The 245,351-nt window shown below is 41.2% G+C and overlaps 7 protein-coding genes across 9 annotated transcripts; 4 read left to right on the top strand and 3 right to left on the bottom strand.

Annotated features, from left to right (window-relative positions):
- Positions 1-5,356: 5,356 nt before the first annotated feature.
- ube2f (ubiquitin-conjugating enzyme E2F (putative)) lies at positions 5,357-108,769 on the bottom strand. Of its 3 annotated transcripts, none has more exons than XM_034110077.1 (10): positions 108,561-108,769; positions 105,159-105,332; positions 104,372-104,401; positions 101,214-101,279; positions 81,332-81,399; positions 73,050-73,120; positions 71,927-71,984; positions 53,359-53,391; positions 51,433-51,495; positions 5,357-5,821 (listed from the first exon to the last, which is right to left on the bottom strand). In XM_034110077.1, the coding sequence occupies exons 2-10, from the start codon at positions 105,271-105,273 to the stop codon at positions 5,771-5,773; spliced, it is 555 nt and encodes a 184-aa protein (XP_033965968.1). In that variant the 5' UTR covers positions 105,274-105,332; positions 108,561-108,769; the 3' UTR covers positions 5,357-5,770. The 3 variants fall into 3 exon arrangements, with proteins under 3 accessions (XP_033965968.1, XP_033965969.1, XP_071063090.1); XM_034110078.2 differs by lacking the exon at positions 108,561-108,769 and adding an exon at positions 105,997-106,068; XM_071206989.1 differs by lacking the exons at positions 81,332-81,399; positions 108,561-108,769 and having other exon boundaries at positions 105,159-105,326.
- Positions 108,770-121,432: 12,663 nt separating this feature from the next.
- Positions 121,433-131,185, bottom strand: LOC117466986 (putative methyltransferase DDB_G0268948). Its single transcript, XM_034110529.2, has 6 exons — positions 129,482-131,185; positions 129,242-129,402; positions 126,527-126,743; positions 124,496-124,599; positions 124,257-124,394; positions 121,433-123,481 (listed from the first exon to the last, which is right to left on the bottom strand). Exons 1-6 carry the CDS (start codon positions 129,590-129,592, stop codon positions 123,385-123,387), a joined length of 828 nt encoding a protein of 275 aa, XP_033966420.1. The 5' UTR covers positions 129,593-131,185; the 3' UTR covers positions 121,433-123,384.
- An 88-nt stretch (positions 131,186-131,273) lies between these two features.
- LOC117466988 (ubiquinone/menaquinone biosynthesis C-methyltransferase UbiE) lies at positions 131,274-136,284 on the bottom strand. Its single transcript, XM_034110530.2, has 7 exons — positions 136,184-136,284; positions 135,763-136,042; positions 135,510-135,670; positions 133,043-133,259; positions 131,990-132,090; positions 131,605-131,742; positions 131,274-131,520 (listed from the first exon to the last, which is right to left on the bottom strand). The coding sequence occupies exons 2-7, from the start codon at positions 135,871-135,873 to the stop codon at positions 131,430-131,432; spliced, it is 819 nt and encodes a 272-aa protein (XP_033966421.1). The 5' UTR covers positions 135,874-136,042; positions 136,184-136,284; the 3' UTR covers positions 131,274-131,429.
- A 5,973-nt stretch (positions 136,285-142,257) lies between these two features.
- Positions 142,258-144,629, top strand: LOC117466348 (olfactory receptor 1468-like). Its single transcript, XM_034109556.2, has 2 exons — positions 142,258-143,156; positions 144,581-144,629. The coding sequence occupies exons 1-2, from the start codon at positions 142,258-142,260 to the stop codon at positions 144,627-144,629; spliced, it is 948 nt and encodes a 315-aa protein (XP_033965447.2).
- A 16,472-nt stretch (positions 144,630-161,101) lies between these two features.
- Positions 161,102-162,034, top strand: LOC117466347 (olfactory receptor 51I2-like). The gene has a single exon (XM_034109555.1). It carries the CDS (start codon positions 161,102-161,104, stop codon positions 162,032-162,034), a length of 933 nt encoding a protein of 310 aa, XP_033965446.1.
- A 28,060-nt stretch (positions 162,035-190,094) lies between these two features.
- LOC117466346 (olfactory receptor 6N1-like) lies at positions 190,095-191,066 on the top strand. Its single transcript, XM_034109554.2, has one exon. The coding sequence runs from the start codon at positions 190,095-190,097 to the stop codon at positions 191,064-191,066; it is 972 nt and encodes a 323-aa protein (XP_033965445.2).
- Positions 191,067-193,709: 2,643 nt separating this feature from the next.
- LOC117467051 (olfactory receptor 4P4-like) lies at positions 193,710-194,651 on the top strand. The gene has a single exon (XM_034110617.1). It carries the CDS (start codon positions 193,722-193,724, stop codon positions 194,649-194,651), a length of 930 nt encoding a protein of 309 aa, XP_033966508.1. The 5' UTR covers positions 193,710-193,721.
- The last annotated feature ends 50,700 nt before the right edge of the window (positions 194,652-245,351 follow it).

Below are 245,351 nucleotides of genomic sequence, written 5' to 3'. Positions count from 1 at the left end.
TTAATGACGATGTGCTGTGAGATGTGAGACTGGAATTGCACAGGGGAAAATAACGTAGGCTATCTTTAGATGCGGATTTTATTAAACTAATATGTTTGCACTGTGGACCAACACTATACATTGACGGGGAAGGGGGTAGCAATAAAGATAACACCATTAAACAGTTACACAACATAACAGAAATAATATCGATAGCAGAGTCCCTAGCAACCACCTTGGTAACAATGAACACGTTCTATGGACGCAATTTCCTGAAGTAATCTTCATAATAACTAGCAAACTAAAGATCATGTACATCCACTGCACACATAATCTGAAATAATAACTTATATTTCTCGCATCAAATGACATCAAAACGCATTTTAATGTCCAAACTAACTTTAAAATAGGCATTTTCCACCGAGAATAAAACGAAGTTCGGCCATGTTTTTTTTTTCTGCAGGGAGAAATTTGAAGATCACGTGAAGTCAAACAGAGCACATGGTGTAGTCCAAATGATAGCTGGGGATTCTGGGTAGAGTAGTGATTCTGCCATCCTTTACTCCGAAAAAATATTTGTTTCTCCGAATCGAAGGGGAAAAATACAAAAGCATTGCACACAATTTAAAGCAATCAATGTTGTGTAATTAACAAGGATAAGCTGGTGTTTTTTAGTCGATGAGTAGTGCAGATATCACTGTAAAATCAATCGACAGTAAGGGGAATACTTACTTCCGGGTGTACAATTCTCCGTTATCCAATGAGAATGGACGCTCACATTGCCTTTAAGGGCAGTCGACACAAACGAATGCCGTGCTTCCATGAGCGTCAAATCCCGCCGCAGAACTGACGGCAACAAAAGTCCTACATTATTCAATTAAAATAAAGAAGTAAAAACAATAAGTGTGGCTAGATATTGAGTAAGAAAAAGGTTGATAAGCGCTGTGAGAATGGATCTGCGGGTAGCATTCGCTCGCGATCTCAAGTCGTCTACAACATACATTTAGGGAGCTATATAGAAGCCTATGGACATCCCGGAAAGTTGAAAATGTACGCTAAGGGCCCCCCCCTTGCGTTGGAAAAAGCCGACACAGGGGACTTGACATAACGTCAACATAGGCCGACCTGGGAGTGAGGATGTGTTGGATTGGCAGATGTAGGCATTGTGTGGTTAACGTCTGACCAGTGGCGAGCCGTGACTTTTATACCTAGGCCCTCTGACCCCCCTTCCCTCGAGAAAAAAAAGAAGAGATATTACGTCACAGCGTAGGCTATACTTCAGCGGAATATCAAAACAATGGCCTGGGGTGCAAAACGCATCAATGACATGGTGTTCTTCTACCACACAGAACAACACCATGTATATAAACACCTATCATGACAGGGCACCCACAGCCAAGTAACAATTACAAATGAATTAAGTCGGCACGGCGGCCCGCATTGGAAATGACTTAGGCCTACCTTTGATGATCAAATCACTACACAAAGTCCATCCTCCTGTCCTTTTTGATGAAGCACTTGATGGCGGGTCATTCAGCTGATCCTTTGCCACTCCAGTTTATCATTGTAACTCAATCTTGGAAATGACTCGGTTAATAAATTCGCAACGATGTCATCACTATCACCGAAGTGAGCCATCATGAATGAACTTATGCTAATTATAAATCTATTGATCATAAATCTATCGTTTAGATTTATGATTCGAAAATAATAAAAGTAGGGTAGACATGTGGATATTATCCGGCTGAACAAAACGTGCATTTATCTAACAGGTTCGTTTTCCACAGACCTTATTTCGAGCTATTTTCCAAAATCCTATGGAGAAATCCCGTTGCTTTCTGTCGAGGGAATCCGAGCGAAGCTTACTTCCGGGTTTTAGGACGGGTCACTGCACCACTTGACTTGCATAGACCTCACAGCGGGCGGAACTTGTCATAAACTCCGCGAAAATAAAGCCCGCCCATTTAGAGGGAAGATATGATTGGTCAATTGTACTGTCATTTGAGATTACTCTCTCATTGAGTTTGGGCCCTCTGTGAATGTAGAGAGGGACCAACAAGCCCTCCCGTCTTCACATAACTCGCAGAGACGGCATTGAACCCTTCACATTCCAACAGAAACTGAACAGGCAGATTGGAAGGATTTATTTATTTATTTGGAAATATTATTTTAAATAAAATTAAATCAAGTTATTTTTTGGTAAAACTAATGAAAAATGTAACAACAAAAAAATATTTAAAAAAAAACTAGCCGTCAGGGCCCTCTCGCCACTGTGTCTGACAGCTATCACATTGAGTGCATGCGGATGTAACCCTCTCCTGGTTGAGAATACCTCACGTCAAGATTGGTGAAGAGCAGGGAAATAAGGGGCATTTGACAAAATAATCCTAACTCATGGTCCACTTACTGGATTTCTTCTGGAACTTTTGCTACATCCCATGGTCTTCTTCAGTCGAGTCCATTTGCATCGATGTCGTGAAGAGGCTTCAGCTGTCATCAAGAATGGAGCTTTGATCATATGATAACTCCATCTCTGCCTGCTGATAATAAAATGTGGTTTAAACCTGCCAAAGAAAACTGACGTTTTAATCTGTGTATCAAATTTCAGGACAATCAAAGCTAGTTGTTGAGATATTTCGCACAAAGCCACATTCACTTCAAAAGCGCTAGATGAAAAGTCAAGGGATGACCGAGGTGTTTAGGATCCATAATGTCCACATGAAGCGGATGTCCTTCATCCTGTATAATCCTGCAGGATATCTTTAGGGACACTTGGTCAAACAAAACAAGCAATTAGAAGATGTTGCTTTGGGCTTTAGGAAGAGAATTAGAGCATTTGAAACCATTTACTGCCAGTTTTAAAATGACTTAAGTGAAAGAAACACATACAAAAACATTAAAGACACATTTGTTTTATCTATATTCTCTTTAATATATCTTAAAAAAATGATATACAATCTGAGAAAGTATAGGTTGAGACAACAGATTCTTAATCTTCTCCCATGGCCCAAAGATTGGGTTAGCCCAAGCAGACGCATCTCCCGATAGCATTCTGGGGAAAAAACACTAACTGTCAAAATAAAGAACATATGACATATCAGAGTAGTAAGGCTAAGATTAAGCACAGTTGGGCTTCCATACCCAGTAGGCAACTACTACCACAAGATTCATTTTTATATTGATTTCACAGGATGGCTTCTTATTGATAGACTGTTACATTAGCCTTCAACGTTTTAATAGACCAACACCATGATGGAAGATAACACTGAACGCCCACATTCACATTTGCTTTCAATGGTCCTCCTGGTGTTTGTCATGTTTTCAGGCCCTTTATTTTAGCCAGTATCATCTGTTCTTCTGTTTAACTTAGATAACTGATAATTTGAGATGTTGAATCTAGGGCCAGAAAAACCAAAAGAAAAGAGGACCAAGACAGGGGGACAGCATGCTAACAACTCACATCATTTCATCACCTCATACGTCATTAACTGCCCACTCACACACGCTCAACAAACATTATTTCAATCTTTATACACACACACACCTCTGACATAACATTTCAATCTTAAACAAGTACATTTCTGACATCCTTAGTAAAATGCACCACTGCCAGATAACATAGATTTTGCCTCATGCAGACGTGTGAACACAAAGCTGAATAGAGTGAGAAGAACAGTGTTGATGTTCTGAGATATGACTGAAACTGGAGGCACAATGCTAGCCAGGGCCGAGCAAAACACACACTAACAAACACTCACTGGCTAACTGAGTGACGGTCACTTTCTTTCTCTTACACAAGTTGTATGGCCAGAAATCCACAATGGCAGTGGAATAGCAGAAACTACGCAAGCTAACAAGCTTTGTAGCAAGTAAGCTATTCCATGCGTAAACAGGCTAACTGGCTACAGTGTGTACTTTCCCTCCTCTAAACCTGTACTACAAGGGCAACACCTTTAATTTCTCCACATTGTAGTACACATACCCGATAACAAATAATAACAAAGCCCTTCGCACCGAGTAACAAAACACTCACTTGTGAGCTAGCTAGTTAGCTTGTAAACTCAATCGATAGCATGTTACCAGTCTGCTTGCTAGCTCGCTCCCATTCTTACTCTCCTCATGAACCTTTGCAGTTGACTACAGGTCCACATTGTCAACATTGATAATGCAGTTTAGATTTTTGGGGAAATAATTTGATACAGATGGACAAAGAGAAGGACAGAATGGGTAGGCCTACTGTCGTTAAGTAAAGACACTCTACACATTAGCTTTGGTCTCCCAGGGCTAACTTCTGTGCAGTCAATACTTCTTAGGACAGTAATGTATTTTATTCTGTACTGCAGCATGTTGACAATTATATGAAACAATAACTGTGAGGTAAAAGTGCTGACTTTAAACAAGAACTATTTCTTTAAAAAGGTGTTCACATACATGTTGGGTGAACGACATACGTCAGACTTGTGGACCAAACTAATGATATCTGGCTCTTTAGCTGCTAATTGCTTCACCACCTTTTAGTCACCAACAGTCTTTTTCTGCTGTTGTACTGTAGGATTGTTGGAGCTTTTTTGCTGAAAACAGCCAAAAACGACACTATGAGACCAGTGACAGTGAACAAAAACAGTCAAACTTTGCGCTAGATAGCAAAACAATTAGCTTAGTTTTACTAGTACGCTGAGAGGAGCTGCAGGTGCAGGTGATACTTCCCTGTAGGTTCATCAACGACCAATCCCTTTCACATTGTTTGTCACATATAACATTACAATGTGTCCAATAAACTTGGGGACTTGTGTACAAAAAGACACAATTCCTACACTGTTTATTGGGTATAAATGTAAAATTAAATCACATCAGTCCTATAAACTCATAGTCATTGTTTCATTTCTAAACCACATTTAAATACAGAGCGACAAGTCATGTCCCTCCCAGGTACATGTGAGTGTGTATGTGTGAAAAAGAGAAGCAGGGGGAGGAAAAGGCAAAAAAGGACAATGAGGAGAGCAGAAGCTGAAAACAGTACAATACATTTGGCTGTGGTTCTAGTAGTCTTACTTTATCCCACTTGAGCTGAAAACACAAAAAAGAAAGCATGTATGTGAGCGTTGTGTGTGTGTACATGCAAGAAGAATGACAACAAAATGGGACGATGTGGTCATTCACATGCTGTCTAGTGGGTCTTTCCGACTCGAGTGTGTGTGAATAAGTGTATTAAGTACTTGGATGTATGTGTTAAGCTTTTACTACATGATGTGACACTGTGCGTATTTATATGTTTGTGAACTCTCATGCATTTTCTCTTTAGCGACACAAACATAGCAGGCACTGGAACGGAGAAACTGATAACAAATATTCCTTCTTTTGATTAGTCTTAAACAGCTGAACGTGACTGCCTTTATTTTTATGTGCCGGTGATACATCACATCCCTTGCCGGTCGTTGCCATGGCTCGTTTCCGACAGGCTCAGGGACACCTCAGGGAGGCGGCGTCATTCGGCGATCTTGTCACAATGAACAGATATTGTGGTCATTGTAACGCTCAATCGATTAGTACAAATCAAAGCATAATTTTCTTCTGTATACAAGTCTTTACGCATCTTTTTTATTTTTATTTTCGCTCCTGCAGGTTGGAGTTTATTGCAATCTGGTGAGCAGCAGGGCATGTTGTCGAGAGGAGGGGGAGCGGTAAGAGTCAGCTGTCGATTCACGTTGGGCGAGTTGGCCGAGGCAAGCAGAGGCAAGGTAGAGCAGTTTGGTTGGTTGGTGCAGGCTGGTGTAGGTAGCCGGTGCTTCTATCATCTGGCGTAGTGCTTGACGTAATCTTGAACCTTATTCCGAAAATCCTCCTGGATTAGAGACAAGAAACAATAAAAGCAAATGACAGTGAGATGAAAAAGCCAGATATTAAACATTTGTAAAGGAGGGGGGATTGGAAGAAAAGCAAGAATGTAATATGATCCACTATTTTAAAAGACATTAAGTAAAATATAGTGTTTCAAATTGTTTGACTTCTCACAAATTGCATCATTAGAAGTAATTAGTCGTTTCAAGGAATATAAAAATATCTTAACAAAAGTATAAAACTGTGTGCTTTTTTAGCTGATTTTCATTTGTAATGCCTGTTTCACCTTGTCTGGCCTTTATTTTATATTCACAATTACATTTTGAAGATACGTCACCTTGTGTAGATGACGTCTACATCCACATTAGCCTACATCTTATTTATGATATCTGTCATTGGAGTTGACTTTCCACGGCCAAATCCCTTCTAGTCATGCGTGCCCTCTCCACCCCTTCGTATATTTCCCCCTCCTCTTTATCATGACCCTCCTGGCCTTCCTTCCATCACCTCGAACCATCCATATGGTACCCACTCCTCTGTCACTGAATTGGCCCATCCCTCCTGGTTACATTTCTTCTGACAGCACTCTTACTTTTCCTTGGCTCTGCATACAAATTCAAGACATCCATGTCTTCAACCCCTTTGGCGGTTTGGGAAACACATTGTTGGTTTAACTTGGTTTGATCTGTCTAAATCCACTTGACATTTCAGTTTTAATATTCTCTAATACAGCACATCAGACAGGATATATTTCAATACCGTATATTTTGTTAAAGGCTGTTCATTTGAACTGCAGCAGCTTTTTTCTTTGAAATGCAGTATCTGTGGCTTTAATGCAGAACATTTCTAGATTTCGGATTACATGTTTGCGTAAATATATTTTAAGTGAATATTGCTTAATTCCCCAGGGCCACCACAAAGTCATTCCAGAAAACATGTACTTGGGTTTAACGCATTCACCCATGCATCCAATAGTTTAATTGCGTCCCACATCTCCATTTACTTTTCACACGAGAAGCCAAAAGCCCATGTAAAGATCCTATTTGCCGATTTCTCACCGGCTTTTAACACCATCAAGCCTAGTATTTTAGCAAATATTTTAACTGAAGAATTCTCACTTGAATCTGGTCTGATCACCTGGATCGTTGACTTCCTCAGCTGTAGAACTCAGCAGGTTAGAATAGGCACTTTCCGATATGATAACTACCTGGATAGGGTATGTGTCTTATCCTCTCTTTTATTCATTTTATACACCAACTCCTGCATTAGAACTTTTCCCAACGGCCCTGGTCAGCCTCCTATTTGATGAGGAAGAGGAGCATGGGTCTGTTCTTGACTTCTTTATCAACTGGTGTGAGAAGTCAAACCTGCTTCTAAACACCTCAAAAACAAAGGAGATGGAAATTGATTTTAGAATAGCACAATCCCCCAACCCTACTCTTTTAAATAGGGAGCCTATACAATGTGTCACTGAGTACAAGTATCTTGGTGTCGTGCTTGACCACAAGCTCAGATGGGATGTATGGTCTGAGAAAGTAAATGCTAAGTCTCAACAAAGAATGTTCTTTTTACGTAAATGATTGTCTTTTAATGTCGGCAACAGAATGGTTAAGATGTTTTATCATGCTGTTATGGAAAGTGTGCTCTCCTTCGGCATCATATGCTGGTTCGGCAAAGCCACTGAGGCACAGAAAAAGTCAGTTAGGAGGGCCATAATATTGTCCAGTAAATTGACAGGAATCTCATTTTCTAGTATAGAACGTTTATACAAGGACAGAGTTTTAAAACTGGCACACAATATTGTGAGTGACCTGAGGCACCCACTCGCCTCTTGTTTTGAACTGTTGCCATCCGGGCGGAGATATCGTGCCCCTCTGTTTAAAAATAACAGATCTAGGCTGTCTTTCGTCCCACAAGCCATCAAACTCCTGAATCAATTAATCAATGATGGGTATGAGGCACTGGCCCCCCGCCCCCCCCATCGCAAATGAGGGCCTAGGCCCCTTGTCATGTCTGCCAATATCTGTTTTTTTTATGTCCGTTCTTTTTAATCTGTGTCTATGTTGTTGTCAGTGACGTATGTTTTATCTTTTTAAATGCCTCTGTGATGTGCTGCAACCCATTTTCCCCTCGGGGTCAAATAAACAAATACTATACTATACATCACTAGAAATGCACTTGAATATGTAGGGATGTAATGGTGCAAAATAAGTCGCGGTTCAGTTCATACCCAATTAAGAAGTCATCATTCAGAACGGTGGGAAATAAATGCATAAACACACATTTCTATTTATTTATTTTAAAGAGACAGAAGTCCAAGTTTCAGATGGAAAAAATCTTCTTTATGGGGAGAAGAAGTAACATTTTACTGTCGATTTTGATTAACTAAATGCAACAGGGCCACAATAGGCTATGAAATCTAATTAAAATAGTGATGAAAAGTTCTCATCTAAAGGCTGCTGAAAAGCAGAGGAGATCAAGATTAGCACATGTGGGTGATGCCATTGAATGTGTGTGTAGCTGACCTGAAACCAGCAGACAGGACTCCCAGCTTCACCATGTATTTTCCCCTACCCATAGTTTGCCTTTCATACAAGTCTTGGGGAAACTACACATGTGAAATTTGGTTCTGCATTACATGTATCACTATAAAAAGGGTGTATTCTGCGTGCGGCTGCGTGCCCTGGGTCATGACCCCCATAGTGTGACGGTTTGCATGAATAAATAAACCGTTACAGCCATTATATTTATTTTTTAGCTCAAATAAAAATGTGCTCCTTGTACTTTTGAGCAATATCATAGTTAGTTTCTAACATTTCTCAGCCTACAACCCCTTTACAGCTCCCCTCTCTTGGCCTGATTTCTACGTGTTGGCTCCTATTACCCATCCATCAGTGCAGGGGTCTGGGCCATTAATTGGCATGTCCTGCTGTCCAACATTAAATGTAAGTGTCCCACACTGACATCAGATTGACAGCTGATTTACGCCACAGCTCCAGTGGTATGTCACGTACGCACTGCTGGGGCTTCTGTGTGTGAGCAGGAAGCAAAGAACGTGAGGGAAACCACGAGTCAGAGGAGAGAAAATGATGCAGAGAGACAGGAAGAGGAGGCATGGTATGTGTGTGTGTGGAAAATAAAAAAGGAATGCTGAAAAGCTGCCAGCGACAAAAACGTCAGCAGTGATGACACCAGTTTGAGAATCTGTCCACAGCAGGATGATGGAGTGGCCTTATTGCTGCTGAGGGAGCTCTCCCTTTAGGCCCTATTGTAATGCCACAAGTGGAATGGCAGGTGGAAAACACTGAGTTTTGGGTGCAGGGACTGTGGTGTGCTTTAGGTGCAGTGGCGATATGGGTAAAAAGGCAAGTTTTTTTGAAAATTGGTCCATCATTCTCTTCATATAGAAGCTTCTAATAATCTGATTTGATTCACTTGAGTTCAGACTCAGAGATTCAAATGTTTTATATCAGGTATGTATAATCAATATGTTAGAAAATTGTGAGGTAGCAAAGGTACAAATAAAATACTGTCAAACATATTTTATTATATAGACCTCAAAGCAATGGACAAATAGCCTAACATGGAATGCACTATGATACACCAAACTGTGTGATATTAAACTGTCTCAAAGCAGTTTTCACTAGTTTTGGAGGTATTTGGACAATAACTCAATGACCGATTTTGGCTTTAGGACAATGTTCAATGTAAAGATCAATATCCCTAAGATTAGATGTTATACAGACCAGCACATTTCCATACATCTATTATGTTGTTTACCAGAAACAGCATTTGTGCCTTTTGTTGGTCATCACCAACCAAACATCTTATTCAGCAAAAGGCTGAAATAATAATCCGAAACATGGTCTACTGCGTAAAATAACAACAATCTGTCCATCTGCCTGACTTAAGTTTTGCTATGTACAATACACACTTGAAAATATGAAATATGGTCCATTTGTCACTGTTCATCCACCTTATCTTTTGTGTACCCAGCTGTCTCTTGCAAGCTTTTGTAAATGTTTGTGGGTAAATCCACGATAGACAAAGACCTAAACAGACGTACACACAGCATGCCACAGTATGACATTTAGTGGAATAAATTAGGGAGTAGAAAGCTTGCAGGGTGAACACAGCAAGGAGGGAGTTAATTTAAACAGCGGGGTTGTCCAAACAGTGTGAAGCTTAGGCTTGCCCCAATTAGACCACATTGACATGAAGGGTACAGCAAACACACGTACAGACAGAACAAAAAAAAATTATAAAAAGGGTGTTCAACCTAACCCCATTGAGATGTCCAAGACAGACTTGAATGAGATTAGAATGTTTCATGTGGTGACTCGAATGACGCACATTCATTCAACGCAAAAGCAAGTGACGCCTTTCACATAACACGGTCTAGCAAAAGCCAATGCAGCATTGGGATCCTTCTCCGGTCGTCACTGATGTGAATGAAAAAAACAAAACATCTGCGGTCGTTGTGGGCAATGGCACCCAGAACTCTACAGATTGTCATATTTGCATAGAGACTAATGGGGCTCAGTGCAAGTTCAACCAGGAAGACCTTCTTTACTCATTCATTTACTATGCTACGTTACTATTCTCTCTCCTCTCAATTTGTGATCGGGGGCGTCACTCCCCAGCTTAACCAATGACTTCGCTCTATTCTCACAAGCCTATCATAGCGCTCCGCTAACCCTTTTAAATTTGCTCTCCCCCCTCTGTCAGCTGTCATTTCAGGTGACTCAACGCAACCCTCGTCCACCCCAATCCAGGGTCAAGCTAAGCCACTCCTCTTCAGATCGAACCCAACTATCCATTCACCACCACCAGTGTCTAGACCTCGGGGGGGTTTCATCGGATCGGAGTGTTCCCCTCCCGAATGATACTCCTGCACTACGGGGCCTAATCGCCAAAACACCATTACATTCATTCATGTATTCATGGCCATACATATGTATTCTTACATCAAAACCGTCTCTCCTGATTGAATTATGATTACAAGTCGCTGCTTTATTAATACTTATATCATGTTATTTTGAATGTTGACGGAGAAGCTACAATGTTAGCTAAGGCTAGCCCTTGTTGATCAGATCTCAATTCAAAAACAACAATTTCAAAATGTTTGCTTGCCATCTTGTGGACAAACATGTCAATGTATCAATTAAGTATTTATATTACAATTAGATCATGTTCTTTTTGGGTTCATTTACCAACTGCCGACTTGTGACTTGCTAGAGACAGTGTGTCTAGCCTTGTGAAATTCACTAAGCTGTAGGGCTGAACTATATATCGTGTCATGGCGATAACCGCGTACGCATGCGCGATATTCACACCGCAGGGACGTGCGGTTTTATTATTTTTTTTAAAAATGCTAACGCACTTTAGCACAGAATTCAAAATAAAGATACCCTTATTACTTATCGAAACTGTACATACAATATATCCGATTAAAGCTGAGACTCCACAGATTATTTAAGTATAGTATCATCACTAAGCGATCCGATCTCGCGACAGGGGAAGCAAACACAGACATCACAACACGTACCTTGACGGAGCTTTTACGGGTGAGCATCTCACCGTAGCTGTCAATCTGATCAAAAGACGTGTTCAATGGCATTACAACGAGAAAAAACGCGGCTGAATCGGTTGATCCATAGGTTAATAATGTATCTGTGGCTTTGAAGCAATTGTTTATAATCCATAATTCCATTTTTATATAAAGATCGGAGCACAAAAGTCAGCTGCTAATGGTAGCCACCAGAGTGTATGCAGCTTCCAGTTTTGGCTACGCGTCACTCTCACTTCTTATTTGTTCATGTGTTGGTGTGTGTAGAACTTCCCCTCGATTCCATTGGCTCTAGCGGTTATAAAGAGATTTCATTCGTCAAAATCGACCAAGGGGGGCCAGAGATATGGAAAATCTACCCAAATGACCCCAGAAGTGTTTTTTTTGTGCTAAATCTCTCCAAAAAGGTCAAATGTTACTTGTTTTGCATCAATCTTGATACAGGGTACTTATTATGTTGTACTTTGGATTCCTAAAGCTTTTAGTCTATCATCCCATCATTCAAGGTTAGTTTTCACTATAAGTAAAACATATTTCTTGGACGGACACTCTAATTTACAGTTTTTTACTATGTTCAATCTGAATTTTCTTTAAAATAAAAAACATCTATATTGATTCTGACTTTTCTACATCCAACTCACAGGTTTATCATTACTTTGAGAGAAAAGATTATTAATGTAACCCTTTTAGAAGGGAAGGTATGGTCATTTGTTCTGGGAATGTCATTTTCGAGCCTGAGACCTGAAAAACAGGCGCAGTACTTAAGTAGGTGAATTAACTCAAACACGTCATGTTACAATTATTTTGGTGCATTCTACAAAAGGAAAACTTGCGCGGCTCTCATGTCAGGGGTACTTGAGTGAGTGACATGCAGGCTCTGCATGCACAGCAAACCACCAATCACAATCATTCTTGATCAGATCACAGGCCCCGCCCCGCTAGTTTGCAGACCATCAAAACACCGGTAACAAATGAGCGAGACACAGGAGGACAATACCTTAATCCGGTTAAATATAGTTAAAAAAAACGCAATATATATCGCAGGGGGGAAAAAATCGCAATGTCAGTTTTTTTCAATATCGTGCAGCCCTACTAAGCTGTGTATTTATCTGGATGATGTTGTGAACTCAGACATGACAGTATTTGGTTTCCTGACTTACAGTATCTCGTACGCAAGGTGAAAAGTCCAGTGTGAACAAGCTATTAGGACTAATACATTTCTTGGTGTAGGAAAAACTAAATACTAACTAAAGTAAATCTAATTGGTGTATCACACAAACATTTGAAAGATAAGTGTAACAACCCTATAAATACCGTCTCACACAAAAGATGAATTAACCTTGATTGTTTAGTTTTTTTGTTGCACCCCACTTTCTCTGTTACAGCAAAAAAACTGGCTGAGACTGCATATTACATTGGCGTTCATTAGTTTGAAGACTCCAAGCAAACTATGTATAGTCGATTACAAACTTTGTTTGGCTACAGCTTGCTCCGTTTCAACTATGAAAGGCAATTAACTCTCCTTTCCTGCTGCGATTTGGGCAAGTTCGTAAAAGTCGCAAGTTCGTAAAAGTCCACTTTTCCAAGTCTGTTATACATAACCATGTGTCCCCTCTGTGTAAAGAGATTCTGAAAGTTTCAGGAAAAAAGATTCGCTCACTTTTTGTCGGGATCCATTTATATAAAAACCTGTCTGAAAATGAGCTGATCAGATTTTGGCCACTTTATGATGTCATAACGATTTTGTGGCTTGTGTAACCATTAGCCAATCACCAACCAAGGTAACCCCTCCCCCCATTTTATCACCTGAATCTCCTCCTAGAGCCCCATTGTGTGTTTTTAAACCAAATATCTCTCAGAGGGGCGTGGGGAGGGGCTCCTTATTTTCATCTAAAGTAACAGACAGAGAATCAGCACTTTTGAAACAGGGTCGAAACAGATCTGTTTGGTATTTGGAGCAAAACACTTCAGAGAAATGTTTGTATATATCTGAGACCTATAATATATTGATGAAAAACAGTATAATAGGGGACCTTTAATTGTGTTTCATCATCACTTCGAGATATGGCCTTCTTGCTATGTTCAAGATGGTGTTGGTAAGAAAATTGTTTTCTATTTGAATGACACCTTGGGTCCCATAAACTTGGATAGAGATTTTATCCTGAAACTCATGAATACACTAATGTCGATGTAATTACTAAAACGAGGGAAATGGAACCATCCAAGGAGCGATGAGAATGCTTCATTCGACTTGATGGAGGTCTCAGTGTACCATTCCAGAGGAAAAACGTAATAGCTTGAGCACGTCTCAAAAATGACTTTGTTTTCACTTTCATTCAGCGCTACTGATAAAGAAGCTAAAGAGAGTGTTCCATAAAAGATTCATGGTATAATTGTTGAGATTATCGAGACAACATTTATGAAATATATATAACATTTTAAATTCCGTCCAAGTGATTCTAAGATATCACATTCACAAGAATTGGACAGAGGGCCAATACCGATGGGGGGCGAAGGTATTCAAAAGTTTGGTCAGTCGCCATTTATTGGATTGGGAACGGCAATTCACTTTAGTCTATTGGAGCATTTTCTTCATTTTGTTATAATATTTACAACATTGTATTAAGTGCATTTTATTGTACTGTATACCTTTTAGTTTTTTTGCAAATATGTGTTATGAATGAGATGTTATTGATAAGTGGTTGGGAAAGGGAAGTTGTTCCCAGGTGTAAATATAAATAAAACTACCTGTGATTCACGTGGACCTGAAGATGTATGATTCCACAGGTTTTTGGGAATTCTATACTGACATATTTTACAATTCCTCATTGTCTTTTATATGAACTTGTATTGGCCTAAAAAATACACACATTTAAGAACTAAAACATGTGTCATGTGTAGGGGTGTAACGGTTCACAAACATTTCGGTTCGGTACGTACCTCGGTTTTTAGGTCACGGTTCGGTTCGGTACGTTTTCGGTACAGCATAAAAAATTATCACAAAACATAAAATATTTTTGGGTTTTTTTAATTATTATTAAACTGTGAATAATGTATTCAATCAAATAAATACAAAATATAATAAAATAAACATTAAGGTGCAGCATTTCGATGAACTGAAATAATCTGTATTTGAACTTTACTGTACTAGTACTCACAAAACATAAACTATTAGTTTTGGGTTTTTAATTATTATTAAACTGTGAATATTCACTCAAATAAATACAAAATATAATAAAAATATACATTAAGGTGCAGCATTTCGATGAACTGAAAGAATCTGTATTTTAACTGTAGGCTACTGTACTAGTACCTAAGCAGCCAGTTTGACATTATGACTTGCTTGTCATTGTATTTTCATGTTTTTTTAAAGAAAAAGTAACTTGTACGCATTGCTTGCCGAAAGGGCAGATCTGCTGGCACTACCAATGTCTCCTGCTGTGGAGAACACCCTCTCGCTAGGGACAGAGGTAGCAGATACAGCCAGGTAGCGCTTTGCTAACATGGCAACATAAGGATATTTGGCGTTTGTAATAGCTTTGGCTCGGTCTGAACTTTTTGCGAGGGGTGGAGGCTTAAATGCTAGTGGGAGTTGGCTTTGCACTTCAGTCATTTTTCTTTTGGTACCGGTGATATTCACGTTCGGGTGATGCCTTTTCAAATGAGTGTGCAAGTTTGATGTATTGCCAGCCGTGTAACCAATTTCAGTTGAACAATGCCGACAAAAAGCTTTGGTTTGGTCCACCTGTCTTTGTCTGTCATCCTTCTACGTAACTGCGAAACCAAAATGTTCCCAAACCGGAGACTTCAATGATGCTGGAGGATTTTTGAGCTCAACTTTATCTGCATTCGCCATTTCCTCAAATTACTGATTACATTTGAACGCATCCCTGTGACCAGCTCTCATAGTATGCCTCTCGTCCAATTAAATGACTTGGTCGCTCTATGATGCGTTGAACCCAATGTGAGGAAATTACTCTGAATGCTGCAACGCAGCACCTGAGATTGCTTCCAAAAAGTTGTTCACGTTCTCAATTTTTTACATTTAACGTTATATTCGTTCGGTACACTTCGGAACCGAAGGGCCCGTACCGAATAATTTCGGCACGGGTACGTATACCATTACACCCCTAGTCATGTGTCATTAACTGCCACTTAAAGACCTAAACATGGCGGTGTTTTAAAGCGAAATGAAAGATAAGCTAGCCCAAATAATGATAAAATAAAACATCTATTAAAAGCGACACAGCCTTATTCCTTACATTTCATCTCTCATCAGCCATATAAGTATCAGTTTGACAGGAAGTGAGACACAATCAGATAATAAAATGGCTGAGAGGCAATCATAGGAGTCTAAGAGGACAGGATAATTACTGTGACCTATTACTCTCAACAATGTAGGGATTAACCGTCTATTTCAAGATGAACACTGAAGAGGAGATGGCTCGGGAAAGAATGGGAAGAAGCTGTTGTGACAAGGAGTTAACATGTGCCTTTCCCTCCTCCCCAAATTTGCATTGCTCTCTGAATCTATTTTGCATCAACAACACCATGGCCTCAGTCTTTCCTGTTGTCCTGTTATAGATAATAACATATTATGAACATTGGTAAAGACTGTTGTTTCGGTTTATAAACATGATCTCGTATGACTCACGAAAACCGGGATGTCTCTTCCTCATTTGCTACAATAAGGGCCTGTGTCCTCGTAGCGCCTTTTTCTGGCAGAAAGGAAATGGCAAGTCGCAAACTAGCATTGCTCCCTTATAACTATTTGTTTGACATTGTATTTGTCATCATGAGCACCAACCTGAGGATGCATGCTCTTACGCCTGTCATGACTTGATCTGACATCCAAAGGGAGGAGGACGATATAAATCACACTCACTCTAGCCTTTCTGCTAATATGCTGTTTGGTCTTTGTTATTATAGTTTCCAACTCAAAGACACATTCAAAAACGTTCCCTCTAATTTCTACAATGACGTCACTGGTCACTTGATATATTCTTTACTCAAAGTGCTCAAAACAGCCACACACAAGTGGTGTGGAAGCGCTTTTTCTCAAGGTGGCCGAATGCGCAAGATTAAAACAGAGAAGGATCAGGATGCAGTACATGGTGTGTGTGTTTGGTGACTATCTGCTTGACATGATTGACTATTGATTAGACAGGCTAAGCCACCTGAGGTCCCTAAGGAAGCCTGAGCATGTTACAGAGAGACAGAGAAAGAGCAGTGTGTCACATTGATGAGTAACAATCAATGGAGACTCTACAGAATATAAAATACAAAGGGGAATGATGGGATGCGTGAACTGTAGTAGTCACATTACAATATACGAACATAATCTCTGTAACATGTTCCAGATACACTGGCAACACAATTACACTTTCCTATTAAAATACTGGGGCAAATGTGTCAGACTTTTAATCTCTTCTGCTATCTGGTAGTTCAGACTGCGGCCATTTTGTAGACATTTGACATTTTAATAATAACATGTGTTCATGCTGGTGGGAGTATAAAAGGGTAAGAGCTTTTTCACTTGTGGTTCACACCATTATTTAGATTGTCCATTTCTCCTTTGCACTAAAATGTGGTATGGTACATTTAGGATGTGAGATATAAAAGGATTTATTTCCTGACTGTTTTGGCAAGTTTTGTTTCCATTATTTTCCATGCCATGTCTTTTTGCCACCAATTAAAATAATCAGTACCTTTGTCTTTGATAGTTATTACTGGATATACGTCAAGTTTCTCATACTACATATTGTGGATTTCATAACAGTTTTTGTTACCTGAGTTGTTTTTTATTACCTGTGTTTCTTACTTGATTCTCTTGAAAAGCACTTTGAGCTACATTTTCTGATTGATATGAAAGCTGCTCTATAAAAATATTTCTTGGTATTATTATTATAAGACATACCAGTCTGTCCTCTCCACACAACTGTTTGCCTGATTTTGTTGACATCCACTGCCTCCCTGCCTCTTACTGTAGATGCCACACTGCCAGGACAGGCAAACTGCATAATGAGGCGCTACAGGTTACAGCACTATTTATATGTTGACCTGGTTAGAAAAGACCATAATGATCAATCATTTTGGCATTTCTTTTACATTTTTGCATTTCACGAAGGTGCATATTTTCAATTAAAGGACTCAAACATTGTGCCTTGCACACACTTTCACAGATTGTCATCACTTCTACTGTGTTGTTGCTGACACAAAACTAAGTATGGAGCTGACAGTACTGGGTAAGAATGCAGCTTTATTTAAGGACATTTTTCAATGCCTTTTGTAAAAACATCTGTTTAAACCAGACTGAATAAACAAACCATAAATACAGCGACTTCTACAGAAAGCTCAAGTAAAAAGGCTACAAACTGGTCAAATGAAAAACAAGATAATAACATTATGAACATTGGTAAAGACTGTTGTTTCGGTTTATAAACAGGATCTCGTATGACTCACGAAAACCGGGATGTCTCTTCCTCATTTGCTACAATAAGGGCCTGCGTCCTCGTAGCGCCTTTTTCTGGCAGAAAGGCAATGGCAAGTCGCAAACTAGCATTGCTCCCTTGGAATATTTGATATGTTCTACTATCTATTTGTTTGACATTGTATTTTTCATCATGAGCACCAACCTGAGGATGCATGCTCTTACGCCTGTCATGACTTGATCTGACATCCAAAGGGAGGAGGACGATATAAATCACACTCACTCTAGCCTTTCTGCTAATATGCTGTTTGGTCTTTGTTATTATAGTTTCCAACTCAAAGACACATTCAAAAACGTTCCCTCTAATTTCTACAATGACGTCACTGGTCACTTGATATATTCTTTACTCAAAGTGCTCAAAACAGCCACACACAAGTGGTGTGGAAGCGCTTTTTCTCAAGGCGGCCGAATGCGCAAGATTAAAACAGAGAAGGATCAGGATGCAGTACATGGTGTGTGTTTTTGGGTGTATCTGCTTGACATGATTGACTATTGATTAGACAGGCTAAGCCACCTGAGGTCCCTAAGGAAGCCTGAGCATGTTACAGAGAGACAGAGAAAGAGCAGTGTCTCACATTGATGAGTAACAATCAATGGAGACTCTACAGAATATAAAATACAAAGGGGAATGATGGGATGCGTGAACTGTAGTAGTCACATTACAATATACGAACATAATCTCTGTAACATTTTCCAGATACACTGGCAACTAGTGCTGCGTACCTGGACTCACATTCAGGTTCAGGTCCGGACTCAAGTCCAGAGGTTCAGGTTCAGGTCCGGACCCCATGGCTTGTGTCAAGTTGTGTGAGTAACTAAAGTGAACTTATTGTGAGCTAATTATTCATTGAAAATTAACTCATAATCAACTCAAATTCAAACTCCTTAGGTTTATTGTGCTCCCTTCCAACTTGTGTCTACATTTCTCTAAAAAGTACAAATGTAAAAAAAAAACTTTTTGCCACTTAGTCTACAAATGACTTATGACAGCAACTACAGTGAACTACTACAAAGTTCAAACATTTATTTCATTTACCAAACTAAAGTAACCAAACAGTCCCTGAGCTGACTGAGCCTAAATCCCTAAAACGTTGCTGAAAGGTAGAGTGTAGAGTAGACTATACACATTACACTGTTACACACCTACTATACAGTATAGGCACTGTAGTGACTGTACAGTCAGAGTGTACTGTACTGTCTGTACACCATGTCTTTTCTACAACTCTACATGTTTACATTATACAGTACATACTACATACATAGTGATGTACATACATACTGTTAGAAATTAAAATCAATGTTGATATGGCGTAATTTTGAATGAAATACACTATTTAATTTAAATCAGTTTTATTCTGAAAAAACTGGAAGTTCACACTATTTACTTAATACTTTTATTCTGAAAAGTATTCACTTCCGGTTAGCATTAGCATGTGGCGAAATTCTACGTTTTCAAACTGTGAATCGAAGGTGAAATGACATGTGATGTTGTACACTGAGCACACTGGGATTAGCACTCATTTATTGACACTGAATGACGTTTATCAGGGAATGTTTAAATAACCACAGACACCAGAATATACGTAAGTCGCTGTATACGTAAGTGCTAGTTTTTTTGCGAGTCCAAGTACCGGTTCCTGACGTTCCGGTTTTAACCGGACTTGAACCGAAACTTTTTACAAGTCCAGTACCGGTTCGGCGTACCGGTACGCAGCACTACTGGCAACACAATTACACTTTCCTATTAAAATACTGGGGCAAATGTGTCAGACTTTTGATCTCTTCTGCTATCTGGTAGTTCAGACTGCGGCCATTTTGTAGACATTTGACATTTTAATAATAACATGTGTTCATGCTGGTGGGAGTATAAAAGGGTAAGAGCTTTTTCACTTGTGGTTCACACCATTATTTAGATTGTCCATTTCTCCTTTGCACTAAAATGTGGTATGGTACATTTAGGATGTGAGATATAAAAGGATTTATTTCCTGACTGTTTTGGCGAGTTTTATTTCCATTATTTTTCCAATTACTGATGCAATATGTTAGCACCTGTACAAACGGAATCAAATACAAAAGCCTTTTATTCTGTCCTGTCTGTGAAGTTGAACATTCTGGGTTTGTTGATAAAAGCATGATAATTATTTATTTTATTATGGTATTTTATTGAGGCCATTATTAGATTTGATGTCGCCTACGATTTTATTATAATGATGCCGTGTCTTTTTGCCACCAATTAAAATAATCAGTACCGACTGATATACTGAATTATGATCCCTTTACTTCGTTAGTATCATCAAAAACACAATTCAAATGATTAAGACATACATTTAAAAAAATGGCATGAGTACTTACATGCAATAAACTGGGGAGCGCTGGGACAAATGTCCAGTAAAAAATCCCTCTTTGATATATTATTCAAATACTTTTGTAAAAATATCTTTAAATAACTTAATGAGTTAATTCAAGTTTTTTGCCAAATACTACTTTTACAAGATTTGATAAGCATCATAATAACAGTACGATTTGGTATAAAATGTCTGTCTGAAAGTTTTATATTTCACTTTTTTATCCTTTGCTATAATTACATTTTTTGAAGCAGTTTCAACCATATTTAGTGTAAACATACCACATACCTGCATACAATTAAGTATGACATTGGTACGCAGCAAATGTTTAATATCTAAGGAAACACAGGCAACATAGGTTAAATACTTCAGACTTGTTGAAGAAGAGGAAGATTTTTTTGTTATACCACAGAAAAGCTTCATTAGTATTTATATATTTAAAAAAGTATCTCCAGACGGTTTCAAACTATCACAGTGTGTTGGCATTTCCCAACTTAGTATTCATCATAGAGCTTCAAACAAATACTGACATGCCGCATGTCTATGGTTTCTAATAATAAGGATATGAGATAATATACAAGGTATTCACACGCGCGCACACACACACACACACACACACACACACACACACACACACACACACACACACACACACACCACACACACACACACACACACACACACACACACACACACACACACACACACACACACACACACACACACACACACACACACACACACACACACACACACACACACACACACACACACACACACACACACACACACACACACACACACACACACACACACACACACACACACACACACACACACACACACACACACACACACACACACACACACACACACACACACACACACTTTAACCAGTAAATGTATTCAGAGAGCAGCCACAGGAGGAGTTCCACTTCAAAAGCCTTAACGCACAAAAACACACACATACAAGTGCGCTGACATACACACTCCCCCGGATTCACCCACTCCCTGCTGAAGTTGATTACAGCAGGCTTTGACTGGGAGTGGGTCATGGATGGATGACTTTATGTTTTCAGCACACTGAAGCTACACCAACATTTACAGTAAAAGCAGTGTTAATCGCAATTACAACATGTGTTCCTATAATTTCTATCAATATTTTTGGGTATCACACATTTTCTAGACCAGGGGTTCCCAAACTTTTTAGCGCACGACCCCCAAAATAACAGTGCCAGAGAATGGTGACCCCTGTCAACGGAGGGGGGGGGGCAGTGAATTTATTTAAAGGGTACCTATCATGCAAAATGCACTCTTGTACATCTTTTAGACATGAATATGTGGCCACGGTGTGTCAGGGAACTCACCAAGTGTCAGAAAATACAACCCTCTCTCTTTTCCTCTATATCCAAATCTCAAAAAACGGGGCTGCAACGGATCTGATACAGACTGATCCGGATTTGAATTATTTTTTACGTCACAAAAGTGGTGCTCCGCTTAGTGGTCAATTCTCCACCTATCAGGGGAATGAGAGGTTGGGCCACGGCCGGCCATTACTGCTCGAAAGCGCTGGAGACGCTGTAGTACATATGCCAGGCCTGTAAGTGGCGCTGTAGTCTGCCACAAAAGCAGCGAAGAAGACTTCCCTTGCATGGTTGCCATGGTTGTCCTTTTGTTTATTCTCCGATGTGGCTCTTTTTCTCCCTCCCCGAGGCAAGCGTTTGCTCCTCCTGCTTTAAAACAAATGAATAATGACTATATAATCATATGTAAGGGATAATGTGCAGCGACACGGTCATTATGGGGAAAAGAACACTGACAGGCTGATCAGGAGCCCGACGCGAAGCGGAGGGATCTAGATCGGCATGAAGGCACATTATGCAATGTGCACATTATCCCGCTTATTACATGGCCACATTCTCAACAAAGTAACGATATGACTCCAAATATTAATTGAAATGCTTTTATGGATTTAGAAAATGATTTTATTGATTTAAAAAATAGTTATATTGATTTAAATTGACATGCATCCGCTAAGAAAAATAGTCCGTTGTTACTGTTTGAACTAACGTAGCAACGGCAGGAACTGCTTCGATAGCGTTTTTGAGGAGCTTTTTGATTACAGATTTGAAAACGTTGTTGCTTGCTTTAAAAGTAGCACAATTCATTATGTCAAACCTTGGAAAGTATCTAGATATCCCTGCCCTAATGCCAAAGTAACTGGCAACTGAATATGTGTTGCCGTTTGATGTCTATGTCTGGACCGCTGCGTAAAAAGGAGGGTTTCTGCCCCGTTACTTCTCTTCTTACTTCTATAAGAATAAAACACAGAGGACGGAGATCTCTTTTTCTCCCCCTCTTCTGACAGCCCAGCAGCTGATCTCAAAGCACGCTCCCCTCTCCTGCAGGGGGGCGTGGTCAGCTGCAGCTCACAGAATCAGCCCCCTGCAAAAACAGGGCTGGAAAGAGCAAATAGAGCAAAATGAGGCATGGCTAAAATGCAGGATCTGTTTGGTATTTTGAAAAAAAAACTATATTTATATACTTTATATAGGTATGGCCCTACAATATATTGTTCAAATATAGCATGATATGTCCCCTTTAAGTTTTCCGCAATGGAGCGAGCTTAAAGGTCCCATGTCATGCTTTTCCGGTTATCACCCGTCCCCCCTTGTGTGTTATGAAGGTTTTTATGCATGTTAAAGGTCTGCAGAGTCAAAAACCCTCAAAGTACACCCTGTAGGGAGTAAAACGCTAACACAAAAAAGACCTCCCAAAAACGCCTCGTTGGAGATTTCTAATTTTCCAATGTTTTCCTCCTGGGTAGCGCGACATAGGGATACCCAGTAGCCAAGCCCAGAGCTATTGCCGCACCCTCTGCCAGCCGAACATATATACTGTTGGAAGCTCAGGTTCAGTTCAAAACTGTATCCAGTCATGCCAACGAGGGTCTGTTTCCTGTCTTGTGAGGGGAAATCTTCAATGTATGCCTTACCGAGGGCAGAACCACAACGAAGTCAGTGGTTGACATTTCTTGTTAACACTGTTCCTTCACATGTTCGAGCCGGTGTTGTGTCAAATTATGCACCCCCATCATGAAATGCACCCCTTGTCACCGGAACGCGCATTTGTAAATGAAACGTTAAGACCTTAAAACGATGGTTAAAACTAAAACCTAAAAGTCCAGGTTTTTTTTAATGGTAATTTACAGACTGTGAGTCGCTTAGTGGTAGCTCATATAGTCTTGATTCTTGTGGTTAAACTTTTCGCTCCGTATTTTTGATGGTAGTGGTGTCGAATCCTGGATTTTTCATTCATTCGTCACTTATTTTACGTTCCCACAGAACTAAACTGCATTCTCAATTACGTTTAGCTAGAAACGTATTTTCTCCCACGTTACGTTTGTTATCAACGTATCTCAAATACGTTTATTTTCTACATATCTTCTAGAAACATATTTTCTCCCACGTTACGTTAGTTATGAACGTATCTTAAATACGTTTATTTTCTACATGTCTTTGCCATTTATTGTCTTGCATATTTGTCATATACTAAACAAAATATATGTTTACAAATGTTACAGCATATTTTTGCCACGTTATGCACCCCTTGCTATCTTACAAAATAAAAGGGTCACAGTCATGAAACTTGCTCCATTCATTGGTACTAGTCCTACAACCATACCCTGAAAAATGCTTGAGGGTGGGAATAAGATAACCATCTTTTTTAGGGGGGTGCATTTTATGACAGGCCTGCTTATCACAATATGCACCCCCCTAAAAAAGATGTTAAGATATTACACTGAACAACTAGCAAACGAAGGTTAGCATATTAATCTAGCTGGCAAGCTAACGGACCTAAAACAACTATAGGTTACTTACATAACCCCAGTTCTCAGAGTAACATGAAGTGAGATGTCTCACTATGGGATGCGCCTCATCGTGGAGCAAACAGAAGCATCAATCTCATTACGCCAATCCTGATTGGCTGGTGATCTTGACGTCAGCGTCAGGGGAATTCACCCCCTATAAGTAGCTTGCGCCACAACGCATGCGTCATTCAAAATAAGTACCTCTTCTCGCTTCACCATAGCAAGGAGGGCCGTCTGGTGAGACATCTCACTTCATGTTACTCTGAGACTGGGGTTACGTAAGTAACCTATTGTTCTCATTCATAACACTCCGTTCGATGTCTCACTATGGGATATTGTAGCTCCCGTATTGCCAGACGAGCTTATCTCGAGAATCACCGATCAACCAGAATTTAACAGGTATAGTCCCAACTCAACAAGGTGCCCAGCACTGCTCGGGCCACGCTTGGAGCGGAGACGTCTAGCCTGTAAAAGCAGACAAAAGTGAGCGGCGAGGACCAGCTCGCCGCTGCACAGATGTCTTGGATGGAAACACCCTTGAACAAAGCCCAGGATGTAGCCAGGCCCCGAGTCGAGTGAGCCCGCAGACCCGAAGGGGCTTGCAAATTCTGACTCGTATAGGCCAAAGCAATTGCCTCCACAATCCAGTGGGAGAGCCGTTGCTTAGTAACAGGCTTACCCTTGTGAGGATTAGCCCAGGACACGAAGAGTTGGTCATTAAGACGAAGCTCTTTTGATCTGTCCATATATGTGTGTAAAGCCCGGACTGGACACAACAGATCCTGCTGCTGCTCCCCGGAGGAAACCAGCGGCAGAGGAAATGCCTCAATGTCAATTGGGGTACACGAACCAACCACCTTTGGTGTAAAGGCAGGGTTGGGTTTCAACAACACTCTCGTTTGCCTTGGGGCGAACTGAGTGCATGAGGGATGTACAGACAGTGCGTGAATATCGCTGACCCGCTTGGCGGATGCCAGGGCCAGTAACAGCACTGTCTTGAGTGACAGATGTTTCATGTCAGCTCCTTCCAGGGGTTCAAATGGGGTCATTCTGAGCCCATTTAAAACCACTGCCAGGTCCCATAAGGGCACCAGCGACCTGGAGACAGGGAGGAGCCTGCGAGCTCCCTTCATAAAACGGCAAACCAAAGGATGTTGGCTAGCCGTCTTACCCTGAAAGCCCACATGGCATGCAGCAATAGCAGCCAGGTACACCTTGATCGTGGAGAAAGCTCTGTGTTTATCGATCAAGTCCTGTAGGAATGATAAAATCACCCCGACAGGACATTGAAAAGAGATGTGTCCTTCTTGAAGGCACCACTCCTCAAACACCCTCCACTTACAGTCGTAAAGAGACCTGGTGGAGGAAGCTCTCGCACTCTGAATAGTATTTATCACCTTCTGAGGGAGTCCCACTGTATTCAGATTGTACCACTCACGGGTCAGGCCCATAGTGCCCCGCGCTCTGGGCGTGGGTGAAGGATCGCCCCCCCCCCCCGCCTGAGACAATCTGTCCCTGCGTGGTGGGGGCTGCCATGGCTGCCCGCACAACAGCTGATATATCTCCGGCAGCCCGTACGTTGCGGGCTAGGGCGGAAACATCAGAGTAATTGTGTGGCGTTGCTCCTTCACTCTGGCCAGAATTGGGGGTAACAGAGCCAGGGGTGGGAACGCGTACAGAGGACCCGGAGGTCAATCGTGTACGAGTGCGTCCCCGCCTAACAGTGCGTTTAAATCGTGCATTAAAGAGAACAGCTGTCATTGAGCATTTTTTCTTTATGCGAACAGATTTGACGCGGCTCCGCCGTAACGCACCCACAGCGGACTCACGATTCTTGGATGTGGAGTCCAGTCTGCATAGAGTGGTGCACCTCTGGACAGTAGTTCTGTCCCGAGATGCATCACTCCCGGGACCTGTGTCGCTCTCAGAGAGAGGAGACGTCTGCCGCTCCAAGGGATCAGTTTGTGTGCCAGTGTGTGTGACTGGAGACAACGCAACCTCCCTTGGCGGTTCATACACAATATCGTGTTGTCTGTCCTCACGAGGACATGGTGTCCTCTGAGAGAAGGCAGGAAGCGTTTTAGGATGGGGAACACCGCTAAAAGCTCCGGGTAATTTACGTGCGCCCGCTGGAGGTCTCTGCTCTAGAGACCTCTCACCGGGCGACCTTCGTAGATACCCTATCAGCCTGTCTGACATGCGTCCGTGGTGACCACCTTCCGTGAAAGGACAGCACCCGTAGGCGCGTCCCGCACTAGAAAAGTTGGGTGTAGTGCCACTACGCATTACATAATAACCAATACTCTCCGCACGCCGTGGCGCGCGGGGTTTAGTTTTATTATGAGACCCATGTTGAGCGGGTGCTTTACGAGGACATTTGTCTGCGTAATCTGACTCTGCTCGGCGGGCATTATAGATAAAACCCTTCTTTCTAGGAGAGAGAGGGCCTCTCTCTCCAGAATATGGATTGACTCTCTCTGGGCTTGTGAAAACAGATAAAGTATAACTGTTTTGAGAAGCCCAGGCAGATGTCGTGAGTATCTCCTGCTGTATGCTCCTTAGAGCCAGCTGAGATGTCACGCTTACGGCTCCAGCCGGCATTGCGCATGCGCGTGACGGTGGTGCCCTTAAAGCCCTAGCCGGCACTGCGCGTGCGCGTGGCGGTGGTGCCTTCACAGACCCGTCAATAGTCCGCCTTTTGAGAGATGCCGTAGCTGCTCTCAAAGGGGGAAGAATTGGCGGGCTGTTTATTGGTTTTATTGATTTTCTTTTCATTTTTTTGAGCTGCGCCCTCGGCCTGAAGCCTGGATGCGTCAGCGGCAAATGTTTTATGACAGTGGAATCAATCAGCATGTGACATGTGTTTGTGTGGACTTGAGGATGGTGTTTAGGCATCTCTCGAGGCGGCAGGAACACATTCACGGAGGGGAGAAGGAGGGGCTGTCACGCCGCTCGCTTCTTCTTCCTCGACTGCTGGCCGAAATTCTGGGTTGTCTGAGCCTAAGCTGCAGCCGGAACCGGAGATTTTCTCGGCCAACTTGCCCTTGTCTCCAGCCTGGGCTGGGGACTCGGGGTGGGCTGCGACCTCTGCTTGACCGGTGCTTTGAACCGGGCAGAGTTCGCTTGGGTGAAGGACTGCTGCTGCGAGGGCAGAGGCTGGACCCTTCGAGGGAGGCAGAGGTGGAGTGCCTCGTCCTCCTTCTTCTTCGTCTCACACCTCCTTTGCATGGAGGCGAGAGCGGAGCCGAAAATTCCCTCGGGAACGATGGGCATATCCAGCACATCTTCCCTTTCTCGGTCAGGGAGGTTGGTGAGGTTGAGCCATCTCGCTCTTTCCTGCACCACCATGATCCCCATTACTTTGCCCGTGGCCTGGACGGCGCAGCGCTGGACACGGAGGCAAATGTCTGTGACCGCTGCCATCTCGTCCAGAGTGGCTGCTCCCGGGCTACCCAACAGGTCCTCGCAGAGCTCCGCTTGATAGGCGGTTAGCAGCGAGGACACGTTCAGGGCCCTGGCGGACAGCGCTCCAGCTTTATAGGACTTTTCAGTCATTGTGGACTGAAAGCGGTCCGCCTTTGCTGGCAGCGTGGGGTTCCTGCTCGGTGAGGGGCCCACCTTCGGTAGAAGGTGGGCCGCCACCAGCGGTTCCATGGGCGGTATGCGGAGCAGGCCGAGCCTCTCCATTCCATCGCAATCCAGGGAGGAGGCACCCTGGATTGGGACCTTGTTGCTGAAGGGCCGGTCTCTCCACGAGACCGACACTTCATCCAACATTTCCGGAAAAACCGGGAGGAGTTGCCTCCCTTTACCCGCTGTTTGGGGAAGATGCTTCCCCTCGTAGCGGGACCTGGAGGTCTCCTCCATGCTCAGACCGGGCGAAGCTGGTGTGCTGTCGTCCGGGAGAGCAGCCCTCGCTCCAGGCTTTGCAGCCTGGGCCGATGACATGAAGGTGTCCTCTTCTTGGTCATCCGACTCGGACAGGAGGAACGCCAGAGCGTCCCCCTCCTCGTCCTCCTCATAGTCCAACTCAAGGACATCCTCCGCGGGTGAGACCATGGTGAGGTCTAACCGGGAGCCCCAGCTTGTCTTGTCGTCACCGGGTCGCGCCTGTCACCCCTGGCTGTCGCACTAAAATATGAATATACTAAATATATCAGACTCCTCACAACAAACAATGTGGAACCGCGGAACCGGCGAGCATTGAATGAATGAATGAATTAGTATGGACGAAGCCGAGAGCAGCTGCAACAGCACTCGCTCAGAGTGAGACTACACAGCGTTGGCGTATGAGCATTTAAAAGAGTTTTACGTTAAAGTCAGTACTGACTCAGACGGAAAAAATCAAACGTTTGACTGTAAACTGTGTCTGCCCGGTTTGAAAAAGCAAGTCCGTACATCGACGACGTCGACAACAAACCTTAAACGGCACATTGAGAATAAGCACACGACTAGCCTTTCACAGTATGTGCGAGTGGCGAATAAAAAAGAGAGCCAAAACAGATCCACTACCACCCAAATCCCATTAACATCGTACAGGAGACAAATAATAGCTCGCAGCAACGTATTGAAAAAATAACTATAAACTATAAATTAGTTCATTTTTGAAACCATGAACTTTAGTTCAACATTTTGAATGATGAACTATGAACTGAACTAGTTCATTTTAAAATGTGTGAACTGTGAACTGAACTAGTTCATGTAGAAAGTGAACTTTCCCAACACTGCATGCGTTGTGGCGCAAGCTACTTATAGGGGGTGATTTCCCCTGACGCTGACGTCAAGATCACCAGCCAATCAGGATTGGCGTAATGAGATTGATGCTTCCGTTTGCTCCGCGATGAGGCGCATCCCATAGTGAGACATCGAACGGAGTGTAATGAATGAGAACTAAGTTTCTGGATGAGTGGATGACCACTCTGATGCCTCGTCCTAAAAAGCCCTGGCACCAGCTTACAAAGCTGCGATAGGCAAGATGCCGAAAACACCTGTAAGGGGAGGAATGGATGATATACAGCAGTGCCCAACCAGTCGATCGCGAGATGTGTCTAAAAATAGAACAACAATATTCTGTTTTATCGTTAATGTCCTATAACATAACATAATCTTCAGTTCAAGTTCAGGTGAAGTGTCTTGCCCAAGGACACACCGGCTTTACAGACGCAGCAGCGGCAGGTTTCACCCCTTGATCTGATGATCATTGCACAGCGCACTGCGCCACACCGTACACACCGTACATCTTCATGCCTCGAGGTCATCGAGGAGCAAATCCGGGTGAAGTGTCTTGCCCAAGGACACAACGGCCTGACGCAGTGGCGGCAGGAGCGGGTTTCGAACTGGAGTTCCCCAGCACTCCCCCTTGATCTGATGATCGGATGCACAGACCACTGCGCCACCCGTCCCCGTAAATATACGGCTGTACCGACGCCATTGTAAGACTGATGTTCCGCTCAGAGCCGAAAAAAGCACTGTTAGACAAGGGCGGAGCCTCTCTGGTGATTGACTAATCAGAACAGAGTGGCCGAGCTGACCAATCGGAGCACACTGGGCTCACAGGGAGGGGGGGGCAGGAGCTCCAAAAGCCGTTCAGGACAGAGAGTGAATACACATACTATACAGAGGTGCTGTATGAGAAACCAATGTGAGTTTGGAAAATTGCTCAGTATAAATCTATGTTATTATACCTCAACAATGGAATCAATTTGCATCCAATGAAGCATTACATGAAGTCTGTTGATGATCAGAGGCTGTTGTTGGGGCTGTATAAACGTTTTTTTAATTGAGGCCTGCAGAGCATGCAGGCCTCTGAGAGTTAAACTTGGGCCTGTGACCATAGTTTTACTGTATTTTGTTTTGAAAATCCACAGCGGAGGTTTGTGTCGTACTACATGCGGTGTATTTTGCATATCTCTCAGTAGCCAACGATCTGTGAGTCTGTTGGCTCGGAAATAAACTCCGTAATTAGAGATGTCCCGATCCGATCACGTGATCGGGGATCGGAGCCGATCACGTGATTTTCAAAAGATCGGGGATCGGGATTTTTTATTTTTTTTTATTTAATGTTACAAAACAAAAATTACCATGTTCACGTCTTAAAGTCATCCTGATGACTTAGTCTTGGTTTAAAATTACACAACATCATGTATGTGTTGCTTTCTTTGGGCTTGTTTTCATAGACCTGGTTGCTTATTTCTCTGAAATCTGGCAACAGAGTGGGCGCAGTGTCTAATAGTAGCAGTAAGCTAACGAGAGGCTACGTTCAGCTGGTGACTCGGGAGTCGGGACAGAGAAAATGTCAGGAGTTTGGAAGTATTATAAAATTGAAAGCGAAGGCAGTGTAACAGCCAGATGCAATGTTTGCAAGGCGGAGGTTCCGCATGGTGGAAAGAACAGAGCTACGTTCAACACGACCAATCTAATACGCTACGTGAGAAACAAACACCAACAACAACACGACGAGTACACAGCGGCCACTCAGGTAACGGCACTGAAACAACCGACACTTTCAGAGACTTTTAAAAGGAAAGAGAAACTGCCCTAGAACAGTGAAAAGGCCAAACAAATAACTAGATAGCTGAATTCATCGCATTGGATGACCAGCCGTTATCTGTTACCTTTTTTTTTTCTTAATGCATTGCATAAAGATCGGATCGGGAAAAATCGGTATCGGCAAATTGTCAAAATCAAATGATCGGAATCGGATCGGGAGCAAAAAAAGGTGATCGGGACATCCCTATCCGTAATAAATGTAGTCTACATTTCATAAGAGCTGTAAGACCTGAGAGCCTGAGATTTGAACTAAATGCTTATATCATCTGTAGTTGTATTTGTATTGTTGATTTATTGTGTGAACGAGGCAATGTAGAGAAAGTTAAGCTGTCATTATTAGGCTGTTATATACTGTTGGAGTGATAATGTCGTGGCTTCCTTCCTTGTTTTTCCACCAAGCCACTAGACGCCTTAAACAGTTCTAACTCGTTTCTTTCCTTAAATCACTCACAGTTTCAAGTGTTGCTTGGCCTCCGATGGTTTAGAAGATGTTGCGATGTGTTTGCTCAAAAATAAAATAACAAGCTTTTGCACATGCAACAAAGAAAAATAGGCCTTTACAATATTCAAAAGAAATAGGCAAAACTCAAATAAAACAACACAACTTAGGTATTCTTTCTTTCTTGATAATGCTTATAACTTCACAACTTAAAGGGTACTTGTACGGTTGAGTACGGTTAAAAACTGTTCCTCGATGGCGTCTCTCAACAGGTTGCCCATCACTGTGGCGTTAGCACAGGCGCCGTGAGAATTGTAGTCCTTTATAGTGCGTTGACTACAGACGTCACAATTAGGTGGCCTTTCTTATCAAATCAAAAATACTGGCTCTAACATACCAGCCCCTATTGTTATGGGCATCTTTAATAACAATAAACAAAAATGTAAAAAGAGCCAGACAAAGTCAGTCTTCATATTCTATTTGAGATAGACAGGGTGTCTTAATTGTCCATCTTCAGTTATTTCCTTATTCTAAGGCAGGCACCAGTAGGCATATTTTGCAGATTGGTCTTTCCAGCATGTTGGTTTTTGTCTTAAGAAGAACACTCCGAATCAGTCCTCCAGATCCAGGACGCGTCTCCATAACTCTTGCCATTAACCAGGATCCACGAGGTGCATTTGAATCCATGATTATTAGGATGTCTCCAGGTATGAAGTTCCTTTTAATGCGATTCCATTGCTGTCTTTCTTGCAAAAGTGGTAGATATTCTTTGATCCATCTTGTCCAAAACAAATTAGCTATGTACTGCACTTGTCGCCAGCGGCGTCTTGAGTATGTATCTTGCTGATGGAATAAGCCTGGGGGCAACGAAGGTTTGACCTTGAGCTGCAGCAAATGGTTTGGTGTGAGAGGTTCCAAGTCATTTGAAACTGTTGAAAGGCTTTCGTCATCAAGTGTTTGTTGTTTTGTGATGGCTAGCAGAATTGTCTTTACAAGCCGGATTAGTCTTTCCCATACTCCGCCATGATGTGCTCCGTAAGGAGGATTGAAGGTCCATTTCACATCCTTTTGCTGGAGGGCTTGTTCTATTTTGCTCAGATTCCACTCTTTTTATAGATTCCTTCAGCTCTCTTTCAGTGGCAACGAAATTAGTCCCATTGTCTGACCTCATCTCCAATACTTGTCCTCTTCTGCTGATGAAACGTCTGCAGGCATTAATGCATGAATCTGTATCTAATGAATGAGCTACTTCCAAGCGCACCGCTCTGGTTGTTAGACAGGTAAAGATAACTCCATATCGTTTCACAATGCTTCGTCCTCTTTTCACTTCCAGTGGGCCAAAGTAATCCACTCCAACATATGTGAATGGTGGTAGGTCTGGTGTAATTCTGTCTTTTGGCAGATCTGCACACGGTACATTCAGATATTATTTTTCTGGCTAATGCATTGGCACATGGTATCCAGTATTTTTGTCTTAACCTGGATAACATATGATTCCTTCCACTGTGACCAACTTGTTGATGAATATCTCGAAGTATGGTTTTAGAGACATGGTGGTGTTTTCCAAGAATGGTTGGGTGCTTTGCTTTCTCAGGCATTGCCATTTTATTTAGCCTTCCTCCAACCTTTATCAGTTCATTATCGTACACTGGATCCAATGTATACAGTGTGCTACTTCCTTTGATAGGTTTTCCCCTTTTCAAAGTTTCCACTTCCTCTGGAAAAGACTGTTTTTGACAGAAACACAACAATGCTGCTTCAGCCTTATCCAAGTTATCCTTAGAGAGTGTGAGACCTCTCATAGAGTCTTTAAACACTCATCTCCTTCTCAATGAGCTTTATTCGATTTGGTTCTTTTGCTGGAGTAGAAGTAACTTCCTTCCTCTTCTTACTTGAAAGTAGCAAGATATGTTTTACTTGAAGGAACCATGCAACTGCTCTTTTCAGTTTCCTCCAATCAGAGTAGTGATGCACTAGCTTGCTTGTGCCATTTAGGTCAGTTGCAATGTTTGGGTTCACATTGAATTTGTCCTTCTTCACCTCTGGATCATCAGGATAACTGTCATTGACCATTTTAAGTGCATCCGGAAACTCAGGCCATTTGTCCTCAGGTTTTTTCAGAAACAATGGACCATTTATCCAAGTCTCACATTTCAAGAACGATTCTGCTGCCAATCCCCGAGATGCATAATCTGCTGGATTCAGTTTAGTGTTGATGTATTTCCACTGTGATGTTGCTGTTGCTTCTCTGATCAGGCTTATTCTGTTGGCTACAAAAGTCTGAAACCTTAGCGTTTCATTCATGATGTATCTCAGAACAGATGTACTGTCAGTCCAGAAGACAGATTTGCATAATGGGATTTGCAGCTCGGTTCTGATCATCTTGTCCATGCGTACTGCCAGTACTGCTGCTGTGAGCTCCAATCTTGGGATAGTGACTTTTTTCAGAGGCACGACACGTGACTTTCCTGACATGAAGGATATGTGAATGTCTTCATCTGCATTTGTCATTTTAAGGTAGGTGACAACACCGTATCCAATCTCGCTTGCATCACTGAAATGGTCCAATTGTGCAGATTTAATTTGTCCATAATTATTTGGTTTGATACATCGATCAATCTTGAAGCTTTCTATCTGCTTTAATCCCATGAGCCATCTTTGCCACTGTTTCTTGAGAGCCTCCGGGATTTCTTCGTCCCAGCCAAAATTGAGTTTACACAACTCTTGCTCATGCTTTGCAGTGAGGATAAATGGTGAAAGAAATCCAAGTGGGTCATACACAGAGCAGACTGTTGAAAGGATGCTTCTCCTTGTGGCTGGTTGATATTTTAAGCAGACTTGAAACTTGAAAACATCTTCCTCCACATGCCACTGTATCCCTAGGGCTCTTTCTATTGGAACATTGTATTGGGTCTCTAAGTCCAGGTTTTTTACCTCTTTGGGTTTGTCACTCTTTAGGATGGAGGCCAGCACAGTTTTACTGTTGCTTGTCCACTTTGTCAGATTAAATCCTCCCTTTGCACAAAGATCCTTGAGCTCTTCACATAACTTCACAGCTTGATCAGCAGAAGCGACAGATTTTAAGCAGTCATCAACATAGACATTTCTTCCGACAGTGTCAACAGCTTCTGCAGAGAAATCATCTTTGTTGTCTTCAGCGGTTTTAGTGAGAGCATAGGTTGCACAACTTGCTGATGAAGTGGCACCAAATAGATGTACTGTCATCCTGTACTCGGCGAGAGGTAAACTGACATCTTCTCCTGGCCACCAAAGAAAGCGAAGATAATCTTGATCGGCAGGAGCCACCTTTACCTGAAGAGACATCCCCTCGACATCAGCCATGAAAGCTATCTGTTCTTGTCTCAATCGAATGAGCACACCAAGTAGCGTGTTGGTAAGATTGGGACCCTGAATAAGCTTGTCATTTAATGAATATCCTTGATAAAATGCGGAACAATCGAACACTACACAAATCTTGCCCTTCTTTGGGTGATGAACCCCATGATGTGGTATGTACCACACCTTTCCACTCTCAGGTTTGAGCTGCTCTTGGGGCAGTGGCTGAGCGTGACCTTTTTACAATGACAACCTCCAAGAATGTTTTATATTCATCATGGAAAACTTTGTTCCTTTTGAATTTCCTTTTTTAATGATTCTGCTATCTGCTCTGCAAGTTTGCGATTGTTTGGCATCATGATATTATTCTGTTTAAATGGAAGTTCAAGCTGATAATGTCCATCTTTGATTTGAGCTGAATCTGACATGATCTTTAAAAATAGTTTGTCTTCAACTGACATCTCTTTCTTCTCATCACAACCTTTATCTGGAAAGTCATGATTGTATTGCTGCACCAGCAGCTCACCTAAATATGTCACTAATATCCGATTAACAACAGCACATGAAGTATTCTCAGATTCAGTGGTTTCCTGATTCAGTCCATTCACAACCCAACCTAGGACTGTCTTAACAGCAAAGGGTCCTCCATTTTGACTGTTTATTATTTTCCACGGCTCCATTAGCTTTGGTGCATTTGTTCCTATAAGCAACCCGATTTCACAATCCAATTCAGGCAACTTAATCTCTCTTAGATATTTCCATTTATTTATGGTCTCTTGAGTGGGAATGTGCTCTTTTCCAACAGGAATTTCCTCATGTGTATACTTTAGGCAGCTGATAAAAATCATTGCCTTCGATGCAATTCACTTCAAGACCTTTGACAAAGGAAGTGTCAAGGATTTTTGTTCTCTTGGCTTTGGCATGCAAATATTGTTGAAGGGCTTCAGTACAAAAACTTGCAGTGCTTCCCTGATCCATAAATGTGTAAGTCTGCACAGTCTGGTTCGAGTTTGACAACTTTATTTGAACTGGGATAATTGGTAGGGTTTGTTGACCACCGGCCCCAGTGTGGTTTCTGCCATTTAAAGAGACTAATGCGCTGCTTACAGAAGCTGCTTGGGTGTATTTATCAGAGTTGTCTTTTTGTGCAATCCTTTTCTGTGTAGATGTGCAATATTGTTGGATGTTTCATTGAACAAACTTCACATTTCATTCATTTCTGACAGTCTTTGCTTAGATGTCCTTTCGTTAGACAGCCAAAGCAAATTCCTTATGCTTTTAAGCAGTCGATCTTTTCATTGTGAGATGTTTTGTTCATCTTACATGTTTCAGAGGTGTGTTCTCCTGCACAAAATACACAGCGCTTCTGAACAGTAATGCCTTTATGGTCTGATTTGATGTTTTGGAAAGGTTTTTGCTCCTCATTTACTCCTGGGCTTGTCACAGTAACAAAACTACTCCCCTTATAACCATGAGCAGGCTTATTGCTGGGTGATTTGTACACTTTAATATACCTTTTTGGCATGACATCCTGTATGTCTCTAAACATGGGGTCTGATACAATGCGTGCATGCTTTTCAATGAAGTCGACCAATATTGGAAACTTTGCTCTTGTCTTATTGTGTTCATAATATGCATATGCAGTTGTTCTCCACTTTTCCCTAAGTTTAAATGGGAGTTTTATGATCACATTTCTCATGTTTGATGTGCTATTCATTTCATCCAAAAACTCAACATCTTCCATTGTGTTGCAATATCCACGAAGAAAGATAGCATAAGAATGCAGTGCTTTTCTATCTTCACTCTTGATGGCATTCCAGTTCAACATTTTGTCCAGACAAGCTGCTGCGATTAAGAGTTGATGTCCATAGTTCTCTTGGAGCAGCCTTTTTTAGAATCCATGTATTGGCAACTTTTGACCAAGTCTTTAGCTTGGCCTTCTGTATACTGCTCTAGAAAGAACAGCCTGTCTTTGTAATTGTCAGTTTTATCTTCTATTGTATGTTCGAACATTCTGATGAATGAAAGGTACTGTAATGGATCTCCTTTAAAGATGGGTATTTCTCTGGATGGGAGTAATGTTAAGCGTTGCTCCTTCATTAGCATTTCAGTGATTTTGTTTTGCCGCTGCATTACTTGAATAAAGTCATTGCTTTCTGTGCGAGAGCTTTGTCTGACTTGGATGGAGTGATGCTGCTGTGCTGATGCTGCTGTCCTTGTTGTTGGCCCTGGTTGGAATACTTGGACATGACCACTAGGGGCTGCATGATTTGAGTTCATTGAATTTGAGCAGATGAAACTCTTTTTATTATCCTTCTCCACAGCTTTTCCTTGGTTCTCTTCATCCTGGAAATCATCATTTTCATTTGGCTGACCCATGTCATACTGCTCCTCTCCCACACAAGCGTCAGGATCAGAGTCATCATCCTCAGAAGCTTCCAATGTTTTAATTTTGGCTGTTGCGGCATCAATATCAGTTTGAAGCTCAAGCTTGACCATTTTAGCTCTGATATTGGCCTTCATTGCTTCCAGGTCAGCTTCTTGTTCTTGAGTGTTTCTGTGATAAGGCAGCAGCGCGTGATCTGAGCGCAGCTCTTTCTGCCTCTGCCTTTCTTCTTACTGATGAAGCTGTTGAAGATTTATTGCTGCCACTAGAACTTTTACCTTGTTTGCTTATCATGCCCACTGATATTGCTTTATGTGGACTTGACATATGTGCAGTATATGAGCCATGGTCAGAAGGAGGCACATGCTCAAAGGAGGCAGCTCTCGCTAACCATTTCTTCATCACATCTTGAAACTCATTGAAATATGCAATTTTTGGGAGATACCAGTCAACATGATCACTTTCTTGTTCTTGCTCCGACAGCATTTCTTGCACTGAGTAATGTGAGTTTGAAAACTCTTTGGAGAGTATTTGGAAAACCCCACGACAACCTTGCATCTCAATGATATTCCCATAATCAATCATGAGTGAATCAATCTCATTTTTTTCCCTTGAGACTTGACCCAATGTCACTCTCCTTTTTTTAATTAACTGCACCAGCTTATCTTCTAAAGCCTTTTCTGTAGGTCTTATTGTTCTTTTTGGTCTGACGTCAGCATTTTCCACGGGCACTTCACGTTCATTCCCGTTTGGGTCCATAGGACTTTCATTCATTTCCACATTTTCCTTTTCAGCCATTGTTATGCTTTATTGTCATTAAACATCCACTTGTAAACAGCTGTCCTTATTTTAATGTTGCGCTTTGTTAGTGTGCGGCTTGGATCCGCGGCAGTAAGCCAGATAGACAAACTTATTAAAGCGCTTTTCAAGATGCGCTCCTTGAGTTACGTTCCACACTTTATTCATAAGTGAATTTATTCCACTTCCAGCATTAGATTATACTGTATTGCAACATCCACAACATGCGGCACAAGCCTTTTTCCACAGAAATCCACGTTGTTACAATCCAGAAAGTCAATGCGGTCCTTCCTTGTTCACTATGAAGTCCGTGATTTGTAAACTCACGATTCACATCCGCTCGTATCCATTCATTTCCAAGAGTATTTCATACATTATAATAATATGGTGGCAACCATTTAATTCCACACGGATTTGTCCGTCACGAGAGTTTTTAACAATGTCGTGGCTTCCTTCCTTGTTTTTCCACCATGCCACTAGATGCCTTAAACAGACAGTTCTAACTAGTTTCTTTCCTTAAATTACTCACAGTTTGAAGTGTTGCTTGGCCTCCAATGGTTTGGAACAGGGGTACTCAAACACAAATCTTAAAAGGTCCAAAATAAATGTTTCAATAATACAAAGGTCCGTTTATTACGGTCATTCAAACTTTTAAACAATTGCAAAAAGATTCTTAACACGAGGTTGCAAAAACAGAAATAATCTGTATGCACCAGTTTTCATTGTTATTGTGTCTGTGATTGACCCCTCAGAGTCAGTGTAAGAGCTGCACAGTTATGAATAAAGGCAGCTGCACGCTCTTTCATTCATCATTCCCATTATTGCTTTATAAATGTCTTGCGCCCCCCCCCCTGTGCGTCCACTGAGGTTCGTGAGGCCCAACACATCTTCAACAAACTCCCCCTTTGCCTCATCATAAAAACTCACAAACACCAGCAACTGAACATTGTCAGTGGTGTCAGTGGACTCACCCACAGCTAAGGAAATGCACTGTGCATTTTTTATTCCATCACAAAGCTGATGAATCAAATCACCAGCCATTATTTATGTTCTTCTGGTTGCTGTGGAATCTGAGAGGGGGATTTGCTTGATTTGACCTGTTATTTCCTCTTTTTGTTTGCCTTCAACATGGTCTCCATCACTTCAGTCATGCATTCTTTTATACTTCAGCTATTATGCAGTGGAATGCCCTTACCTACAGGCCTAGTTAAATCAAAGTGGTTACTTCTTTTTGGCTGGGCAGTGTAGTTTTACACACCGTCTTATTTGACTTTCTCAGGACTTAAAACAGTTTTTTGGGGGCAGACCCCCTCAAAGCAAAAAATATATTTACACACGTAAGGTCATCATCTTAACAGTTTTGTATGCTCATCCGTGAGCAGAGCATCACGTTAACATGTCTATTACAGCTGAATGCGGCGATTACCATCTTGTTCAGCAAAACGCCTCACAAACGTATTAAGATCAACAGCTTTCGTGCGTTTTGATTCAATGCTGAGTACAGCCAAACTGACAGTCTCTTCTCTGTCAGTGTAGACCGCAAATACCTCATTCCTTCAGTGCTTGGGTCCGAATGCTTCTCGTTTTGCGCCGTCGCGTTCAAATGAAATCGCCGCCAATCATATGTCCACGCTCGCGCCAGGACCGGGAGAGGGGTTACATGACGTGCATCTTGTGCTGCATTCACTTGCACTCAGACATTAGAGACTTTCTCTCATAAATGTCCGATGAGCCACAACTTTTCTTTCAAAACAAAGCTGCCAACTAGGGTGGCAGCTGGGGTGGCAAGGCCTATTTTTAGGGTGTCAGTTGCCACCCCGGTAGGTGAAACTAGGCTACTAGCTACAGTACAGATGGAACTAGATTAGTCTATGGACATAGCGGATCATTTTGACTTGTTGCGTTGTGGCGATGTCTCGCAGATAACACAGATAATACAGATAATACATATGAAAAGTATAATTTGCTCAGAGTCCAGAGACAGTTGTGGTTCGGTCCGGATCCGGACCGGAGTCCGGACTTTGAGGATGCCTGGTTTAGAAGATGTTGCGATGTGTTTGCTCAAAAATAAAATAACAAACTTTTGCACATGCAACAAAGAAAAATAGGCCTTTACAATATTCAAAAGAAATAGGCAAAACTCAAATAAAACAACACAACCCTAAACCTCATCTTAGGCCCAAATGTGGCGCAAATGAGCTCCGCAGCCGTTGCGAGGTTCCGGCGCTAACAGTTCATGAGCGTGCTCCCCCGCCCCCTGTCAACACTCGCGACACATGAGTGGCCAGCCTAAACAACAATAAGCGCTGCTTGGCAACCGTGTGTGGCGACAAAGTACATAGACATTTTGACAGGAGAGATTTAGTTTTGCCGGTATTCAACATATTTTATGTTGGTCATAGTCCGGTAATTATTTACACTAAGAAGAGTCCTACACAGACATGGCGTCAAAAAGGAGTAATGTGTGGAAATATTTCGACCAGGTTAGTGAGTGCGGTGTAGAGGTCAAACTATGCCAAATTAAACTTATATATACATGCTATACCTTGCTATACCCGCAACCTCCATTCCAGCTGAGAGGGTCTTCTCTACAGCTGGCCTGATTGTGAATCGCCTCCACACATGAACGCTGTAGGTTTATAGCTGTCAAACTGTGATCACCAGTTCAATACATTTGACAAATTCGACTTGGTTTCTACACTTATTTGAACATGTATGTATGTAAAAAAAATTATTGAAAAAAAATTGGGTTAAAAAAAAAATTCTGAAAAAAAACATTTTACCCAATTTCTTTTTTATAGGATGTGTACATTTCGGTTAACCGGTTAACCGTTTTTTGGGGGGTCGAATATTCAAATTCCCATCCCTACTACAGACGTCACAATTAGGTGGCCTTTCTTATCAAATCAAAATACTGGCTCTAACAGGGAAGCAGGCCTATTGTTTTTGGATATTTGTAGAGTTAGATGGTCCGTGAGTGTTTTTTTTATTGGTTAAGTGTCCCTTGGTATGAAAAAGTTTGAGAAACCACTTTGGGAACCCCTGTTCTAGACGACGTCCAACGTTTTGTGAGGTTAATTAGCCACTGTGGATGGAACAAATAAGTAACCACCCTGTTGCCTTTAGATCCTATGAGGAAATACATTGACATTTCAAAACCTTCTGATACAGAAAAAAAACTTCCTGGAAATCCATTCAGTAGTGGCCTTATTAGGGTTGCAAAGGGGCAGAACATTTCCGGAAAGTTTCCGGAAAGTTTCCACGGGAAGTTAAGAAATATTCGATGCAAAATTAAACAAAAAACATGACATTTCAACAGATTTAAAAAAAAAAAATACTTTAAGTAGAACAGAACAAGTTTTAATAATTTGAATTCAAAACTTCTCAGAGATTAAAGACAGAATTATGAGAATAATTCAGTAGAATACCTCTGCAAAAAAACAGCACTCATTTCTTGCACACTCACTTTGTCTTTCCCTCTCACACACCGACAAACTCGTTTAAAATCTAATGAGGTCGCATGGCAGCCATTATCACGCCCTGCTGGGTCCATCCCAATGCATCATGGGAAAGGCGATGCGCACAATGTCAAAGGTCAAATGTTCTACTTTAAAATGCTTTCAACTCGCCTCAACCCAGGCTCAAGTAACAACTATTACTCTGGTTCAGCAGGCTGCCGGCAGAGTTACATTAGTTTGGTCGGCAAACTCAGGATTACTGTAAGCACGGAGAACATCAGTTTCTGCAACTTTCTGACACTGTCTGATGTAACTGAATGGAAGAGAGTAAATACACAAGATACAAATGGAAAATTGTGAATAGGGGGAGTCAAAAATCAATTAGCCATGGTGTTTATCTTTTGGAAACATCTTGAAAATCTGTTTTGCTTTGGGGAAGGCTGGCATTAAACTGCTCCCCAGACAGCTTAAAGTCTATCATTGTTTATCTGGAAATTGCTGGATGTGAAGGCCTAGATAAAGTATAGCTAATGTACAGTTAAAAAATCACACAGACATAAACGCATTCAGATGTATATATATTCAGAAAGTAATCCATGTTGTTTTCCGATGAAGGAACTGAAAAATAATGTGTTTTTGTGGTCAAAAACCGATAAATTGACCGGACTTCTTTCTGCGGATTGATCTGAACCATATGGAAGCCTGATCAGAGCGTTCTTAGCTACAGTCTCTTCCTCTAGCAACCATCTGCTATTGAGAAAAAAGTAGACAACTGAATGTCCAAATTGACCAATCAGAACTGGGAATTCAACTATGCCACGTAACAAGGTGGTGCAGGGTTGATATATTTTTGAAGGCTGACACGGATGTAAGCATTGCAAGGGCTCCCTCGGGCAAAAGTACATTTTGAAATATAGTAACAAAATAGGTTTTGTTATAAACACACATTTATGGTACTTTCATGTTTTGTTCAGCAGGATAATCGCAAAATATAACCAACAATGTTATAACAATTGGAGGGTTAATGCAATCGCCACAAGTAAATAGCTAATATTAGGCTATAAACAAACTATATGACTTTAAAACTCCACCGCTAAGCTAAATACTGACTCAAGTTAGACATGTTGAAGTTTACTCGTTTCCTTTTTGTCCCTTGTTTGCAACCATCGTTTTAAAGACACGTAAAAGCTACAGGCAATCACAAGTGGGTTATTATTTTCTATTTTTGGGGGGAAATCTTGTAAGCTTTTTGTTGTGCGTAGACGGCTCTGCTAAGATTGTTCCCTAGTTTAGGTTTCATGTGTGTTTAGATAGGTTCCTGTTTTATTTTGATAGTCTTGTCTACCCTCATGTGTCTAAAGTACGTTTCCTGCCTTGTCTGTTTTCCCACGGTTGTGATTGTCTAATTGTCTTCACCTGGTGTTGTCTGTCTAGTATATATAGTTCTCGTCTTCCCCTGTCTCGTTGCCAGATTGTCTTGTGTGTTCCAAGCCTTCCAGCGTAAGATCCTTTTGTCATTGTCCATAGAGTTATCGTCCATAGAGTTAGATTAGTGTATTAGTAGTTTTTGTTTTGTTGTTTTATGTATTCAGTGTGTTATGACCTGTCTACATTAAAACACTTTATTTTGATACTTTGTTTGTCTCTGCATCGTGCATTTGATTCCACGCCCTTGTACAGCCCTAACAGTACAATCTGGCCAAAACATGGAATTAGCAGATGCAGAACCAGTTAAAACAGCGATACGACTTCAGGGCGAACGTCTACACCAGGGGTGGCCAACCTCGCATGCGGCTCTCTTTGCCTAGTTTCATGCGGCTCTTCAGTTCATATCGAATTGTGTGAGTTTGGGGGAGAGACACTGACTCCTGACAAGTGTTGCACAGTGTACCGATACTTGAAAGATACCGCGATACCCTGCCGTTAAAAACTTTACGATTCCTCCATTTCATTAGTATCGGTACTTTAAGAATGACTGGGAAAAGTACTCCGGTGAGAAAGCTCCGTTTTACTAAGAGCCGTGTTCAGCGCTCTGCTTCCACTCCCTGCACTGCAGCCATGCCTGCAGTCCCGCCCCTCTCAAGCACGCTCAAGTGCCTCCCCTCTCTCGTGTACGCGTTAGCTGCCAGAGCATGTGAGAAAACGAGAAGCATGACTGCAAGTGGGAGTGCAACTGCCGCTGCGCCTCAGCTTGTTGACAAAAAAGACGCCAGAAGCTACATTTGGATGTATTTTAGCTATATCTCTGACAGTGAGGGCAAGCCTACAGACACCACGAGGCCTGTCTGTAAGAAATGTATTAATTTTATTTAATACGAATTCTTGTCATTTATTTTATTTATTGTTCTAATTGTTTAAAAGTTTGTGTTATGGTTATGGTGTGAAATAAAGCACAATAATTACATTTAAGACTCTCCAGAAAAACGCGATTCTGCGATCGCAGAAATTACCGCATAATCAGCAAAATGGCGCATATTTTTAAAAAGCCGCATATTTATCAAAAGGCCGCATAATCCCCGCAATTTTCCACACAAAGTTGAAAAAAAAGAAGTTAACTCGTCTTGACGTGAAGTGATGACGATGCGCGACGTCATCAGCTCGCGCATCACAGAAGGTAAACAACACCGTAGAGTGAACGTGTGGAGCTCACACGAGAGTTTCTCTTCACCAAGATGAAAAAATCTAATCCATCTCATTTACCGACGAACATTTCTGCTAAAGACCGGGCAAAGCAGTACCCCGATGTCTGGGGGGAAACTATTCTGCACCCGGTGCAACTGTGTTGGAGCATAAGAGAACATCGACGGTGACGACCCACTTTGATTCATTCAAACATTCGAACATGCTTTCTGCTGCTGCGGACAAGAAAGCCAAACAGCTCACGTTCACCGAGGCATCGACCTCCAAAACCCTTTCGAGGGCTACACGAAACGAAGTGAGTAGCCTACAAGACTGAAGCTGGTCAGATAACGAACGAGTAAATGAAAACAGAATGAGGCGGAGAAGTGTGTGTGTGTGAGAGAGAGAGTGTGATTAAAATAGCCCAATTGCTTTTACAATAAATAAACATTGAATGTGTTTAATTGAATAGTAAAGGGGTTTAACGTTAGTGGCAGGTTGTGTGTGAGAGAGAATAAATAAATAAGACAGCCCAATATTTATTTTTTCCGCATATTTTGCAACTTTCAGCATATTTCACAACTCCCCGCAATTTCACCGCATAAAATCACATAAAACCCCGCATGTTTGATCGCATAATCAAGGATTTTAGCCCGCATAATCAAGGATTTTAGCCCGCGTTTTTCTGGAGGGTCTATAAGACTGTTTCCCTTTTTTTAAGAAAAGTATCGAAAAATAATCGGAATCGCAACTCTTGACTTGGTATCGAAACCGAAATGTTGGTATCGGGACAACACTAGCTACTCCTGACAGTTAAACCTGATATTTAGTAGGTCTGTTAAGTATTGAATGCTGATAATTCTGACGTAATTTGGCCGGTCAAAGTTGTTTGGGCTCGGATAAAATCGCTCCGTTACTTTCGTCCCGGCTCTCCCTACATGTGTATGTGTAGTGTCAGGTGTCAGTATGAGAGGATGACAGCGCGTCTAATTTTGATGTGGCCCAAGAACCAATCACAATAATACCTGCGATGCAGTGAACCAATCACCTTTGAGGGGGGGAAACCTATCGTTGATTTAACACTATCCAGTGTTTCCCCTACCATTGTCTTGGAGGGGGGGTGCGCCCCGCCAACGGAGCCCCGCGTCCCCCCCTGAAATTCAAGGTGTTTAAAAAATATATATAATTTTTTTTTTTAAATATATATATAGCACCAAATTGAAAATAATCTAATAATATCTACTGTCACTTTTCACATTGAACATGTGATCTTTTATTAAATAAACTAAACGCTTTCATTTTAAGTTGTGAGTTTAGTGTTTTTGACCCGAAGAAACACTGATGCACTAATCAATAACAATAATCCACAGCTCCTCTCTCTGCTCCAGAGGATTTAAAAAATATATATCCCTATGCCACAAAAATGCATCAGTGACGTGGTTGAAATCTTGTCTCCAGAAAACAAAAAACCGAAACAAGCGGTATCAATGACTGTGTGTCTGATGTGGCTCTTTGCAGTAACAGAGAAGAAATGTGGCTCTTAACCTCTGACTGGTTGGCCACCCCTGGTCTACACCATCATGAGGAGAAGTTCTCTGTCATACACCAGGCATTGAGGGACCTGGTGGAGCAGCAACATGGACTCCAAGCCTCGGTCAACACCCAAATCAGCGACATGGCAGAGGCGGTGCATCGTGTGCTGGCACACCTGGACGCCGGTGCCACTGCTCCGGCATTACCTGATGCTGCGGCTCATCCTCAACAGCTGGCAGCCCCTCCTAATACAGCGGCGCCGCTTCCTGGATCTCATGCTGTCCCGTTGCCTCGCTTGGCCCCTCCAGATAAGTTTTCCGGAGATTCCAATGACTGTAGATCCTTTCTGACTCAGTGTGATCTACACTTTAAGTTAATGCCCTACATATATAGCTCTGATTATGCTCAGATTGCATTTATCATTTCTCATCTGTCCGGCCGTGCGGCTGCATGGGCTACGGCGGAGTGGGAGAAAAATTCTGCAACTTGCAACTCTGTCTCTCAGTTCATCAACTCGTTTAAAAGAGTGTTTGCACATCACACACCAGCTGTAGAGAGCGCGCAGAATTTGACATACATCCAGCAAAATCAACGCCAAGTGGCGGATTATGCAATTGAGTTCCGCACTATGGCTATTGATTGCGATTGGAATGATTCAGCGTTAAGGGACATATTTCGGAACGGACTATCAGAGAAAATTAAGGATCATGTATTGCTTATGGATCCTCCCACAGACTTAGAAAGTATGGTAGCGGCTGCTATTAAGATTGACAATCGCATCTGTGAGAGAGATAGAGAAAGAAAGAAGACTGCCGTTTCTTCCAGCGGAACCAGAGGGTTCTCAACAGCTGTTCATCCTGTCCGGAGGACATCATTCGGCTCGCCACCTGCTTCAGAGGCCACAGCGCCCCCCATTGACTCGGAGGAGCTGATGCAGCTCGGCAGGGCCATAATCTCACCGGAGGAACGACGACGTCGCCGCCTAGTGCGGTCAACAGGGGCATCAACAAGCCATGTGTCCAGTAAAAGAACAGGCTCGCCGGTGAAAGGGTACTACTACTACTGGTGAGCCAATCTGACTTTTTTGACTTCCCTCCACGCACATTAACTCAAGTTATGCTATGTGAAGGTAATCAGGTTATTGAACAGGGGGCACTTGTAGATTCTGGAGCCAATGAGAGTTTTTTGGATAAAGAGCTAGCTCTTAGGTCTAACCTGACGTTGACGCCATTACCTTCGCCGTTAAAAGTGAACGCGTTAGATGGGCGCCTACTATTCCCAGTGACTCATTGCACCACACCTGTAAAAATGACAATCAATGACACTCATGTTGAGAACATAGTTTTTCATGTGTTTAAATCAGCTCAACACCCGATCATTTTAGGTTACCCTTGGTTACTTTTGCACAATCCTGTCATTGATTGGCGGTCAGGGAAAGTACAAGAGTGGGGAATGTTGTGTAAACAGAAGTGTGTACATAATCAGAGTAAGTTGATACTGAGGAAAATCTCCACTTCTAAAGCAGACTGTCACAACGAACCTCTTTCTGACTATTTTTCTGATTACCCTGATTTATCAAAGGTCCCCACATGTTATCATGATCTAAAGGAAGTCTTTAGTAAAGCTAGGGCAAGTGCACTACCACCCCATCGGCCTTATGATTGTGCTATAGACTTGTTGCCAGGATTCACGATTCCCAAGGGCCGTCTGTACTCCCTGTCAGCTCCAGAAAAGGGGTCCATGAAGGATTACATCGACACCTCACTCAAGGCAGGACTCGTCCGACCGTCTTCCTCTCCTGCCGGAGCGGGCTTCTTCTTTGTGAAGAAAAAAGATGGTTCTCTCCGTCCCTGCATCGATTACAGTCCACTGAATGACATCACGGTAAAAAACAGATACCCCCTCCCTCTCATTGACTCTGCTTTTGACCTATTGCAGGATGCTAAAGTGTTCACAAAACTGGATTTACGCAACACTTATCATCTGGTAAGAATAAGGGAGGGGGATGAGTGGAAAACTGGATTTGATACCCCAACAGGACATTACGAGTACCTCGTAATGCCTTTCGGGTTAACTAACGCCCCAGCAGTTTTCCAGGCGCTGGTCAATGATGTACTCAGGGAGTTTTTGAACGTGTTTGTCTTTGTGTATTTGGATGACATTTTAATCTTCTCTCCTGATAAGGAGACTCATGTGCAACATGTCCACCAAGTACTACAGTGCCTACTGGATAATCACCTGTTCGTAAAAGCAGAGAAGTGTGAGTTCCATGCATCAACGGTCTCATTCCTGGCGTTCATCATTTCTCCTGGACAAATCCTGATGGACCCTGCAAAGGTCAGTGCAGTGGCAGACTGGGCCACCCCCAGAAGGTACAGCAGTTTTTGGGGTTTGCTAATTTCTACAGACGATTTATTAGGAACTTTAGCTCTGTTGCTGCTCCCCTTCATGCACTGACCTCACCAGGGGTTAACTGTGTGTGGGGCCTCAGGGCCGAGGAGGCTTTTAATGAGTTAAAAATAAGGTTTACCACAGCTCCCATACTGACTGTTCCTGATCCTGAACGACAGTTTGTTGTAGAGGTGGATGCCTCCAATGATGGGGTGGGGGCCATTCTCTCACAGAGAGCGGCTGGGGATCATAAGATGCATCCTTGTGCCTTTTTGTCTCGCAAACTATCTCCCGCAGAGAGAAACTACGACGTCGGAAACCGAGAGCTGTTGGCAGTCAAGATGGCTCTGAAGGAGTGGAGGCACTGGCTACTGGCTTGAGGGGGCGCCACAGCCGTTCTTGGTTTGGACCGACCACAAGAACCTTCAATACATCTGCAAAGCTAAGAGGTTGAACTCACGCCAGGCGGCAACTTTTTTTTAACCGTTTTGACTTTACATTGTCTTTCAGACCTGGGTCCAAGAATGGCAAACCTGACGTCCTCTCACGCCTCCATGACCCAGAGCCCATGGCCAAGGATCCAGAGCCAATCCTTCCACTCTCCCGTGTGGTTGGGGTGGTGACATGGCCTATAGTAGATCAGGTGAAACGTGTCAATGGTGAGGGGCCGAAACCTAGTGACTGTCCATTGGACAGGCTATTCGTGCCTGAATCCATGCAGTCACAGGTTATTCATTGGTCTCACACATTACTGCTCACTTGTCATCCAGGGGTCAAGCGGACCGTATTCGTTGTTCGACAGAGATTTTGGTGGCCTTCCTTGGTTAAGGATGTATCCGAATATGTGGCTGCCTGTGTAGTTTGTGCCAGGAAGAAGACTTCATCAAAATCACAGATGGGACTGCTGCAGCCTCTCCCCGTTCCCAGCAGGCCCTGGTCTGACATTTCGTTGGATTTTGTCACAGGTCTTCCTCCATCCAAGGGTAACACCACTGTCCTCACTGTAGTGGACAGGTTATCTAAGATGGTCCATTTTATTGCCATGCCAAAGTTGCCGTCAGCTAAAGAGACTGCTCAGGCGTTATTGACTCATGTTGTCCGTATTCATGGTATTCCCAGAGACATTGTGTCGGATCGAGGTCCTCAGTTTTCCTCCAGGTTCTGGAAGGAGTTTTGCACGCTCCTGGGAGCGTCCGTCAGCCTCACCTCAGGTTATCATCCCCAGTCCAACGGACAGACGGAACGGCTGAATCAGGAGCTGGAAACGTGCCTGCGCTGCCTGGTTTCTCAGAACCCTGCAACCTGGAGCGAGCATCTGAAATGGGTGGAGTATGCACGCAACTCTTTGCCCACCTCTGCTACCGGTCTGTCTCCCTTTCACTGTGTCTTTGGCTATCAGCCTCCTCTATTCTCAGAAACTGAGAAGGAGGTGGTGGTGCCATCTGCTCACGCCTTAGTCAGAAGATGCCACCGTGTCTGGGCTGCAGCTCGTCGGGTCCTCCTGAGGAATTCGGCTCGGATGAAGACGGTGGCGGATTAACGGCGGCGGGCGGCACCTACATACAGACCGGGGCAGCGGGTGTGGTTGTCCACAAAGGATCTGCCACTCAGGGTCTTGTCAAAGAAGCTTGCTCCAAGATTTGTGGGTCCATTTCCTGTCACTAAAATAATCAATGCTGTATCTGTCCGTCTCCGTCTGCCCAGGTCACTACGGGTTCATCCAACGTTCCATGCTAAGATTGTTCCCTAGTTTAGGTTTCATGTTATGTGTTTAGGTAGGTTCCGGTTTTATTTTTGATAGTCTTGTCTACCCTCATGTGTCTAAAGTACGTTTCCTGCCTTGTCTGTTTTCCCACGGTTGTGATTGTCTAATTGTCTTCACCTGGTGTTGTCGGTCTAGTATATATAGTTCTCGTCTTCCCCTGTCTCGTTGCCAGATTGTCTTGTGTGTTCCAAGCCTTCCAGCGTAAGATCCTTTTGTCATTGTCCATAGAGTTATCGTCCATATAGTTAGATTAGTGCAGTGATTCTCAAAGTGCGGGGCGCGCCCCCCTTGGGGGGCGCAGAGGCATGCCAGGGGGGGCGCGAGAGACCAGGAGGAAAAATGGTTATATAAAAAAAAAAAAAAAAATCATAATTTTTTTAATTATTGATTCGAAAATAATATGATGCAGTACAGTACTATTACGTCTGGGTCTCTCTGTTTCATTAAAGCTCGGCTCTGTGTGTGTGGAACAAGCCATTTTGTGTGCGCGAGCGAGAGAGAGAGCACACCGGTACCGGAGATCGTTGTTGTTAGCTTCTGGTGCTAGCGGATATAACGGATATAAGGAGTTTTTTCAACAACAAAGTGGAGGAGAGTCCTCTCCTGTCAGACTGAGAGACTCAGTGAGCTAAAGGACTCTCTCAGTGTTATCTCAGTGGGTCTCAAACGTTTTGGTCAGCATTAATGTAAACAATTATTTCCGAGGCACACATTTATATGATCATTATAGTTATAAAAAAATAAGAGAATAAATGAAAAACAGCTATGACATACTATATGACAGCAAAACAAGAATAAAGTTTAAAAGGGTGATTTGTAAAATATCCATAAAGAAAAAGTAAATCTGTTTACAGTTCTGTTTCATATGGGTGTTGAGAGATGTATCCATAGGTCTCTTCATTTTGCTCTCAAAGTGCACCAGATTAATGCTTTTAACTTCAATATTTAAAAATAAATCTTGCCGGGGGAGCTTGCCCCGGACCCCCCTATGTGAGGTCCACACACTACCTATACAAATAGCACTTGACCCCTGCTTACACCTATATGCCGTGAGCTGATTATCAAGCCTTCGTTGTAACAGTTGCGGGAACACTGTGTATATGTGTGTGGGGAGTGTTGCAGTAGAAAATTCCACTGTAGCGACCGGTACATTAATGGGAAACCCTAAATGTTTGAGCACCCTCTATGAAACGTCAAGCTACCCGACAGCACCCCCAAAATAAGTCTCTGGCGCCACCACTGAGCCTGACTATGTGTGTTGGGGGGGCCCGACTTTTTTTTTTTCTCCAAAGGGGGGGCCTGACAGAAAAAGTTTGAGAACCACTGGATTAGTGTATTAGTAGTTTTTGTTGTGTTGCTTTATGTATTCAGTGTGTTATGACCTGTCTACACACTTTATTTTGATACTTTGTTTGTCTCTGCATCGTGCATTTGATTCCACGCCCTTGTACAGCCCTAACACTTTTGTTAACCACAGACCGTATATAAGAAGTCTAACCAGAAACTCATTTAAAATAATTTGAGTTAATCGGAGCCGGGGAGAGCACTTATTCTTCGGTTTAGAACTCATTTGTGCGCCATTTTAAAAGCACAAAAAGAAACATAATGTTAACACACAACATATACAGTATATATAAAAACATTTTTGAAGTGTGGGGGAAGTCGAGAATTTGCTTCGGCTGCTGATTTGAATATGTAGTGTGCGGTTGTGGTATACAATAAAATAGTCATGTATGGGCACCTACTTTTGTTAAAAATGTTAACTATGTTATATGCACACTATCACAGCCATTGTGTGCCTTGTCTTCATCCCACTTCACCAGATAAAAGCCCTATCCACTCAATATCACATAATTCTACCTACAAACATAAGTAGTGCGCACTGACAGCTGCAGCAGAAAATGAAGTTGTATGTGTATGCATTTGGAGACGATAAGCATATCTAAGAACTCTGAAAAGGCTTCACAAGTGAATCGGCTGCTGTCACTGGTTACGCTTAATTTATGTGTGACGCTAAAACAGAATCGGAGATGACAATCGCCCTGGATGTGTCAGTAAAGCCTCACCTTGTCTCTCAGATGATGTTCTGCTGCATCGATGTTCAAAGGGTCATCAAAGTTCAACAGGTCCTGGATAGAGAAGACGACGTGAGGACAGAAAAGTGTTATCGAGAAAAAGTTGAAGAATAGCGAGTAGGGATGTAACAATACCAAAAACTCACGGTATGATAATATCACGATAAAAAGTCCACGGTACGATATTTATCTCGATATTGAAAAATAAAGGAAAAAAAATGTGAATTTTTTTTCTTTGATAAATAATAAATCTGATTTGTACAGCATTTTAGTAGGATAGTAGTATTTTAAAGTGTCAACAATATAATAATCAGACCCTGCAATAGAATAAATCAAGTTTCACTTTAGTTTTTCTAGTAACTCAACTCTAACTCACTCACTCAGCATCATCAAGGTTATCTTTTAGGAATATGAGCATGTCCACATTTCCAGGTAGAAGCTGGGATGTTTGGGCGTTTACAATATCCCCTGCTGTGGAAAAAGCTCGCTTGCTTGGTACTGATGTTGCTGGGACAGAGAGATATGCTTTGGCCATGGGTGATAGCAGTGGGTAAAACTGTGCATTGTCTCTCCACCACTTCAAAAACAATACAGTTTTTGCCAAGAAGGTGAGGCTTATTGACAGATGACAAATTATTATTATTTAAAAAAAAAAAAAAACCGCGGTAGATTTTGTCAGTCTCACGACGGTATTGAGACGTTTATTTACCGCGATATCGCGATATTCAATATATCGTTACAGCCCTAATAGCGAGTCATGAAAGTCATTAATCATGAACGCAAAACGCTTTGTCTTCTTATTAGAGAACTTTGCATAGGTCAATAATCCTATCTGTAAGGCACATTTTGTTTCCAAAAAACCAACTGCAGAGGAAGATATTGCCCATTCAGCACTATTTGCAGTCTGCAATGTCACCCTGGATTCTGCAAGTGGGGAAAAAGAAAGCATTATAATGATGATGTTGCCGTAGAGACTGGCAAGTGGAGTGTTATTAGAGATAAAAGAAGAGGAAGGCCTGAGAGTTTGTATCCTTATTAGGAGGTGATATTTAGGGCATGACCACACATCAATGCAGATTACCATCATCATTATTATCAGAGCCAGTGATGACTTCTGGGTAAATTTGATCGATAATGGATTTATGCAAGCTTGAGGTTAGCAAAGTATGCCTATCTGGGCCAAACTAAATAATCTCATTCCTTTCAGCTGCTTATTTACGGTTGCTTTGGCATCCAAATGTTTAATTAATCAGACAAATGTCCTGTTCATTAACAAGATTGTAACATATCCTCCATTCCATTTGATATTTGAAAGCATGTTCGCAGTCATTTTCACATAATTAAATCCTTTAGCTTGTCAATATTTAAATTGTATTCTGAACGATTAAACATTTCCACATGTGGTCCTTTACCATAACTTAAAATCTGATTTGTTATCTTAATCTTCCAAATAATCTGTAATGAATCACTGTATGAATGAGCAAGAAGGGACATCCAGAACCAGCTGGGGAGGCATTTACACAACCATAATGCGTTGCTATTTCCATTACGTCTCAAAGTGTTGTTCATAATGAGAAAGACAATTTCCCTAATGTCTAAAATGATTGTATTATTTCAGGTTTAAAGAGCGACATAATCAGTGCTTGGACTCAATCATTGATTTAACCTACATACCACACTCATGTGATTCAGTTCAATACTTTGTGTCAACGATAGGGGGTTCTAATTAATACTTTCCTTTTATTTTTTAGATTTTATGGAAAACTGCATTCAAAGATATAGGTTTAACATTTATTTTTCTAAAATCTGCACAAATGATATATGTTCTGGCCATTTAACCGGTCTCTATAATATTTAGGCAGTTTATCTTTAAACAACAAATCCATGTTAATAGATTTAAAAAAATGCAAAACTTACAGTAAACAAGGAGTTCAATCCCCAGACAACGTCCTAGAAAAAAAAAGAATGAAAGAAGTATTAATAATGAATAGTATCACGGTATTACATTTAAATTCACATATATTCTTGTCACAACAGACTACTGTATATATAACAAAAGTTAGCAACAGAGTGCAAGTAAAAATATGTACTATGATATATAGTGTTTGCATATACATAAAGAATATACTAAACATTTTTACCCAAACCAAATCTATCTAAAGTAGTAGCTGATAATACCAACATTTATTTCAATTGGCTGTATAAAGCTGACGTGATACATTTTTATCTGTGTCTTATAACACGGATCCTGGAATACCCCAAAGATATGCTATGTAAAACAAAGCGAGTAAACCATCATTTGACCTTCACAATGATTTCAGAATTTCTCAGACATTTCCCTTGAGACAAAGTGGTAGCACATCGGTACAAAATATATAAGTTCAAAACCATCAAGTCCCTCTATCTTCTAGCATCAGGAGTGGAGTGCACCAGCTGGGCGTAAGCTGGGCGTAACTCTACGTCCGACGTAGAACCGAAGGTTAAGACCAAACTAAAGTTATGACTAGTGCACCACTTAGACTTAAGTCCTGTATGCGTTGCGCCCGGGTGTAACTTTTACGCCTAGTATGGAGCAGGCGTAAATCGGAAAGACAGACTAGTATCCATAGTAATGTAAAACAGGCAAGAAGGATATTAACGATGGCAGGGCGTCTTGTTTACATGTTTAACAATGAAAGGGCATTAAGAAGAGAAAGAGACGTCCGTGATCGAACAAACCCACTGGACATCTATTCAGACAGTGAACTGATAGAGAGGTTTCGTTTCGGCAGACAAGCCCTTTTTGCTTTAATCGAGGAGATCTCCCCTCAACTCCAGCACGGATCAGACCGAAACGCTGCGCTCTCCCCAACCTTGCAGGTGTTGATTGCGCTCAGATTCTACGCGAACGGGGCCTTTCAAAATACTGTGGGAGACATGATTAATGTTCATCGCACAACTGCATGTTGGGCTATAAGACAAGTTTCATTGGCCCTCCAGCACCGCCTTAGGAACTATATTCACCTACCCACACAAGAAGAAGCAGCGAAATCCAGGCAAGATTTGTTGTTAAAATCAGGTATACCTGGTATTGTCGGATGCATCGACGGTACTCATGTTCGCATTCAGGCCCCCTCTGAACATGAGTATTTGTATGTTAATAGAAAGGGTTACCATTCTATAAATGTTCAAATGTTGTGCAACTCGGACATGGGCATTGTCGACCTCGTTGCAAGAGTCCTGGGTCGACCCATGATGCTCGCATCCTGAGAGAGAGCACCCTTCAACGGGAATTTGAGGCAGGGAGAGTGAATGGTCTTCTTCTCGGAGACAGTGGATACCCTCTGAAGCGCTGGCTAATGACACCTGTCATCGCAGAGAGAACTGCACAAGAGCGCCGCTATAACGAGAAGCATACACAAACGAGGAACATTGTAGAGCGCTGCATTGGAGTGCTCAAACGTAGGTTAGTAAGACATTTTTATAATATATAAAAGGCCAGCCTTTTAATGTAGCCTAGATATAGGCTAAATTGTTTTTTGCTTTTTTTTGTAGGTTTCACTGCCTCCACAGTGAAATGCGAATGCACCCTGAGCGCGTCTGCGTGATCATTGATGCCACTGCGGTGCAGCAGAACATCTGTGTGAAAAAGAGAATCCCCCTTCCGATGCAAGGAGAATTGGTACTGGAGGCGGATGAGAACCCTGTGGCTCCTGCTGGCATCCGTGAAGATATCGGTGGACGACTTACCCGCAATCATATAATAAACAACCTATAATAGACCTATATATTTGTAATATAAACGCTGTTTTTTTGCAATTGCATTTCAATAAGCTCCCTTTGTGACCACATATTTTCATTAGGCCTATTTTATTCAAAGAACACACACAAGAACATTAAATAACAACATTTTGGAGAACTATTAAAATGAAATTGAGATAAAAACAAGTAGGCCTACAACATGATTACAGAATGGTGAACACGTTGTCTTCTTCAGTGATTAGTAGCTGATTCTTAAGAATGATTATTTGGAGTCTCAATTTCTCCTTCTCCAGCTCAATTTTTTCGTGTTCTGCTCTCAATTTGACGGTCTCCACCTCCACACGGACGATTTATTTCTCCGTCAGTTCCCGCTGTAGCTCTGACAAATCCCTCTTTCTCTTTCGGGTTGTGGCCATTTGGGAATCCCCTTGAGTCATCGCTGACGCTGTGGGTGTGGGAATTCCCTCTTCTCTGCGGTCCTCTGAGTCTGTAAAATGGTAAAATGGCGTTGCTTGGCAACAATTACTGTTTCGCGTGTATTCACGTGGACGCGCATCTTAAGACCAGGCGCAGCCACGCCCGAGACTAGTCAGGCTTGGTGCACTCGGTGTAAATTCGAATCACTAAGTCGGACGTAGCTAAGCCCGACGTTAGAGTTAAGCCCTACTTTTTTACGCCCAGCTGGTGCACTCCACTCCAGGAGCCATGGGACTCTTTAATGCAGTGGTTCCCAACCTAATTGATTAATTAATTTGAATACAAATTCAAGTTAGTAGCTATTAAAGGCATACAAAGACAGAAATGTATAATTTGTCTTTAATATAAATGTTTCTTCTGCGCGTTAAGTGTCCAAACCAGGCTTTTCTGGATAAGCGCATTTTTAAAAACATAGTCATTGTCCATGCCGGTTTCAGTTGGATTATTTGTCACAGTTGCTCCGATCAGATTTGTCTCCTCCATTTTGTAGATTATTTACGACTTTTGAATCCACATAAACACATCGGCAACATTCGGCTTACTTTGAGGATGTGTTTTAAACAGTCCAATAACCATCAAAGTCACTCCAATAGTGCTCCTTAATTACGCTTTAATCCTCCTTTAACAAAATACATCATTCATCCAGTTTGTGACAGTAGTTGTAGCATTTTGAGACTTTTAAACTTGAATTACCGCTGTTGCGCCCCCCCCTCCCCTTGTGTGTGTGTGTGCGTGGGGGGGGGCAACTTCCAACAGGAGTCATTTGGGGGGGCTCTTGGGAAAAAAGGTTGGGAACCACTGCTTTAATGTACCACTGTAACATGCACAGCAGGACTCTAAAGTACTGTACGCCTGAAAGCAGCTATAGGCATGAGAGTTCTGTGTATGAAAAAGAAAACAACAGCGACATTATAATTGTCCTTTTTATACTGTAGCTTATGACTTTCGGTATCCCAAAGGAAAAGCAAGGCTGAACATCAAGGATCTTGTCGAGTTTTAATACAATTTGTAAATGGGCAAAGTCAAAATAAATATTAACGCAAAACCTCTGTTCCAACTAAACACAGCAGTCACATAGCGATGGCTATACAAATTGTTTTGGGAAGTTTTATTTCTGCTGCAATGAACTGTGAGGTGGTTCTGTGATTAACAATTTAAAATGCATGCTCTCAGGGATTCCGTTCAATTATCTTTCGCTCATTCCATTTATTTCATTTACATAATGAAATTAGGCTTTCAACGGTTATAGAAGTAAATGAAAAAATCTCTTGCAGAGAATAGCCGACTGAATCACACAGCTACGGAGAGCAGACTGTAGATTAAAATAGAGGAAATTATTATCAGTGCACCACGATAAAAAATTGAGCTGTCCGTTTTCTGTAGCTCAAGTGGTGTATAACTCCAGGGGGCCAGAAACCAGCAATATCAGCTCTTCTATTACTTTATTCTCAGTTGTTGAAAAGTTGAAGCATCACTAGCGGCAAGAAGTACCATATGTTCACATGACAGCTCCTTTATTACAATTTTGTCTGTATATAGTGCCAGATTAACTTGTATTTTTATGAGTGTATACTAGGGCAGTGCATCTTCACTGGTCTCACGATTCGATTACGATTATCATGTCAACGATTGGATTCAATTCGATATCCCGATGCATCACGATTCATACCAATGCGTTGCATCCTCAATTTTCTATATTACTGCACATGGCTTATTTTTCATCAATGCATACATGCAGTAAATACATATGAACTCTCTTTTTATTATTTAGAAAGTGCTTCAGAAATCAATAACATAAATGTCTTGACATTAATTTATAAACCAAAATAAATGAATTGTATAGGTCTAGCCTCCCTATATGTGTGTGTGAAGTTGTTCCATCCTCAAAAACTGGCCAGCTCTGTTGGGAAGACTATGCTATAACACATATATATATATGTGCCATTAGTAGCTATGCAATATATACCTGGCTGCTATATCTCACAACTGTTACAGGATGTGTATTTTGTAAATAGCGTAATTAGGGCCTGAGCACGAAGTGTGCGAAGACCTATTGTAATGCTTAGAATTATTAGGGCCTGAGCACGAAGTGTGCGAAGACCTATTGTTATTCGTAGGATTCCTATTATTATTCCTCTGCTGGTAAATCTTGAATTAGAGGGCTTTACGACGCCATTTATGCAGCGAAATTCTGCACGGACGGCAGGGCCGGTGAAAAATTCGACAATCTGGAGTCGATGGGTTAAAAATGTCCAACATGCTCGCTAGCGCCACTTATATGTGAAAAATGTTTGAACAATTTACATAGTCGCACCGTCAGTCAGATGGACCTGAAATTGTACAAACTTATCCGGATGGACCTGCTCTGCATAAAGTCCTCTTGAACCCCTAAGCTCCGCCTACTTTGATTTTTTTTTTTATTAGCATCATGTTAAAAACAGTGAAATATTATCCTACATTTCAATTTTCTGTTTATCAACACCAATATTAGTATACAGCATCGGTGGAGGGTCACACACATTACAGCAGGAAATGAGCATGTTCAGTTAATAAATATGGCCGCCATTAATCAAAACATATTAGCAAAAAGGTGTGGCTTAGAAATAAATGCTCATAACTCATCAACAATGTATCCATTCACCACAGATTTGGGTGCATATGTTCAGTCTGTGTTGGGGAATAGCCACACCAAAGCATTTTCATTTTGGACTATAGGGGGTGCCAAAAACACCACCAATTTATAAATCAAGAACAGATGGACGAAATTAAACAATCTTTTTTTAGACATACTCAGGGGGTGACTATGAACTGACGTTTAAAGTTTCGGAACAAATGCAGAATGTGGGAGTGGCCTATAACAATTGTTTACATTGCAATAGCATAAAATGAGCTTTGTATGGAAAACTTGGGACACACGTCAAAGCCCACGACATTTTTGCGAATGTAAAAGAAAAATGTAATTTCATAACAAAAACTGCTCACTAGCGCCCCCTATTGTGTGGTCACATATATATATAGTTTCTCAGAACCACACGAATGTTGGCACAGACAATCCTCATGGAATGGCGGACATATTTTGAATGTACTTCCATTAGCCCCGCCCCCGACAAAGTTGGCCATTTTTAAAAATGTGCGTTTTTCATGCATTTTAAGGAAATGTTTGCGTACTCCTAGGGGAATGATCAGAAAAATTCCAATCCAGGACAAGTTCAGCCCCTATCCAATATCATGCTTAATTGAGAAGCCAATGGTTGCTAGCTCAATCGGGGCGGTCGTAAGCTAACAGTGAATTTACATGTCCAAATTACTCTAAACTACTCGCATATGGTTGTTCCAATATGCACAACACATTGTATACACATTGCTCTTATGATTGTGGACATATTTCAAATTGCCTTCCATTTGGCCCGGCCCTCAGAAAGTTGGCCATTTTGAAAAATATGCAGTTTCCATGCATTTTCTGCACATTTTCGCAAAGGCCTCCTAGGGAAATGGCCGGAAAATTTCCATTCCAGGACAAGTTCAGCCCATAACCAATGCGATGCTACATATTGCGAATGAATAGTCAGTCACTTGAACAGGGACCTCACAGGCTAGAAGGTACCATTTTCCAACATTTAGATGTCAGATAAGCACGCACACACACACACACACACACACACACACACACACACACACACACACACACACACACACACACACACACACACACACACACACACACACACACACACACACACACACACACACACACACACACACACACACACACACACACACACACACACACACACACACACACACACACACACACACACACACACACACACACACACACACACACACACACACACACACACACACACACACACACACACACACACACACACACACACACACACACACACGGCAATGATGTTGAGTGTTAGTCCAGCAGCTCCCTCTGCAATTACAACAGACAGATATACACTCCGTAACACACACAAACAGCTCTTAAAGCAGGGGTGGGGAACCTTTTTCCTCTCAAGGGCCATTTCAATTTTTACAATATCCTCCGAGGGCCGTATACAAGTTATTGACCTCTGCTTAAAAATACTAAAATCACAGATTCATTTAGCCTTTCTTTCATGCTGTGCAAAGAAAAAGCAACCTCTTAATCCAGATATCAGATTAATTTTTCTTTATGGATATATTACAAATCACTCCCCTTTCAAACTGTATTCTTGTTTATTAATAACAACTGTTATTTACTGTCATATAGTATTTTATACCTGTTTACTTTATTCTCTTGTTTTTTTATAACTATAATGATCATATAAAGATGTGCCTCACTGGTTGTAGAAAAAGCTTCTTATATTCGTTAGCATAGCTAGCTAACCAGATGCTAATAACAACAAAGTTATTGACGGTATGATCAGTATGACAGATGAACAGATCGCCACTGGGCTTTCAACTAAAGACACAGCCACGCAAAAACTGCGGCATGTGTACGGCTCCTTATGGGTACTGCAATTTCTGAAGTGCCGGAGCCGCGTTCTTGTGCTCTCCGTCAGAACTGCACCCCTGTCAGACGAGACATATACCACGTGATGACACGTTAGGCTCGTGTTGTGTTCAAGGACCCTGACCGTGGCCAGGAAAAACAGGCACTCGCTTGTTTAATTTTTTTGCAGTCTAGATTTCTCTAATTTTTTTCTTTTTTGCGTGTGTTTATAAATTACCTCGAGGGCCGTACCGAATTGTCTCGCGGGCCGTATACGGCCCGGGGGCCGGAGGTTCCCCACACCTGTCTTAAAGCATGTAATATATATCAGGCTACAGGCCATGTACAGTGGGGCAAAAAAGTATTTAGTCAGCCACCAATTGTGCAAGTTCTCCCACTTAAAAAGATGAGAGAGGCCTGTAATTTTCATCCTATGTATACCTCAACTATGAGAGACACAATGAGGAAAAAAAATCCAGAAAATCACATTGTCTAATTTTTAAAGAATTTATTTGCAAATTATGGTGGAAAATAAGTATTTGGTCAATAACAAAAGTTCATCTCAATACTTTGATAATCTTTTTTTTTTCAATACCCTTTGTTGGCAATGACAGAGGTCAAATGTTTTCTGTAAGTCTTCACAAGGTTTTCACACACTGTTGCTGGTATTTTGGCCCATTCCTCCATGCAGATCTCCTCTAGAGCAGTGATGTTTTGGGGCTGTCGCTGGGCAACACAGACTTTCAACTCCCTCCAAATATTGTCTATGGGGTTGAGATCTGGAGACTGGCTAGGCCACTCCAGGACCTTGAAATGCTTCTTACGAAGCCACTCCTTCGTTGCCCGTGTGGTGTGTTTGGGATCATTGTCATGCTGAAAGACCCAGCCACGTTTCATCTTCAATGCCCTTGCTGATGGAAGGAGGTTGTCACTCAAAATCTCACGATACATGGCCCCATTCATTCTTTCCTTTACACGGATCAGTCGTCCTGGTCCCTTTGCAGAAAAACAGCCCCAAAGCATGATGTTTCCACCCCCATGTTTCACAGTAGGTATGGTGTTCTTTGGATGCAACTCAGCATTCTTTCTCCTCCAAACACGTCTTGTTGGGTTTTTACCAAAAAGTTCTATTTTGGTTTCATCTGACCTTATGACATTCTCCCAATCCTCTTCTGGATCATCTAAATGCTCTCTAGCAAAGTTCAGACGGGCCTGGACATGTACTGGCTTAAGCAGGGGGACACGTCTGGCACTGCAGGATTTGAGTCCCTGGCGGCGTAGTGTGTTACTGATGGTAGCCTTTGTTACTTTGGTTCCAGCTCTCTGCAGGTCATTGACTAGGTCCCCCCGTGTGGTTCTGGGATTTATGCTCACCGTTCTTGTGATCATTTTGACCCCACGGGGTGAGATCTTGTGTGGAGCCCCAGATCGAGGGAGATTATCAGTGGTCTTGTATGTCTTCCATTTTCTAATAATTGCTCCCACAGTTGATTTCTTCACACCAAGCTGCTTACCTATTGCAGATGCAGTCTTCCCAGCCTTGTGCAGGTCTACAATTTTGTTTCTGGTGTTCTTTGACAGCTCTTTGGTCTTGGCCATAGTTGAGTTTGGAGTGTGACTGTTTGAGGTTGTGGACAGGTGTCTTTTATACTGATAACGAGTTCAAACATGTGCCATTAATACAGTTAACGAGTGGAGGGCAGAGGAGGAAGTTAAAGAACAAGAAGTTACAGGTCTGTGAGAGCCAGAAATATTGTTTGTTTGTAGGTGACCAAATACTTATTTTACCGAGGAATTTACCAATTAATTCATTAAAAATCCTACAATGTGATTTCCTGGATTCTTTCCCCCCATTCTGTCTCTCATAGTTGAAGTGTACCTAGGATGAAAATTACAGGCCTCTCTCATCTTTTTAAGTGGGAGAACTTGCACAATTGGTGGCTGACTAAATACTTTTTTGCCCCACTGTATATGTTAGGATGTGAAGCACTATTTGGTTTCATCAAAAATATCAACCGTTTATTTGTAGATATCTACTAAAGCATACAAATAAAGTGTGTAATGTTGGCCTGTTACTTATATTATTGAGAGATATATATTAGACACACTGTTCTGCTTTCTGCCTCAGCAGCTCTTCTCACTGTAAATGTCGGCTCACAATTAAAGCAGTTGTATTAAAAAGATACATAGCCTAATATCCAGAGGAGATGCATCTATTGAGTAAACAAACGGTCAAGGGCCGAAAGTCTGCACAACCCACTGCACCACACACCACGGTTACTGCTCCTCCAGACAGCCTCCGTGATTAACCAATTGTCGACGAGCCTTTACAGAAATTTGTATTCCTTCGAGGCGGCGCGCCCACATCCGTTTCCGGGTCGCTGCCGGAGGACCAAGGACTCCGGGACACGAACATTTGAGAAATTATGAACGGCTCATTTCGGAGGACTCGCGTGCGTCTGCTTGACGCCGGGGCGACCGGCAACCCTCCCCTACAGGCGCTCGGACGCGAAGGCCCGCCCACAACTGTGTGCACGTCTGTGACCGCAGTTTTAATTTATTTTTGAATTTTTTGTTTTTAACATTTTTGGGTAATATTAAGCTGTCTTTTGCTCTTTTCTTGCTGTAACAAATGCAAATGTACTCTCTGCTGGACGGATAAAGGTATTCTGATTCTGATTGGTCAACCTCTTAGATGTCCTGATCCTTAGCCTATCACGTACAATGTGTTGGAAGGATAGCCAATGGGGGTGCGAGTGTTACATAGTGAGGTATTTTTGTTACGGAAGTAAACAAAGGAGTCCAATGAAGGCGTTTCAGGCAGGAGGGGGGATGTGTGGAAGAGAAACTCCCTCTGGTGAGAACTTTGGGAATTTAGCCTTTGCGAAGGTATTTCATGTGGCACTGTTCGTGTGTGTGTGTGTGTGTGTGTGTGTGTGTGTGTGTGTGTGTGTGTGTGTGTGTGTGTGTGTGTGTGTGTGTGTGTGTGTGTGTGTGTGTGTGTGTGTGTGTGTGTGTGTGTGTGTGTGTGTGTGTGTGTGTGTGTGTGTGTGTGTGTGTGGGCTGAAGTGGAGACGAGTGGTGACCAGTGGAGAGGGACATCATCATCCACTCAAAAACGAACACAATCCTTTCTGACTCACAGCTTTAGCACTTACTTTTTCTCGCGGATTGTTTTGCACTCTCTGACGCACATGAACCCGATTCCGCTCGCACGCATATGACCACATCACATCTACGTCTAAGTAAACAACAAAGGACTGCATTTAAACTTGGACCAGGAAATCAAAACAAACACAGCCACAGAGGCCAGGGATTGAATGGTGGACATGAACAAATCAGCCACATCAATGTAGTAGAGGGAAACGTTTTACAAATGATTTCATGGCAGCAGCAAAAGAGAACAGTCTTCAGTCTGGATTTAAAAGAAGTGAGTTGCAGTGGACCTGCAGTTTTCTTGTATTTTGTTCCAGATATATGGAGCATAATGATCAAATGCTGCTTCTCCATGTTTTGTTCTAACTCTGGGGGCAAAAAAAGCAGACCTATCGCAGAACACCTGAGAGTCTTTGAAAGCCAGTGTAAAGATCTCCAAACTGGATTCATGTGATCCACTTTCTCAGTGTCAGTGAGGCCTCCAGCAGCCGTGTCTAGTATAGTCTACTGAAAATAAATGCATGGTGGTTCCAAGTTTTTCCAAGTCCCGCTGTGACATAAATCCTTTAATCCCAGATATATTCTTAAAGTGATAGTAGGCTGACTTCGAGTTGTCTTGATGTGACTGTTGAAATCCAGGTCTGGTCCAAACCAAACAAACACAAAGATTAGCACGTAGTCTCTATGAAAAGCTTCTTTCCTTGCAGCAACTTCATTTACTCAAGGCCGCGGTGGAGAAGAATACAAAACTGATACTGAAGTATGTTATAAATAGACCTATTTGTGTGTATTTACGAGTATTGTGAATTGTCAATGAAATGCTATTAACTATTTGCGACAAGAGAACATTTTATATTTTAAATTATTTGTGTTGCCACAGTTCTGGATAAGCTCTGTTTGTTGATCAGAGAAGGGGCTAGAAAAGGGCAGATATATGTTGAAAGGAAAGAATAGATATATTCAAGACCAGGAACGCACATAATATAATCACCCATGATAGAAATCTGGGTAAGAAAATGAAATACAGAGTAGTGCGAGTGCAAGTCAATGCACGACACATCTGCCTGCTCCCATTCCAAATCCTACAAAAACTGAGTATAATAAGAGCTTGGTTACAGACACTATATTCTCATCACAACCCACCAACACATTGGCTACATATATGGTGTATACATTCCAGGAAACAAAAAGATTGATTCTCTCATTTAATTTATTTATACATACTGTACAGGGGGATGAAATTAATGGAAAGCAATGTTTCTATGGAGAGAGTTTTTACTATTGGTTTTGGCAGAATATAGTGGAAAGGTCTTCGGAAAGTTTCTTCAAAGTGGAAATCAATACCTAGATGTGGGGTTTTCTAGTCAATAGAAGGTTTATCCTAACTGTATAATGTGTTGCTATTATGGCAACGAATTACACTATCTACCAGCAAACTCCAGGAACCATTTCAGCTATATTCATAATAGTTATCTGGGGAAGTAAATAGAAGAACCCTAGAGAACTTTGGATGGTATATTGTTCACAGTGCACACAAATTAAATCAATAAAATGCTATTGAAGAATATACTTGAGCTTCCCGAATCTGGTAATGCTCAGTTTGCTAGCCTAGTTTGGTCACTGACGGTTCATTACGTTTATTCGAAACAAACTCCTGTCTTGGTAATGTCGTGCAATCTATTGCTCTTTCCATAACAAATCTTAATCCTAACTGAATATAGCATCATAGCTAGCTAGTAAGCTACAATAGCATCCTTCCTATTTCTTTGACAATAAGCTCTGTCACTTGCTATTGGTCAATGGCCCGACTTCCTGTGTCAAAGTTCGATCAAGTTCTATGCCAAACATGACATCAACACATAGTGTGATGGCTTAGTTGGTTCAAAATGTACTGTAGATATAAAATATACAGTTGCACCACTGAAATGACTTTTTATAAAAAGAAACAGATTTGACAAAACAATTTTTTTCGAGCCACACTTTCATGGCAAATGTCCCATTTTCTTTTGGTGTATCGTGGGATTTAATCATGCGAAGAGTAAAATAATGTCTTTGCTTATGGTGACAGTAAGGGTCAGGAGGACATCGCTCTGAAACAAACTTGATCTAGCTGGAGAATGTTAATTTAGTGGGTATGCTGTTAGCAGCATTCCAACTATCTGTTATGCTACGGACGAAAGGTTTATTATTATTCCGCCGGAATTTTGCCGCGCTTCTCCTCCCGCATTGAACATCGCAGAAACTCCGTTCAAGCATCAAAACGTTCAGCTCGGTCGGGAATCGATGGCTATTACTTTTCTCATTCATAACTTTCATAATTCCAGAGATACATCCCATAATACATCAACATTTTAACATTGAAGTCAATGGAGGAAATGTTCAGACTTCAACAAATCTTCATGCGACTTCAACTGCTAACTGTTCATTCATACTTTCACTCAGAAACCTCATTCCAACTTTAAAATGTTACACATCTTTCTGACATTATTCGTGTAAAACAACTTCTAAATCTTTTAGAGATATTAAACATTGTTCAGACCTTGTTTTAGAGGTTTTCTTCCGATTTTAACATTAACTAGAGCAGGGGTCGGCAACAGGCGGACCGCGGTCCAGATCCGGACGCTGACCTATACAGACCCGGAGCTATAATCAATACATTAATAGGGGATTTTTCGGCGCCTCCCGCTTTTTTAATGCTGATTTGGGTGACTTGTGTAATTCGTGGAGAACCGAAGAGTTTTCGTTTTGGGGGTGGGGAGTCCGTCCGTCAGTCCGACTGACGGACAACTTCTCACTTCAAAAAAGAAGAAGAAATCTAGACCGCAAAAATAATTAAACAAGCGAGTACCTGTTTTTCCTGGCCAAGGACAGGTTCCTTGAACATAACACGAGCGTAACGTGTCTGCACGTGGCATGTCTCGTCTGAAAGGAGTGCTGACAGTGAGCACCGGAACACCGCTCCAGCCCTTGAAATCAGTGGCGCCAGCAGGGGGGGGCCAGGGGGGGCCATGGCCACCCCGATATATTTGTTGGCCCCCCCACTGGCCCCCCAACCACACACACCGCCTCGCCAGTCACGGATGCGTAGTAGTTTATCTGATATTTAACAACAAATACACAGCCAGCGAGTCGCTTGATTTGAGCTTCCAACGCTCATACTGCAGCCCCTCCCTCTCCTTCTGCTACAATGGTACTCTGATACTCGTGCGCACCACTCTGATACTCGCACAGACAGCAGCAGGTTGCAGCAAAACGTTTCTTTCTACTGACTGGACTGGAGTTGACAAAAATCCACCAGACTTCTAGAAGGTAAGTCGTATACGTTTGTTTCCTGTTAAGCCCCACAACACGGAGATATGCTTATCTTTAGCTGTTATTCTGATCAAAAATGGTGTTCAATGGCATTAAAACGAGAAAAACGCTGGAAGACCTGGAAAACAGGCTCGGGACTCAGTAAAGGCTGGCTTGACTTCAGGTATAATTCGTCTGTAACAGATTGGCGGCTATCCTAGTTAGCGTTAGTTTAGCTTGCTAAGCTAACGTTAGCTGATGTCGGTATGCTGGGCTGGTGTAATGCGTAGGCTACTATTAATCACTGCTGTGTGTAATGTCAACTTGCAGAAAATGAAGAGAAAGTCAACAGACATCTCTTCTTATTTTAAGAAGAAGATGAGTAAAGACAGACAGAGCTGGCAGGGGAGCAGCAGCATAGGGCTAGTGAGGAGATGGCCATACATGCTAGAAAGTACATGTGGAACTCTGTTTTTTAAAAGTGAAACTAAAACCTAAGTACAGTTGTATTAATGTGATTATGACCTTTTTAATCATTTAAGTCTTCTACACACTTTAGGTCTGCAGCTCCTTCAAAATGAAACGAGAATCTATGCAGTTGTTCCTCTTCTGTGTTCTGAGGTTATGAGCCGACCATTAGTCAAGTTTGTTTTCATAATGTGCTAATTTAAAAAAGGGTAACCAGTTTGTTTATAAAGTATACATATTTTTTTTAAAACAAATGGAATACAATCTATATGTATTACTCTCACCACAGTGGCCTAATCTAAAAAAAAATTGAAATATGTCTCGTCACCTATTTTCTGTCTAATACTAAAAGGTGGTGTTTTGTATCATTTATAATGTTTTGAATTTGCTATAAAGGTCAATAATAGATAGTGTTTTTGTGTTCAATCACAGTATGTATTTACCATGTTATACCCCTTGTATTTTTGGGTCCTGTTGAAATAAAATAGTCATGTTTTAAAACTTGATTTAATAAAGTCATGTCAATCATCTTTGATCCCAGTGTGACACAAACAGCTTTGTTCAGTCTAAAACAATTTATAACCTAGAGACATAATATAACTGAAGAACATGTTGCTGTTGTGTATTGTATGTGTTGAGAATGCTGAACATTTTGTGCCTTACAGTAAAGGAACTTATTTCAATTAAGCTGTATTTGTCTTTTTAAAAAGGAAAGAACAACTAGCATATATAAAAAAAATCACGCAAACACATGTATACATAACAAAACAAGGTTCTTTTAAATGTTGTTTGAAGTAAAATGTTAACTATCCGTATTATATTCACTTCAGATGAATAGGATCAGAAAATGTAAAACGATAAACCAAAGTATATCAGCAGGTGATTCTCTTAGCCATTGTTTTCATCTAGTCTATACTTTTACAACAATTACATTTTTGGTTTTGGTGGGCCACCCCAAGATTTTCAGTGGCCCCATTTGGCCACCCCTATGAAACATTGCCACTGCTTGAAATATTGCAGTACCCATAAGGAGCCGTACACATGCCACAGTGTTTACGTGGCTGTGTCTTTAAGTTGTAAGCACAGTGGCGATCTGTTGTTATTAGCATCTGGTTAGCTATCTATGCTAACGAATTTAAAGAGCTTTTCTACAACCAGGTGGAAGAGAGCTCTCTCCTGAGAGGCTCCAATAACCTCAGCTCAGTGAGGTTAAGGTACACCTTGATATGATCATTATAGTTATTAATGAGACTAGATGAAAAACAGGTATAAAATACTATATGACAGTAACAAAAAAGTTGTTAAAAATAACAATAGAGTTTAAAAGGGGAGTGATTTGAAAATATCCAAAAAGAAAAATCTGTATCTGTAAATAATAATAAAAACACTTGATTTGTAACGTAACATCTCTGTCTCCTATTTATCTGAGTATATTATAAAGAATAGCCAGTTAATTGAAGCATTATAGCACAGGCCTTTGTCAGATGGTATATTACGCAGTTTTTTTTCTGCTTCGAATAGTTCTCTCTTTTTTCACCATACCTGTGTTTGCATCACTTTAACCAATGAGCACCTGCATGTGTATGAGAATGGCCCTGACACCATTTCAGCCCAGATTTACAAACTCCTGGCAGGACAAGCTCGAGCTCAATTATCGCACTGAATTTAAAAAAAGTGAGTGAGGGACTGCAATATAAGAAGGAAATAAAGAGAAACTTTGAAACGGTTCAATTGTTATGATGTGTAAAGACTGATATTGTTCTATAATCGTCTGAAACTGTCAAGTCATGATGTGAAACGGTTAACAAAGAAAAAGGGAAACTCAAGCTGCTGCTACACTTTATTTTATTTATCTAAAATTAAGCACTTTTAAGATGCACATATTTTCAAAAGCTATTTTATTTATTTTCTCTATTTTATTTGTAAATGCAGCCAGAGAGGAACATTACACATATCCACAGTATTTACTGTATATCTGTATAGTTCAATGTTAATTGACAATACATATTGTTGTTTTTTTAATTGTACTTTCTTTATTTGATTGGCAGTCAGTTGTTGATTACATGCAGATGTTGATAAAGCTACGGGTCACTTCAATATATATCACACTAATTCATAAAGCAAGTTAGACATTTTGATGTTCCGGACCTTTGCATGGTGACATTTTCTCTAACTGGACCTCGTTGAATTTTAGTTGAATACCCCTGAACACAAAACGTTCACATGTAAGAGGTTTATCTCCCATTCAGAACAATGGAAACACTCCATCTTTAACATTATTTATACATTTGGAGTTTCATGCTACTTTTCATATGGAAACCATTCAGTCATCCAAATATTCCTGATTATGCACTTTCTTCTTACACATTATATTTCAGCATAAAGCATTCCCACTAGCAATTTCTTCAGGAATTGCATTCTCTAGTTATGTAAACAATGTGTTCATTACGCATCAGAAAATAGAAGAGAAAATAGATCTTCGGAATATAGAGAAGACCCTTCAAGTACGTTAATGTGTGCAATAGGGCTCCAACAAACGACTAATTTGATAATCGATTAATCTATCGATTAATTAAACGAATAATCGACTATTCAGACTATTATGCCTTGCACAATTTCTCAAACGCCATCAACTTTTAGATGTAGCTTGAGGTTGTTTTAGGCATGTGGAAACTAACAATGAAGACAACAAAGATGAATACTTGATTAAAAAATGCATATATTATTAAATTAACTAAACACATTTTGAACAAAATTAACATTGCTTTTTATTTAAAGTAAATACATAATATTTCACATCAAAAGAAACAACAATGTTTTAACAAATCGTATTAAATAATCTGATGACAGAATTGTAAACAGAATAGCTGAAACTTTAACAAAATAAATAACTCGGTTACCTCTAATTATTAACCCATGTTTGTATACTGTAGTTAACTCTGTGTGTAGCTGCTAGCACACATAACACCTGACGTGGAAACGTTACTCGTGGATGGGGATACAGAGCTACTAGAAAGACAGTTGAACCCGGTACATTCCTCCGTCTGAATGTGGTGCACTTTTGCTAAATGTTTAGACAAATTGCTCGTGTTACCGCCCTGACATGCTAAACTCTTATTGCACTTTTGGTAACGAGCATTTTCCACATCGAGACGGGTAAAGTTTAACCACACCTCGGAGCGCGTTCTCTCCGCCATCTCCGCAGTGTGTTGCTGCATGTAGCAGCCGCGTGTGTGTAAACTGCCCCGCCCCCTCGCACACAGACGGGGGAGAAAGATCTCTCTTCTGGATTGGAAAGATCGAAAATATATCATAGACGCATTTGTTTGTCTTTTTGCATATTAGAAACGAGTTGGCGACAGTAAGAATGCGATATAATGCTTATGTAGCGTAGCAATAATACATGACATATATTTTATAAATGTCTCCAGTACCGATAAAAAGACCAATAACGTTGGAGCTTAACGGCGCGTAAAACACACGTGATGACGTCACCAACGAATCGACGACTGAATTAGTTGGCAACTAATTTGGTAATCGATTTTAATCGATTAAGTCGATTAGTTGTTGCACCCCAAGTGTGCAGACAGCAAAAACAAGGCGAAAGGAGAGGGATAGAACCTTAAGAGGACAACCCTAGGGGATAAGACAAATCCTGACAATAACTACAGTCTTGGCAGGAAACTCAAAGGCACCAAGAGGATTTACTGTATGACCCTCTAGACTTTTTAAATCTAGTACTGGAGACAAGGGAGCTCTGAAAAAAATCCCTGTCCCTCCACTAACCCTAACTTCACACATTATGCATGCATTTACATATTTTCATTATTACAACTGCATCCGAGTGCAGTGATCGAGAGGAATGTTGATCTAGCTTTGCGCCCCTGTTGAGAAGCACAGATAGGTGCCGGTTGGACCAGAATGTTGAAGACAGAATTAAACATGTGAGACAGAGCTTCATCGTACCACTACTTTCAGTTCCAAGCGGTAGTTGTAATCAAACATAATTATAATCAAATCTTGAATAGGGATAGCAGATGCGTACTTTCTTTGAAATTCGGCAAATGTTTCTTGCATTAAGTGCTCCATTTTTGGAAGGGTAAAATAAGTCGAGGCACTCTTTATTATGCAGCTGAAAAACCTTCCATTGGGAAATGTACCTTGCACAGCTCCGCAACATGTTATTGTTGTGTCCTGAAGATATTCCATAGTGCTTTCAACAGCCCTTAGCAATATTTCTCACACCCCCATTGTGTCAGGGCTTGATAAAGAAAAAGCCAAATGTTGAGGGCTGTTGCAATCAGTTCTAAAGTGTTTGTATAATGATCCACTGAATGTAGACGGTTGTTAACAATACAACTCTGTTCAATAGCTCCATGGCTTCTTCTTGATTTTGACACATTTTAAACACTTTTACAAGACCACATATTTGAGATCACGTTTGTGTAACTAAAGCCTCTAGGGACACAGGTTTATTAAGAATCTTGTGATTCCATTGTGTTTCCTTTGTATTTTACCAGCAAATGGGACTATTGGTTTTGATTTTGGCCCCTTTAATGTCTACATTTAAGGGGCCCTATTATGATCATTTTCAGGTTCATATTTGTATTTTGTGCCGCTTTAATGATCCAAAAGTGCTTTATTTTTCTCATACTGCCTGTGCTGCAGCACCTCTTTTCACCCTCTGTCTGAAAGGTGCTCGAGTCCCGTCATTCCCTCAGCCAAAACTTAAAAAAGACAGATGAATTCATGCTACATTAACGTTCCATGTTCTAGATAAAAAATGTCCCTATTAAAAAAAACCTTAAGCTTAAAGATTCTTCAGAAAGAAAGTTACATTTTCTTTTGAATGAAATGCAAATGATGTACCTTTAATGTTCTAGTGGGGGCCCAGCCTGTGCCGTCGATAGAGTGCTCCCGCAATAAGCTGAAATAAAATAAAGAGAAACACAGACATTTAACATTTGTGAGTAATACCAAGGAAATGTTGTTGCATCGCCAAATGTGTTTCCCAAGAAAACTCCAAGATACCGTTTATAAAATCAAAAAGAAAATGATAACATTTGCGAGAATTAGGGATGCTCCGATCGCCAATTTCGGGTCCGATCGCCGGAATCAGTATCGGCCGATACCAATCGCCGATCTGATCGAGTAGGCGGGGCCTAAATGGAAGATTTAAACATCACTTTAAATATTCCATTTAAAGTGATGTTTAAAACTCAGTCAATGGGGCTCATTCACGGGAGCTTCCACTAACAACAATCAACTTAATTATTACATTCAAATGATGTACATTATTCAAGTTTACATTCACTTTGGATAATAACACGGGAGAAATGAGCGGAAGCGCTCTCTTTTCCTCTCTCCCTCTCTCTCTCCCCCCTCTCTCCCCCTCTCTCCCCCTCTCTCTCCTGATAGCCTGTCAGTATCTCATGCAGCTCACTGATCCAGTAATGAGTGACCCGGCAGTGAAGAATAAATATATTTATAAGGACTAGTTTAGCTTGTTCCAGAGGTAGATAAAATGTGTTTGGTCTAACTCTTGTGTGTTTCGCTCCGCTTACTGGTCCGGCGGGCGGAGCTGCAGGATTTCTGCTTCACACACGTTGCATATCGCTATTTGACTGTCTTTTTCGGACACCTTAAAATAATGCCAGACCGGTGAAGCCATTTTGACGAGCTTGTTTTGTCGCACACAGAGAAAAGTGTCATGTATTTTACGTCATGCGATCGGCTCTCGCGATCGGCATGTTTAGAGAGCACCGATCGATCGGTAGAGAGTGAGTATCGGCCGATCTCGATCGGTGACCGATCGATCGAAGCATCCCTAGCGAGAATGTTATTGAATGTCTCTAAGGGTATGTCCATCCAATTTCAGGGACTGCAGGGGGAAATGGATATCTAGCGAAGGGAATACTATATTTTATTTGCTTTTTTCATCAACTTCCTAGCAGGACGAATGTAGCATAGAATAATAGAAGCAAGGCATTACCTCAAACAGATCTCTCCGTTCTCTGTGATGTTAGGATGCCATATTCTGGTCAGACATCTCACTTTAGGAGGCTGGAAATAAAGTGAAGAAACACAATTGTTATGGGGGTCAGATAATCTTAGTACAATACAAGTATTTACAGAAAGGAGAAAATGGAGCTAAAACAAATGCTTTTGCTGCTAGTAAGTACAGATGTAGCACTCCAGATCAGACTCACATGGGTGTGTCCCAGTCAAAAGCCCAGCGGATGCCAGTGGCTGGGGGTGTTGCCAAATTGCTAGAGGGCGTTGCCCAATTTCCCCATTTGTTCAATTACAGGATTTAACCATGAGATGGCGCTTCATTCACAAAATACACAAAGACAACTGGGTGTTGTAGAACTTAGTCTGTTTGCAATATTTGCAGCTCTGCAGTTGTGTTTGCTGAATACTGTAGCATTTAATCACTTATTTGTTACTGTATGGTTTTCACAAGCTACTATAATGAAACAACATCAATATTTTAGATCAAATAAAGTATATAGTTTGCTTTATGCGGTATATTTCTTGTAATATTGTTGTGGTGTTTTTACACAGTACAGTAGATTGAAGTAAATCAATTTATACATTAAGATAAAATAAGATGGACCTTTATTAATCCCGTGGGGAAATGCAGTAGTTCAAACAGCAACAGGGTGAGAGTGAAAAACAGGACAGCACAGATTCACACAGATTAATAAAATCAAAAATAAGATGAGCGATAAAAATAATAATAATGAGAAACTATGTAATAAGAAATGAATAAAACTAAAATGTAATTATCATATCATATATTATAATATATTGTATTATTAAGTAATATCATACATTAACCCCATTATAGCAGATGCCACATTGAATGGATGAACACATGTATGCATCAATAATTACAACAGAGTATTTCTAAATACAAGTTGTAAAAATACTTATATGTATTTAATATTAATCCTTTGGAGTCGACCGTCACGCCGGCGTGATCAGATCACATGACCTGTTCAAGCCGGTGCCGCATAAAAACAACAGTCCGGACAACATTGCCGTGTGTTTCTGTCGAAAGTACTGGCTTGAAACTATATCCCAGTCTTTGTTTCATGCAAAAAGACCCAGTAAACACGGAGATACGATGATATAAAGTTAATACATTTCAAAAGTATGAAAAATGGAAGCACATATTTGAATATCTTCGCCGAATTTGATCATTTTACGAAACGGAAAATACTGGAAACTGTAGATCCTGCTCAACAGGAAGTATATGTGCATTTATCTCGAAAGTACTGGCTTGAAACTATATGCCAGTCTTTGTTTCATGCAAAAAGACCCAATAAACACGGATATACGATGATATAAAGTTAACACAGATATATTTCAGAAGTATGAATAATGGAAGCACATATTTTAATATCTTCGCCGTATTTTATCATTTTACGAAACGGAATATACTGGAAACTGTAGATTCTGCTCAACAGGATGTATTTACCAGGGAGGGGGTGAGGTAATCAGGTAAACGGAGTGATACGAAACGAGACGAAAAGAGACGAAGAGGGACGGCGGGAACCGACGAGACACGGCGGGAAATGGAGAGAGACGAAGATATACGAAGACAGGCGGCGGGAGACGAAGAGACACGGCGGGAGACTGCGATTGAAGTAAAGTGACAGACAAACATTGAGAATTTAGATATAGTTAGATAGATTTAGAGTTTTGAAGATTCAACTATGATGAAGAGAACTCTGAACGTGAGTCAAGCTTTAAGCTTGTTTCTTGACATGGAGGAGGAGGAACCTGTGATGTTGCCCTCTGTGTCGTAGTTGACATAAACCACTTTGAAGCGTGGCACAGATAAAGACAGAAAAAACGGATTTTTGTACATAATGTGTATATATATATATATATATTTGTATTATATTTATAATAACACTTTTGCCTTATCAGAATGAAATCCCATGCTACCTCAATCAAACTTTCACATTATCATAGTGACATCCCATGTATATATTTCCAGCTTTTAAATGGTTTCATTGTGTATGTTTGTGTTACCTATATGAAAAATAATATCATTTTCAAAATCTGTTTTTAGGTTTTTTTTGTGATTTTGGGTCCAAAATGTTCATATAGTAGAAGATCACTGCTCTAAACAAAGTCAAAAATCCTACATCCAAACGAAATAAATATAATTAATTATGATGAATACGTTAAGTCTTGTTCATTGTTTTTCACTTTTATTAAATGTTTGATATTTTCGGTGGAAATGGTGGACTATCGGACATTCAAAATGCAGCATATTTTCACTCTTACACACATATATTCTCCTTTTACATACATACATTTTCACTCTCACACACGTATATATTTACACTCACACATTCATACATGTTGCTCTCATATTATCATATTTCGATGCACACATTCATATATTGTCACTCACACATTCATGCATTTTGTTCTCATATTCATATAATGTAATGCTCATATTTATACATTTTGCGAAATCTACTAAAACAAAGTACGTCATGGTAGTGGTCAGCTGTTAAACACCTAAGTGTATCTTAGGGTGCGTTCACACCTGCCTTGTATAGTCCGGTTGAATCGAACCCTGGTGCGTTTAGCCGCTTGGTGCGGTTCATTTGGGTCGGTGTGAACGCAGTCCGAGACCTCTTAAGTGAACTAAACAACCGGACTCTGGTCTGCTAAAATAGGTGGTCTCGGAGCGCTTGCTTGCGAACTCTGGAGCGGTTCATTGCTGGTGTGAACGCAGTCCGCACCAAAACATAGGAAGCGCAGTATTTACATGTCACAAGAACGCGGATATCTTCAAAAATCTTTAGCGAAAGACTCTTTCAAGACATCCGCGGTTGTTTAGTTAAAGAGTAAAGCAGAATTAAGTGTTGAACAGTGTCGTGTAAAGTAAAAATTCTCCGTCAGCTACATAAAAGTAAGAACACCTGTCGTCGGTGAAACGCCCCTCCTCTGCAGAACGTCTCTCATGGATAATGCTGCACATTATCCCGCTTATTACATGGCCACATTCTCAACAAAGTAACGACATGACTCCCAATATTAATTGAAATGCTTTTGTGGATTTAGAAAATGATTTTATTGATTTAAAAAATAGTTGTATTTAAATTGACATGCATCCGCTAAGAAAAATAGTCCGTTGTTACTGTTTGAACTAACGTAGCAACGGCAGGAACTGCTTCGATAGAGTTTTTGAGGAGCTTTTTGATTACAGATTTGAAAAAATCGTTGCTTGCTTTAAAAGTAGCACAATTCATTATGTCAAACCTTGGGAAGTATCTAGATATCCCTGCCGTAATGCCAAAGTAACTGGCAACTGAATATGTGTCGCCGTCTGACCTATGTCTGGACCGCTGCGTAAAAAGGCGGGTTTCTGCCCGTTACTTCTCTGCTGTTTTCTTGTCGCTCTTGTCTTGTCAGTTAGTTTCAGCCAAACTGTATACAGTTAAATCGAACGGACTTCTTTGTGCAGATGTGAGCGTCCTTAACAACGGTCAATAAATCCTTGACAGCGGTCTGTCTGTTCTGGATTAAAAACGTGTCACGTGTTTTGAATTGACCAATCAGAATCGAGTATTCAACAAAGCCATGTAATGTTTTTTAACGGACGTTGTCATATGCGCGGGCCGCTAGTGTCTGTTGATCTCCAGACTAACAGCAGCATGAGAATAACCTGCCGAAAGTGCCGATGCTCCATGGCGGAGGCTCCGCTAGAAATTGCCGGGGTTGCGTTTGTACCCCCTTAATGTCTGACCAATGGTTGAACAGCATTTCCGAGCACATGACTTGTGTTTAAAGTTTAGAGTCCGTTTGAGTTTTGCCCGTGTGAACGCAAACCGAACCTTCTGAAAAATGAAACAATGTAACAAACTGTCGTCTGGTGCGCACCAGAGAGCGGACTATTAGGTGTGAACGCACCCTTAAAGAGCCTGTGACACGGTTTTCCCCCCATCATCCAAACCCATCAATTTGAGTACATATTGTCCCCTTGAAAACCGTTACTGAACTGATTTTGGATATTTGTACTTTGATAACCATTAATCTGCCCTTCAATGTTGACAATTTTCTGGATCTTCTCGCGGATTCTTCAAGTCCCGCCAAATGATGGGTGACGTCATTGAGGGCACAGCGCTCAAGCTGCACCGTCCAGGATCCCAGCATCTGCATGTAAACCTTTATATATATACAGTCAGATGTAAACGCACGACGGTGCACACAGCAGAAAGCTCAGACAGCGATGACAGGTTAATGTTGAACGTGTCTGAGAGCTCATATGAGGCTGAAGGATCGGTTTATGTATCTGTTAGAAGTTTAGGAATGAGGTGCGTCAATATGGGCGATCATATGGTCATGTAGCCAGTGGTGGAATGGGACTAAAAATCATCCCGGGACTCTCGACTGGCCCACTTCGGTACCGCTAGTAAATTGTCAACGGGGGGAGTGGGGGATGTCAGGGGCGGCGGGTGCTGTAGATAGTAAATGTAAATATGTAAATATTTGTGTCACTGCATCCTGGTAAAATACAAATATAATGTATAATGTCTGTGTCTTTGACATTAGCGCTGCTAGCCACCTGTGCCCTGTACTACGAAGCCAGTTCAACAGACCCTGGATATGTTTGAGTAACAAACAAACCAACAACAACAAACTAACAAACGAGATCTCGCTAAGCGGTCCTACGACGCTGGTTATCAACTCGGTAAATCAAGCCAGGGTTTCTCTCTCCAACTGAGAGCGCGTTCACGTCTAAGACACGAGTGGATCTGACTTTAATTACATTTGTCTCGAGTGTTTCGTCAACATAATGTGTTAAATAATACTTCTGCATACAGTCTGTGACACTGTGAGTGTTGCACGGCCAGATGAGGCTGGAGAAGCTGACTCAGATAAGGAAATATATGATATATTATGATATTATATGATCGATGATCTGATTGATGATGTAATATGAATGATAAGTGCGACACGTCGGCGTCTTCTCTGCATACGGCAGTTTAAACTGTATTTCCTTTATCCTGTAATATGACTTGAGAGATTTAAACTCCGCACACTGAGTTAATCTCTTTTCTATAGACGCCGGAGGCGGGCTGCGTCAGGTAAAATAAGTTATTTAGCCTTCTCAAACCTGAGCCTCACGCGCCGCCTATGGGGGATGTGCTAGTTACTTATCCGACCGGCCCACTTCGGTACCGGCCCATCGGGATTCGTCCCGATGGCCAGTCCGCCACTGCACCCAGCCCACGTAAACTGTCAACGGGGGGAGCCTCGCTGCGGGGAAACGGTGGACCTAGTGTCCCGATCGGAGTGGGAATAATAATAATAATCCGTGCATTTTATCCATTAATTTCCACAACATTGTGGTAAAAAAAACACACGTTTAATCCATGTTGTTGGTGTACTACAACTACAAAAAGCATCGGTTTGTTTTCTCATCAGGAAATGCAGACCGGCTCAAACAAACGATTTTTAATCATCATCCTCACGATCATTTAATGTATCATATGTTCGCCGAATTGACATGAAAGCACTAATAAATGTAGTTTCATCCACTTGAGTTTACAACCACAAAAATAATCGATTTGTTTTTATATCACATCCGACGGGAGGAAATTCAGCAGCTCTCACTACCGATTTTTAATCCTAATGTAATCATCATCTTCACCACGATCATTTATGTTTATGTTCGCCGAATTGACATGAAAGCACTGACAAATATGAATATACTGTAGTCAACTTCATTAAAACGTTATTAACGTGCCTAATCTCAGTAATTCACCATTTCTACGCATGACAACAGACTTTGTCCGTGTTTGGCTCTCGAAGCGTTCCCGCATTGACTTCACTTCCGGCTTCCCCCAAAACTTCAAAATGAGTCGAAGGAATTTCCCCGCGATGTTCGAAATTATTGATATTTAACGGAACGGTATCGCTTTTTCTTTTTTAAACTGACGGTTCGAGATTACTAGTAGCCCAATATTTCATTGCACAACAGTTGTTGGGATGCTGTCACAGGCTCTTTAAGGGCTGTAAATATAATAAGCCTGTTGTCAATTTTAGACACAGGCTTATTATATTTACAGCCCTTCATAACATTCATTTTCTGGACTCAATGTGTGTCTTGGTCGTTTTCTTTGTTTCAAGCAAATGAGTGCTTTTTGCTTTGAAATCACTTCCGCGAGTTTCGCGGGCCTCCCCCCTCGCTCCACTGACCATTAGACCATTTAGTAAGGTAAAATGCAAAAGGACAAAAACGCCTCTCAGACGCTCTTCCGTTTACTTTTTTAATAAAGAAAAACAAATGGTCCGTAGATACACGGACTCATATAGCCTATGTATGTATACTGTAAGGAGAATGTATGTGCGTGAGAGGACCAGTATGCAGTATGCAATTTAAAAACATCAAACCCATGTTTAGTATCGACCTGCGAGGCACCCTCAGATAGACAAATGGCAAAGAATATGTAACAAGACAAAATATCAATTTCTCCTTTTGTTGATAATTATGATAAGCCAAATACAACAGCGCTCCCAGGTAGATTACTATTTGTTGTTGGTCAACATGAAGGCTTTTATGCATATTGTATCAGCAATAAATGTTCCATATCCAATTATGTTTTTGGGGTTTTTTCTGTTGTTTGTAAGTTTGCAGGTTGCAAAAAAGAATTCACACAAGGTTTCTATATTAACTCAGTTTCAAAGTTTGATGATATAAAGCCATCTTACCTGTTATCAAAATGTCTATACATTTAGAATAACATGAACATGTGGACTATTTTCAAATCAGAAAAGATATTTATGCATTCTTTGGACTGCTGAGATTTACTATGTTTTAACAGTGAAAGGTGCCCGTGTGAAATGACTATAATTATTAATCATGTAATCTGAAAATCTTCAATTCCTTTAACTACAGGGAAGCTCTGTCAGGGATAATGAAAAGTGCATAGGATGTTAATAATAGTGACAGACCTCGGGAAAAGGCAAGGGAAAAATGGTTGTTTTGATTTTTCTCAACATGCAAATGCATTTTATTGCGATCTTGTGGTTTCCTTTGGTTGAAATACACCCTCAACCTGTAATTGAATGAAACCGTGCTGCAGTACAAACTAGGTCGTAATGTATTTGCACTAAATCCTAATAACAAACAGACTGCAACATATCTTATACTGTGCACATATTTCAATAAAGTCAATTCACTTTGGCACCCTTTTCCAAATCTCAAATAAATCCAGATAATATTTACAGCCCATATTAATTGTTCAGTTGATCCCTTCTAAATTAAGATGATCTCTGAGTCATTATTAGTCATTGCTATTATTGGATTCCATCAGTTCTGGGCACTTCCCGTGCTGTGTAACAGCAAAAACTCAAAAAAAAGTTTGTTAACTTGATGGATAGAAACCCAATTACATGACAGACCTAACTTAAAGCCTGTAAGTCTGAAGGAAAATCAATGACACGCTGTTTTGAAAAGTCAAGGAATGGATATTTGTAATAAGACTTCAAACCAGGCAGATGACTGATTTGTTGTGCTTGTTGGGCCATTAAAACCCTCACACAGCTTTAAAAGTTACTTTATTACAGGTCATATACTGATAAAGAGTGCTTCTGAAACCATCTGAGTCATATTCTCTTACCCAAAGTCAGTCAGTGGTGTAATTCTCTACTTGAAGCCACTGGGGCCAACATTATGAATCGATTAACCTTTCATGAATGAACGTTTATTATTTATCAGTCCGTGGCAGGTGTCATAAAACTGCCACAGATGGATGAACAGAGAGAAACAGTGTGTGATAAAGGGCTCAGACAAAAGACTGAGATACAAGGCACACATACATGTTCAGGGTTACATACGGACACAAACAAAAGATACCCCCACACACACAGGCACACACTGGCACGGTGAGATAAAGCCAAGAATGAATAGAAGAACAGAAAAAAAGTCATGAAGGTCAGGTGGAAAATATTATGCGGTTATTTGAAGTCCTTCCACTAAGAGATAAGAAAATGCCACTACTTTGATATCATTTATGAATTGTATTGAAAGGAAATGTGATATTAATGCCATTTGCTTACATTTCACATTACATTTAGATGTTTAGGGCACCACTACTGTGCTGGAGAATGTTTCATGCAAAGCAAATCTGGAAGTTTCTATTCAAACACAGGAGGCTGCTGCCAAATGCATATATGCATAAAATACAGCCCAGACTATTACTTTCCAAAATGATGAGAGATAATTGGAACGCTTACCACCATGTTATAGGCTTCTGGGACATCTATTTCAAACTGAAACCTTCCACTTTGGTAGTAGCCCTCATCTGGAAGGAAATGGAGGAAAAAAACAGAAGAGAAGGGTTTTCAATAATGAACAAACGACAATAAAGTCTGTGTAATGACAATCATTCATGTACAAATGCCAATGGAAAGAGGGCTTTAACCATTGACATAAGTCAGGTTTCCAACAAATTGTAAAGCACATTTGTATAGAATAAAAAAAAGATGAAGCGTGTGACGACCGTCGTTGATATGAAGGAAGTTGCATCTGAACTCAAACATGAAAGAAGACAGCGGAGATAGTCCAGCAAATGGAGAGGTAAATCTTAACCTGGGAAGTAATCTCAGGGGAGTAAAGACCTGATGTCTGACCTTTCAATGGAAACATGCTGAAGGTCAAACATAATCATGGCTTAATCCTCCATTTCAATCTTGCAATGGCGGACTTCATTACACGAACACACGAACACACACACACACTTTCACACCTAGTACACCACATTCATTGGGAACAGACCAATCCTGTTCTTTAACCTCTTAACCTCTTAAGCCCCACGGACCCGAGCTCGGGTGTCAATCACCCAAATCGACCAATGGGTTCCAGAGATAGGATATTGCGTAAGTATAAGTAAAGGCAGTATAGCTGGTTTAGGCACACCCCACTCTTTTTACGCAGCATAGTATAGCATAGCATGTCCCAGCATGTCCCGCAGCGACAGGAGAGCAGAGAACGGCAGATCGATCAGCGAAACAGCAGGATTTGTTTTCTTTGTCTTCATTGTAACAATGGCAGCCAGAAAGAAGACTTTTTTGTCCGTCGAGGAGGCATTGGACATCGTATTTCAGGACTCTCCGTCGGAAGATAGTGATCTCGTCACGCATAAAGGGGACAGTAATGACTGATTATGAACCTCCGTCACCGGAAAGGTATGTAATCTCTCTGTTTGTATCTATTACTTATTTATTTGGTGTAAGAGTATTCATCTGTTTTTATCTTTTTGTTATTCATTTGGTGTAAGAGTGTATTCATCTATAGTAATGTCACGCACGTGACAATAACACAACGGCATCCATCTTGTGATATAATGTTCTTTCACACACTCAACAACAAACACAGAAGATGGATGCCGTTTCTTGTTCTTGTTGTTGAAATAAACAAGACATATACATGTTGAATTTAACACGTTATTACATTACATTTAGCTGACGCTTTTATCCAAAGGGACTTACAATTATTACGTATTATATATATACACAAATGCATACATAATATGTATATACACAATATACATATATAAATATTAGAGCCGGGACTCGATTAAAAAAATTAATCTAATTAATTAGAGGCTTTGTAATTAATTAATCTAAATTAATCGCATTTTTAATCAAATATACATATTTGACCTGAGAACAGTGAGAAGCAATTTTCACATGGATTTTACTCCAAGTGGAGTGCAATCCAGTGAGCCAGGGAGTTGGTTATTTTCTCAGACGTGGACTTACTTATCCTGGCCCTGAAACCAGTCATCTAGTTGAGTGTGGGTTTGGTCAGGGTGTGGTTCCTTCCTTGCACTCGGAGTCGGGCTAACGTCCACGCTAGCTGCTATATGCTTTGCATTTAGGTGATACTTTAGGCTTGATGTGCTGCGGTGATATGCAAATTCTTTTTTGCATAATTTGCACACAACCGTGCTCTTATCGACGCTTCCATCCGTCCATTTTTTAAAACAAAATTTCCCATCCACGGGGCCGACCAAAGCGGACTCATCAGCTTGTTCGTTCATGTTTGACTATTGTTCACCGTGGTTTGTTGTTGTTTGAAGTCCCATGCTGAAGTCATGAACGTTAGTTGGTGCTCCAGTATAATCGGTACGCCTGAAACTCATCCAGTGAGAAACGTTCCGCTGTGCAAAAATAAGTGTGATTAAAACGCGTTAATTTTTGTGTAATTCATTCATCTTAATTAACGCGTTAAAGTCCCAGCCCTAATAAATATATGACAGACGGAATATTATTAAATATTGAAAAGATTATATGAACCCCGTCTAACATAATTTACACGGTATACATTTTGAGTGATATAATGTTATTTCACACACTCAAAATTGATGTTCTGCTGTTGTTGTAGAGAAATTATTTCTGATTTGAGTTACATTTTTGAAAGTACAAGCCAGAGAATTAATCTATTTATTTTTTCCACATTTGTTTTCACAGTGAGGAAAGCGATGATGATATGGCTTCTGGATGCCCGAGTATTATGGGGAAGATGTCACCAAGGTCAGGAGGTACTGCAGGAGGTGCTCTGATGCTGGCAACAGAAGGGTGAAGACACCTGTGTACTGCAGAAAGTGTCAGGTCCCTCTGTGCTTCACTACCAAAAAGAACTGTTACAGGGCATGGCATGACTTACTGGAGTAATACTGTAACATTCAGGCTTCGGGACGGGTAATGTGGCACTTTATTGGCGTGATTGCACAGTATATGTTGTCTGTGGCTGATGATTGTGTGCACCTGGTGTCCTGTGTTGTCTCCTCCCCCCTCACCTGTGTTTTGTTGTGCTGATTGGAGTGTGGGTATTTGGGCTCTGTTTTCCTGTCTGTGGAGAGGGCTGGGTGTGTGAGATCCTTGTGGCTGCAGGATGTGCGAAAGGAGAACCGCAGGATTGAGGCGGTGAACTTTGTGCCCATGATTTTAATAAATGCCCACGTCGGGTTATATTTTTGGACGTTCTGCCTCTGACTCCTTTCTTGGTCTGGACCGCTCAACGGTCAGCTTCACAATTGGTGTCAGAAGTGGGATTCGACCAAGTAAGGAGGTGAAAATTGCGAGAGGGTAGAGGAGGGACCAAGGAGAGCAACCGCGGCTGGGGGTGGCTGTGCCTGGAACGGACCGGGGGGCCACGGCGTTGAAACCGGGTGGATGACTGGTTGTACCGAGGCCGAGACTGTACAGACACTGTGCTTCCTGGGGAGAGGGGGAAGGAAATGTGACGAAGGTGACTATGGACTGACGGCTTCGGGCCGGGTAATGTGGCACTTTATTGGCGTGATTGCACAGTATATGTTGTCTGTGGCTGATGATTGTGTGCACCTGGTGTCTTGTGTTGTCTCCTCTCCCCTCACCTGTGTTTTGTTGTGCTGATTGGAGTGTGGGTATTTGGGCTCTGTTTCCCTGTCTGTGGAGAGGGCTTGGTGTGTGAGATCCTTGTGGCTGCAGGATGTGCGAAAGGAGAACCGCAGGATTGAGGCGGTGAACTTTGTGCCCATGATTTTAATAAATGCCCACGTCGGGTTATATTTTTGGACATTCTGCCTCTGCCTCCTTGCTTGGTCTGGACCGCTCAATGGTCAGCTTCACAATACTCTTAAACCAAATAAATAAGTAATAGATACAAACAGAGATTACATACCTTTCCGGTGACGGGGGTTCATAATCAGAGTCATTACTGTCCCCTTTATGTGTGACGCGATCACTATCATCCGACGGAGAGTCCTGAAATACGATGTCCAATGCCTCCTCTACGGACAAAAAAGTCTTCTTTCTGGCAAAGAAAACAAATCCTGCTGATCGATATGCCGTTCTCTGCTCTCCTGTCGCCGCGGGACATGCTATGCTATGCTATGCTATGCTATGCTGCGTAAAAAGAGTGTGCGTGTGCATAAACCAGCTATACTGCCTTTACTTATACTTACGCAAGATCCTATCTCTGGACCCCATTGGTCGATTTGGGTGATTGACACCTTTTTTGAATTGTTAGAGCCAATCGAATCGAGTGGCAGTTTCAAAATACGTAAATACGTTACGCCTGCGGAGGGGGAGCTATGCGTAAACCGCATCTCCCGCAGCTGAAGCCACAGACTGTTAATCGTTGGACCTACTCTTCTGCCGTGAATGAAAGGATTGATTATCAGTAATCATTTTAAAGTGACAAGAGACATTGGATTAACCTTGAGCAGCGTTTGTATTCCTTTGAACACAACTTTTGATCACAAAACAGCCAAGGTAAGACCTAATTATTGTCATGGAGTTGAAAACTGATATTGTTTACTTGCTATGTTCTGGCTGCTAGCTCGGTTAATGTTGTGCCTGTAGTGATGGGGTGTATACCCATGTAATCTGTGGAATCTCAGCTTTCAGAATATGTGTTGTTTGTGCAGAAAGTATGAAATATAAATGATCGTTTTTGTGAGTTATGAGCAGAAATAGCAATTGCCCGTTTTTGCCATGGGGAGGCTTCTTGTGAGACTACTTTTTCGAAAAACATTTTTTTTTTCATATCGTCAGTTAGCCAAGTTTCCTCCGGTCAGATTGGTATGGAATATTAATAGTTTCATGAATGACACTTCAGATATAGCACTGTTGCTACATATATAGCATTTTCGGGCTCCGTGGGGCTTAAGAGGTTAAGATATGTGTCGGCAGTTTAGTCATCATTAGAAAGGTAGATTGTAGAGGGGAATGTTAATGGGCTGCTTCTCAACCAAGTGAGCTAGACAGCAGCCCATTAACCAATCATGTTTGAGCAGGTTTTGATTACATGCAGGTCAAAATGTAATCTCAGACCAAGCAACATTGGCTCTGTCCGACAACAATTGAGTAACGATTGGCTAAAGATAAACCATTAACTGAGTGTGAAATGGCATCTTGTGAAAAACTCTGGTCATGGACTTTGCCTTTTAACTCAGTTCTTATTTTGCTAATCCGCAAATAAAAAAGTACAGGCCCATCGCAAATAGAGTCTTGGCTACATCGGAACCCCCACAATATTTGAATGGTTTTCAACCAGTCAAATTGTCCTCTGACACGTTTCAAGATTGTGCTATGAAGAGAAAACACATATGCAAGAAGAAAAACAAGTACGAGATTTTTACCCACATTAAAGATATGATTTGTCTTAGTCAATTGGGGCAATTTCTTCGATAGGTTACTAGGTTTGCAAGCTGTCTCTCTCTGTCAGCCACTCTCCTCATCTCTCCCTACCTGTAGCCTTTCAAGCCAATTAAAGGTTCATAGAGGACATGGCATGTGAGGGGACTTTAATTAGTTGGATAGCTGTGATCTTATTGTGTCACGCTGTCAGAAAAGGACAGGAATAACACAGCACTTACCAATTAACGCAGGATCAGTTTTGGACAAAATAAATAAGTGGACTAATCGGACCTCACACAGGTGGACTGATACTCGTGACATCCTGAGAGAGATAGACAGAAAGGGAAAGTCCTTGAAAATACGCTGTGTAATGACCTAACCTGTTTATGTGCTCTATTAACTGAGCAGCCAGAATCCAATTTTGCACCTTTTGTCTAAAAGTACCTTGCTGAACTTTTGTAAATGGACCATAAAATATACTTCGGTTACATACTGTAGTTATACAAAAACACAAACATATTAAAAACACCTTAAAACATAATGCAATACAAATGTACAAAAGAAAATGGTTATTTATTGCTCTGACACGGTAACAATAGCACTTAAAAGTCGTGTTTGAGTTGAAACATTTTTATTTACACCCATTTAGCATTGGCATGCTGTTCTATTCTCATTCTCGACTGTCGTCTGTGTTCTCAAACACTGAGCAATTTGAGATAAGACCTGCTTTGTAAAAGAGCTGTCCTACCGCCCTCCCAGATACCATTCACTGCAACAAAGACAGAGGTACAATTGAATTAGACCGCACAAACAGTCCTCCCTGTATTATTAATGTGCAGAGATAGACGGAGTGAAACACTGTGTGAAAAAGACATACCGCAGTTAGACAGTACGAAGGTTAACAAAAGAAACCGCTATAGATCCAAACCAAGGGCTGGATGGATATAAAAAAAGAGAATAACAAAAAGTAACAAACTGAAAGGGCGAAAGAAAGACAGCAGACAGAAAGCATCTACCGACTAAAAGTGTCTGTCAGAGGTCAGAAATAATTAATGAGTGTCTTCAGTTTACTGGAACAATGAGTCTTTTCCAGCACAGCCCTGCATACCTGTGACAGTTGACAAGCTAGCTAGCAGAGTTTGTTCAATAACCAAATCTTTACCAACCAGAAATGCACCAATGTGAAATTTCTCAGCCGATAACAAAACAATGCCAAGATTCGCAATATAGCTAGAGCCAGATACAAATGCTTATGTTTTTCGGAAAACAAGTATAACTGTTTTTCAGCCTTTCATCACATTAACTCTGAATAAGCCCAATTGGCCATTACATTGGTGTTTCCCTATTACATATTGCTAAATTAACAGTAACCAAACCAAAACGTTCCTCCCACAACAGTATAGCGGTACTTAGTGGAACAAAAATCACAAGGATATCAAATATTATAATGTTATCCACACTCAACTTGTACTAATACACACTGATAGTGCCATATGCACTCAACTTTAAGTACAGAAGTACGCAAAACAAGACACAGGAATACATCTTTGAGACACATTCCAAACAGAAAGACGCTAGTTAGTTGCTTAATGGAAGCGAATCCAAATATTTGTCCAAGAATGCAAGGCACAAAATTCCCATTAGTTTTGGCTATTTGTTGGCATTTGCTATATGTACGGCTACGGGATGAATAGTGCTCACTGTACTCACTGTACTCACTGAGGAACAACTCAAATACCTAAGAGGCAGTTTCAAGAACATCACCCGAATATGCATCACTACATAATTTGGGTGGTCTGCTTGGTTTTTACACAATAAACAAATCCTACCGTTCATTTGAAAGACCCACAATTTGAAGCTGTCTGAGAGGACCCTTAAAATGTAAATGTAGCCTTTGTCTGGATAAACAATTTTGCCTTCTTAAGTGCATCCAAGTAAAAAAATCTGAGCAAGAAATCAGCCATCATACCAAGATTTATTAGCATAACTGTGATGTCCCCTGTAGGAATACAAGGAAGTACAGTGATGGTAGAAGGCTTGATTGGAGATGACAGGTAATTATGGTTTGTGACAGATTTCTTAAAGACGGATCCATTATTAAAAGCAAAACCGAATGGGACGGCTTATCTTGAAAAACAGCAACAAACAAGGAAGCTTCTGTATTTTGTGGTACTGACAATATAAGTCCATTACAATCAGAGAGTTGTCCTACATAAGGAGCTATATTACCTTTTGTTATTTTTATACTTTGCAAGGGGTTGTCCACCGATTGTATTTTTTTTTAGGTATAGAATGAAGAGTGGGGGCAGATACAGGCGATAAAGCATTTATATCTTGTACTGTAATAGCCATCTTCGTACCTATTATCTTATAATTTGTTACTATTTATCTTGTATGATGAAGTATTCTGATTCTGTTACAGTGGGGCAAAAAAGTATTTAGTCAGCCACCAATTATGCAAGTTCTCCCACTTAAAAAGATGAGAGAGGCCTGTAATTGTCATCCTAGATACACTTCAACTATGAGAGACAGAATGGGGGGAAAGAATCCAGGAAATCACATTGTAGGATTTTTAATGAATTAATTGGTAAATTCCTCGGTAAAATAAGTATTTGGTCACCTACAAACAAACAAGATTTCTGGCTCTCACAGACCTGTAACTTATTCTTCTTTAACGTCCTCCTCTGTCCTCCACTCGTTAACTGTATTAATGGCACTTGTTTGAACTCATTATCAGTATAAAAGACACCTGTCCACAACCTCAAACAGTCACACTCCAAACTCCACTATGGCCAAGACCAAAGAGCTCTCAAAGGACACCAGAAACAAAAGTGTAGACCTGCACCAGGCTGGGAAGACTGAATCTGCAATAGGTAAGCAGCTTGGTGTGAAGAAATCAACTGTGGGAGCAATTATTAGAAAATGGAAGACATACAAGACCACTGATAATCTCCCTCGATCTGGGGCTCCATGCAAGATCTCACCCCGTGGAGTCAACATGATCACAAGAACGGTGCGCAAAAATCCCAGAACCACATGGGGAAACCTAGTCAATGACCTGCAGAGAGCTGGGACCAAAGTAACAAAGGCTACCATCAGTAACACACTATGCCGCCAGGGACTCAAATCCTGCAGTGCCAGACGTGTCCCCCTGCTTAAGCCAGTACACGTCCAGGCCCGTCTGAAGTTTGCTAGAGAGCATTTAGATTATCCAGAATAGGATTGGGAGAATGTCATATGATCAGATGAAACCAAAATAGACGTGTTTGGAGGAGAAAGAATGCTGAGTTGCATCCAAAGAACACCATACCTACTGTGAAACATGGGGGTGGAAACATCATGCTTTGGGGCTGTTTTTCTGCAAAGGGACCAGGACGACTGATCCGTGTAAAGGAAAGAATGAATGGGGCCATGTATCGTGAGATTTTGAGTGACAACCTCCTTCCATCAGCAAGGGCATTGAAGATGAAACGTGGCTGGGTCTTTCAGCATGACAATGATCGCAAACACACCGCCCGGGCAACGAAGGAGTGGCTTCGTAAGAAGCATTTCAAGGTCCTGGAGTGGCCTAGCCAGTCTCCAGATCTCAATCCCATAGAAAATCTTTGGAGGGAGTTGAAAGTCTGTGTTGCCCAGCGACAGCCCCAAAACATCACTGCTCTAGACGAGATCTGCATGGAGGAATGGGCCAAAATACCAGCAACAGTGTGTGAAAACCTTGTGAAGACTTACATAAAACGTTTTCCCTCTGTCATTGCCAACAAAGGGTATATAACAAAGTATTGAGATGAACATTTGTTATTGACCAAATACTTATTTTCCACCATAATTTGCAAATACATTCTTTAAAAATCAGACAATGTGATTTCCTGGATTATTTCCCTCCATTCTGTCTCTCATAGTTGAGGTATACATAGGATGAAAATTACAGGCCTCTCTCATCTTTTTAAGTGGGAGAACTTGGACAATTAGTAGCTGACTAAATACTTTTTTGCCCCACTGTATATATAAGATATAGGTCCTAGTCCCAAAGATGTAGGTCTAGGCAACAATAGTATACCTGGAGCATTAATGTTAAACAAATACTAAATTATGCATTATTTAAATCAAAAGAGGGAATCAACATTTGTGTGCAGATTTGCTCCTCTCCTGCCTTGCCTCATACTTTGCATCAGTCTTTCTTTAAATGTCACAGGGGCAATACTGACCAAACTGTCCCTGTATGGCACCATAATGAGAGCAAAACAGCTAGGTTACAACTACACAACTCAACCAAAAACCAATAGTACCAAAGTACACTGAACAAAAATATAAATGCAACACTTTTGTTTTTGCTCTCATTTTTCATGAGATGAACTCAAAGATCTAAAACATTTTCTATATACACAAAATAACCATTTCTGTGATAGTGAGTACTTCTCCTTTGCCGAGATAATCCATCCCACCTCACAGGTGTGGCATATCAAGATGCTGATTAGACAGCATGATTATTGCACAGGTGTGCATTAGGCTGGCCACAATAAAAGGCCACTCTGAAACGTGCAGTTTTGCTTTATTGGGGGGGGTCTGGGGGGGTCCGAAAACCAGTCAGTATCTGGTGTGACCACCATTTGCCTCACGCAGTGCAACACATCTCCTTCGCATAGAGTTGATCAGGTTGTTGATTGTGGCCTGTGGAATGTTGGTTCACTCCTCTTCAATGGCTGTGCGAAGTTGCTGGATATTGGCAGGAACTGGAACACGCTGTCGTATACGCCGATCCAGAGCATCCCAAACATGCTCAATGGGTGACATGTCCGGTGAGTATGCTGGCCATGCAAGAACTGGGATGTTTTCAGCCTCCAGGAATTGTGTACAGATCCTTGCAACATGGGACCGTGCATTATCATGCTGCAACATGAGGTGATGGTCGTGGATGAATGGCACAACAATGGGCCTCAGGATCTCTTCACGGTATCTCTGTGCATTCACAATGCCATCAATAAAATGCACCTGTGTTCGTCGTCCATAACATACGCCTGCCCATACCATAACCCCACCACCACCATGGGCCACTCGATTCACAACATTGACATAAGAAAACTGCTCACCCACACGACGCCACACACACTGTCTGCCATCTGCCCTGAACAGCGAAAACCGAGATTCATCCGTGAAGAGAACACCTCTCCAACGTGCCAGACGCCATCGACTGTGAGCATTTGCCCACTCAAGTCGGTTACGACGACAAACCGGAGTCAGGTCGAGACCCCGATGAGGACGACGAGCATGCAGATGAGCTTCCCTGACACGGTTTCTGACAGTTTGTGCAGAAATTCTTTGGTTATGCAAACCGATTGTTGCAGCAGCTGTCCGAGTGGCTGGTCTCAGACGATCTTGGAGGTGAACATGCTGGATGTGGAGGTCCTGGGCTGGTGTGGTTACACGTGGTCTGCGGTTGTGAGGCCGGTTGGATGTATTGCCAAATTCTCTGAAACGCCTTTGGAGACGGCTTATGGTAGAGAAATGAACATTCAATTCACGGGCAACAGCTCTGGTGGACATTCCTGCTGTCAGCATGCCAATTGCACGCTCCCTCAAAACTTGCGACATCTGTGGCATTGTGCTGTGTGATAAAACTGAACATTTTAGAGTGGCCTTTTATTGTGGCCAGTCTAAGGCACACCTGTGCAATAATCATGCTGTCTAATCAGCATCTTGATATGCCACACCTGTGAGGTGGGATGGATTATCTCGGCAAAGGAGAAGTGCCAACTATCACAGATTTGTTTAGATTTGTGAACAATATTTGAGAGAAATGGTTATTTTGTGTATATAGAAAATGTTTTAGATCTTTGAGTTCATCGCATGAAAAATAGGAGCAAAAACAAAAGTGTTGCATTTATATTTTTGTTCAGTGTATGTTTCCCAGGACGTTGAGGGCATCCCAATACAGGAAACTCTGCAATACAAATAATACTGAAATGCAGCATGGCTATAAAACACGCTTTACCCATACAGCTGTACTGTAACTGTCACATGAGCACGTACATGCACACGCCTGTGCAGAGATGAACTTTTGATGACCGCCTGTGTAACCTCATTGGCTGTCCTCCAACAGAAAAACAACCCCACCAGCAGCAACAAAGCACCACCAACCTCCAACAATGGCATAATCACTGAAACCCCAATGTGTACGGGGTAATTATCTTACTATTATTTTCTTCCTTTTTTTGGCCAAGCGTCCATTTGGCAAGCCAAAATGTAAATGCTTTTGATTTTGCTCCAAAATAGGGAATCCACAAATAGACCAAAGCAAAGTGTCTGTTTTAGAAAGACACGAGACAAACTAAAGCATAATTCATCTCAAGTTTGGAGGTTTACAAAGCCATATAACTATAATAAGCGTATGAATACCCAAGCCCAGACATGACACACATCGTCACTCTGTGGAAAAGCTGTTAACACAAGTTTGAACTTCACAACTTGCAAGAAGAACCAAAGGTGTTACAGATATTTTTCAAATAACTGTAAGATAAGATTGCTACCTAAGATCCTTACACAAAGTATTGACTGAGTCTTTCTTCATGTGTTTTTTTTTGTTGCCAAAATGAGGTCATTGTGTGTATAAAAGAAGGACTAAACTAGGGCTATGCATTTTGCCATAAATGTAACACTCCTTCCTTTCTCTTCTTCCATTTGTAATGATCTTTTTTTTTTAACCGCTTGCAGGTTTCTGTAGCAATGGGGACAACAACACAACTAAAACTCAAAGGCAATATAATTTGCATGTCTATAGTCTTCATAATTGTTTTTCTAATAATCCAAACAATGATATGAGAACGTGTTCACCCCAAAGTGTTGCTGCTGTCCCCATTCCTCAGAGACACAGGGGTCCGGAGCAGAGGGGTCACGACACAGAGCGTTTGCATGGGAAAAGGAAACTAATCGAAATGGAGTAACTAAAGAGACATTCCAGATGATCGGAGCTTGAAGAATATTGTTCTGTGTTTGTTTTTTATGTAGCAAACAAATGTTAGATTGATGTTAGTTAAACAACTTTTTGGTTAAATATTTAGACATAACACAGTGTAAAACAATACAATCAAACAATATTACATATTCTGCTCTCAGCCACTTCAATTAGAAATTGGCAAATAAAAATGTGTTCTAATTAGCACCTTCGGTCTTTGAGAGGAAATGTATGTGATATTTTTGGATACCTAATTTCCTCCTGAAGAAGTTGTCAAGTGATATATGGTAACTGATTAGTGTTTTTAGAAATGTCAGGGCTCTACATTATAAATGGCCCGCTGGCCCGGAAGCACTATTTAGACACACCGGGCCAGCATTACGTACTTTCCACTTGCCCGCTCGGGCCACTAAAAATATTGCTTTCAAAAAAAAAAGTTGTCCTGTGGTATTGGTATTTTGACTAGCAATTTAGTTAAATTGTTTCGTTTATTAACGCTACAACATAGCGTTTCGTGAGTCGGTTGTCGTTGTTGGGTGAAAAGAGCGGTTTGCTGCGGAGCGCAGCGCGAGCAGGCTCCCGTGAGCGCTCTACTTCACTACAGACTATCGCGCCACCCAACCATTCGCCAAAATGTTTTTAATACCAGCGATAATAACCGACCAAGCGCCGGGCAAAAAACAATCTTCAAATAAAAGAAAGTCACCGGAGGAGTTAAAGGAGAGTGACAGGGAGCATGAGAAGAAGAGGGAGAGAAAGTTTCAGCCAGCTTGATCGATGGAGTTGGCTTCTAGTGGTGCAGTGACGCGTCCTAAAACCATGTTATAATCTATCGATTAGATTTCTGATTCGAAAATTATAAAAGTAGGGTAGACATGTGGAGATTATCCGGCTGAACAAAACGTGCATTTATCAAACAGGTTTGTTTTCCACAGACCTTATTTCCAGCTATTTTCCAAAACCCTGTGGAGAAATCCCCATTGCTTTTTTGTCGAGGGAACCAGCAGCTTACTTCCTGGTTTTAGGACACGTCACTGCACCTCTCAATATGATGCCAATACAAACAAGGTCTTCTGTCGGCTCTGTACATCAATGCCGACCTATGCTGACAAGTAAGTGAAGAGTAGACAATATAAAGGTATTGGCGAAATGTCCCAGCAGTTTAGGATAATGAAGGTTCTAATCAAATCTATTACATAGCCATTACATTTCTAACTCCTAATGACAGGAAGCCAGAAAGCGCATTATACAAATAATAATAGCAGACATTTTTTAACAATGACCACAATATCAATATTTTAATAAACCAAATATGAACAATTGAGGAAAATACGGAATAACTGATGATTCAAATGTTGTAGTACAAGTAGTAATGTAGTTAGTGCATAAATTACTATTGCAACAAATGTGTTAATTTTCTTAAGTCGATTTTCTTTGGACGAATGCTCCGGGCCAGTGGTTACAATGGTGGGGCCAGTGATAATACAATTCCACCGGCCCGGAGGGCCAGTGGCATTTTACCCTTAATGTCTACCCCTGAATGTGTTTTTTCTCTACCAGCTGGAAGAAAGTGGAAGAAAAACCGAGAATAATTTAGTTGACTCTATTTCCCTCTTGAAAGGTCACATAAAGGCTTCTGTTGCAGCATATTAGTTAAAGGGGACCTATTGTGCAAAATTCACTTTGTGATGTCTTTTATAAATAAATATGTGTCCCCGGTGTGTAAGGAGACTCACAGTTTCAGAAAATACAACCCTCTCTCTTTTCCTCCACATCTCTAAAAAGCAAACAAAAAAAACAGGGGGTGCAAACGAGCAGATCCAGGATTTGGCTCCTATGACGTCATTGGTGAAATGTGGCACACTTGACACGTCCCAACCTATCGTCTCCGTATACAGTCGTCTAGCTGAATCCCCTCTCGCAGCTGTGTGTCTGTGTATTCAGTAGGATGTCTGCAGGAGGCACTTAGAGTAAAGTTGTTATATATAATACATATAATGGCACTGTTCTAGCGGTAAACACTTAAAGGTGGGGTAGGTACGTTTCAGAAACCGGCTCGAGATACACTTTTTGTTATATTCCATGGAATGCTCTTAACATTGCGATATCAATGAATATCTTAAGTGCTTTGACAAAAAATCCATAAAAAAAATTCTTCTGTAGAAGCCGTAATACTGTAAAAAGTACAACCGGGCCGGCTAAACGGATTGGATGGCCTACCTGCCTGTCAGCCTTCCATCGGGGCACACACTTATCTCGTGCCCTCATTGGTCATGTGCGCGTTCGTGTGTGTTGGAGGAGGGGCTCTATAAGGAAGTGGCAGATTTTCTCCGGTTGTGTATTTTCAAATGCTAGCGATCTCGAGCCGGTTTCTCAAACGTACCTACCCCACCTTTAAGAAAGAACATGTCAAGCTATGTGCTGTATCAGAAACAATGCGTGTCGTGTTTTGGGAATAATATGGTCTGTGTTTAAATTAGCAAGCATGCTAACACTCAGAGCTAACGCTGTACTGGAGAGAATATGTGTAACGTAATGTCCTTGCGGTAAACCCTGCGAGAGAGAAACATTTGAGCTCCATACTGTTTCAGAAATAATGCTTGAAGTGGTTTGGAGCATAATATGACATTTAATCACGGCAGCGTTTAGTTGAGTTTCTCCCGGTAGAAAACTCTCTTAGCAGGGGAAAGCTGCGTGACGCTACAAAGGGACGTGGCTAGCAGCAGCTGTTCCATGTAAAGCTACGGTCACAGAATCAGCCTTTTTGGAACAGGGTTGGAATAGAGGGGTATGAGCAGTAGAAGGCATAGCTACAATGTGTGATCTGTTTTGTATTTTAAGCAAAAAACTTCACAGACATGTTTTGTATAGGTATGGCCCTACAATATATTTTTCAAATATAGCATAATAGGTCCCCTTTAATATTATTATATAGTGGTGCAGTGATGACATATTGTGTAAGCCTTAAGTTAACATCACAATGGCAATGACTATCGCATTTTGGAAGATTTAAATAGCTGTTATAACAGTGTTATTTTTATTTTATTTTATTTTGCTAAATATTCTTCTTTTTGTGTCTTTGTACACACATCATAAACCAAAGCAAATTCCTTGTATGTTTACACCTTAAACCGATTCTGATTGTTGTGCATGTAAATGGCCTGCAAAGGCTAAAATCCCAAAGTTCCCCCAAGAGGGAGTTTCTCTCCCTCACACCCAAAAAACAGTCAAAACGTTGACTCTAACCCCCTGATCCCACGGAAGCGCCTGCGCTGCGCTGCATCCTCCTCCTGCGTTATAACCCACCAGGCTCGTTTCAAAACGTTGCGGAAGCGGAGCGTCTTGTGTGCAGCCTCGCAGTTGTTGTTGATTTAAACACGAGTTTATTTGGGGGATGGGCCTGGGCCGGATGAACGTTCCACTTCCGGCCTGCCTGTATTTTAGAAATTCCTTGCGGCGAGCTGCTTCTGGGACGCTTCGAGCCGCGGCGGGTGGAATAGCACCCATTGACTAGAGTGGCCGCAATCGCTAAAAACGCCGCAAGCGCAGCGCAGACGCTCCTGGTGGGATTAGGGTGTTAGACAAGTGCACTGGGAAAGCCATCTCCTCTCCAGGTATAAGGACTCATTCCTGCAATGCACTTTTGATATGCACATACAGTAGGTCGTTTGGATCTAACACTGTAATGTGATCCTTTAGCTTTAGCTCAAGAGTAGCGTAGTGCCAGGCTGTAGTATAAAAAAACGGTGCTAAAACAGTATTGCTTGGCTTTCAGTCAAGGGGAAACAGACAGAGCAGGCAAAAGGAAAAGAACAAAAGAGAGAAAGAGGAAACAACGGGAGAACAGAAACACATAAACAGAGAAGAACAAGTGAAAGGAAGTGAAAAGAGGGAGACAGAGGCTCTGAATAATTGAGCGTGTCATTCTCTGAGAACTCAATATCCTTATCAACTCCTCTTTAAGAACATGACACGAACCCGCGTCTCTAATTGCTGATCTTTGCTTTTCTCTGCAGATTTTGCTTACAAAGACCTTTGTGAAATCTAAGCTGGAGAAACAGTCTCGACTCGGGTGGCAGGAAGATGGATGAATCACAGATATACACACTAACTGGCACTTAACTCATACGTACACACTCACAAACATGGCCTAGAATAGCTTTAGAATAACTTTCAATTAATTTACCGCTTACTAAAGCATCAAAATGTCAAAACAACTTAGTTGGCAAAAAAATTATGCAGGCCAGGGACTTTAGTAACTCTCTTGAAACAATAGGACACCCATTCAAAATGCAGCATTAAATGCCATATTAAGAACTTTGCCATAATAAATTCAATTCAAATCGTAGAACATTTTTATGAAGGACTATCTGAACAACGTAAAAGTAAAGAAGAAACAATATAATGCGTGAACTTTCTTAGAGCTCAACAAAACACTTGTTCTAAGTAATGGATAATGTGGGAAGAGGGGGTCATTAATGAAAATAAAACACCGGGACGATCATGGAGCCCGACGGCCAACCAACAGCTGGAGATGCGGCAACAGTGGATTTTATTTTCATGAACCAGTCTTTAAACCAGAACCCATACGGTGTTCCCTTAAAGCCCCTGTCATACTGTCACGAAATTGACACCCGATGGACACACGTTAAAAGGAAATGTTCAAATTTGGCTGTGATCGTAGCAACATCGGGCCATTCGTGAGGGCATCTAAGCCATCATATGACCGCCGGTGGAGTTTATCAGGCTCCGGCAGCAACTTCGTAAGGCACTCGTGAGGGCATCTTGTCAAATCGTGTCATCTTCGTGTTATCATCGGTGCATTCACCCTCACTCTGATCGGGGCGAAAGCCCGATGGCACCGATGATAACAAGATGCCCTCACGAAGGGCAAAATTGACACACGAATTCAACACGAAAATGAACCTTCTCAAGGTCTTTCGGCAATTTTTTGGCATGCCAAAGATTTTGCCACCGCTCACGAAGTTTCTGCCGGAGCCTGAGAAACTCCACCATCGATCATACGATGGCTTAAGATGCCCTCACGAATGGCCCGATGTTGCTACGATCACAGCCGAATTTGAACATTTCCTTTATCGTGTGTCCATCGGGTTGTCATATTGACATATTATGTAAATAACCCAATTTGTGTTCTGTGAAACTAAAAAGGATATAATATATTATTTTGAAGGACAGTTGACGGGAAGTTGCTGTTGTTATGGAAACAACATTACGGAGAAAACGTAATATTTTCTACATATAAAGACGTATAAAGTAAAGAACAAAGTCTGAAGATATCAGTACAGTATCATAGTACTTTAAGATAATTGTTTTTGGTACTTTCATTGCAGTGGTATGTCTTAAATGTAATGTAAATGTTGCCTTCGTGTGTGGTTCGGGGCCATCTTCGTGCGAAATTCACAATTCCATATTCGTGTGTCCATCGGGTGTCAATTTCGGGACAGTGTGACAGGGGCTTTAGTGTTTACTTCCTTTTGATCCTTTTGATTTCTCTGACGTCGCTCTGTCTGTTGACCTCTTTCCTTCTCTTGCGTTTTTTTTCTTTACTGGGGACAGTTTAGCTATCATGAATCCAAAGCTTCAAGCTCTCCACAAGTATAAAAGTGAATATTCAAAAAGTATTCCATATTGTTTCTGATGAATGAAAACTAATGTATGTTATCCACAGCAGGCATTAAATTGACCGAACTTCTTTCTGCGGATTGATATGACTGCAGTATATAGTCCCATGATCCAAAGCCACGGTGTGTTAGCGAGTATTAAAGGAATGGTATGCTCATGACACTCATTTTTAAATAATTATCATCTGATAAAACAGACCAGTCTCTGCCAGTCTCTCGGCTAGTCCCACACCAGTCTTCTCGGTTTGTACAGTATTCGACAGGTGGCCCATTTAGCTGGGAACACTGCTGAGCAAAGATTAGTGGACGTGGGGAATAATGATGGTGCTGCAGTAACGTCGAAAAATACCCAGAGAAGACTGGAGTGCCTTTTCAAGGGAATACTTTAAGACACAAATTGGCTTACTGAGATCTGCAGTCCCCCCCATTCTATCATAAATGACATACTCCCAAACAATGTGTACACACAAACCCTGCATACAATGAGAAAGCAGTGGTTGTGGATGCATGTCCTCCCTGGAGGCTGAGGCTAAGAAAAATAGAAAATAGAAACAATATTTTGCTGAGCACTCAGTATTCAGAGAACTGTGCCGCATTAAAATGAGAATTTATTTTCCACTTCTCACATTTGTTGTAAAAGTTTATCCTCGAGTTTGTCGTCAGAATCAAGAAAATTATATTTTAATATCATATATGTAATAATAATTGTTTTGCTAAATGTTTTGAATTAAATTAAAGATCAAATAAATGAATACAGAATAAAATTAAGATATTTATATAAACATAAGACATCATGTGCCTGCAGTGGTTAGTGCTTGTCATAGCTATAAATATATTTTTATTATATTTATTTTAAATTCTCATAATTTAGGCAAAATAATAAAGATTACAAAAAAAAGATATATATTAAATATTCATACAAACATCAAAATAAAATACTAAATATTTATATACACAGAAAACATTATATGCCTGTGGTTCTTAATTTGTCATATCTATAAATATGTTACTTTTTATAAACACTTCACATACTGTAAGTACTGAAGTGTTTTCTTCATACTCTCTACTTCAGAACTGCTGCCTCCCACTAAACCCTTATATCACCCTCTAGTCTCTTTTAGCTAAAAGACCCAAGTTCTAATGCCTTTGTTCATCGCCTGTGATTCACACACATCAGAGAAAGTAAAAAGAGTGGCGACAGTTGAGTTTTAAAATCCTCACACACCACAGAGCCTCTCTTCTCTTAGTACTTTTTTAATGCATTTAAGATATGCAACACTAAGCTGTCTGTGGCTCTTTCCTGCTGTAACGCTGCAAATGTCCCCTCTGTGGGACTAATAAAGGTATTCTGATTCTGATTCTGCTGACAGCGCTGTCGGCTGAAGAGTCAATCCCAGCGGACGGCAGTGGAGGAGGTCATTCCAGCGTCTGGTTCAATGGCAGTTTAGCAGCCTTCATTGACAGTCTGCAGCCGAGCTGACAACAGACACGAGTCAGGCTGTCTTACACTACGCTCCCGCCCGGCATTATGCTGCCCTCCGGTAGATTTGTGGTTAGGTCATTTTTAGAATTAGTTTGTAGCTAAGAAAAAGTGCAGGAATTTGGTGGAAAAAAAGCACTCAGTCGTCTCCAATGATGAATCAACTTTTCAGAATGCCGCCCTTTATGTCATACTAGTCAATTAAATACAGTGTAATGTAATAATACTATACCCCTCTATATATTGTAATATACATTTTATATAATTGTACCATTACCATTGCAGTTTAACTTTTACTTCTTATGTTTATATAAAAAGTTTTTAGCAGTTTAATTTGAACTTTTTGGACATCTTACTCTAACTTCTTATTATATATGAAATGTTTTTATTTTATTGCTTTTTTTAAGAAATTCGTATTTTAACTTCTTACGTTTATATTATTCCGTTTTTTATACTTTTATTTCATTTAGAAATGGAACAACTGTTACAAAAATCTAATTCCCCGAGGATAAATAAAGTATTGTGATTCTAATCAAATCCAAATGACGTGATATTAGTATACAAAACTGAAAAGCTATTTACGACATTAAACAAATATTACATTTGTTATAGTGTTTGACCAGTACATTTAAGTGTCAACATCCTGGTTCAAGTTCCATGCTGGGTTTCCCTACAACATATATATATATAAGTGTGGTGTATCATAACCATTGAATGTGATGTTTGATTCTTTTTGGGTTTTTGTATGCGTTTAAAAACCACAAAACTAGTAAGCAGCCACAAACACTGCTGCAATAAGTACACACAATACTAACACTGCAGGGGTGGAAACCAAACTGACATTGACTGTCACTATTTTTCTCATTAGGGAGCAGTTATGTGTGTAAAGGGACTGACGGATGATGTTTCTCTTACCAGGTGACACTGCCAGCTGAAAATGATGCAGCTTGTCCTCATCTGGGAAACTGGCTTTGCATGTACCTGAACAAAAACAAATGACAGGAGTTTAGTTAGTCTGGTCAAGGGTTAAAGCCAGCAGTAGCTCCATGAAGATCAACCATTACTTTTCTCTGAGTCAAATAATGACACTAACATCAATAATTTATTGTATTTTTATTAAAGTCCATCTCGAGCCACTGTGTTCATTCTGTCATCACAGCTAGCAGGATTTATGCCTGGGGTCTCCATGTGGCACCACATCCCCCCCTGCTGTTCAAACACATGTACCGCACCCTAGACAAATGACTATGTGCTAGAATTCTTTTTTTACTAAATCAACATTACATCAGCTCTTTTCACTGAATCCACAGTTTAAAATGATACTCTGGATACATAAGTCTACCACATATAGTGAGACTTCTATAACGTGTGTGGTATAAATGTAAAAGAACAACGTAGATTAAATCAACTTTGTCCTTTTCAATTAAATAACAGACCATAGAATACCTTAACTGACCAATCGGAATAGAGTTTTCAACAAGGCTATTGAGTAGATGTATGCATGTTCCATGCCCCAAGTTTGTGTTTATTTGTTTGATTACAATTAATCAGAGTCGCTTTTCTTCTGCAGGTTGATGGCATTAAAAGGGTTTTAAAGCTTGAAAACATATATATTTGCCAATGCTTTTCAGATGATTTAACACCTGTGCCTCTTTTAGCATCAACTGTATTTACAATACAAAGCGTGTCATTGCGTTTTGCACTTTGAATTGCCTGTGTGTGCTATAAAAATGAACTAAACTTAAATTAATCATTACAATACTTCCGTTGGTTTTTAAAGCTCTTAATGGTTTTGGTCCTAGCTATTTATCAAATGAGCTTTTAACCTATGAACCATCTAGAACTGTCAGGTCTATTAATACTTTCATTATACCGTAAGTTTAAGTTGTACCGCACTTTGTGTTACTTGTGTACTGAAGAGGATTAGGGCCCCATGTGATGGTTTTGGAGATCTGACCACATTTAAATTAAAAAAAATCTGAATTCCGACTATAATCTCAGAATTGTGAATTTTTTTTAAATGTTTTTCTAAGTCAGAATCATGGGGGGGGGGGGGGGAATCACTTTTGGTTAGATCTCAATTTTATTTGACATCTGGCCCTAATCCTCTTCCATACCTTTGTGTATGAAAAGTGCTGTATAAGTAAAGTTTGATTTAATTTGCTTTGATAAACGAAAACCATACAGAAAAAAAAAAAGGACTGTAGTAGCTAGGTGCAAACATTAGCTTTGAGCCAATATTATCACATGTCTTTTCGACAAAAAGTATTTTTTCCAGCTGAACAAGTCTTCTTCTTACTTTCTCATCAACACTGTGGGATGCGTAACAGTAACGTGTTTACTTCCCTGGATTTCATGGTCCTCAGCTGAGAGAGGAAACTCATCAGACCACTAACAACAGCCAACATGCTGAGTTCAGCCAAAGCAATGATAATTAATTCAGCCCTCATGCATAATAATAACCAGACAACTGAGCAACGAAGATCCGATAAACTTTAATATACATTCTAATTAAAAAGCAGAACTAAATAGCAGTTTGGGGGTCACAGTCTGTTTGAGCAAATACATCCTGAGGCCAGAAGTATAACAAGAATGAAGCCTCAATACAGAAAACATCTATGTGGAAGAGCCGGGTGATCTGGAAAATCAGAGTTGTTTGATGAAATGAAATGCTTTACAATTAGTTATACTGTAAAGTAGTGCAGGCATGACTGTTAAAACCCAGAACAGAGTTAGTATTTTTATCACTTCCATGTCTCTTGTCTTAAGACATTTTCACATTTAGTTTTATGACAAAATACGTCAGTAAATATCCCAATTGTGAATGTCCGAAAACTACTAAACATCATGACGTCGGACATTAAATGCTTTTTTCTTTAGGCTATTGCAGTTACGCTTCAAATATTGTGATTAGAATCTAAATGTCCCCCCAAAAGATCCCATTAGGCGCTTTCACACCGCAGTACTTTTCCCACTTTAGTTCCGATATAGTTCCGAAATCCGGAACTAAAATTAGTTCATGAGAACCTTTTTACCCCCTTTTCCGTCCCGTTCGTGGGAGAAAAAGGTTCCTATTTCTGATTGGCTGGGCGGATTGCAATCCACGCCCCGTAAAACTCCCAAAACGTTTTGTGAAGCCGCCATTTTATTATCCTTGCATTAGCATTATTAGCATTAGCATTAGCCCAGCGCAGAAACACAGAGAGACTAACTTATGGCAACACAAAAGAAAACATGGGAACGGTGGAGATGAGGAAGTGTCGGCGTTCTGGCGATTTACTCGGAAGGCTTCAGTGGAAGCTGCTGAGAGTCCCAGCAGCTTCCACTGAAGCCAGTCCCCAACTCCGGGGACTTCCAGGGACTTATTCCGGTGTGAACGCGATCTGTACTTAGTTCATGAGAACTAAAGAGTTCTCATGAACTAAGTTCTGATGAACCTTTGTGGGAAAAGTACTGCGGTGTGAATGCGCCTATTGTTTATTGTCAAGGTTGCGATGCTAACTTCACTAACATCAGCCTACAAAAATACATCATCACTGCATATCCTATGTATTTTTTTTGATCAGTCAATAATTCAGACTGAATAGGGGGGCGGCCGCGGGGTGTGTGTGTGTGTCTACTTGACCAGGGGCTGCAGATGGTAATTAGCTATTAGCTCAAATCTGGCAAATCTAATATTTTCTCTTTTGTATTTTTAATCTTTGTTCTTGGTCGATAAAAAACATAATACCGTACTTTTCGGACTATAAAGCGCACCTGCATATAAGCCGCAGCAGCTAAATTGTCCGTCTGTCTTGCTCTCGTTCTGTCTCTCGGTTCCACTTTTACTTTGGCGCGCTACCTGTCTCACTCTTTTCCGGCCTCCAGCTTTTCCTGCTGGAGCCCGCCGCTTAAAGGTGGCGGGCGCGGACCTGTCATAGAGCCCATAGTGTTAAAGGTGGTTAATTTTACCTGTAAAATCCATAGATTTAGGAGGTTCCCTAGTGACCGTTAGCTGTACAAAAAAAATGGGGAAAAAAGTCGCGGCTTATAGTCCGAAAAGTACGGTAATTCAATCAAAATAGCATACTTACTAGGGAGATGGGCTTCAAGTTCTGAAACTTCTGTAGAGAGATAAAGAAAGAATCATAATTAAGGAGCGACAAACGGATACAGTATCAGTTGCTTTTTCAAAACAGATTGAGATAATAGAAGTGTGTTTCCTGGAAGAGCAGGAAAGATAAGTAATACAAAAAATGCACCAGAGGGCAGGTTTTTTTTTCACAAGACGTATTATGGTGTTATACTCAAACAGAAATGACTAAAAGCCAGGCAACCTTAGCTTGACTTGTATGAAGTGCTGGTCCCAAGCCATCTCATTAAGCAGTTTCCTGTCTAAGAACTGTATTGACCTTTAAACAAAACCTTACCTCAGTACCTAAGGAAAAATAAGTCGCTCCAATGGAGTATCTGTTTAAGTAAATGTATAGACTAAAACAAATACAGGTGATAATCCAGAAGAGAGTAAACATGAGGCAAGACAAAACAATAGAGTTAAAAACTGAAAAGGACAAGGACAGTCCTTTAAAATGTAAAAGGACAGAGAGAGGAGGCAGATGTGTTGGAGCTGCTTCCCAAGGCAACAAGAAATACCTATAAATAAAACAGACAGAGCAAGAGGCCATGGACAGAGTGAAAAGAAATGAAAAGGGAGAAATAGAAATGTAGAAAAATTAACTGAACATTCATGGAGGAAGAGGAGCGTGAAAATGTATATTCCTGTATTGAAAACAACCAAAAATAAATGTTATTGACCAGGAGTAAATCCCCAAATATGTGTCTGTTTTGTTTTCATTATTCGAGCTGACAAAATACCGGTACCTTTGGTAAGGAGGCGGTCCCTGATGGAGACCCTGTGGGTGGAGTCGGAGGCCCCGGAGGCACGGCCCGTCTTCCCTCCATCATCTCTCTTTAGCTTACTGGCCAACGTAAGCATGGCTGCGCTGCTGTGGTCTGCCTCGGTCTGCCCACTGCTGCACTGTGCTGCTAAAAAGCCTGACAATCAGAAGGAACATAGAGAATACATCAGTCAATGGAGAACAAAGGGGGTGGGGGGGGAACACAAAGAGTTTCAATAATCATTTCAATATCTCTTCTGGCTTACTCTCTTACTACAAAGACGTGCACACAAGGTAAACTGTGAAATCTACATTTCAAACTGTATTGAATTTCATTTTGTCGTCTATCTGGAGTAGACCATAGATGTATAAAGACAACTGGATACAGCGTTAGAGGCAGTTCATTCCAGCGAAAGATTCGCAGTGGCAAATTAATGTAAAATGGCCTGACTCTCTTCTCTCCCAAGACAAAAAGGGATTTTCCATGGACCTTCCGCATGTATTGGGCCCATTCAGCGTAAGCACGTAAGCACTTGGGTTTTCCCTAGGCCCGGCTCCAATCCACTCAGTCGGTCTCGGCTCAGTCCAATTATTGGAAAATAACTGGATTCAGCTGTAGCACATTTCACAACTTTAGAACCTAAGAATTGAAATGAGGGCTTTTCAAGAGTTCGTAATATGAAGATGATTTATCTCAAGAGAATGATATACTGATATACAGACGTCCCTTTCACATTGTTATTCAAGGGGAAGGAGTCTTTTTTGACCCTATGATATCACAGAAGTTGCAGTACCACTGTTTTGTTATTAAGAAAATGTACTTCAAAGCCCTGCTTTCTGCCTTGGGGCTTGGTCTTGATTCGACAGCTTGACAACTTCAGCCCCCATGACACTGCACAGATTAAGCAGATATAGATACTTCAAAGCTGGATGCATGAAAACAACAATAGAGCAAGGAAAGGGTCTTTCAGGTACATTGTATGTTGTATACTATAAGGCCAAAGCATAGCTGTTCAGCAGATCTTAAAATCACATCATGTTGTAATTCTACATTAAGTTTCAGCGTTTCAATCATGCATATATTTAGACTAACCTGGTCTCATATATAGGCAAAGGGGTAATAGGGACAGAAATAGCAAGTGTTTAACGAGCAAGACACAGGGAAATAATGAGGTCTCATTATACTCCTTCCTTTACTTCCTATAGCAATAAACTAACAGCTATGACAACATTTAATTACGGTGGTATAATTGAGAGCTTGACATCGATTAGAGGAGTCAATTGCAATTAGGACTCCCCGTTAAGAAAAGACGTGTGGTGCCAAAAGAGTTATGAACTTGTTATATGAGACTACATGCAGCTAGAAACTGAGGCGATCAATACCACACAGCAATAACCATTTTCTCTATTCTCTACGACAAATAAAATGGATTCAATATATGTTTAAAGAGTTATATTTAGACCATCTGCCGGAAAAGAGATAAAATATCATATCGTAAAAATGTAATATATCTGGCAGAAGGCAGCCTACAGTGACAAGCATCAGAACTGATAGAATTAACAGCAATTTGGCCACACTGCATGATATTCAGCAGATAACGGTAACAGCAGAGTAGTAGAGGACAAGAGTATTTCAACTTCATGTCATGAATCTTCCAACTTCCCTATTAGACACTAAGCAGGAAGCCATCATATACTGTATGTTTGACATTTTAAACTGAAAGATGAAAATATTCAAACCTTGCAAATGTCTTAATGTTAAACAATGTTTTTGAAAGCTTGACATGTCCTGAAAGTTGCTGTAAAACTGTAAATCTATGTCAGGTTAAGCTTGGGAAAGATAATGTATCAAAATATGGTATATATTATTTTTGAATTAATTAATAACAGAATCATTTAAAGGTCCCCTATTATACTCTTTTTCAACAATATATTATAGGTATCAGATATATACAAAACATATCTGTGAAGTGTTTGGTTTGACATCATGTATTCATTGCAGCATCCCATAATCCCCTCTGTTTCAGCCTTGTTTCAAAAGTGCTGATTCAGTATCTGTAGCTTTAATTGCAAATTAACTGCCACACCCCTATGAGGAGTGTTATGTTTAAAAGAACACAATGGTGCTCTAGGAGGAGGCTCAGGTGATAAGATGGGCGTTACCTTGGTTGGTTATTGGCTACTGGTTGCACAACCCAAAAAAACATTGTGACATCACAAAGTGGCCAAAGTCTAATCTGCAAATGTTCAGACAGGTTTTTATATAAATGGATCAGGACACAAAGACAAATAGAAACAAATAGGATACAGTACAGTATGTAAACAATTAAAATCACCAATAAATGACTATTTAAAACGCTACTTTCAGGGAATTGCAAGCTTTCAAAGAAGTCTGCAACCTCTTTGCCTGGTGCTGTGACATCATTTATTCCAAAGAAATGTACTGTATGACACACTGCTTGTATCAGTCACTCAATGCACATCTGCTGTATTATCCTGTTTCCTTAATTTTTCTGCCCAATATTACACTTAACATTGCAGGTGGTGCAGAAGAAGGTCTTAACCTTTCTAGGGGAGCAGATCACTAACATCTCTGATGACTGTGTGACCAGTGAGCACCGGGGGAACTCATTTGGGGAGCAGAAGCAGCAAAGGGTGAAAGCATCAGGTATCAGAGAGCCATCAAATGTGTGTCACTGAGTCTGACTCACAGCCCAGCAGCCTGAGCTGTCAGTCACTGACACAAAGTACCTGGATGTTAGTCAAGTAGCTGCAGGGGTAGGGGCAGAGCCATGAAGCAGAAGCAAAAAATAGGCTTATACAACTAGCAAATACAATAATGAAAGATCTGCTGTGTAATCAGACCCTGGCTCTACCACACAAGTGTACACACATTGGAATAGTATGTCAAGCTTATTTACATAACCAATATAAAGGATACAATGGTAGAGTGATGTTAAGTGCAGTTGCTCTGTAAATAAATACACCCTGTAACTCACGGGGGACAAAATTAGTACAGCTAACTCGATACTGAAACACGTAAAAGTGCGTATTCCTCGCGACAACACCTTTTGCGGAGCTACAATGAATATGAATGCTAATGTAAACACTTGTATAGGTAAAGTTATAGCTTCGTCACTTTACTTTTTAACTCGTTAACCCACTGCAATAACAAACCGCTAACACTGCAGCTAATAACAGCTAGCTAAAACACTATGTCCAAGCTTTAAAACAGTCTCAGCTAAGGCTTATTTTCCGCACGTGTGCTTAAGTGCACGAAGATATGTCACTTCATTTAGATTCAGTGAAGTCGCACGCGAGTTGTTGATGAAGTATGTGTGCTAGTCGGTGTTAGCTTGAGTGTTTTCTGAGCGTTGTGTTTTACCTTCTGTCTCAGAGCTAGCGCCCCTTGCTACACCATAATAATCCGCACTCCTCGGTTCAAGGCGCTGTCTGCGACTCCAGTCGGAGGTTATAGGAGGCACGTCGGACTGTAAATAACTTTAAAAAGTGATTATTTGGGACTCGGAGTGGATTTCAACTGATTGGGGAATCAGCTGTCAGAACTTCGCTCCGGTGTCATGGGCAACGGAAGCGCAGTGAATGCCGTTTGTTATTGTTGTCCGGGTAGACATCGCGGCAGATAATCAGTTCCGCAGAGCAGAGGTTCCATAGATATCGTGAAAATACAAAGTTAAAGTAATAAAACATTGCAAAAATAATATGCTAGAATTAAAATGCCTGCATTGAAATTGTAACTTCAGTAAACGTTTACATGACGTAATTTTTTTTTAAATATTTATTTTAAATTATACAATGTATTATTTCTGGACTTTACTTTTTTGCAAAATAAAAGAATATAGCCTATATGACAAGAAATATGCTTTTGAATAGTTTTAAAATATGCTTTTGAATAATTTTAAAATATGCTTTTGAATAATGTTGGTGATTCTTTGTGGGAAATATTGAATAACAGTGTAGTGCTTCACAAAATCACACATTAATGTCTCCTGCTGTTCATTTATTTTTAAAAAGTAATGAAAAACATATATCTAAAAAACATTTCTAGAATTGTGCTACACCTTATGTGTGTACTGTTTTACAATTGTTGGTGAAATGATCCGTAATGGATCATATCTGTATTAGTAAAATATAGGTAACAGTAGCTGTGCTATACTATGTCTTTTAGCATTTTGTAGCATCTTTTATCTAATAGTAATAACATCTTCCCGGATTCACAATAAAATGACATTACTTTTAGAAAGGATTGAACATAATGCATACTTAACCCACCCATTATTACACGGACATCGTGCCTTAAAAATAGCACCATTTGCAAAATGGGAAACACAGCCTCACAGTTTGACAGAACAGCTCATCGACTTCTTGGAGCAAACCCAACTCCCCCTAAAGTATTTTGACAAAACTGTGATTCACTCAGCCAGTTGTTTTGGACCCGAGCGGCAGGAGGGCTGTCACTGTAAACAAGAACATGCTCTCAGGTGACCTGCTTGGTTAGACAACGTTTCTTTTTAAAGAAGAGTCTATTAATCTTAGAGCAGATGATTATATTGTTTTTCATCTATATATATTTAGACAGGTGTTGGCCCTCAGGCCTTCTGAGTTTCTCATTCTCCCCCCCCCCCCCAAGCACCGTGTTATGTTCACTCACTTCTCTTCATGTGCTGTGCTTTATATATTGCTTTTGTAATTCAATGGATGCCGACCAAGGACAAAGCAAGCATCTGTATCTATTTGTTTGTAGGACGGGTTTTAAGTTGTAACAAAAAGGAGCGGATAAACTCTTACATTTAAATTGGATCAGCTGAATACTCAAAATGTTAAGCAGAATAGAGAACAAAATGTCATAAATCCAGATGGGATCATAAGAATTCTACAGGAAGGGCACTTTTTGGGAAAATCCCCCTCCCACTCCTCAGATGACTATAATAAATAGAAAACACAGTACTGAAAATAAAGGCATTCACTTTGAAATAAAATATTTCTGTCACTTCTGTGTCTCGGAGCCCGACAGCAGAATAAAGAGGGTAATAAGAAAAGACTGTCGTGCTTCTCTACCCAATGGGGAGTAATTAAGTGACGGAAGATGCACCCTAAGGATTTCAGACTTCTGTTTATCTTTTTGGGCAGCTTTTTAAAAATGTTAAATTAGTTTTTAACTTTGATGTCTGCATAACAATGATGACTTGAAAAATGTTCTCCTGAATAATGAAAACGTCTGCTGTTTGCATGCGGGCTATACAAATTTTAGGGTTTTATTAGTCACTCACTGATGAAAAAAGGTCATGCAATAGTATTAATCATAAAAAAATATGAGGTTGTGTTGTTTACATTTCTAATAATGCATATTCCATTATTTGTTATATACATATATAGATTTAATATCAAACGAAATGTGCCATTTGAAACCCATATAATGGTATTGCGAAACACTTTCTGTAAATAGGTGACCTTAATATAAATGTATAGCTATCAGTTATGTACAATATGTAAAACAAAACAGGTTTGTTTCTGCAATTTTTTGTTGATGCTTTTCTTATTTTGTGTATCATAAAGTTATAGACACATAATCTGCTTTAAACCAATGTGAAAAATAACACACTTACATTTATTTTCTTGAACTTTTAGTGATTCTCCAAGCTAAAGCCTAAAGGGCAGAATTGAAAGCCATGACGAAATATAAACAATTATAACCCTTATTAAATGTACAACAGAATCCCCCACTCTGCCATTCCTGGCTCCTACAAGTGTTATTCTCAATTCTGATGTAGTTCTCAGAAACAATTTAATCTGTGTGGTTGTTCTCATTGTCTTCTTAAATGTGGCTGATATCAGATTTCCCTGTGAACTGGTCAAGGTTCTGAACTGACCAGCAAGCTTGCAGATTCCATAGCAGATGAAAACAAGGACATGGACAAAGAAAGGGACTTTTTTAAATGATTCTGCTTTATGTGAAAAAAAGGCAAAGCAGCGTATGAACCAGGAATGCTGGGGTTGAAACATGAATATATTCAATTAAAACTGTTTTGTCTGCACTTCTTCACAAAACGTCACAAAATCAGAATAAAAAAGTTCCGATTCCATTTGACTTAAGTGTTGTTCACGCTGTTGAGCTAAATCATCAGATGGGGGAACAGCAAGGTTTTGCTAACGTCAGAATGCTAACATGCTTACAGGGACAATGCTAACATGCGGATGTTGGGCAAGTACAATGTTTACCATGTTCCCTTTTAGTTTAGCATGTAAGCATATTGGAGGTATTTGGTCATACACTGAAATTACTGCACACATTTAAATTCAACCTGATGATGGCATTATTTTAAAACTCAGTGTATTGACAACTGTAATGGCAGTCTATTGAAATACATGTTGAGATATCTTAGTCTTAGTTTATCTTCTAGAAAGTATTTGAACAAACATGTTTAACTCATTAAATAAATGTTCTTAAACTCCATCACTTTACAAATAGAATTGTTATTGTTAATTATTATATATTAACATTGCAAGCTAACCGTAACCCAAACCCTAAAAAAACATCTAACACTTGCTCATCACAGCTGCTGCTCTGAAACTCACCTGAGGAACAGGTTACACGCCGTCAGCGCTGAGACGTGATCCATTTTTGCTGAGTTCCGGATGAGAGCCACGTTCAACCTCATCCACCACAGCGGACCCGAGTTCCACTAAAGGCACGCCGGGAAGGGTTTCAGGAGCCACTCCACACTGGGCGAATCACTTCTGGGATCCTACTTTTGCCCGCCGAGTGGATTTAGCACGAGAGGGAGCAACTCTTGCAGAGATAAAGAGTCAGAAGTGTGGTCCCGGCTCTCCTCTCGCCGCCCCTCACACCGCGTATCGCCGCTCCTCTTGCCGCTCCTCTCGCCGCTCCTCACACCGCGTATCGCCGCTCCTCTCCGCGCCTGTGCTACCGGCGGAGATGTAAAGTGGATTAAATAGCCGGTGTAACGCGGTGGGATTACCTTCTCTACTCTGCTGTGCTGCTATAGCTGAGGCCTGGTTCCACCTTGCTCCGGGAACAGCGTGGATACTGTTGTGCTGGACTGGGAGAATGGCGGGTGTCGTGTTTCTGCTGTGCCTTTTCTTGGCTGTGCTGGACAAGGAGAAGATCGCTAGTCGTCCTGAACAATCTACTGGATTCGGGTATGTTCTGCCGCCCGCAGTGGACATCCCCTGTACAGTTTCGGAGGTGTTGCACAAACAATTGCTGGTTGCACTGTCGCGGACATTCATTTCGGAAAACGTTTGTCTTTCTCACATGCCTGCCACGATGGTCCTTCAGAATTGTTTTTTAAACTCTAATCTCACTTTCGCGAAGTTTGCTGGTGACTCTAGAACAGCTGACAATGTATGTGTGTTGATTAAGAGGAAAAGGTGCTTGGTATTTTTATTGTTGTTACTATCAGGAAATGTACAGCAAAATCCAGGTCCACCGAGCAGTATTAGTCAAATAGCTACTCCTGCTGATTTTATATCTAGATCTGGGCTAGGTTTAAATCATTTAAATGTGCGTAGTCTGTTACCTAAATTAGATTTTGTCCGTATTTGGGCGAGTTCGACTGATGCTGATGTCATTGTTTTATCAGAAACGTGGCTAGATAAATCCATTTTGGCCTCTGACATTTACATAAATGGTTACAGTGTATATCGTACTGACCGGCCTAAAAAAGGTGGTGGCGTTGCCATTTATGTGAAAAATAAGTTTTGTGTAACTAATATGGTTTCCAAATCTGTTAGTAAACAGCTAGAATTTTTAGCCGTGAATATTGAGGTAACAAAGGGTCAACAGCTCATGGTGGTGGGCTGCTACAGGGCCCCTTCGGCTGTCAAGGACTCTTTATCGTCATTGGCAAAACTGTCATCACAACTTTCCTACAAGGAAATAGTGCTGCTTGGTGATTTTAATTGGGACTGGTTAACTTCTGTGTCAGAGGATTTTAAAAACCTGTGTACCTCATTGAATTTTACCCAGATTATAGACAGTCCTACTCGCCCAAATATTAAGTCCCCAAATAAATCCTCCTTAATTGATCTAATTTTAACAAATGTTCCACATAAATACTCATCTGTGGGAGTATTTGCTAATGATGTGAGTGACCACTGTGTTGAAGCCACAATTAGGGACACTAAGGTCCAAAAGGTTAAACCACGTATCATCACAAAGAGAGACAAAAAACACTTTGTGGAGCAGGGTTTTTTACATGATCTGTTTGATTTTGATTGGGGTAGAATCAATGTGTGTGCTGATGTAGAAACTGCATGGTCTTATTTTTATCTTGGTTTTATGAAAATTATAGATAGACATGCACCTCTGCGTAAATTTAGAGTGAAGGGACGAAACAATCCCTGGTTTTCTGCTGAGCTGTCCAGTCTCCTTCATGAGAGAAATAATGCTTGGGCTAAGGCTAGGAAATTAGGCTCAGAGGTAGAATGGCTACGTTTTAGGCAGCTAAGAAATAGCTTCACATCTCAAATAAAAAGTGCTAAATCAAAGTACTATTTGTCAGTTACCACAGAAAACCTGAATAATCCTAGGAAATTTTGGAAAGCCATAAAATCGATTTCCACTGGTGATATCCCAAATGAGCTACCTCCGTGCCTTACCACAGCATCTGGCACTATATCAGACAGGGCTACTATGCTAAATTGCTTCAATGAGCATTTTGTGTCTTGTGGCTCTCTGATTGGCTGTGTGAACGCTCCAATCCTTGACTCTGAACAATGTGGTCTGGAAAACCCTTTCAGTTTTACTCCTTTAACTATTGGTATTGTTCATGAAGCATTATCCAAGTTAGATCCTAGGAAACTGGCTGGCCCGGACAACGTAGAACCTTTCTTTTTAAAGATAGCTGCAGATTTTATTGCTCCACCTCTTACTTCTCTTTTTAACCTCTCCCTCAGCATGAACACAATTCCAAAAGTATGGAAGTCTGCTTATGTCTTGCCTTTACTGAAAGGAGGGGAGGCAACTATTTTAAATAACTATAGGCCAATCTCTAAATTGTCAGTTCTGGCTAAGGTGCTCGAACGCTTAGTGAGTGAACAAGTAAAGGAGTTTTTATGTATAAATGATATCCTGTCTAAACATCAGTCAGGATTCAGAAAGAAACACAGCACCATCACTGCGACAATGAAAGTGGTAAATGACATTACTACTATTTTAGATAATAAGCAGAGTTGTGCAGCTCTGTTTATTGACCTTTCCAAAGCATTTGACACCGTTGATCATCGCATTTTAAAGCAGAGGCTACTCAGTATTGGCATATCCAGCCTTGCAGTGGGGTGGTTTGTGAACTACCTCTCTGAAAGGTCCCAATGTGTTCATTTTGATGGACTGTCTTCTGAATGGTTAAACATTTCTAATGGTGTACCACAAGGTTCTGTTTTAGGACCACTTTTATTCTCCATATATATTAACAGTGTAGGTGATAATGTGGATGAAGCTACTTTACATTTTTATGCGGATGATACTGTGATGTATTGTGCAGGTCCCTCCATTAAAGAGGCTGTTGTTAAATTACAGGCTGTTTTTAACACTATTCAGACTCAGCTCTCTGAATTAAAGCTTCTTTTAAATGTGGATAAAACCAAGGTAATGCTCTTTTCAAAAGCTAAAAAGACACCAGAGCCTGTTTTAGATATTGTAACTACGCAAGGAAAAAAACTTGAAGTTGTTGCCTGTTACAAATACCTTGGTATCTGGCTTGATGATTGTCTCTCTTTTAAACTTCATGTCAATAACCTGCTTAAAAAACTGAGGGTTAGGCTAGGTTTCTTCTACAGGAACAAGTCCTGTTTCTCGCTTGAGGCCAGGAAAAAGCTAGTCACTGTGACCTTTTTACCTGTGCTGGACTATGGTGATCTGGTCTATATGAATGCACCTGCCAATTACCTGAGCAAATTGGATGCTGCGTATCACAGTGCTCTGAGATTTGTCACAAATTGTAAAGCGCTTACCAGTGTGAGAAAAAGTTTTTAGAGAGTACTTGTCCATGGACAAGTGAGTTTGGCAATGTACTTGTCCGAATACATTTTTCACTTGTCCAGAATTGACAAAAATTGGGGCCACTGGAATCTTCTTCTTCCTCATCGTATTTTTTACATTTTCCCACAGTTTTTACAACACCGCTAACGTAAGTGAGCGGTAACATTTTACTGCATCACACAAAGGGTTGGGTATCGTTTGGATTTTAACGATTCCGGTTCTGCTTTTCGATTCCGGTTATTTTCGGTTCTCGATTCCGGTTCTTTGAGAGGGTAAATAAGTCCCATGACAAACTGGGAGAAAAATATATTTATGAAAACATTAAGTCAAATCTGTATTCCTATTTACAAATCACTTCATACTGTTGAATTTCTTACGGTTATTGAATACAATTATATAAAAATAATCTCTGCATTGTTTAGTTAGTTCCAAGTGGTGCAGTCTGAGAATGTACAAAGACTCCAGCTCATTCAAAACTCTGCAGCTAGACTACTTACTAATACCAAAAGGAGGGAACACGTTAGTCCTGTCTTAGCTACTCTACACTGGCTTCCTGTAACTTTTAGAATTGATTTTAAGGTACTTCTCCTCATATACAAGGCTCTAAAAATGGACAAGGACCCAGCTACATTGCTGACTCTCTAATGAACTACACACCTGCCAGAACACTGCGATCATCAGATGCAGGTCTACTAGAGGTCACCAGAAAGAGTCATAAAAGAAGATCGGTGATGCAGCCTTTGTAAACTACGCCCCAAAACTGTGGAACACGTTACCCAACAATATTAGGGAAGCCAATACATTAGGCATTTTTAAAAGGCAGCTTAAAACCTATCTTTACCAAAGCATTTGACTGATTTTACTCTATTATACTGCACTATTCTCTGTGATTGACATTGCACTATTTCTCTGTTTTATTCCCCATGTTTTTATTTTTAATTATTTTATCCCACTTTATGCTTTGCTCTTGCTGCTTGTTTTACACAGATGTTATGTCTTATTTTTTACTGATGTAAAGCACTTTGAACTGCAATCCCCTGTATGAAAGGTGCTATACAAATAAAGTTATTATTATTATTATTATTATTATATTTATAGCCTATAGGCCTAGCGCTTTTCTACAACTCAAAGACACTTGCACGCTTACACATGTCCTGCAATACACATGCTGCAGCTGCCCAGCTGCTCACTGTTTGTAAAAGTTAATAAATAGTATAAATAGCATTTCAATAATGTACTTTCTATACCCTGCTTCATAAACAATACTGACATCCCTGTGCTCCTCCGAGTCTGGGGGTCCGGGGATGTGAGGACAGCGCGAGGACACAGACAGGGAGGCTGCTTCACTTCATAAAGGAAATGGTGGTCAATATTAACAACACAGGAGCTAAAACGCTTAATAACCTTCATTACGTGTTAGAGAAAGAACATAAGAACGTTTGACAACGATGAGGCTGTTAACGGGCAGCAGATCCGCTGTGTGTAGAAAGAGAGAGAGAGAGACGCTGAGCTGCACCGAGCAGCGATCAGCTGATACGGAGCAGAGAGAGAGCTGCAGTCCGCGGGGCTCGGCCTCGCCTCCTGTCCTCACAACTCTTATTAATCCCGGTACCGGACAATTGTTATTTGTTCCTACTCGGAACCGAGTTTTGCTTCCCAACCCTGCCACGGTGCTACACTTCCCGCCCCGCCCCCGTCTAACTGTACAGAAAGCGTTGAGATGCATTTCCTTAGGAATCGACAAGCAGAACCGAAACTAACATTTCTAAACGAACAATGGCGGACACGGACAATTTGCGAATGAGTTCTGCCTTTTGTAAACTGAATGTATCAATAATTTGTCAATAAATCGGGGCGAAAAACGTCACTTGTCCGCCGGACAAGTCAATTGAAAGATCTACTTGTCCGATATTGTAAATAACACGTCCCGGACGGTGGGACGTGTACTTTTTCGCACACTGGCTTACACATCACTGTACCCTGTATGCCAAGGCAGGTTTACCATCACTCTCTGTACGGAGGCTCAGTCATTGGTACACGTTTATCTATAAAGCTTTGTTGGGTAAACTCCCGTATTATATCTGCTCTCTGATAACACGGAGAGCTGCAAGCAGCTATTGTCTGAGGTCACATGATGTAGTCTTGTTAGATGTGCCAAGAGCAAGGACGGTCTTAGGTAAGACAGCTTTTATGTGCGCAGTTCCACTTGCTTGGAACAATCTTCAGCAAGAATTGAAACTGAGCAATCTCATTCCTCTGCATGTTTTTAAAGCTAGGCTAAATGAAATGCTTGCTGATACAATGGGCACTTGTAAATGTCTATAACTATGTATCCTGTAAATATAATGTATAATGTCCTTTATTGTTTTATGTTTCATGTGGAACCTATATGCTGCAGGTCTCCCTTGAAAAAGAGATCTATGATCTCAATGGGACCAATCTGGTTAAATAAAGGTTTGGTATGAAATGAAATGAAACACCCAAAAAACTAAACCAATCCAACCCTAATTAAATGGTCCCTAAACATACATTTTATAAATCCAAACGTTGGTTTGAAATAATTAAAATATAATAAATACAGACACATTCCAAGGGAAGTACAAATGTGTCTCACAGTGCAAAGTTGTTTAGAAGTCCTTAGTGATAAGCAACTGCTGCCTTAAAATCTCTTAAACAGACAGATTAGTAATTATCAATCACATTCCATAGTTGTGGATATCCCACTAAAGTTGGTACATTTAAGTTGACCCTTTATAAGATGCATTTTCTTAGTCTTACAGTATACGTCAGCGAGGGGAAATAAGTTGGGAACACCACCAGTTACATGTACGTTAAAGTGACATGTTGCTGTCATTTTAATCAGACTGTGAGTGTGACTGCAGTGACAGTAGCCCCAGTGCCTTTAATCTTACTCATGTAGAAACAAAGTGTTGCACCGGGGGCTTTGCTCTTCCTGCTGGACCACATGGCCCACATGATGGTCTACTCAGTTTAAGAGGGAAAAACGTCTCTGCTGCAACAACACATCCTGTGTTATGCTGTGTGTTCACTTTACTTCTGCTGAACTGTTGTAATACGCTGCAGAAAGAAAGAAAGCACATCTGCTCAGCTATAGCTAACCTTACAGATACAGTATGTCAATGAGGACACCAATGTTGTTTACAACATCGTTAGGAACAAATAAATACAATTGTTCCTACATGGAACTTCTTCTATAGATTATCTTCTTTGGGGTGAACTGTCCCTTTGATTTAAATGATGACTTATTAGCAATATTCCTTTCGCATTAAATATTTGCCTTGGCAGCGTGATATGATTGACACGTGTAGTTTTGAAGAAAGAAAAAAGTACAGGTCTACGTGAAACTACTCACAAGATCTGTGGATTATTTTCTCTTTTGGGGTGAACTGTCCCTTTCATTTGAGATGTAGTTTATTCACAACATATAAAAAAAATTTCCACAGCCTACTAGTGCTATTAGTTTGAGCACAGATCCCGCCTGTGTGATGTTACGCACAGCTCTTAGAATGGTGAGATGGCAACATCTGTGCAGCAGACACACCAGACACTGCTCACTGTTTGACTCTGAAGTCAGTCCAACTCACTCTGCATTATTTGAACATAACAGGAGTAGACTAAAATGCTGAGTCACCATTTATACATACAGTCTATGGTCACCATCTGAGCATGGCATCATTGATGTGAAGACTAAAGAGGCAGAGTCCATTTTCTTCTGTCACAGAGAAAAATATAAGAACTTCCTCTCTCAGACACACATTACATAACGTGAAACTTTATTGAGATGACCAACTTCTGTTTGAGCAGTAAAATCGTCCATTATTTGAATATGGGAGGAGAAGGAAAGACTTTTCTCGAGGTTGATACAAATGAGCAGGCAAATTGTGTCAAACGCATATTTGTATATTTAAATGTGAGTGCTGAGAAAAAATCCCTTTTTTGTAGACTTTGGTTTGTGTAAGTCCTGCATTATCCCTTTAACAACAGTGCATATATTACATTAAATATGGCTATATAATGCTATTAAAGTTGTTGTTCTTGTGTGTTTGTGTTTAAAAGCGTCTTTGAGCATTAGGAAAAGCACTATAAAAATCCCATGTATTATTATTATAATAAGTTAAGTCTGTGACATCCACAGATATACGAGGTTTAAAGAAGGAGAGATCTTATCATGAAAAGAAATAAAAATGAAAAACAGATTGATAATAAAAACATATCACTTGAGGCTCGACATGTGGCGAGGAGAGATCTGATTTCACGGGATGGGAAGGTAATGTTTTCCCTCAATAATCTTCCAGACAATAGCACCATGTTTGTAAGAGATCTGAACGGAACTCTGTGCTCATACAGCTGCAACAACAGATACAGAGGAAGGCTCGGATTCACCAGATGGTGCCATGGTTCTTTTTTCAAATGAAAACCTTGAGCTATTGCACATGACCTCACTTACCATTTGTGATGATTCACCATTTAAACCTCTAATGAAAACTACCATGTACATACAATACTTTTCTGTTCTCAAAACATGTTTTTTAATTAACTTCACTTTGGTTTTTGGATGCCGCCTTCCTTTCTTTTTTTCAAATAAAAGTGAGAGAGGGTATATGTACAACCAAACCTTCAATAAGACAGTCAAGAGTGAAAGTTCTAAGACGAAAACACAGACAACAACACCCAAACTGGACGGCCATTCATATTACAAAATATCAATGAATTGTTGGTAGTAGTGAGGGACTACAGTACATGCACTGCATGAATCAAGACAGAAGTAAACATTATAACCAAGAATGTACCTGTTTTGATCAATAATACTGTCTTTTTTACCAAAGCAATGACCATTCAAATACACATACCTTTGGTAAAATGTTATAGTATGACTGGTATTCAAATAGCTCTATGTTAAAAGATTTAAAAAAGCTTCTCTCGTGCAGAACAGACAAACTAGCCAACTCAAAATGCAGGTATTGTTCTCTGACCATGTCTGTCCATGGCCTCAAGTCATGCTAAAAGCTATGCATTGTCTAACTAAAGGCTGAACATTTCTGCACTGCCAACACTAAAACGTGTTTGTAATAAATGTCTCCCTGACTAAGATTCAAAACCTAGGAAAGAGACCAGACCAACACAGATGAGGGCATTTGGGATGTTTTTTTGTTTAAGAGAATGAGGATAAAGAAAAAAGAGTGCAGGATTCTGTCAGAGCAGATCTTCCAGTGGTGGGGAAATGTAGCTGAGAGCATTTCCACACAAACAGAGGGGGATGCTACAACAACAGGCCTGACACGCATCACAAACACTACTGATGACCAAAACTGTGAGACTAAGGAAGAATCGAAGGATTATATATTAGGACATATAATGTAGTGTAAAAAAAGATATCGTATAAGGCAAGTAAATCAATCCAGGTAGTCTGCAATGTCATAGAGAAAGAGAATAGCTGTCACTGAGAAACTGTAGAGCCATGTGAGACTATATGGACAAAAGTGTGAGTACAAAATCTCTGAGAATAAAAAAAAGAAGCAAAAAAAGCAATCCATCACAATTTTTCTCTCAAAAAACTTGAGAGATGGTCTGTTACTAAAGCCACAACAAACTTTCAAAACACGTTTTTTTCTTCCCATATGGCAAAGATCAGATACAATAATATTGTAACAGAAATCACTCTGCGCGATTGAGCTCGAAATACTGATGATACTGAAATACTGGAGTTTTCTCTGTTTTAAATGTATGTTGGTTGAGATATGACTCTGCTCAGGTTTATGCCTAATGTTTATTCAAATGCACGTAAAGATTACTTTTGGTAAAGCACAGTAATTAAATGTGCTTTTTTAAGGATTGATAACTCTCAGATTTCTAGCCTTAGTGAGGTGTGTGAAGATAGTTGACAAGAATTATAGAAATCTGAAGGACAGCCTGAAGAAAGAACATTTAAGACTGAACATAAAGAAGCCCAGGCTGTGATGAGACCTTTAAGCCTGACAAAATGAAAATATATTTTTGGGTCAGACTTTTGCCTGCAGCAGAAAGCAGACTTCTTCTCAGCTCTGACACATTGGACTTTCCTTTCTTCAGTCAAATATTGAACAGGACATATCAGTGTCAGTAGTATATAGAAAATAAACGGAATACAGTGGGGCATAATTTGATCTGTTGTATGCAGTGTTGAGAAAGCTAGTATGAAAGGTTTAACTATTGACAGATTGACAATGAACTGGTAGTGATGTTAGTAAACAAATTACCAACAATTGAGTTTATTTAAAACCATGCCCACATTCACAGGTCATACATAACCAAAGTGAAATAAAAAATGCCCTTAAACAAATTATTGACTCGCACCATTTTAAACCGACTTCACATGTCAATTACAGTTAAAGCAAAAGTAAAATAATCTAAAAATAACAACATTAATTTCTTTCTAAGTTTCAACATTGTTTGTTGTTTTAGTAGCTAAAAAAAGTAATGAAACTACTTGAACTCGTCACTTTTGATCGAATGTCTCCATCTAGTGGTATTTTAAACAACAGCCTTTCCTTGTTCACAGTGAAAATCAATGACGACACATAGCAGAACCATATTGAAGTGTAGCTACTGCTTTCACATAATATACACAAAGAGCTGTTGTGAACAAATTGACATTATGGCCGGATGCAGATATACTGAGGAGTAAGTATGTGCAGCTTTTTACCAGCTTAGCTTGGTTAAACTTTAATCAGTTTTAATTGCATAGTCGATTATTTGTACTAAACCATTGCTTTCCCAATCTATTGTTTTATTGTTGTAATCTCTCCCACTTTTGTTTCCTCTCAATCCGACAGCCCGTATTTCAGGGGTCACCAACTACATTTGTCCAAGGGCCAAAATTAATCCAAGAGACACTTTCGGGGGCCAGAGATTTTTATATATATATTTATATATAAATCATAATAAATGATAACACTATAATAATTGATTAATATGTTCACTTTATTGAAAAAATAATCTTTTTTTTAATAAGCCTGTATCCGGGGTAATAAAACTGAAAGCAGTCCTGATTGGCAGGGAAAGGAATCAACTTTTTTATTTATACCTTGTCCTGATTGGGAAACGGTTGCAGGATATAAGAAAATTGTTTGCCAGTCACGCAAAAATGTCACTGTCAAAGAGCCTCAAGTGTAAAGTTGACGTGGAAAACCGCAGTTTTAATGAGGAATGGACGGATAAATACGCATTCATCATGTCATCGTTCAATAAGGCTACACCTGTTTGCCTTATCTGCAATGAAATGGTTGCTGTTGCAAAAGAGTACAATCTCAGGCGTCATCATATCACAAAGCATGCAACTTGCTCACTTTTTTTGGGAAGTAACTAAGTAGCTACATTTACTCAAGTACTGTACTTAAGTACAATTTTGAGATACTTGAGTATTTCTATTTTATACTACTTTGTACTTCTACAACTCAGAGGTGAATTGGGTACTTTTACTCTACTACATTTATTTAATATCTTTAGTTACTATGTAGATTTGAATTAATGATGTGAAATGTAAAGCACTTTATAATCAAAACAGGCCTACATATTATTCGGAAAGGGGCCAATCTGCACAATGACTACTTTTACTTTTGGTACTTTTTAAGTACATTTAGATGCTAATACTTCTTCACTTTTACTTGAGTAACAACATATTGAATGCAGGACTTTTACTTGTAACAGAGTATTACTAGTATACGCTTCTACTTTTACTTAAGTAAAATATCTCAGTACTTCTCCCACTTTGCTTACTTCAATTTGAAAGAAAATCTTTTCAGATCACATTTTGACACATTCTATCTCAGTTTTTTTAACAATACAATAACTGGAGTGTAAAAACGACAATAGCACGAAGCTAGCTGTTCCGCGTGTCCAGTCTTTGTGCTAAGCTAGGTTAAGCTAAGCTAAGTTAAACTAAATAGCAGCTTCTAATTTAGAATGAATTAACAAGAGTAGGATTCATTTTTTCTCATTTAGCTACCAACAATAAGATGAAGAGGAATATATCCTAAAATGTTAAACTATTAAACAGTCGGATCAAGCTTTAAGCTAGTAACATCTAATTCAATTGTAGAGAGATGTCAGAGGGGATTGTTTCACAAAGGGGGAGTTGACAGCAAAGTTACTCGTTTTTGAATCTGTGAGTGCTGGCAGCAGTCAGTCAGGCTTCCTCTGGTTTGCAGGCCAGGAGACAGTAATATCTCACAGACACCTCCACCTCTGTCTCTGCAGAGGACACCTTCATCACGGACATCAACCTGAGGAGACAGCGGGTCATCGTTAAGTAAAAAATTACCTCTCCAATATGACCGTTTTAAAGAAATCATGGTATATTTGTCATGTGTACATCATGGTTTGCTTCAGCTATAAAACAAATGTAAATACAAATTGTTATATCATAGCCTAAGTCTGTAGCCTACTATATATGATCAGGGTTGGATAGCAACAGACGTAATGTTATCTGGACTACAAAATCAGATAACAAAAGTAACTATCATTTAAAACAGAGCCTACTGTTGTTGTTGTTGTTGTTGTTGTTGTTGTTGTTGTAACATTGTCAACGTTAACTTGATGACATTTTTGATTACATCTCAAATTATAAAAGAGTAAATTACTCCTCTCAGGTTGCCAATTGTGTCAATTGATTGAAGTAATTATTGTTTTTTAATGATATATGGAGTTTTGATTACTTTGCATTCATCAAATGTTTGGAGCTTTGTCACTGTTTAGTAATAATATGCAATATTTTCGATGTTTAATTGTGAAATAATATTAAAAAAAATCACAATTTAAATTACAAAATGGTCATTAACTGTGTTTTAAAATACAAAAGATGATTAGTGTCACATATAGCTGAGTTCAGAGGTTAATGTCAGACCTCAAATAAATGTTCACACTTGACCCCCTTAACCTTTTCCAGACTAAATAAACTCACCAAACCTGCTACTAATACTTTTCACAGAGCATTGTCAAATGTGTGATGTGCACACATATGTACATTTTACTGTATGTATAGTACAATTTGCCATGTACCTGTGACTGATGTCCTGAGACAGGGCGGTGGCTTTCTGCAGGTCTTCTCTCACCAAAGTCTGATAGCTGGAGAAAGACTCCACGAACCCCATGAAGCTGGAAAGAGGCATGGGCCTTTTCACACGCACACACTCATGCCTGTAGTACAATTTGGAACAACACAGTCAGTACCATATCAACCATAGATGATTTTCCATTCTAAACCAAACTTGCAGAAAACAACTATAAGAAGCTCTTACCACTCCTTGTCAGGATAAGGGAGGGATTTATACGCCTCCCGGTACAATTCAATCGAATTGGAACCAAGGTGGGCACTGCGGTAAGGAACCAAGGCCGCATAGAACTGGTACAACCAAGAGATAGGAAGTTAGGAGATTCTTTATCACTATCAATAGAGCATGTCTTACAGATGTGTTTGCTTCAGCTATTTAACACTATAAACAGCTTTAATACCTAGCTTTGTGTGCATACTTCTACTTGTTTTAAAGGTCCCATGTCATGGCCATTTCTACTGATCATAATTCCATTGTTGAGGTCTACTAGAATAGATTTACATTACATTGTTCAATGTTCCAAAATCACATTGTTTTTTTCATACAGCATCTCTGTATAGTATGTTCACTCTCGGTCCTACACGCCTTGTTGGAGCTCCTGGAGCGGTGATTGCACGTCTGTTGTTTCTCAACCATTCCTTGAGTTGACCTTTTCAACTATTGAGAGAGGGACAATCCCGTATCTCATTTGGGAGGCTATTCCACAATGAGCTGCCTTTAATGGAGAGGACATTTTGTCCAAAAGTTGTCCGTCTATGGTGGACTTCAAAAGTCTCCTCTGGTTTCTGACCTAGTGCAGCGTCCAGTGTGTTTTTTGTGGATGAATTCCCCTAAGGGAGGGGGGGACAGTCCATGTAAATATTTATAAAATAAACACATACTTTTAAAAGACTTACAATTGTCAAAACTCAAGAAATTGTGATTTTCTAGGATGGACTTTGAGGGTTTGTGACTTTGCAGACCGTTTACATGCAGTAAAAGCTACATAACACACAAGGGGACGGGTAATAACCGGAAAAGCATGACATGGGACCTTTGACACTTTAATGGTGTCTGCCATCCACTCATCATTGTTTTTGCAACCTAAGTGAGTGAAATTAAGATCCACTAGATGGTGCCGTTGTTCATTTTTAAAAGGTGCCTTGATTGGTTCTGGACAGAAACTCAACTGATGAGAAGACTATTGAACGTGTCATGTGTTTTTCGTGCTTTTTTAATTTTCTGGGGAAAAAATCTCAATCTTAGTGTTAACAGTTCCAGTATTATTGACTGTGCTGCACCACACTGAAACCTGCCTCTTTACAAAAACACACCTCTTCAATCTGGCTTTTAATGTATGATTGTTTTTATATTATTTGACTTTAACTTATATATATTTATTTGTTGTTCTTTTCTTTTCACTATATCTGTAAAGCGTCTTTGAGCACCTGTAAAAGAGCTAACAAAATAAATCTATTATTATTATTTAGGTTTGAACGTTTAAGCAAATTATTATTTAATTGGCTTTAATTCAATTTCATTTAATTTAAGGAACTACTTGGAAATTGTCAACTAGGAATTTGAGTATAGTTTATCTAACTCTGCCCTCTCCTTGTGTCTGGAGGAACTACATTTTGCTTACTAAAAGGAAGGAACAGGAAGCACGGGGGTCTTGTGGCACAAACAATTGTTGATGAGCCAAGGGTAATATATTGTCAGTAACGATGATTAATTGCAATCTTATTTTATTGTGAAAACCAAACTAAAACGGCTTGTATTTTGCAAAATAACTACTTCCAGTCCCTGCAAATCTGAGTCAGCTAGCTAAAAATAAGATAAGACTGCCCCCTCCTTAGAAAAGGTTAACATTAGACATAGGTTTGGCTTGAAATTGCTACGATAAAGCTCAGATCATGCTAAAGGTAAATACTGAAGGTTCCCATGGTATTTGAGGTTAGCTTGGTTTTGATGTTCTGCTGCATGATGTGTGCTTTCCTTGGTGACATCAAAGCTGTAATGTAGATTGTGCAGGGTTCGAGATATTCAGGTTTTAAATTGCTAAATCGGCAATCTAAAAGGGGATCAAACTATAATATTGTGTGCATGTAATCTGTCATGCTTACTGGGACGCTTCAACACAACCATTGTAAATGTAATAAGTTAAACCTGTTCCTCATTGCTAAACAGCCTTAAATGTAGCTGAGGGAGTTTCACTTATATTACAGTAGGTGAATGCACCTCTTGGCAGATTTGGTTGAGTGTCTGAGAGCAGCAATCAGGGTAGCTGAGCTCCATTTCCATGGTGTAGTTGAGCAGAGCCATGCAGCCCCGGGGCTTCAGCACTCTGTGGGCCTCCTGCAGGAAGCGTGGCCGGTCGAACCAGTGGAAGGCAGACATGGCTGTCACCAAGTCCACTGAGCTGTCAGCCAATGGCAGCTCCTCAGCAACACACTGTCTGAAGAATAAACAGCCGAGTTGAACTTTGAATACAGCGCCGGGGATTTCAACATATTTCATGCCAAAGAACCCTGGACTTAAAGAAATAGACACTACCTACTACATATGTAGAAAATGGAGTTGGATATTAAACTGGGACTACAATAATGTGTATGGTGTCCTAAAGCGCCATGTACTGTATAAACATACTTTTTATTGGTGCATTCAATACTATGCTGTAAAAAAATAACATGTCAGAATAGCTTAAGAATTCCCAGAGATTTAACATTAGCTAGCTCACGTGATTACACACAGATTAATGGGTAACAAATAGGCTATCATTAATGTTATCCTCATTTAATGTTGTATTTGTATTTAGACATTTAGTAGATTACCATACACAACACATTTGAGTCTCATATTAGCTTGTTTGGTGATACTTTTACTGTCAAGTTTAATATCAAATGACTCAGTAAGGATAACCACCTCCTGAATATCATTGCTTCTAAAGTAGTTCTATGGTAAGAATGGCCTCTGAGTGAGGTGAGTGACCTGAAAGATACACGGTGTTGCCACAGTTTGCTGCTTGCTTCACCAAAGTATTTTAAAGGGACATGTCAACAGAGGGGTATTTAGTTGATTGCGATTTGTAACAATAGATGCTGCCAAATCCTTTGCACTGTCGCTTTAAGATAGCAAGATCAGCAACTGCTACAGAGTTTTAGCCAGTAAGCTCCTGCTCAACTGGAAAAAAGAACATTTTGAAATGAAGTTTCTTGAAGTTTTTTTTCAATATTATATTTTATACAATACTTTTTCAATGACTTACGTGCAGTGAGTGCCTGGTTTGTTAACTGCACTGTGATTTGTTTGTATACATCCTCATAAGGTGAACGTTTACTTATTTGGACTTTGACAGGTTGCAGCATATATAAACTTGTACAAATGACTCACTGCTTATAGAAAAGCATAGCAGCAGTACAATTCCCAGCAACAAAATGTAAGATGTAACATTTAAAATTGCTTTGGTAATTGCTGAATAATTTGAGATTTAATATGGTATTTTATTTAGTTAAAATATATATGATGTGCAACAGCATGAGAACAGCACCATTGTATTTTTTAAGGTTTTGAAGATTTCTCACTTCTATAACCAACCCTGTGTAATATCAGGTTATTTTATTTGTACCCGTAGGTAGATTCTATTTGCAGAGAAAAAGACAAGGGTTCCATCCTCACACTAAAAATAAACACAAACAACAGACACATCTCTAATAAAGGACTAGTAAAAGTACAAGTATACCCTGCTCAACCAAATCTCAAAATATTTAAAAAACATTTTAAGAAGGAAAACACTAGTACAAACATGGACATTCAAAATGCACAATTAAATACATAAATACAAATAAGCATCTGTGTGATGCTCCTATGATGTGTTAATTTGTGCAATAGCTGCTGGGATAAAACTGTTTTTATACCGCTTCGTTCTACTCCTTGGGACAAGTAACCTCCGGCCCGAAGGAAGAAGCTTGAATACTGAGTGCAGAGGGGGGGAGTCATCGTCTAATATGGAGCTGGATAACCGCTGTAACTGCCTGAGGTACAGCGTCTCCAGGTTTAGCTGTGGCTCACCAATCAGTCTGCTGGACCACTTTATGATCTGACTCAGAGAGTTTCTGCTCTTTAAAGTCAGGTTACCAAACCATGACATTAGTGAAAAAGACAGAATTGACTCGATAAAAGCACGATAAAACATTATCATCATGGTTTTGTCAATGTTAAAATAGGACAGTTTCCTAAGACAATACAAACGCTGGTGCCCCCTTTTGCACACAGCTTCACAGTTTGGATCAGAGCTCAATTTTGAGTCAATAATTGTCCCGAGATATTTGTATGATTGCACAAATTCTACTTTCTGATTCTGGATTGTTAAGACTTCATGTATGTGGGGATGTCTTCTAAAATCAATGATCATGTCCTTGGTTTTGCTTATGTTCAGTTGTAGATAGGACTCCTCACACCACCTGACAAAGTCGTCAATGATAGGGCCGTGGCTGGTCTCATTGTCCTGGAGCCTACTAACAATTACAGAGTCATCTGCATACTTTAAAAATATGATGAAATATATGAAATCATAAATGACACAAACATTCATACTTTACAGTCCGGTGCTGATAGGACATTTGATGTCTTACTGCATGACCAACTTTCACCAGACAAGGGTCCCATTGTTCTTTCTTTGACGAAGATTCAATAAGCTACTTTTCTTATCAGATTTGTTTGAACTAAATTAACATGTATTGTTATTTGTAGTGTTTATTTAAAACAGTTGTTAGGCTTGCTTGATTTCACACTCTTTAGCCAAGGAAAAACAAATATATCCCAAGAAAAAAAAGGATTGAATACGATTTGAAAGTTGCCTACAGAATACATGCATGTCTTTAATTTATTTCCTTTGCAAGCTCCGACTCTAGTTAAAAAAAAGAAGCTTATTTGTGACTGTGGGTTTGTTCATACTTGTAAGTGATGTTTGGCTCTTTGGAATGCTGTCTAGCCATTTCCACCTGGGCAGGACTAACGTCTGTCGCCACCATGGAGGCAAAGTGTTTGGCCAGCAGCACGGTGCCCTGTCCTGATCCGCAACCCACATCCACCGCCAGCTCAAAGGGATGTCCTTTCTGACAAGATATTTAGCACGTTAAAATAATTACACAGCCATGATCACCACCATTTCCCCCCCCCCCCACTTGTACTTACATGCTTTTCCAGGAAGTCAAGCACCTGTTGTATGAGATTATCTGATGGAGAGATCCTGAACTTCCAATAGGAAGAAGCATGGTCTTTGCCCTCAAACAGACGGTAAGTCATAGCAAGTTGGTGCCTCTGTCAATAGCTGAATAAGATAAAAAAACAAACTAGAGCAATCTATTCTATGTTCGATTGTTTATTGTATAAAAGGAGCTAACTGGTAGTCACAGACACACACACTAACCCAGAAAGCAGAATAATTCAACAGGGGAGCTCCATGGGAAAAGGGACGGCCCACAACTGAAAGGCCTCTTGGTTTGTTTGTTTGTTTGTTTGTTAATGAAGGCCTTTAAAGGGATAGCACCAAACTCTATTATATGGTCTGGTTTCTAACTTTTTTAGACAATGCTGTGTTTCGAGAGTAATCCATGATAATTACGTTGAATGGAAATCAACGTCAAGCTGTCAAGCTCAAAGGTCTGTTTGAGTAATTGGGTCAGCTTATGTGATTTTCTGTCAGAACCAATGGGGACCCTATGGAGAGGATGGGGGTGGGGTACCAATGGAATGTGTACAAGAATGTTGTTATAACGACATCCCGCGTAGAACTCTCCTCTTTCTGAATCTGTTGGCAATTCAACACAATGGTACTCTTTAACTAGGGGTGCTTGTTATTCATTCTCCGTGCTGTAGAACTGTAAAACATAGGCAGGGAGCAGCAGTTTGGTTTAGTCCATTTCCTGGTGTAAAAGGCAATGCATTTAATTGTAAATAAAAAAAAATTCACAATGGTTTTATTGGGCAATCATATAAAAAGTAAGCCACCTTACCATTGTGATTTTAATTGATCATACTTAACGGTTAGTAAGTCTTCATTGGTTGCATTAGTTTCAAATGGACACCACATACAATCCAAAGCTTTGATTGCACCATGAAGATTTTTCTTTTTGTGAGAATAGCTTAAGTTTAACAGTCATTCCATTCATTTTCCAATATACTTTTGTGCAACTTTCATCACTACACAATCTTGAAAGCTGAATATGAGATTTTTTTGGGTTGAACTAGACATTTTATTGCTCACTTGTGTTTCAATACTATACATTAACACCAACAAATTAACCAGCATTAAACCAATAATCCTTATAATTAGTTGGATCTTTCTATTTTACTTCCAAAACACAACTCTTATGGAGACTATTCCAAAAAGCACATGTCAAAATTGATCAAAGTGTATTAGGTTTCTGCCACAAAATCCTTAAAATAGAGTAACATTTTTTAACATTAGGCATTTTTTTTATTACAGTACAGATGGGTTGGCCTTCTCTTTCTTTGTAAGAAGCTGTGCTGTGAATAGCTACTTTGATTTCATTACAGTGTACAAAGCAGGTACATCACAAACTCTGCCAAGCAACGAGCTGCCTTCTACCCACAAAAAAAAGAAAGAATAAAGAAAAGGCAAAGATGCCATTCAATTAAGTAAAGAACCTTGGCTAAAAAACTTAACTTATCAATTGAAGCAAAGCATCTAAGCACCAATTTTGTGAAATAATAAAGGTAGGTTGTTTCAAAAAATAATATCCAGTTATGTAACCTCTCATGGTTCAGCTGCTCTAAAGGGAAACAAATTGAAAGGAAGTTACACTGCAAAAGCAAAACTTCAAGACTAGAAAGAGACAGTAGATGTTTAGTCTATAAAGTATTTAATAAATCATCTGTAAACTGGTCTAAACATTGTGTAAAAGATGATATTCTAAGTCTGGTCAAAGATGATCCACATGCATTACACAAGACGGTCAATGAGTTGAACTTGAGGGAAAACATTTTTTATTTAGAAATATCTACATTTAACAAATCTCTCCATCAATGAGTAACATCTTATAGTTCATAAGTTGTAAATGTTAACATCTAAGGATCACAAACTATTTCTTAACACACACACCCAATGCCACATGGTTGATTATAGTGGTTTTGATGCCAGGACACAGAAATATTCCAGTTCCTGCTTAATTTCCATGTCAGGAGACATGACTCCCATCTCCTCCAGAAACCTGTGAATCAGTGCAAGTCAGTGATTAGTCATAACATTTCAATAACAGACATTTACGATGCATGTGTGTGTATGGATAGATGACCTGTTCTGAGTATGAAGCAGCAGGTTTTCAGCCGTCTGGGGATCTTTCTTCTTGTAAGCTTGGAAACTGGAAAGTGACTCAATGAAACCCATCAGGTTCCTCACAGAGGTCGACGAGTTCACCTGAAGGCCCTCAACCCTGTTGTATCATTATATAATGTATATTAAGACAATTAAAAAATGCTGTCGCGTGAAAAACATATTTGACCTAATTTTACTATGAAATTATCATTAATTCAAGACAGCAAAAGTAAGCGTATTTCTGATTTAAGGAAGAAATCGGGATTTCAGCTCTGAACCACTTAGTTATTGCATGTTTTTGATGACAATGTAATACTGTATCTGTCAAATCTCATAGGTTTGTTTCGATCTTTGTTGTTATTTACCTTTCTTTGTCGGGAAAAGGGATGGCTGAGTAGAGCTCTTCCAGCTTGCCCAAAGCCACAGCTACTTGATTGCTAGTGTATGGCAACAGTACCTGCCTCACCTACAAATGTAACAAGTAAATGTGTAAGATTTGAAGTTGTGTTGTATAGGTAAGGTTACAGTAAGAAAAATACGTTTTATTTTAACAAAGGGGGATGCTGGTCTACCACCGCCTTGATCGGTTACTTTTTTTCTGTTATTGAGTTTGGTGCAGGGGTAGACCAGCAACTCCTGTATTCTGCAAGGTAAAAATGACAGTTGTTTTGAAAGAGTCGGATGGCTATGAAGAGAGAAATGGCTGAGATGGCTGTCTGAGGGCATTGAAAACTGGGGAAAATATTGTAAATGTAGCATGCACTTAAACTGATTTATTCGCATGGCTAAAATACCTTTTGCTGCTGGCCCAGTCGACAGCGGTACATTGGTTAGCTAGCCATTACTCCTGTGTATTATTTTGCCAACCCCAATGTACTAAGATAGCACACTATGGGAAAAAACCTCATACTAACCCTCTTCCAAACATCCAAACTATGCTTAAGTGCAGGGCTGGATATAGCTTAGTTAACCATTAAGACTGGGCAAAGTTGGAAATTGCTTGGACATCTCTGTCCAATGTTTCAAAAATGTGTCACAAACACACATAAAGCACATCATTTATGCAGTATTTTGTTTGTTTACTTCATTGGTCATAGGGGGAGTTAAGTGGCAAAACTAGTATTTTTGACCAACAATGAAACATGGATCTACATAATACTGTGCAACATCTTTGGCTATTTTGCGCAGGTTGCCAGATTTGTGATGGTACTAAACCTGGCAACATCAACAACAAGTTCTGTGCTCCGGCTTATTTTTCTTTTTTAGAGTAAGCATAATAAAACATATTATGTTTGGTAGAGCCATATGTATCCCCCTGCTTCAAGCCTTTGCTGTCTTCTGTCAGCTCTTGCCTTTCTTATTGGTGATACTGCCACTCAAATCTGTGCAATGCCCATGGAAGTAGAGTCTACACCCACCTCTTCACATATGTGGTCGAGTCTCTCTCCACAGTCCTGGTAGTGAAGTCTGGGGAAAGCGCAACTGTAGCCCAGAAGAGCAACACAACCACCTGGTTTTAAAACCCGACATGCCTCAGCCAGGAACCTGGACTGATCAAACCAGTGGGCTGCTGATGCTGCAGTCAGCAAGTCCACATAGCCATCTGGGAAAGGAAGCTCCTCCGCTGACCCTTTCCTGCATGGGCAACATACACTTGTAACTACGAAGGTCTCAATATCAGAAATGTTGTAGTTTATAAAAATACAAGTGAACATCCACGATTCTCATAATACATGTTATACCACGGTAAAAAAAGAAACAAAAAATCCCAAGTACTCTAAAATACAGTCTTTCCTCACTGTTTTCATGTATTTTTGTTAGAAAGTGAAATAGGTTATAATTCCTTGTCATATATGTTTATATTGTTGGGAAAACAAACCATCATTTATGCAAGTTTCTTGCCAAAATCTCTTAGACCAAGTCTAAATGCATCATGATAATAAAAATAATTGACCCTTTGACCAATTTTAATTATGTAGAGAGCCTTAAGCCCCGAGCCTGTTTTTCAGGTCTCAGGCTCGAAAATGACATTCCCAGAACAAATGACCATATCTTCCCTTCTAAAAGGGTTAAATTAATAATATTTTTTCTAAAAGCAAGGTTACACCTGTGAGTTGGATGTAGAAGTGTCGGAATCAATATAGATGTTTTTATTTTAAAGTAAATTCAGATTGAACACAGTAAAAAATATAAATTATTGTGTCCGTCCAAAAAAAAGTAAAAATTACTTATAGTGAAAACCACCCTTGAATGTTGGGATGGTAGACTAAAAACTTTAGGAATCCAAACTACAACATATAATAAGTACCCTGTTTCAAGATGCAAAACAAATTAAATTTGACCTTTTTAGAGAGATTTAGCAAAAAAGAAACACTTCTGGGGTCATTTGGGTGGATTTGACCTATCTCTGGCCCCCCTTGCTCGATTTTGCTGATTGACATATCTTTCTAACCGTCAGAGCCAATGGAATCGAGGGGAACTCCCACATACTCCTTATTTGATTGTGTGTGTGTGTGTGTGTGTGTGTGTGTGTGTGTGTGTGTGTGTGTGTGTGTGTGTGTGTGTGTGTGTGTGTGTGTGTGTGTGTGTGTGTGTGTGTGTGTGTGTGTGTGTGTGTGTGTGTGTGTGTGTGTGTGTGTGTGTGTGTGTGTGTGTGTGTGTGTGTGTGTGTGTGTGTGTGTGTGTGTGTGTGTGTGTGTGTGTGTGTGTGTGTGTGTGTGTGTGTGTGTGTGTGTGTGTGTGTGTGTGTGTGTGAGTGAGTGAGTGAGTGAGTGAGTGAGTGAGTGAGTGAGTGAGTGAGTGAGTGAGTGAGTGAGTGAGTGAGTGAGTGAGTGAGTGAGTGAGTGAGTGAGTGAGTGAGTGAGTGCCGCATAGCCAAGACCGGAAGCTGCGATAACTCTGGTGGCTACCATCAGCAGCTAACTTTTACTTTCTGATTTTTACATAAAAATGGAATTATGGACTATAAATAAAAAAAAAATATTACACACACAGAAACATTATCAACCTATGGATTAACCGATTCAGCCGCGTTTTTTCTCGTTTTAAAGCCATTGAACAAGTCTTTTGATCTTGAGTGAGTTCGGATCACTCAGTGATTATATATATATATATATACCTAAATAATCTGTGGAACCTCAGCTTTAATCGGATATCTTATATGTGCAGCTACGATAATTAATAAGGATATCTTGAGTTCTGTGCCAAAGTTCGCTCAGGGTTCATTTAGATGCTTCTTATGAGACTTGTGTTTTGGTAAAAATGGTTTGTATCGTCAGTTAGCTGAGATTATTCCCGTTAATTTGGTATAACACATTAATAGGTTCTTAAATATTAAGATCCCCTGAGACACAGTGTGGTGAAAAGAAAAAAAAAAGGACCCGCCGAGGGGGACCTTGGGGCTTAACAGGTTAATGCACCATCGCGCTACTCTATGGAACCTTGCTGCACGTTAGCTAATAAGGCAAGGCAAGGCAAGTTTATTTATTTCGCACCTTTCAACACAAGGCAATTCAAGGTGCTTTACAAAAATGAAAGACATTCAGACAAAGGCATTTAAGAACAGTCATTAAAAAGAAAAGATAATAAAAGAAACATTAACATAACAGCTAACGCCAACTAGTTTTCCTTCAGTCAATTTCACTGATTTGATGTGTACAATGTATTGTTGGCAGAAAAAGGGTGCATTCCCTAAATGCGTTAAAAGGGAGTTTAGTGCGTCCTAAACTCATTTTCTATCATCCACAGAATAACTGTAGGCTGTTCGATAGTATCGAATTTTAGGGGTTTAACAGTTCTCGTGACATCCCTACATGTAACTTCAAATTGTTTATTATTTAAAGGCTTGTTACGTCCAAACATAAAGGGCATCTCACACACTCCTACCTGTATGTGATGTTAGGATACCCTGGCACACCTTTGGCCTCCTCCAGTTGAGACTCGCTGATGTCGATGCCCACCACTGCCTGGAAATGTGGTGCCAGAAGTCGGGAATTCTGACCTGTTCCACATCCCAGATCTACAGCAAGCACATGTGGCTTTCCTTTCTAAACAACAAAGTTATTTTGGTCAATATGGTGAATGTTGCAGATTTGAGGAGATTTGAATGGACTGATATGTAATGTATTTGGCCACGTACCTTTTTATCAAGGTACTGAAGAATAATGTTCTTTAGCTCGTCTGGAGGCGTAAATCGATACTTTTGGTAAACAGAGGCATGATCCTTCCCCTCAAAGAACCGGTATGTCATATTTTTTGTATTTTCTCCTTCTCTTCTGTTGCTAATGTGTTGCCCTCTCCGAAAAATTCTTGGAAACGGTGTCCTTTCTTTGTTTATTTCCCTTTCAGTCTCCTCTTCCTGCTGTAGTTAATCTCTGGCACATTGCACTTCTTACAGCATTTAACCTTTCACCCACCTCCTGAAATGTAAACAAAGACAGAAATTATCCCGGAGATTAACAGAAACAAGGTAAATCAAGTAGCTGTTAAAAAATTGTAGCACAAAACTGTGTAGGAAGAACTACACAGATGAAAGTAATCCAGAGAAAAATGTTTCTTACAAGGTGAAAGCTCCCCTTGATGAAGTATGCCTTGCAACTCAGCTGCAGATCGGTTAAGAATGTCTAACAGAGGCAGGGCCTTTTGCTTAACCCATTCATGGCCAGAGGATTGAGTTGTATTGTGTAATAACAGCGGAAAACACATGGTTGTTAGTCACCGCACTTCTGCAGGTGCAACAATAAATGTTCTTGTGTTCACAAACGTTTTTGCAATTGACAATATCTGTTGTTCTTTTTACAACTCTTACATGACTGTGTTTCTTTCTTTTGGGGCCTCAGACAGATCACCAGTTACAAGCATAAAGTCCCACATTACATAGAAGGTCTGCTGAACGAGCTGAAAGACAATGGGACACCTGGGCCAGGTGTCCCATTGTCTTCTTTCAGCGTCAGAGTGTTTTTTTTCACCTGGCACTCCCAAAAAACGGCTTTTACCCAGTGTTATTCCATAGAGACAGTTGTGAGGCCGGAGCAGGATTGCAAAATACGTTTATATGTGCCCCCACTGCAGAGACACCGGCTCTCGACCCCGAAAGTTGGTTCAACACGGGCATCAACTCTTTGCCCAGCCAGCACAGAGAGCCAAGAGCTGCGTGTGTGCCTGAAGATCATGTCAGAAGCCGTGGCAGGAATTACGTGAGTAACAACAGCTCATGTTGACTAAAGGGAGGAGTGGAAAGTCTTGAGAAAGCTGTAAGAGAAGAGTACAAAGTTGTTGCAAATGTTGTTCAGGCTTCGTAAGTTTAAGTGGTGTAAAAAAAAACTTAGCTCAAAGATCCTTTTCAGAACTTTGAACTGTCTTCATTCAGCCTCAAATATTTTTAAGTTAACTTTGCACTTCCCGTCTGTAAATAGTTCAATGTTTAACCTGGTATAAAATCTGTAATGTCTTAGTAGCACAAATCAAGTGACCAGCAGTTTCTCTGGAAATCACGTCACTTTTGCTGCAATTTAATGACATAATAAAACCACTACCTGCATAACAGTCTCTACAAACACGTGAAAGGTCACTAGGTCAGTCATCCCTGTGTTTCCAAACTAAAGTTTGTCAGTATGTAAAAGTGTGTTGTTCATTCTTTTTTTTTTAGACCATTTGCTCAACTGAAAAACATCTTTGTTTTGGTCTGGTTACCAAGGACTGCCCTCCAGGGTAGCTATGCAGGTTTAATTGCTCCCAAGGTGTGTTGACCATTTCCAACTTTGTTATTCTACCTTAATAACCTTTGAAAAACAAAGTGTTCAATCCCATGGGCTCTCATTAGTGTTGACATCAAACATTGCATCAGAGGCAATCTAATTTCCCCTTTTTATTGCATTAAAACTTATCTCAGACCAATACACATTCAAACTATTCCCCAAGCTCTATGTTTCAACAACTGGTGAAGATACACTAGGGATTTCAGGGTAGTGATGGTCATTAAGGAGGCTGAGGGGACTACTCAAAGTCATTACAGTAAGTTTGCATCACTCATGACCTAAAGTGCATTGTGGTCTTAAAGATAAGAAAAACATTACATCATCTGTTTCATAATAGTTTGTCTTACTTTTGATCCCTCCACGTAACTCAGATTGGTACACAGGGGTGGACAGAACTTATTGTTGAATACTTGTATGAGGCTGCACCAATGCCTCATTATGAAGTTCAATAATAATAATAATCTTTATTTATATATAATCTATTTTCTTGGGATAAATAGTTCTTAATCTCCATTAGCCTGGTGTATGATTATTATAACTTCAGAATATTTCTATAAATCTGATACATGTTTTGCCTTCTACTAATCCCAATAAAATGAATGAAACAATGGTAATGTGTCATCCTTAACAATAACCACTGTAGATTACTTTAAGTCAATTATGTATACTGAAAATCCTCTCTCGGCACCAAACATTTCTCAGTAAGCGCTTTAAGTTAAGTGATGGTTATATATTATACCAGCCTCTGAACCCCCTTCATGAAAGCAAAATAATATGTGGCTGTGTCCATAAAAAATGTACTGTTTACTTTACCTTTATTCATTTTCAAGAGTTCCTAGCAAACATAGGCAGCAGCAGAAAATAACAGTGGCAGACATAAAAGCAAATGAATAAACGTTTAAAATAAAACAATAACAGGATTATTATAAAGTATTAAAAGACATTCAAAACTATAAAGAGCGATGTTACTTTTTCTAAGACATGTGAGAATACTTTAAAGGTGTTCAATTAGATCAGACAGGATACCTTTTTTCGCAGTTTATTACTGGTTTGAGCAGAAGGAATAAATCCTGAGTGAGAAGAACCTTCCTGTACTTTTATTGTAGGATTCCATTCCGTAGGTGAGAAGAATGTAGTCCACTAACAGGCTTACAGTTTATTGGTATACATATGTCAATAGTTAAGTCTATAACTGACAAGGAAGATCATGAAACCCAATTAGGAAAACAGAGATCAATCGTTAGCACGGGCTCTGAGTTTTTTATAAATCGTAGTGTTAGATATTATCCAGTGTGTGTTGCTATTGCGAATATGAATGTATGTAGCATGCAGCACGGCTACCAGCCCATGCTGAATGCTGCTTAGAAAGTCTGACCTTTAATTTTCAGTTGACAATTCCAACTGGGAACTCAGATAGTCAAAGTCAACTTTAATGTCAATCTTACTCAGTTTGTGTTTACAGACAGATAGATCGACGTTTCAAACAATCCCGAATACAAAAATAAAATGATACAATATGTAAAAAAATATGTATAAAATATGTATATCCTATATACACAATTACGTAAAAAAAAACACAACAATCAATACAAAATCATATATACAAAATAACAGTCACTTCAATATCAATATCTTTGGTGCAAGATTGCACCAAAGATACTCTTCCCAGTACAACTGGAATGCACCAAAGGTCCCAGCAGCCTGGCTACCATCAATCAATCAATCAATGTTTATTTATATAGCCCAATATCACAAATGTTACATTTGTCTCAGTGGTCTTCACAGTGTGTACAGAATATCAGTATGACAATACGACACCCTCTGTCCTTAGACCCTCACATCGTACAAGGAAAAACTTCCAAAGAAAACCCAGTTTAAAGGGAAAAATGGGAGAAACCTCAGGGAGAGCAACAGAGGAGGGATCCCTCTCCCAGGACGGACAGACGTGCAATAGATGCCGTGTGTAAATTGAAAAGATAATACATTTGCAACATAGATAGTCCAAATGTTTGGAAATGCATGTGTGTATAATAGGAAGATGAATCCACGAGGATATCCATCCAGGACCGATGATCCAGGACCACAGCCACGACTCAAGATCCAGCGCTCGCGATCCAGGACACAGGACCGCAGGATCATCCATGACTCCGGATCCCAGCGTATATAGACAGCAAAAAGAAAGACATTTGGGGAAGCTGGGTTAATGGGAACATGAGAGTACACAGGTATAGACAGAGAGAAGGAAGAAGTAAGATGTCCCCCGACAAACTAAGCCTATATCAGCAAAACTAGGGGCTGAATCTAATCAGCCCTAACTATAAGCTTTATCAAAAAGGAAGGTCTTAAGCGCACTCTTAAAAACGGATAGGGTGTCTGCCGCCCGAACACAAACTGGAAGCTGATTCCACAAATGTGGAGCTTGATAAGAAAAGGCTCTGGCTCCCATTGTACTTTTAGAGATTCTAGGAACAACCAACAACCCTGCATTCTTGGAATGCAATGCCCTAGTAGGACAGTAGGGTATAATGAGTTCTTTAAGGTAAGATGGCGCCAGCCCATTAAGGGCTTTGTAGGCGAGAAGAAGAATTTTAAATTCTATCCTGTGTTCTATAGGGAGCCAGTGTAAGGCAGCCAGAACAGGAGTAATGTGGTTCCTTTTCCTAACTCTGGTTAGTACACGAGCCGCAGCATTTTGAATCAGCTGAAGCGACTTGATTGACTTCTTAGTACTCCCTGATAATAAAGAGTTACAATAATCCAGCCTAGAAGTAACAAATGCATGGACTAGTTTCTCTGCATCGTTTTGAGGCAAGATATGCCTGATTTTTTCAATGTTACGTAGATGGAAGTAGGCGGTCCTTGAAATTGATTTTATGTGGGCGTTAAAGGATAAATCCTGATCAAATATAACACCAAGATTCCTTACAGTCTCACTGGAGGCCAAATTAATGCCATCCATAGTTAGTATATCTTTAGATAATTTGTTTCGTAGATTCTTCATATATACAAAATAACAGTCACTTCAATATCAATATCTTTGGTGCAAGATTGCACCAAAGATACTCTTCCCAGTACAACTGGAATGCACCAAAGGTCCCAGCAGCCTGGCTACCAGCAACCCTTGACCCCGCTCCAGCTCCAGCCCCTCGTTGGCAAATCCGGTCGACTCCATCCGCTGAGCCTTATCTTTATTTATGTATAAATCAAAGTTTGAATTGGAAAAGTAACTTGCTTAAGTTATATGCTGGTTATTTTAAACAAAAAGTGAACAACATTCCAAGTTCCTTCAGGACATTCTTAAGATAAAGGCCTGGATAGCCGGAAACCAGATACCTTTGTAACGATATCATATTTTGTGCGGATCTAAGAAAGCAATTTGTTTTAGATTAAGGCATTTGCTAAGATACTGCACATAAATGTTTAAATATGTATTGTTGTCAGATAATTATCAGATGAACCAAGTGCTGCCCCTGGCCAAATTTGGGCCCAGCGCAATTTTTTTTGTCACGAGGCCCCCCTCCCCCCGATTTGTACAAAAATCTCCCAATCCCATACTCAACATTTATAAACTGTCAGCAAGTAATAGTTGGAAATAAAATATCTACTTAAGCGGTATACCATACCAGAGATCTAATACTGATGGTGCTTAACATCCTAGAACAATATTCGATTCGTTTTTTGCAGTATTAGGGCTATGACGTAGCTTGGGGTGGTCATATGTTTTTGAGAAGACGTTAAGTTTGTAAGCCTAGTTGAGGCTATTGAGACGGCATCATTCAAATGTTAACCTGCACAATTGAGGCCACTTCATACAATTTCTGACTCCACAGACTGTATGGCACGACTGGAGTTGTGCATCAGTTGGTGTTTGTCCAATTTACAGTTTAGAATATATATTGTTTGAGAAGATGAACCATTAACCACTGTTATCTACATAATTGTAAAGTGCCTGGAATAAAGAAAAGCCAAATGCTTTACAACTTCTGGCAAACAATGTACCGACAGCATCACAAACTGCAAATGCAGTTGTATGAAGGGCCTTGTAAATAACTGCCTGATTAATACTTCCCTTGTCTGTAAGGGTCCCCTTTGCTCTCTAAGTTTCGACTTTGCAATTTGTGGTTGGTTGCTGGCATATGCACCTCTAGCTGGTAAGCCAACAAAGAAGGAACAATTAACAAATAGTTGTTTAAAAAAAGTTTGTGTCATACGATTTGCTAAAACGGCCATTTCCAGCATTATTAAAAGCTGTCTCTTTCAAACAGCGCACCGGAGAGTGTGCCCATTAAATGCACATGTTTGGTGGGCCCTGTACACACACTGTAGTATGACTAGTCTTTAATAGTTTAATATGTGTTGTCGACATCGGCCTGATATTGCCATCAAAGTTTGTTCGTGTATAAATGCTTAGGTTAATTTATTTAACCATCTGCATGCCATATCAAAATAGGGTAATTTGTTTTGCACAGTTAGTAAATTCCCCATAGAGTGATGACTGCAGTGATGTAATAACACATGGAAAGATAAACAGTCGCTCAGCTGTTCCTGTGAACGCACACAGACTGCATGAAGGATATTCAGACGTGATGAAACCTCTTGATGTTTACAGTCAATATAATTGAGACTGTGATCATTCTAATTCAACAAACGTATGTTTTACTTGTTGATCTAACTGACTTGTACTCCTCTTGCATAATGTATTGCTCTGTTCTCTTGTTTTGTTCACTGCTTTCCAAATACCTGAAACTGCCTCAATTGATGTCTAACCTTTCACTTTCAGGCCAAAAGGTGTTGCAGCGGCACTAACTGTTGTTAGGATCCTGCTGTAGAATTGTCTTTATTCATCAAACAATCTCTTTTACTGTTTATAGGGGTAAATGGAAAACGGTACGTATCCCCCTTATTTTAACCTCACCATGTTTGTGAACATAGGCATCTACCGGTACCCAGCATTTGTCCTGTGTCTCCTCTTGTATGCTGTCATTATCTCTGCTAATCTTGTCATAATAGTGGTAATATCAAGAGAAAAAGTCTTACATGAGCCCATGTATATTTTTATTATGTGTCTTTCTATTAACTCTCTGTACGGTTCTGCTGGTTTCTTTTTCAGATTTTTGAGAGACCTTCTGTCTAATACTCATTTGATCCCACGATCAGCTTGTTTCATTCAGATCTATGTCATTTACACCTATGCATCCTATGAGCTATTACTTTTAGCAGTCATGGCTTATGACCGGTATGTTGCTGTTTGTCAACCTTTGCACTATCACAGCAAAATGACCTCAAAGATGATCTCTAAATTGGTTGCCTTTGCATGGATCTTTCCCATCTTTTCTGTTGGAGCTTGTGTATATCTGGCGGGAAGACTTCCATTGTGTGGCAATAAGATACCTAGGGTGTTCTGTGCCAATTGGCCTGTTGTAAAATTGGCTTGTATCAGTACTGTGCTTAACAACCTTGTTGGAATGTTGATGACTACAACGACAGTCATTCTGCCCCTGGCTTTTGTCTTGTATACATATTTACGCATTGTTCTTATTTGTTGGAAAAACTCTTTAGAGTTCAAGAGCAAAGTCATACAAAGCTGTATGCCACACATTGTTACATTTGTAAATTTTTCTATTTCTTTGTTTTGTGATATTGCTCTCAGCAGGATAGACGTTGAAATAATAAATCCATTTTTAGGAGTATTTTTATCACTTGAATTTGTTTTGATTCCACCCATTCTAAATCCCTTTGTATATGGCCTGAAATTGCCAGAAATAAGAAAATGTTTGTCACGTAGGTTTTTATGCTCTAAACCTGTTAGGATTGAAAATATTACCCAGTGCTTAAAGTAAGAGGTCTGATATGGACTGAGCTCTCTCATATATAACTTTAAACTGTCTGCAACAATAATGCGTGTCATAGTAAAGTAGTTAAATTGTTTTAAACATATTGTGTTTAGTATACTCCAAGATGGTTGAATTTTCATGATCATATGTTTATATTATATGTATGCATATATTCATTAGTTTTTTTATTTCTCAAGCTACAGTATGTCATCATATTTATTGATGCAAATTATAATTTGAATGTGTAATGTAACAAAGTAAGCTGGGCAAAATAAGGTGTGTATAACAAGGACATATTGTTCACTTTTCTTATTGAATTTATCACTTATTAGGATGTATAATTACTTAACAGAGACACTTTTAGCTCCGTAATGTGAATGTATTTATTACAGTTGTTGCATGTTTTGTTTGTGTAACATACCATATACTCATGCTTCTCAGCCAAATACATGTGTTAAATGAACAAAACACAAACAATGTGAAGCTGGGATTTGGCATGAGCAAGTCTGGGTATTAACACATATAAATTATGATTGCAGTAGCTGAAAAGGCATTAACAAATTCTATGAGAAGTAATTAGTAATTAAGATGACATAAATATATAAAAAATATATCACATTAAAAAATAAATATTGTTCATTGTTATTCATACATTTTCCAATAAGATCCTTGAAAGGGGCACCACGTTTATATATACAGTTAGTGTATGCTTATATTTTAGTCTAATGAAACCTACTATTTATTAGGAACTGTAATACATATTTGAATTAATATCTATAAAATATATTTATTTATTATTGTGATGCTATGAACTATTTATAGTGTAAATTGGAATGATCCACATCTGTGCTCCCGGGTGTATCTGTGTGTTTTCTTCCTGTATGTTCCTGCCTGTGTACATGACATAAACTGCTGCTCATAACCAATTGCCCCTTGCGGGATTAATAAAGTTGTTGTTTGATGGATTGATTGATTGATTGATTGAGTAAAGGTCGGAGAATTTCAAAAATGAAATCACTTTTGTACAATATCAAACAAACCAGCATGTATATTACAAAATGTAAAAAGACATACAATATATAATTCAATTGAATATAAATATATATATTTTTTTTTTTTTATGCGTCTTGTTATTTCATAGTAGTGGACAATAACAGGTTCCACACAGGGGCGCCGCCAGGGATTTTGGGCCCCATGAAAATATATCACATTGGGCCCCACCACCAGGCATAGGCCACACCAACCAAGCACAATTGCTGTAACCACACCTCCAGAACCCAACACACATTTCTGCTTTAAATAACTCCTAAATGTAAATCTATCTTGTAGTCCAATACTAACTGCACAATATTTGTGCACTGTGCAGACTGCAAATTCTACTGCAACATTCTGCTGCAGTAGAATTCACTATTTGATATAACACTAACATTCCTGACAATAGACCTTAATAGTCATCTTTTATGGTGTACATGCCTTTTTAATAAACATTTTGAATGGAACATTCATACATCAAAAATAAATATAACTTAAATATACATGATCTCTTAAATTAAAATAAAGTGAACATTAAAGGTGGGGTAGGTAAGTTAGTGAAACCGGCTCGAGATACACTTGTTATATTCCATGGAATGCTCTTAACATCCCGATAGCAATGAATATCTTAAGTGCTTTGACAAAAAATCCATACAAAAATGTCATCTGTGGAAGCCGTAGTACTGTAAAAAGCACGACCAATCATTGGATGACCTACCTGCCTGGATGGCTTACCTGCCTATCAGCCTTCCATCTGTGCACAAACGTATCTCGTGCCCTCATTGGTCATGTGCGCGTTCGTGTGTGTTGGAGGAGGGGCTCTGTAAGGAAGTGGCAGATTTTTCCCGGCTCAAGCTGGTTTCTCCAAAATTACCTACCCCACCTTTAACACCAATATTATCATTTAAAAAATGCTATAACAAAAAAAACAACATAACCAGCAGATTTTTTAATTAAATACAAATACCAACTACAAAATAAGCGGGTATTAAAGTGTAAATGGACAACAAAACGGAAATGAAAAGGCCTGATGTTGGTGCTATATCAGAGCCTATTACCTGTTCTCAGTCTTTTTCTCATCATGCATCTGGTGTGTAGTGATCCAATATCGTTACCATAGCCTTGCCCTTTAACAGTTATTACGAGCACTTGCTCAGCCTTACTCACCAAGAGCCCAGCACCTAGCCTTCTTACAGGCAAAGACACTGATCAAGTCCTTGAAGTCCAGCTTTCTAGCCAACTGGCTTTCAATGGACAGCATGGCAAGACTGCAAAGCCTTATGGGGGGACAGGGCTGCTAAGCCTAAATATGGATCTGTTGGTCCTGGCACCAGGGGGAGGGACAACTGATTTAGTATGAATAGCTGCTAAAAATGTACCTACATTTATTAAATGTCAGCTAAAAGAGGAGCGAAAAGAAAAACCTCTGAATTTTCTGTGAAGATATTAACAGTACTTAATGTCAGCAAAACATTACAATTATTATTTACAATGGACTAAGCTTAGCTAACAGATTAATTTCCACCACTCATAGACCACACCCACCTCTTCTTTTGAAAAACTGGGTGACATACTGTCGCCCTTTAGTCCCTCTCTTGTCTTTCTCTCCTTTCTTTTCTTTTTTGAAAGCCTGAATTTGTTAGTCGTTGAGACATCGTACACACGTAACTACTAGCATCCCTGATCCTAACATGCTCTCACTGTCTCTGCTGCTAGAAAGAGGGGTACCGCACAGCTTTTGGAGGCAGGACCAAACCATTACATGTAAATAGAGGGGTGTGTAAAGAGGCTTTGGATAATTAACTTTTGGAAGAAAAAAAGTGAAATGAATCATAAGTTTAGTGAGTACATTATCAATATAACGTTATATTAATGTTAATTATTGATGATTGATCAAAGGTTACTTAGACATTTTTTCTTAATGTTCTAAACATGTTTGCGGACCTGTCAGTCACGGGCCCTTAGAATCGTCCTAACTTTTCACCCCCTTACGGCGCCCCTGACTATACCCTCTGCTCACTCCTTTCCCTAAACTCTTTCCCTGGTTCCACATGAAGACATACAAACATAAAACAAAAGAAAAACAAAAAGGACATCATACAACATAGATACAAGGATTTACAATTTACATACGACATTTACAGGTACCAACAGTATCAGATTGCATAGCATCTATCCGAGCTAAACTAAAGTAAATCTAATCCTATATTGAAGACACTGCATTTTTGCAGATTACAGATTGGTTAGATCACTAGTGTGCAAGCTAGTTGGGATGTTATAGTTTGATAAGTAAGATTAACTAATGAGTCAATGTTAAAACATATTAGTTTTCAAAGGAATGTTTTTGCTAATGTATCTGTGATTTTAAGTGTGTTCATTATTATGCTTTTGGCAAAAGATGCTCCAAAGTCCAAACACTGATGAGAGATACTTTTTCTATTATTATTGGCTGTCTCAATCATTGTGATTGAATGTTTCAATGTTATTGTGTTGTTATTAATGTGATTGTTATTGTGTAAGCCCACACTCAATTTGGAAGATTCTCATTGATTTAAGTATTGAACAAATTATTATTAAAATAGGGTTTCTTAAAGGACACCTACAGATGTAGCGCTTCATTTCAGACAGTTTGAAACGCGAGGGCCGTGATTGGTACGTGATCTGCCCTCGCTCAAGGGAAAACCTCCAGCTTGACTTGAGACCTCCCCCGTGATAAATAAATGTAATTATAATGAAGCCAGCTGCAATGGATCATTGATCCACCAGGGGGTGCAGTGGGGTTCCACACACTGGAGCTCATGTGAAATAAAGTCAGATACAGTACGCTGGATGGACAGCGGAACTTTGTTAAGATCCATATGTCACGGATATCATATATTTGTTTTTATATATATATATATATATATATATTAGGGCAGTCAAGTTAACGCGTTAACGCACTTTTTTTTTTTACGCCACTAATTATTTTAACACGATTAACGAATGTGTACTTTTTGTCCTCGGCCGCCCCGTAGTTTCAGAGAGCATCGAGTTTAAAATACATTCTACAAGCTGATGATGACAGCCCCGCTCCTGCCGCCCACTTGTGGCAGACCCGGCAGACCACACTTCCACGCTCACCGGCAGGCACCGACTGGCCATCGGGAGGACCGGGAGGGTGTGTGTATGTGTGGCGTGAGCGAGCGAGGCATACCTTACGTGTATTGCTGTTGTTAGCTAGCTGCGCTAATGGATATAAGGAGCTGTTTCAATGAAAACAGAGGAGTGACATTTCGCCGAGCACTTGACTTTATGCAGGTAGCCAGACAGTGGGACATTGTACGAAAAGTCAGCACGGATAGTGCGCGCAACATGATTGCAGCGTCCAGGCAGCTTCCGTTCGAGCATATGCCTTGAGCTGCACATAGCTCCAACAATCCATCACAGTGTCTCTCCACACACACACACACACACACACACACACACACACACACACACACACACACACACACACACACACACACAGACACACACACACACACACACACACACACACACACACACACACACACACACACACACACACACACACACACACTATATTGTATTATTGTATGAGAGAGGTTCCAGGTTGAATTGAGGCAAATATTTGTAATGTTCAGAGGTTGTTGTGTTTAATATTCATTAGAATATTTGTCATTGTTCAAATGATAATAAACACACATATAAAGCATATGTGTCCACTCATATGTTGATAAGAGTATTAAAAACTTGAAAAATATCCCTCTAAGGTACATTTAGAACAGATACAAAATGTGCGATTAATTTGCGATTAATCGCGATTGAATATTTTAATCGACTGACAGCCCTAATATATATATATATATATATATATATTAGGGCTGTCAAGTTAACGCAAAATGAACGCCACTAATTATTTTAACGCGATTAACGCATGTGTATTTTTTTTCCTCGGCCGCCCCGTAATTTCAGAGCGCATCGAGTTTAAAATACCATCTACAAGCTGATGCTGACAGCCCCGCTCCTGCCGCCCGCTTTTGGCAGACCACACTTCCACGCTCACCGGCAGGCACCGACTGGCCATCGGGAGGACCGGGAGGGTGTGTGTATGTGTGGCCCGAGCGAGCGAGAGAGAGACCTTACGTGCATTGTTGTTGATAGCATCTGGTGCTAGCTAGCGGCGCTAACGGATATAAGGAGCTGTTTAAATGAAAACAGAGGAGCGACATTTCGCCACAACTGCACCGAGCACTTGACTTTATGCAGGAAGCCAGACAGTGGGACATTGTACGAAAAGTCAGCACACTCAGCGATGATTGCAGCGTCCAGGCAGCTCCCGTTTGAGCATAATATGCCTTGAGTTGCACATAGCTCCAACGATCCATCACACACACACACACACACACACACACACACACACACACACACACACACACACACACACACACACACACACACACACACACACACACACAACACACACACACACACACACCATTTGTATTGTATTATTGTATGAGAGAGGTTCCAGGTTGAATTGAGGCGAATATTTGTAATGTTCAGAGGTTGTTGTGTTTAATATTCATGAGAATATTTGTCATTGTTCAGATGATAATAAACATTAGCATAAAGCATATTTGTCCACTCATATGTTGATAAGAGTATTAAAAACTTGAAAAATATTCCTCTAAGGTACATTTAGAACAGATCAAAAATGTGCGATTAATTTGCGATTAATCGCGATTAACTATGTATTAACTACCCCAACGCAGCACACCCTCCCGGCCATCAGAGTCGAACCAGCAGTTCGGAGGAACCGACCGCCAGAGCACCGGCACTAGGCCGAGGCCGGCGCGGAGGCCCTCTGACAGTGGGTCGCGTTTGCCATTCGATCAGTGAGAGAAGAACAATGCAACAAAAATTGTCAAAATCCGTTAATATATGGATGAGTGGGGGGGAACCGGGTGAAATAGCCCAACAAAATTAAAATAATAAAACCAGGAAAAATAGGGGGGAAAGTGAAAATAGGCACTCGTGAGGCGGGCCCTGTCAACTCCCGTTACATTCCTCCATGGTGTAATTTGAGCGAAAAACCAGGCTGGGGGGGTCAAAAGGGCTTGACCAAGGCCGACCCAAAGTGCACGGTGGGCGTGATGAGTCTCCATTGTGATTTGAAAAATTCCATCAAACGAGTCCTTCGGTGGGCGGGGAAAAAAACGTGTTCGTCAGAATCGTCACTTCCTGTACTGACAGTGGAGTTGTCCTGAGAGTGCAGCCTGCACCGGAACTGTCCTGAGAGTGGAGGTTTGCAGGCAGGCTCCCATGGGTCGTAGGCTGGAAGCTGTAAGCTGGAGTCTGAAATGAGGTGCTACATCTGTATCATGCTATATTTGAACAATATATTGTAGGGCCATACCTATATAAAGTATATAAATATAGTTTTTTTTTCAAAATACCAAAAAGATCCTGCATTTTAGCCATGCCTCATTTCGCTCTATTTGCTCTTTCCAGCACTGTTTTTGGAGGGGGCTGATTATGTGAGCTGCAGCTGACCACGCCCCCCTGCAGGAGAGGGGAGTGTGCTCTGAGATCAGCTGCTAGGCTGCAGCGGGGAGAAGAGGGGGAGAAAAAGAGATCTCCGTCCACCGTGTTTTATTCTTATAGAAGTAAGAAGAGAAGTAACGGGGCAGAAACCCTCCTTCTTACGGTCCAGACATAGACATCAAACGGCGACACATATTCAGTTGCCAGTTACTTTTGGCATTAGGGCAGTATCTAGATACTTTGTGCTACTTTTAAAGTAAGCAACGATGTTTTCAAATCTGTTATCAAAAAGCTCCTCAAAAACACTATCGAAGCAGTTCCTGCCGTTGCTACGTTAGTTCAAACAGTAACAACGGACAATTTTTTAAATCAATGAAATCATTTTATAAATCCATAAAAGCATTTAAATTAATATTGGGAGTCATGTTGTTACTTTTGTCGAGAATGTGGCCATGTAATAAGCGGGATAATGTGCACATCTCCTCCCGCCTTGACTATTGCAACTCACTCCTCTACGGCATCAGCACTACATCCCTCAATAGACTCCAGCGTGTCCAGAACGCAGCCGCCAGACTCCTCACCCACACCAAATCATGGCATCACATCGGTCCTCAAAGAACTCCACTGGCTCCCTGTTTCACACCGCATCCACTACAAACTCCTGGTCCTCACTTTTAAAGCCCTCCACCATCTGCCCCCCCCCCTACCTCGCTGACCTCCTCATCCTCTACCAACCACCCCGGTCCCTCAGATCCACCTCAGCCGGTTTGCTTTCCATCCCCAAGGCCAAACTCCGGAGCTTTGGGGACAGAGCCTTCTCTGTGGTAGCCCCAAAACTCTGGAACTCCCTCCCCCAATACCTCCGTAAGTCGGAGTCCCTCACCCTGTTCCAGTCCCGCCTCAAAACCCACCTCTTCAACTCTGTATCCATAAGCCCCCTCTCAATTAACTTCCTCCTGACTGCTTTTCTGTTTTGTTTTGTTTCTTTTTGGTTTTGTTTTTGTTTTGTTTGTCTACCCTCCCTCCCAAATGTAAAGCGTCTTTGGGTTCAAGAAAAGCGCTATAGAAATAAAATATATTATTATTATTATTACATTGCACATTGCATAATGTGCCTTCATGCCGATCTAGATCCCTCCGCTTCGCGTCGGGCTCCTGATCAGCCTGTCGGTGTTCTTTTCCCCATAATGACTGCGTCGCTGCACATTATCCCTTACATATGATTATATAGAGTCATTATTCATTTGTTTTAAAGCAGGAGGCGCAAACGCTTGCCTCGGGGAGGGAGAAAAAGAGCCACAGCAGAGACAGAAGGGCAACCATGGCAACCAAGTCTTCTTTGCTGCTTTTGTGGCAGACTACAGCGCCTATTACAGGCCTGGCATATGTACTACAGCGTCTCCAGCGCTTTCGAGCAGCAATGGCCGGCCGTGGCCCAATCCCACATTCCCCTGATAGGTGGAGAATTGACCAATAGCCGTAGCGCCACTTTGCTGATGTCAGTAAAGTGTTCAAATCTGGATCAGTCTGTATCAGATCCGTTGCAGCCTCTTTTTTAGAGATTTGGGTATGGAGGAAAATAGAGACGGTTGTGTTTTCTGACACTTGGTGAGTTCCCTGACATACCGGGGCCACATATTCATGTATAAAAGATGTACAAAAGTGCATTTAGCATGATAGGTCCCTTAAGTTATCAAAATTGATACAAAGAGAGGACCTGTTGGGGAATAATTTGCCCTCCATGTCCTCCTTCGCCCTCTGACGCAGCTGACCAACCTTGAGCAGCCGTTATCTTCCATAAGGAGGGGCTGCCCTATCATATTGTTGATGTTGCCAGTTTATGACAGGGCAACTCTCTGTCAGAGATAGTTATTGTTGTGGGACACCTGGAACACATCCTTCTCGGGGTATAGATGACCCCGAGCCATAAGCGACAACAAATGTGATTCAGTATCCTCAGCTGTTTAGTCTATCTATTGAAGAATGTTGATTATTACACTTCAAACTAGTTAAAACCTGGAGCTACAGAAGAGTTCTTCAGAATTGATTGTGGCATCTCTACCGTGTGGTCAAACCGTGGCCCGTGACATGTCTTGTGAATTCTCCGGCCGAAGCTCCAAATAGACCGTCACGGTTTGCCATCAAAGCTCCAGCTCTCCTCGTGTCTCTCGGAGTCCTAACTCCTATTGCTTCAGAAGTTTCCCCCACAGTACACTTCATTGCTCTGCATAAATTGCCTTCTGCTAAAGAGACGGCTCAAGTTATGCTTAATCATGTTGTTTGCATTCATGGAATACCCAGAGACATTGTGTCAGACCGGGGTCCACAGTTTTCACCTCCGGATACCATCCCTAGTCCAACGGGATGACGGAGCGAATGAATCAGGAGCTGGAGACCTGCCTGCGGGGCCTGGTCCCGCAGAACCCCGCAACCTGGAGTGAGCACTTGACATGGGTTGAGTATGCACACAATGCCTTGCCTACCTCTGCTACCGGTCTGTCCCCGTTTCACTGTGTCTATGGCTATCAACCACCCTTGTTCCCAGAGTCCGAAAAGGAAGTGGTGGTGCTGTCTGCTCACACTCTCATTAAGAGATACCACCATATCTGGGCTGCAGCTCATCGGGTCCTCCTGAAGAGTTCACTCCGGATGAAGACGGTGGCTGATCGACGGCGGCAGACGGCACTTACCTACAGATCGGGGCAGAGGGTGTGGCTATCCACAAGAGACTTACCAATCCATGTCATGTCAAGAAAGCTCACTCCAAGGTTCGTGGGTCCATTTCCTGTTACCAAGGTCATTAATCCTGTTTCTGTCCATCTTCGGCTGCCCAGGTAACTGCGGGTTCATCCGACCTTCCACGTCAGCCGGATTAAGCCGGTATTTGACAGTTCCTCGGTTCCACCATCCAAGCCCCCTCCTCCCCCAGGACATTGATCGCGGCCCGATTTATTCAGTCAAGCGTCTCTTGGCCGTCAGGAAAACGAGGTTGAGGTCATCAGTCCTTGGTGGACTAGGAGGGATATGGTCCCGAGGAACAGTCCTGGGTCCCATCCAGTTTCATCATGGGACAGGAACTAATTGAGGATTTTTACAGAAGACATCCGGAAGAGGGAGGGGGGGGGTACTGTTGTGCGTCATCAACTGTGTCAAATGATTTAGTTTAGTTCCGGGGTGTTATTTTGATAGTCTGTCTTCCTAATATGTTTGTCGCGCACTTCCTCCCTTTCTCTGTTTACCGCCCCAGTGTTTTTTTTGTCACGTCGTTATTGTCTGCACATATTGTATTTCCTCTCTCCTGTAATATGACTTGATAGCTTTAAACTCCGCACACGGAGCTCTGATTGGTCAGCAGGCAGTCCTTTATTGAGTTGATCTCTTAGCCTGCAACCTAACTTGCTCCGGAGCAGGTTAGCCGCTCAGCATCAGTTACCATGGAGATATAGCCTGCTAAAAAGAGAACCAGCGTCGTCGGACCAGAAACCCCGAGTTTTCCCTGAAGTTAGCCCGCTAAGCGAAAATCCTGCTTCGTAGTACAGGCTTCTGGTGATGTCTGTATAGGCCCAGCCAGCGCCATATATCTATTATATGGCTCTGGGCCCAACCATTCACTGTCTCGTTGCCGGATTGTCTTGTGTGTTATGCCAAGCTTTTTGCCAAGAACTTGCAGTAAAAAATATTTGTAAAAAAAAAAATGAATAGCAGCTGATTTGAAAAGACAAAGTGGAGAGACGGCTGAGTGACCGCAGTGCAGAATCGCTGTATAGTTAAATCTCCTAACAATGTTGTCCATTTTAGACATAGGCTTATTATATTTACAGCCCTTAAAGGTGGGGTAGGTAAGTTTCAGAAACCGGCTCGAGATACACTTTTTGTTATATTCCATGGAATGCTCTTAACATCCCGATAGCAATGAATATCTTAAGTGCTTTGACAAAAAATCCATAAAAAAATGTCATCTGTAGAAGCCGTAATACTGTAAAAAGTACAACCAATCCGTTTAGCCGGCCCGGCTAAAGTAACTGGATGGCCTACCTGCCTGTCAGCCTTCCATCGGGGCACAAACTTATCTCGTGCCCTCATTGGTCATGTGTGTGTTGGAGGAGGGGCTCTATAAGGAAGTGGAAGATTTTCTCCGGTTGTGTATTTTCAAATTCTAGCGATCTCGAGCTGGTTTCTCAAACTTACCTACCCCACCTTTAATAACATTCATTTTCTGGGCTCAATGTGTGTCTTGGCCGTTTTCGTTGTGATCGCTAAATTCACCTTGTTTCCCTGTGTTTATAATATTATCAACGTTCCAAGCAAACGAGTGCTTTTGTTTTGAAATCACTTCTGCGAGTTTTGAGGTCCTCCCCCCTCGCTACAATGACCATTAGACCATTTAGAAAATTGTAAAAAGCAAAAATGCCTCACAGACACTCTTCCGTTTACTTGTTTAATAAAGAAAAACAAATGGTCCGTAGATACACGGATTCATCTCCCTCCATCATGTTGATTTGAATCAGAAGTTCTGAACATGAGCCCGCCTCGCTCAACCTTCTGTGCCAATCATCATAGCGCGATAATGACCTGCCTTCTGTTTCAACCATACTCCTTCCGTTTCCACTATACTTTCTCTCACACATACATACATTCTTCTCTTGCATACATATATTGTCTTCATACATACATTCTTCTCTTGCATACATATATTGTCTTCATACATACATTCTTCTCTTGCATACTGTCTTCATACATACACACATTCTTCTCTTACATACATATAGTATCTTCAGACATGCATATATTATTTATAATATTAAATGTAAACATTGAATGAATGTGCATGAGAGCAAAATGTATAAATATGAGCATTAAAATATATGAATATGAGAACAAAATGTAAAAATGTGTGAGTGAAAAACTTATAAATGTGTGAGTGACAATCATACAGTCTATGGTGACAATGTATGAATGTGTGCATTGAAATATGATAATATGAGAGCAAAATGTATGAATGTGTGAGTGTAAAGATATACGTGTGTGAGAGTGAAAATATATGTATGTAAAAGGAGAATGTATGTGTGTAAGAGTGAAAATATATGTATGTAAAAGGAGAATGTATGTGCGTGAGAGGACCAGTATGAATTACGGCCTGTACGGCCCCTCATACAGTTCATTATCGTGTTGTGATTGGCTCAGAAGGTCGAGCGGGGTGGGCTCATGTTCAGAACTTCTGATTCAAATCAACATGATGGAATCCGTGTATCTTCGGACCATTTGTTTTCTTTATTAAACAAGTAAGCGGAAGAGCGTCTGAGAGGCGTTTTTGCTTTTTGTTTTGTACCTTACTAAATGGTCTCATGGTCATTGGAGCGAGGGGCGGGGCGAAACTCACGGAAGTGATTTCAAAACAAACGCACTAATTTGCTTGGAACTGTGATAATATTATAAACAAGGTGAATTTAGCGATCACAACGAAAACGCGGTCACTGCACTGCGGTCACTCAGCCCTCTCTCAAGTTTTTTTTTTCAAATCAGCTGCTCTTAATTTTTTTATATTTGACGAGTGATACAAATATTTTTTACCACAAGTTGTTAATAAAACTGACACTGTTGGACTCGGTACCAGGGGCGTATCTAGAAAATTATTCATGGGGTGACAAGAGGGTGGCATGACAATTTGAGGGGTGGCATCCCCTGGCAGAAGTATATGCTGATTTAATCGCAGTCATATCAATGAATGTTAACTTGGAAAGCCAACATATTTATATTTTAACTCAATAACATTGGGTGACATTATTGTGGCAAATTAGTAAAGCCTTAAATAGAAATATATAAGGTGGCAGACAGAATTGAATGAATTTTAACTGAACAATAACTTAATGACTTTGTTTCACTCTTAGATCAGCAGGGGTGCCAAATCAATGCAGACTGCTGCAATAAGTACATTAATTAACTCATCGATGTTTGTCTGAATTAGTATGATAATATTAACAATCATATCATTCCTATCAGCTGTCAATCACTGTGATGATTCACATATTCAGTGTTATTATTAAATAAACTATATATTTTGGAAGAGTTAATGATGAATGTTCCTCAAGATGCTTGCTCACCCTCCTTCAAATTTGAAAGACAAGCAATTACTGTCATATATCAAAATTCAAAAGAAACAAAAGAACAGTTCAGCGCCCCACACCTTTATTGCAAACAGTTACAAAGAACAAACATTAAAGAAGTGACTAACTGCATCAGTTAGGGTTAAAAAACGTGTATTCAGCTAAAACATACATCGCTGCAGTTATTATCCAGTGGAAAGTCCTTACCTACTGGCCTACTGTAGTTAAATCAAAGTGGTTACTTGGTTTTGGCTGGGCAGTGTAGTTTTACACACCGTCTTATTTAACTTTCTCAGGACTTAACCTGTTAAGCCCTGATCCTGTTTTTCAGGTCTCAGGCTCGAAAATGACATTCCCAGAACAAATGACCATATCTTCCCTTCTAAAAGGTTTAAATTACTAATCTTTTTTCTCAAAGCAAGGTTACACCTGTGAGTTGGATGTAGAAGTGTCAGAATCAATATAGATGTTTTTATAAAACATTCATAGTTTATTGAATATTAAGATGCCCTAAGACTCTGTTTCCTGCAGATGACGCGTTTTTCCCCCGGTATCGGGGGTGTGGTGTACAGTGGCGGTTCTAGACCAATTTGACTGGGGGGGCTACTGGGGGGGCAGTTATTTTCTGAGGGGGGAACAATAAATGCAGGACGAAAAAGAGAACTAGACAGTATGAAGTAATTATGCATAAGAAAACAATGCAATACAGTTATTGGTATTTGTTTCAGTACACTTATATTCAGATATATCTTATAGTTATTACTGTTAGCTTCAGCTTAAAGGTGGGGTAGGTCATTTTGGAGAAACTAGCTTAAGTGTGCTAGAATTGGAAAATACACAACCGGAAAAAATCTGCAACTTCCTTACAGAGCCCCTCCTCCAACACACACGAACGCGCACATGACCAATGAGGGCACGAGATAAGTTTGTGCACAGATGGAAGGCTGACAGGCAGGTCGGCCATCCAGTCATTTTAGCCGGGCCGGCTCAGATGATTGCTCGTGCTTTTTACAGTACTATGGCTTCCACAGATGACATTTTTTAAGGATGTTTTGTGAAAGCACTTAAAATATTCATTGCTATCGGGACGTTAAGAGCATTCCATGGAATATAACAAAAGGTGTATCTCGAGACGGTTTCTCAAACTTACCGACCCCACCTTTAAGTTATAGTACAATTTTTGCACTAACACCATATCATATTTATATAAAAATAAAGGCAATGAACAGTTACGTCTCTACTTTACATCTACAATTACACGGATACAATAGTTTAAATCACCTTCAATTATCGTGGTAGTCTCTCGAAACGTAGGTTTCAATCAGTCTTTCTTGGATGCAACAGCCTCTGATGATCCGAGATGAAAACTGTTTGTTTTTCGCAAGCTTCAGCCGGACAGTGAAAGTGAGTGCACCGCTCTAATGGGTCTGACTAGAATGATGAATAACGTTAGTTCCGTCTATTCCGTCATTCAATAAATCGTGTAATAAATCATACATTTTTCATTTTTTTCACTTTTCATTTTTAGGGGGGCCACAGGGGGGTCAGAGGTCAGGGGGGGCAGGAGCTCCAACAAGCCGTGTAGGACAGAGAGGGAATACACATACTACAGTACAGAGATGCTGTATGAGAAACCTTTATTGCTCTTGGGCATGAAAAACAAGATTTCAACTTTAGTTTTTTTTTATCTAGTTTTTTTCAAATTTAGAAAGAAATTGTTTTATATGTCCACTCAGGTGGACAGTATGTGTTAAAGTTTGAACTGAAGACATATACATTTGGAAAACATGATAAATAAAGATGTGCAAACTTAAAATTACATTATAATAACATAAGTATATTGATTTACAGCTCAAAAAGATATTGCAAATGAAGTATTTTCAAGAACAACAGTAGCAGTAGCAGTATGAATTGTCGTTGAAATATAGCCAGTGATGCATGACGTCCACTTTGGTGGACAGGTGATTAATCATAATTTCCTGCAAACATAAAATCAATACTTTGACAATTTATGAATTATATGATTTCTTAGTTGTTACTTGATGTCACCAACATTGTTATACCTGCAGGGGGCACTTTCCATAAAAGGATTGGCAAGATATCCACGAGTGATTCGGTCCATCTGGCTTTCTGTCGTCCATCTTGGTTTAGAGAAATGTATCATGCACTTACACTTGACTTTCCACTGAGTGGCAGTGCATGGGATGAAGCAATAGGGTCCTATGTAGTGGCTGATGGTGCAAACATGCTATCAAAGCCCATGCATATACAAGAAAACACCTTTTGAAAAGCTTTCCACTTAGCCTCTATGCATGAAAGGGATATAAATCTATTCTAGCATACCTCAACAATGGAATTATGATCAGTAGAAATGGCCATGACATGGGACCTTTAAAACCTTATTAGAACCTGTAGGTAATGTTAGCCAAAGTTGTGAGAACGTTCCCCGCTAGCTGGGACAGCTCCCCACCGCGGCTTCGGCAATAGAGGCTTTGAACACCGCCCACTCTGGTTCAATGTCCCCAACCTCCACAGGAATGCCCGAAAAGCTCCGCCGGAGGTGTGAGTTGAAGGCCTCCTGAACTTGGGCCTCCTCCAGACGTTCCCAGTTCACCCGAACTACACGTTTGGGCTTACCAGGTCTATCCAGAGGCTTCCCCCGCCACTCGACCCAACTCACCACCAGATGGTGATCAGTTGACAACTCCACCCCTCTCTTTACCCGAGTGTCCAAAACATATGGCCTCAGGTTCGATGATAGGATAACGAAATCGATCATGGACCTTCTGCCTAGGGTGCTCTGGTACCACCTCTGGTACACTTATGAGCATCCTTATGTTCGAACATGGTGTTTGTTATGGCCAATCCATGACTAGCACAGAAGTCCACAAACCACCACTCCGGTTCAGATCAGGGGGGCCGTTCCTCCCAATCACGCCTCTCCAAGTGTCTCCATCATTGCCCACATGTGCGTTGAAGTCTCCCAGCAAGATTAAAGAGTCCCCTTCAGGAGCCTCATACAGGACTCTTTCCAGGGTCTCCAAGAAGGCTGTATACTCTGAACTGCTGTTTGGTGCATAAGCACACACAACAGTCAGAGTTTTCCCTCCCCATAACCGACAGGCGTAGGGAGGCGACCCTCTCGTCCACTTGGGTAAACTCCAACAAAGAAGCACCCAACCGGGGACTTGTGAGTATCCCCACACCCGCCCGGCGCCTCACACCTTGAGCAACTCCGGAGAAGAATAGAGTCCAACCCCTATCCAGAAGTAAGGTTCCAGAGCCGACGCTGTGCGTAGAGGTGAGCCCAACCAGATCCAACCGCTCCACCTCCTGCACAAGCTCCGGCTCCTTCCCCCCCAGAGAGATGACGTTCCACGTCCCCAAACCCAGCTTCTGTCGCCCGGGTCTGGTCCTTCGAGACCCTCTGCTTTCACTGCCACCCTTCTGGCAGCGCACCCGATCCCATCGCTGTTTCCCGTAGGTGGTGGGCCCGCGGGACGGAGAAGTGGAGGTGTTGCCCACGTTGCCTTTTCGAGCTGTGCCGGGCCGGGCTCCGTGGCAAGCCCGGCCACCAGACACTCGCCGTCGAATCCTCCTTCTGGGCCTGGCTCCAGAAGGGGACCCCGGGCTTCCTCCGGGCCGGGTATCCTCACTTCCTGTGTCGTCTTTCATGAGCTCTTTTGAACCAATCTTAGTCTGGCCCCTTGCCTGAGACCAATTTGCCATGGGAGACCCTACCAGGAACACAAGGTTCCAGACAACACAGCCCCCAGGTTCATCAGGGCACACAAACCTCTCTACCACAGTAAGGTTCTGGCTCTTCAGAGAAGAAAACAGTGCTTTGATAAAAAAGATTGTTCATATCAGTGCATGACATTAAGGATTTTGGGCTGTGGGCCATCTAAGCTAATTTACAGATGGTCCTGAGCCCAATAGAGATTGCCCTGAAAAATGCGCGCGGACGAAATGACGCACGAAGGGTTTGGGGGGCCTCCCCCTAGAACATTTCGATTTTTGCAGGTCTTAGATGCTGTCTGGTGCATTCTCTAGACTGAATTATAAGATGAACCACCACAATATTATATTGTACAATTTCAATTTTATTCTTCATTTCACTTGTTTGTTTGTTCTTGTTTGTGTTTGCTCGCTTGCATGCCCTGCATAGCTTTAAGAAATACTTAAGTTGTTGGTCAAGACACTTTCCATCTGATGAAGGCAAATGCCTTCCCAGATGTAAAAAAGTAGAAAACATTACATTCAGTTATAACTGCCAAAACAAACATTATTTACACTATTATGGCCCCTATTAAAAATGGTTGTAATGTTATCTACTGTAAGTTGGTCGAACGAATGCCTCCTCATCCGGAAGCTGACCGAGCAGACCCGAGCAGCAGTCGAGAGGAGCCGAGCGCATCCGCGAAGCACACAAAATGGCGACGTCAGAGTTCCATGCAGAGTTCCCGTTAGCCGGCAAATCTAAATCTCTTCGGTCAAAATGTCCGGTCAAAATAATTTCCCAAGATCCGCGAGCTGCATGATACTGGCATAATAGATTGCCCGATCGGGCAACCAGCAGGTGAGGCTTCATTGCCCGAGCTAAATACTAGATGGCCCCGGGCCATCGGGCAGTCCTTAATGTCGAGCCCTGCATATACCCCTTTTAGTTGTGAAGATATACTCATTAATTCTGGGCATGTCATTTTGGAGCCTGAGGCCTGATAAATAGGCCAAGTGCTTAAGAGGTTAAAGGTGATTTGAAGTAAATATCAAAAATGGGTTAATGTGTTTACTGAAGCTCACAATCGTTTTTTTTTTAAATTCCCCATGGAGTGATGACTGCAGTCATATGACTAAGTGTTACAACATAAACAGGCTCTCAGCTGTTCCTGTGAAGCCACGGTGGAAACTTGCCGTGCCGCAGACAGCATGAAGGACATCTATGGGTGATGAAATCCTCAACATTTATTCAGTCAAAATAAGAGACCATTTACTACTTTTTTACTTGTTTATAAAAGCATGTTTCTAACTTACTCGTAACCCTTTTGCATTTGTATCACTGTTTTCTCATTTGTGCTTTCCAAATACTGTCACTGCATCAGTAACTCAGGCAACAAGGTGTTGCAGCGGCACTAACTGTTGTTAGGATCCTGCTGTAGAATTGTCTTTATTCATCAAACAATCTCTTTTACTGTTTATAGGGGTAAATGGAAAACGGTACGTATCCCCCTTATTTTAACCTCACCATGTTTGTGAACATAGGCATCTACCGGTACCCAGCATTTGTCCTGTGTCTCCTCTTGTATGCTGTCATTATCTCTGCTAATCTTGTCATAATAGTGGTAATATCAAGAGAAAAAGTCTTACATGAGCCCATGTATATTTTTATTATGTGTCTTTCTATAAACTCTCTGTACGGTTCTGCTGGTTTCTTTTTCAGATTTTTGAGAGACCTTCTGTCTAATACTCATTTGATCCCACGATCAGCTTGTTTAATTCAGATCTATGTCATTTACACCTATGCATCCTATGAGCTCACCCTTTTAGCAGTCATGGCTTATGACCGGTATGTTGCTGTTTGTCAACCTTTGCACTATCACAGCAAAATGACATCAAAGATGATCTCTAAGTTGGTTGCCTTTGCATTCATTTATCCAGTCTTTTCTATTGCAGCTTGTGTTTATTTGGCCGCAAGACTTCCATTGTGTGGCAATATGATACCTAGGGTATTCTGTGCCAATTGGCCTGTTGTAAAATTGTCTTGTATCAGTACTGTGCTTAACAACCTTGTTGGCATGTTTGTGTCCACCAGCACTGTCTTTCTGCCCCTGGCTTTTGTCCTGTACACATATTTACGCATTTTTCTCACTTGTAGGAAACGCTCTAGAGAGTTCAAGGGCAAAGTCATACAAAGCTGTCTACCACACATTGTTACATTTGTGAATTATTCCATTACTGTGTTTTGTGATGTTGCTCTCAGCAGGACTAATCTGGAAGAAGTGAACCCATTTTTAGCAGTCATTTTATCACTTGAGTTTGTTGTGATTCCGCCCATTTTGAATCCTCTTGTATATGGACTAAAGTTACCAGAAATAAGAAAATGTTTGTCACGTATATTTTCATGCTCTAAACCCACCTAACAAATCACAGAAATAAGACAAGCCTCTTTAAAAGTAAGAGGTATGATATAACGTATTTTTCTCATTACTTTTAAACCAGCTGCAAAAGTGATGTGTTTTAGTAAAATGTCAGAAAACCTTGCATACTACATTGTTTTGATCTGTAAATTAAATCAAATTGTAGAAATGTATTTGAAATTTGATATTGAAGTCGTCTTTTCTGTTGAACAATTAAAAATAATTCCATTGTAATTGCTGTTGTTAAGAATTTAAACATAAAAACCCCAAGGTGGTTCAATATTTATATTAATGGTTATATATATTGTCCTTACATATTCATAGCATAGTTTATTTTGAAAGCTATATCATCATATATATTGAAGACGTCGGCACTATACCTTTTTCATGAGTTTGGCATGAGACTGTACAACTGTGCATGCAAATAACAAGAGGATGAGGGGATTACATAACAAAGTGAGCTGGCCTAATTAAGATTTAGGTATAGCAGAAATAAATGACTTTACTAATTGCATTAATCACTAATTAATACATACAATTATGCAGTATTTGTTATCCTTAACAATAGACTGAGCCACAAACTAATTTAAGATCCCAAAATAATGAAGGTTATGTTAATATTACTTTTTTTATTATAAACTATGTTCCACTCATGCTCAGTTTTCACCTTCTTTGTATCCGGTCATGGTGTTTGGCACTTAATATCGCTAACATTCATTTAAAACGATTTGCTGTCTTTGAAGCATTTCCTTCCTTTGTTAAATGTTTTGTTCTTAAGTTACGACCTGTGTCTCTTCATTTAGTTGTTATCGTGGTTTCTGTTTGAGTTACACATCAAATGAACATGCTCCTGGGTCTAATAAATACAATTTAAATGACAAAAAATCTACAATGTGTTGTTTGGGATCAGTTAACGCAATTCTTGGTATTTGCAATTATAAATTATAATTAATATCAATTACACTTTTAAGCTTAACTTTGGTAAAATTGGGTTGATAATCTATAGTTGCAGTATGTCAAAAGGCATTACAAATAAAAATATATAATAACATATAATTATTCAAAATGTATGTATGATTTATTATATGACAGTGCATTGCAAAAAAACATTTTATTTGAATGATCTAATTTAAATTAAAGTCATCGTGTATCGGACACCATCTTTGTATCATTGGTGGGGTTGGGTATCTTTTGGATTTGAACAATTCCTGTTCTGATTTAGTTTGTGCTTACTTCCTTCAGTTCTTATCGGTTCTTGATTTTGGATCTTTGAGATAAAAATGTTTCATGAAAATGTTTTTTAAGTGTACCATTTTATTTACGTGCTGTTATTGAATAAAATGATTTACATTCCCCAGCCTTCTCTACTGTAGCTGATACACTGCAATCTGCCTGTGTGACACAGTCTGTTCAACATACAGTATGTTGTACTGTTAATATCTGCCAGCTACCCGATTTCTTTTTTCAAAAGGAAATAAATAAATAATGATTTAATATAAAAATAACTTTCCAGACCCTGTTTGATAAACAATTTACCAGTGGTGTAAATAACTAAGTAAATTATTACTTAAAAGGGGACCTATTATGCAAAATGCACTTTTTTTGATGTCTTTCATACATGAATATGTGTCCCCGGTGTGTCAGGGAACTCACAAAGTGTCAGAAAACAAAACCCTCTCTCTTTTCCTCCGTACCCATCTAAACAAAAAAAAAAGCTCCTATAATGTCATTGGCGACATCTGGCCGACGTGACACGTCCCAACCTATCGTCTAACAACAACCGATTATGACCGAGAAATGTTATCATGAAAGTTACGGTGCTTATTAAGCATTTTAAAACGTATGTGGTAACTTGCCAAAAGTGCTTTGTTTTGAACGTTCATCAGTATTATAATCAAAAAGAGAAATATGAACGTTAGTTTTTACTTAAATTATCAAATAAAGTCAACATTGCACAGTCTTTACTGACATGTGTGGGGTTTGTTAAACTTTTAAAAGATGTTTGAATGGTAATATAGGCTACACAGTGATAGATGTTAAGGACTAACGTTTATAATAAATACATTTGCATTTATTTTAAGATATTTTCATACAATAATATGCAGTGGCGGCCGGCCCATAGGGGCGCTAGGGGCGCCGCCCCCCTTCTTCCCACATGTTTGATTGTCATTAAAAAAAAAATATATATATATATATTTAAAAAAAAATATTTATTTTTTATTTTTATTTTTAACCTGTTAAACCCCCAGCCTGTTTTTCAAGTTTCAGGCTCGAAAATGACATTCCCAGAACAAATGACCATATCTTCCCTTCTAAAAGGGTTAAATTAAAGGTGACATGTCATGCTTTTCCGGTTATAAGCCATCCCCTTGTGTGTTATGAAGGTTTTTATGCATGTAAACGGTGTGCAGAGTCAAAACCCTCAAAGTACACCATGTAGGGAGTAAAACTCTAAAACAGAAAATATCTCCCCAAAATGCCTCGTTGGAGATACGTCATTGTCCATTTGATTCTTCCGGGTACATCATGATGTCATGTGGTCCCCGGAACGAAATGGACCAATCCGTGGAGCCGTTACGTTACGTCCGCGCAGCCGTTACGTTAAGCCCCCGCTGATTGGTCCAAATTTACCAATCCACGGACTTCCTCACACACTCAGTGCATGCAGCTCAGCTGTTCTCATTCATAACACTCCGTTCGATGTCTCACTATGGGATGCGCCTCATCGCGGAGCAAACAGAAGCATCAATCTCATTACGCCAATCCTGATTGGCTGGTGATCTTGACGTCAACGTCAGGGGAAATCACCCCCTATAAGTAGCCTGCGCCACGACGCATGCGTCATTCAAACACCTCTTCTCGCTTCAGAGCACATCTCTAATAGTAGCCGGGCTAGCTTAACAGTCCACAGACTGAACCAAAGCTAATTTCGGTCGACGGGCGTTAGCCGGCTACCCTATTCTGCCTTGCAGAAGAGTACGGTACTAACACACCAGTTAGTATTATAGTCAACCTCGCCGTTCTTCCTCTGGAGTTAAGGTAAGGTTTTGACTTCAAGTTAGCAACACACCAGTTGCTAGCTTGTGTTTTTTTCCCCTCACTGCCGACACCACGGTAGCGAGGACGCTTTTTTCTTCTCTCTTCCACGGAGGAGAAAAGGACTACAGGAATATTACCACACCAGGTAATATCCTTTGAGAAAAAAGACCCACGCTGTCCTTTTTTCCCCGGATTAAAGACAGATCGGTAACACTTTTTTTCTCGACGTACCTGTTACGAGCGGGCCCTCTCCACGCCTCACGGCGAACGAGATGGACGCCTCTCTCCCTCACACCAGAGGAGTCAGGAATTCGGAGGCTCGGAGCTGCGGTTGCGGGTTGAAAGTGTCAGGCACAGACTCACACCAGATCTGTTCGTCCTGCCTCGGGCTGGAACACGCCCAGGAGGCCATTGACAACCCCGGCTCGTGCGGACATTGTGCCCGCCTCACAGTGAAGAGCCTCCACCGAAGGTTAGCACAACAAGCTAGCCTGTCGGGACGGGACCCCCTCATGTCCACTGATCTGCCGACCGACAATCAAGACACGGGGGCGTCCGCCGCAGAGATGGAGCCCCTCACTGCGGTCTGGGGCTCATCGACAGCGGCACCCGCAGAACCGGAATCCCGCGCCATATCAGGCCGAGATCCGGTGGCGGCAAGAGACGCGGGAACGGGGCCCCACGCTATACCAAGCTGGGGCTCCCGGCTGCACCTCACCATGGTTTCACCCGCGGAAGATGTCCTGGAGTTAGACTACAGGGAGGACGAAGAGTATACCTCTGAGTTCCTCCTGTCTGACTCGGATGAGCAGGAAGACGACATCTTCATGTCATCGGCTCAGGCTGCAAAGCCGGGAGCGATGGCTGCTCTCCCGGGCGATAGCACACCAGCTTCGCCCTGTCTAAGCATAGACCTGCAGGCCGTGTGTTAGCGCGCCCCGTCCAGGCTAGACATCCCGTGGCCCGAAATGGCCAAGGAGACCTCCAGGTCCCGTTACGAGGGGAAACTTTTTTCCCAAACAACGAGGACAAAGAGGCAACTCCTTCCGGTCTTCCTGGATATGTTGGATGAGGTGTCGGTCTCGTGGAGAGACCGGCCCTTTAGCAACAAGGCCCCAATCCAGGGTGCCTACTCCCTTGACTGTGACGGTATGGAGAGGCTCGGCCTGCTCCACATACCACCTATGGAACCGCTGGTAGCAGCCCACCTCCTACCGAGGATGAGCCAGCCACCAAGCAGGAACCCCACGCTGCCAGCAAAAACGGACCGAATCCAGTCCACCATGACTGAACGGGCCTACAGAGCCGCAGCATTGTCCGCCAGGGCTCTGAACGTTTCCTCGATGCTAACCGCGTACCAAGCGGAGCTCTGTGAGGATATGTCGAGCAATCCTGGACCGGCCACTCTGGACGAGATAGCCGCGGTCACAGACATTTGTCTCCGTGTCCAACGCTGCGCCGTCCAGGCCACGGGCAAGGTAATGGGGATCATGGTGGTGCAGGAAAGATCTAGATGGCTCAACCTCACCAACCTCCCAGACCGGGAAAAGGAAGATGTGCTTGACATGCCCATCGTTCCCGAGGGGATTTTCGGCTCCACTCTCGCTTCCATGCAGAGGAAGTGCGAGTCGAAAAAGAAGGAAGACGAGGCCCTCCACCTCTGTCTCCCTCGAAGGGTCCAGCCGCTGCCTTCGCAACGGCGGCCCTTCGCAACGGCGGCCCTTCGCCCAAGCTACACCGAGCTCTGCTAGGTTCAAAGTACCAGGACAGCAGAGGTCACAGCCCGCCCCGAGTCCCCAGCCCAGGCAGGAGATGAGGGCGAGTTGGCCTAGAAAATCTCCGGTTCCGGCTGCAGCCCAGGCACAGCCAACCCAGAATTTCGGCCAGCAGGCGAGGAAGAAGAAGCGAGCGGCCTGACAGCCCCTTCTTCTCCCCTCCGTGACAGAGCTGGAAGTTCTTTCCCCGGCTCTAAATGTGTCCCCGCCACCTCGAGAGATGCCTCAACGTCATCCTCAAGTCCGCATAAAACACATGTCACATATTTCTTGTCTGAATAAACCATTTTCCGCTGACGCATCCAGGCTTCGGCCAAGGGCGCAGCTCAAAAAAATGAAAAGAAAGACAATAAACAGTCCCCTTCTGAGAGCAGCTACGGCCTCTCTCAAAAGGCGGATAATAAACGGGTCTGTGAAGGCACCACCGCCACACGCATGTGCAGTGCCGGTTGGGGCTTTAAGGGCACTACCGTCACGCGCATGCGCAGTGCCGGCTAGAGCTGTAATGGACAGCCCGCCAATTCTTCCCCTTTTAAGAGCAGCTACGGCACCTCTCAAAGGACGGATTATTGATGGGTCCGTGAAGCCACCGCCACACGCATGCGCAGTGCCGGCTGGGGCTTTAAGGGCACCACCGGCACTCGCAGGCGCAGTGCCGACTGGAGCCGTGAGGGCACCACCGGCACACACATGCGCAGTGCCGGCTGGAGCTGTAAAGGCACCTCCGTCACGCGCATGCGCAGTGCCGGCCGGAGCCGTAAGAGTGACATCCCAGCTGGCTCTAAGGAGCATACAGCAGGAGATACTCACGACGTCTGCCTGGGCTTCTCAAAACAGTTATAATTGATCTGTTTTCACAAACCCAGAGAGAGTCAACCCATATTCTGGAGAGAGAGGTTCTCTCTAGAAAGAAGGGTTTTATCTATAATGCCCACCGAGCGGAGTCAGATTACGGAGGAAAATGTCCTTGTAAAGCACCCACTCAACATGGGCCTCATAATAAAACTAAACCCTGAACGCCACGGCGTACGGAGAGTTTTGGTTATTATGAAATGCGTAGTGGCACTACACCCGACTTTTATAGTGCGGGACGCGCCTACGTGTGCAGTCCTTTCACGGAAGGTGGTCACCACGGACGCAGGTCAGACGGGTTGATAGGGGATTTACGAAGGTCGCCCGGTGAGAGGTCCCTAGAGCAGAGACTTCCAGCGGGCACACGTAAACTACCCGGAGCTTTTAGCGGTGTTCCCCACCCAAAAACGCTTCCTGCCTTCTCTCAGAGGACATCATGTCCTCGTGAGGACAGACAACACGATATCGTGTATGAACCGCCAGGGGAGGTTGCGTTGTCTCCAGTCACACACACTGGCACACAAACTGATCCCTTGGAGCGGCAGACGTCTCCTCTCTCTGAGAACGACAGAGGTCCCGGGAGTGATGCATCTAGGGACAGAATTACTGTCAAGAGGTGCACCACTCTATGCAGACTGGACTCCTCATCCAAGGATCGGGAGTCCGCTGTGGGTGCGTTACGACGGAGCCGCGTTAAATCTGTTCGCAAGAGGAGAAAATGCTCAATGACAGCTGTTCTCTTTAATGCACGATTTAAACGCACTGTTAGGCGGGGACGCACTCGTACACGATTGACCTCCGGGTCCTCTGTACGCGTTCCCACCCCTGGCTCTGTTACCCTTAACTCTGGCCAGAGTGAAGGAGCAACGCCACACACTTACGCTGATGTTTCCACCCTAGCCCGCAATATACGGGCTGGCGGGGATATATCAGCTGTTGTGCGGGCAGTCATGGCAGCCCCCACCACGCAGGGACAGATTGTCTCAAGCGGGGGGGGGGCGATCCTTTACCCACGCCCGGAGCGCAGGGCACTATGGGCCTGACCCGTGAGTGGTACAATCTGAATACAGTGGGACTCCCTCAGAAGGTGATAAACACTATTCAGAGTGCGAGAGCTTCCTCCACCAGGTCTCTTTACGACTGTAAGTGGAGGGTGTTTGAGGAGTGGTGCCTTCAAGAAGGACACATCTCTTTTCAATGTCCTGTCGGGGTGATTTTATCATTTCTACAGGACTTGATCGAAAAACACAGAGCTTTCTCCACGATCAAGGTATACCTGGCTGCTATTGCTGCATGCCATGTGGGCTTTGAGGGTAAGACGGCTAGCCAACATCCTTTGGTTTGCCGTTTTATTAAGGGAACTCGCAGGCTCCTCCCTGTCTCCAGGTCGCTGGTGCCCTTATGGGACCTGGCAGTGGTTTTAAATGGGCTCAAAATGACCCCATTTGAACCCCTGGAAGGAGCTAACATGAAACATCTGTCACTCAAGACAGTGCTGTTACTGGCCCTGGCATCCGCTAAACGGGTCAGTGATATCCATGCACTGTCTGTACATCCCTCATGCACTCAGTTCGCCCCAGGGCAAACAAGAGTGTTGTTGAAAACCAACCCTGCCTTTACACCAAAGGTGGTTGGTTCGTGTACCCCGATTGACATTGAGGCATTTCCTCCGCAGCTGGTTTCCTCCGGGGAGCAGCAGCAGGATCTGTTGTGTCCAGTCCGGGCTTTACACACATATATGGACAGATCAAAAGAGCTTCGTCTTAATGACCAACTCTTCGTGTCCTGGCCTAAACCTCACAAGGGTAAGCCTGTTACTAAGCAACGACTATCCCACTGGATCGTGGAGGCGATTGCTTTGGCCTATACGAGTCAGAATCTGCAAGCACCTTCGGGTCTGCGGGCTCACTCGGCAAGCTGGTCTTCGCCGCTCACTTTTGTCCGCTTTTACAGGCTAGACGTCTCCGCTCCAAGCGTGGCCCGAGCAGTGCTGGGCACCTTGTTGAGTCGGGACTCCACCTGTTAAATTCTGGTTGATCGGTGATCTTCGAGATAAGCTCGTCTGGCAATACGGGAGCTACAATATCCCATAGTGAGACATTGAACGGAGTGTTATGAATGAGAACTATAGGTTACTTACGTAACCCCAGTATTCAGAGTAACATGAAGTGAGATGTCTCACCAGACGGCCCTCCTTGCTATGGTGAAGCGAGAAGAGGTGCTTATTTTGAATGACGCATGCGTCGTGGCGCAGGCTACTTATAGGGAGTGATTTCCCCTGACGTTGACGTCAAGATCACCAGCCAATCAGGATTAGCGTAATGAGATTGATGCTTCTGTTTGCTCAGCGATGAGGCGCATCCCATAGTGAGACATCTCACTTCATGTTACTCTGAGGTCTGGGGTTACGTAAGTAACCTATAGATTTCTCCTCCCTGGCTGCAGGCTGATAACAGACAGTTGGGATCGCAGCGAAATTCTATCTACAGACCCATTCTCACAACGTTTATCAACCTTTTTCTTACTCAATATCAAGCCACACTTATTGTTTTTACTTCGGCTGTGACTTTGTGTGTGCTCAGGGTGAGTTTGGCTGTGTTTCGGAGCACACTGGGCTCACAGGGAGGGGGGGGCAAGAGCTGCAGCGAGCCGTTTAGTGGAGAGAGTGCATACACAGAGATGCATATGCGAAACCAATGTGAGTTTGGAAAATTGCACAGTATAAATCTATTCTAGTAGACCTCAACAATGGAATTATGATCAGTGGAAATGGCCATGACATGTGACCTTTAATAATCTTTTTTCTCAAAGTAATGATAAGCCTGTGAGTTGGATGAAGAAAAGTCAGATTCAATATAATAATAATAATAATAGCTGGGATTTCTATAGCGCCTTTCAAGGGACCCAAGGTCGCTTTACAGGAATAGGGCAAGCACAAACAAAACAAAACAAAGGTCAGACAGACAAAACAACAGATAGATTTAAGGGCCGAAAGCCTTGATGAACAGATGGGACTTGAGGGCCCTTTTGAAGGCGTCCAGTGTGGGGATGTTGTGAATCTCCGCAGGGAGAGCGTTCCAGAGGGTGGGGGCTGCCACACTGAAGGCTCTGTCCCCGAAGGTTCTCATTTTGGTGCGGGGGGTGGTGAGCAGGCCAGAGTCTGAAGACCGCAGGTTCCGGGGTGGGGCATGTGGGTGGAGGATGTCTGATAGGTACTGGGGGGCAAGGGCATGGAAGGACTTGTAGGTCAGGAGGAGGACTTTATAAGTTATGCGGAACTTGACCGGCAACCAGTGGAGGTGGATGAGGGTGGGAGTGATGTGCTGCCAAGGCTTTGTGTGTGTGAGGACCCGAGCTGCACAATTTTGAATATAGATGTTTTTTATTTTAAAGAAAATTCAGATTGAACATGGTAAAAAACTGTAAATTATAGTGTCTGTCCAAAAAATATTTTGTACTTATAGTGAAAACTAACCTTGGATGATGGGTTAATAGACTAAAAGCTTTAGGAATCCAAAGTACAACATATAATAAGTACCCTGTATCAAGATTGATGCAAAACAAGTGATATTTGACCTTTTTAGACAGCAGTGGCGAGCCGTGACTTTTATACCTGCCCTCTGACCCCCCCCTTCCCTCGAAAGAAAATAATCAATATTACGTCACAGCGTATACTTCAGCGGAATATCAAAACAGCGGCCCGGGGTGCAAAACGCATCAATGACAGCGACCCTCTACCACACAAAACAACACCATTTATATAAACACCTATCATGACAGGCCACCCACAGCCAAGTAACAATTAAAAATGAATTAAGTCGGCACGGCGGCCCACATTGAAAATGACTAGTGTCAGCAGAAAGTATTAAAAATAATGATTACAAAAAAATGCAAAAAATAAATTAAAAAATATATTAAATATATTTTAAGATCATGTTTAATCATCTGATTCGTCTGTACATTGCTGTTTTAGTATGTGTTCTTCTAATTAGTGTGCCTTAGGGGTTTCACCAACTAATTGACTAGTCGACTACCTTTACCACTAGTCGGCGCTGTAGGCCCTAGTCAACTAGTCGTGAACAAAATGGCGGTGAACGAGGTGCCGCAAAATGCTCCAAAAAACGTCCGACATTCATATGTATGGTAGTACTTCAAAGAAAACGTAACCAACTCCACAGTTAAGTGTCAGTTGTGTACATCTGTACTAAAGTACAACAAAAATACTTCTGCTATGCGCAACCACCTAAAAATGAAACACCCGCTGCCGACAGCTAGCACTAGCAGTAATGCTAGCAGCACCAGTGAGCAACGGACCGCCGTCAGCACAGGACAGAGACAGACGAGCATTATTGATTTTTCCAAGCGCCCCGTTACGGACAAAAGAAGACAGCAGATAACAGACTTGCTTATCAACTTTGTCGTCAAGGATGTTCGACCACTTTCTGCCCTTTCCGGAGAAGGCTTCAGGGACATTATGAAGTTTTTCGAGCCAGGCTATAAGATCCCGTCACATGCTACAATTTGGAGCAACATCATGCTACAGTACAACACTGTGAAAGCGAGGATTGCCAATGAGATGAAAGATAAAAGTGTCTCACTAACCACTGATCTGTGGACATCTTGCACCATGGATCCATACATCACCATAACTGCCCACTACATCACAGACACCTGGGAGATAAAATCCAGAGTGCTGCGAAGTTCGCGGAGGACAGCGAATAATGTGTTGCGCAATGCGCTGTTGCGCAATGGATTTACTTGGCATTTAAAGAGCCTGTGACACGGTTTTCCCCCATCATCCAAACCCATCAATTTGAGTATATATTGATTTTGGATATTTGTATAACCATTAATCTGCCCTTCAATGTTGACAATTTTCTGGATCTTCTCGCGGATTCTTCAAGTCCCGCCAAATGATGGGTGACGTCATTGCGGGCACAGCGCTCCAGCTGCACCGTCCAGGATCCCAGCATCTGCATGAAAACCTTTATATATATACAGTCAGATGTAAACGCACGACGGCGCACACAGCAGCAAGCTCAGACAGCGATGACAGGTTAATGTTGAACGTGTCTGAGAGCTCATATGAGGCTGAAGGATCGGTTTATGTTGTATCTGTTAGAAGTTTAGGAATGAGGTGCGTCAATATGGGCGATCATATGGTCATGTAGCCAGTGGTTGAATGGGACTAAAAATCATCCCGGGACTCTCGACCGGCCCACGTCGGTACCGCTAGTAAATTGTCAACGGGGGGAGTGGGGGATGTCAGGGGCGGCGGGTGCTGTAGATAGTAAATGTAAATATGTAAATATGTAAATATTTGTGTCACTGCATCCTGGTAAAATACAAATATAATGTATAATGTCTGTGTCTTTGACATTAGCGCTGCTAGCCACCTGTGCCCTGTACTACGAAGCCAGTTCAACAGACCCTGGATATGTTTGAGTAACAAACAAACTAACAACAACAAACTAACAAACGAGATCTCGCTAAGCGGTCCTACGACGCTGGTTATCAACTCGGTAAATCAAGCCAGGGTTTCTCTCTCCAGCTGAGAGCGCGTTCACGTCTAAGACACGAGTGGATCTGACTTTAATTACATTTGTCTCGAGTGTTTCGTCAACATAATGTGTTAAATAATACTTCTGCATACAGTCTGTGACACTGTGAGTGTTGCACGGCCAGATGAGGCTGGAGAAGCTGACTCAGATAAGGAAATATATGATATATTATGATATTATATGATCGATGATCTGATTGATGATGTAATATGAATGATAAGTGCGACACGTCGGCGTCTTCTCTGCATACGGCAGTTTAAACTGTATTTTCTTTATCCTGTAATATGACTTGAGAGATTTAAACTCCGCACACTGAGTTGATCTCTTTTCTATAGACGCCGGAGGCGGGCAGCGTCAGGTAAAATAAGTTATTTAGCCTTCTCAAACCTGAGCCTCACGCACCGCCTATGGGGGATATGCTAGTTACTTATCCGACTGGCCCACTTCGGTACCGGCCCATCGGGATTCGTCCCAGTCCGCCACTGCACCCAGCCCACGTAAACTGTCAACGGGGGGAGCCTCGCTGCGGGGAAACGGTGGACCTAGTGTCCCGATCGGAGTGGGAATAATAATAATAATCCGTGCATTTTATCCATTAATTTCCCCAACTTTGTGGTAAGAAAAACACACGTTTAATCCATGTTGTTGGTGTACTACAACTACAAAAAGCATCGGTTTGTTTTCTCATCAGGAAATGCAGACCGGCTCAAACAAACGATTTTTAATCATCATCCTCAAGATCATTTAATGTATCATATGTTCGCCGAATTGACATGAAAGCACTAATAAATGTAGTTTCATCCACTTGAGTTTACAACCACAAAAATAATCGATTTGTTTCACATCCGACGGGAGGAAATTCAGCAGCTCTCACTCCCGATTTGTAATCCTAACGTAATCATCATCTTCACCACGATCATTTATGTTTATGTCGCCGAATTGACATGAAAGCACTGACAAATATGAATATACTGTAGTCAACTTCATTAAAACCTTATTAACGTGCCTAATCTCAGTAATTCACCATTTCTATGCATGACAACACACTTTGTCTGTGTTTGGCTCTCGAAGCGTTCCCGCATTGACGTCACTTCCGGCTTCCCCCAAAACTTCAAAATGAGTCGAAGGAATTTCCCCGCGATGTTCGAAATTATTGATATTTAACGGAACGGTATCGCTTTTTCTTTTTTAAACTGAGGGTTCGAGATTACTAGTAGCCCAATATTTCATTGCACAACAGTTGTTGGGATGCTGTCACAGGCTCTTTAAGTTTGCGAGTTTTTTGCTGTACATTTTGGTGAGTCCAGTTACCGTTTCTTATTTACGAAGTCACTGTTTGTAATGTACTAAGGCACTGTTTGTTATTTACTCAGCCATGTCACACACATTTTAAATAAAATACAGTTGAACACCTCTCTTTGTGTTATGACGCAACGACTATTCGACTGCTATTTTGAAAAATAGTCGACTAGTAAATATTGGTAGTTGTGAAACCCCTAGTGTGCCTATTGAGCTGTTTAGAGCCATGTGGGACAAAACCCGATCCTGCCCCTCTTACTGTCTAAGTCAATGGCGACTGTAAAAAAACTACACTGCGCATGCTCAGAATATTTACATCCATGAGCTTAACACGATTCACAACATAGCTAAATGGACTATTGGAACGCAACCCAGTTTATCATTGTAGGCTAACTCAATCTTGAAAATGACTCGGTTAATAATTTCGCAACGATGTCATCACTATCACTGACATGAGCCATCATGAACGAACTTATGCTAATCATAAATCTATCCATCATACATCTATCAATTAGATTTATGATTCGAAAATAATAAAAGTAGGGTAGACATGTGGATATTATCCGGCTGAACAAAACGTGCATTTATCTAACAGGCTCGTTTTCCACAGACCTTATTTCAAGCTATTTTCCAAAATCCTATGGAGAAATCCCATTGCCTTCTGTCGAGGGAATCCGAGCGAAGATTACTTCCGGGTTTTAGGACGCGTCACTGCACCACTTGCATAGACCTCACAGCGGGCGGAACTTGTCATAAAGTCCGCGAAAATAAAGCCCGCTCATTTAGAGGGAAGATATGATTGGTCAATTGTACTGTCATTTGACATTACTCTCTCGTTGAGTTACTATTGCCGGCCCTCTGCGAATGTAGAGAGGGACCAACAAGCTCTCCCGTCTTCACATAACTCGCATAGACGGCTTTTAACCCTTCACATTCCAACAGAAACTGAACAGGCAGATTCGAAGGATTTATTTCTTTGGAAATATTATTTTAAATACAATTAAAGGTGGGGTAGGTACGTTTCAGAAACCGGCTCGAGTGCACTAAAATTTGAAAGTACACAGCCGAAAAGAATCCGCCCCTTCCTTCAGACTTCCTTACAGAGCACCTCCTCCAACACACATGAACGCGCAATGCACGCCCAATTACGGCACGCTCAATGAGGGCACGAGATACATTTGTGCGTGCACGAGATGGAAGGCTGACAGACAGGGCGGCAATCTGGTCATGCTTTTTACAGTATTACGGCTTCCACAGAGGACATTTTTTAATGGATTTTTTGTCAAAGCACTTAAGATATTCATTGCTATCTGGATGTTAGGAGCATTCCATGGAATATAACAAAAAGTGTATCTCGAGCCGGTTTCTCAAACGTACCTACCCCACCTTTAAATCAAGTTATTTTGGTAAAACTAATGAAAAATGTAACAACAAAAAAATATAAAATATAATATTTAAATAAAAATGTTTTTTTTTTAATGTTTTCAAATATTATTTTTTAGAATATCTTAGGCCCTCACAGAGGGCCTAGAGGGCCCTGACGGCTCGCCACTGTTAGACAGATTTAGCAAAAAAAAACTCATCTGGGGCCATTTGGGTGTATTTTCCATATGTCTGGCCCCCCTTGCTGGATTTTGACATGTGACATCTCTTTCTGACCGTCAGAGCCAATGGAATCGAGGGGAACTCCCACATAGTCCTTATTTGATAATGTCTGTGTGTTAGACTGCCGCATAGCCTAGACCGGAAGCAGCAGCCACTCTGGTGGCTACCATTAGCAGCTAACATTTGCTCTCCGATTTTTACATAAAAATGGAATTATGGATTATAAATTAAATCATTTTTTTATACAGAGACGTTAAAAACCTATGGATTAACCGATTCAGCAGCGTTTTTTCTCGTTTTAATGCCATTGAACGGTGAGACGATCTCCCTAGAAGCTCCGTAAGGTACGTGTTGTGATGTCTGTGTTTGCTTCCCCTGTCGCGAGTCCGGATCACTCAGTGATGATACTATATACCTAAATAATCTGTGGAACCTCAGCTTTAATCGGATATATTGTATGTGCAGCTACGATAAGTAATAAGGGTACTTTTATCTTGAGTTCTGTGCCAATGTCTGTTAGCATTTTTCGCTAAGGGGTCATTTAGATGCTTCTTATGAGACTTGTGTTTTGTTTTGGTAAAAATGGTTTGTATCGTCAGTTAGCTGAGATTATTTCCGTTAATCTGGTATAACACATTAATAGGTTCTTAAATATTAAGATCCCCTGAGACACAGTGTTGTGAAAAAAAAAACCAGGGTCCCCGTCGGGGTTTAACATTTTGAACAAGGTAAATATTCAACCCAGTCTCACGGCATTTCGTGTTCACCAACACGATTTTTAATCTATTGATTCGTGTTCACCATCACGATTTGCCCCTTTTTTTCGTGTTGTACAGCACGATTTTAAAAGCAATGTATTTCTACTGGTAACGTGTTTCGTGCCTGCAGGCTGCAGCACGTCTTTTTCTCCGGTCGGGTCGTGGAAGACCGGAAGCTGTGTGGTTCATAAAAACATGTTCTTACTCAATATCAAGCCACAATTATTGCTTTTATTTTAAATCGTATAATTTCGGACTTTTGTTGTCGTCTGTGAGGAAAATAAATGGGGCTCAGAGCCTCAGGATACTGTAATGTGTATTTTTAAATATTTCTTTCCTTCTAATTTGTTATTCTTTTCAAAATAACACACTGTTATTTACTCACCAATAACACACAATTATCCTTGCTTTTATTTATTGGTTTAATTCCATAATCTCGGGCTTTTTTGGTGTCCGTCAGGAACTGAATTTCAAAATAAAAATAACCGGAAACAGACGTAGGCCTATAAGGGACATTTCGAACATCATTGTGATTGTCAACATTTCTGAGTTTAGGATGGCCGAAGACACTACACTACCCATAATCCCCAGCTATCGTTTAGGACTACAGTCCTTACACAGAGCGTCAAACAGCTGTGTGAAATGGAACGAAACCACGCCAGATTATCCAAAACTGGAATCGAACACCCCCCCAGAACTACACATGCTGGCTATTGTGTTTCGCAAAATGTTCTATGGGACGTCTCTACTGAACGTTTTCGTTTTTCCCACAATTAGAAGTTGCCATTATTAAACACATTGGTGTTATCAAATGTAAAACATATAATTAATAAATGGGTGAAAATCACTTGTGTCCATAATGCGCAGCATTAATATATACCCACATGACAGCTCATTGCTACTTTGTAATTCTACTCCACTACAATTCAGAGGTTAACCTGGTATTTTTACTCCACTGCATTTATTTGAGTTACTTTGCAGATTCTGATTAATTATGTGAAATATATAAACAACCCTTAAATCAGACTTTAGTTACACCTGAGTAAAATGCAGGTAAGGTGATTGTCAAGTGCCAACAATCAGGAGAGATATTTGATAGTTGGTGCTTGAGAAGACTAAACATGTATCTGCAATTGACATGAATGGAAACAAGTAATAAAGTATATTCATTACTCGTTATTCTCTACTAATAGTTCATTAAAGACTGTATATTATGGCTATTTTGCACATCCCTTTCAAGATTTTCAAAGGTTTATTGACATATCATACACAACTACGGTGTAGTTATGCAATGAATGAAAGACTTGGGTCACAGGTTCCTCAACAGTGCATTACAAGACATCTATCAATATGTGTGTACCTCCACCATTAAACTGTCATATTCTGCACATTTCTTATTCTATCTACATACATAAGAGTATAATTAATGTGTATAATATCAGTTAAAATAAGTGCTTCAACATAGTTAACATTGCAGGAAAGCAATATATTAGACGTTAATTACGTTGTCAGGCTTAATATTTAATATTTAATGTTTAAATAAAGGTTAATCCGTTTTTCTGTTATGCACCTCCTCCTATTAATATCTTTGTACATCCTGCACTAAACTGTTTTATTGTAGAGATCACTTATAGTATCTTCTTGATTTTCTATATTCTATATTTATATATTTATACTTTCCCCCTATGAAAGTATGTACTCTTAATATTTTTTTAATCAAATATAACACATACAAACAATAATTCAATAACGTGCTTTAACCACTAGGAGGTGCACACAAGGTACACACAGCCATAACAACTTTGTATTATTAGTGTGTATGTACAACATCTGAAGATGTATAGTGTTATGCATGCTTTCACATCATTTTACAGCATAGTGCTATACTATTTCAGACTCAGTATTTACATTCAAAGAAAATCAGTAATATCTTTAAAAACTACAGTCCTTTTCTATCAGCTGTGCACCGTTATGGTGTAAATATAACCTATCTATGAATTAGATCAAATGTAAAAGTCAGCCGAATTAGTGTTGATACTGCAAGGAGACGTATTGTGTGAAGAGAAATTGAAGATGTTGTTTCATTGTTGATATATTTATGATCCACGTCAAGTATTCAGTTTCGGCGCCATTTCTTCCAGTTTTTCCAAAGGTCTTCTCATCAGGGCTCTCTAAATAAAGAACTACGGCAGATCTGTAATATGTAATGCAGCCGAACCGTGTATTACAATGCCGTTATGTGATGACTTTCAAAGAGAAAAGCAAGAGCACTCGGAATTAAGTATTATTTTATACTTTTAAAATGTTTTCCTGATTTCATATAATATAAACACCAACTCCCAGCATGCATTGCGGCTAACACATCCAATCAGAGAGCTTAAAACCATAGCTGAGGATCTTGGGTAATCGCTCGAAATGCCTACGTCTGTTTCCGGTTATTTTTATTTTGAAATTCAGTTCCTGACGGACGCCAAAAAAGCCCGAGATTATGAAATCAAACCAATAAATAAAAGCAAGGATAATTGTGTGTTATTGGTGAGTAAATAACAGTGTGTTATTTTGAAAAGAATAACAAATTAGAAGGAAACAAATATTTAAAAATACAGATTTCAGTATCCTGAGGCTCTGAGCCCCATTTATTTTCCTCACAGACGACAACAAAAGTCCGAAATTATACGATTTAAAATACAAGCAATAACTGTGGCTTGATATTGAGTAAGAACATGTTTTTATGAACCACACAGCTTCCGGTCTTCCATGACCCGACCGGAGAAAAAGACGTGCTGCAGCCTGCAGGCACGAAACACGTTACCAGTAGAAATACATTGCTTTTAAAATCGTGCTGTGCAACACGAAAAAAAGGGGCAAATCGTGATGGTGAACACGAATCAATAGATTAAAAATCGTGTTGGTGAACACGAAATGCCGTGAGACTGGGTTGAAATATTATATAGTTGGTATCAGTAAAATGTATAATCTACAATAAAATCTCGTTTAAAATTGTTTTACGATGTCTAAAGTTACCAATAAGTCACATGTTTCCTGCCTGGCCACAGCGTGTATCATTACCCTCTCTCGTCCGGGCGGTAGAAAGGAGCCCCCAGCCAGAGCAGCAGCAGCCAACAAGCTGACTGTTGCTATCTGTATACTATGCCACGGAAACATAATTTCAGCCAATCAGCGTCGTCAGATCTGATGCTCAAAGGGCGGCCTGTCAGCGCCCTGGCCTGTGTGTCTGTGAGTTGTTTGGACTCGTATCCAAGGTGACGCTACAGTAGTTGTCGAGGATGGCTGCGTCTGCAGGTGGAGACTCCGGTGCTAGTGGAACGCCGGAGCTGTAGATTAACATTTACATGCTTATTGTAGTTGTAAGGGCAATGCCTGTAGCACCATGGAGCATATGTGTGGGCTGGACCTGTAATTTACAGGAGAGGGTGACGAGCATAAGTTTCACTTTCCTTTTTTATTTCAATTGCAACTTTGGTCATGGAGAATATGGTTATCTGTTGTCCACGTTCATAAAGCATAAAACAACAGCATCAGAGCATGGTGCAGAGTCTCTACATGAGTTTACAGTAGTCCGTCGTTCTTATTCTACATCATGTAGTCTGCTGTATAGAAAACTGTAGTTTCCCCACAGTGGCAGAGGCATTCATCACGTCCGCTGGCGCATCATAAATACGTAGGATAGTGAAAGTGCAGTCGGATTCTCAAAGCACCGTAGTCTCTTCTCCTAAATCCTTTTGAATTCTCCTATTCACTATCCCTTAACCCCGTGACGTTTCACACAGAGGTCAAGGAATAGACGATAGGAACTGATTTTTGGACTATTCGACCGCAACCTGTGTGTCTGTGTATTCAGCAGGATGTCTGCTGGAGGCTTAGAGCACCAAACTTAATGTGGAGTCGGTGTGTAGTTATGCTAAAACAATGTCGGACACCGTAATCTTCTCTGGTCCCCTCCCCAATCTGATCAATGATGACATGTATGTCATAATTTCAGCGCTGGTTGTCTTGGTGGTGCCCAGCAAACAATGTGGGCTTCGTAAATAATTGGACAGCCTTCTGGGGAAAACCTGGTCTGATTAAGAGAGACGGCATTCATCCTACTTTGGAAGGTGCAAATCTCATTTCGGCAAACATTTCAGGGCTTTGTGGATTTAATCCATGACAAACTGGAGTTGAGACCAGGAGGCGGAGTCATGGGCGCGGGAAGGGGGGTGCTGAGGGGAGCGCTGCAGCACCCCCTAGCGGCAGGCAGGGGGTGCGGAGCTCCCCTGTCTGAATTATTATTTGACGGTTATTGCTGCTCCCGCTGTGCATAATCTGTGTAATATGTAGCCAATAAATTCCACATTGTTGGTAAAATAATATTTTGGCCTGCCCCGAATGTTTTTTCTGTAGCACCGGACAATTCTACCTCAATAATATAATACATTAATCGTGTTTTACGTGAACCTCATCATGACACTCGAGAGGACGGCAGGATTGTAATTTCCCGTGTTCAGTGAATGCAACAGAGGCAAGACACGAGACCAATCAGAGAGTTGCATGGAAATAAAAGTCTGCTTGTGTCATTCAAACCCTCTGTTTGTGTGTGTGTGTGTGTGTGTGTGTGTGTGTGTGTGTGTGTGTGTGTGTGTGTGTGTGTGTGTGTGTGTGTGTGTGTGTGTGTGTGTGTGTGTGTGTGTGTGTGTGTGTGTGTGTGTGTGTGTGTGTGTGTGTGTGTGTGCGTGCGTGCGTGCGTAGACATAGCGCATTTAGTGTGTGTGAGAGAGGGAGAGAGAGAGAGAGGGACTGGTGCCAGCAGCAGGGACCGTGTTGTTAGCATCTGGTTAGCTAGCTGCACTAACGGACATACGGAGCTGTTGCTGTTGGTTCCACAACAAGCTGGAGGAGAGCTCTCCTCTCAGACTGAGAGGCTCAGGTGAGCTAAAGGACTCTCTGAGTGTTTAGATAGTTAACTTTAGTCTAAGTTATCTCAGTGGGTCTCAAACGGTTTGGTCACAAATTATTCAAAAGATTATTTCCGCGGCACACCTTCATATGATCATTATAGTTATAAAACAAATAAGAGAATAAAGGAAAAACAGTTATGAAATACTATATCGCAGTAAAACAAGAATACAGTTTGAAAGAGGAGTGATTTGTAAAATATCCATAAAGAAAAAGAACATCTGCTTACAGTTGTGTTTCATCTGGGTGTTGAGAGATGTATCCATAGATGTCTTAATGTTGCTCTTAAAGTGCACCAGATTGATGCTTTTAACTTCAATATTTAAAAAAAAAATCTTCCCGGGGGAGCATCCCCCCGGACCCCCCTAGATGAGGTGAGGTCCGCTCCCCACTCGTAAAAATAAAAGCACTTTACCCCTGCCTATATGCGATGAGCTGATTATCGAGCCTTCATTGTAACAGTCGCGGGTGTACTGTGTGTTTGCGTGTGTGGGGATTGCTTTTGTGCGTGCTCAAAAGTGCCCGTAATAGTGGTCACTGGAGTCCAGCACCTCAGCACCCCCACTCAAAATACCTTCCCGCGCCTCTGGGCGGAGTCACAGTTTTACACGCTTCTCTGCGCTCTCTTCTAGGCAGTCATCTATGAATCCCGAACCCAATAAAATACCCAATATTAGCGGTGTGTGTGTCTGCCCAAGGACAATTTAAGGTAAAACTTAATAGAGGTGTCATACATAATAACTAATGCTGTCAAAATTATCGCGTTAACGGCGGTAATTAATTTTTTGAATTAATTGCGTTAAAATATTTAACGCATTTAACGAATGCGCAGAATGCCCGCCTCATACATCCCACCAGTCAGGGTGCGAACTGGAGGGGAGCAGGGGGAGCTATGGCTCCCCTAGTGGTGACATGAGCTCCCCTGGGAACATGGTTTGTGACATTTGGGTGGAGCTCTCTAAAATACTGATATGATGACCAAATAAATTCCATTTTGGGCATGTTTTTTTTTTTCAAAGGTGTAAAATAAGTGAAATAAAATTATATTTAGAGTTTATGATTCATGAAAAAAGTGTCGCCTGCTTGCACGCTGCCCGCAGCTCCACCCACTACCCACTCACTCGTTTAGTTAGCACTGCATGTTTACCAGGCATTGTTGCTGCTGCTGACATGTCGAAAAGAAAAAAACAACGTACCTTGGGCAATTTCTTTAAAAAGACGGCCAAACAACCTGATCAAGAAGACCAACCGAATGTAGATGGTGGTAGCACATCGTACGTTGTGACTGCTGCTACAACAGAACCGAGAGAGGAGGGAGCTAACGTCAGTGCTAGTGCTAACTTGACAGCTAACGTTAACTTGGGGGCTGAAGAGACACAAGAAGACGAGCCGTTGTGTAGTGTGTGTGGCGTCGCGTCTCTCCAGGCAGTGAGAGGGTTGTGTTGTGCTATAGCTGTATTATTAATATTAATATTGTTCATGGTTGGTGCCGCTGGCTGCTCTTATCGCGTGTGTTCGGCTCTGTGTAGGCTACAGCCATAATAGGCTATAGCCCATGTGAAACAATGTAGCCTGTTTTTGAGTCATTTTAAATGTATTTAATTAAACAGTCAAACGTTACATTGGTAGTTCGTGGATTATTTATTATCAAGTTGATTGAAGTTTGCGTAGCCAATACATGCTCGGGAAATCTGTTGACATGAACATGATCCATCAGGACGTTTCATGTAAATGTAGACCTGTGGCACCACCCCGTGTGCAACAGATGTTCTCTTTATAATAGGCCTATGTCTGTGCTGTTGCTATTAATGCACGGATCAGCATTTACCCCCCCCCCCCCCCGCAAAAAAATAAATAAATCCCGGCTCCCCCGGAGACCGTGGTATAGTTCGCACACTGCCACGAGTGGCAGCGCCAGGGTATGGCTGGGGTCGGCTACAGCCATACCAAGAAATGGCTTAGCCCCACCATGAACAATGATGTTAAAGTAAGCAAAATAAAGTCCGCCAACTCGCGCAGAGTAAATTGCACAGACAGCAGTTAGTAAGATTGATTTCAGTAGCCACTTGTCTGGAAATACCGAAGACCAGAAACGGTTTTGAGAACTTTTGTCACGTAGTGATCGTCTTCTCAAGAGAACATCTTTGATAATGTCTTCTGGCCAATCAGAATAAAGATAACGGCGTGGTGTTGTTTGTTAGAAATTAAAATCAATATTGATATGGCGTAATTTGAATTAAATACACTATTTTAATTTAAATCAGTTTTATTCTGAAAAACCTGAAGTTCACTAACTATTAACTTAATACTTTTATTCTGAAAATGCTTCACTTCCGGTTAGCATTAGCATGTGGCGAAATGCTGCATTTTCAAACCATGAATCAACGGTGAAATGACATGTGATGTTGTACACTGAGCACACTGGGTTTAGCACTCATGTATTGCCGCTGAATAACGTTTATTAGGGAATGTTTAAATAACCACAGACACCAGAATGATATAATTTAACAACAGAAAAAGGCAGGAATTGCATTGGACCCGCCCCCCGACGACGCCGGCCAATAGGAGAAGACCTCAGATGACAACAGGAAGAGCAAGCCAAGGATTGACCGCTTCTCCCTGCTGACCTGGACTGACTGGTCGGATGAGGAGAGCGCCTCCACTCGCACATTTCATTTTGTACACCACCGCATCTTTTGTGTAATTAAATGCTGTTCACTTTTATAAGCTTTATAATACTTTTGCTGTAGTACATCTCTATATACATCGAAACAACATTACGTGTTGATAGAAATCAACACGTAATGAATTAAGACCCCACGGTTTGATGATCGATAGGTGTGTGGGCTGTCTTTCATTTTGACACACAGAACAATGTTATAATAAACATACATACATACTGTAGGCCTATGTTAAGTAAGGGATAATGTGCTGCGACGCCTTCATGCCGATCTAGATCCCTCCGCTTCGCGTCGGGCTCCTGATCTGCCTGTCGGTGTTCTTTTCCCCATAATGACCAAGTCGCTGCACATTATCCCGCTTATTACACGGCCACATTCTCAACAAAGTAACGTTATGACTCCCAATATTAATTGAAATGCTTTTATGGATTTAGAAAATGATTTTATTGATTTAAAAAATAGTTGTATGTATTGATTTAAATTGACATGCATCCGCGAAGAAAAATAGTCCGATGTTACTGTTTGAACTGACGTAGCAACGGCAGGAACTGCTTCGATAGCGTTTTTGAGGAGCTTTCTGATTACAGATTTGAAAACATCGCTGCTTGCTTTAAAAGTAGCACAATTCATTATGTCAAACCTTGGAAAGTATCTCGATATCCCTGCCCTGATGCCAAAGTAACTGCACACTGTATGTTTTGCCATTTGATGTATATGTCTGGACCGCTGCGTAAAGGAGGGTTTCTGCCCGTTACTTCTCGCTGTTTTCTTGTCCCTCTTGTCTTTTTCTTTTCTTCACTGGGGACTCATCAGCCACTAACTATTACTCCAAATTACTGTGCTCTCCAAATATATTAAAATGAATGTTAAAATCCTCCATGTTGCTATCACACGCCAGCGGAAAACTAAAGACAATCAGACAGTTTGCTTGCTTTTCAAACTGTTACATTTGAAAAACAGTGAGAGCGTCTCTTGTCAGTTTGAAAAGCCAACGGTAGGACCTGCTTGCGTTTTTGAGGAGCTTTTTGATTACAGATTTGAAAACATCGCTCCTTGCTTTAAAAGTAGCACAATTCATGATGTCAAACCTTGGAAAGTATCTAGATATCCTGCCCTGATGCCAAGGTAACTGGCAAGTGAATATGTGTCGCCGTTTGATGTGTATGTCTGGACCGCTGCGTAAAAAGGAGGGTTTCTGCCCCGTTACTTCTCCGCTGTTTTTCTTGTCCCAGTTCGAAAAGCAAACTGCATGCAGTTTGCTTTTCGGCCCAACTGTATACAGTTCCATCGACCGGACTTCTTTCTGAAGATGTGAGCGTCCTTAACAACGGTCAATAAGTCCTTGACAGCGGTCTGTCTGTTCGGTATTAACAACGTGTCACGTGTTCTGAATTGACCAATCAGAATCGAGTATTCAACTAAGCCATGTAATAAATGGATTTATTACATGTACCTTATCCGTTCGCTGTCACTGATCATTGTGGAGAGCAGGCAGACGTTTTTTTTTGTATTATAGCATTTATCGGATGGAATCAATACATGGGCTGCACAGGTTGTCATGGCCGACTATCACAAGTAGAATCATAATGAAAAATACGCCAGTAAAATGTGCCTGTAGAAAACGGCTTATGCCACAATAGGATAGCAACAAGTAGTCAATATAGTCAGTTTAGCTTCGGTTGCTATGCTAACATCACCCATTTTATACCAGAGAAACTTTCATAACAGCATTGTGATGCCAAACAGCGTCAATTCATCTTATGGGGATGGGGGATATTTATCAGCTGCTTGTGAGACAGTCAGACAGTGAATACTTTACAGTGGCCACTGCCATGAGTTAACGGGAGAATAAACTCCAGTGGAAGAGCAGCCAGCACTGCAGCGGTCGGTAAATGCAGCTGAAACACATTAATAAACAATGAACCACGGCACTCTGGAGAAAAGTACAAGGGTTGAGAAGTAGTTATTTAATTTAATCTGGCTTCGTATGATTAAAAGTAGCACGACCATCGACCCAAGGCAGTCCCCCATTGTTGTTGTTGTGAGCGGCGTCGGGGAGAAAATCAGCGATGTAAACGGTGACGTCATGACGCAGCCGCGGCAGAACCAGTCGGGCTCTGGGCGGTGTGAACAAAACGGGGGCTGAAAAGAAAAACCAGTTCCGAACCAGAAGAGCGCTAGCACGGAGCTAGAACGGGAACCGCGTTGGTGGGAAAGGGGCAACAGTCTTCTAATCCATACAATCCATTCAACCTCTCTGTCCTCTGCAGATTGTGCGATGGCCTAAAATCTGTTAGTGAAACATTCAATATCACTTCAGTCGCAATATTTTTGCTACTTGCCAGATAGATTGCTAACAGAATAAGCTCATTATGTTAATTGAAAACATTACCCTGTTGTCATCACATTTCCTTCAAAACCTTCATAACATATTTCCAAGGAGACTAATTGACCTTCATTACAGGTGACCTTTAGTTTGTGTGAAGAATGAAATAAATAGGTATTCAGTAATTCATAGAACCACATTGTTTTTCTTTTTTAGTTATTATTTCTTTTAGCCAAAAGTCCACAGTAATATATTTGCATATTTGGTTCCACCTTTGGTCGCCTCAACAGCCCAGTGATTGGCCGGTTGCATTCTCAAGGCTGTTTTTGTTTTGACAAAACAGATAAATCGTTTGGTGCCGCCACATTTAACTGTCACTTCTTTTGGCCACACAGCCTTGGATACTCAGCTCTCTGCAAACTACTGGTAACTGTGTCGTTTGGATTTACAAAATGTACACCACCCCAAATTGATCATGTTGTTGATAGTGCTATAGATGCACTGCGAATAAAATTAGATTCTGTTGCTCCTTTGAAAAAGAAGAAAATAAAACAACATAGATTAGCTCCATGGCATAATGCCGAAACCCGCAAAATAAAGCAAAAGTCTAGACAACTTGAAAGGATATGGCGTTCCACTAAACTTGAAGAATCTCGTTTAATTTGGCATATTACTCTCAATGAATATAAGAAAGCACTGCGTAAAGCGAGAGCAGCCTACTACTCTTCATTAATAGATGAGAATAAGAATAATGCAAGATTTCTTTTCAGCACTGTAGCCAGGCTGACAGAGAGCCACAGCTCGATTGAGCCTTCTATTCCCTTAGCACTCAGTAGTAATGATTTTATGTGCTTTTTTAACGATAAAATTGTTACTCTTAGAAACAAAATTAATGACCTCTTGCCTTCGACCAGTATAGTGTTATCAACAGCTCCCGGAATCGTAAGTTCTAATATTACACTAGATAGTAAACTAGAATGCTTTTCAGCCATTAACCTTGAACAATTACATTCAATGATTCTCTCTTCTAAACCATCAACGTGTATGTTAGACCCAATTCCAACTAAGCTGTTGAAGGAAGTTTTTCCATTAATTAGCACTTCTTTATTAAATATTATGAATATGTCTTTATTATCAGGCTATGTTCCACAATCATTCAAAGTAGCAGTGATAAAACCGCTTCTTAAAAAGCACAACCTCGATCCAGAGGTTTTAGCCAACTATAGACCTATTTCTAATCTTCCGTTCCTCTCAAAAATTCTTGAGAAAGCGGTCGCAAAACAGTTGTGTGATTACTTAAAAAACAATGATTTATTTGAAGATTTTCAGTCTGGCTTTAGAACACATCATAGCACAGAGACAGCTCTGGTTAAAGTCACAAATGATATTTTAATAGCCTCAGACAAGGGACTTGTCTCTATTCTTGTTTTGCTCGATCTTAGTGCTGCATTTGATACTATCGACCATGATATCCTATTGCAAAGACTAGAGCACTTAGTTGGCATACAGGGAACTGCTTTAGGCTGGTTTAGGTCCTATATATCTGAACGCTCTCAGTTTGTACGTGTTAACGATGAATCTTCCACGCAAACCAAAGTTAGCCATGGAGTGCCACAGGGCTCAGTGCTCGGACCTATTTTGTTCACATTATATATGCTTCCGTTAGGCAATATTATAAGGAATCATTCTGTAAACTTTCATTGTTATGCGGATGATACTCAACTATATTTATCAATCAAGCCTGATGAAATTAATCATCTAAATAAAATTCAAGACTGCCTTAAGGACTTAAAAACGTGGATGACCTTAAACTTTTTGATGTTAAACACGACCAAAACTGAAGTTATTGTACTTGGCCCGAAGAATCTACGAAACAAATTATCTAAAGACATACTAACTATGGATGGCATTAATTTGGCCTCCAGTGAGACTGTAAGGAATCTTGGTGTTATATTTGATCAGGATTTATCCTTTAACGCCCACATAAAATCAATTTCAAGGACCGCCTACTTCCATCTACGTAACATTGCAAAAATCAGGCATATCTTGCCTCAAAACGATGCAGAGAAACTAGTCCATGCATTTGTTACTTCTAGGCTGGATTATTGTAACTCTTTATTATCAGGGAGTACCAAGAAGTCAATCAAGTCGCTTCAGCTGATTCAAAATGCTGCGGCTCGTGTACTAACCAGCGTTAGGAAAAGGGACCACATTACTCCTGTTCTGGCTGCCTTACACTGGCTCCCTATAGAACACAGGATAGAATTTAAAATTCTTCTTCTCGCCTACAAAGCCCTTAATGGGCAGGCGCCATCTTAGAGGGTATAAAAGAACTCATTATACCCTACTGTCCTACTAGGGCATTGCGTTCCAAGAATGCAGGGTTGTTGGTTGTTCCTAGAATCTTTAAAAGTACAATGGGAGCCAGAGCCTTTTCTTATCAAGCTCCACATTTGTGGAATCAGCTTCCAGTTTGTGTTCGGGCGGCAGACACCCTATCCGTTTTTAAGAGTGCGCTTAAGACCTTCCTTTTTGATAAAGCTTATAGTTAGGGCTGATTAGATTCAGCCCCTAGTTTTGCTGATATAGGCTTAGTTTGTCGGGGGACATCTTACTTCTTCCTTCTCTCTGTCTATACCCGTGTACTCTCATGTTCCGATTAACCCAGCTTCCCCAAATGTCTTTCTTTTTGGTGTCTATATACGCTGGGATCCGGAGTCATGGATGATCCTGCGGTCCTGTGTCCTGGATCGCGAGCGCTGGATCTTGAGTCGTGGCTGTGGTCCTGGATCATAGGTCCTGGATGGATATCCTCGTGGATTCATCTTCCTATTATACACACATGCATTTCCAAACATTTGGACTACCTATGTTGCAAATGTATTATCTTTTCAATTTACACACGGCATCTATTGCACGTCTGTCCGTCCTGGGAGAGGGATCCCTCCTCTGTTGCTCTCCCTGAGGTTTCTCCCATTTTTCCCTTTAAACTGGGTTTTCTTTGGAAGTTTTTCCTTGTACGATGTGAGGGTCTAAGGACAGAGGGTGTCGTATTGTCATACTGATATTCTGTACACACTGTGAAGACCACTGAGACAAATGTAACATTTGTGATATTGGGCTATATAAATAAACATTGATTGATTGATTGATTGATTTAATTCTAAATGTATGTGGTGAAATGGGTTTGAGAAATCAAGACAAATTGAAGATGTTTGAAAATGTTTCTTCTGCCACAGTGTTTACTCTTTCAGGTTTATATTTTACATTTGAAGAAAGAATGACCCTCTTCTGCTTGACTTTACTGTGGTATCTTATGATCATTTTTGGAAATGTTGCTCTTATTGTTGCTATTATTATGGATAAAAACCTCCATGAGCCTATGTATATATTTGTGTGTAATCTCTGCATTAGTGCTCTGTATGGAACTGTCGGGTTTTACCCAAAGTTTCTTCTGGATCTTCTGTCATCTCATGTCATTTCCTATGCTGGTTGCATGCTTCAAGGTTATGTGATACACTCCTCATCTTGCTGTGATTTTTCTATCTTAGCTTTGATGGCATATGACAGATATGTGGCAATATGTCGACCGCTAGTTTACCATTCAGTTATGACCAGACAGAGAGTCTCACTCTTTGTTGTTTTATCTTGGTTTTTTCCTCTTTTCCTTATGTTCATGAACTCAGCATCCTTATTAGGAATACGTTTATGTGGATCACACATAAAAAGGATCTATTGTGTCAACTGGATGATAGTTACTCTTGCTTGCTCGCCTCCTAAAGCAAATTCTGCAATCGCATATTTTAACATTTTATTCTATTTTGCACATTTCTTGTTTATTGTTTGGTCTTACATGTATTTGATAAGAACGTGCGTATCCTCCAGAAAATGGGGGAAGTTTATACAGACATGCTTGCCACATTTAATCTCTCTAATCATTTTTACCATAGCTGTGCTTTTAGATGTAATGTACATGAGATTTGGGAAAGTTGAGTTCTCTCAAAACTTCTATAATTTCATGGCAATACAATTTCTGCTTGTTCCTCCATTTGTGAATCCATTTCTATATGGTTTCCATCTGACCAAGGTTCGCAACAACATCTTGAAGTTAATTTGTTTTAAAAAGAGAGATGCAAAGTGTCATGTCATGACTTTTCATATCAGAGGCAAGCCGTCAAACTGAGATATAATACATTGAAAATAAATGAATGCATTGTTTTGATTTAAAAATGAAATGTTTTTGAGTCTACATTTATTTGTGAAATGTGTATGTTACAAATTGTTAGTTGACGAGGTAGATTATTGTTGATGTAGTATAACAGGACTGCTACTACACAGAAATGACCTTTTATTCCTCTCACATGATGTATGTATCCCCTTTAAATTGTTTGTTTATAACACATTCTTATTATAATTATTATTCAGCAATCACTTTTGCCATGATGACTGGATGGTTCATGTTACAATTGATTTGTAAATGTTATTTTTAAGGTCTGATGTTAAGGACAACATTTATCTGTTGAATGATTATTAATGTTACTGATATAATATTTACTGTAATGTGTATGAGCTTTTTCTTCTGTAAAATGTCATATTATCCAATAAACTACATGAAACCAAATGATCTGCAGTTGTTTTGTTTGTAATGTAAATCATATAATCTGGGTATTACTTAATCTTAGTAAGCATACTTTTCAAAATAAAAATGAATCTCTGTCAAGATGAAAGAGCAGGAGATATACTAAAATATAAAATGTAAAATCGAGTTACTTGCATATTAATGTTTTTCATTCCACCTTATATTTTATATGCATCAGTGTTCTTAATCATTTAAATAATTTGACTCTAACAATAATTTTAAAGAATCTTGGGTTCACAGATGACAAAACTATAACCAATGCTTAGAAAACTTGTCGTGGTAAAAGTCAACCATAAAATGCATTGTTTAATATAATTTATAAGAAAATCACTTACACAATTTCAAATATACAGTTCATACCTTAATTTAGTCCCAGTAAAACAAGTACAGTAACACTGATTACCCAAATATTACACGTCCTATTTATCAGGAGACAATAATTGGAATAAGATTTGAAAAATAAAAATGTTTTCTGTGTTATGCAGGCAACACAGAGGTGTTACAGCAGGGGTGTCAAACTCAATCTAATCGCGGGCCACATCAGCATTAAGGTTGCACTCAAAGGGCCGGTTGTAACTTTAAGAATATATAAATATACATATATAAATATAAACAATATATTTTTTACATTACATTATTGCCTCTGCATTGGATTATTATCGGATAGGGTAATAACTTCATAATTAACTACATCTGAGAGTAGAAGTCTAGGGCAAAGAATTGCAAAGAATTGCAAGTCTCTTCAGTGCGCATGTCACAAAATGATATGCATTGTGGGACATGTCGATTATGGACATCGTGCTTCTGTAAAGTGGCATGAAACCGTATAATAAACGTATTCTATTTTTTGCATAGCTCTTGTGGGCCAAATAAAATGAAGTCGGGGGCCGGATTTGAGTTTGACACCACATACAGAATGGAGGTTTAAGGGGGCTAAATCTACAGCACATATTCACTTTCCATTTATGGAGAATGTGCTTGTTAGCAGTGGTGCAAAGTAACTAAGTACATTTACTCAAGTACTATACTTCAGTAAAATGTTTAGCTACTTTAACTTTACTTGAGTATTTCTATTTGTTGCTACTTTGTACTTTTACCCCACTACATTTATGTAATACCTTTAGTTACTCTGCAACTTTGGTTTGATAATGTGAAATATAATCAAGTCTTGAATCAGACTACACCTGAGTAAATTCACAAGCAACCCTGCTTTATACAACGTTATTAAAACTAGCTGCACCTTGCAGCTTTGATAACACTTTAATCCATCAATAATAATAATAATAAAAAAAACATATAATATATATTATTCTGAAATTGATCCGCATAATGACTACTTTTAATTTTGGTACTTTTAATATGTTTGGAAGGCAATACTTTTCTAAGTTTACTTGAGTAACATTTTGATTGCAGGACTTTGACTTGTAACAGAGTATTCCTACACTCTGGTACTTTTAATTTTACTCAAGTACAAGATCTGAGTAATTTGTTCACCAGTGCTTGTTAGCAACATACACAGTTTATGGTTAGCAACTGTATGAGACTGGAGCTGTGTGTCAATATTGCAAACGGATGGGGACGGGGAAAAGCCCATAAAATGTATTTAGCATTAAAATAATAAACTTTTCCTTCATATTCACTGACAAAAATCAAAAGGATGTTGGGGTCCACTGCAGGATCTAGGTCACAGGTGTCAAACTTTAGGCTAGTGCCACCTCATTTGATGCCCGTCATCATTTTCATTATCATAAATTATATTAAAAAGTACGGGGTCCAAATCTACACGTCCCACAATGCATCTCTATGTTACGTGCGCACTGAAGCGTCCCTAGCTCAGTTTTCAGCAGCGGGACTTTTTTCTTTTTTTTTCATTCTTTTTGTTTTGCATTGCTCATACAGCAAGCAGAGAGACATAGGAAAGCTCATTCAGATCGTTGATTGGCTGGTATGAATTCCCAGCTCATGTGAAGTTGTAGTCAAACTAATTATTAATAACTGTGAGAGGAGGGAACAGAGTCAGACACTTTGTTACTGATGGAGGTACACTGAGCAGGTGAACAAATTATGTTTTCTAATGAAGTTTAAATGACACGAAGTACCATCAGGTGGCTCTTTTCTCTCTCTAAGGAAGAGGGTAGACAACACAGGGGAAGGAAACACATTATTTCTGTTATAACATTTGTTCAACAACATTTTCTGATGGATAATGTCTCTCTCATAACTATGTTTGTTCTTTCAGGCTTTAATGAAACAGAAAACTACCAAGCTTATATCTTTGCTCTCACTTTACTGTGTTACTGTTTTATTGTGCTGGTAAATGTTTCTCTGATTGTGACTGTCATCTTGGACAAAAACCTGCATGAACCAATGTATATTCTACTGTGCACATTTTGCATGAATGGACTTTATGGGACTACAGGTTTCTACCCAAAGTTTCTCTGGGATCTGCTTTCTCCTGTTCATGTTATCTCTTATTCTGGATGCCTTATTCAGGCTCTGGTCATGTACTCATTTGCCTGCAGTGATCTGTCCATTCTTGCAGTCATGGCATACGACAGATATGTGGCTATATGTCGACCCCTGCAGTACAACTCTATAATGTCAAAGCAAAGAGTTGCTCTGTTAGTCTGCTTTTCCTGCTTAACACCTTTCTGCATTATCGGCACAAATATTATTCTAACGTCTAGATTAAAGTTATGCAGCCCACATATTACCAGACTATTCTGTGTGAATTGGATTATTGTTAAACTTGCGTGTTTCCCAGCTGACACTTTGGTTAACAACATAGTTGCATACATAACAATAATCATTTACGTATTTCATGGTTTATTTATCGTCTGGTCTTACATGTATCTCATCAAAACATGTGTGCATTCTAAAGAAAATAGAGCTAAATTCATGCAGACATGTGTGCCACATTTAATCTCCTTAATCACTTTTCTTGTGGCTATCCTTTTAGACATTATGAATATACGATATGGTTCCAAGGATTTATCTCAAACATTTCAAAACTTTATTGCAATAGAATTTCTTCTCATACCTCCAATTGTAAATCCTCTCATTTATGGTTTTAAATTGACTAAAATTAGAAAAAGAGTTATTGGTGCTATTACTTTTAAAGTTAAATGACGTTTGTCTTGCAAGGCTGAGAAAATAACAAGTCCTATAATAATGAACCTATATATTTTTCTTTTTGTAGACTATATTTGAATCATATGTTTTGCATGCAATGTAATCTTTGCAAATGTAGATGATCTGCTTTTACCTTAACATTGCAGTAAATGTAGAGCTTATTGTATTTGTAAGTACATCTTAACCCTTGTTTGGTGTTCATATCTGTGTTACTCAGCCAGTGTTTGTGGGTCTGGTGGACCTGCTGCCTTTTTGGGGCTTCAATTCAACACAATCAAAATATCCTATGTTAACAGATGTTTACTTCATCTCAATTACAAGCAATATAAACAGCATATATGGTTAATATTTGCCCTTTTACATTTATCCCGAACACCCTGTATGTAATGTAAATGCGGGGGGGGGGGGGGGGTGTTCTGATATATATTCCTCACAGAAAATGAGCCAAGGCCATTGAGTGTGGGTTTGAAAAAATCATTTATCATTTCATTTTTCTTTAGCTAAATAATGAAAACAGGTCCCACAGACCCGAACACCATACAAGGGTTAGATACTCTATGTATACCAAACAGTTTGCTTATTGTATATTCACACTTATTAATTGTGCATGCTTCCTTGTCTGTTTGCCTCATTGCAGTAAGGAATAAAATGAATGTTTACATTAAACTAAAATTGTCTCTTTTTTTCTCCTCATTTTCAGTAACTTGATTTGAGACAATACAAATAATTCCAAACAGAATTCTGGTGGTATTTTATTTTGAATTAAATTATTTTTGTCTAGTTTTTTACATGCACAATTGCTTTGCATATGAAGTCTTTCATTTTTAACTATAAACTTTGCATAGTGTTTGTTTTTAGTTTTAGCCGTTGGTCATCGTACAGTTTAATTGTGTGCATATCTCAAATGAACTGTTTTCACAAAATATATTTGCACTTTTCACCTATGTAATTCATGACAAATGTTCCCTTGTTACACTATCCTTAAGACAAAAGTTGTTGAAGTAATGTGGTTTGGTTAAAAATGTTTAGCTCAAACCTTTCACAACGTTTTGTTAGTACAGTTTCTTCTCATACATTATAACCTTAAATCTCTCTTTAATGGTTGGAGTTTGAGATGTATGGATGTTAATACTTTTTTTTCTAAAGGCACAGCTTGACCAGCTTGTGGCTGTGTTTTACTGGATGTTTTGCACATTTGGAAAATGTTAGCTTGGTATGCCTTGAAAAATCAGCTGAAAACTTCAAAACCCCGAAATATCCACATTTAGCTGAGTCTAGTCAGTTGTACAATGATTTATATTGTTGAAAATGTTGTTGCACAACTAAAACACTTTGGTCTTTTGGTGTGAAAATATGCATCAAACTAAGTAGCAGCTGTGTCCAAAAGAAAAGTGAGCTCCAGTGTGGGATGGTGTTGGGCTTTTTATCCAAGCCGCTCAGCTGTGGATCAGCAGACCTGGCTGAATTGGAGGTCACACAAAGGGCCAAAAAGCAGAGAAACCTGAAAGGAGGGTGTCCTAACAAAGTGAACTAGTAAATATGCAAGGGCTGACGAGGGAATGATTCACATCGGTTAAGCGAAACTAGGTGAGGGGTGCCGAAATTGCAAGGGCCGAGAAAGAGTCAGGTTCTGACTCAACATGAGAGCAAATGAGTTATTAATAATACATTTTATTTATCAAGCGCTTTATCAAGTGCTCAAAGACGCTTTACAGAGGTAAAAACAAATCTCTAAGTGATTCTAATTAAAATAGAGCAATACAACCGCATTTGTCACAAGAACATGTCATCAATCACACATTAAAAGCTAGTCTAAAAAGGGGGGTTTGGTCGGTGTTTTGAAGGTGAGAAGATCAGTACAGCCTCTGATTTGTTGTGGGAGTGAGTTCCAGAGGGTGGGGGCAGCAATGGAGAATGCTCTGTTACCCCAGGTGGAGGTTGGCTTCTGATGAGCAAAAGCTGCGGAAAGGGGTGTGGTTGTGGAGCAGTGAGGTAGTTGGGGGCCTGTTTGTTGAGGGGCTTTGTGGGTTAGGAGGAGGATTTTGAAATGTATTTGTTGTCGGACGGGGAGCCAGTGCAGGATCTGGGGCCTCATTTATAAACGGTGCGTATGCTCAAAAGATGCCGTACACCAGTTTCTAAGCAATGTTTGCAATTTATAAAAAACAAACTTGATGGGAAAATGTGAAGTCCTCCACGCAAACTCTGACCCATCCGTACGCGGCGCGCACAAAAAACGGGAGAGACGAGAAACTGCGACACCGTTGACAGAAGGAAGAATGGAGAGAAATGTGTGTAAATAATACCATAAATAGAATGTTACCTCTCATGTATCCTATATGAAGAATTCATTTCTTAAATGCCAATCTTAAAGGTCCCATGTCATGCTTTTCCGGTTATTACCTGTCCCCCCTTGTGTGTTATGAAGGATGTTATGCATGTAAACGGTCTGCAGAGTCAAAAACCCTCAAAATACACCCTGTAGCGAGTAAAACACAGAAAAGACCTCCCCAAAACGCTTCGTTGGAGATTTCTCATTTTCCAATGTTTTCTTCCTGGGTATCGTGACTTAGGGATACCCAGTAGCCACGCCCAGAACTATGGCCTCACCCTCTGCCAGCCAAACATATACTGTTGGAAGCTCAGGTTCAGTTCAAAACTGTATGTTGGCATGACCCTCGTCATGCCAACGAGGGTCTGTTTCCTGTCTTGTGAGGGGAAATCTTCAATGTTTGCCTTACCGAGGGCAGAACCACGAGGAAGTCAGTGGTTGACATTTCTTGTTAACACTGTTCCTTCAGATGTTCGAGCCGGTATTGTACTGTGTGCACGGCATTTCACGGACCAAAGCTTTGCAAACATTGCAGCGATTCATGCCGGATATCCACAGCGTAGGACACTGAAGGACGATGCTGTTCCTACTTTGTTTGGACCAGCGGGAGATTCGGGTACACAACCTGTAAGTATGCATTGTTGTTTGTGTATTTATGATGTTTAAAACAAACAAGGTATCTACCACCACTGTTTAAATGGTTAAACGTTTTTCGGGCTGCTAAGCCATTGACACAGTGCTAGCTGGGCTAACTAAGTTGCTAGCGTTTCCATTAGTGCTGTCACGATTCCAACATTTTGGTTTCGATACCGATACCAAGTCAAGAATTGCGATTCCAATTCTTTTTCGATACTTTTCTTTTATTATTTTCATGATGAATAAAATTGTAGTTTATCTGTTAAGTGTTTTCTTACAACATGGTCTCTTCTTTATACTTGAGTTTATGTGATATCTTTGATAGTTAACTTTATATTTTATTAACATGTAATGGTACGGTAATAATACAATTATTGACAACATGTATATTGCAGATGTTAGCCACATTGGTAAGTTAGCTAAAAAGATAGCCATATTAGACAGTTATCATTGTCATTAATTGCCTCGTCAAACTACGAAAACGTTCGTTTGTCACAAAATAAATTACCCTTGTTTGACTTAGATTTGAGGGCATGGGCTTGAGCATGATGTAATTATGTTATCTATCACATTCGCTAACCTGTCTTTCTTTAAATTGTTTAAACAGCTCTGGATGCCGGTCGGCGGGTGCTTAGCCAAGTCTGATGTGTTGGCTCCCTTGGTTTTCAGGGATCTAAAACATGTCTTACAGACAGGCCTCGTGGTGTCCGTAGGCTTGCCCTCACTGTCAGAGATATAGCTAAAATACTTCCAAATTTCGCTTCTGGCGTCTTTTTTGTCAACAAGCCGAGGCGCAGCGGCAGTTGCACTCCCACTTGCAGCCATGCTTCTCGTTTTCTCACATGCTCTGGCAGCTAGCGCATGCATGAGAGAGGGGAGGGACTTAGAGCGTGCTTGAGAGGGGAGGGACTGCAGGCACGGCTGCAGTGCAGGGAGTGGAAGCACAGCACTGAACACACACGGCTCTTATTAAAACAGAGCTTTCTTACCGGAGTACTTTTCCCCGTCATTCTTAAAGTACCGATACTAATGAAACGGAGGAATCGTAACGTTTTTAACGGCAGGGTATCGTGGTACCTTTCAAGTATCAGTACACCGTGCAACACTAGTTTCCATACAGACCCGGCGCCAGAACAAATCTAAAGGGAGGGCATATGATTTTCATGGGAGGGCACACAAAACCGTCATGTGATGCGGGCCTGCAGCACAATATATATCAAACAGCAAGGCCAACAGCATTGCGCAAAGAATGCATACTTATCGCAAATACATACACAAATAAAGGGCAACATAGAAACCACTTTTGAAACATTGTGTGCGTGGCAGCACAAACACTGGTAAATCACGAGCAAGGCACACTGGTTAAGGATGGCAGCTTCCTCAACGTTGCACTCGGAGAGAAATAGTAGAGACGGACACGATGAACTGTTTAGCCCGCCTTGGGCATGGTTTATTTTCCTATGCACTGCAGGTGCATCCTTTCGCTCAGCCGAGCTTACTTAGAACAATATTTTTGGCCAACTCTGCATCTTTGTGCAGCGTATACTCAAACAGCGATAGAGCACACTGCCTGACTCGGCAGTGGCGGTTCTAGACCAATTTGACTGGGGGGGCCAGGCTGGGGCCAGTTATTTTCTGAGGGGGGCACAATAAATGCAGGACGAAACAGAGAACTAGACAGTATGAAGTAATTGCGCATAAGAAAATAATTCAATACAGTTATTAGTATTTGTTTCAGTACACATATTTATTTCATTTATATCTTATAGTTATTACTGTTAGCTTCAGCTTAAGTTATAGTACAATTTTTGCACTAACACCATATCATATTTATATAAATATAAAGGAAATGAACAGTTACATCTCTACTTTACATAAGGGTGTCTGCACAATCTCACATTACAGCAACAAAATCCTGCGGTTTTTGGCAAACCGATCAACAAGTTTACGCAACAAGATTACCAGAAAATATACATTTTTAAATCCACAGAAAAGGATTTAATGTAAAAGTTTACAAATCTTAAATGTTGACTTTAAATGAAATAAAATACATGGATATAGATAGAAAACATAGATTTCAGATGTATTTTTATTTCCCATAAGCACAGACAAGTAGGCTATTTAACAAACATGAAGACTGAACACACCTGTTCTGCACACGCACTAATCATTTTAGTCTATTCCGTCACATTTCTAATAAACATAAAACTGATATCTGGAAAACACACATATTTATATATAAAAATAAAGGCAATGAACATCTCTACTTTACATAAGGGTGTCTGCATCCCAGGCTGTAGTTTCATTCCCAAAATGTCACATTACAGCAACAATATCCTGCGGTTTTTGTGATTTTTGGCAAACCGATCAACAAATAAGTCGCCTTTGACCTCCTTGACTCAATACTAAGCACACCCAGATTGCTCAGTCTCTCATCAGGTATGGTGGATCTGAGAAAAGTTTTGACCAGCTTCAATGTAGAAAAACTATGCTCACAGGAAGCAGAACTGACTGGGATTGCGACTGCTATTTTGCCGTGTCTGAAGAGCTCAAAAAACACTTCTTTATAAGGCTCAATGAACTGAACAAGCTCCACTGTACTATCAGGTCTCTGCATCCCAGTCTTTATTTTCCTATCTAAAATTCTGCTGAACTAACGTAGTTCATGCTCCAAGTCCTCAATATTTGCATCATACAACTGAGCAAATGAAAACAGAGTTGTCTCCTTCAGAAATGCATCACTTTTGGGGTTAAGAGCTTGGATGCTATTCATCATGTCACAGTTTGTGTTTGAAAACCGTCTATTAAGCTCATTGAGCATCTGATCAATGACAGGGTAGAAAAAGGCTGTACGAAACCCGTGTTTATCTTGTTCTGTCTCTCTCTGTCCAACAGTAGTCAGTACGAAGCTTTCAGCAAGTTTAGAGCTCAGTCGTTTTTGTCGTTTTGCTGCTGGCTGTATTGCAGTATCACATTGCTCAGAAATGTTCAATACTTCATCCCACAAGTTATCAAAAAATGACTCCTGCCTGAAGTCATTCAATGTCTGAACTAAAGATCCAACTAAATCAACAGCCTTTGAAAGGTCAAGGGATGAAGACTGTAACATGTCAGAGAGAAATGTTGTTTCTGCAAACACTTTACGGAGTGTTACAAGATGCACAATGAATTCTAGATCCAACTGTGCCAGCAGACCACGTGCCTCAATAGATCTCTTACCATTGCGTTCTTGGGCTATGTCTTGCAGTACTCGCATGAGGGCCGGTAATCTATCCATAATGTTACGGAGAGATATAAATCTGCATGCCCATCTAGTGTCACTCAATCGCTGGAGTTCTCTTGGGGCACCTTCGTACATCTCTCTTTGGATATCTAACCATTTGGGGTGGACATACGACCCAGATGTGAAGACGTAGCTTTTCTAGTAAGCAGAATAACTGCTCTGCTTCTGGGACAGCTTTGACTGTATCTACTAAAACTAGATTTAGACAGTGAGTATTGCAATGAACATAAAAAGCATATTTAGCTTGCTCTCTGATTCTAGCCTGGACCCCTGAGTGCTTACTGCTTATTGACAGCAGCACCATCATATGCTTGGCCTACAAGGTTGTTTTTGTATTCCAGACCGTGACTTTCCAATATGTGAATTATCTTTTCAGTAAGCCCTGCTGCATCTAGCCTCTCTGCTGACTCAAAATGGAGAAAACTCTCCTGGATAGCACCATTGAAGTAGTACCTGACTACAAGAGAAATCTGTTCTTTTTTTAACATATTTCGTTTCATCTGCCATGATGCTAAAGACTTCACTGTTTTTAACTTCCTCTGTTATTTCAGATCGAACCATGTCTGCAAGACAACCCAGAACTTCATTCTGAATGGTTTTGCTTGTGTACTTTGCATTATGAATGGAAGTCAACCTTTTTTTAACAGCTTTGTCATGGTTAGCAATTGTCTCTAGAATGGTCATGAAGTTCCCTTTATTATCTGAGCCTGCAGACTCATTGTGTCCTCTTTGAGCAATGTTTTGTGTCGCAGTAAGTAGCAGCACTTCGGCTATGGTTTTTATATATTCCCGATTTTCTTGAACCAGTTTCCTATGTTCTTTGTTAAGTACATTTGCCAATGTTGCATTAGATGTCACAGCTCTCTGGTAGTCTTTCCATGCCATCATTGCGTGCGTATGCCGCTCAGATTTGTCATGGATTGCAAATCCCCCCTCTTTCTATGTTGCCTTCTTCCAGTTTTTGAAACCTGAAGGTGAATCAAATACAGTGTCTGTGCTATTCGGAGGGCTAACATGTCTGCAGGCGTAACAATGAGCAGAGTCTGACATTTTGGAGTACTCAAGCCAGGGGTGAATCTTGTACCAGTCAGCCTTGAAAGTTTAAACTCCTTCTCCGGTCGCCCATCCAGGTCCTTGGAAACAATTTAGGGTGTGGTTGCATTGGTGGATGAACAGCCACAAATTAGATATCTATATTAATAGATTTATGACACGAAGCTGCTTTCTCCCTGTTATATTTGGTTAAGCCAGACAACAGGCTTTGGGATAAGATAAGGGCTTGCCCGGACTCAAACCATCTCGGCTGCCAACAATAAATATAATAATATTAATAAATAAATATAAATAAACTATGAAGAAACAGAAAAATAATTGTAATAATAATGAAAGAAGTTACATTAAATGGGAAATGGATGAATAGGTGAATTAATCAGAAAAGGAAGAGATGTGTATGTGTGTGTATATGTACATATGTGTGGATATATATTTATATTTGTATCTATTTATTACACCTTTTTTTTGTTTTATAATAAAAAAAGAGGAAAAAAAGAAGTATATCTATATTATGAAGCAAATCATGTATAAATACAACGCCATATGCATACATAAAATGTAACTGACACTGTAATCCCCCTACCCCCCACCCTTCATGTTATTGTCCTGTCCTATTTGTGATGTGTGTGAGCCATGTCTGTGCGTTTTTGTTTTGAAAATGTTTAATAAAATATAAATGTTAAAAAAAAAGATTTATGACATGAGGGAAAATGAATTAGTATCACACACACTCCGACAAACCATTTGAACTGTAACTGTAAGATTAAAGCAGGCACATTTGTTTTTCAAAATCACAAACCTGATGTTCCAGTACTTGTGGATCTATCCTCTGTCTCATTCTCGATTTCATCCTCAGCCTCACTCTGTGACTCCCCATCTTTCTCTCCCTGCTCTGAACCTTCAATTTCCAGATCAGTCTCTCCTGAAAAGTCCTCCGGCTCTGTCTCTGTGGCAATCTGCACTTCCTGCTGTGTGTTACTGTCTGCCTCATAATTTTTGTTTTGGGGGGCGAAAAATAATGTCCTTTTTTCGCTTCATTTTGAAACTATAGAGCAAACACAAAGGGGGAGGACAACACTTCAGCAACGCAAAATATAAATGTATAACCGCTAGATACATTTCACAACTATATAGCTAGGGTGACCAGGTGTCCCTCTTAAAATAGAACGAAATGGCGGGATACACTTTTGGTGGTGTAAAATGGAGCCTGGGACAAAGAAAATGCAGCTACAACAAAGCCTGGGAAGGTACTTATTATTGGGTAAAACCGGTGGAGGGAGATTCCAAGAGCGTGTTCTGGCTCGGTTCGCTGATGGCCGGCACCACCCTTTATTATTTATCTATTTTGAACGTTAGTCAACAACAACACTTACTGACCTAAAGTCTTACCTTGTAACAATTACACTGATACAATACAATTGAACTCACCTTCAATTATCGTGGTAGTCTCTCGAAACGTAGGTTTCAATCAGTCTTTCTTGGATGCAACAGCCTCTGATGATCCGAGATGAAAAGTGTTTGTTTTATGCGTGCTTCAGCCGGACAGTGAAAGTGAGTGCACCGCTCTAATGGGTCTTGAGTGCACCGCTCTAATGGGTCCGACTAGAATGACGAATAACGTTAGTTCCGCCTATTCCGTCATTCAATAAATCGTGTAATAAATCATATATTTTTCATTTTTTTCACTTTTCATTTTTAGGGGGGCCACAGGGGGGTCAGAGGTCAGTGTTAGGGGGGCACTGGCCCCCCCCTAGAACCGCCCCTGTGACTCGGACATGCTGTGGAGTGAATCGTGGTCACCTCTGAGAGGGAGTTGGTTGACAGCTAAAAAAGCTATAATATCAACGACAGCTGACACGTAATAACGGTTCCGTGCCAGCTGATCTGCACCAAAGTACTAATTTCCTTATTTGTTTCCTCGTGTCTCTCTCTCCACAAACTCTCACATGAAATGTGTTCTTTTGATGCAGCATGTCTTAACAGTCCTTTATCAATCTGTAATGTGTGTTTCCAGTCGCAAAAACCTTTGACAGTAAAAGCCGCATCAGATGAAGACGTATTTACTTTAAACTGTCGACAGGGGAAACAAAAGGCTGCGTCTGCTTTTAACGAATATTCAAGCCATGGTCTGTTGTTGTACCATTCAGCGGCAAAAGTGCGCTTCTTTCCAATCTCCCTGGATAACGATCCAGTTTCACCTGGTTGGGTTTATTGACCCCAAGACCATCTGGGGCTGTTGGTCTTTGAGCGGTTGCTGGCCCAATAGTACCTGTTGATGTGCTGCAAGGTAGCGTCTGTAGTGGAGGCACCGGCACGGAGGAGGAGGAGGAGGAGGAGGAGGAGGAGGAGGAGGAGGAGGAGGAGGAGGAGGAGGAGGAGGAGGAGGAGCTGGCGGGTGTGGTACAGGGTGTGGCAACGCAGGTGGTGATGGTAGGGGCACAAGGAGCTGTGCCTCGGAGGACAGCGCTGGTGGCGGCCGCCTTGATGAGTCAAGGCTCGCTACTGTAACTCAGCCCCGGGGTTTGCCGAGGTCAAGCTTGTGACAGATTAAGGCGTGCTGCTGCAACGGCAGGTGCAGGGTCGCCAGCAGCTGCATCGGCTGCAGTTCTTTCATCGCTATTTCGTTTTAATAAATCCTTAGACCTTTTAAGCCAATTTCTGATGTCCATTTTGTAATTCAAACATAAATGGGAGTCTACAGAATGCACAATAAACAAATCCAGAATAGGCGGCAGAGTGTGACGCTGTGATTGGTCTAAATGTGGACGAATCACAAATCACAACAGACACATGAATTTATTTGACGTAGCCTGCGATTTTTTTTTTTTATAGTTACTTTCTGACATCACATACATCGTAGCATAAATGTTCACAGTTTATTTATAATTAGAAAAAAAAAAAAATAATTAAATATTATAAATAATAAAAAACGTGTTTATTGGGGGAGGGCAGGAATGTCAAATGGGAGGGCCTGGCCCTCCCACGGCGCCGGGCATGTTTCCATATATCAACTCCAATGTCAGCAGATGGCCTTATGTATCTCATAGCAGGAGAATTGTCATGATCTGTCTGTGTTGTGTTTTGTCTTTTTCTGTCTTTGGTTTCCTGTTTTATTTTGAAAAGTGTTCACCTCCTGTTTTGCCTATTGCTTTCTGTCTGTTTTCCCTCCCTGATTACCCGATTGTGTTCACCTGGTGCCCCTGTGTTTTCTCCTCCCTCCTCACCTTTCTCTTGTTTGTTTGATTAGTCATGTGTGCATTTAGGTTCTGTGTTTTCTGTTAGTCTTTGTTAGTTCCTTGTTGTAGTTTGACGTTGTTCACGGGGAAGAGTTCTGTTTTGCTCTGTCTTTAAGCCTTGAAATAAAGGTATTTTCTGTTTATCTGCATTTGGGTCCTGCCTGCTTCGCTCTCAACCCTAACAAGAATGTCTGCATTCACACACGAAATACTCATGGACAGTATACTCCGGGTGATTTACCGTACGGTCAGTCGCGAAACTTAATTACATTATAGTTGGTGTTCCTAGCGTGTATGCTACAGAGCTAAACAAGAAGGCTACCAAGAGCTAGACATGCTAGGGAAAACATTGTTTGTATGCCAGCTACAATGAATGACCGAACGTAGCAGACTATCCGTATAAGATTGCAATTGTAAACATGTTCTTGCTAGCCTAATATGAACCGCTAGCTGTTGTTCATAGTAGGTTGGCATATTACACTGAACAACTAGCAAACGTAGGTTAGCATATTAATCTAGCTGGCAAGCTAACGAACCTAAAACAACTACGTTTCTCGAAATAAACTTGCCTTGCCTAATATTTTGTGATTTGCATTTGATTTCGTCCAGCCAGATCAGGAAACTCCTGGCGTATCAGGCAGACAACACATGACGGGATGACCACTCTGATGCCACGTCCTAAAACCCCCAGCACCAGCTTACAAAGCTGCGATAGGCAAGATGCCAAAAACTCCTATAAGGGGAGGAATGGATGATATACAGTGTATATATGTATATTTACACATATTCATTTTGTACATTTCTAAAAATAAAGTTGGATGGAAATACTTGGAAAATGAAAGGCAACTACGAATCACTAAACCCGGAGGATAAGACCGTTTACAGAGAAAAATGTGCATCGATTGGTTCGGTGGACCCTTATTTGATTCCCGTTAAGGATTACAGCACCGATATAAATTCATGGCCTTCACTTTCCTACTGTGATATCGTGAACTACCTGGTTTTTTCGCCTATTCCATTGTACACCATGGAGGAAATGAAGGCGTACAAAGGACTCGAGGCACATAACCAGTTCACATCCGGGTGGATCCGCGACGTTTGCTGTAATGTGGCTGTAATAGCTGGAAAAGTGAGTAAATATTTCGTGAGGTCCTCTTCAGCTGGCTTTTTAAATATCCCTAAAGTCCCCCAAAATAAAATGGGTGAGGCTGCTTTTATCCACTACACTACCAATAAATATCAGAGGCCAACTCGGTGGACATTTTTAAACACCAGCTTTTATTTTTTGTTGTACCTATATCTATATGTTTACATTATTTTATAGGGATATTGTTGCATCAATAAACGTAGTCTTGTGTCTTATTTATTTGTATTATCATACCTTTTACCTCCTCGTGTCTCTTAACCTGTTAAAATGTTATTATGTTGTTGCTATGCTGCATGAACCTGTAAAGGTCTTAACATCTGATCTGAGGGGAATTTCTTGTGGTTTATTTTTAACTTGTGATGTGTGCCATTTTGTAAAGCACTTTGAGCTACACGTGCTTTATGAAAAGGGCTTTATAAATAAAGCTTTATTATATATTGCAATATATTTAAATTACAAAAGTTGTGAACCTATTCTTGGTTGTCAGCTTCTGTTATGGGCTACCTAGCATAGGAATATGACAAGAGCTGACCACCCACTGGTTGTGTAAACAATCAGTATTTGAAAGTAAAGTTGGACCAAAATATTGGTGGTTCTAAATAGTCAACAATCCAATAATTTTTTTTGTATTTTATTTTTCAGGTATTGCATTCTCAGAGTATTGGGCTGCCGCCAACATGTCCGTGGGTACTGATGAAGAAGGATGGTGCAGTCATCACAGCTAACTGCAACTGCAAGGCTGGTTTGGGATCAACATGTACCCATGTTGCATCTCTCCTTTTCTACATAGAAACATCTATACGGATACGTGGTGCCAAGACAGTTACCCAGGAAAAGGCGTATTGGCTTCTACCTGGATCAGTGAAGGATGTAACACCTTCCCCTGTTGCTGACATTGACTTTACTTCGGCTAAAACCCGAAGGAATCGTTTAAGCCAAGCAATTGACAGCCTTGGTGATGCAGCTAATTTAACAACAACAACACCACTTTTACGTCACTCGAGGGAGATTCCAAAAGCGACAGATGCTGAGCAACAGTCTTTCCTGGCATCACTGAAATCTACTGGAAGGAAGTGTGCAATATTGACAATATCAGCTCCACACAATGCCGATGTTGTCCCAAAAGTGACTTTGTCAACATTTCCTAAGCCGCTTTCTAGTTTAAAAAGTGAGAACTGCCTAGAAATGGACCATAAAGCCCTTACAGAACATTGCCAAGGGATCAATGTAGCTATCACCAAGCCGGAGGCGGATGTCATTGAGAAGGCCACAAAAACACAGGCCAAATCCAAACTCTGGTATCGATACAGAGCTGGGCGGATTACAGCATCTCGTATGAAGGCAGCATGTTCAACAAGTGCAACTAAACCATCGCTTAGCTTTATTAAAGCTATTTGTTACCCAGAAGCCACAAAATGTAAAACTGCAGCTACTGAATGGGGATGTAATCACGAGAAATCAGCACGTGAAGATTACATTACAATTATGAATAGACATGACAGTTTCATTTGCCAGCACTCTGGGCTCGTGTTATCACCAACATTTCCATAGGTGCTACTCCAGATGGTGTTGTGTCCTGCAAGTGCTGTGGTGTAGGTGTTTTGGAAATGAAATGCCCCTACTGTGTTGCTGCACCGTCAGACCATACATGTCTGTAATCACGTGATGGACAGGACAGGCTGAAGAAGACCCATGCCTATTTCTATCGAGTGCAGACCCTAGTTATTTCTATGTGATGTTGAATATGCTGACTTTGTTCTGTGGGTGAATGGAAAGATTCATCTTGAACGCATAACCCCAGATATTGACTTTTGGGAGAAGGTATACCCCAAAGCTCATTAATTCTTTCAGAAGGTCATTCTCCTCGAGTTGAGTGGGCAATTCTTCACCAGAATTTCCAGTGCAACTACAACAGTCTCCATTACTGCACCAAAAAGGCCTCTCTGCCTGATACCAGACCCTGGTCTATGTGCCACTCTGACTCAGCCAACCAATACCCAACCACTGATACCCAAGTGGTGCCTTTGTCGTGGAGAGGAAAAGCTTCCCATGATAGGATGTGATAACACAAATTGTGAAACTACCTGGTTTCATTTTGAATGTGTTGGTATAACAGTTGCCCCCAAAGGAAGCTGGTATTGTGACAAATGTCATCAGCATGTCCCCTCTCAAAAGAAACAGAAGTATTAATCAATATGAATGACAGTGTATATATTTATTTGATTGAACATGTTTCTTTTACATCAAATCTATATAAAGAACATGTAAGTGTAACAATCAAAAAAGGTTGTGCACACTGAAATGACACAAAAGCATCATTATTTAAACTGACACTGAAAGAGCAAAACCTCAGCTCAAATATCCAAAACTCTAAACACATGTTCAGCTCTGCACCCAATTTGCAATTCAAAACTTTCCACTTTTTGAAAAGTATAACAACAGTATATTTGTGTTTCTGCACATATTTTGGAGACTTGAACAATCTTTATTTGCATAATTCTCTATATAAAACGCCATAAAAGATGAGTGAGCTTGAGCACGATGGTGTGTAGTTGGTTTTACAAAATGTCTTGTACTATAAATGAAGTGTGTGCCATTTGGTGCAAAAGTTTGGTTTTGGTAAGTGTTTCTGTAGTTGCAGTGCTTCATTCTGCAGTATATATGAGGTGTTTTGCACTTTGTGTGTATGGTTTTGTGAATGTGTTTTGAGAAAATAAGCCCTGCTTTCAAAAAATGTGTTTTAGCATTGAAAAAAACTGTAATATGGACACAATGTTAATCTATCTCTGTTATGTGAGGTGATCTCTGCAGCTTACAGTTAAAGGAGCATGTACTTGTTTTTCACCCTTTTTCAATGGGTAAATTGGAAACCTGTAATAAATATAATACTTTGCCCTTTCAATAGTTTTTTTCAAAATGTATTTACCCAAGATTGAATATTCTACCAGTACTATTACAGTGCGCAGTGCAGGTCTGAAACCACATTCAACACATTTGGGATGTGTCCAATCTGACAATAGAAAACCTGAGAGAAAAATATTAGTCTTCCATGCATGAAAACAGCTTAAATAATTGTTCAAACATTCCCCTACACAACCAAACCCCAAATCACTTTTCTGATTATCAAGACATTTAATTGACCAAGTACAACATTGACAATAATGTAATAATAATTACAATACAAACATGTAATATTTTTAAATCTGATATGGGTTGATTGGGATGTAACATAATGTAATGGCTCAATCAACGGGTATTACAGTGTCACACAAATTATTCAGGTCGTAGCACACTTCAGCTATTTTATCCATCAATGTAATCTACATCTTTAGAAAGTAAAAAATCTATAGGAATTGGTCCTCCCAAAATGGTATATCGCTGCCTTACACATCCTATGACACGCTCAACATGAATTCGCACGTTAGCAATTTTCCTTGTGTCAATAACATCTTTCATTGATAATTGTTTCCGGCCTTTCATGAATGCAGGCACCTTAACCTCAGCACACATGAAACCCACTGAGTCACTTATATTGAAACCTCGGTCTGCCAAAATCAAATCACCAGGCAAAATGTTATCTAAGAAGCCACAATTTTCTGTAATATGCTTATCACTGGACCTGCCACCCCATGCCCTTGAAATGAATGAAATAACACCCGACGGAGAGATTCCTATGAGAAATGTTATGGTGTTGTGATGTTTGTAGTTTGACCAAGTCTGAGCCCGTGCCATTACATTTGATGGCCTGTCAATGAAAACTTCAAAGCAGTCTATTATAACAGCCACTTTAGTACCAAAATGAGTGCGGAAATCCATAGGCATTGTCAGTTGGTGTTCCTCTCGAGATGGCCACTTCAAAAGGAAACTCATACGTTTGAACATGACGTCGATGATCAAGGTAAACACACGGGATACTGTTGACGTGGATGTGTTGTATTTATAAGCCAGCTCTTGCAGGGGTTGGTTTAATCTTAATGTCATTAGTGTCAGTATAAACTGTTGACATTTAGACAGTGAACTCTTAGCGTTCACACTGATGTGCAGTTCCACAAGATTGTATACCATCATTAGAATGGCAAAAGTAGGAAGTCCCGTGTAGAAGCGCACACGGTCATCATCGCCCTTAAATGTACTCTCTGAAATTGTGGACTTTACAAGCTTTTCTTTTAAGTTAACATTTTCTGTTGTTACATTATTAATTTCAAATGACATTTGGTCAATCATTTCACCAGTCAAATCAGTCTGAGTTGCAGTGCCAATCTCTGGTTCAATCACTCCTTCTTCTTCACCAGTGGCTCCCAGGACTGGTGTGGGCTCTTCTGGAGATGGTATATCAGATACTATGCTGTATAGATCAAGTAGTGCGATGGATGACCTTTTTCTGGCGCGTTTATACCTGGCATGGGAAGGTGCTGTAATTTTCTCGTGGCCCAATTTGACAGACGGTGCCCAGTCAGGATGATTTTTGTCAAAAAGTGCCACTGGTTTACCTGCTTTTGCCCGTCGTTTTCCCTGTTTTGTGTAGGTTGTGCTTGGTTATCGCTCGCTTTGCGAACGACTAAATTGATCGTAACGATATCAATAATGCGAGTTCTGCCCTCACTGTCGTTATGAGAACAGATATGCAGACAGATAACTCCTTGACAAGTGGCAAGCGTTTATCTTCTTTAATAAGATGTTTACATCCACAAGTCAACAGAGTAAAACTGAAAGAAACACAATATACATTGAAATTAGACACTTAGCTGTGATGCAGAAATATATAATACAACGGTTAATTACGTCACAAACATCACAAAATATGCATATCAAATGTTTACATGCAAAAGTGCTGTGTAATACACACTACAAAACATGCCCAGATAGCAAGCGGATGTGGCCCACTTCAGGCAATGATGCGGCACTGCTGGCCTTCTTCTGGCCCGGACCAAATAGATGTGTGCCTAAAGTGGCCCACTTGTAAAATAGCAAATATGGCCCACATATCCCAAAGCAAATGTGGGCCTTTTTTGGCAAAGATGCGGTGCTCCTGCAATGTGTAATCTGGATGTCACCCTAAAGTGGCCCATATGGGAAATGGTGAATATGGCCCAAATATCACAAAACAACTGTGGGCCACCTTTGGCAAAGATGTGGCAGAATGGACAAAGGCTAATCTGGGTGTAAACCAAAAGTGGCCCATATATGATGAAGCAAATGTGGCCCAGTTATCTTAAAACATATCTGGGCCAGTTTAGGCAAAGATGCGGCACAGTAATCCGGATGTGAACCTAAAGTGGCCTACATATGACATGGCAAAAATGGCCCAAATACTTAACAACAAATTTGGACCACTTTTGGCAAATGTAAGGCACAGTCAGCACTGGCTAATCAGAGTGTGAGCCTAAAGTGGCCCACATTTGACATGAAAAATATGGCCCAAATATTCAAAAACAGACGTGGGTCACTTGTGGTAAGGATGCAGCACAATTGGTACCGGCAAATCTTGATATGAGCCTGAGGTGGCCCACAACTGATGCAGAAAATGTGGCCCGGTTATCTTAAAACATATCTGGGCCACTTTTGGTAAATATACGGCACACTTTTGGCGAGGATGCAACACTTTTGGCACAGGCTAATCTAGATGTGAGCCTTAAAAGGCCTACATGTGACATATAGTATACATTGTGGATTGGACTGCCGTGTAATCCGAGATAGGGTTAGGGTAGGGGTCAGCAACCTTTACTATTTTAAGAGCCAATCTGCCCTCACTTCCATCAAATAAATGTTGTCCAGTTTGTGTTCGGGCGGCAGACACCCTATCCGTTTTTAAGAGTGCGCTTAAGACCTTCCTTTTTGATAAAGCTTAAAGTTAGGGCTGATTAGATTCAGCCCCTAGTTTTGCTGATATAGGCTTAGTTTGTCGGGGGACATCTTACTTCTTCCTTCTCTCTGTCTATACCTGTGTACTCTCATGTTCCGATTAACCCAGCTTCCCCAAATGTCTTACTTTTTGGTGTCTATATACGCTGGGATCCGGAGTCATGGATGATCCTGCGGTCCTGTGTCCTGGATCGCGAGCGCCGGATCTTGAGTCGTGGCTGTGGTCCTGGATCATAGGTCCTGGATGGATATCCTCGTGGATTCATCTTCCTATTATACACACATGCATTTCCAAACATTTGGACTACCTATGTTGCAAATGTATTATCTTTTCAATTTACACACGGCATCTATTGCACGTCTGTCCGTCCTGGGAGAGGGATCCCTCCTCTGTTGCTCTCCCTGAGGTTTCTCCCATGTTTCCCTTTAAACTGGGTTTTCTTTGGAAGTTTTTCCTTGTACGATGTGAGGGTCTAAGGACAGAGGGTGTCGTATTGTCATACTGATATTCTGTACACACTGTGAAGACCACTGAGACAAATGTAACATTTGTGATATTGGGCTATATAAATAAACATTGATTGATTGATTGATTGTCTGGAGCCGTAAAACAAATTTATACTACACTATACTTTATACTATATGTACAAAAACTAAAGTTTGTTGCATTTATAAAATTATAGAACAAATATAAAGAGAACTCTTGTGTGTATTTACCCGTTAAAACAAATCAAATCAACAACTCTTATGAAGAGAAAGTTTGCAATAAATTATACACTTTCCAGAACTTTCTGCATATTTGTGAAATATTAATACAATAGAAATTGATCACTTACAAAAGTATCAAACTTATTTTACTGAGACTTTTCTTATTCTTAGTAAGTAAAGAGAAACATTAATCCAGGGTTAGCTCACTGAGCCACTCTGGAGACAGAATTGTGACGTGTATTTCACTCATCGTAGGCCGGATACTCAAACTCTTTTTTACTTTCAGTGTCACAGTATCACCTAGATGTTCCCTTTGAATGTTTGTCCCCTGCTCAAACACATATTAAATAACTGAGAGAGAGACATATGCAGCAAAGCGCCTGGGCCGGATTCAAACCCAAACCACTGTGGCTGACATGGTACGTGCTATAACATATGTATGTATGTAAGCAAACACACAGAGATAATGTAATGTGAATCTCGCAATCTTTGACCCCAGATCAGTGTGACCATTATTGTTTTGGGGGGGCTTTAATGTGCTTCTAAATGGCAATCTTGTTTTTATTAATATACAGTAGCTCTTGCATATGCTATAGTCAGTTGACTTTAGGGATGCACGATATTGGTTTTTTGAAACCGATACCGATAACTTCCTGCTTCTCAAGACCGATACCGATAACCGATAATTACTGTGAAAAGTAACGTTTTAGTTACTTAAAAAAGGGCTCCCATTATATTAATGCCCTTATAGCCTTCATTTCAGTACTGTTATTGCATTGGAGAATAATACAATATGTTGATCTACTTGACATGCACTATATGCAATCTGGATAGCATCGATATTAGCTGGCTTTACATTTTTGTATATTCTTTCTCCAGGTAGTTGGAAAAAGTTTTCCGCTTCATATGCCGTGTGCCACCCGGACATGCTATCATGCTAACTAGCTCCCTGAAAGCGGGTGACTCCACTGTAGCAATAGCCTGCATGTGTACTACAACATACCGTGCAATGGCTTTATCGACTTTTCCCTGGCTAGCAGACCCTTGGTTAAAATCCAGCCGCTGTTGCTTAGGTGCAGGTGGAGGTGGAGTGGCGTCGGCTGAGTCCCTATGGTCTTAGCTACTAGCTTCATCCCAGCATGTTGTTTTTGCAGATGTTTTAAGAGATTTGAATGACTGGTTTGGGCAGTAGATAGGCTCTTTGACCCGCCAGGACACAACTTACATTTAACTAAAACGTTATTTTCTTTGTGCTCGACAAAAGTGAAATAGTGAGAATATCTCCAGGTGGAGAAACTATAGGTTACTTACGTAACCCCAGGCTCAGAGTAACATGAAGTGAGATGTCTCACTATGGGATGCGCCTCATCGCGGATCAAACAGAAGCATCAATCTCATTACGCCAATCCTGATTGGCTGGTGATCTTGACGTCAACGTCAGGGGAAATCACCCCCTATAAGTAGCCTGCGCCACGACGCATGCGTCATTCAAAATAAGCACCTCTTCTCGCTTCACCATAGCAAGGAGGGCCGTCTGGTGAGACATCTCACTTCATGTTACTCTGAGTGCTGGGGTTACGTAAGTAACCTATAGTTCTCATTCATAACACTCCGTTCAATGTCTCACTATGGGATATTGTAGCTCACGTATTGCCAGACGAGCTTATCTCGAAGATCACCGATCAACCAGAATTTAACAGGTGGAGTCCCGACTCAACAAGGTGCCCAGCACTGCTCGGGCCACGCTTGGAGCGGAGACGTCTAGCCTGTAAAAGCGGACAAAAGTGAGCGGCGAAGACCAGCTTGCCGCTGCACAGATGTCTTGGATGGAAACACCCTTGAACAAAGCCCAGGATGTAGCCAGGCCCCGAGTCGAGTGAGCCCGCAGACCCGAAGGTGCTTGCAGATTCTGACTCGTATAGGCCAAAGCAATCGCCTCCACGATCCAGTGGGATAGCCGTTGCTTAGTAACAGGCTTACCCTTGTGAGGTTTAGCCCAGGACACGAAGAGTTGGTCATTAAGTCACGAAGCTCTTTTGATCTGTCCATATATGTGTGTAAAGCCCGGACTGGACACAACAGATCCTGCTGCTGCTCCCCGGAGGAAACCAGCTGCGGAGGAAATGCCTCAATGTCAATTGGGGTACACGAACCAACCACCTTTGGTGTAAAGGCAGGGTTGGGTTTCAACAACACTCTCGTTTGCCTTGGGGCGAACTGAGTGCATGAGGGATGTACAGACAGTGCATGAATATCACTGACCCGCTTGGCGGATGCCAGGGCCAGTAACAGCACTGTCTTGAGTGACAGATGTTTCATGTCAGCTCCTTCCAGGGGTTCAAATGGGGTCATTTTGAGCCCATTTAAAACCACTGCCAGGTCCCATAAGGGCACCAGCGACCTGGAGACAGGTAGGAGCCTGCGAGTTCCCTTCATAAAAACGGCAAACCAAAGGATGTTGGCTAGCCGTCTTACCCTCAAAGCCCACATGGCATGCAGCAATAGCAGCCAGGTATACCTTGATCGTGGAGAAAGCTCTGTGTTTATCGATCAAGTCCTGTAGGAATGATAAAATCCCCCCGACAGGACATTGAAAAGAGATGTGCCCTTCTTGAAGGCACCACTCCTCAAACACCCTCCACTTACAGTCGTAAATAGACCTGGTGGAGGAAGCTCTCGCACTCTGAATAGTGTTTATCACCTTCTGAGGGAGTCCCACTGTATTCAGATTGTACCACTCACGGGTCAGGTCCATAGTGCCCCGCGCTCTGGGCGTGGGTAAAGGATCGCCCCCCCCCGCCTGAGACAATCTGTCCCTGCGTGGTGGGGGCTGCCATGACTGCCCGCACAACAGCTGATATATCTCCGCCAGCCCGTACATTGCGGGCTAGGGTGGAAACATCAGAGTAAGTGTGTAGCATTGCTCCTTCACTCTGGCCAGAGTTGGGGGTAACAGAGCCAGGGGTGGGAACGCGTACAGAGGACCCGGAGGTCGATCGTGTACGAGTGTGTCCCCGCCTAACAGTGCGTTTAAATCGTGCATTAAAGAGAACAGCTGTCATTGAGCATTTTCTCCTTTTGCGAACAGACTTAACGCGGCTCCGCCGTAACGCACCCACAGCGGACTCCCGATCCTTGGATGAGGAGTCCAGTCTGCATAGAGTGGTGCACCTCTGGACAGTAATTCTGTCCCTAGGTGCATAACTCCCGGTACCTGTGTCGCTCTCAGAGAGAGGAGACGTCTGCTGCTCCAAGGGATCAGTTTGTGTGCCAGTGTGTGTGACTGGAGACAACGCAACCTCCCCTGGCGGTTCATACACGATATCGTGTTGTCTGTCCTCACGAGGACATGGTGTCCTCTGAGAGAAGGCAGGAAGCGTTTTTGGGTGGGGAACACCGCTAAAAGCTCCGGGTAGTTTACGTGTGCCCGCTGGAGGTCTCTGCTCTAGGGACCTCTCACCGGGCGACCTTCGTAAATCCTCTACCAGCCTGTCTGACCTGCGTCCGTGGTGACCACCTTCCGTGAAAGGACAGCACCCGTAGGCGCGTCCCGCACTAGAAAAGTCGGGTGTAGTGCCACTACGCATTACATAATAACCAAAACTCTCCGCACGCCGTGGCGCGCGGGGTTTAGTTTTATTATGAGGCCCATGTTGAGTGGGTGCTTTACGAGGACATTTTTCCCCGTAATCTGACTCCGCTCGGTGGGCATTATAGATAAAACCCTTCTTTCTAGGAGAGAGAGAACCTCTCTCTCCAGAATATGGGTTGACTCTCTCTGGGTTTGTGAAAACATAAAGTATAACTGTTTTGAGAAGCCCAGGCAGATGTCGTGAGTATCTCCTGCTGTATGCTCCTTAGAGCCAGCTGAGATGTCACGCTTACAGCTCTGGCCGGCACTGCGCATGCGCGTGACGGTGGTGCCTTCACAGCTCCAGTCGGCACTGCGCCTGCGCGTGCCGGTGGTGCCCTTAAAGCCCCAGCCGGCACTGCGCATGCGTGTGGCGGTGGCTTCACGGACCCGTCAATAATCCGCCTTTTGAGAGGTGCCTTAGCTGCTCTCAAAAAGCGAAGGATTGGCGGGCTGTCCTTTACAGCTCTAGCCGGCACTGTGCATGCGCGTGACGGTGGAGTCTTCACGACCCCAGCCGGCACTGCGCATGATGGTAGTGCCCTTAAAGCCCCAACCGGCACTGCGCATGCGCGTGGCGGTGGCTTCACGGACCCGTCAATAATCCGCCTTTTGAGAGGTGCCGTAGCTGCTCTCAAAAGGGGAAGAATTGGCGGGCTGTCCATTACAGCTCTAGCCGGCACTGCGCATGCGCGTGACGGTAGTGCCCTTAAAGCCCCAACCGGCACTGCGCATGCGCGTGGCGGTGGTGCCTTCACAGACCCGTTTATTATCCGCCTTTTGAGAGAGGCCGTAGCTACTCAGAAGGGGATTTATAGTTAACGGACTGTTTATTGTCTTTCTTTTCATTTTTTTGAGCTGCGCCCTTGGCCGAAGCCTGGATGCGTCAGCGGAAAATGGTTTATTCAAACAACATGACATGTGTTTTATGCGGACTTGAGGATGACGTTGAGGCATCTCTCGAGGCGGCGGGGACACATTTAGAGCCGGGGAAAGAACTTCCAGCTCTGTCACAGAGGGGAGAAGGAGGGGCTGTCAGGCCGCTTGCTTCTTCTTCCTCGACTGCTGGCCGAAATTCTGGGTTGGCTGTGCCTAGGCTGCAGCCGGAACCGGAGATTTTCTAGGCCAACTCGCCCTCATCTCCTGCCTGGGCTGGGGACTCGGGGCGGGCTGCGACCTCTGCTGTCCTGGTACTTTAAACCCAGCAGAGCGCGGTGCAGCGTGGGCGAAGGGCCGCTGTTGCAAAGGCAGCGGCTGGACCCTTCGAGGGAGACAGAGGTGGAGGGCCTCGTCTTCCTTCTTTTTCGACTCCCACTTCCTCTGCATGGAAGCGAGAGCGGAGCCGAAAATCCCCTCGGGAACGATGGGCATGTCAAGCACATCTTCCTTTTCCCGGTCCCGGCTTTGCAGCCTGAGCCGATGACATGAAGATGTCGTCTTCCTGCTCATCCGAGTCAGACAGGAGGAACTCAGAGGTATACTCTTCGTCCTCCCTGTAGTCTAACTCCAGGACATCTTCCGCGGGTGAAACCATGGTGAGGTCCAGCCGGGAGCCCCAGCTTGGTATAGCGTGGGGCCCCGTTCCCGCGTCTCTTGCCGCCACCGGATCTCGGCCTGATATGGCGCGGGATTCCGGTTCTGCGGGTGCCGCTGTCGATGAGCCCCAGACCGACCCAGTGAGGGGCTCCAGTGAGGGGCTCCATCTCTGCGGCGGACGCCCCCGTGTCTTGATTGCCAGCCGGCAAATCAGTGGACATGAGGGAGTCCCGTCCCGACAGGCTAGCTTGTTGTGCTAACCTTCGGCGGAGGCTCTTCATAGTGAAGCGGGCACAATGCCCGCACGAGCCGGGGTTGTCAATGGCCTCCTGGGCGTGTTCCAGCCCAAGGCAGGACGAACAGATCTGGTGTGAGTCCGTGCCCGACACTTTCAACCCGCAGCCGCAGCGCCGAGCCTCCGAGTTCCTGACTCCTCTGGTGTGAGGGAGAGAGGCGTCCATCTCGTTTGCCGCGAGGCGTGGAGAGGGCCCGCTCGTAACAGGTACGTCGAGAAAAGTTAGTCCCAACACTGGAGCTAACTCCAGAGTTAGCTACAAACTGAAAATCCAACAGGTAGCCTAACGAGAGTCCCTTAACACTAGAATCGTTTTTTATCCCCCAGAAATATGTGTAATTCTGTGAATGTAAAACCCACACACCTCAAACTTTCAATATTCCTGTGTTATATTCCAAAATTAATGTAAACGTTGGAATATTGTAGTTAATCTCCTGTTAGCTGTTTGTTTAAATGTATCAGTCATGTTGTTTTTTGTTTGTTGAGGCGCACCATTTATTGATTTGTTGTAAAAACGAATCAGAACTGAACTTGATCACAATAATAGACACAATTCATACCAATTTTGGGAGGGAGTAAGGCATCACATGTTTTTATTTGTAGGAAGTTGTTAAATGATAGCAAAAACCCTGTTACCTAGGATGTATTGCTCTGTATTATAAATTGGATTTTTATTATCCCCTAGGAATTGTAAAATTACCTGTCCCACATTTTGGTTTTGTCATGTTTGTATCATGATGTTTTTGACCATAACAGTCATATTCACACTATGTTACAGATATTTGAAAGTGGGCAGAAAATACAGAGTGGCAAGTCACCATTAAGGTAAGCTGCTTCCATGTGATACACTTCGCTAACTATATGAAGTATCAATGTTAAATGTTGTTTCTTCTTTCTTTTTCAGAGTAACTGGCTGTTGACAACCTATACAGGTTGGCTAATTCTCAAAGAGTAATTGTTGTTGTAATTGCTGTCTCATGGAGAGGGAAAAGTGGAATATCACTCGCAGCAATTTAAGGAAAAGGGCTGTTAAAAGAGTCAACCAGTTGTTAGAATCTTTTGGTGACGAGGATAATGATGTTGAGGATAATGCTGAAGAGAACTATAGTGTTGAACATGGAGCAGTCGCTTCAGGCTCGGATTTTCCACCAAACTGTCAGTCAGAGAGTAATGGGGAAAGTGAATTAACTAGTGACGAGGATAGCCATGTGGATGAAAGAGGGGATCTTCCTAAAGATAATTTAGCGGGTTGTTTGAGAGACTGGGCAACACATGTTGGTGTTTCATTGATCGCTTTGTCTGCCCTCTTGTCTATACTGAAACCCCATCACCCCTTTTTGCCAAAAGATGCAAGAACATTCCTCAAAACAAAATGTAAGGAATTATTATTATTAAAACACAGACGTACCATTGTGTTGCTTCCTTGGCGGGTGGATCTTTCCATTATTTAGGTATACAGAATATGTTCAGCCAGATATTTCAGAAGCTTACATCAGTTGTCCCGAGTCATCACAGTTTCAAATTACAATTAAACATTGACGGTCTTCCAATTTTTAAAAGTTCAGCTGTTCAGTTCTGGCCAATTTTGGGAATCCTCCAGGGGTATTGTAGAAAACCTGTGCTGATTGCTCTTTTCTGTGGGAAGTCAAAGCCTCAGTCATTGTCAGAATATCTGAAGGATCTGGTCTGTGAGTTAAAAACCATGAGCAGTGGATTTGTTGTTAATGGTAAGACCTTCTTCTTGACTGTGTCCTCAGTAATCTGTGATGCTCCTGCGAGGGTCTTTGTTAAGGGTATTAAGTCACACAATGGATACAGTGGCTGTGATAAATGTGTACAGTCAGGCAATTACATTAATCATCGCATGACATTCCCAGAAGTTGATGCTAGAGCAAGAACTGATGTATCTTTTTCAAATGCAGAGGATGAAGACCACCACATACAACATTCCCCATTTTGTGAAACATCTGTTCCTATGGTCAGTGGATTTCCACACGACTATATGCATTTAGTGTGCTTAGGTGTGGTGCGTCGTCTGCTTGATTTATGGATGGGCAGAAGTGTCAAGTTGCATTCCCGTATTTCATCCAGGCAAGTCTCTTTAATTTCAGAAAAATTGCTTGCTCTCAGAAGTTACATACCCTCATAATTTGCTAGAAGGCCAAGGGCCCTTACTGAGAGGTTACGATGGAAGGCAACAGAACTTAGGCAGTTCTTACTTTATACTGGTCCAGTCGTTTTGAGGGATGTGCTGACTACTGAGATTTATCATATTATATGTTATGCTGTTGTCTGTGAGTATATACATTTTGGCAAGTCCAACATATTGCTTGCTGTTAAATGACTTTGCAAACACGCTACTTAGATCATTTGTTAAGCATTTTGGGGAACTCTATGGTCAGGGGTTTTTAGTTTACAACATACATGGTTTGACTCATCTCAGTGATGATGTGAAGGTGCATGGCCACTTAGATTTAATATCAGGGTTTCCTTTCGAAAACTACTTAAAAACAATTAAAAGAATGGTTAGAAAACCTAGCTCTCCACTGCAGCAAGTTATACGCAGAATTTCAGAACTTGATTCAACAAGTTTAAAAGATGAGGAAACTTTGAAAACCCACAAAAAATTCAAAAGGCTACACTCAGATGGACCTGTTCCACATGGCTTTACAGGACATTTCTCCCAGTTTAAAGAACTGGCAATAGATGAGTTTGTCATCAGTTCATCAGAGAGGGACAGATGTATCAAGAGGAACAATAACATACTCTTGGTTCAGAATATAATTGTCTTTGAGGGTGAGGAATACATTGTCTGCAAAGAATATAGACACATTGAAAAGTTTTTTGACTATCCCATTGACTCCACATATTTGGGAATTTGTTTTGTGTCAGATCTGTCACCAAATCTGATGTGCTTCAAGTTAGATACCAATGTGCAGAAGTGTGTCCGGTTACCTTTGGAGGTTGGTTTTGTTGTTCTGCCACTTCTTCATGTAGACCCCTCCTAAATTGCAGTCTTAACATATCTGGTGTGGTAACAGTCATTGGGACTGCTGAATTTAACCAAGCTTTTTATCTTGAGGAAAATGATTGATCATTTGTGTGCATAACAGCGGTGACAGTGTCCAGCCTGCCTTCACTTATCTCTGTAGGTGCGTATCCCATATTATTATGAACATGTATTAATGATCAATTAAGCCATCATTCACCTTTTATAGCATAAGGATTATCATAAAAAAAGCTTTCTTCTAATTGAAAGACTTCTTATTATGTGAATACGTTTGCAGTTTTGAAAAAACATAAAAGGTTACTGTGTTTATAGTATACTCTTAAAACTAGTAACTTTGTGCCTCTTTCTGTTCTAGGCCATGTTTCACATTGTTGAGTTTCTGGAAACCCAAGAGGTTGAAGTAGTTCCAGCACTGTGGGTTGCAGATGATACCTGTCAGTGGCCAGCTCACGACAAGCACGACGACTTAATTAAAGCCATAAGAAATGAGGAGCAGCCTGAACACATCTGGGATGCATTTAGTGTCCGAATTCTATATACAGCTGGTATGCAAATAACAGCTGGTATGCAAATAACAATTACTGTGAGGATTCACTGATTTGAAAAATCATAATATAATGATATTTCTCTTGTTTTTACAGCAAACTACAAAACCGCTTGTCTAAAACTCCCTCAAGCGGAAACCCACACTGATCTTCAAACAGCAGAGGAAGAAGAGGAGGATGTCCTCCCAAAAAAAAAGCGTAAAAGGCTGTAAGTATTAAAGTGCAATTCTAATGAAGCTTAGCGCAAGTTCAGACAGGAAGACCTAACACTCCGTATTGCTCGTCATGGCAATACTTGCTCCCTGCATCTAAATGACAGGGAGCGCCTCTCCTCAGCTAAACCTATCACGCCCCTCCATTTACAAGCCTAATCATCGCACCTGTTAACCCCTCTATATATGCTCTCCCCTGTTCTATCAGCTGTCTTCCAGGTGTCAACGCGCAAGCAGCAGCAGGGCTTCGTCCCAGCTCCAGACATTATTCATCAGCTCCGTAGTCTGGCGGATTAAGCTACAGGCGGCGTTCCCCAGTCGGCTAGCGGTTCCAGCCGGCCGCCCCGCAAACCCGGACGCGGGAGGAAAAGACAAGGAAATCGGGCTCCACGGAATTTCCTCCGGCTTAATGGAAACGGGCTTCTTCACCCAAACAATTGACGCACGCCTTCAGTCTCTCAAGAGGGCATCACTGGCTTCAGGGCCGCTCAAATGCGGCGCTTCCGGCTTCACGCGGAACGGGTCCTCGTCGCATGCGAAGCTTTACCCATTCTGGCTTCAAACCACAACCCCTCCTGCAGGCAGGCAGGGCTCAAGCTACATCCCATTGAAGCTACTTCCCCCTGCGCCTCACTCTAAAAATAGGCGTTTGAGTAGCGCTGGCAAGAGGGGTAAGGTGAGTTCCAGGCAGTGTTGGGTGAAACGTGTTACAGTATGGAGTTTCAGTAACGTATTACTTGCATTACTAATGCAGTCGGGTAATTACTACCCATTACAATGCTCAGTAACTAACGCAGTTTCAAGCTTCAACACAGCGTTACCTGAAATGAATGGTGCCAACTCATTTCTAATATGCAAAAGACAAACAAATGCGTCTATGATGTATTTTCGATCAGACGAGATCTCTCTCCCGGTCTGCGTGCGAGGGGGCGGGGCAGTTTACACACACACGCAGCTGCTACATGCAGCGGAGCACTCTGCGGAGGTGGCGGAGAGAACGCGCTCCGAGGTGTGGTTAAACTTTACCCGTCTCGACGTGGAGAATGCTCGTTGCCAAAAGTGCAATAAGAGTTTAGCTTTTGTCTAAACATTTATCAAAGTGCAGCACATTCAGACAGAGGAATGCACCGTTTTCGACTGTCTAGCAGCTCTGTAGCCCCATCCACGAGTAACGTTCCCACGTCAGGTGTCATGTATGCTGGCAGCAATACACAGAGTTCACTAAATTATACAAACATGGGTTAACGATTAGAGGTAACTGAGTATTTTATTTTGTTGGGCTAGAGTCTTTCCCATGCTGTTTTCCGGGAATAATAGTCAAAGCCGTCAGGTGCAGCATAGGCAAGACGACAAGATTTGTCATAACTTTAACGAAAATGTCTGCTACCACCCATATCGTACATTCCTCCACATCTGCAGTCCTGCAAGGACGCTCATCCGAGGTCTGTATGCCCCAAGCGCAACCGCAGCTTTGCCAGTACCTCGCGCCAGGAATCACATGGAAAATAATCTTTCAACCCCCCCCCCCCCACCCGCATTAACGCTACACATTAGCAGCGGCCGTATCTACTCACTCAGACACTCAATGAGTCTTCGTTTTTATTCACGGATGCTGCCCATCCGTGGGGTTTTTGGGGAGTTTCTTCAGGGAGAAAGAGAAGTTCACGTAATGTGATAGAAGACAGTCTAATCACCCAATCAAGTGCATCCATGTCTCACCGTGGCTTAATTAAACTGCTAATTAAGCTAGTCCCATATCATGGGTCATGTTTCAGTATTTACCTAAGCATACATCATTTTATGCTGCGCATATTGTCTCATTTATATTGGTTCATGCTCACATGGCTTACGATAAGCCAGGATATAACATTCATGTCTCATTGTACTCAAGCTAACAGCTGCATTACATTGTCTACATCTCCCTCTTCCCCCGGACATCGACTCGTGCCGGCAATCCTAGATCTCTCAGTTTACCTATGGTAAACATGCCTATAACTGGTGGTGGTGTCTTAATAGCATTTCAGGGCTTCGTCCAGGATAGGTGCAGCAACCCTGCCGCAATCAAGGTAATTATTCCTCATCCCTACAACAACCAGACGGCCATCCAAGATCTCTCTTCCCTGGTATTTATACATTTAGTGGTAGTGTTCATCTGTGCATGTTTAACCCTGCATCGCAGGTCATCGACCATCGTATCGGCAAAGTTTAGTGGTAGTGTTCACGTAAGCCCGGCGCTGATTCCGGCCGTCGACTCCCGAGTCAGCATCCTATGATGTACAGTAAGCCCGGCAGCGATTCCGGCCGTTGTTTAGTGGTAGTACGTAAGCCCGGCCTGATTCCGGCCGGTGGCTCTCGGGTCAAGCATCTTATGATGTACAGTAAGCCCAGCAGAGAACAGTAAGCCCGGCAGCGACTCCGGCCGTCGTTTAGTGGTAATGTTCTCGTAAGTCCGGCGCTGATTCCGGCCGTCGACCTTCGGGTCAGCATCTTATGATGTACAGTAAGCCCGGCAGTGATTCCGGCAGATTGTTTAATCCACATGTTAATCTCTCATTTCATCCATAGATCACCGCAGTCAGCCCGCAAGACGTTCCGGAACCTCTGCCCAGGAGCCAGCGCTCAACCCGTCAGGATTCCTCCCCTGCATCTCCTCTCTCTCTCTTAAATAGAAGCCCCCTAGAAAGGCACCTCGAATCAGCAGGTTTATGAGGAAGGGCTTAGCGCGTCCACCCTCAAAACATATGATTCGCTTGGAGAACGTTTGCGACGTTTTGCTTTCCGTAGGCTTCACACTTAAAACTGTTCTCATCTCCACCGCGTGTGCCTTCATGTGCTACTGCGCCACTGATCGCCACCTCAAACCTCAATACATCCGGGGCCTCTTAGCGGGAATTCAGTTTAACGTTCGCTGTTCCGATCCCGGCTTTCCCAGCCTGTTCACAAACCAGTCAGTCAAACTCATCCTCAAACCGTGCTGGCTATCCAAAGGTCTCTCCAACCTTAAACAAATTGGTACGTATGCATATAACTGGTGGTGGTTCTTAGTATGTCAGCACGCATGTCGCCCCACGGCTCATGTTTATTTCTGCATATTTAAACCTGTATGTCGTGTCCCTGCTAAAGCAGGTTGCCCCGCAAGAGAAAAGGTTCGGGAAGCCTCGCACGTTCCGGGCACCCGGGCACTGGTCGGGTCGCTCGGTGCGTCCGGGTAGTCCCCGCTCACCCGGGATGCCCCGTACGTCCGGGACGCCCTGTACGGCCAGGATGCCCCCTCCGGGATTCCCCGTACATCCGGGACGCCCTGTATGTCCAGGAAGCCCCATCCGGGATGCCCCGTCTGTCTGGGATGCCCCGTACGGCCGGGAAGCCCTGTATGTCCAGGAAGGATGCCCGGGAGGCATCAGTCGCTTAAATCCTCACATGTATTAACCTCTCCTTTCCATCCATAGATTTCCGCTGCATCCCACAAGGTAAGATTATTCACATTCAGTACTTCATACTTCATTCTTTTGGGGGTTCATCGGAAATGGTTCTTCCCTTCCCGATTGATATCCTACTAAAACCTGGGCCTAATCGCCAAAACAACATTCATTCATTTGTGATGAACTGTCATCATTATGTTTCATTGATATAATGTGACCGATAATAAACATGTATTCCATACATCATGTCTTTCCTGATTGAAATGAAGCTTAGCGCAAGTTCAGACAGGAAGACCTAACACTCTGTATTGCTCGTCATGGCAATACTTGCTCCCTGCATCTAAATGACAGGGAGCGCCTCTCCTCAGCTAAACCTATCACGCCCCTCCATTTACAAGCCTAATCATCGCACCTGTTAATCCCTCGATATATGCTCTCCCCTGTTCTATCAGCTGTCTTCCAGGTGTCAACGCGCAACCCTCCTCCACCCCTTCGCCTCCTGCTTTCAACTCCATGCATGCACACACATGCATTTCCAAACATTGGACTACCTATGCTGCAAATGTATTATCTTTTCAATTTACACACGGCATCTATTGCACGTCTGTCCGTCCTGGGAGAGGGATCCCTCCTCTGTTGCTCTCCCTGAGGTTTCTCCCATTTTTTCCCTTTAAACTGGGTTTTCTTCGGAAGTTTTTCCTTATACGATGTGAGGGTCTAAGGACAGAGGGTGTCGTATTGCCATACTGATATTCTGTACAAACTGTGAAGACCACTGAGACAAATGTAACATTCGTGATATTGGGCTATATGACTAAACATTGATTGATCGATTGATTGAACTCAGGACCAAGCTTAACCTTCTCCCTTCCAACCGGACCTAACCACTTATCACCACCACCAGTGTCTAGACCCGGGGGGGTTCATCGGAAATGGTTCTTCCCTTCCCGATTGATATCCTACTAAAACCTGGGCCTAATCGCCAAAACAACATTCATTCATTTGTGATGAACTGTCATCATTATGTTTCATTGATATAATGTGACCGATAATAAACATGTATTCCATACATCATGTCTCTCCTGATTGAACTACTATTGTTATAGATGTAAATGTTATGGAAAAATCAACGTGTGAATTTTTTCAGGTTCTCAAATCTAATATACGACCTCTCAATAATTGAGACTAATATACCTTAATAGAGAAGTGTTTTTTTTCATAACTTAAGTTTTTAAACATATATGTTAAAAACACTATTTAAAAAAAATGGTGCTCTGAAAACAAAATGCAGTGGGTTTGTCCTCGACTCCAAACTATCCCTACATACTAATGAGTCATGGTAGATATACATTTTATCTGATATTTCTTTAACACATCATTTATGCTGTATTGTTTTTCCTTTGTAATCTTTGAAATTAATTCTGCTTTCATTTCCTGTGTCCCCCCCCCCCAAACACACTCACACACAAGACCGAACATTCCATTTGAGAGTGACAGTGATAATGACGTTAATGTCAAACAAAAAAGGACATTGCCACCAGCCCCACACATAAAAGGGCCAGGCTTTGATATACAGTCTGCAATAAAAAAAGTAGTTATGAGCACAAAACCTCACAAGCAGATGACAAGCCCCCGACGGTCTGCGAGAAGCCCAGAACCCCAACGGTCTGGCTCTTTGAGAAGCCCAGAACCCCAACGGTCTGGGTCTTTGAGAACCCCAGAACCCCAGCGGTCTGGGTCTTTGAGAAGCCCAGAACCCCAGCGGTCTGAGAAAAATCCTGGAACTCAACGACAAGATGAAAGCGAAGGGGGTCTTGCTCGTAAGTGATTTCACAATTTGTTATTGTTTTGTCTGTAAATGTATATGTATGTGTATATACACACACACACATATACTGTATATGAGTAGAGGAGAAATAGTGTGATGAAAGATGCATTTATATATGTTGAATGTCCTTATTTTTAGCTCTTCTGCATAGACTTCTTACGAATCAAGAGATGATGATGGATCAACTCAAAGTCATTCAGATGACCATGCAGAAAATTCCTGGCGAACCTGCTGGTGGGCCGGATCCCCTTGGCAGAGATATACTGCCGCTAAAAGATGTAACCTCCCTGCTGGCTCTGGAGAAACGTGTGAGGGAAGAGGCAGACCTTCAAAAGTAAATGGTAATAATTGCCCTTACCAACTTAAAAGGATGGGGGACCCAATTTGAAACTATTGTTAATATTTTACTTGCCACCTAAGTTGTATGTTGGACAGCAGTGATGCTAAATACCAGCTATGGGAAAATGGAAATAATGTTTTTTTTTTTAAATTAGGTTATTGTGACTAGTGTTTATATAATGCATGGATCCTTTGCTTTTAAATGATCTTTTTCAGATTACTGCATTGAGTGTCATTGGAGGACTGGACGTTAAGGATTGCGTTTGGCGAGTGATGAAACACTGTTTTACCAACTCCCTTGCCAAACAACTCAACTGGCGTGGCATCAATGGGAAAACAGCATTCCACAGACTGCAACTTAAAGATGTCATTACTGGTAAGTGTTACATTGCGCTGTCATCAGTCTAATAAGTTCAGTCCCCTTTTCTTGCATGTTTGACACTCAGTTAGTACTTACTGATCCTAGATTCAACCAATTCAAATTACTCTTGGTAGAAAAAGACATATAAAAGAATAATTTGTTTAACATGGTTTGCCACATAAAAAGTTAAAAAATAAACTCTGAAAAGAGGCTGGAAGCACATCTACTCTTTCTCCCTCATTGAGAAATTCTGGATCAGCTGCAGTCCGATTTTACTAGCAGGCGTCAAGCTGTTGGGTAGAGGCAAAGGGCGTCCTCTGCCATGGCCAGAATGTTCTCAAAGTGCCGTCACCACTGAATTCGTCAGACACAGCACGCCATGCACTTGTCTGATCCTTAGGTCCCCAGATTGGGTCCTAAATTGTGCAATCCATCCAAGGCTTTACAATGTTCTCTATTTTTAGGGACTGTCAGAAACAACAGGCTCACAGCGACAGCAACAGACCAAGAGGTAGAATCCTACATAAAAAAATGGCTTCACCTTGCGGGCGACCGAGATGGAGGTAGAAGAGAGAGAGAGGAACGAAGATGAGCTGTCCAAGAAACCTGTAAGTCAGTTACAATATCTATTTTGCAATATATGTATAATAATTTGTAATACAGGCCGTGGTATATGCTCATTATATCACAGCTAAGGGGCGTGGTTCGGCCCGACGCGAAGCGGAGGGTCGACAACCCCCTTAGCTGTGATATAATGAGCATATATCACGGCCTGAAGTGAGCTATTGCTTTTATAAAACGGTTACCAAGTGTGGCAATATGAAAAAAAAATACACACTCTAATTTAAATAGTTTTTATTAGTAAATAATGATGTTCCAAATAAAATAGTCCCTCCGTTGCCTTCTGCGCGAAACATAGTGCGAGGTGGTTGCTATGCAACAACACTAACAGCTAGCGAACATATTAGACAGAGAGCGTTGATTCATTATTTGGCTATTTATTTACATTCATTTGTATGTTGCACCCACTGAAAACCTGTCCAGCATCAGTAGCATGGCTTACGTGGTTACTTGTTGAGGTTGTTCTAGGCTGTTGCTTGGCGTGGTGAGAATATTGCTCCACTTTCTCCGGTCCCCGAGATTTGCTCTGGAGAGAGCTTTCGCACCTGTGGCCACTAACGGTCATACTTTCTCTGCTTTGTTTCAAGACCCGCATCAGAAAGCTTTTGAATGGTGGTACTTTTCCAGTTGGTCTACCTGCTCTTCACGTAGCTCTGCATGTCGTCGTTTAGGTGCTTTTTTTTCTGGAGATAGGCACTGCTCAATCCACTCCTCCATAGTAAGACCCCCCGGAGGTCGAAGTTAATCTTAAATGTTTCCATTTTATGCTTTGTAAGTTTGTTTCGTAACAGAAGAAATGTAAATATATTTATAAAACTGACAAGTCAAATCAAGCAATCTGATTGGCCGATAGTATTTTTGCGGACCTCTTTGATTACAGATTTGAAAACATCGTTGCTTGCTTTAAAAGTAGCTCAATTCATGATGTCAGACCTTGGAAAGTATCTAGATATCCCTGCCCTTATGCCAAAGGAACTGCACACTGAATATGTTTTGCCGTTTGATGTGTATGTCTGGACCGCTGCGTAAAAAGGAGGGTTTCTGCCCCGTTACTTCTCCGCTGCTTTCTTGTTCCAGTATGAAAAGCAAACTGCAGGCAGTTTGCTTTTCAGCCTAACGGTATACTGTTTTTCTCAGACGCGGAGGGATACTGACTTGTTGTGAAAAGTAACTTACAATTCTACCCGTGGTATACGCTCAGTATATCACGGCTAAGAACCAATCAGATTGCTTGATTTGACTTGTCCGTTTTATAATATAGCATATACATAAGGAATTGTATTTTGTTTGCGGTTTTGTACGTTTGATTGTTATCTGTTACTGAGTCAACAGAGTTTATTTGTTTGTGCATTCCTTATAGGCCTTCAAGATTCTCATGGGCCCAGTCAAGGAGGTCGATAAATCCATCGATAAGATGTCCAGGTTGTTCCCTTGCCAAGGTCGGCAAAAGTTTGTTAATTTTGGTTGAGCAGGGTTAGGTTTAACCCTATGGTTCTACAAGTATTCTGTTCTAGTTCTGTTTTCACAAGAAAATCAATAAAATAAATCTGAAATGTCACTGAGTCTGCAGAAGAGTTTGTTTGTTTATTTGGGGAGCTAAGCTTTTTTTTTAGAATTGCGTGTTTTTTCAAAGTTGCTTTACTATACAGCTATTTTGTTTTTGTTTATTATGCTGTTATTTTGGCATGGTTGGATTGTATCTCAGTTATTTTGAAAATGTAATGATGCAGTGGCTAGTTCATCACCAATATTAATAAATGATGATACAATCATTAAAAAAAACGTTTGGTTCATCGGTTGTAATTTATTGATGCAACTTTTGGGAGGCCATTTTGACATTTGTATTTACTGTATGTTGAATCTTGCTGTTGCAGAATACACAGTGTCATTGATATTCAGTCATTGAGTCACCAAAGTTTTAATGGCTTTTTAGGGCTAGGTCTGGTTTATTTGGGTCAGTCTTGGCTGACATGTGGCCATGCTTTGACCTGCTTGTGGCACAGATCTGGGAAACATCACCTGACCGTCAAAGTGCCATAATTCCATGCAGCATTTGGGCCGGATGAGGATACGGAATGTGGGCCGGATCTGGGCCAGAATGAAAACTAACCGTGGCCCAGATTAGGGCCAGTTCTGGTTTATGTGGTTCGTTTATGGTTGACATGTGGCATTGCTATGGCTTGCTTGTGGCCCAGATCTGGCAAACAGGAGCAGAGCGCCTAAGTGCCATCATTCCACGCGGTATGTGGGCCAGATGAAGGTGTTTTGTGTGGGCCGAATCTGGGCCAAACCTTTTTTGCTATCTGGGGGCTAACCATACATCAAACATCAATGAATAGCAATCTACTTAAACATTGAAACCTCAAAATAATCGTTGATATCCTCTTAAGAATACGTACAAAAGCCAAAAATACTTACAAGCAATGCTTTCAACAACATAGCAAAGAAGGATGGATGCAGATTCAAACAATGATATTTCTCCTCTCTGCCCCTTTCAACCACGACTCACATGTGGGTATCACTTCCTATGTTTTTAATGTAAGTCTTTCCCATTGGCTGGTACTAACAAAAGAAGAAGAAACAAAAAGCAACAGCACCACCTGCTGGCTGGAGTAAGACAGCGTCTTAGACAGCACACAGGTGCTCAAAGCGCTTTACAATTACATATTACACATATTAGACATGTCAATGTCAATACTGTGGACATTACCCACAGGAGCAAATGCGGGTAGAGTGTCTTGCCCAAGGACACAACGGCCTGACGCCGAGGCGGGTTTCAAACTGGAGTTCAGCAACGCCCCTTGATCTGATGATCAACGCTCTAACCACTGTGCCAAAAGATAAATTACACCTGCAGTAAAATCCACAAGCTATACAGCAGTATCAATATTTATACTCAAAACATGTGATATATATTATTCTGAAAGGGCCAATCTGCATAATGAGTACTTTTACTTTTTGTACTTAAGTATATTTTGATTCAAATCCTTTTCTACTTTTACGTGAGTAACATTTTCTGACTTTTACTTGGAAACACCTTCCCTGTGGTGTTTCTACTTTTACTTAATCACAAGATCTAAGTACTTCTTCCACCTCTCTGACATATTGACTTTGCTCTAGTCTGTCTCACAGTCCGGGGATGTGAGTGTAGCGTGCCGCCAGAACACAAAGTGAGAGGCTTGTTTATTTCATAGAGGAAATGGAGGCAAACACAAAAAACATACAGGTTATACCCTAAATACTGCTTGTTACATGTTCATGAAAGAACATACGAATGGGTTGATATAGAGAGGGGAACGCTTTTGTACAGGAAACAGCTGTTCTGGAAAAAAAAGATAAACCTGGGCTCCCTTTGGCATGGTCTCCTGTCCTTGCAACTCTTTCAAGATTCAAGATTCAATGTGCACAGTAGCTACAGTGTAGATATGGCAATACAAAACTTGAGTCACAGGCTCCTCCAACAGTGCAACATGAATATATATAGGACATCAAACTAATAAAACAGATAAAATAGTACACGAGAATGTTTTGAGATGTGCAAAAAATGTAAATACAAATAAAATAGTGCGAGAAGAGTCTATATAAGTACATGGAATATGAGACTGATGATAAATAATTAGCAAGATGCAAACAGATGAATGTTTATGGATGTTCTTCACAGAGTTTAGGTGTTTAGCAGTCTTATTGCCTGTGGGATGAAACTGTCCCTGAGTCTGGTGGTTTTAGTCCTGATGCTGCGGTAGCGCCTGCCAGATGGCAGCAGACAGAACAGTTTGTGGCTGGGGTGATGGGGGTCTTTTATAATCCTGAGGGCTTTCTTCCTGAGCCGCTGGGAGTAGATGTCCTCCATGGATGGCAGCTCCGTCCTGGTGATGTTCTGTGCAGTTTTCGCCACCCTCTGTAAAGCCTTACTGTTGAGGGCGGTGCAACTGCCGTACCGGGCGGTGCAACTGCCGTACCAGGCCGTGATGCAGCCAGTCAGGATACTATGGTGCACCTGTAGAAGGTCAGGATCCTCTCTATGGTGCACCTGTAGTAGGTCAGGATCCTCTCTATGGTGCACCTGTAGGAAGTCAGGACCCTCTCTATGGTGCACCTGTAGAAGGTCAGGATCCTCTACTGCAGTACCTGTAGAAGGTCAGGATCCTCTACTGCAGTGTTTCTCAAACTTTTTCATATCAAGGACCACTTAACCAATAAAAAAACACTCACTCCACAAACACTCACTCCACAAATATCTAAAAACACATCGTTTTTTACAAATCGCCTGAAAATGGTACAAACAAGTGAAATGTTACCAATATACTCACGGACCACTAGGGGGCGCTCACGGACCAGTGGTCCGCGGACCACACTTTGAGAAGCACTGCTCTACTGTACTGTACTTTAGTACATTTTTGAGGGTTTTTTACTTTACTTGAGTATTTCCATTTTTTATCAACTCGGTAAATCAAGGCAGGGTTTCTCTGTCCGATTATGAGCGCATTCACATGAAAGGGGCGGGGTTAGCAACATTTGACCAATCACAATCATGGACAAGCGTACTGAAAGCGCAGCGTCACACTTCCTGAATGAAAAGTAAACTCTTATGTTAGACAAATATGAAGAAGTTAATTAATTAATAATTAATTAATTCTGTCCTTTCCCCGCTCAGCGACCCAGGTCGTCGCACGCATCTCTGCTTGTCTAGCTGACATCTCTCAGTGGATGTCTGCTCACCACCTCAAGCTCAACCTTGACAAGACTGAACTGCTTTTCCTTCCGGGAAAAGATTGTCGCACTCTTGACCTGACAATCGGCACCTTTATTGTTTCCCCGACTCAGACTGCAAGAAATCTGGGTGCGATCCTAGATAACAAACTGTCCTTCACTGCAAACATAGCTGCTACAACCCGCTGCTGCAGATACACTCTTTACAACATCAGGAGAATACGTCCCCAGCTGACCCAGAAAGCGACGCAGGTTCTGGTCCAGACTCTTGTCATCTCACGCCTAGACTACTGCAACTCCCTCCTGGCTGGTCAACCTGCATGTTGTTAGAAATTAAAATCAATGTTTTATGGCATAATGTACCTTAAACATACCGTCAGTTTAAATGCTATTTTATTCTGGAAAAAAACAGAAGTTCTCAATACCAAGCTTTTATTCTGAAAATCCTTCATGACGACATCCGGGACTACCGCCCATTAGTATCATTAAAGTGGCTATTGACGCCGTTAACATGTATTACATATAAAGTTATGAAAGAGATAAGGAGGAGAAAAGGCATGTGGAAGTAAGCAATGAAAATGTCGAAATCCTCTGTTTAACGCGATATCGGACACAGAAAAACGAGGGGGGAAGTCCCCTACGTCACTACAGCTCCCAGAGAGGAGGAGCGAACAGCCAGCAAGCGGGAAAGACGAAGGCTTGTGAGCTCTCTTTTTCACGGCCACCACCTGGGAGAGGAAGCTGCAGCCTTTCTCTCCTGACTGAACAATATCCTGCTTGTAACATTACCGCGCCATATTTTTAATTAAAGTAACCATTTGAACCTTCTCAGAGACTCAATTAGTCTCCTTTTTTAAAGCTTCTCTCCTGGACGCGAGAATAACGAACACAGATAACAATTGGGACCAGCCGGTGTTCCGGATTAACTTGTTTCCCGATCAACTTATTTCCCGATCAACTCGTTTCCGTGGGCTGCGTGGCTTTCGACTGAAATACACATTTCGATCGCTTTCTTCTGTCGTTTACATACATCTGTTGGTATATTTGGCTTCTTAGGAACACGTTGATGCACATCCAGTACCAGTTTGTGAGGTTGTGATTACGATGGCGATATCCGGACGCGAACAGAGAGGACTACAACAAGACAAACGAGTTGCTCGAATAAATCATTTAAACCAGCTATTGTTGCCAGACTTATTACGGAATATCGTTGTTAATGTCCAAGTCCATCTGTGTGACAGCCTCCAAGTGAAGCACATGGTGTTTACTCACAGTTTGAAAGCAGCGTGGAGAAGTCTTCATCTGTGTTAAACTGTGATCCTCCCAGGGAACTGGGACCCGCCCAGGTCAAAATGTGACCCGCCCAGGTTAAATTGTGTTACAATTTCTGTGGCTATCTACCAGCGATCATGTTTAATATGAAAGACTACCCACACATGTATCCCTTGTAAAAACGGTATTGTGCAGCACTCATCCAGATAAGATGTGACTGTTACCTCGTTTTGCAAAGATAGCAGCAGAAATGTCATTGGGGATATTTAGACTTTAAAATGCTGCTTGGTCATGAATGTTGGTGTCGGCAAACAATATTACGAATCCTCTATTCAAACATAATATTCAATGTGCATCGACATGAAAATAACAAAAAAGTTCATGCTAGACTCAAACCAGTCCCAACAGTAAAAATCAATCATGCCCTGCGCGTTATGAGTGCGCCACGAATCATCACATACTAAAAGATCACCACAGCTCATTTAGTTACATTAACATTGTCAACAAGTTCTAGAAAAATGCAAACCGATATCATATTGATAATAATATATGATACAAATATAAGACTGACAACAATAATAATAGTTAAAGGATTTATTGATGTGAATGTTTTGAACAGTGAATACTGTTGTTGTAGTCCTCGCTGTTCGCGTCCGGATATCGCCATCGTAATCACAACCTCACACACTGGTACTGGATGTGCATCAACGTGTTCCCAAGAAGCCAAATATACAAAAAGATGTATGTAAACGACAGAAGAAAGTGATCAAAATGTGTATTTCAGTCGAAAGCCACGCACCCCACAGAAACGAGTTGATCGGGAAACAAGTTGATCGGGAAACAAGTTAATCCGGAACACCGGCTGTTGGCCGGAGCCGCTGGCATCCGTTCGACACACAGAGAGCTCGTATCAAGTCAGTAAGAAGAAGCCTGTTATATCGAATTCTTCAATAGTTTATGCAGGACAATGTTAGGACTGTGTGTCGGACGGCTGCCAGCGGATCCTGAAAATAGCTGTGCAATTAATGTTAAAACAGCCTAAATTCATAAATATAGTTATCCTTTAACACGTGGCGTTGCTTTGTCACAAGCAGGGTGAGTTCAAATTACTTATTTTTCTTACATCTAACCCTGCATGCTATTCGTTTGTCTGTTATTACATGTCGGTTTGAGGCCAATCAATTCAATAAGTGTCTCTTGTTACGTTTTAAGTGAACGTAAATGGTTTAGGCTATTAAACAGTTTGGGACTGTTTGAGGCAACGACACAGCCACAGTAGGAAGCTGAGGTTATTGAAGTGAGTGTTTGTGTAAAAGACAGTTGGAGGCTGTTTTTAAAAAAGTCCTTTTTCGAGGAAAAGGCCTGAAAAGTTTGAAGCTTTCAGTGGTTATTCTTTTCTGTTTTCAAACAGACATTGCGTGTGGATTACGACAAGAAATGCGACATTCGTGCGTCAGATAGACGATATTCTTCTGATTGTGTTTGGATAGCGTCCCATTGTGTCCCATTATAGTGTGTTTAAACAGAAGAGATAACCATACTGGCTCTTAAAGTAAAAAAAAGTACGAAGAATGGGTTTGAGGCCTATGACGTAAGGGTATGAGGCCCATTTATCATTGTAAACTAAATAGAAAAGTTATTTTAAACTACAGTGTTGTTTTGTGTTGAATTTTCTAGACTAAAGATCACCCCGCCATTATTTCAACTCCCCTCTGAGAGCCAGGAAGTGTGTTTTCAAATCCCTTTGTTCTTCAGGTTAAAAGGTTGGAAAATCAGTTGCCATCTTGTCTTGCCCTCATGTTGAAAATGAGCCACACGGCAGTCGCCATTTCATGAAATGCTAATTGAAAGTACTCTTGAGAAGGACAAATCATATTTCTTGGCAGAGTTGGAACTAGAACATAGTCAGGTTATCATACCGTGGGAAGTTTGGTATTTGTAGGGAAGTAACCATTGTATTTCCTAAAAACCCAATCTGATTTTGGAAGTTTTTCTGCTTGCGAGTGTGTATTGGCGGTTTTTTGAAATATTCCTGTTTGCAAATGTGTGTTGGCGGTTATGTGCTGTGTTGTTTTACCATAGTGTAATTTTCTTCCCTAGTGTAATCTTCTTCCCATTTTTAAGAAGGAAAATAAGCTTCTTGTTGTTAAATAGAGGTCAGTTTTGGAACAGCTATCCCTAGTGGATTGAGCTGGAAATTACAACAGCGCACTCTGCTGGTAGTACAGAATTAATACACAGAGGAAACACCGCGTAGGGAAAGATAGCAATAACATTCTGAAATTTAATTTTGAGCAAGTACTTTCTAATAAGATAAGAAACTTTACATAATAGTCTTTTAAATAAGACTATAGAATATTCAAACAAATGTATTATGACACAAGTTATGACATGTGCATAATTGCATACACTTCGGTATACACTGTACACACTGGATTTAGATTTTCACCAGATTTCTATTTTCATATTTCAAAAGTCAAAACCATACACTGTACAATTTTTATTTTTAACATTTCAGATTTTCAAATGTGCATACTTTTTATCTTTTAAATTACTTTATTAACATTTTACAAAAAACTTAAAATCCAAAAAAATAAATAAAAATAAAATCTATAATTAAAACGTTTTTTTTCTTTTAAAAAAAAAACAAAAAGATTTAAAGTTAAGTTCGGATGACATAGGATATTATTTAACAACAACGAAGGTGCTAGTCAGAGGATTGGTGCTTCATCTTTGATAACTGAATAATTCCATTCACCTATTTAAGAAACATGTCACCAAAAGACACCGTAGCTTGTAGGAACAAGACAAGGAGAAGGGAGGGGAAAATTCCAGAGAAGGCAGGGCAGACACCTCAAGCTCAGGAAGTGCCAGAGATTCAGGTGCAGAATCAACAAAGAGGGGGAGGAGATTTCCGAGGAAGACAAAGTGGGAGAGGAAGAGGGCGTTTCCAAGGAGGTAATCGATCAACAGGACAAGGTTTCCAAGGTGAAGGATGCTCCATATGTGGTCAGTTCTCCCATTGGGCCAGATATTGTCCGCAACACAGGATGCTGCAAGTACCAGAATATCTTCCCACACAATTTCGGCAACAGCAAACACCTGCATATCCTCCTACCCAAGTACAGCCGCAAGCACAGGTATACACTCCCATACAGCATCAACAAAAGGGATAATGGAGAGGAGAGCCACGATCAAGATGAATAACAGATGAAGGCTGCTACAAATGTGGTCAGCTGACACATTGGTCCAGAGAGTGTCCGCAGAACATGCAACAAACAACGGCCCTCCATGCAGTAACCCCGGGGGAGGTTTCCATGATGACAACGGAGGCAGGGTGTCCCAGAGATGTCAAAGACGAACAGGGGTGCCAAACATGACCCAAATGCCACTGACACCCTGGTATCAACCACAACAATGAGGAAGCTGAGAGGGCCAGACCACCAGGTGATGCATTTTCAGCCCAAGGGTATTTTGAAATCCAGCTACATTGAGCCATATCTGTCACCACAGGAGGGAGAGGTTGAATGTTATTTAAAAGATAGGGAGTAGCATATTGCATTTACACATAAAGCATCCACAGAGTAGTAGAAGATTAAAACATAGTAGAACATTTAGCAGACTATTTTTGTAATTATGAGAAGGATAGAGATTACGAGTGATGTAACTGACAGTAACTGCTAGAATTCACTTCAAGACACTGGTACTTGCATACCATGCTGCGAATGGATCTGGCCCTTCCTACATCCAGGACATGGTTAAACTGTACACCCCAGCGCGTGCACTACGCTCTGCATCAGCCAAACGACTCGCTGCACCCTCGCTGCGAGGGGGACCCAAGTTCCCATCAGCAAAAACATGTGGGTTTGCTATCCTGGCTCCAAAATGGTGGAATGAGCTCCCCATTGACATCAGGACAGCAGAAAGCTTACACACCTTCCGGCGCAGACTGAAAACTCATCTCTTTCGACTCCACCTCGAGCGATAGAATTACTAACAAAGAACTGCTAACAGAGCACATATATACTAATAAAGGACTGGCTTATCTATAGCCAGTTGAGTAGCACTTGAAATGCTTGGCTCTATGAAACCTGATGTACTTATATGATTCTGTTTTCTTCAAGGTTGTGTCTTCCTGGTCGAATGTACTTATTGTAAGTCGCTTTGGATAAAAGCGTCAGCTAAATGCAATGTAATGTAATGATGTTGTTCCCCCACACAGAAAACGAATGTGTCCACACAGCTAGTGAGGTCAAAACGATGGGTTTCCACCCAAAATATGAAGACGGAAACCCAGGGCCGGCCCTGACCAATTTGCTGCCCTAGGCAAGATTTTAGCTGGCGCCCCCCCCCCCCCCAAATGCAGACACTTACACTTACTATGACTCGCGCATGCATGGTTGTGGCATTACCACCAACACAGAAAGATATGGACACAAGATGTGTGCAATTGTATTTAGTTTCCTATCCATTTGAACATGACTTTTTTTTTTTAATATTGAAGTTAAAAGCATCAATCTGGTGCACTTTGAGAGCAACATTAGGAGCTCTATGGATACATCTCTCAACAACACCCATATGAAACAGAACTGTAAGTAGATTTTCTTTTTCTTTATGGATACTTTACAAATCACTCCCCTTTCAAACTGTATTCTTGTTTATTAATAACAACTTTTTTGTACTGTCATATATTATTTTATACCTGTTTTTCACCTATTCTCTTATTTTTGTATAACTATAATGATCATATAAAGGTGTGCCTTTACCTCACTGAGCTGAGGTTATCAGAGCCTCTCAGTCTTTCAGGAGAGAGCTCTCTAAAGCTGTACGCAATATAGGCGTAGTTCTGTTAGTATAAGATAATAAGATGTACTTTGTTGATCCAAAATCAGGAAATTGTGTTTGTGTGAAATTTAGAAAAAAATATTAACTAACTTTTTTTTTTTTCTCCCAAATTTTTGGCGCCCCCTATGGGTTGATGCGCCCTTAGCATTCGCCTATACTGCCTATGCCGAGGGCCGGCCCTGCGGAAACCTAGTACTCGCCCAAGAAGGAGAATCCTTACCAAGTCCTCCTGTTTACACCGACTACAGTTCAAGGGGCGGCGATACACCTGACGTGGAGCTGTTGAAACCTAAAAACAGAAACTCGATTCTGCTGTGGTGAAGTCTGGCTACAAAGGGAGGTGTCCGATAGGGTCGCTTGTCTCAAACCAGTGAAGAAGTCAACAAGAACCCAGCAGAACTAGAGAGTGACTGTTAGCGGGAGAACAGTGACAGAGCGACAGAGACTGGCCCAACATTTTCCAGCCAGTACATAGATAGACCCCGTCAGAAGACCGGGGCTGTGTTTAAAGGGGAACTTCATTTATTGTTAGTGGAAGTGTAGTTTTTTAGTCAAACAATTATGTGATTATGAGAAAAAATGTAATCTGACTCCAACAAACACAATTTTATAATCGGTCTGAAGTATCTGTTTTAAGGCAATGAGCTGTAAACTAAATAACATAACACTGATTGAGAGCTTGGATGAAGAAGTTGTAGGATTTTTACAACAGTTTCAAGAATCAGTTTTTATTTATTTATTCTTGAGTGACTTTACTGATTTATAATGTAGTGCGTAAGGCAATATCTAATTTTGAGTGAGGGGCACCAGCCCTTCATGCATGTCACCCTCTGTGAGAATAGTTCGTATGTTCCCTCTAGTTTGGAGAAATATTATTTTATCATATGTTTGTTCAGCAGTATCAACCAATCCTCTAATCCTAGAATTATTGAGACGCATTAGCGACACCAGGGGTATTGTTTTTCGCAGCAACAATGATGCATAATACCAGGACAAAAGCCATTTCTGAATCAAGTAAACAATTGTTTGTGCTAATGGCAGATTGTAGTGAATATGTTTTTATACCATCAGAAAGCCATACATCATACGATATTTGTTGTACACCTTATGGGTACACGGAGAAGTTATATTTATTTTGTGCAACGTTATGGGTTTTACATGTCCTGTTCAGAATAGGGTAATCATTGCAATATTAATTGAGCATGTTCTGCTCAAAGGAGGGAGTGTCATGATTATACAGATATGTTGATTTCAGTGACGTTGTAGTTCATGAATAATAACATGTAGTTAACAATAGGTCTCATAACGACAAAAGGTATGCCGAAGCTTGGGCCTCCTCCAAGGAGGGAGTGGTGTTATGGAAATCTAGGACCCAACACCGTGGAGAGTACAAGTCAAAGTGATCAAAACAAATAAATGGTGAATCAGACAGAGCTGTCTTTCTAGTTATTTATTTGAAGCTTCAAATACATAAGATACAATAAAAATAGACACAGGTCTCACAGAGCATAGCATAGTCTGCGTGAGTGTGCACCATACAATGTGTTAGCAAAGCTTATATAGAGAAGGAGTGGGAAAGTTAGAAATCTGTCTTCACATGGTCACATTGTTATTAGACATCTGTCCTTGAGCGGTAGATAGCATAACGGTTCTCAGAGTAGGGAAGTTCTTGTGTGACTGTGTGTGAGTCTCAACCCAGTAGCCAAAGCAGCTCTGTGGCCTTGAAGCGCTTGGGAATAAACCCAAAGTAGAGTAGAAGAAAAGAAAACAGCACATCTCAGGAAATGAGAAGCATTTGGTTTAAGCATATAAGGATATAATAAAAATGTCCACTACATTCTCCCCTTTTGATCATACTTGATCAATAAAAAAAACAAATAACAGGATAGACTGATATAACACATCAATGAATACACTCCATCGCTGGTTTAAGTAAACACATCACAAATATATCATAGAAAACTGGCTGTTTTTGTGGAGGACAGACTCCAATATAATGTAAGCATAAGAGAGGAGGGTACACATGATTATATTGTAGTGTCGGAATCAGACTCTTCTGATTCTAGCTGGTCTATCTCACTGTGGCGCAAAGGATTGTCGTGTAATGGAATAGCAGTATACTGAACGAAAGCTGAGGATACCATGCTGGAAACGCATTTCTTCAGTATTGGGATAATCAAACAGGTACAACTGATTAATAGGCCAAAAATGATCGCCAGGGGTGTAACTATCCTAGCCAGCCATGCTTCCCACCCGCCTGATGTAAGCCAGGACCACCAGTCCCAGCCACCTGCGTTGGATATGTCATCCGCTTTCATGTCGGCTAACAGGTTGTTGAGATGCAGCACGGTGTCAGTGATGTTCTTGGTGACGTCGGGAATGTAAGTGCAACAGGAGTCACCGATCACATGACACAGGCCACCCTTTGAGGCGAACAAAAGGTCAAGAGCAATGCATGAGCATGTTCCTAGAGGCTATTATAAATGGGGGCAATGCCTGGAAGCCTTGCGTCGTCTCGTAAGTGAGGTTCTCTAGCCGGACGTGTAAGGTATCTATTTTATGGGCATTGTTTACTGTAAAATGTAATCTGACTCCAAAAATCACATAATTGTTTGATTAAAAAACTACACTTCCACTAACAATAAATGAAGTTCCCCTTTAAACACAGCCCCGGTCTTCTGACGGGGTCACCATGGGAACAGGCCACCCGTGAATTTAGCTCCAGCGGACGTCAGATCTCTTTTTACCTTGTGGTGGTCGGGGTGTTGGAACTCTGGGTAATGATGTGTCGTGTACATTAAGGACGTGAGGACAGTGACTGCTGGATTCAAATCCACTAGAGTGCATGTACCTATCCAGAGGGGAGCCAGAACTTGATAGAGCTTGTCGCCGCACCACCAAACGTAATCTTGTGGCGCGCTAAACCCAGCATCACTGGGCCAGGCCAGTTGGAGGGAAATATGTTTAACATCAGGGAATTCTACGTTAGAAAGGATTCTTCCAGGGGCACCGGATATGCGACAATACGAGATTTTGTAAGCACCGTAACTGCACGTGTTCCGTAGGATACGAGTACAACCAGTAGTAGTGCCTAGGAAAAAATAAGGTGGTGTAAGAGACGTTTTGTGGTACTTTCTCTGGATGCAGAGGCTGTGTTTCATCCCTCTCAAATGACTGGGGTGCACATGGCTGACGGGTTGGTACTTTGCGTATGTGGTATCAAACGTAGATGCACGCAGAGGGGAGTTAGACCGATTACTAGCATAACGCCACTCGGTTACGCGGTCTTCACCCTTGATGGGCCTTGTCAGAGCCATAAACGCGCAGAGGTGTTCAACCTGGGTCAGAGAGCGCGGACGAACTGGCACGGACATTGATGAGTCCTGGGGGAAAAGGGTGCATGCATAACATGACCCATTTTGTCCTGCGGCCTGCAAGAATGATCTCAGAGTGTGCCACCAGACGTTACCGGTGATCCCATTACTGGTCTGACCCACATCAATGTTGCTATGGTCGTTATTGCTTATGTATAGATTAAATGTAGATGTACCTATGGATGTCAACAGTTGCGTCAAAGGTTGCTTACCCTTTTCGGGGGTCCGAGTTTTGGGCGCAATGTCTATGTAAAATGTGCCACACGGGTCGGCGCCGGATACATACATACAGACAATAAAATAACCCTTGTCTGATATCTGGGCAGCCTGTAGTTGCAACAGGATAACGGGGCTCGATGAATTTGACCTTGGAGATAGACAATCTCCCTTTGATGTTTGTTTTGTCGTCCCATAAGGTATAACCCCTATCGGTGTGCGCGGTGGTCCATAAAACAAAAGTCCAGCCCCCCGAGCAGTGAGTGGCGGTGTGACTGTCATTCTCGACATAGCATATGTAGGTGTCTGCCCACCCCAGTTTCTTAGGGTCGGGGCAATGCATGTAGTCTCACGGGTCTAACTGCACTGTGCTATCTTCCCCATCCCTTAGAGTAATGTTACCAATCCCTGTCTTGACCAGACCCTCGACCCATGTGGTTCGCCCTGCTTTTCGCTCTGCTTTCCCCATGTACCTCTTAGATACCTCGATTTTGGCTGACCATGGATACATAAAATATAGGACTAGTCCTAACACAACTATCATGGCAAGTATGCAGAAGAACCATTCTATGATTGTCCAGGCTCTCCAGTAGTATTCACATTGCTCACGGTTGCGTTGTCGTCTCTCCAGCCGAGCCCTCATCACGAGGGGGAAATGTTCCATGGTGTGTGTGTGTGTGTATTCTCTCGGTCGATTTCGTGACACGGACAGTCAGACTCCGTACACCGATAACACAAACGAGGAACCAGAGACCATATGGAACCGCTCAGCTGGCACTTGCTCGTGACACCTTGTGTGTAGTGTGTTTTGGTGTATGTAGTGCAAGTGTGGTGCTAGTGGTGACTAGGACACGTCACTTGTTGTCGTCTTCCGTTGGTGACTAGGACACGTCACTTGTTGTCGTCTTCCGTTGGTGACTAGGACACGTCACTTGTTGTCGTCTTCTGTTGGTGACTTTGCCACAGCATTTGCTGTCTGTGCTTTTACTGGGAAAGCTTCAACCCATTTGGACCACATGTCCACCACCACCAGACAATGCTTCTTACCCTCTGATGGGCTAAGCTCAATGAAATCCAGCATTAGGTGCTCAAATGGCCTGGTGGGAGGTGGATGTGCTCCGGGTCCTGTAACCTTTATTGGTCTACCAGAATTTTGCATAATGCAAATTAGGCATGCTTCACAGTGCTTTTGAGCTGTTACTGTGAACCCCCTTATGAACCACTCCTGATTGATAGACTCTAACATCCCTCCTTTTGACACATGATCCAACCCATGTGTCAACTTAGCGAAATGAGGGAAAAAATGTCTTGGAAGACATGGATTGGAATTTGGACCAACCCAGATGCTGGAGGTTGGGTCAAAAACAGCCCCAGCAGCCTTCCATTGAGCCTTCTCAACTGGCGTAGCTAGCTGCTGCATGGAAGTCAGTGATGACATTCTGTCAGTGAAGGAGGAGACAGGGATTTTAACAACTGAGTGTGGAACACTGGAATCAATTTCTGTCTTTAAAGGCAAAAACATGAAAAAGCTAAGAGAAAAACCCTATTGAATACAATATTATTTGGAGCAACTTAATTTATAAATGGTTGTCAACTTAAAAACATGTGTTCATGTTCAACATGTGGTAATTAAGTACATACAATTTAAGATTACATTTAAATTATACGGTAAAACAAGTTGGAACTTTTGGAGTAATCAACTTAAAAACTTGTGTTTATGCTACCAATTATTAAGTAAGTGGTAATTGAAAACACCTCTGATTGTAGAGGAAATAAACTCAAATAACTTGTTGCTTTAACAACATTTCATTAGAAGTTGTCTTAACTCAATAACCATCGATGCAACCTATTGCCTTGATTTTCTTTGTTAAGCCAAGGCATTTGTTTTTAGAGTGTACGTAGACTGGGCCTCCCATATAACCTGGCTGAGCCGATATAAAAACCAATCAGCAAATAACTTTTCAATACATTATTGATTACTATTTTTTTTTTGAGGTACTTTTAGGTTGGAAGTGAACATAAGTCAGAGGTAAATGGTGTACTTTTACTCCACTACATGTATTTAATACCTTTAGTTACTTTACAGATGTGGATGAATGATGTGAAATATAATCAAGTGTTAAATCAGACTTTAGTTCCAGAGGAGTAAATCCACCAGCTACCCTGCAGTATACAACGTACTTCAAACTAGCTGCACCTTTACCAGCTTTGAGAACACTTTCA

The sequence above is a fragment of the Pseudochaenichthys georgianus genome, chromosome 21 (assembly GCF_902827115.2).
Source record: "Pseudochaenichthys georgianus chromosome 21, fPseGeo1.2, whole genome shotgun sequence".
In the NCBI taxonomy this organism is placed as follows: Eukaryota; Metazoa; Chordata; class Actinopteri; order Perciformes; family Channichthyidae; genus Pseudochaenichthys; species Pseudochaenichthys georgianus.
This window is presented reverse-complemented; position numbering and strand designations above follow the sequence as displayed.

Coding starts and splice junctions, on each gene's coding strand:
- LOC117466988 (XM_034110530.2), bottom strand. CDS start 135,873: ATGACATACCGGTTCTTTGAGGGGAAGGATCATGCCTCTGTTTACCAA. Junction 133,260..135,509: donor TATCCTAACATCACATACAG/GTAGGAGTGTGT, acceptor TTGCCCATGCAG/GAAAGGGTCAGCGGAGGAGC. Junction 131,521..131,604: donor CTGCTTCATACTCAGAACAG/GTCATCTATCCA, acceptor ACTGATTCACAG/GTTTCTGGAGGAGATGGGAG.
- ube2f (XM_034110077.1), bottom strand. CDS start 105,273: ATGCTTACGTTGGCCAGTAAGCTAAAGAGAGATGATGGAGGGAAGACG. Junction 81,400..101,213: donor TCAGCTGGCAGTGTCACCTG/GTAAGAGAAACA, acceptor ATTTCCTTCCAG/ATGAGGGCTACTACCAAAGT. Junction 5,822..51,432: donor AACATCATCTGAGAGACAAG/GTGAGGCTTTAC, acceptor TCTCTAATCCAG/GAGGATTTTCGGAATAAGGT.
- LOC117466348 (XM_034109556.2), top strand. CDS start 142,258: ATGGAAAACGGTACGTATCCCCCTTATTTTAACCTCACCATGTTTGTG. Junction 143,157..144,580: donor CCAGAAATAAGAAAATGTTT/GTCACGTAGGTT, acceptor TGCACTGTGCAG/ACTGCAAATTCTACTGCAAC.
- LOC117466346 (XM_034109554.2), top strand. CDS start 190,095: ATGTTTGAAAATGTTTCTTCTGCCACAGTGTTTACTCTTTCAGGTTTA.
- LOC117467051 (XM_034110617.1), top strand. CDS start 193,722: ATGGATAATGTCTCTCTCATAACTATGTTTGTTCTTTCAGGCTTTAAT.
- LOC117466986 (XM_034110529.2), bottom strand. CDS start 129,592: ATGACTTACCGTCTGTTTGAGGGCAAAGACCATGCTTCTTCCTATTGG. Junction 124,600..126,526: donor TCAACCAAATCTGCCAAGAG/GTGCATTCACCT, acceptor TGGTTGTACCAG/TTCTATGCGGCCTTGGTTCC. Junction 124,395..124,495: donor CCTTATCCTGACAAGGAGTG/GTAAGAGCTTCT, acceptor ATTGTACTACAG/GCATGAGTGTGTGCGTGTGA.
- LOC117466347 (XM_034109555.1), top strand. CDS start 161,102: ATGGAAAACGGTACGTATCCCCCTTATTTTAACCTCACCATGTTTGTG.